Source organism: Hyperolius riggenbachi, chromosome 6 (assembly GCF_040937935.1).
Source record: "Hyperolius riggenbachi isolate aHypRig1 chromosome 6, aHypRig1.pri, whole genome shotgun sequence".
In the NCBI taxonomy this organism is placed as follows: Eukaryota; Metazoa; Chordata; class Amphibia; order Anura; family Hyperoliidae; genus Hyperolius; species Hyperolius riggenbachi.
In genome coordinates, this window is record NC_090651.1 from 108,826,327 (window position 1) to 109,114,684 (window position 288,358).

Consider the following 288,358-nt stretch of genomic DNA (forward strand, 5'->3'; position numbering starts at 1 on the left):
CTACACTGACTACAGCTAACTTAAGTTAATCACTCACTGGCTAGCTAAATACAAGTATCCAGTCAGTAACAGAGCAGTAGAATCAGTGAATCTGCCTGCACTAAGCACAGCAATCAGTACACTCTCTCACTGACAACTACACTGACTACAACTAATGTAAGTAATAACTCACTGCTAGCTAGCTAAATGCAAGTATCAGATACAGTATAAGGGCAATGTAAGGACTGAAAATGCTCTTGCTGATGCACAATATGGTCTGGAGATGATCCTCTCAGTGCCACAGAGTCTAGCAAGGACAGAGCTCTGGAAATGGCTCCCACTTTATTTACAGGAGGGGAGAACAGAGCCTCCCCTCCTATGATTGGTTGCTAGGGTCTGGTTGGGGGCCTCTAATTGGCCCAGGGATGTCATTTCTGCCCATGTCCACCCATTTCCACCCAATCACGACCTAATCACAGATTTCCACTGCAATCACGAATTTCCGAATATTTGGAATCACGGAATTGGTGGTCGATTTCCGTGATCCAGAATCAATCACGGAATCGGAAGTCAAATAGTGAAAAAGTGCTAGTGAGTCACGGAAATGATCTGCCCACCACTGCCTACTACCAATTACTGAACCTGAGAGAGCCTACGCACTTTGAATCCTATGGAAGAAAAGCGCTACAAAAACGTTATTGTTATGCCAGAGGAGGATCCATTGCAAAAGTCCCACCAAAAATTATGTATTTGATGAAGAGTCATGTTTAAATCTCTGAAGGGCAGGAACCACCGTACATTCCTAAATTCCTGCAACTCTACTCTACTTGGAAGCAAATATTTTTAAAACGAAATTTAAAAGATGATATGAATAGAAAATACATGTTTTTATAGTATTCAAATCCCAAAACAAGCTTTTATGGGACAAAAGAAACAGATCATATCAAGCTGAATGAAGTGTAGAATGATTACCCAGACCTTTAAATCAATCAGGGGTTACTATCTCAGAGAAAGTAATTTAGAAGCCACTGGCAGCACTGGCGTAACAATAGGAGATGCAGCCCTTGCACCAGCTGGGGGCCCGGGGGCCCCCTGGGGCCTCGGTCAGGGCGGTTTTGGGGGCTGGAGGGGTCCCAGCATGAGGGGAAAGCTGGCCACACATCAGCGGGGAGTTGGGACAGTACCCCTCTCCCTCACCTCGGGCTCTTCCCTCTGCGCTCCCCTCCAGCATCAATCATCAGTGGCAGCAGAGCAGGAAGGAGCTCATACCTCCCTCCATACACGTGCTAGAGGTTCCGATCTCTAAGTATCTGACGCTACTTCCTGTTTAAACCTAGAGATGGACCTCTGTCGTGGATGGAGGTATGTGTTCCTGCCTGCTCTGCTGCCACTGATGATTGATGCTGGAGGGGAGAGCCCGAAGTGAGGGAGAGGGTGGACTGCCCCCCCTCCCTGCTGATGTGTGGTCACGCTTTCCCCTTATGCTGAGACCCCTCCAGCCCCCCAAAAAACCCTGAGTGGGCCCAGGGGGGGGCATCCAAATTTTTGCAAGGGGGCCCGGTGATTTCTAGTTACACCCCTGACTAGCAGGGCCCTCCCCCATAGTGTTTCCATTTTGATTATGCTATCTAAGGCTAGGGCCACACTAGCTCCGGGTGCGGGACGCATCCGCGGTCCGGGCTCCGATTTTCAAAACTGGAACGCAAACGGATCCGTGCTGCCTTTTTTGCAGCACACGTTCTGGATCCATTTGCGTGGTTTTTTTTTTTTTTTTGCTAGAGGGGTAGCAGCCAGGACGGGGGGCTGCGGGAAAAGCGGCGGCCAGGGAGGTCACACCCCCCCTTGCTCACCTGAGTGCCCCCCATCCCCGCTCCCCCTCCAGCTCGCACATAATGTAATAAATTGTACCTGAAGTTCGGCGAGCCGGGCACTTCCGTCCACACCACTTGAGTCACTTCCTGCAATGCCGCCCTCTGTATTTCAGTGGGCGGCATCGCAGGAAGTGACTCGAGCGGTGTGGGCGGAAGTGCCCGGCTCGCCGAACCTCCTTAGGTACAATTTATTACATTATGGGCGAGGGGGAGCAGGGGCGGGGGGCACCCAGGTGAGCAAGGGGGGAGTGTGACCCCCCTGGCCGCCACTTTCCCAGCAGCCCCCCGTCCTGGCTGCTACCCCCTCCAGCATGGCGGCCCCATCCTTCACCAAGGGACACTGGAAACTGATCAGTTTCCAGTGTCCCAAAATGTCAGTGAAGAGGGAGGCCCGTTTCTCCATTTATTTTCACTACCCGTACATGTATACGGGTCCGTGAAAAATGCTGCAAGTCCGGACTCTGCGTTCCGGGTTTAAAAACGTATTCCGCGGATCGCACGCAGATACGTTTTTAACTTGAGTGAGTACTGTTCCTATCTGTAGGACTGCTTGTTGCAGACTAGAACAGACTCCATTTATTTTTCCAAAGACACTGTTATCGAAGACATTTGCATGATCTTGTTATATTGTGAGCTCCTCATATGTCCTACCTTGTATGTTAACAAATTTTCGTCTATTGTGTAGTGCTGCGTAATATGTTGGCACTTTCTAAATACATTATATAATAATAAGTCACAATGTATAGTTACTAACTGTTACTGGCTACGTAATAATCCTTTGCAAGGTCAAATGAAGGCAAACGACGTATTTAACTCACAGTTAAGATGCTGGGAAAGTCCGCTTTGCCAAATTGCTTAACAACTTTCAGCATCAGTATCCAGGATAATCATCATGAAGAAAAAATAATGTTTTGTTCATATAAGTGAAGGGCAGCCAACCATATTCATAGGAAGGAGACAAATTGCTTAAAGGGATATGGCAAAAGTATACGGAGGTTGCCATGTTTATTTCCTTTTAAACAATAATAGTTGCCTGGCTATCCTGCTGGTCCTCGCCCTCTAATGCTTTCAGCCACATACCTTGAATAAGCATGCAGCAGATCTGGTGTTTCTGGCTTTAATGTCAGATCTGACATGCTTGTTTCTGGTCTTATTCAGACACAACTGCAGCTAAATAGATCAGCAGGGCTGCCAGGCAACTGGAATTGTTTAAAAGGACATAAATATGGCAGCCTCCATATTTTTCTCACTACAGTTGTCCTTTAAAGGGAACCTGAAGTGAGAGGTATATAGCAGCTTCCATATTTATTTATTTTTAATCAATACCAGTTGTTTGGTAGCTTTGGCTGCAGTAGTGTCTGAATATCCCAACTGAACCAAGAATGTAGCTAGTTTTGTCAGACTTTTGTCAGAAACACCTGGGCCTGATTTACAAAGCTTCTCTGTTAAATTATCTCACCTTATTTACTAACTCACAATTTATCTCTCCCTAAATGACTTAACTCATGATTTACCTCACCTTATCTAACTTAACTCATGGTTTAGCTCTCCTTAATCGACATAACTCGTGGTTTAGCTCTCCTTGGGCCCTATGCAATTACCAAACTCGCCAGCGCTAAGTGCTGGCGAGTTCTTAAACCAGGCGTCAGCAGGGTCGCCTAATGCAATTGCATTTAACACCCCCCCCCCCCCCCAGTGCAGAAAAGAACTCACTTGGGTGATATAATCGCCCAGCAAATTCCTTTCCCCCTATGCAATTGCATTTTGCACCACCCGGGAAGCATCGCTAACATTGATGTTAACTTTTCACCTGCTCTGAGCAGGCGAAAAGACCTATCGCCGGTGTCTGCGGGCTGTTTTTGGCATCTGGGAGCCTCCTTTACTAAGGAAACCCGAGATGCCAGGGATTTAAATAGGTAAAGGAGTCAGTTTTGACTCTTTACCTATTTAAAATGTAAACAAAAAAATCCTTCCGTCTCGCCGCATGTCCCACGCCGCTCCTCCGCTCATCTCTGTCTCTGTGAGTATTCTTGGAGCCCGGCAAAGCATCTTTGAGTCTCCCGCCAGGGCTCCCCATTCGCCCACTAGGTGGCCCTGGTCCAATTAGAATCAAGATGATTCTCATTGGGCCACCTAGTATTTGAATGGGGAGCCCCGGCGGAAGACTCAAAGATGCTTTGCCAGGCTCCGAGAACACTGACAGAGATTGAGGAAGAATGAGCGGAGGAGCGGCGTGGGACATGCGGCGAGACTGAACGATGGAGGTATGTTTTTTCAGAATTTCCCAGCAGCGACGAGCGGCAGGAGGCGACGAGAAGCGGGTAAGAGCCTTGCGACGATGCGCTGGCTCTTGCGATGATGCGCGCGCATCTCCCGGGGAGCAAGGCTGCAGTGCTGTGGTGCTGAAGGACAGCTCCCCAGCACTAATGCCTCGCTCCACATTGCTGGCCACACAGAAGCATCGCTCAGCGATTATTTAGTATCCGCCTGAGTTATGCACCTTTACGCAAGGACATCGCTTAGGTGAAACTGGCAATTGAATTTGCCGGTAAATCCTGAGCGATGTGAGGAGATAAGAAGCTCGCATGTTTTCAGCTTCTTATCTCCTTCGAATTGCATATGGCCCCTTATCTATTTATCTCATGAATTATTTCTCCTTATTTGTTTATCTCATGCATTAGCGCTCCTCACAGTTAAGGTGAAAAATAAGTAACCTTTGTGAATCAACCCTATGATCTGCATGCATGTTAGAGGTCTTTATCTAAAAGTATTAGAGTCAAAAGATCAGCAGGGTAACCATGCAACTGGCATTATTTAAAAATAAATAAATATGGCAGCCTCTATATCCCTCCCACTTCATGTTTTCTCTTTAAAGGGGAACTTCAGCCTAAACAAACATACTGTCATTATGTTATATTAGTTATGTTAATTAAAATAGATAGGTAACATAATCTCTTACCCACCCCGTTTTAAAAGAACAGGCAAATGTTTGTGAATTCACGGGGGCAGCCATCTTTGTCATGGGGCAGCCATCTTTTTGGTTGAAAGGAGGTGACAGGGAGCATGAGACACAGTTCCAACTGTCCTGTGTCCTGATCACCCCTCCCAGCTGCGCGCACTAGGCTTCAAATCTCAAATGCAAAAAAGAAAAAAAATTGCACTAAAACAGCAGCAAGAGAACAACAATATCAGAAATCCCACCATGCTTTGCACAGCATCAGGGGAAAAATGCCCTGGAAGTTTTCTTCTGTGCAGCTAAAAATGAGGCTTGGGCAAGAAAACCAAAGTTCTGATGCTGTGAAACTGTTAAAGAAACACCACGCCTTTTCAGTGCTGCTGAGTAGTGATGCTCAAATACCCCTTTTTAAAATTCGAGTTTGGTCGAATTCGAATAGTAAATTATTCGAGGTCAGTCGAATATTCGAGTCGAATAATTTTTACTATTCGATTCGACCTCGGACTTCGAGCTCACTATTCGAGTCGGTATTCGAGCTAACTATTCGAGCTGACTATTCGAATTGGCCTTAAATAGCTTCCAACACTTGTTTTGAGGGTGAATGATGCAAGAAACATCTTTTTTTCCAAGTAACAACAGCAAGTGATTATGTGGGGATGTTCCTTTAAAAAAAAATGTGGAAAGAGAAGTTGTGTCCTTAATTTTGTTCAGTAGTGTTACTGTATATACTTGTTCTTCTTCTTCTTTATCTTTCTTCTTCTTCTTCTCGATCTTCTTCTTCTATATCTTCTTCTTCTTCTTCTATATTGTCTTCTTCATCATCTTCTTCTTCTTCTTCTTCTTCTTCATCTTCTTCTTCTTCATCTTCATCTTCATCTTCTTCTTCTTCTTCTTCTTCTTCTTCTTCTTCTTCTTCTTCTTCTTCTTCTTCTTCTTCTTCTTCTTCTTCTTCTTCTTCTTCTTCTTCTTCTTCTTCTTCTTCTTCTTCTTCTTCTTCTTCTTCTTCTTCTTCTTCTTCTTCTTCTTCTTCTTCTTCTTCTTCTTCTTCTTCTTCTTCTTCTTCATCATCTTCATCATCTTCTTCATCTTCTTCTTCTTCTTCTTCATCTTCTTCTTCTTCTTCATCTTCTTCTTCTTCATCTTCTTCGACTTCTTCATCTTCTTCTTCTTTTTCATCTTCTTCTTCATCATCTTCTTCATCTTCTTCTTCATCTTCTTCTTCTTCTTCATCTTCATCTTCTCCTTCTTTTTCAATATCGTCTTCTTCTTCTTCACGTATTTCTCTTTTCAATTTTTTTTTTAAAGAAATGCAGCTATTTTTGAGCGTAACAAATAGCTGGTGGGCGCACGCATGTTGGAAGCGCCATTGTATGTGCTCCCTGGCAGTGGAAACACAAAGACAGCAGGAGGTAAATTCAGCAGCAGGAGGAGGAGGATGAGTGTGTGGCAGCAGGCAGTCAATGAGGCAGGCAGCTCGCCGTGACATAATAGCCCTGGTACCTAGCGGTGATACCAGGGCTGTAAATAAACACAACAGGAGGTCCCAGACAGCGGTCGTGCAGCCCACATTGTGTCCAATACACAACTGGGACAACACAGTTTTCAACCCGGGCACCTCAGAAAAATTAAACCTTTTTTTTTTTTTTTAATGGTTTGTTTGGTTTTGGTTTTGCAACCAATATAGCTATTGTTTGACGTAATAGCTGGTGGCAGAGTGGCAGCAGAAGGTAATTCTGTGTACCCTGGCAGTGGGAAACACAGACAGACAGCAGCAGCAGGAGGAGGAATGGAGGAGTAGGCGAGCAGCTATTGTTTGACGTAATAGCTGGTGGCAGAGTGGCAGCAGAAGGTAAATCATCTGTGTACCCTGGCAGTGGGAAACACAGACAGACAGCAGCAGCAGGAGGAGGAATGGAGGAGTAGGCGAGCAGCTATTGTTTGACGTAATAGCTGGTGGCAGAGTGGCAGCAGAAGGTAAATCATCTGTGTACCCTGGCAGTGGGAAACACAGACAGACAGCAGCAGCAGCAGCAGGAGGAGGTATGGAGGAGCAGTGTGAGTGTGGCAGCAGGTAGGCAGCGTGACATAATAGCCCTGGTACCTAGCGGTGATACCAGGGCTGTAAATAAACACAACAGGAGGTCCCAGACAGCGGTCGTGCAGCCCACATTGTGTCCAATACACAACTGGGACAACACAGTTTTCAACCCGGGCACCTCAGAAAAATTAAACCTTTTTTTTTTTTTTAATGGTTTGTTTGGTTTTGGTTTTGCAACCAATATAGCTATTGTTTGACGTAATAGCTGGTGGCAGAGTGGCAGCAGAAGGTAATTCTGTGTACCCTGGCAGTGGGAAACACAGACAGACAGCAGCAGCAGGAGGAGGAATGGAGGAGTAGGCGAGCAGCTATTGTTTGACGTAATAGCTGGTGGCAGAGTGGCAGCAGAAGGTAATTCTTTGTACCCTGGCAGTGGGAAACACAGACAGACAGCAGCAGCAGGAGGAGGAATGGAGGAGTAGGCGAGCAGCTATTGTTTGACGTAATAGCTGGTGGCAGAGTGGCAGCAGAAGGTAAATCATCTGTGTACCCTGGCAGTGGGAAACACAGACAGACAGCAGCAGCAGCAGCAGCAGGAGGAGGTATGGAGGAGTAGTGTGAGTGTGGCAGCAGGTAGGCAGCGTGACATAATAGCCCTGGTACCTAGCGGTGATACCAGGGCTGTAAATAAACACAACAGGAGGTCCCAGACAGCGGTCGTGCAGCCCACATTGTGTCCAATACACAACTGGGACAACACAGTTTTCAACCCGGGCACCTCAGAAAAATTAAACCTTTTTTTTTTTTTTTAATGGTTTGTTTGGTTTTGGTTTTGCAACCAATATAGCTATTGTTTGACGTAATAGCTGGTGGCAGAGTGGCAGCAGAAGAAGGTAATTCTGTGTACCCTGGCAGTGGGAAACACAGACAGACAGCAACAGCAGCAGGAGGAATGGAGGAGTAATGTGAGCAGCTATTGTTTGACGTAATAGCTGGTGGCAGAGTGGCAGCAGAAGGTAAATCATCTGTGTAGTGTACCCTGGCAGTGGGAAACACAGACAGACAGCAGCAGCAGCAGCAGGAGGAGGTATGGAGGAGTAGTGTGAGTGTGGCAGCAGGTAGGCAGCGTGACATAATAGCCCTGGTACCTAGCGGTGATACCAGGGCTGTAAATAAACACAACAGGAGGTCCCAGACAGCGGTCGTGCAGCCCACATTGTGTCCAATACACAACTGGGACAACACAGTTTTCAACCCGGGCACCTCAGAAAAATTAAACCTTTTTTTTTTTTTTTTTAATGGTTTGTTTGGTTTTGGTTTTGCAACCAATATAGCTATTGTTTGACGTAATAGCTGGTGGCAGAGTGGCAGCAGAAGAAGGTAATTCTGTGTACCCTGGCAGTGGGAAACACAGACAGACAGCAACGGCAGCAGGAGGAATGGAGGAGTAATGTGAGCAGCTATTGTTTGACGTAATAGCTGGTGGCAGAGTGGCAGCAGAAGGTAAATCATCTGTGTAGTGTACCCTGGCAGTGGGAAACACAGACAGACAGCAGCAGCAGCAGCAGGAGGAGGTATGGAGGAGTAGTGTGAGTGTGGCAGCAGGTAGGCAGCGTGACATAATAGCCCTGGTACCTAGCGGTGATACCAGGGCTGTAAATAAACACAACAGGAGGTCCCAGACAGCGGTCGTGCAGCCCACATTGTGTCCAATACACAACTGGGACAACACAGTTTTCAACCCGGGCACCTCAGAAAAATTAAACCTTTTTTTTTTTTTTATGGTTTTTTGGTTTTTGGTTTTGCAACCAATATAGCTATTGTTTGACGTAATAGCTGGTGGCAGAGTGGCAGCAGAAGAAGGTAATTCTGTGTACCCTGGCAGTGGGAAACACAGACAGACAGCAGAAGGGCAGTACACAGCAGCCCACTGTAGGTGTAAAATGTGTGGCTGCAGGCGACGTAATAGTCAAAGTGAACCAGGCTGGCTTAGTGAGCAGGAGCCAGGAGGTGGTAAAGGGTGGTAAGGCACATTAACGATGGTTCCGGCAGCCAGTTCATGTCCCCCTCTCGCCGACAACAGGGGCCAGGAACTCGCCTTCCACCCACGCCTGGTTCATCTTGAGAAACGTCAGTCTGTCCACAGACTTGTGAGACAGACGTGAGCGTTTCTCGGTGACCACGCCACCAGCTGCACTGAAGCAGCGCTCGGACAGCACGCTGGAAGGGGGGCAGGACAGCACTTCCAGGGCGTACTGCGCCAGCTCGCTCCAGATCTCCATGCGCTTGACCCAATACTCCATGCGATCAACAGGGGCATCGCTGTCAAGCCCGCTGTACGACCCCATGTAGTCAGCCACCATGCGGGTCAGGCGCTGGCTGTGACCGGAGGAGGATGCTGCTGCATGCATCTCCTCTCTAGTCACTGCTGCCGGAGCCTCTACAGTCCTGTAGAGCTCGTGGCTGAGAGACAGCAGGTCTGTGGGGCGCTTGCTGCTGCTGGATGCAGGCACCTGCTGCTGCCTCTGTGCTGGCTGCTGGACAGTGGGGGTGGAAGGCTGGGGGAAGGCTTCCTCCAAGCGCTCAACAAGGGCCTGCTGCAAGCTCCTTATTTGTTGCGCTGGGTCTCCTCCTGCAGGCGGCAGGAACTGGCTCAACTTCCCCTTGAGGCGTGGGTCCAACATCATGCTGATCCAGATGTCCTCCCTCTGCTTCATCTGGATCACCCTGGGGTCCCTGCGCAGGCACGTCAGCATGTGCGCTGCCATTGGGAAGAGGCGGGCCACGTCTGCTGGCACATCGACGTCAGTGCTGTCCTCATCCTCCTCCTCTGCCGCCTCATCCTCTCTCCACCCCCGCACCAACTCAGCTGCGCTGTGCTGATCCCCCTCATCAGCAGCCAGGTCAGGGACCTCCACCAAGTCCTCCTCCTCCTCCCCCTCAGAGGTGGACTGCGCAGCTGGTTGCCGCTCCTGCTGGTCCAAGGCTGCCGCTCCCTGTTCCAGCAAAGCATCGAGGGCCCTGTTCAGCAGAGAAACCAGGGGCACCCACTCGCAGACCATAGCATGGTCCCTGCTCACCATGTTTGTGGCCTGCAGGAAGGGAGCCAGCACTAAGCACACCTGCTGCATGTGCCTCCAGTCATCATCGGGGACGATGGACGGGATGTTGCTGGTCTTGTCCCTTCTCTGAGCTGCGGAAACAGTGGCCAGGGCAAGGTACTGTTTGACAGCGTGCCTCTGTTCAACCAGACGCTCCAACATCGCCAGGGTGGAGTTCCAGCGAGTCGGAACGTCAAGGATCAGCCGATGGCGTGGCAGATCCAGCTCCTTTTGCACGTCTTCCAGGCTCGCACAGGCTGCAGCCGAGCGCCGGAAGTGACGCACAACATTCCTTGCCGTTTCCAGCAGTTCGCCCATCCCCTGGTAGGTGCGCAGGAACTTCTGCACCACCAGGTTCAGCACGTGGGCAAGACAGGGGATGTGGGTCAGGTTTCCCCTGTCTATTGCGGCAACCAGATTGGCCCCATTGTCGGCCACCACCTCTCCGACTCTGAGGCCTCTGGGGGTCAGCCAAATCCTCTCCTGCTCCTGGAGTTTGGCCAACACATGGGTTGCCGTCAGCTTGGTCTTCCCAAGGCTGACCAAGTGCAGCAGCGCTTGGCAGTGGCGGGCCTTCACGCTGCTGCTGAGGCGGGGGGTTTGGCCAGGTGTGCCGGAGGATGGCAGAGGATCGGAGGAACCTGCTGCAGTTCCCCTGAGCCTGCGGGGTGGCACCACCCACTGTGTTGCTGCTGCTGCTGTGCCCGCTGCTGCTCTCCCATCCTCACCCCCTTCCACCAAGCTGACCCAGTGGACAGTGAAGGACAGGTAGCGGCCTGTCCCGAAGCGGCTGCTCCAGGAGTCCATGGTGACGTGGACCCTTTCACCAACCGCGTGCTCCAGCCCTTGCTCCACATTGGCCATCACAAAGCGGTGCAGTGCAGGAATGGCCTTGCGGGCAAAGAAGTGTCTGCTGGGGAGCTGCCAGTCTGGGGCTGCGCAAGCAAGCAGCGCACGAATGTCGCTCCCCTCCTGCACGAGCGTGTACGGCAGGAGTTGGGAGCACATGGCCCGTGCCAGCAAGCCGTTCAGCTGCCGCACGCGACGGCTGCTGGGAGGCAGAGCCCTAACCACCCCCTGGAAGGACTCGCTCAAAAGGCTCTGGCGTGGCCTTTTGCTGACACGGGAATCAGCAGACACAGCAGAGGAGGCCACTGAGGACTGGCTGCCAGAACAGGCCTCAGTGTCGGCGGCAGGAGTTGCAGAGGGGGGAGGAGCAGTGCGTTTCCGCACTCCTGCTGGTGCTGCTGGAGGAGCAGGAGGGCGGGTGGCTGCTGTTGCTGCTGCTGCTGCTGAAGGCTGTGCAGTGATGGGTGTGGTGCCACTGCCAGCAGCAGATGCCTTCAGCCTCTGGAACTCCTCATGCTGGTGGAAATGTTTAGCCGCAAGGTGGTTGATGAGCGAGCTGGTGCTGAACTTTAAGGGGTCTGCACCTCTGCTCAACTTCCGCTGACAGTGGTTGCAAGTGGCGTACTTGCTGTACACAGTGGGCATGGTGAAAAACCGCCAGATTGGTGACAGAAACTTCCCCCTACGGCATGGAAGCGCTGCTGCCTGTCTCCCTGTGGTGGTTGGGGGGGGGGGGCTTGGGTGCGGCTGGTGGTGGTACTGGCTGATGCTGCTGCTGCTGCTGCTGAGCCTGAGACACCAGCAGGCTGTGGGACGCTGCCAATGCTTGCAATGATGCGCCTCCTTGCAAGGCCCACAAGCGCATCCTCCTCCTCCTCCTCAGAGCTGCTGAGGACGACATCCCCTGGAGGTGGTGGCACCCAGTCTCTGTCTGTCACCGGGTCATCATCATCCTCCCCCTCCTGAAACATGTCCTGCTGGGATGAGGACCCTCCAAACTCCTCTCCTGATGCATGGATGGGCTGCTTGACTGTCGCCACAGTCTTGCTGTCCAATCCCTCATCCCCCAAAGTGCCCATCAGCATCTCCTCCTCAAGATCGCCAACAACAGCAGACAATTTACTCATGATGCCTGGGGTCAAAAGACTGCTGAATGACAGGTCGGCGAGTGACGGTGAACTGGCCTCCTCCCCAGACCCTGCTGGGCGGCTGCTGCGAACAGGGGTGGTGGTGGTGGTGGTGGTGAGGGTGGAGGCCTCGGATGCAGAGCTGATGGCGGGCTGCTCATCCTCCGTCATGAGTTGCACCACAGTGTCTGCATCCTTTTCCTCAATGGGACGTTTCCGACCCGGCTGGAGGAAAATGGGAGCAGGTGCTACACGCTGCTGCTGCTGTGTCTCTGCAGCGTGAGTTGCAGATGCTCCTGCTGGGTGGCGCCCAAGGCGTCCACGGCCAGTGGCTATGGGAGGAATGTTAGCCACTGACGCTGCTGCTGCGGAACTGTGCATGGTGGCGCGCCCGCGGCCGCGGCTTGCCACAATGCTGCTCCCTCTCCTCCTGATTCCCTTGCTGCCCTTCCCCTTGCCCAAACCGCGCTGGCTGCCACTTCCAGACATCTTAAATGTTTTGGGCGTATAGACAAAAGTTTTGTAAAAGGGCGGGTGAAAAGTGGGGTACTTTAATGGAGTGGGTTGGTTGGTGAGGTGACTGAGTGAGTGTCCCCTAGTACAGTAAGTAAGTAGTAACAGTCAGGAAGTACAACTAGCAGTTACAATAATCAGTAGTAATCACAAGTAAATTTAGTGTGTGTACACTCAGACAGTGAGTGCACGCACGCAGGAGCTAGTAGCCTATGGACAGTGACTGAGTGTCCTAGACTCCTAGTACAGTAAGAGTAAGTAGTAACAGTAAGTAGAACTAACTAATTACAATAATCAATCAGCGATCAGAAGGAAATGGAGTGTGGGTGTGTGTACACTCAGACAGTGAGTGCACGCACGCAGGAGCTAGTAGCCTATGAACACAGTGACTGAGTGTCCTAGACTCCTAGTACAGTAAGAGTAAGTAGTAACAGTAAGTAGAACTAACTAATTACAATAATCAATCAGCGATCAGAAGGAAATGGAGTGTGGGTGTGTGTACACTCAGACAGTGAGTGCACGCACGCAGGAGCTAGTAGCCTATGAACACAGTGACTGAGTGTCCTAGACTCCTAGTACAGTAAGAGTAAGTAGTAACAGTAAGTACAACTAACTAATTACGATAATCAATCAGCGATCAGAAGGAAATGGAGTGTGGGTGTGTGTACACTCAGACAGTGAGTGCACGCACGCAGGAGCTAGTAGCCTATGGACAGTGACTGAGTGTCCTAGACTCCTAGTACAGTAAGAGTAAGTAGTAACAGTAAGTAGAACTAACTAATTACAATAATCAATCAGCGATCAGAAGGAAATAGAGTGTGGGTGGTGTGTGTACACTCAGACAGTGAGTGCACGCACGCAGGAGCTAGTAGCCTATGAACACAGTGACTGAGTGTCCTAGACTCCTAGTACAGTAAGAGTAAGTAGTAACAGTAAGTAGAACTAACTAATTACGATAATCAATCAGCGATCAGAAGGAAATAGAGTGTGTGTTGTGTGTGTACACTCAGACAGTGAGTGCACGCACGCAGGAGCTACTAGCCTATGAACACAGTGACTGAGTGTCCTAGACTCCTAGTACAGTAAGAGTAAGTAGTAACAGTAAGTAGAACTAACTAATTACAATAATCAATCAGCGATCAGAAGGAAATGGAGTGTGGGTGTGTGTACACTCAGACAGTGAGTGCACGCACGCAGGAGCTAGTAGCCTATGAACACAGTGACTGAGTGTCCTAGACTCCTAGTACAGTAAGAGTAAGTAGTAACAGTAAGTAGAACTAACTAATTACGATAATCAATCAGCGATCAGAAGGAAATAGAGTGTGGGTGGTGTGTGTACACTCAGACAGTGAGTGACCGCACGCAGGAGCTAGTAGCCTATGGACAGTGACTGAGTGTCCTAGACTCCTAGTACAGTAAGAGTAAGTAGTAACAGTAAGTACAACTAACTAATTACAATAATCAATCAGCGATCAGAAGGAAATGGAGTGTGGGTGTGTGTACACTCAGACAGTGAGTGCACGCACGCAGGAGCTAGTAGCCTATGAACACAGTGACTGAGTGTCCTAGACTCCTAGTACAGTAAGAGTAAGTAGTAACAGTAAGTAGAACTAACTAATTACAATAATCAATCAGCGATCAGAAGGAAATAGAGTGTGGGTGGTGTGTGTACACTCAGACAGTGAGTGACCGCACGCAGGAGCTAGTAGCCTATGGACAGTGACTGAGTGTCCTAGACTCCTAGTACAGTAAGAGTAAGTAGTAACAGTAAGTACAACTAACTAATTACGATAATCAATCAGCGATCAGAAGGAAATGGAGTGTGGGTGTGTGTACACTCAGACAGTGAGTGCACGCACGCAGGAGCTAGTAGCCTATGGACAGTGACTGAGTGTCCTAGACTCCTAGTACAGTAAGAGTAAGTAGTAACAGTAAGTAGAACTAACTAATTACGATAATCAATCAGCGATCAGAAGGAAATAGAGTGTGTGTTGTGTGTGTACACTCAGACAGTGAGTGCAGTGCGCACACGCAGGAGCTAGTAGCCTATTTGAACAGTGACAGTGAGTGTCCCTACGGGTACAGTAAGAGTAAGTAGTAAGTAAGTACAACTAACTAACAATAATCTATCAGTAATCAGAAGGAAATAGAGTGTGTGTACACACAGACAGTGAGTGAGTGCACACACGCAGGAGCTAGCTAGTAGCCTATAAACAGTGACAGTCAGTGAGTGTCCTACTCCTAGTACAGTATAACTACAATACTATTAGTAAAGGACAGCAGAAATACTGGTATAGATGAGAGAAATAAACAGAGGACAGCTGCCCACAGAGGCAAGGCCCCCCTGAGGCCTAAACCTGTAAGCTTGCAGCAGCTGCCTGTCTCTAATGTAACACACAAGCTACTAACTAAAATACAATGTCTATCTAACTAACAACAATATAGGTGTATATGGCAGGTGTAGGTGAGCAAAAACGCTAGGTAAATGATCACAATAGAGCACTTGCTAAGCCAAAGCACAAAGGAGCAACTCTCTCTCTGTACAAGTCTCAGGCAAGCATGGAGAAACGGAACATGGCGGCCGCTATTTATAGGGTAGGGGCTGGCCAGGGTCCCCCTCTGTGATTGGCTGCCGTCAGAGGGCCTGGGAGCCCTCTGATTGGCTCTAAGGACATCAATCTGGGCTATGACGCTATTCGAGCTCGGTACCGAGCTCGAATAGCGCCGGGTTGCTCGAATAGCTCGAATAGTGAATGGGCTATTCGAGTGTACTCGGATAGCCCATTCGAATAGCTCCAGCTATTCGGAGCTCGAATACCGAGCTCAAATAGCTGAAAAAGAGCTCGAATATTCGAGCTACTCGAATATTCGAGCTCTGCTGAGCACCACTGCTGCTGAGTAGATTTTTAGTCTGGAGGTTCATTTTAAGATACTTTGCCTTTTGAACAAAAATGCTGTCAAATGGTGTCATGATAGCCAAATAAAATTAAGATTGGTTGACAGCTGACTGGGAAAAGTGTTATTTAGTGATAAACCCATCTTTCCCATTGCTTCTAATAATTGTACTGGGATATGAAAGGAAAAATCATTGTGAAAAATTCCAGCCAGAGTGTGTTAAGGAAGCAATGAAATACCGAAAATCTTTAATAGTAGAATAGGTATTGATGAGTCAACACATACCCTTTGAAAGATAAGGTCCTGATGCATGGCAGGATGCAACTATCCACCAAAATGAGTATTGTAAGGCCAACACACAGGCTTGTTCAACATTCAGAAATAAAACTTGAGAAAGAAGGCCAATGTTCCACAGTCACTATGAGCCCTTCATCAAGGTATGCAGCAGTGGAAAGACCATGATTTTCCTGCATGCTTTGTTAAAGGTGTATGAGTGACTCCAAAATGCTGGCTTTTTTCCTTATATGGAATAAAGTTTTTGCTAGTTGAACAGGCTTAAGCGCAGGCCTTACAAAGCTGCGAAATCTGTAATGGTCTAGTCTTGAATGGCTGCATCTGGCATTGGGAGAGCATTATCGATGCAACATTAAATGCCGTTTACTATTGAGGAAAAGGTTGTACTTGACTGAGATAGTAACAGCTGTCTTTGTTTACTTGACTGGGCTAACCGCAGCGATAATCGGAAATCGGTATTCGGTAGAAATACTGCATTACCACAACTTAGACATTTAAACCATTCTCAGAGCTTAAAAGCATTGGACGAATACAGGCTACAGAATCAGAAAATCTTGTCCATAATATGACTAAAATCTGTAGTAAAAACTATCCAATCAAACAACATTTATTACGGTATGTTTCAATGAGTTATTGTAGAGCCATGTCATTCATCATCTTTTTCCTGTTACGGCTCTTTTCTGATCGCATTTGCGATGCCATCATGTTTCTTCCTAATTTCCAATATTGCGCTTAAGCTTTTATACAAAGTATAAAAAGCTCTCAAGCATAGGCAAAATGCGGCAGGGCGACAATTGCCTTTGGGAGAAATCAGATGGCAGTAACGGGCGTTGCAATTCCATTGGTTTGCGATCTGTTAGTGATCAGAATTGTATCGCAAAACACAGTGTAGTGGAAAAGGGCCTTTACTGAGATTTCAAATTTGTTCATAAAAATGGATATATTACACACTGACATGCTATAAATGTTTGTTAATAAACATTTAATACTTTCTTTTGCCATTTTATTTTATTTTTTAAGTTAAAAGGCATTCATTTCCCAGTTTTATTTGAAATTTACATTACAGGATACGTCCAGGCAAAAAAAAAAATTCACTTACCTCGGGCTTCCTCCAGCTCCTGGTAGCGGTCCTCTGCCCTCGCCGCCCGCAGCTCGGGTGGCTTCTGGCCTCCTCTGCTGCAGATGCCGACCTCGCCAGGTCGGCTTTCTGGTTAGGCTTGCTGTGTGATCCACCGCGCGGGTCACATGGTCTTGCTGATGTCATCAGGACGGTGCTGCACAGGCGCAGAACTATTGCGGCTACGCAGTACATTCCTGATGACGTCAGCGCTACAAGTGTTTTTTTTTTTTGCCTGGACGTATCCTTTACATTTCTGGTATGCAATTTAAGTTGTTTACCACTTTCCTTACCCTCTTCATTTCTCTACAGATATGATGGATGATATGCACAGAAGCGGTGAAGTTAATGTTGTATGACTTTAGCACACCTCTGTATATAATTTCTCTTGAAAAATGCATTTTGCAGTATCTGAAACCTTAATTGCATGGAGGTTGTTACAATTTATTTTGTGCCATGGATTGTGCAGTAGAAGAGCTGTGAGCTCATGTTTTATTGTTTTTTATCATATGTATATTGATTATTTATTTAATTAAAATAAAGGAGAAATTGCTCAGTGTGCAGGAGTTCAGTTATATTTAATGTTTGATCACCAGTTTATGCCCCTTCCCCACATTCCCATTTTCAGAGTCAGACAGGATTTCATCAACATGATGCAGCGTAATCCCGAGGGACAAAAGAAGTGCATAGTCATTACTATCTGATGTCGCCATCCACGGGTTGGGAATGGGATTCATCATGGAATCACAACATATAGTTGCTGACAAATGACCCCAAACGCATTGTGATTTCCATTCATTATAACGAATGGTCATCAAAAGTGCATCAGGAACAATCAGAAATGCGAGTACCTTGCAGTGAGACAGCACTTGCATTTCCTGATGCAAACACGTGGGGAAGGGACCTTACAGTGTAAACAGTATAAAAGTTTCTAAGAAGTGTTTGCTACAATAGCCAGCCAGGTGTCCTAACATCTCATCAGAAAAGCCAGATCTACCCTTTAAATGTGCTTAATATCTATTAAAATGAGGCCCTGGCACCTGATCATTGATGCACTATAACTGTGTTACAGTAATGGAACATGCAACCTGTTCAAAGTTTCAACTAGACCCAGTCAGAAAGAGGGTATATGCTTTGTCCACTCTGCACACCTTCTTCAATCATGCTTCCAAATGACTGTAGCCACAGATGACAGCATTCTGGGCATGCATGGTTCAGGAACATTATAGCTGTGGAAGCCCAGATTTTCCCAGCTAATGCCCCTGCACACAGCCATGTGGTAGTACACACTGTGCACTCTTCAGTGATGAATGGTAGGGGGCATAGCTTCAACATGGAAGGGAGGCGAAAGAAGCTGAGGGGCCACACAGTATAGGAGACAAGTAAGGAGGCCCAAGGTATGGACATGATTTTACATTTAAAAGTGCTTCCAAGCATTCCATGTGTTTAAAAATGTTTACTTTCGCTGCAGAAAGCAGTAGAAGTTTGCTTATCTCTGCTTTATCTGCAAAAGTAATCATTGCCAGCTAAAGCTCTCTGTCTGTGCTTTCACTCTGCCCCCCCCCCCTTCCTCTGCTGAACTGACACATCGCCCTGGCAACAACTGAGTCACCTCAGCAAAAAAGGAGGTGGGCAGAGTAAAGACACAGGCAGAGAGAGTCTCCTGGCCTTGCCAATGAGCTAGAGATAAGCAAACCTGTACTGGTCTCTGCAGTAAAAAAGCAAAACCAAAAATTTTTATATAAAGGGATTCCGGAACACCTTCAAATGTTCTTTTATGTAACTAAAGTACTAACATTTTAGATTTTGGAAGTATAAACCAACTTTGGTATTTACTCATAAATGCTTTAAATAAAGTAATTCAAAAGTATCTTGAGACATTCATTCGAAAATATGTAATACATAAAGAGAGAAAGAGATGTATGTGTGTGTGACTAATAAACACTCTGTTTTTCTTTTGTACAAATTAAGCCGAGTTATTGCAATTACTTTACATTTATTGTTTTCATATCTCCCAGCATGTCGTAGCACTCCAGCATTTTTTAAATGTGGGGCCTGCTGGGTTTTTCACTCAGCAGGAAGTTATCATCAGACACTACCGTTCAGTGCTTGGAGCAAAATGATACCTCCCATGATGCCCCTATCATTACAAACAGCTGCAACAGAAACAATACGAGGCTGTCTTGTCAGTGTGGGCAGGATCTTTATCTGGACATTACTCCAGGCCATAGGTGGAGAGCTGGACCACTTTCATAGGCTAACAATCATGTTGTAACTCTGTAGTACAAAGATAAAAATGATTTTTTCTGAGATATAGTTTAAATGTCGAACAAGTATATTTTGATGTCAGAATGTATTTGCATTTGCTTTGTCACTATTAATTTCTGTTTTGTGTAAAGAGAAATTAAGGTTTTCCAACTAACTAGAATTGCAAATACACACCTTCTTGTAGTGTGATAACAGTAATATAATATTTTACTTTTACAGCATAAATTATTTTAGAGCACAATAATAATATTAAAAAGTGTGACTTGGCTATGGATCACTGGGGAAGGTACTCTGCAGGAAAACAATGCTAACTTGGACCACAGAGAGGGCATACAGTATGAGGAAGAGACAATGACCTCAAATGCAGCATCTCTTTACCATTCAAGGACAACCGAGGTGACGTGACGTGAAGAGATAGACATGTGTATATACAGTGCCAAGCACACAAATTACTATGCTGTGTTTTTCTTTCTCTGACCGAAAGAGTTAAACATCAGGTATGCAAGTGACAGTTTCTGTGACTGGGTCGGACTATAGCATAACCCACACTGATAAGGAATTACAGACATAAAACACTTCCCTGTCAGGAAATGGCTTCTGAGAGCAGGAAAGAGATAAATAGAGTAAATAGTTCATAGAAATAAGCTCTGGTACACTTCAATGCACATGTCATTGAGCAGAGACAATGGAACAGTCAAAACTTAAAAACTAGATTTAAATATAAAATAAAACCGTGGGATATCTTAAAAAGTCATTTTTAGGTTTTGCTGAGCGTTTCTGCTAGCGTTTCAATACTTTACATTGAAGCGCTTACGCTCCCAAAATGCTGCAGGTCCTGCGTTTGCGTTTCTGGGAAACGCAAACGCTCCTGTGGAAGTTGCCCCATCCATTAACATCAGCTGAGCGTTTTGGCAAAACACTAGCGTATCGCAGCGCTGCCAAAATGCTCAAAAAAACGCTCTAAGGGCTGGAACCCACAAGAGCATTTTTTTGAGCATTTTGGCAGCGCTGCGATACGCTAGCGTTTTGCCAAAACGCTCAGCTGATGTTAATGGATGGGGCAACTTCCACAGGAGCGTTGTTTGCGTTTCCCAGAAACGCAAACGCAGGACCTGCAGCATTTTGGGAGCGTTAGCGCTTCAATGTAAAGTATTGAAACGCTAGCAGAAACGCTCAGCAAAACCTAAACTGAGCGGTTTTGCTAGCGTTTTGCGGTTCAGCACACTGTAACAAAATTAAAAATAATTCACAGGACCAATCAGGATAAAAACGCGAAACGCAAAACGCTACACAGCCGATGAGGAAAAAAATACACTGTTGCAAAACGCGACCGAAAACGCGCATGAATCCGCTTGCAAACCGCTCAGACAAAACGCTAGCGGTTGCGTTTTGCGTTTGCGGATTTCAGTGGGTTCCAGGCCTAAAACTATGATACATACACTACACAATATAGACACGGACATAAGACTACGGTTGAGTTTAGATTGGAAGCTCCTCTAAAGGACAGTTAAGTGACGAGACAATAGCGCTGCAGAAGATGATGGCACTATATAAATATTAAACAATATTAATAGACTAGTTCGAAACCTGTCAACTTTGATTTTTTTTTACCGACTGCAAATGACAGCAACGTAGGAAAAACATAATTATAGTGCATTTGACTCTGAGACAAATGTACATTGTATATGCATGCATACACATATGTTTTTAAAATGTACAATATTTGATGATAATAGTACTTTAATCCAGTATTGTCATTGTAGATAGAGAAGAAAGAAGCCATTACATTAATATTTGTTTTTTTTTGCCTTTAGTAGGACGTTACTTAATAATCTAAATTATTATCATTATTAGTGAGAATAAATAGCACCAACATCTTCTGTGATGCTGTTCAACTTCTTTATATAAGCTGCAAAAAGGACATGGAAGATCAAGGGCAATACAGATAAAACACAACAGTAAAGTACACTTTTTACAATGTTGATAGAGACAAGGCCAGAGTTTTTCTTCTCTATGAGATATACCAAGGTGTGGAATCATGGTGAAAGTCAGACAAACTTGAACTTTTAGCAAAAAAGTTTGTCTGCTGTTCGATGGCCTTTTTATCTTGCCTTGCCAAGCAGCCAGTTTACAGGAACAGATTGTCAATGAACACCAGAGAACTTCAGCAGAATGCAGATGCAGACTCATCATCTCTTTATAAAACTTACCCGAATGGTCTTTACAAATTGCAATAAAGAAGTGTTGTTCCATAAAAAAGGTTTAAAGAGACTCATTTCAGCCTTATTTCTTATATCCTATACGTGTTCTAATGTGTTCTGGATTACTGCAGCCTTTTCTAGTTGCACTGTCTCTGTGATATATCTAATCTTCTTTTCTTTGTCCAGCCTTGTCGACCCAGGGAGGGATGGGTTGCCTCTGTTGTAATAAATACAAGTTATGCACGCCCCCTGCAGGCTCTGTGTGCTTTGTTTACTCCTCACAGACTGCTCTCAGTTTCAGCTTGTCTGTAATGCAGTTTGTGAGGCCAAGGCCAAGGGGGAAGGGAGCTGCCTGTCACATGCAGAGAAACTGTGAGAATACCAGACTGGAGTGCAGATAATTAATTATGTAATAGAAAATTGTAGTATACTGTAACATTATACATACATGTATATATATATATATATATATATATATATATATATATATATATATATATATATATATATATATATATATATATATATATATACATATATATACACGTATATATATATATGTACATACACACACACATATATATATATATACACACACATATTAGTGTATGTGTGTGTATATATGTGTGTGTATATATATATATATATATATATATATATATATATATATATATATATATATATATATATATATATACATCACATCCTGGTTAGCAGCCATGTTTTTTGTTTGTAAACACTGCCAAAAACTGGCAATCAAAAGCCATGATCGCGGCGGGGAGCGGCGGAACCGGCAAAGAGCGATCCAGGAGATCACAGTGACTCGATTGATATGTTTTTTTTTACTATACAAATTAGACAGCACATTCTCTTTAAAGTTAAGCTCCACTGTTGTTAAAAAATAAGCAGCCGCCTTATATCAGCTCTACACATAGCTAGGATTAAAGTTAAAGTGGATCTGAGATAAACTTTTGTTGCCTTCATTTTTCTGCCCCTTCTGCCCCTTTGGCATTCTTCTCCGCAAATGCTTTTTTTATTTTAAGTGTTACCAAATTGCATGTAAAGGAATGTATCCATGGCCCCAGCTCCTCAGCGCCTAGGCATTCAGAGTCCCATGCTGCGAGTGCTCATGGGAGCTCACCCTGGGGAGGAGGAGGAGTTGCCAGCCAGGAGCTGCTGAGATTTCAGAGACAAGGGGGCGGAGTGGGGAGGAGAGATGAGGAGAGGGGAGCAGAGTTTTCACAGGCTGAGGGGTGGAGATACAGAGCAGCTTGCCTGAGTAATGATGACAAGCAAAATATGGCTGTGTTCATTGTATCACAGTACAAAAAAAAAACATATATAATTGAAGCTGTTTACAGCTAGGTTTGCTGTGTAAACCATCTAAACTTTAGATAAGATATATAGACAAGTTACTTGTTATAGTTAGTTTTTCATCTCGGATCTGCTTTAAATTATAATCTTGTTGATAAAAAGCAATGCTCTAATTTTAGATCTATACTTTACAAGGGGTTATTCACTAGGATGCTCATTCGGATTCCACAGATTTTAAATTTCCTCATTTCCAGTTGGAAATCCGCAATTCCGATCTGAAGTCACAAATCAGAAACTGGAGATTGGAATTCCACAGAAAATTAAATTCTGCAGAAATCCAATTTACCTCAAATATTGGTATTACCATAGTTTTTAACCAAGCACAAGACTAGAGATTTTCTATTTTTCCAATTTCTGTGTTTCTGATTTCTATTTTTCTGTTTTTTGCTTTTGCCATTTTATTTCCATTTTTATTTTTTAGGCATTCACTGTTGCAAAAAATGACTAATAAAATACTCCTTAAAAAATGGAAATCAGAAAAATGGAAAATCGGAAATTGAAAAATCGGAAAAACGGACAATCCGAAAAAAAAAAATGGAAATTTGCATTGGTAGAAATTGGAATTTCCGAGCAATCGGAAATGGGCATTTCCAACCACCCCCATTTTTCCTGCATTATTTGAAACTTGTTACCTTGTTTTTTTTCTGCAGGCTTACACATCTCAGCCTTCCTGTAGGTGTAGGCAACATGAGTTTCTTCTTTTTTTTACTACAGGCAAAGCAATGTTTCTTTTTCAGAATTCTAGTGCAGTCTGCACTGCATTACACATGTAGGGAGAGGGGAGACAGGCAGTTTGTCTTTTACACACCTTTTTTGCTTGAAAATATTGCAGCTTGAGCATCCAGGTACCTTAGATGTGTATAGCAAACTACAAAATGCAGTGGACAGATTTATTTAATAATAAATTACAAAACAATTTGTATATCGCTGATAAATAGCATTTTTGAAAAAAAAAGTGGATTTCTACTTTACATTTGTTTATAACAATATACAGTCATGAATCATTAATAAAATGTATGTGCTTACACAATGCACTGAAAGTGGGATAAAACTCTGACATAGCCTTCAATAAAAATGAGTTGTCCTACTTTTTGTTACCCATTCAGTTACCATATTTGCTTTTGTGCATGAGTAATATTGCCTGTTTACAAATTACAAGTTCCCAAAGTACAGTTTATCTGCTCTGAAAGCTGTCATTGCATTTTATTCATAGCTGCTGTATTTATATTTTAAAATCTATCTAGTGATAATTTCTCAGCTCTGTCTGCTTCTCAGTTCAGTACAGTCCATTCCAGCACACGCTGCTGGCTGTATTCTAATTGTAGCAACAGAAGAATGTAAACAAAAAATAATGTTATCACCTCTTCTGATGCGGCCTCAGTGAGACAGCTCTCCGCACAGCGGAGCGTGGACACCGCTGTGCAATAAGATACCAGAGCTGCTCTCCCCTGTTCAGCCTATTCCATCACCACTGAGCTTCCTGCTTGTAATGACGTGCAGGCTGCGTGGGGACCTTGTCAGCACAAGAGTTTGCTTGAGGATTTATGGCAGTTGGGAAGACTAGGGCTGAGGTGAAAAAACTGGATTATACCATCAGTTGTTTAGTTTATTTACAACCACTGATAAGGCTTCCCCTATGAAGAGTTTATAGATACAGAAGTCCATCAGCGGGAGTGCAGGGACTGACGGATACAGTATACAGTGTCATATGAATCTTTAAAGGGCCATGCTAGAGATTGAAATAAATGACACTGTGATTATTCTGTATGACTGATGTAACTTCTGTGGGGGTGTTTCAAAATGTAATGTTTCGTGGTAGTGGACCAAAAACTGTGGAGATGATTATCAATTTCAGGAAGCATGCCCCCTCACCACCACCAATTCACATCGACTGCACTTAAGTGGCGATAGTTCCCTGTGTCCGCCTCCTGGGCACCACCATCTCAAATGACCTGAGATGGAAGGATAACACCAGCTCCACCATGGCGAAGGCCCAGAAAATGCTCTTCTTCATCCGACAGCTGAAAAAGTTTGGCATGCCCCATCAGGTCCTCACAAGATTCTACTCTGCCACCACAGAATCTATCCTCTGCTCTTTCATCCTGGTCTGGTACTCTGGTTCCTCCATCAGCGACAGACAAAAACTCCAGAGGGTCATTAGATCAGCAGAGTGAATCATCGGGAAACCCCTCCCTCCACCTGACCTACTCTACAACTCAAGACTACACACTAGGGCGATGAAGTTAGCCAAGGAACCCTCTCATCTTGGCCATTGCTACTTCAGTCACCTGCGTTCAGGGGTAAATTCCGGGTCATCCCCACTAGAACCAAGAGGAACAGGAACTCTTTTTTTCCCTTCTGCAGTCAACCTCCTAAACTCCACCCGCAGTGAAGATTGGATATTTATCCTAACAAGGGTTGAGTCCTATTTGGTGTATATAATATTGAACCCTTCTAGCCATGACAGAGGTACCTATCCTTTCAGGGAGAAGTGCCCCCACCCACACCCTTACCCTCACCTGCCTACAGGTATCATCACAGAGTTAGGAATTAGAGAAATACCTACACATATTTGAATAAAGTGGGAAAGAGTGTTTTTTTTTAGGTTTCTACAGCTGGGCTAGAATTGATTTCATACACATTTCTTCAATGTGTTTCCATCAACTCAAATTTGCAGCATTTTGGAGACTTTTATAAAGTCTTTCAAATTCATTTTTCATTCATTTTTCATGTTATTATCTTCTTTCAGTACAAAGAAGCTGAGGATGCCTTTTTTAAGCAAGTATAGTTGTGTATGATTATACTTTATTGTTTTCACTTTTTTCTACTTTCTTTTCCTTATTCATTTCTTTAAGTCTGTTTACTTTTTTACCACGCTTACATTACACTTCAACATCATAACGCATATACATCTTAAATACCCTGGAGAAACATGAACACTAAAATAATCACGTACAAATCAAAGAAGCAATAAAGAATAAAGAAAAGGATAATATTGATTATTTTTCATTTATTATGAACTGTGAACATAACATGCAGAGCAGCAGGATGTAATTTCCATATTTACTTACATAACAAGTAACTATGAGACAAGAGGGTAAGAGAATTGTGCACAAACGAGCTTACAGTCTAGAGGGGAAGAGAGAATATAATAATAGGGGACATTGGACTGTGGGTATTAAAGCAAATATGAAGCAAAAATAAACTTCTGAGATCATGAATTGTATATGTGGTACATATACTAAATAGAACTAGAACACTAGTAGCAAATAAAAGAGTCTCATTGTTTTCAAGCACAGGAGGAGTTAAAAAAAAGTTTGAGTTATCAGAGTTTATCTGAGCTAGTTGGCTAATAGACTAACTTGGTTGAATGCAGTCCTGTTTTCTGAAGAGCTTAAAGGAAACCAGAGACGAACAGTACTCAAAGTTTTATACATACCTGGGGCTTCTTCCAGCCCCATCTGCACAGATCGCTCCCACGCCGCCATCCTACACCTTCTCCAGCTCCGGTACTGGGTCCCGTAACTTCGGTGAGTTGCGTCCACTCTAAGCATGCGTCGAGAATAGTACTGCGCAGGCAGGAAATTGGGGACTCTGAGGAATCGGAATTGGGCATTTCCAACCATCCTCAGAGAAGAGCACAGCACCAAAGGACTGAGTCGTGTGGAATAAAAAATGGAAGAAAGAATGGAGAGGAAGGGTCTTCACTGGAGAGATATAACATAAGCAATGTTATACAGGAGTGTAAGATTGTGGAGCAGAACAGGGGTGGTCATCAGTGGAAAATGCAGAGAAAAGACCATGGAGATGGAGGAGGAGAGAACCGTTTTCTTCTGGCTTGCCATTGGATATGTCTTATGTTAATATCGCATGGTGTACTAATTACGTAAGTCTTGAAAATCTGTTGTACTGTCTAGATACCTTGAAGCTTGATTTATTCATTTACAAAAGCCATTGATTTCCTCAGAGGCAAGCCAGAAGAAAACGGTTCTCTCCTCCTCCATCTCCATGGTCTTTTCTCTGCATTTTCCACTGATGACCACCCCTGTTCTGCTCCACAATCTTACACTCCTGTATAACATTGCTTATGTTATATCTCTCCAGTGAAGACCCTTCCTCTCCATTCTATCTTCCATTTTTTATTCCACACGACTCAGTCCTTTGGTGCTGTGCTCTTCTCTGAGGATGGTTGGAAATGCCCAATTCCGATTCCTCAGAGTCCCCAATTTCCTGCCTGCGCAGTACTATTCTCGACGCATGCTTAGAGTGGACGCAACTCACCGAAGTTACGGGACCCAGTACCGGAGCTGGAGAAGGTGTAGGATGGCGGCGTGGGAGCGATCTGTGCAGATGGGGCTGAAACTTTGAGTACTGTTCGTCTCTGGTTTCCTTTAAGCTCTTCAGAAAACAGGACTGCATTCAACCAAGTTAGTCTATTAGCCAACTAGCTCAGAGAAACTCTGATAACTCAAACTTTTTTTAACTCTTCCTGTGCTTGAAAACAATGAGACTCTTTTATTTGCTACTAGTGTTCTAGTTCTATTTAGTATATGTACCACATATACAATTCATGATCTCAGAAGTTTATTTTTGCTTCATATTTGCTTTAATACCCACAGTCCAATGTCCCCTATTATTATATTCTCTCTTCCCCTCTAGACTGTAAGCTCGTTTGTGCACAATTCTCTTACCCTCTTGTCTCATAGTTACTTGTTATGTAAGTAAATATGGAAATTACATCCTGCTGCTCTGCATGTTATGTTCACAGTTCATAATAAATGAAAAATAATCAATATTATCCTTTTCTTTATTCTTTATTGCTTCTTTGATTTGTACGTGATTATTTTAGTGTTCATGTTTCTCCAGGGTATTTAAGATGTATATGCGTTATGATGTTGAAGTGTAATGTAAGCGTGGTAAAAAAGTAAACAGACTTAAAGAAATGAATAAGGAAAAGAAAGTAGAAAAAAGTGAAAACAATAAAGTATAATCATACACAACTATACTTGCTTAAAAAAGGCATCCTCAGCTTCTTTGTACTGAAAGAAGATAATAACATGAAAAATGAATGAAAAATGAATTTGAAAGACTTTATAAAAGTCTCCAAAATGCTGCAAATTTGAGTTGATGGAAACACATTGAAGAAATGTGTATGAAATCAATTCTAGCCCAGCTGTAGAAACCTAAAAAAAAACACTCTTTCCCACTTTATTCAAATATGTGTAGGTATTTCTCTAATTCCTAACTCTGTGATGATACCTGTAGGCAGGTGAGGGTAAGGGTGTGGGTGGGGGCACTTCTCCCTGAAAGGATAGGTACCTCTGTCATGGCTAGAAGGGTTCAATATTATATACACCAAATAGGACTCAACCCTTGTTAGGATAAATATCCAATCTTCACTGCGGGTGGAGTTTAGGAGGTTGACTGCAGAAGGGAAAAAAAGAGTTCCTGTTCCTCTTGGTTCTAGTGGGGATGACCCGGAATTTACCCCTGAACGCAGGTGACTGAAGTAGCAATGGCCAAGATGAGAGGGTTCCTTGGCTAACTTCATCGCCCTAGTGTGTAGTCTTGAGTTGTAGAGTAGGTCAGGTGGAGGGAGGGGTTTCCCGATGATTCACTCTGCTGATCTAATGACCCTCTGGAGTTTTTGTCTGTCGCTGATGGAGGAACCAGAGTACCAGACCAGGATGGAAGAGCAGAGGATAGATTCTGTGGTGGCAGAGTAGAATCTTGTGAGGACCTGATGGGGCATGCCAAACCTTTTCAGCTGTCGGATGAAGAAGAGCATTTTCTGGGCCTTCGCCATGGTGGAGCTGGTGTTATCCTTCCATCTCAGGTCATTTGAGATGGTGGTGCCCAGGAGGCGGACACAGGGAACTATCGCCACTTAAGTGCCGTCGATGTGAATTGGTGGTGGTGAGGGGGCATGCTTCCTGAAATTGATAATCATCTCCACAGTTTTTGGTCCACTACCACGAAACATTACATTTTGAAACACCCCCACAGAAGTTACATCAGTCATACAGAATAATCACAGTGTCATTTATTTCAGTCTCTAGCATGGCCCTTTAAAGATTCATATGACACTGTATACTGTATCCGTCAGTCCCTGCACTCCCGCTGATGGACTTCTGTATCTATAAACTCTTCATAGGGGAAGCCTTATCAGTGGTTGTAAATAAACTAAACAACTGATGGTATAATCCAGTTTTTTCACCTCAGCCCTAGTCTTCCCAACTGCCATAAATCCTCAAGCAAACTCTTGTGCTGACAAGGTCCCCACGCAGCCTGCACGTCATTACAAGCAGGAAGCTCAGTGGTGATGGAATAGGCTGAACAGGGGAGAGCAGCTCTGGTATCTTATTGCACAGCGGTGTCCACGCTCCGCTGTGCGGAGAGCTGTCTCACTGAGGCCGCATCAGAAGAGGTGATAACATTATTTTTTGTTTACATTCTTCTGTTGCTACAATTAGAATACAGCCAGCAGCGTGTGCTGGAATGGACTGTACTGAACTGAGAAGCAGACAGAGCGGAGAAATTATCACTAGATAGATTTTAAAATATAAATACAGCAGCTATGAATAAAATGCAATGACAGCTTTCAGAGCAGATAAACTGTACTTTGGGAACTTGTAATTTGTAAACAGGCAATATTACTCATGCACAAAAGCAAATATGGTAACTGAATGGGTAACAAAAAGTAGGACAACTCATTTTTATTGAAGGCTATGTCAGAGTTTTATCCCACTTTCAGTGCATTGTGTAAGCACATACATTTTATTAATGATTCATGACTGTATATTGTTATAAACAAATGTAAAGTAGAAATCCACTTTTGTTTTCAAAAATGCTATTTATCAGCGATATACAAATTGTTTTGTAATTTATTATTAAATAAATCTGTCCACTGCATTTTGTAGTTTGCTATACACATCTAAGGTACCTGGATGCTCAAGCTGCAATATTTTCAAGCAAAAAAGGTGTATAAAAGACAAACTGCCTGGCTCCCCTCTCCCTACATGTGTAATGCAGTGCAGACTGCACTGGAATTCTGAAAAAGAAACATTGCTTTGCCTGTAGTAAAAAAAAGAAGAAACTCATGTTGCCTACACCTACAGGAAGGCTGAGATGTGTAAGCCTGCAGAAAAAAAACAAGGTAACAAGTTTCAAATAATGCAGGAAAAATGGGGGTGTTTGGAAATGCCCATTTCCGATTGCTCGGAAATTCCAATTTCTACCAATGCAAATTTCCATTTTTTTTTTCGGATTGTCCGTTTTTCCGATTTTTCAATTTCCGATTTTCCATTTTTCTGATTTCCATTTTTTAAGGAGTATTTTATTAGTCATTTTTTGCAACAGTGAATGCCTAAAAAATAAAAATGGAAATAAAATGGCAAAAGCAAAAAACAGAAAAATAGAAATCAGAAACACAGAAATTGGAAAAATAGAAAATCTCTAGTCTTGTGCTTGGTCAAAAACTATGGTAATACCAATATTTGAGGTAAATTGGATTTCTGCAGAATTTAATTTTCTGTGGAATTCCAATCTCCAGTTTCTGATTTGTGACTTCAGATCGGAATTGCGGATTTCCAACTGGAAATGAGGAAATTTAAAATCTGTGGAATCCGAATGAGCATCCTAGTGAATAACCCCTTGTAAAGTATAGATCTAAAATTAGAGCATTGCTTTTTATCAACAAGATTATAATTTAAAGCAGATCCGAGATGAAAAACTAACTATAACAAGTAACTTGTCTATATATCTTATCTAAAGTTTAGATGGTTTACACAGCAAACCTAGCTGTAAACAGCTTCAATTATATATGTTTTTTTTTTGTACTGTGATACAATGAACACAGCCATATTTTGCTTGTCATCATTACTCAGGCAAGCTGCTCTGTATCTCCACCCCTCAGCCTGTGAAAACTCTGCTCCCCTCTCCTCATCTCTCCTCCCCACTCCGCCCCCTTGTCTCTGAAATCTCAGCAGCTCCTGGCTGGCAACTCCTCCTCCTCCCCAGGGTGAGCTCCCATGAGCACTCGCAGCATGGGACTCTGAATGCCTAGGCGCTGAGGAGCTGGGGCCATGGATACATTCCTTTACATGCAATTTGGTAACACTTAAAATAAAAAAAGCATTTGCGGAGAAGAATGCCAAAGGGGCAGAAGGGGCAGAAAAATGAAGGCAACAAAAGTTTATCTCAGATCCACTTTAACTTTAATCCTAGCTATGTGTAGAGCTGATATAAGGCGGCTGCTTATTTTTTAACAACAGTGGAGCTTCACTTTAAAGAGAATGTGCTGTCTAATTTGTATAGTAAAAAAAAACATATCAATCGAGTCACTGTGATCTCCTGGATCGCTCTTTGCCGGTTCCGCCGCTCCCCGCTGCGATCATGGCTTTTGATTGCCAGTTTTTGGCAGTGTTTACAAACAAAAAACATGGCTGCTAACCAGGATGTGATGTATATATATATATATATATATACTGTTGTGTTTTATCTGTATTGCCCTTGATCTTCCATGTCCTTTTTGCAGCTTATATAAAGAAGTTGAACAGCATCACAGAAGATGTTGGTGCTATTTATTCTCACTAATAATGATAATAATTTAGATTATTAAGTAACGTCCTACTAAAGGCAAAAAAAAACAAATATTAATGTAATGGCTTCTTTCTTCTCTATCTACAATGACAATACTGGATTAAAGTACTATTATCATCAAATATTGTACATTTTAAAAACATATGTGTATGCATGCATATACAATGTACATTTGTCTCAGAGTCAAATGCACTATAATTATGTTTTTCCTACGTTGCTGTCATTTGCAGTCGGTAAAAAAAAATCAAATTTGACAGGTTTCGAACTAGTCTATTAATATTGTTTAATATTTATATAGTGCCATCATCTTCTGCAGCGCTATTGTCTCGTCACTTAACTGTCCTTTAGAGGAGCTTCCAATCTAAACTCAACCGTAGTCTTATGTCCGTGTCTATATTGTGTAGTGTATGTATCATAGTTTTAGGCCTGGAACCCACTGAAATCCGCAAACGCAAAACGCAACCGCTAGCGTTTTGTCTGAGCGGTTTGCAAGCGGATTCATGCGCGTTTTCAGTCGCGTTTTGCAACAGTGTATTTTTTTCCTCATCGGCTGTGTAGCGTTTTGCGTTTCACGTTTTTATCCTGATTGGTCCTGTGAATTAGCGTATCGCAGCGCTGCCAAAATGCTCAAAAAAATGCTCTTGTGGGTTCCAGCCCTTAGAGCGTTTTTTTGAGCATTTTGGCAGCGCTGTGGGTTCCAGCCCTTAGAGCGGTTTTTTGAGCATTTTGGCAGCGCTGCGATACGCTAGCGTTTTGCCAAAACGCTCAGCTGATGTTAATGGATGGGGCAACTTCCACAGGAGCGTTTGCGTTTCCCAGAAACGCAAACGCAGGACCTGCAGCATTTTGGGAGCGTAAGCGCTTCAATGTAAAGTATTGAAACGCTAGCAGAAACGCTCAGCAAAACCTAAACTGAGCGGTTTTGCTAGCGTTTTGCGGTTCAGCACACTGTAACAAAATTAAAAATAATTCACAGGACCAATCAGGATAAAAACGCGAAACGCAAAACGCTACACAGCCGATGAGGAAAAAAATACACTGTTGCAAAACGCGACTGAAAACGCGCATGAATCCGCTTGCAAACCGCTAAGACAAAACGCTAGCGGTTGCGTTTGCGGATTTCAGTGGGTTCCAGGCCTTAAGGCCATTTTAGGGGCAAACCAATTAACTTTTCTGTATGTTTTTGGGATGTGGGAGGAAATCAGAGTGCTCACAGGAAACCCACACAGACATGGGGAGAACATACAAACTCTGTGTAGATAGTGCCCTGGCTGGGATTCAAACTGGGGACCCAGCACTGCAAGGCGAGAGCGCTAACCACTATGCCACTGTAGTCTGTCTATTCACTGGAGGATTCTAAACACTATCTTTATTTTCAAAAAGTAATTTATTGAATGGCAGTTGCTCAATCTAACTGCCAAAACAGTAAGAAACAGTATTCAAACAAATAGAGAGGCTGGCCTGCATCTTTGTATAGAAATGCAGGCCAGCCCCTTTCTAGGGGGTGCTTTTGTAAAGAATAAGGGAAATACTAAAGATCCCCCATGAGGACATGGATTAGTCCCAAACCTGTCAAATTTATCAGATATTTACTGCCTACTGTAAGTAACAGTGAAATAGGATGAAAAGTATTTTAAAGCTCATGTTACACTGGAAGACATTTATTTCTTATTTGTATGTGTTTACATGTACTCTACGTTTTATAATTTTTCATGGCCCTTTAACTGCTTAAGCTTTTTGGATGTAGCTCCTACATTCAAAAATGCATGCTGGACGTAGGAGCTACGTCCATGTAAAAAACAGTTGTTGCGGCAAATCTTGCTTTCAATCGCGGGGGCACTCATCGCTGCTTGTTAGCCCAGAGATCAATAAATGGGAATGGAGTTCCCATTCATTGAACTAAGTCCCCATTGTAATGATCAGCGGCTTCAATGAGCCATGATCATTCAGAAAAAAAAGTTACACATCCTTGGCTCACTTCTTGTAAGCGTAGCTTACATGATGCTAAAAAAAAAAAATTACGGAGGACATCTTGTGGTGGCCAAATAGTAAAATTACAACTACATAAATTTGTTACGAAAAAAAAAAAGAACCACAATTACATTTAAAATTAACTTCTTCCCTCCCACACTGTCCCATAGTACTCCCCAAAAAATTTTGACGTAATAAAAAAAAATTACAATACAAAATACATAAATAGTCACCTTAGGGACTGAACATTTTTAAGATGTATGTCAAGAGCGTATATTACTTTTTTATTTTTTATTATGGGCTTTCTAAAAAGTGATGGACGCAAAACTGAAAAAAATGCACCTTTATTTCCAAATAAAATATTAATGATAGGGACATATTTTAATTGGTGCAAAAACCAGGACAAATGGGTAAATAAAATACCTGGGTTTTACTCATGGTAGCATGTATAATTTTAAAACTGTAATGGACGAATAACTGAAAAATTACGAATTTTTCAATTTTTTTCCTAATATTCCCATTAAAATGCATTTAGGAAAATGTACCACCCAAAGAAAGCCTAATTGGTGGCAAAAAACAAGGTATAGATAATTGTGTTGTGATAATTAGTGATAAAGTTATTGGAAAATGAATGGGAAGAGCACTGAAATGATGCATAAGGTGAAAAAACACTGAAGGCTGAAGTGGTTAAGTACATAAAATGGTCAGAAGTATATTTATGTTGAGGAAAGTATGACCACCACTGACCACCACTGTCCCCTGTAATCTCACTGAAAAGCAGGCTCTTCTTGGCAGACTACAGAGAACCTGTAATTTAAATGTGTCCCTCAACCCCCCACTGTCTGTACCACCCCTGTTCAGGGTCTTTCATGGGAAGGGAATTGAGTGGTAGACCAGATGTGATCCCTTTTCATTTCCTGATTGGGAGGAGTGGTGAGTGTCGGCAGCATGGTTTAGTAAGCCTGAAAAAAAAAAGTTACATGAATAAGTGATGGTCACATGACCACTGCTGTTTCCCTCAAAACAGATGATTCCAAGAATTTGTATACATGTAAACCCATATTACTACTGCTGCAGGATGAGGAGGAAGACATTACACTAATAAAATTGTTGCCTGCAAGCTAGAAGCAGAAATGGATTTCACAGCAGGCGTCTGTCATGGTAACCAAAAATTAGAAATTCATCAATCCCTTGAGGATATAACTTTTCAATTTGATCAAGCGTGGTAGCACATTTGATTGGCAGCAGTAACACATCTGAAATGGGTGATGGTGTATGAGAATGATGAAATATAAAAAGAGGGAGACCGAGAGTCCAATACGTATGTAGTATGCACTGGTAAATGAAGGTGTGTGGAAAGAGTATGTGCAATATACTCACAAGTCAGGGTTACTGCATAGGCAACCACTGTAAAAGCAGGTGGGGAGATTAGACCTGTCCCCACTCAGGGTTAAGAAGTTGCTCTCTGTAGATCAAGGAAAAAAGGGGGTAACACCCCTCCACCAAGGGTGGATATGTATAACGCAGTATGGATACAGAGGCGCCAGAAGGATAAAAAGATCTAAAACTTTAAAAGTGAGGCAGTAGTGGTGGACTTACAGTACCTCCTCCAGGCAGACACATGAAAATGCCGATCAATTTTCAGCAAAACTATTTATTTACATACTCCAGTAAAATACAACGCATTTTGCGGGGGTGACCCGCTTCCGAAGGCAAAAAGATGGAGCGTATACAAAAACAGGTCTTGTACTATGCCATGTGCCTCTGTCGCATGATGAAATATAAGTTGTAATTAGGAGGTATTTGGAAGCAGCAGCACTAACACCAACTAACACCAACTCCTAGCAGGATTTTGTGCTGCTGCACTCAGTACACTGACTTATAAGAGAAACAGCTCTTGTACATTTTCAATTTTCAATTATTGTTTCATCTTTAATACCCAGAAGTCCATAGAGTATTCCTTCAGTTCTTAGGTTATTGGCATCCAAACTTGAGCTGACATGGTTGTCAACCATCCTGAGCAAAGCATGCCTGTCTGTTGCTGCCTGAACTGTTTGTAACCCCTATCTTACGAATCCTCTGCTAGTATTGCTGCTGCTATTTGATTGTCATCTCAGCAGCAGAGATAGACAGATAGCAGAGGAATATCTACCACAGTCAGGAAAGCCTTTGTATATAATTATCTTAGAAGCACCTTCTCATAGGGATGCATTTTGGCTTCCATCATGTGCGGTGGTATGCAGTGGCCTATGTCTGTCTTGTAGTATGGATATGAGATGGTGCCAAAAGGCACTTGGAAAGGTCTTCACTAAACTGGTACAGGCCTGAAATCAGAGGAACGTGGCATTTAATCTTTAGGTGCAAATAAAGAAGGCTGGCAGTCTGTAAAGTGAGCATCCTCCTGAATGGACCGAAATAAGGATATGTATCCTTGTCCAGCGTGATGTGCTATTGATGGAAAGATAAGCTTCAAATTAGCAGGCAGAAACAAAGATATCCGGCACTATCATACTTTTTATTGCCAGCTTGCTGTAACGATCGGTGTAACACAGAGAGGGTCTGATTATTGGTGATCTGCAGTATCACCAAAAATACAGATATATACCTGATCATTGATGATCTGCAGTATCACCGATAATCAGATGTATTACTAACCTCTGGACACCTGAGAGATATGAGTGTTTGGTGCAACAGTAATACTTTAAGAACAATATCAGGAGGACAGGTACAAAGGCAGTAAGGAATACTGCACTAGAGAATGAGTACCTTTCAGCAGCCTGAGAATCTCCCGCAGGGAGGAGGTGGTTTTTACCCCGGGTCTGTCTCTGATAGCGCAGCCGGCGATCTATCCTGATGGCCGATGAAATGGCCTCATCGATGGACTTAGGTTCCGGCTGACTTAACATAAGATCGGAGACCTCGTCTGACAACCCTGATAAAAAACAATCTAAAAGGGCAAATGTGTCCCACCTGGCCGTTACTGACCATCTCCTAAATTCAGCAGCATAATCTTCAACCGGACTCTTGCCTTGACATAAAAGTTTGAGCTTCCGCTCAGAAGTCGAGGCAATGTCCGGATCGTCGTAAATTATAGCCATAGCTTTAAAAAGTTCTTCTACAGAGGTTAGGGCCTGGTGACTGATGGGAAGGCTATACGCCCAGGTCTGAGAATCGCCAGATAACAAGGTTTTAATAAAGGTAACCCTTTGGGCCATAGTTCCTGAATAATTAGGTCTTAACTCAAAGTATGATAACACTCTACACTATACTTCTAAAATTTCAGAAGTCAGATCTGTGACCAGAAAATTTTTTCAGGTACAGGCATACGTATGTCTGTGCTAGGAGGAGATCGCACATCCTTCACAGCCGTCTGGAGGGTTTGTATAGATCCAGACCAAGCGTCCATTAACGTCTGCCCAGCACAATATTGATGTTTTCCACAGAAGTGGTAAGTGTGCCCAGACGGCTGGTGAGTGCGTCCATTTGCATTTGGTCTGCCCTTCTGTAACGATCGGTGTAACACAGAGAGGGTCTGATTATTGGTGATCTGCAGTATCACCAAAAATACAGATATATACTTGATCATTGATGATCTGCAGTATCACCGATAATCAGATATATTACTAACCTCTGGACACCTGAGTGATATGAGTGTTTGGTGCAACAGTAATACTTTGAGAACAATATCAGGAGGACAGGTACAAAGGCACTAAGGAATACAGCACTAGAGAATGAGTACCTTTCAGCAGCCTGAGAATCTCCCACAGGGAGGAGTCAGACTGGGAGAGGAAAGGACCAGAGCGTGAGTGACACCAATAGGAGGATGTCACTGACTGATCTGTGAACTATCTCTTAACTGAGGAGATAGTTCTCAAGGTCGGACAAGCCAGGTTGGCAACACACGGACATACAAAGTACAAAGACAGGAGGCTGATTCGGTAATCCTAAGGCACGCAGGGTTTAGCAACAGAGTATCAGATATAGCGAAGTACCGAATCAGTGAACAGAAGAGTGGTCAGGAAAGCAGTAAGTCATAACAGATAATAAACATAGCCTAGTCTTGGGTGTGAGGTCCGTGAACATCAACACCCTGGAACTAGTCTGAAGTATAACAGAATGATAACACAAGTCTCTAGTCTTGGGTGTGAGGTCCGTGATCATCAACACCCTGGAACTAGTCTGAAGTATAACAGAATGGTAACACAAGTCCCTAATCTTGACTGTGAGGTCCTTGATCATCAACACCCTGGAACTAGTCTGAAGTATAACAGAATGGTAACACAAGTCCCTAATCTTGGGTGTGAGGTCCTTGATCATCAACACCCTGGAACGAGTCTGAAGTATAACAGAATGGTAACACAAGTCCCTAATCTTGACTGTGAGGTCCTTGATCATCAACACCCTGGAACTAGTCTGAAGTATAACAGAATGGTAACACAAGTCCCTAATCTTGGGTGTGAGGTCCTTGATCATCAACACCCTGGAACTAGTCTGAAGTATAACAGAATGGTAACACAAGTCCCTAATCTTGGGTGTGAGGTCCTTGATCATCAACACCCTGGAACTAGTCTGAAGTATAACAGAATGGTAACACAAGTCCCTAATCTTGGGTGTGAGGTCCTTGATCATCAACACCCTGGAACTAGTCTGAAGTATAACAGAATGATAACACAAGTCCCTAATCTTGGGTGTGAGGTCCTTGATCATCAACACCCTGGAACTAGTCTGAAGTATAACAGAATGGTAACACAGATTCTGACAATAAGGTCTCAGTGCTTCCACGTAGTGATCGCAACGGCAGACAACCAGCGAATGACCAGCACCCGGTATATATAGCACAGCACTCTCCAGCGCCTCCCCTAAGTGCTGGACCAATGGGAACTGGTTGAATCGTCAGCTGACCGGCTTGGTCAGCTGACTCCCTTCTGGCTGTCATAAAAGTTCTGCCTCTCAGCGCGCGCGCGTGCTTCTGAACCTGTGTGGACTATCAGTCCCAGCCACACCAGACATGTGTTGCGTACCACCCGCCGCGCTGGACGCGGAACCAGCCGCACCGCTATCAGGGCATGCGGCGGTTTCTCCGTGCTCAGCCATACTGGCAGATGTAGGCCTACGCGTGCAAACCGCCGCGTTGGATGCGGTATCAGCCGCCTTGTTCTGAGCACACGCGGCGGCATTTTCCGCGTTTTCTCACAGTACCACACCCTTTCCCCCCCGAGGAGTGGACTCCGGACAGCTCCTACCCGGTTTCTCAGGATGTAAGGCGTGGAACTCCGTCTTTAATTCATCCGCATGCATGCGGCAATCAGGTACCCATGTTCTTTCCTCAATGCCATAACCCTTCCAGTGAACCAAATACTGTACTGAGTTCTGTACAATACGCGAGTCTAAAATCTTTTCCACTTCATACTCAGGTTGGTCATCCACCATCCAGGGGGAGGAGGAGTGGAATCTGTATGCACTGCTGGCTTAAGCAGGGATAAACTACACACATCTGATTTTCACTATAAACACATTGTTTGATCCTATTTGAGATTATAATACATTAAAAATTAACATTTATTTCATATCTTATAAAACATCAATTTATTGATAAATCCTTTCTTGCATAGAGTTAACTAATCGCCTTTTTTTCCTTTATGGACTTTACTAAAACTTTGCTGGGCAGCCTAACTGTACGTGCCCCTCAAACCGGACCATATGCGATAAATGGCCCACTGAGGTTCTGCCCACCGCAAAGCAAAAAGATATAAATGCTGATTGGAATCTACTAGAGTTAAGAAAAACCCTCCACCTAAACCAACATGTTTCGGCTCATGAACGCTAGAGCCGTCGTCAGGGCATAAATAAATAAAGTGCTAGGGTGCAAGGTGCATTATAGGGAAACCACACAGCTAATTACAAAGACATAGTTTGAAAAATAACAAATGAGAGATGTACTCTCAAGCAGAGTCAGCTATCAACTGAGCAAAGTCAGCTGCTTCTCTTATATATCACTGGGAATGGGCGGGGCCCAATATTTGATGCCTCCCATCCATCATTTGAATTCCCATTGGTCAGAAAAACATCAATCAAAAATTCTCCAATCCTCATTGGATCCTACATGTTACCCATGTAATCAAAATACCTATTTTCTATTGTTGGTATGGATCTATAAAGTTAAATGTGGGTAGCGCTTCCTTATCCCTACCTCATGATGCCCAAGCCGCATTACTGGAGGTTAAAATCATCCAGAACGCCGTTTTCCGCGTCCCCCTCCGTAGAGATGCATTCGGGCTTCCCCATTGGTCCAAATTAGGCATGTGACACTACGTCATTCGTCCTCTCCCCATTCAGTGTATCAGAAGGGGCGGCGACAACATCTACTCCCATAATCTCCTACGAGCGGTGTGAGCGTTCTCATAGTGCGTCTCATTGTCGTCATGGAGACGCTACTGGGCTTTTCTTCCGCACTGCTAATCCCCGCCTTCAGAATACGTATCTCCGTATCTCAGGTTGTTTAGATGTTACCTTGGCAACTGAGCCTTATTTATTCTTCCATTCCTTCCCCATACGTATCAATGCATCAGTTTTAATGACAAGTAGATTAAAGCCATTATTGCTCTTATATTAGGAGCTCATACACATATTAGCAACACAAAAAATAACCCATTATCCTTCTCATAGCAATGATGGCAATGTAAACTGTGTGAAATTTTTTGGATTACAACAATGGAAGATGGGACCAAGAGGTGGTAACCTGGATTTAAAATTACGCCAATTAGAAGCTAAGTGGATTTATCGTCTAGGAACTATGAGCCCCAGAGGGCTCAATGAGGGTTTTACTTATACTCCATTCATTTGAAGCTACTTTTGACATAGTGCCTCTCTGCCTCATGATTATCCCCGTAGTGAACAATGGACTTCTTCCCACTATCCCCCTCCTCTCCCCCTTTTTCTCCCTCTTTCCCCCCCCCCTTTTTCTCTACCCTTTCCCCTTCCCCACATGGAAAGTAATCTATATATACATTTCCTTCAGCTTCACTTCATGTTTCTCCCAGCTGCTGAATGTTTATACATATACATACGTCCATCAAGTGAGGATTTTTGATCTATATGTTTATAGGATACATCCGGGTTAATAGCAGCCCCTCATGTACATATATAGTGTTATAACAATATGGGAACAGAGAAAAAAAATTGTCTGAAGTTCCATATTGTTTGAAGGTGCATCGAGTGGTTTCCTGGATATGTATGTATATATTAAGTGAACCCTCACCTACAAACATTCATGTTTGTAGGCGTTAAATGTAACTGTAATATCAGTATTTTTAGGTTAACATGATTTTTTGCTATGAGAAGGATAATGGGTTCTTTTTTGTGTTGCTAATATGTGTATGAGCTCCTAATATAAGAGCAATAATGGCTTTAATCTACTTGTCATTAAAACTGATGCATTGATACGTATGGGGAAGGAATGGAAGAATAAATAAGGCTCAGTTGCCAAGGTAACATCTAAACAACCTGAGATACGGAGATACGTATTCTGAAGGCGGGGATTAGCAGTGCGGAAGAAAAGCCCAGTAGTGTCTCCATGACGACAATGAGACGCACTATGAGAACGCTCACACCGCTCGTAGGAGATTATGGGAGTAGATGTTGTCGCCGCCCCTTCTGATACACTGAATGGGGAGAGGACGAATGACGTAGTGTCACATGCCTAATTTGGACCAATGGGGAAGCCCGAATGCATCTCTATGGAGGGGGACGCGGAAAACGGCGTTCTGGATGATTTTAACCTCCAGTAATGCGGCTTGGGCATCATGAGGTAGGGATAAGGAAGCGCTACCCACATTTAACTTTATAGATCCATACCAACAATAGAAAATAGGTATTTTGATTACATGGGTAACATGTAGGATCCAATGAGGATTGGAGAATTTTTGATTGATGTTTTTCTGACCAATGGGAATTCAAATGATGGATGGGAGGCATCAAATATTGGGCCCCGCCCATTCCCAGTGATATATAAGAGAAGCAGCTGACTTTGCTCAGTTGATAGCTGACTCTGCTTGAGAGTACATCTCTCATTTGTTATTTTTCAAACTATGTCTTTGTAATTAGCTGTGTGGTTTCCCTATAATGCACCTTGCACTCTAGCACTTTATTTATTTATGCCCTGACGACGGCTCTAGCGTTCATGAGCCGAAACATGTTGGTTTAGGTGGAGGGTTTTTCTTAACTCTAGTAGATTCCAATCAGCATTTATATCTTTTTGCTTTGCGGTGGGCAGAACCTCAGTGGGCCATTTATCGCATATGGTCCGGTTTGAGGGGTACGTACAGTTAGGCTGCCCAGCAAAGTTTTAGTAAAGTCCATAAAGGAAAAAAAGGCGATTAGTTAACTCTATGCAAGAAAGGATTTATCAATAAATTGATGTTTTATAAGATATGAAATAAATGTTAATTTTTAATGTATTATAATCTCAAATAGGATCAAACAATGTGTTTATTAAGCAGGGATACATGGAATGATCTCACACCCCGCATACTGGCAGGAAGATCAATGACATAAGTAACATTGTTGATTTTCCTGGTTACTGGGAAAGGACCCACGAATCTGGGTCCTAGCTTGGGTGAAGGCTGTTTTAGAGCAAAATGACGAGTGGACACCCAGACCAAGTCTCCTGGCCGGAACTTCCACTCTATGGAACAATTATTGTCAGCTTGTCCTTTCTGACTCTGAAAAGCCTTCTCTAGATTCTTTTTCACAATTCCCCAAATGTTTTAAAATGACTTTTGCCAAGCCTCCAGAGCTGGAAACGGAGTAGAAGCTACTGGCAATGGGGAGAACCTGGGCAACCTTCCTGTTACCACCTGGAATGGAAAGAATCCAGAAGAAGAGCTTTTCAAATTATTGTGTGCAAATTCTGCAAACGGCAAGAACTTGACCCAATCAGTCTGTGCATCCGCAACATAACACCTTAGAAACTGTTCCAGAGATTGATTAATTCTCTCGGTCTGACCATTGGTCTGTGGGTGGTAGCCCGACGAAACTGAAAGTTCCATGCCCAGCTGATGACAGAATGCCCTCCAAAATTTAGAAACAAATTGGACTCCCCGATCTGATACTATATTTTCCGGAATACCATGTAGCCGGAAGATATGCAGGATGAAAAGATTGGCCAACTCCTGGGCCGTGGGGAGTCCTTTCAGGGGCACAAAATGGGCCATTTTACTGAATCTGTCGACTACCAGGGTTGCTCAGCAGGACCCCGAATGCGAAGTTTCCCCGAAAAATTCGGGTGTTTTTTAGGTTTGCCGCATGCGAATTCGAACCCGAATGCTGCGATTCCAAGCCGAACCTGAATACGAAGCATGCCGAATGCGCGCGCTGGAATTCGGCCGGATGACGCTGTGGGTTCGGTTTCGGCTTCGGGATTCGGGGATGACGTGATTGGGCCAATCAGAAGTCCTCCTGCCGAGGAGCTGGCAACCCTAGCAACCAATCAGAGGAGGGGAGCATGGCCCTCCCCTCCTCTATATAAGGCGGCGGCCATGTTGCGGAGCCACGCACTTGTGTGACTGCTGCTGGTACTGAGAGATTCTCCAGTGCTGTGCTGTGTCTGAGCAAGTGCTTTTCACTGCTAAACCTAGCGTTTTGCTTCCTAAACACCTCCTAAACACATTTATTGTTGTCTTATATAGTTAGCTAGTATTTTGATTGTTTTTAGTCAGCTAGTGTATAGTGTATACTGTGCTAGGCTAGTGTTAGTCTGTGAGCAGGCTAGGCCTGCTAGCCTAGTTAGCCTACTACTAGCTTAGGTAGGTTAGGGATTCTAGTTAGTTGTGTACTAGTAGTACTAGTTTAGTTAATTATTACTGCTGTAGTCTGTTACTTTATTAGTTTCAGTACTGTGTTAGTTAGTTACTGACTGTGAGTGACAGGTCACCACCAGCATCCATTGTGAGTGACCTGACCTGTGACTGTCTGTCACCTCACCTGCCCGAGCCTATTGATTGATTGCGTCTGACCGTGTGTGACCGTTTTTAATTGTCACCGATTGTCTGCTGCACGACTTACTTGTAGCCTATTACGCTAGGTGTTTCTTAGTTACCTGCATGCGTGCATACTTCTAGTGTCTACTACTATACTACTAGTCTACTAGTGTAGTACCCGTTCACTATTTTTGTTTTCAATTTTACTGTGTGATTTTATTATCATCTTTAGTGTGTGTAATAAATAAGAGTTACTTACAACACATACAGGCCCCCACACCAGCATCCGTTGTGAGTGACCTGTGACTGTCTGTCACTTCACCTGCCCGAGCCTATTGATTGATTGCGTCTGACCGTGTGTGACCGTTATTAATTGTCACTGATTGTCTGCCGCACGACTTACTTGTAGCGTAGTACGCTAGGTGTCTCTTAGTTACCTGCGTGCGTGCATACTTCTAGTGTCTACTACTATACTACTAGTCTACTAGTCTAGACTAGTACCCGTTCACTAATTTTTTTTCAATTTTACTGTGTGATTTTATTATCCTCTGTAGTGTGTGTAATAAGTAAGAGTTACTTACAACACATACAGGCCACCACACCAGCATCCGTTGTGAGTGACCTGTGACGGTCTGTCACCTCACCTGCCTGAGCCTATTGATTGATTGCGTCTGACCGTGTGTGACCATTATTAATTGTCACCGATTGTCTGCCGCACGACTTACTTGTAGCGTAGTACGCTAGGTGTTTCTTAGTTACCTGCGTGCATACTACTAGTGTCTACTGTCTACTACTATACTACTAGTCTACTAGTCTAGTACCCGTTCACTCATTTTTTTTCAATTTTACTGTGTGATTTTATTATCCTCTGTAGTGTGTGTAATAAGTAAGAGTTACTTACAACACATACAGGCCACCACACCAGCATCCGTTGTGAGTGACCTGTGACTGTCTGTCACCTCACCTGCCTGAGCCTATTGATTGATTGCGTCTGACCGTGTGTGACCGTTATTAATTGTCACTGATTGTCTGCCGCACGACTTACTTGTAGCGTAGTACGCTAGGTGTCTCTTAGTTACCTGCGTGCGTGCATACTTCTAGTGTCTACTACTATACTACTAGTCTACTAGTCTAGACTAGTACCCGTTCACTAATTTTTTTTCAATTTTACTGTGTGATTTTATTATCCTCTGTAGTGTGTGTAATAAGTAAGAGTTACTTACAACACATACAGGCCACCACACCAGCATCCGTTGTGAGTGACCTGTGACTGTCTGTCACCTCACCTGCCCGAGCCTATTGATTGATTGCGTCTGACCGTGTGTGACCGTTATTAATTGTCACCGATTGTCTGCCGCACGACATACTTGTAGCGTAGTACGCTAGGTGTTTCTTAGTTACCTGCGTGCGTGCATACTTCTAGTGTCTACTACTGTACTACTAGTCACCACCAAGTCACCACACCAACACAGACTTTATTAAAGTTTACACCCTTTCCCGCCCTCTTCTACTTTTTTTTTTTACTGTATTTGTATAGTGCACTATGACTGGCAGAGGTAGAGGTAGAGGGCGAGGCACCACCAGGAGAGGAAGCGCCATTGCAGGAGCCACTGCCAGCAGCAGCAGGTCTGGGACTGGTGCGCCGCCAGCTACTGACCACAGGGAGGAGGGAGCAGAGGCGCAACAGCAGCGTGTTGCGCCCATCTTTGAGACGGGTCGTCGCCCACGGCCCATTGGGGAGAGTCAGGTGCAGGCTGTGGTGGAAATGATGGCGGGGCAGGAAGCCACCTTTTCCAGCCAGGCCTCCAGCAGCAGCGAGACTAGTGCCACCAGCACTCCTGTCCGCAGCAGGCCTCCACCAGCGCTTGAGGCCATGGTCACGGTTACCCCATCGACCAGCCTGTCCTCAAAGAGCACGCTCTTCTCCCCTGAGACTGTGACCATGTACAGGGATGTTTTGGAGAAGTATAAGTTGGAGATGATGGGGCCATGCGAGGAGGAGGAGTTACATGTGCAGAAGTTTGTTGTTGGCGCTGAGGAGGAGGGGCGTGATGCAGGGGATGTTGGGGTAGAGGAGTTGATTGAGTCGGGCTCACAGGATTTGTTTGGGGTTGATGATGATGACTTGATAGATCCTTCCTATGTGCCACCAGTACCACCAGCACAGTTGGTTGAAGGCAGCTCATCATCGGAGGAGGAGGCGTCTCTGGCGCAGAGGCGCGGCAGCAGCAAGGCGGCCAACACAGGGCGTGGAAGGCAGGAGCCACAGCCTACTTCTTCAGTCGCTACCACCACTCGCAGTAAACCTCTAACTACAACCAAAAAGGCACAATCCTCCAAGGGCACCCAAAAACCCCAGCCCTCAAGCGCAAAGAGCAGGGGGTCTATGAGTAGAGATGTACCGAACGGTTCGCCGGCGAGCGGTTCCAGGCGAACTTTTGCGGAAGTTTGATTCGCCCCATAATGCACTATGAGGGTCAACTTTGACCCTCTGCATCACAGTCAGCGGGCACATTGTAGCCATTCAGGTTACACTAAGCCCTGGAGCCCCACCCCCCCTTATATAAGGCAGGCTGCGGAGGCCATTAGCCTCACTCGTGTGCCTGCTAGAGACAGACTAGGGACAGCTGCTGCAGACTTGTTCTTCTAGGGACAGATTAGTTAGGTTCTTGGCTGCTTAGCTTGCTCCTGGCTGATTGTTATTGCTTTTATAGCACCCCTCAATAGCTCTTTTCAGAGCTCATCCTGTACTTTTTTTTTTCTGTGTGTCAAACTGACACTTTTATTGCATGCACCGCTTGCTAATTGATAGTGTGTGTGCCACTGCCAGCAGCCCAGCACATTCAGTGACTACCTGTGTGTGTGACAGGGAGCTGCACATTGTACTGCCCAGTACTGCATATACCCAGTACCTGTTGTGTTTACTTAACCCACCTCATCACTGCATATACCTAGCTTTGTGTTGAGTGAACCCAGCTCACTGCATCTAACTACCTGTTGTGTTGCGTGAACCCACCTCACTGCATCTAAGTACCTTTACTGTTCAGTGAACCCGGCTCACTGCATCTAACTACCTGTTGTGTTGAGTGAACCCACCTCACTGCATCTAAGTACCTTTACTGTTCAGTGAACCCAGCTCACTGCATCTTACTACCTGTTGTGTTCAGTGAACCCAGCTCACTGCATCTAAGTACCTTTATTGTTCAGTGAACCCAGCTCACTGCATCCAACTACCTGTTGTGTTCAGTGAACCCACCTCACTGCATCTAAGTACCTTTACTGTTCAGTGAACCCAGCTCACTGCATCTAACTACCTGTTGTGTTGAGTGAACCCACCTCACTGCATCTAAGTACCTTTACTGTTCAGTGAACCCAGATCACTGCATCTTACTACCTGTTGTATTCAGTGTACCCAGATCACTGCATCTAAGTACCTTTATTGTTCAGTGAACTAAGCTGACTGCATCTAACTACCTGTTGTGTTCAGTGAACCCAGCTCACTGCATCTAAGTACCTTTACTGTTCAGTGAACCCAGCTCACTGCATCTTACTACCTGTTGTGTTCAGTGAACCCAGCTCACTGCATCTAAGTACCTTTACTGTTCAGTGAACCCAGCTCACTGCATCTTACTACCTGTTGTATTCAGTGAACCCAGCTCACTGCATCTAAGTACCTTTACTGTTCAGTGAACCCAGCTCACTGCATCTTACTGCCTGCTGTATTCAGCGAACCCAGCTCACTGCATCTAAGTACCTTTACTGTTCAGTGAACCCACCTCACTGCATCTAAGTACCTTTATTGTTCAGTTAACCCACCTCACTGCATCTAAGTACCTTTACTGTTCAGTGAACCCAGCTCACTGCATCTAAGTACCTTTACTGTTCAGTGAACCCAGCTCACTGCATCTAAGTACCTTTACTGTTCAGTGAACCCAGCTCACTGCTTCTTACTACCTGTTGTATTCAGTGAACCCACCTCACTGCATCTAAGTACCTTTACTGTTCAGTGAACCCAGATCACTGCATCTTACTACATGTTGTATTCAGTGTACCCAGCTCACTGCATCTAAGTACCTTTATTGTTCAGTGAACTAAGCTGACTGCATCTTACTACCTGTTGTGTTCAGTGAACCCAGCTCACTGCATCCAAGTACCTTTACTGTTCAGTGAACCCAGCTCACTGCATCTTACTACCTGTTGTGTTCAGTGAACCCAGCTCACTGCATCTAAGTACCTTTACTGTTCAGTGAACCCAGCTCACTGCATCTTACTACCTGTTGTATTCAGTGAACCCAGCTCACTGCATCTGAGTACCTTTACTGTTCAGTGAACCCAGCTCACTGCATCTTACTACCTGCTGTATTCAGCGAACCCAGCTCACTGCATCTAAGTACCTTTACTGTTCAGTGAACCCACCTCACTGCATCTAAGTACCTTTATTGTTCAGTGAACCCACCTCACTGCATCTAAGTACCTTTACTGTTCAGTGAACCCAGCTCACTGCATCTAAGTACCTTTACTGTTCAGTGAACCCAGCTCACTGCATCTAAGTACCTTTACTGTTCAGTGAACCCAGCTCACTGCATCTTACTACCTGTTGTATTCAGTGAACCCACCTCACTGCATCTAAGTACCTTTACTGTTCAGTGAACCCAGCTCACTGCATCTTACTACCTGTTGTATTCAGTGAACCCAGCTCACTGCATCAAAGTACCTTTATTGTTCAGTGAACACAGCTTACTGCATCTTACTACCTGTTGTGTTCAGTGAACCCAGCTCACTGCATCTAAGTACCTTTATTGTTCAGTGAACCCACCTTACTGCATCTAAGTACCTTTATTGTTCAGTGAACTCACCTCACTGCATCTAAGTACCTTTACTGTTCAGTGAACCCAGATCACTGCATCTAAGTACCTTTACTGTTCAGTGAACCCAGCTCACTGCATCTAACTACCTGTTGTGTTGAGTGAACCCACCTCACTGCATCTAAGTACCTTTACTGTTCAGTGAACCCAGCTCACTGCATCTTACTACCTGTTGTGTTCAGTGAACCCAGCTCACTGCATCTAAGTACCTTTATTGTTCAGTGAACCCAGCTCACTGCATCCAACTACCTGTTGTGTTCAGTGAACCCACCTCACTGCATCTAAGTACCTTTACTGTTCAGTGAACCCAGCTCACTGCATCTAACTACCTGTTGTGTTGAGTGAACCCACCTCACTGCATCTAAGTACCTTTACTGTTCAGTGAACCCAGATCACTGCATCTTACTACCTGTTGTATTCAGTGTACCCAGCTCACTGCATCTAAGTACCTTTATTGTTCAGTGAACTAAGCTGACTGCATCTTACTACCTGTTGTGTTCAGTGAACCCAGCTCACTGCATCTAAGTACCTTTACTGTTCAGTGAACCCAGCTCACTGCATCTTACTACCTGTTGTGTTCAGTGAACCCAGCTCACTGCATCTAAGTACCTTTACTGTTCAGTGAACCCAGCTCACTGCATCTTACTACCTGTTGTATTCAGTGAACCCAGCTCACTGCATCTAAGTACCTTTACTGTTCAGTGAACCCAGCTCACTGCATCTTACTGCCTGCTGTATTCAGCGAACCCAGCTCACTGCATCTAAGTACCTTTACTGTTCAGTGAACCCACCTCACTGCATCTAAGTACCTTTATTGTTCAGTGAACCCACCTCACTGCATCTAAGTACCTTTACTGTTCAGTGAACCCAGCTCACTGCATCTAAGTACCTTTACTGTTCAGTGAACCCAGCTCACTGCATCTAAGTACCTTTACTGTTCAGTGAACCCAGCTCACTGCATCTAACTACCTGTTGTGTTGAGTGAACCCACCTCACTGCATCTAAGTACCTTTACTGTTCAGTGAACCCAGATCACTGCATCTTACTACCTGTTGTATTCAGTGTACCCAGCTCACTGCATCTAAGTACCTTTTTTGTTCAGTGAACTAAGCTGACTGCATCTTACTACCTGTTGTGTTCAGTGAACCCAGCTCACTGCATCAGAGGACCTTTACTGTTCAGTGAACCCAGCTCACTGCATCTTACTACCTGTTGTGTTCAGTGAACCCAGCTCACTGCATCTAAGTACCTTTACTGTTCAGTGAACCCAGCTCACTGCATCTTACTACCTGTTGTATTCAGTGAACCCAGCTCACTGCATCTAAGTACCTTTACTGTTCAGTGAACCCAGCTCACTGCATCTTACTGCCTGCTGTATTCAGCGAACCCAGCTCACTGCATCTAAGTACCTTTACTGTTCAGTGAACCCACCTCACTGCATCTAAGTACCTTTATTGTTCAGTGAACCCACCTCACTGCATCTAAGTACCTTTACTGTTCAGTGAACCCAGCTCACTGCATCTAAGTACCTTTACTGTTCAGTGAACCCAGCTCACTGCATCTTACTACCTGTTGTATTCAGTGAACCCACCTCACTGCATCTAAGTACCTTTACTGTTCAGTGAACCCAGATCACTGCATCTTACTACATGTTGTATTCAGTGTACCCAGCTCACTGCATCTAAGTACCTTTATTGTTCAGTGAACTAAGCTGACTGCATCTTACTACCTGTTGTGTTCAGTGAACCCAGCTCACTGCATCTAAGTACCTTTACTGTTCAGTGAACCCAGCTCACTGCATCTTACTACCTGTTGTGTTCAGTGAACCCAGCTCACTGCATCTAAGTACCTTTACTGTTCAGTGAACCCAGCTCACTGCATCTTACTACCTGTTGTATTCAGTGAACCCAGCTCACTGCATCTGAGTACCTTTACTGTTCAGTGAACCCAGCTCACTGCATCTTACTACCTGCTGTATTCAGCGAACCCAGCTCACTGCATCTAAGTACCTTTACTGTTCAGTGAACCCACCTCACTGCATCTAAGTACCTTTATTGTTCAGTGAACCCACCTCACTGCATCTAAGTACCTTTACTGTTCAGTGAACCCAGCTCACTGCATCTAAGTACCTTTACTGTTCAGTGAACCCAGCTCACTGCATCTAAGTACCTTTACTGTTCAGTGAACCCAGCTCACTGCATCTAAGTACCTTTACTGTTCAGTGAACCCAGCTCACTGCATCTTACTACCTGTTGTATTCAGTGAACCCACCTCACTGCATCTAAGTACCTTTACTGTTCAGTGAACCCAGCTCACTGCATCTTACTACCTGTTGTATTCAGTGAACCCAGCTCACTGCATCAAAGTACCTTTATTGTTCAGTGAACCCAGCTTACTGCATCTTACTACCTGTTGTGTTCAGTGAACCCAGCTCACTGCATCTAAGTACCTTTATTGTTCAGTGAACCCACCTTACTGCATCTAAGTACCTTTATTGTTCAGTGAACTCACCTCACTGCATCTAAGTACCTTTACTGTTCAGTGAACCCAGATCACTGCATCTAAGTACCTTTACTGTTCAGTGAACCCAGCTCACTGCATCTAAGTACCTTTACTGTTCAGTGAACCCAGCTCACTGCATCTTACTATCTGTTGTATTCAGTGAACCCACTTCACTGCATCTAAGTACCTTTACTGTTCAGTGAACCCAGCTCACTGCATCTTACTACCCGTTGTATTCAGTGAACCCAGCTCACTGCATCTAAGTACCTATATTGTTCAGTGAACCCAGCTCACTGCATCTTACTACCTGTTGTGTTCAGTGAACCCAGCTCACTGCATCTAAGTACCTTTATTGTTCAGTGAACCCACCTCACTGCATCTAAGTACCTTTATTGTTCAGTGAACCCACCTCACTGCATCTAAGTACCTTTATTGTTCAGTGAACCCAGCTCACTGCATCTAACTACCTGTTGTGTGGAGTGAACCCAGCTCACTGCATATACCTAGCACCCCCCCGAGATGGACAAAATGGACAAACCAGGTAGAGGAAGAGGTAGAGGCAGACCCAGAGGAAGGCCACCAGGCACCGGCAGGTCTGTGCGAGGTGGTGTTGCTGTGATTTCGTGCGGACCTGGCCCAAAATACAGTGCTCAGAAGAAGGCACGTGCCATCACTTCCCAAGATCAGGACGTGCTTGACTATTTAACACAGAACACCCCATCTCCCGCAGCCACCAGCGCTACAACAAGCACCACATCTGCTGCATATGACACATCGCAGGAGTTATTTGGTGGTGGTGGTGAAATCACTGATTCACACCCACTACTGCAACAACAAGAAGAAGGCGCAGGTACACCACCTCATACGTCTGAGTTAGGTGGCGATAGTATGGACGTAACGTGTGAGGAGGGGGATGATGAACCACCTGAAGTTGGTGCAGCTGAGGAGGTGTCTGAGGAAAGCGAAGCTGGCCAGGAGGATTATGATGACGATTATACGGATACAACATATGTTCCCGGTAGAGGAGATGACCATGGGGACAGTTCATAGGAGGAGTCAGAGAGGAGTAGGAGGAGACGACTCCATGATAGAAGCAGAGGGAGCTCGTCCTCAGAAACAGCTGGGGGCAGTGTCCGGCGCCATGTATCGCCAGCTATGGCAAGCCAGCCAACATGCCCTTCAACGTCAGCTGCTGATGCCACCGTAGCGGCATCACCCCAGGGGGGCTCAGTGGTTTGGAAATTTTTTCACGTGTGTGTCTCAGATCGGAGCAAAGCCATCTGTTGTCTCTGCCAGCAAAAATTGAGCCATGGAAAGGCCAACTCTCACGTAGGGACAAGTGCCTTACGAAGGCACCTGGAGAGAAGGCACAAACAGCTATGGCAAGAACACCTGAGGAATAGGAGCCCCCCTCAAAAGACAAGCCACCTTCCTTCTCCTCTTCCTCCTTCAGGTGCATCGTCTTCATCCACTTTCTCCCTTGCACCTTCACAGCCACCCTCCTCCACACCGCCTCTTCCCTTCAGCGGTTCCTTCTCCTCTGCCCACAGCAGTACCCAGCTGTCCATGAAGGAAGTATTTGAGCGTAAGAAGCAAATGTCTGCCAGTCACCCTCTTGCCCGGCGTCTGACAGCTGGCGTGGCGGAACTATTAGCTCGCCAGCTATTACCATACGAGCTGGTGGAGTCGGAGGCTTTCCGTAAGTTTGTGGCCATTGGTACACCGCAGTGGAAGATACTAGGCCGCAATTATTTTTCACAAAAAGCCATACCCAAACTGTACCGTGCAGTTGAGAGGCAAGAGGTGTCATCTCTGGCACATAGCGTTGGGTCAAGGGTCCACCTGACCACGGATGCCTGGTCTGCCAAGCACGGGCAGGGCTACTACTTTACATACACAGCCCATTGGGTCAACCTGGTGACTGATGGCAGCAAGCAGGGAGTACGTGGCTGCGCAGCGGACCGACTTGTCACACCTCCACGGCTTGCAGGCAGGCCTCCAGCCACCTCCTCTCCACCTGCTACCACCGCTTCGCTTTCGTCATCCTCCTCCTCCTCCTTGGCTGGTGCCGCAATCTCCTCTCCAGCTACACAGCCCCAGCACCCCAGGGCCTATGCTGAATGCCAGGTACGACGGTGTCACACAGTGTTAGACATGTCTTGCCTGAAAGCGGAGAGTCACACTGGAGCAGCTCTCCTGGCTGCTCTTAACAAACAGGTGGAGCAATGGCTGACCCCGCACAAGCTTGAGATCGGCAATGTGGTGTGTGACAACGGCAGCAAACTCATTGCTGCGTTGAATTTGGGAAAGCTGGCACACAAACCCTGCATGGCACATGTGCTGAATCGTGCAAAGATTGGTGTCCAAGTACCCAGGCTTAGAGGACATCCTGAAGCAGGCCAGGAAGTTGTGTGGGCATTTCAGGCGCTCTTACAAGGCCATGGCACGCTTTGCGGACATTCAGCCTAGAAACAACTTGCCGGTGAGACGCCTGATTTGCGATAGCCCGACTCGCTGGAATTCCACTCTGCTGATTTTCTCTCGCCTGCTAGACCAGGAGAAAGCCGTCACCCAGTACCTGTATCATTACAGTACAAGGACACAATCTGGGAGTATGGGAATGTTGTGGCCCAACAACTGGACACTGATGCGAAAGGCATGCAGGGTCATGGAGCCCTTTGAGGAGGTGACCAAACTGGTGAGTCACGATGAGGGCACCATCAGCGACTTGATCCCCTACGCCTACTTCCTGGAGCGTGCCGTGCGTAGAGTGGTGGATACAGCTGTGGAGGAGTGTGAATGAGAAGAGTTACGGCAGCAGGAGTCATGGGAGCCATTTACACCCGAACCCGATGTTCCCACAACACCTGCGGCAGCACAGAGGGGGGAGGAGGAGGAGGAGGAAGAAGAGGAGTCGTGTGGGGAAGGAGAGGAGTCAGACTCTGATGATGGTGATGATGGGGAAGGTGTTTCTGTGGAGCAGGAAGAGGCGGCGGAAGAAGAACAACCGCAGCAGCCGTCACAGGGGGCTTCTGCTGCTCCACGTTCCCGTGGTATTGTTCAAGGCTGGGGGGAGGAAGAGGAGTTGCATCCCATCACTGAGGAAGAGCAAAAGGAGATGGAGAGTACGTCTGCATCCAGCTTTGTGCAGATGTCCTCTTTCATGTTGTCCAGCCTGTTGAGGGACCCCGTATCAAAAAACTCAAGTCGAATGACCTGTACTGGGTGGCCACGCTACTAGACCCTCGGTACAGGAACAAAGTGGCGGACCTCTTAGCAACTCAACACAAGGCTGAAAGGATGCATCACTTACAGAACAAGCTGTCGATGATGCTTTACAATGCGTTTAAGGGTGATGTGGCTGCACAACGCAATCAAGGTACCACTGGCAGTACCCCTCCTCCTCCCAAGTCCACACAGGCAAGGACAGGATGCTCCAGCGATCTCAGGGTGATGTCGGACATGTGGACGTTCTTTAGTCCAACTCCTCGCCATAGTCCTTCCGGATCCACCCTCCACCAACGCGACGATGGACCCTTGGACTACTGGTTGCGCAAGCTTGACCTGTGGCCAGAGCTGTCCCAATTTGCCTTACAACTTCTCTCTTGCCCTGCCGCAAGTGTCCTGTCAGAAAGAACCTTCAGTGCAGCTGGAGGCATAGTTACTGAGAAGAGAAGTCGCCTAAGTCACAACAGTGTTCAGTACCTGACCTTTATCAAAATTAATGAGGAATGGATCATGGAGGGCTACTGCACGACCGAAGACTAAGTCAGTCCCCACACACAGCACCTCTGCCTGCAGGCCGCTTGCCTTCTCCGCCACCACCAACAGGGGCCAGGACTCTGGGCGGATTCCTGAATTTTTAAGGCTGCTGCTAGCAGCAGCTGCTACACTAATTTTTCTGGTGCGTGTACATGCCTGGCTAATTTTTTCTGGCTGCACTGTGAGCGGCTGCAACAAAAAAACAAAAGGCATGTACATGTGCCCATCCCCCTTCGTGATCATTACCTTGCCGCGGTGAAGGGGCTTGCGTATCACAATGAAGCAATGACCGCCGGCTATTTGAGTGTCTCGGGTGGGGGTGGCACACAAAAGATAATAAGGTCATTGCTTCGTTGTGGTCAGACCAAATTTGATCAGCTGGACAGTCGATGTTGTTCTGTCATTGAGCTACCACAGCCCGGCGACCATATGGGCTTGAAAAACGCCACGGCCTACACTCTGGCCATGTTGCGCACCAGTCCAGCACGGCCGTCACTACACAAACAGCTGTTTGCGGTGCGTTACACAGTGAGTTTGGTGTGTCAGTGTGAAGCAGAAATCTAATTACACTCCCTGATTGATGTATACCCATGCAAGATGTTTGAAAGCACTTTAGGCCTGCAATTTAGCATTCAATGTGATGTCTGCCCTTAAAACGCTGCTTTGCGTCAAATCCAGATTTTTCCCCGGGACTTTGGGCATGTATCCCACTCCGCCATGCCCCCCTCCAGGTGTTAGACCCCTTGAAACATCTTTTCCATCACTTTTGTGGCCAGCATAATTTTTTCTATTTTTCAAAGTTCGCCTCCCCATTGAAGTCTATTGCGGTTCGCGAACTTTTACGCGAACCGAACCTTCCGCGAAGGTTCACGAACGGCGTTCGCAAACCGAAAATCGGAGGTTCGCTACATCTCTATCTATGAGGGGGCAAATTTTGTGGAACCGGTCATAAGCAGGGTGGCCTCTTAGATGACAGGTTGTATTGGGCCTGATCTGATGGATAGGAGTGCTAGGGGGGTGACAGGAGGTGATTTATGGGTGTCTCAGGGGGTGTTTAGAGGGGAAAATAGATGCAATCAATGCACTGGGGAGGTGATCGGAAGGGGGTCCGAGGGGGTCTGAGGGTTTGGCCGAGTGATCAGGAGCCCACATGGGGCAAATTAGGGCCTGATCTGATGGGTAGGTGTGCTAGGGGGTGACAGGTGGTGACAGGAGGTGATTGATGGGTGTCTCAAGGTGTGATTAGAGGGGGGAATAGATGCAAGCAATGCACTGGTGAGGTGATCAGGGCTGGCGTCTGAGGGCGTTCTGAGGGTGTGGGCGGGTGATTGGGTGCCCTAGGGGCAGATAGGGGTCTAATCTGATGGGTAACAGTGACAGGTGGTGATAGGGGGTGATTGATGGGTGATTGATGGGTAATTAGTGGGTGTTTAGGGTAGAGAACAGATGTAAACACTGCACTTGGGAGGTGATCTGACGTCGCATCTGCGGGCATTCTATTGGTGTGGGTGGGTGATCAGAGGGGGCAAGGGGCAGGTTAGGGGCTGATTGATGGGTGGCAGTGACAGGGGGTGATTGATGGGTTATTGACAGGTGATTGACAGGTGATCAGTGGGTTATTACAGGGAAGAACAGATGTAAATAATGCACTGGTGAATTGATAAGGGGGGGTCTGAGGGCAATCTGAGCATGTGGGTGGGTGATTGGGTGCCCGCAAGGGGCAGATTAGGGTCTAATCTGATGGGTAACAGTGACAGGTGGTGATAGGGGTGATTGATGGGTGATTGATGGGTAATTCGTGGGTGATTAGAGAAGCGAACAGATGTAAACACTGAACTTGGGAGGTGATCTGATGTCGGATCTGCGGGCAATCTTTTGGTGTGGGTGGGTGATCAGATTGCCCGCAAGGGGCAGGTTAGGGGCTGATTGATGGGTGGCAGTGACAGGGGGTGATTGATGGGTGATAGGTGATTGGCAGGTGATTGACTGGTGATCAGTGGGTTATTACAGGGGGGATAGAGGCATACAGTACACAGGGGGGGGGGGTCTGGGGAGAATCTGAGGGGTGGGGGTGATCAGGAGTGAGCAGGGGGCAGTTTAGGGTTAAAAAAAAAATAGCGTTGACAGATAGTGACAGGGAGTGATTGATGGGTGATTAGGGGGGTGACTGGGTGCAAACAGTGGTCTGGGGGGTGGGCGGGGGGGGGGTCTGAGGGGTGCTGTGGGCGATCAGGGGGCAGGGGGGGGGAATCAGTGTGCTTGGGTGCAGACTAGGGTGGCTGCAGCCTGCCCTGGTAGTCCCTCGGACACTGGGACCACCAGGGCAGGAGGCAGCCTGTATAATAGGCTTTGTATAAATTACAAAGCCTATTATACGTATTGCGTGCGGCAATCCGGGTGCTAGTAACCCGCCGGCGCTTCCCGAACGGCCAGTGGGGTACATCGCAAGGGGGGCGGAGCCAGTCGCCGGCGGCTGATCGCGTCACGAATGACGCGATCACCGCATAACCACGCCCGCCACCGCCGATGGGCGTATTGTGGTCATTTGGGCCCAGCCCTTGCCGCCGCCCATCGGCTTAAGGCGGTCGGCAAGTGGTTAATAAATATTATTGACGTACGTGACTGTTGTTATTGAGTTAAGCCACTTCCCCCTTTTTGATTCTAGTGTTTTCAACATAGTTTTATATACCATTGGCCACCTCTTCTCCCTTTTATGTGTGTTAGTACTGTATATTACTGTATTTTTTATATTTCAATGTAAAATGTTTACATAATAATTCCAGGCATCTGGTCAAGTATACAAAGAAACCTCAGGACAAGTTTTGGAGTATCTTCAGATGAAACCTGTAACATTCATAACTCTGAGAAGCCCAAGTTCACTTGGTTCCTTCTTTGCAGATGGACAGTTGAAAAAAAAAAAGTCCTTTTGTTTGGAAAAGATGAAAGTTTGCTTCAACTGCCAAACTGGTAGACACATACACCAGTAGTTGAACATGAAACCTTTGTGCAAGAAACCCTTTGTACTGTTAGAAAACTCATTATTATTTTAAAGTAAATGTCCTTTTTTCAACTTTACTGCAATACATTGAAAAAAAAAACAACTGAAATGGACTATGAAAAGGATTTTCAGCAAATGTTGCACTGGAATTGATGGAGGCAATGGTGTAACAATAGCTGCTGAAAAGAGGTTACAGGATATCAACCACTTTACTTTTTTAGGGTTCATCTCACCTTGACATTATTATTAGCACAGATATGAGTCTCATATAGTTTTCCACTACAGGAAGAGTTAAGAAACGTCAGTTGTTATCTATGCAAAAAGAGCATCTTTGAGCTCTGCGACTTTATAAAGTCGTGGACAGCACTGTCTTTTGAAGTACTTATCTCAACCGTCTTTCATTGTTTCTTCTTTGTTTATGGTTTTTCTGCAGAGAATGGTTCAAAGGGTCAGCAGCCTGCTCTATGAAATCATTTAAAATGCTGAGTGCATTGTGGAAACTGCAATTATTAGAGAACGATGCAATGTTATTAAAAAGCTATATAACTGAAAATAAAAATATGATACTATTTTCTTTGCTACTAATGTTCCACTAATTATTATCCATACTACAAAACCAATTAATTAAATCATGAGGTTTTTTTTTTTTTTTTTTTTTTTTTGCTTCAGTGTCACTTTAATTATAACCCTGTATGTACAAACAACCCTAAGTGAGCTCAGAGCTATCAAACATATCAAAAACTTTATTGGCCTTACAAAACATAAAATGGCACCAATGTACATAATAAAATCACCCACATAAAAACACTATGATCTGACTAAGGGGGCAATAAGCTACAAATATGGCATATTATAGTATAGTCCTAGAAATCCGAGACTATGCAATAATATACAATATATATATGCCCATTTGATGTTTTGTACAGCCAATAAAGTTTTAGATATGTTTGATAGTTCTGAGCTCCCTTAGCGTTGTTTGTACATGAAGGTGTAATAATAGCCACTGAGACCACCTTCATCACAAGGGAGGGGTGGGGGTCCTGAGGTGCAGTGCAGACCAGCCATAATGGAGTTTCATACCTTACCTCATTCCAGCGGTATTACAGGTCCTTCCCACTGCTTCCACAATAATGTCAAGCATCTGTTAATAGTATAGTGTTTTAGCCTTTCACAGGGGAGCCACTCTGTAGTGGCTAGGCATTTCCAAAAATAGTAAAGGTTCCACAGGTGGCTGCTTATAATATGTATTCAATTTTATTATTAGTTCACAATAGTAACCCCAACCCCTCTTATAAAAGTAGGCAACATAATGCATTTAATGATGGCAGACTAATAAACCTATCACAGCCACCTATGTCTCACGCACAACCACTTACACTATGCATACACACTGCAACAATGTCCAATATACCCCCGGGAGTTTTAAACAGCAATGTACAGTTCCTGTGCTCTAATTCCTTTCCTCCGGAGTTTGTATACTGTGCTATGTAGTATGCATAAATTGTGATCACTGCAGCCACAGTGCCGGGTTATAGGCAGTTCATACAGTAGCCCCTCTCTTAGACACATATGTGGGGTCTTTGATAACAGCAAGTGGGATTGCACATATATATCACGCCCACTCTCATCCTCATTCTCTGGGTTCTGATTGTGCACAGGCTCTGGTGATGACCCTAGCAAGGCTTTGGCAGGAAATTATTTATACCTAGGTCCACTGAAATGATTACTAAATACATTGATGTTATGTATTTAAATATAATAATCTGTTTACTGGTAGTAAACTTGAAAAATCCCATCCCAAGATATTGTGTCTGACCTACAAATCTGTCCACAAAACCTGTCCAATCTACATTTCCGATCTTACTCAGAGGTACACACCTAGCCGCTCACTCCACTCTTCCAATGAACGTCGCCTAACCGGCCCCCGCATCACCCAGTCCCAGGCACGCCTCCAGGACTTCTCAAGAGCTGCTCCAACACTATGGAACTCCCTACCTCCACCCATTAGGGCAGCCCCCTCCTTCAACATCTTCAAGAAAGCCCTCAAAACTCACCTTTTCACTCTAGCCTACTACCCCTCACAAGTGCTCTAAACCCACAGCTGAACTCTGGTCCCCAACCTTCCGTGTCCTTACCTCTCCCTCTAGATTGTAAGCCTTTGGGCAGGGTCCTCCTCCTTTTGTGTCCTACCTGATCATGCACCTCCATTACTGTGCACCCATGCTATGCATCTGAGTGAACCCAACTTGCCTAATCTCCATGCTCCCCTCCAGTGACTGACTAAGCATTACCTTGTACTCATACTATGCTGCATGATCTGGTCTTTCTTGTATTCATGTATTGTCATTTTGCTGTATGTCACCCCTAAATATTGTCTGTAACCTAAACTAATGCCCAGCGCTGCGTAATATGTTGGCGCTTTATAAATACAATAAATTAATAAAATAAATAAATAAATCTCCTAAAAATATTTGGAAAGTCAATCAGGTGTAAATATGGCAGTCTCCATATTCTTCTCATTACAGTTTTCCTTTAAAGGAGTTATCAGGGCACAGAGAGTAAAATGAGTGGTACTTACCAGGGGGCTTCCTCCAGCCCCAAGCTCCCAGGACCTCCCTCGCCGCAGCTCTGCTCGCAGCCGTTCGCCGGAGCTCCGACTCGGTCCCCGGCGATGACGTCAGAGTGACCTGGAGGTCGCTCTGTACTGCGCCTGCGCGATCGGCGCTGTCAATCACCGCCACGTGTACCGGAGCGGACTGCCCAGGAGCAGTAGTTCTGCGCCTGCGCAGTTCGCTCCGGCCCACGTGGTGGTGATTGACAGCGCCAATCGTGCAGGCGCAGTACAGAGCGACCTCCAGGTCGCTCTGACGTCATCGCCGGGGACCAGGTCGGAGCTTCGGCGAACGGCTGCGAGCAGGGTTGCCAAGCGTCAGTCTTTTGACGGACAGTCCGTGAATAATGAGGCAAAATTGTCCCGTCCGTACTGCCCGTATATTTGCTCAGTGTGTCCGTCAATTTGTGGATTCTACTGTGATGTACTGCAGCTTCTCTCTCTTGCTGCGATACATCACTCAGTCTTCACTCCTCCCCGCCAGTAAGATCTCTTCCCTCACTGTGCAAACGTCCCAGGCTCGGGCCCCGCCTCCAGCTGCTGCTATGATCGTCTGTAGTCTTCTCCGGGATGGCATGGGCATGATAGAAGCAAGTGAGTAAAAACAGTCAGACTTGCTAGACCTTGGAGCGTGTGGCCAGCTAATGGAGCACAGCAGCCCAACTCAGTAATGCTATCCCTCACCGCATTCCATCGGAGCTCGCTCAGGTCTGGTCTGCTGCTTGTGACCACTGATCAGGTCATGCAGAGTTCAATCATGCCTGAATTCAGCAGTAGAGGCCGTCGGAGCCATGTTAAGAGTTTCCCCTATTCCTGTTGCAGTGCTGTGTGAGAGGTGAGGACTAGCTCATTTATTGCTAAATTTATATATATATATATATATATATATATATATATATATATATATATATATATATATATATATATATATCACACATAACACACATATAGAGTGCCTGTTGACTGCAGTCTGCCTCCACCAGCCCTAAATGCATTGCCAGCCCCCATCCTGCCACCTTTGATCAGCATTTTTCTACAGGTGTGCACCATGTAGCCTCCACTAGTTATACCATTCCTTCTGCAGGGTCACCATTGCTGCAGGAGCTACAAGACCTCACTGCTTTGTCTGTATAGCAGACCCCCACTGTGACAGCACTGATACATTTAGGGACATGAGAGTGTTTTCTGTGTCATCTGACAGGCAGCCGTGCAATATAAACCTGCTCTGGGCTTTGTACCAGTGTGGCTTCATTTCATAACCAACACCAATACACAGTTTTGAGCAGGCTCACAGCATTTAGTCACCTTTCAGATGACACACAGGGCTTTTACCAGTACTGTAGCAGAGAGAATCAGAAGTGCACTCGCCACCAATGAGTACGTGAGCAAGACATCGATATGGAGGGGAGTGGTTTGAGGGTGAAATGGGGTAGTAAAGAGAAATGAGGACCTGTGGGATCCCTATGCGGCGCCCTAGTCCTGCTGCAACCATTAATTTATATTAAAACATTTTTTTAAAGTGACTGCCCACAATTAAGCCCCACCCATAACCCTGCACTGTTGACTCCGCCCCCTGTCCGTCCAAAATTGTGGGTGTCCAGATTTTTTGGGCTTTTTGTCCGTCAGAAACTAGAAATCAGGTTGGCAACCCTGGCTGCGAGCAGCGCTGCGGCGATGGAGGTTCTGGGAGCTTGGGGCTGGAGAAAGCCCCCGGTAAGTACCATTCATTTTACTCTCTGCGCCCTGGTGACTCCTTTAAGGAAAGCATTCTGCCCTATGCCAGACATTTTTAAGATTCCTTATGCTGGTGCGACTGAAAATGATGTGTATTATAACCCCTGTGTGCAAAGTGCTAACATCACCATGCTGTCACACACAAAGAAATATAAACAAATACACACACACAAAAAAAAAAAAAAAGAAATCAAGAAAGGAGAAATAATCTATGGGAAAGAAGTAACAACAGAAATGTACTGTGTAGTAAGTACATCTGCAATATGCAGATAATGTTACATTTTATTTGACTTCTTCATTCAGTAATTGTTTCCTGTTAAGTCTTCTTCCATAGGACGGAGTAGTAAGCTGTTAAGATATGCAAGTCTCAGTAGCCCGGAGCAACCAATCAGCTTTCAATTTACAGCACTCAGCTAAGGTAATGGAATAATACTTGTTTCTGAGGGGTGGTTTCACTTTGATCATTACCATTGCTCTGTTCTCTGCCTTATTAAGTTAGACCGTAAATACAGTATAATAACTGTAATAATTTTCAGGATTGTATTGTCTCTTTGCTGTAAAAAGTGTGTGCCTGTGTCGTTACTTAGCTGTTCTTTTAAATCAGACGGATTTTATTTCATCCTGCACTTTAAAAAATAAATATGCAATCTCTGTTCTGAATACATTAGAGTGTGTGATTACGGCCCCCGTCTGTAATAGACATGGCAGCTACACAAATCTGAACGACTTTGTAGGTTATAAACTATTTTAATGGACCATCATGAGAGATATCGTGCTTCAAAATGGAGGCTGGAAGCTTTGGAATCTGTGTAATGCTTCTGAAAAGAACTCTCATGCCAGTATATTAAAATGTACCTCCAGCTGCAAAATAATCAATTATTCAGGCTGCAAGCAATGTAAAACCACATTCACACTGTGCTACAATTCTACTACACTATAATGTTATATGTTTTCCTAAGATGCTGCTTCCTCTGTGTTCATCTGGTTCTATTCAATTCATTATTTACATATGTGACGTACTGTACAAAATATTCATTAATGTCGACTCTATTTGGTGGCATTTTAAGGCATTAGACAATTAGCAACAGAAAAAAAAACAACATTTCAATTAACTCGCATTTACGAGTTGAGAAAATGGATGAACTTAGTTGTTGGATGCAAATAAAAGCAAATCTGTAGTGCATTTGTGACAATTTGGAGACACTTATGGTAAATTTACCTGAAAGTAGATTTCTAGCTTAGGAATTTGTATTGCTGTTGGCAGAGCCGGGACAAGGTCCTCCAGCACCCAAGGCTGAGACACCAAAGTGCGCCCCTCCATCCCTGCCACCCCAGCCATCACACACTGATTGCTATTAGACTAAGAGGTGCCACAGGGCCCACAACCTCCCCAACACCTTAATATCTAGTTATCTGGCTTGCAGTCACTGTCATATTTCCCCTTTTCTTATTTCTTTCTGCTTCAAACACAATTAGGAATGACAGCTGAATGAATTGTGCGCCCCCTCCTAAACTGCGCCCCGAGGCTGGAGCCTCTCCAGCCTATGCCTCGGCCCGGCCCTGGCTGTTGGTACCAAATTAGTATAGCCATATTGCTTTTTATTTGTTTTTGTTCTGCCTCTAACGACCGTTCATGGCACAGTATAATTATCATCCTTGCTGAACGGTTGTCAGAACATCGATTAAATATTAAAGCAGGACTGACTAACATTGCTTCACAAGCACTGTAAGGCCCTTTCACACTCTGTTGCTGCATTGCAACAGACAATATCATAATAATCCTAATAATATCATCACATCATATAAGGGTTGATTCATCAAAGGAAATAGCGTCAGTAACAGGAGGTTTAATAAGTCAGCGTAACTTTAGGACTCATTTCCATTAGCGTGATTTTAGCCACACTTTTGGAAATGTGATTGCAGGGACATCAGAGAGTACATAAACTGTCTGCTGTTTCTATACATGCGCTGCGATGCAACGCTGGTTGCACGCAATTTAGCGCATTTGTGCTGCTATCCCAATCAAAGTAAATGAACGGGATTGCAAGCGCCACCTCTGGGGGAATCAAGTGCAACGCATAGCTGTGCTGAGGCAAGGCCACCTGTGTTGCAAATGGAAATGAGCCCTTAATGTTTGTTCCCTGCATGCTACGCGCGCTAGTGGCAGCATAGCGTGGAACTAAGCAATAGCCGCTGCTTACACAAGCCGCAGAGTAGTGATGTATTGCTACCAGGATACTTCACTAGTGTGACCGCTACTATGTTAATTAACATAGTAGCGTCTGCGCTTGTGAAATATTGCGGTAGTGATATATCACTATCGCCTGGCTGTTGTAAGCAGCGGCCATTGCTTAGTTGCACTAGCGCTTGTGAATTCAGAAGTGTTTCAAGCATCTGCTTATATTCAGCCAAATGCTTCAGAACTCATTGGATGGGGCTTCACAGTGCAGATGGACAATGATCCAAACCATACTGCCAATTAGCAAACAAAGAGTTTTTGAAGGGAAAGAAGTGGAATGTTATGCGATGGCCAAGTCAATCACCTGACCCGAATCTGATTGAGCATGCATTTCCCTTGTTGAAGACAAAACTGAAGGGAAGAACAAGCAGGAAGGCCTGGTGCACACCAAAACCCGCTAGCAGATCCGCAAAATGCTAGCAGATTTTGAAACGCTTTTTCTTATTTTTCTGTAGCGTTTCACCTAGCATTTTGCGGTTTTGGGAAGCGTTTTTGGTATAGTAGATGTCATATATTGTTACAGTAAAGCTGTTACTGAACAGCTTCTGTAACAAAAACGCCTGCAAAACCGCTCTGAACTGCCGTTTTTCAGAGCGGTTTGCGTTTTTCCTATACTTAACATTGGAGGCAGAAACGCCTCCGCAATCCAAAAAATGCCTCACCCCGGGAGTATGCGTTTCAGCAAAACGCCTCCCGCTCTGGTGTGAACCACCCCATTGAGATACATTAACCAAGCGTATCCGCAGCCTCAAGCGGCTGCAAAAATGCAGAGGAACCCGCTCGTTGTGCTCCAGCCCGAACTGAAGACAGTTGCAGTAGAGACCTGGCAGAGCATCAGCAGGGATGAAACCCAGCGTCTGGTGATGTCTACGCGTTCCAGACTTCAGGCTGTAATAGACTGCAAAGAATTTGCAACCAAGTATTAAAAAGTGAAAGTCTGATTTATGATTATTTTTCTGTCCCATTTACTTTTGATCTCTTAACAAGTGGGAGGCACATATGTAGACTGTTGTAATTCCTACACTGTTCACCTGATTTGGACGTAAATACCCTCAAATTACAGCTGACAGTCTGCAGTTAAATCACATTGGGCCTGATTCACAAAGCGGTGCTAACAGTTAGCACGCTGGTGAAAAGCCCTTTATCATGCCTAAACTCAGTTTAGGCATGATAAGTTTAGGTGTGATAAGTTTAGGTGTGATAAGTTTAGGCATGATAAGTTTAAGCGCCAACTGGGTTAGCACCGCAGTGCACAGCTGATCAAAAGTTTTATGCTAGCAGAGTCTGGTGCACTTCGTATAAAGTTTAATGGCGCTGCTTTGCATGCTGGACTTTGCAAGCGATCTAAACTTATCACGCCTAAACTTATCACACGTAAACTTATCATGCCCAAACTTATCACACCTAAACTGGCTTTTCACCAGCGTGGTGCAATGGTTATCATGCCTTAAGTCTCTAACTGGGTTAGCACTTCTTTGTGAGTCGAGCCCATTGTGTTCATTTCATTTCATATCCATTGTGGTTGTGTATGGAGCCAAAAATGTTAGAACTGTGTTGATGTCCCAATATTTATGGACCCGACCTGTATTTATATTTTGTCAAGATAGCCAAAAAAGCATATTACGTGGTATGATTGCAGTCTGACTATACAGTGAAGGCTCTTTTCCATAAAGCACGCTTTCATGCGTGCTTATGGAAACACAATCGCAAGGGACAGTAGACAGTGCATAGACTGCACTATCTGCCATTTCCATGCATGTGCAGCGATTCAGCACTGAATCGTCGTGCATGGTTTGCTGCATTTCAGGGTCATTCAGCCCACGATCCCATTCATTATAATGAATGGAATCTCAAGCCCCGCCCACCAGGAGTGATGCACAGCGCAGAGCCACATGGCTCAGCGCTGCATGGAAACGAGCCCTGAAGCACACAGAACAATTAAAAAAAACGCTCACTACCACTGTAAGCACATACGTTACTCAGTTGATGCACAGCATGCTATGCGTTACTGCTTTGTGCTACTGTGTTGGAATGTATCGTACCACACTGTACTCTATGTGATGTGATGATATTGTCTGCTGCAAAACAGCAACGTAGTGTGAAAGGGCCCTTACAGTGCTTGTGAAGCAATGTAAGTCACTGCCACTGTAAGCACATACATTACCCAGTTGTTGCACAGCATGCTATGCGTTACTGCTTTATGTGACTCTATGTGATGTGATGATATTGTCTGTTGCAAAATAGCAAAGTAGTGTGAAAGGGCCCTTACAGTGCTTATGAAGCAATGTAAGTCAGTCCTGCTTTAATATTTAATCGATGCTCTGACAGCCATTCATCAGGGATGCTAATTATACTGTGCCATAAATGGTCATTAGAGGCAGAACAAAAACAAATAAAATACAATATGGCTATAGTAAGTTGGTACCAACAGCAATAAAAATTCCTAAGTTAGAAATCTACTTTTAGGTAAATTTACTATAAGTGACTCCAAATTGTCACAAATCCACTACAGATTTGCTTTTATTTGCATCCAACAACTAGGTTCATCCATTTTCTCAACTCGTAAATGTGAGTTAATTGATTTTTTTTTTCTGTTTTTTTCTGTTGCTAAATATTTGTATCTGTAGAGAAATGAGCACAGATTGAAATGAATATAATAGTTCAAGTAATAACAGTAGCATTCCACCGTGCTTGTTTATGGACCTTCACAGCAAAGGTGCCAACCATCACTAACCAAAGGAAAAGGCTTACCAGCCATATACAACCCACATAATAAGATTTTATGTGAAGCTCACAATGACCAGGTACATAGGGTGAATTCTCCAAGTCCAGAACCTCAATATTGTCCTCCAGATCGTAGTGATCGAACAATCTCTCAGATAGTGGACATAAAAAAACAGAAGGAAATACTAAGCGCAAACTGCTTTTATTAGTACAATTTACTCAAATATATAAAATAATCATAAAAACAACTTTTACTTACGAGACCCATAACATGGGTACCTCAAAAGATTTTGCTCGTGTGTGGTGACCAACGATGGATCGAAAAGGATAAAAGTTGCTACTCGTATTGTTCCCAAATGTTTTCGCAACCTTCACAATGGGGGTGAGTTGAAAGAAACAGATGTGGAAAGTTTACATAACTTTATTACAAGATGATCCATCAAATGTCTAATTTTTGCTTTATAGTCTCTTTAACTCATGTATCATTCACCTGCAATGATTGCCTGTTTAGACTGACTGCTTTTACACGTGTACAGAAATGGTTAAAGTAGAACTACAAGTTACTTTTGCCCCAAAGGCCAATTGTAGATAGAACTTGCCCTGTTTATTGGGTTCTAAAAAAAATACAGAGGTTCACTTTTCAACGGATATTTACATATTGTCAGAAAAATGTACAGTTTTTTTTTTTTCCAAAAAAAGATGAGTGAAAAGGAAGTGCTTCCCTATTGTTATCACTAACAAAGTGGAGAATTCCTGGCTTTGTCTTTAGTCAGTCTGCATAAAGCTTGTTTCACATGGGCAGCTGTATGCGCAATCGCTGGTCACTTGGAAATGCTCGGTAAATGCAGTTTAGAGGTGTCCTTCTTAGTGATTGGTTAGTGTAATAGTTAAGGGCATTGCCTCTGACATAGGGGACCAGTAAGTCTGTACCTATTCAGTAATGAGTCCTTCCTTACACTGCTACTGCCTTCTGAATGTGCCCCTAGTGGCTGCAGCTCTCAATCGCTCAGAGTCCGACAGGAGGAAAGTGCTATACAAATGGTGAAATTATTATTATATCTGAACATGGCTGCAGTCAAACTCAGACGCAATCAGTGGCGTAGCAATAGGGGATGCAGAGGTTGTGACTGCACCGGGGCCCCTGGATTAGAGGGGCCCACTCGGGGCCCTCCTTCATCAATCTTGCTAGCTTTTCATTGGTGTTATACTGGTAATATATGTGCAATGAATAGCGGTAAACCTTAACACGCTGTTTCCTTACTCTGATTACACCTTTCTGATGCTGCAGGTGTCCTTGGTAGGTTTTATTCTCTCCATATCAATAGAGTGCTTGGGGCCCCATGTAAAACTTACACTGGGGCCCAAAGCTCCTTAGTTATGGCACTGGACACAATACGAGCAAAATGGGACTGTGTGAGCACAAGATGCACCACAATTAGGCTTTCATTTCACATCTGTTATTCCTGTGAACTCACACAGATGTAAAGTGTGAATTATGATTACACTTTAGATAATTTGAAGACTCTGTAAATGCTTGTAGGTTATTTAGCAGCAGTCTTAAATGGGTGCAAAACCGTTACTTTACACCTTTATAAATAGGTCCCTTTGTTACACTCCCTAATCACAACTCAAGTCACATACTGCTGTAATTGAATGTATCTCAAAGGAGTTCAGGAGATCAAGCCATTTAGCTTTGTTTAATACACATTACTTTTATAACAGAACACATGACTCTTATAGTCAATAGGTGGCAAAAGGAATACGTGAAGGAGGTTCCCATTTTACGTGTTTAATGTTAAAAAATCTGAAATAATGCAATGTGCCAGATCAGCTACTTTGTTCTAATTAGATAAGTTGTTTGAAATAAAATGAATGATGCAGGTATGCTGATAATTTGGGGAGAACAGTGATATAAGGCATAGCAGTCTTTTCTTTTTCTCCTAGGACTTAGGGCCATATCCAATTACAAAACCCGCCAGCAATTAGCACTGGAGAGTTCTTAAATTAGGCGATATGAGCATCGCCTAATCCTTTTCCAGTTATCGCTCCCCGGGCAGTAAAGAACTTGCTTGGGTGATATTTTCTCCCAGCGGGTACTTTACACACTATCCAATTACATTTTGCATGCTGCTGGGAAGCGATGCTTCCCATCAGACATGAACTTTAGCAAAGAGCAGGTCTAAACCAGCTAACGCATATCGTGGACACTGCATCTAGGAGTCACTTTTAATAAGGAGACCCCCAGAGCTCCCCATTGGACAGTCGCTCATTGCTGAAGCCCCCTGTAGCCGAGCCAAGCACCCCTGTCATTTGATCTATCAGCACCGCCGAACAAACAGCACCCCTCACTGCAAGTCCTAATACTGTTATTCTTGCAGGGCCCAGGCAAAGCATCTTTTAAGCTCCTGCCGGGACTCCCCATTGGTCCACTGTCTAGCCCAATAAAAAAGTCCAATTCTTGCAGAGCCAATGAAAATGGTCCAGACAATGGACCAATGAGGAGTCCCGGCAGGAGCTTCAAAGATGCTTTGGGAGGTATTGTATGTGTTCTCAAGGTTTCTTGTATTTTTATTTCAAAAACACTCCTAGGCAAGGACCTATACAACAATGCTATTCGGTTGCTTTACAGACAGCTTTCTATTTTGGCTGTTGAATTGTGCTTCTGCCACTTAGGGAATAATTTTAAAAGAATACAGGGAACCTTGAGAATGCACATGAGGAATTAGACTATTCCAGAAACTTTTCAGGAGCTGTGAGATTAATATTATCTACTGTAAATGAGAGCCACATGGAAAAGAAGTCATTAGCAGTGCATTTTACTCTAGGACAAATGTACATCTTCTATGTAAATGTACATATGTATTTTAAATGTAACAGCTTTTTTCATCAATGCAGTCCTTTTAAAAATGTAGCCTAACAGTTCCCATTCTTAATACTTTTTTTTAAATTAGCTACACCCTTCCTTGTAGAAAGCTCCACAAATACATATACATGAATAGGACAAACACGTGTATTTACACTTGCATCCATAAACAAAAATGAACACATATTTATATACTGTCTACAATAACTAAAAACACTGACACACACACACACACACACACACACACACACACACACACACACACACACACACACACACACACACACACACACACACACACACACACACACACACACACACACACACACACACACACACACACACACACACACACACACACACACACACACACACACTTAACTGAATACAGCACTGCAGACTGTACCTCACCCACCATGAAATGTCTGTTTCCACTCCTCTCCCACAAGCTACTGCATTGTCCAAACTTCCATTCTCCTCCGAACTAATACCCATTATAGTCCTGCTAAACCCCTTCTGTACAGGCAGCAGCTGCTGCACAGTAAAAGGGAGCAATATTTTTACATTTCTTAGTGGCATATGCCTCGAAATGCCCTGCATCTATTCATTCACTTATATGTGGAACATCAATTGAGAGGTTTCAATTGACTTCAGAAACAACCTTGATGTAAATAATGACAGCTGTGCAAAAATATTCCTTCCTACAGCCACTTTTTTTAAAGGGATATTACATGGATTAAAATCTTTATGGATTAGAATTTCATAAATTGCTATGATTGTCATAAGAAACCATTGTTTGATTTATGTGAAATCTGTTTTACTTGAGCCCCTTTAGAACACAATCCTGGTGTAATTCGAGAATCGTCTGTAAAGTGGCATGGAAAGTCACTTTTAAATACTTTTTTTTAAAGTGGGCTTATACTTCCAAAACGAAAATTTCAGTAACTACTAGAGTTGGGCCGAACGGTTCGCCTGCGAACGGTTCCATGCGAACTTCAGTGGTTCGCGTTCGCGTCCCACAGGCGAACCTTTGCGGAAGTTCGGTTCGCCCCATAATGCACATGGAGGGTCAACTTTGACCCTCTACATCACAGTCAGCAGGCCCAGTGTAGCCAATTAGGCTACACTAGCCCCTGGAGCCCCACCCCCCCTTATATAAGGCAGGCAGCGGCGGCCATTACGGCCACTCGTGTGCCTGCATTAGTCATAGGGCGAGCTGCTGCAGACTGTCTCTCAGGGAAAGATTAGTTAGGCTTAGCTTGTTCCTGTCTGGCTGCATACCTGTTCTGTGAACCCACCACTGCATACCTGTGCTGTGAACCCACCACTGCATACCTGTGCTGTGAACCCACCACTGCATACCTGTGCTGTGAACCCACCACTGCATACCTGTTCTGTTCAGTGGACCCGCCACTGTATACCTGTTCATTGAACCCACCACTGCATACCTGTGCTGTGAACCCACCACTGCATACCTGTGCTGTGAACCCACCACTGCATACCTGTGCTGTGAACCCACCACTGCATACCTGTTCTGTTCAGTGGACCCGCCACTGCATACCTGTTCTGTTTAGTGAACCGCCACTGCATACCTGTTCTGTTTAGTGAACCGTCACTGTATACCTGTTCTGTTTAGTGAACCCGCCACTGCATACCTGTTCTGTTCAGTGGACCCACCGCATCAGTGCGCATACCTGTTCAGTTAAGTGAACCCGCCACTGCATACCTGTTCTGTTCAGTGGACCCGCCACTGCATACCTGTTCTGTTTAGTGAACCCACCACTGCATACCTGTTCTGTTCAGTGAACCCACCGCATCAGTGCGCATACCTGTGCAGTTAAGTGAACCCGCCACTGCATACCTGTTCTGTTCAGTGAACCGCCACTGTATACCTGTTCTGTTTAGTGAACCCGCCACTGCATACCTGTTCTGTTCAGTGGACCCGCCACTGCATACCTGTTCTGTTCAGTGAACCCACCGCATCAGTGCGCATACCTGTGCAGTTAAGTGAACCCGCCACTGCATACCTGTTCTGTTCAGTGGACCCGCCACTGCATACCTGTTCTGTTTAGTGAACCGCCACTGTATACCTGTTCTGTTTAGTGAACCCGCCACTGCATACCTGTTCTGTTCAGTGAACCCACCGCATCAGTGCGCATACCTGTGCAGTTAAGTGAACCCGCCACTGCATACCTGTTCTGTTCAGTGGACCCGCCACTGCATACCTGTTCTGTTTAGTGAACCGCCACTGTATACCTGTTCTGTTTAGTGAACCCGCCACTGCATACCTGTTCTGTTCAGTGGACCCGCCACTGCATACCTGTTCTGTTTAGTGAACCCGCCACTGCATACCTGTTCTGTTCAGTGGACCCGCCACTGCATACCTGTTCTGTTTAGTGAACCGCCACTGTATACCTGTTCTGTTTAGTGAACCCGCCACTGCATACCTGTTCTGTTCAGTGGACCCGCCACTGCATACCTGTTCTGTGAACCCGCCACTGTATACCTGTTCTGTTCAGTGAACCCACCGCATCAGTGCGCATACTTGTGCAGTTAAGTGAACCCGCCACTGCATACCTGTTCTGTTCAGTGGACCCGCCACTGCATACCTGTTCTGTTCAGTGAACCCGCCACTGCATACCTGTTCTGTTCAGTGAACCCACCGCATCAGTGCGCATACCTGTGCAGTTAAGTGAACCCGCCACTGCATACCTGTTCTGTTCAGTGAACCGCCACTGTATACCTGTTCTGTTTAGTGAACCCGCCACTGCATACCTGTTCTGTTCAGTGAACCCACCGCATCAGTGCGCATACCTGTGCAGTTAAGTGAACCCGCCACTGCATACCTGTTCTGTTCAGTGGACCCGCCACTGCATACCTGTTCTGTTTAGTGAACCGCCACTGTATACCTGTTCTGTTTAGTGAACCCGCCACTGCATACCTGTTCTGTTCAGTGAACCCACCGCATCAGTGCGCATACCTGTGCAGTTAAGTAAACCCGCCACTGCATACCTGTTCTGTTCAGTGGACCCGCCACTGCATACCTGTTCTGTTTAGTGAACCGCCACTGTATACCTGTTCTGTTTAGTGAACCCGCAACTGCATACCTGTTCTGTTCAGTGGACCCGCCACTGCATACCTGTTCTGTGAACCCGCCACTGTATACCTGTTCTGTTCAGTGAACCCACCGCATCAGTGCGCATACCTGTGCAGTTAAGTGAACCCACCTACCTACGTGAGTGCACGCAGTGTGATATACCACTCCGTGCATACCCGATATGGACAAAACAGGTAGAGGAAGAGGTAGTGGCAGAGCCAGAGGAAGGCCACCCGGCAGGTCTGCGCGAGGTCGTGTAAATGTAATTTCGTGTGGACCTGGCCCACAGTACAGTGCTCGGAAGAAGGCACGTCCCATCACCTCCCAAGATTGTCAGGACGTGGTTGAGTATTTAGCGACACAGAACACCTCATCTTGCTCAGCCACCAGTGCTACTACTAGCACCACTTCCGCTGCATTTGACACTTCGCAAGAATTATTTAGTGGTGAAATCACTGATGCACAGCCATTGTTGTTACAGCCAGATGAATTTTCACCAGCTCATATGTCTGAGTTACGCGGCAACATTATGGATGTAACGTGTAAGGAGGATGAAGGACCTACTGATGTTGGTGCATGTTTGGATTTGTCTGAGGCAAGCGAAGCTGGGCAGGATGATTACGATGATGACGATGATAGGGATCCTCTGTATGTACCCAATAGAGGAGATGAAGAGGGGGACAGTTCAGAGGGGGAGTCAGAGAGTAGGAGGAGGAGAGAAGTTGCTGAAAGAAGCTGGGGCAGCTCTTCGTCAGAAACAGCTGGTGGCAGTGTCCGGCACCATGTTTTGCCACCTATGTACAGCCAGCCAACTTGCCCTTCAGCATCAGCTGCTGAGGTCCCCATAGTGCCCACATCCCAGGGTGGCTCAGCGGTGTGGAAATTTTTTAATGTGTGTGCCTCAGATCGGACCAAAGCCATCTGTTCGCTCTGCCAACAAAAATTGAGCCGTGGAAAGGCCAACACTCACGTAGGGACAAGTGCCTTACGAAGGCACCTGGAGAAAAGGCACAAACAGCAATGGGATGGCCACCTGAGCAAAAGCAGCAGCAGCACACAAAAGCAAAGCCACCCTCCTTCTCCTCTTCCTCCTCCATCAGGTGCATTATCTGCTTCTGCCGCTTTCTCCCTTCCACCTTCACAGGCACCCTCCTCCACTCCGCCTCTGCCCTTGAGCGGTTCCTGCTCCTCTGCCCACAGCAGCAGTCAGGTGTCCGTGAAGGAAATGTTTGAGCGGAAGAAGCCAATTTCGGCCAGTCACCCCCTTGCCCAGCGTCTGACAGCTGGCGTGGCGGAACTGTTAGCTCGGCAGCTGTTACCATACCGGCTGGTGGATTCTGAGGCCTTCCGTAAATTTGTGGCCATCGGAACACCGCAGTGGAAGATGCCAGGCCGCACTTATTTTTCGAGAAAGGCCATACCCCAACTGCACCGTGAAGTTGAGAGGCAAGTGGTGTCATCTCTTGTGAAGAGCGTTGGGTCAAGGGTACACCTGACCACGGATGCCTGGTCTGCTAAGCACGGGCAGGGCCGCTACATTACCTACACAGCCCATTGGGTGAACCTGGTGGTGAACGATGGCAAGCAGGGCGCAGCGGACCAAATTGTGACACCTCCACGGCTTGCAGGCAGGCCTCCTGCCACCTCCTCTCCTCCTGCTACATGCTCTTCGCTGTCCTCCTCCTCCTTGGCTGAGTGGCAGTTCTCCTCTCCAGCTACACAGCCCCAGCTCCGCAGGGCCTATGCTGCATGCCAGGTACGACGCTGTCACGCCATCTTAGACATGGCTTGTCTCAAAGCGGAGAGTCACACTGGAGCAGCTCTCCTGGCTGCTCTTAAGAAACAGGTGGATGAGTGGCTGACCCCGCACCACCTGGAGATAGGCAACGTGGTGTGCGACAACGGCAGCAATCTGCTTGCCGCTTTGCATATGGGGAAGCTGACACACATACCCTGCATGGCATATGTCATGAATCTAGTGGTTCAAAGATTTGTGGCAAAGTACCCTGGCTTAGCGAATGTCCTGAAGCAGGCCAGGAAGTTCTGTGGGCATTTGAGGCGGTCTTACACAGCCATGGCACGCTTTGCGGAAATTCAGCGCAAAAACAACATGCCGGTGAGACGCCTCATTTGCGATAGCCCGACTCGCTGGAACTCGACCCTGCTCATGTTCTCCCGCCTGCTAGAACAGAAGAAAGCCGTGACCCACTACCTCTACAACTACAGTAGAATGAAACAGTCTGGGAAGATGGGGATGTTCTGGCCCGACAACTGGACACTGATGGAGAATGCATGCAGGCTCATGCGGCCGTTTGAGGAGGTGACCAACCTGGTGAGCCGCAGTGAGGGCACCATCAGCGACTTAATTCCCTATGCTTACTTCTTGGAGCGTGCTGTGCGTAGAGTGGCGGATGAAGCTGTGAATGAGCGTGACCAGGAACCCTTACGGCAGGAACAGGCATGGGACCAATTTTCATCAGACCCAGCTGTTTCCTCAACACCTGCGGCAGCACAGAGGGGGGAGGAGGAGGAAGAAGAGAAGTCGTGTGCAGAAGACGAATCAGACTCAGAGGATGATGAGCAAGGTGTTTCTTTGGGGGAGGAGGAGGAGGAGGAGGAGGGGACAGCGGCAGGAGAACAACCTCAGCAGGCATCGCAAGGGGCTTGTGCTGCTCAACCTTCCCGTGGTATTGTTCGCGGCTGGGGGGAGGAGGTTGACTTACCTGACGTCACTGAGGAAGAGCAAGAGGAGATGGAGGGTACTGGATCCGACTTTGTGCAGATGTCGTCTTTTATGCTGTCCTGCCTGTTGAGGGACCCCCGTATAAAAAACCTCAAGGGGAATGAGCTGTACTGGGTGTTCACACTACTAGACCCTCGGTACAGGCACAAAGTGGCGGACCTGTTACCAACTCACCGGAAGGTGGAAAGGATGCAGCACATGCAGAACCAGCTGTCAACTATGCTATACAATGCCTTTAAGGGTGATGTGACGGCACAACGCCAGCAAGGTACCACTGCCACTAATCCTCCTCCCGTGTCCACGCAGTCAAAGACAGGACGCTCCAGCGATCTCATGGTGATGTCGGACATGCGGACGTTCTTTAGTCCAACGCCTCGCCGTAGCCCTTCCGGATCCACCCTCCACCAACGCCTGGAACGGCAGGTAGCCGACTACCTGGCCTTAAGTGTGGACACTGCTGTGAACAGCGATGAGGAACCCTTGAACTACTGGGTGCGCAGGCTTGACCTGTGGCCAGAGCTGTCCCAATTTGCCATCCAACTTCTCTCCTGCCCTGCCGCTAGCGTCCTCTCAGAAAGGACCTTCAGCGCAGCTGGAGGCATTGTCACAGAGAAGAGAAGTCGCCTAAGTCACAAAAGTGTTAAGTACCTCACCTTTATCAAAATGAATGAGGCATGGATCCCGGAGGGCTGCTGCCCGCCCCAAGACTAAGTCAGTCCCCGCACATACAGCATCTCTGCCTGCACGCCGTGTGACTGGCTGCCTGGCCTGCCCCAAGAAGACTAAGTCGCTCCCAGTCCCTCCACACAGCATGTCTGCCTGCAGGCCGCTTGACTACCTTCTCCGCCACCACCAACAGGGTCCGGGACTCCAGGCGGATTGCTGAATTTTTTAGGTCGCTGCTAGCAGCGGCCGATGTAATAATTTTTCGGGTGCGTGTACATGACTGCCTAATTTTTCTGGCTGCACTGCGGGCAGCTGCAACAACAAAAGAAAAGGCATGTACATGCGCCCATTCCCCTTCGTGATCATTACCTTGCCGTGGTGAAGGGGCTTGCGTATCACAATGGAGCAATGACCGGCGCCTAGATGAGTGTCTCGGGGGGCACACCCACGATAATAAGGTCGTTGCCTCATTGTGGTCAGACCAAATTTGATCAGCTGGACAGTCACTGTTCTGTCATTCAGCTACATCAGCCAGGTGACCATATGGGCTGTAAAGCCACCAAAACCTGCACTCTCGCCATGGTGCGCACCAGTAAAGCACGGCCGTCACTACACAAACAGCTGTTTGCGGTGCGTTACACGATGAGTTTGGTGTGTCAGTGTGAAGCAGTACCTTAATTACACTACCTGATTGATGTATACACATGCAAGATGTTTGAAAGCACTTTAGGCCTGTCATTTAGCATTCAATGTGATTTCTGCCCTTAAAACGCTGCTTTGCGTCAAATCCAGATTTTTCCAGGGGACTTTTGGCATGTATCCCACTCCGCCATCCCCCCCTCCAGGTGTTAGACCCCTTGAAACATCTTTTCCATCACTTTTGTGGCCAGCATAACTATTTTTTTTTTTTCAAAGTTCGCATCCCCATTGAAGTCTATTGCGGTTCGCGAACTTTAACGCGAACCGAACCTTTCGCGAAAGTTCGCGAACCCGGTTCGCGAACCGAAAATCGGAGGTTCGGCCCAACTCTAGTAACTACTCTTGTGTGAATAAAAGAACATTTGAAAGTTTTCCTTGTGTGTAATAATGCTTGGAAGAACAAAGAAATCGAGAGCCCAATATGGTGTAGTATTGTTAAGTTGGTTGTGGTTTAAAGCAAAATATTTACATATACTCACAAACATGGGTTACCCATAGGCAACCACTTCAAGTGCAGATGGGGAGTATTAGAACCTGACCCCACTCAAGTTTTTAAGATGTCGCTCTCTGTAGATAGGAAACGGGGTAGCACCCCTCCACCGAGGGTGGAATCGAGATTTCAGCAAGGCTTGGTGTACAGAGGCGCCAGAGAAGAATAAAAACGTTTAAAAAACATCTAAAAGAGGGAGATGTTCAGGTGGACTTACCTCCCTCGAAAATATAAAACTCAATTGAGTCACAATATGTCAAAACAACATTTTTATATATCGCCACTTAGTGCAACGCGTTTCGTAGGTGTGGTCCCGATTCATCAGGCAAAAATGAGCATAACTCAATGGGTCTAAATGCAGAGGCGCTCACTTCGACATTTAGACCCATTGAGTTATGCTCCTTTTTGCCTGATGAAGTGGGACCACATCTGCGAAACACGTTGCACTAAGTGGAGTTCAATAAAAAAATTTGTTTTGATATATTGTGACTCAATTGAGTTTTATATTTTTGAGGGAGGTAAGTCCACCTGAACATCCCCCTCTTTTAGACGTTTTTTTAAATGTTTTTATTCTACTCTCGCGCCTCTGTACACCAAGCCTTGCTGTGTGAAATAATGTTTACTTTCACTGCAGAGAGCAGTACAAGCTTGCTTAACTCTGGCTCATAGGCAGTATCCATGACCCAGATTATGTAGTGATTTAAATGTTAGTAGGCTGATCTTAAATAGGATCCTCCATTAAATAGGTAGCCAGTGAACAGCGTGCAGGACTAGTGTTATGTGACAGTGACAGGGTTGGTTAACCGTCTGGCAGAAGTATTCTGTATCAGCTGTAGGGGGTGCAAGTTATTTTTTGGAAGGCTGGTCTAGAGAGCATTACAATAGTCCTGTCGGGATGTATTGTCATTTAGTAGTCAAAGGCTCCAAATGTATGCAGCTGTTGGCTTTGCCATAAGGTAGACAGATTTATACCGCATCATCTTTGGACCTTTGTTGGTTAGTTAGGATCATTGTTAAACTGTTTGATCTTGCTATCCATTCATTGTAAAATGCTTGAAAAGTATATGCCTACTGTATGTCTTCTAATCTTCAATAAAAGTTAAAAAAAAATGTAGTACCCGAGGTAATATGTGCCATGATGAGATAAACATGTGTATGTACAGTACAAAACATATCAATAACCACGATGTTTTACAGAGAGAGATCAAATACATGAACTATTGAACTTTCTTTTAACTCTGGGACATTTAATGGGCGGTAACTGATTAGAGACCGTAACACATTCAACATACTTTGAAAATGTTTACATATAAAATAAAACTCTGAGATACTTAAAAAAAAGTCATTTTTAGGAGTAGGAGGGTTAATATAATTGTTTATCTCATCAGTTTATTTTCACCTTTGGTTCACTTTAAAGCACCATTTTTTTAAATCAACTTTATGCGACAGTTTCATAAAACTGATCTGATTTACACATGCATTTTATATTTCCGTGGCCAAGAGAAATCTAACAACATTTCACACAATCTTCTGCTAGACCCAGACTATATTTATGTTGAAATATGACATAATTCAGTCTTTGTGCAGCTGTATGGAATTATTTGTTACGTCTAAGCACAAAGCTATATTGAGAGATGCAACTTGATGCATCTAATATGCAGCAATCTACAAGGTGTCAAGCATTTTAAAATGTGCCAAACTTCTCATACAGCACAGTTAATTACTTTGCAATGGTGTTATTAATTTAAAACACAATAGTCTTGTCCCAGATGTGACAGATTTGGCAGAAAATGGACCTGTCGTATCTGTTTGTAACAGAGATAAAAAACAGAACTCAGTTGCATATGATTTCAGATACAGGATAAGCAGTAAAGTTTGATAAACTGGGTGTTGTGAAAAAGTAATCCTTGAACAGTATTTTGTATGTATGTGAATTATGGGCGCCATGAAAAATCAGGCACCCGAACAGTGCCAATAGTAGATTATCAGTACTCTACTATTTAAAGTGTTAATTTTCATTAGTAAAATATCATTAATTGATACCCTCTACTGCCTATGCCTAACCCTAACTCCCCTGGTCGTGCCTAATCCTAATGCCCCCGGTGGTGCCTAACCATAAGACCTCCCTAGTGGCGCCTAACCCTAAGACCTCCCTTGTGGCGCCTAACCCTAAGACCCCCCTGGTGGTGCCTCACCCTAAGACACCCCCCCCTCCAACTCTGAGACCCCCCCCCCTCTTGGTGGTGCAAAAAAAACCTGAAAGTGATAATTCCCTTTTGGTGCCAGCTTGCCGATATTTTTAATTAAAGTCTATGTCAGTGCTTGATTTGTTCAGAAGACTCATGCACCAGTTTGCCTGATACCTTTTTTTCCATGTCTGCTTTTATTTTGTACTTCATCTTCACAGCATAGAGAAATGTGATTCTACTGCAAGTAATATCTACTTTCACAAATTACAGAGGTCTTAAGCTAGCCATACAAAAATCAGTTATGGCTAATATGCCAATTGCCAAGCTGAATGATACGTGTCTGATTGGATAGTAATCAATTCTTACACCTCACAACACATTCAGCTTCTGCAGAAACCTCTAAAGTAGTTCAGAACCTTCATGTTCAGAGACAGTCACAGAGTTGCACACCACGTTGTACTTCATGTGACTCCCAAGCCGGAAGGAGGAAGCATTGGAGTCATGTAAAGTGCAATTTAAAATGAAACTGAGCGACTCTCTCCAAACATAAAGGTGCTGCTGAACTGCTTTGGACAGCATTATCCAGGTTTCCAAAAAAGGAAAACCTTTTCTGAACAAAAACACTAGTCATTGTTCCCTCAGTGCTCCTGCGCCATCCCCCATGCACAGAGATTTTCCAGCACAATCTACCAATCTGTAAACTATCCAAAATAGAAACCAATTTTTTTGCTGCAATCCCAAACTAAAGCTAGAAACAACAGGATAAATGACATGGAATAATATGTGAGGGATGAGAAGGGATATGGAATCCTATGTATGGGATAAGAAGGGACATGGGTTCTATGTGAGGGATGAGAATTGGCATTGAATACCATGTGAGGGATGAGAAGTGACATGGAATAATATGTGAGGGATTAGAAGGGATATGGAATCCTATGTGTGGGATAAGAAGCGACATATAATCATATGTGAAGGATGAGAGGGGATAGGGAATCCTATGTGTGCAATGAGAAGGGATATGGCATCATATGTGTGGGATAAGAAGGGGCATGGGATTCTATGTGAGGGAGGTGAAGAGACATGGAATCCTAGCTGATGGATGATAAATTACATGTATTCATATGTGAGGAATAAGAAGGGATATGAAATCCAATGTGTGGGATACAAAGGGACATGGAATCCTATGTGAGGGATGAGAAGGGACATGGAACACTGTCTGAGGAATGAGAAGGGACATGGAATCCTATGCAAGGGATGATAAGGGATATGTAATTATCTGGGAGGGATGAGAAAGGACCTGGGATCCTATGTGAGGGATGAGAAGGAATATCGAATCCTATGTGAGGGATATAGAGCTTTCAGGTAAAACAAGTTTAACCACTTGCCGACCGCCCAATACCAATAGGCTGCGGTAAAGTGGCCCCCCAGGACCGCCCACTACCAATAGGCGGCGGTAAAGTGGCACCCCCAGGACCGCGTAACGCCGATCGGCGGCGGCACCTGGGGGACTGATTAGCCGGTGATTGCGTGCAGGGATGCGCATGCATCTGCCGGCATTAGGCTCGGCCCATCCGCGACGTCAACCCGCCGGCCAATAAGCAGCGTCGGCGGGTTGTTAACCCTTGATCTGCCACATACAAAGTGTATAATATACTTTGTTAAGCTAACAAAGTGTATTATACAGGCTGCCTTCTCCCCTGGTGGTCCCAGTGATCGAGCGACCACCAGGGGAGGAGGCAGCCCTCACATAAGTCACATAAGCACACTGATCCTGCCCCCCTGCCCCCTGATCGCCCACAGCACCCCTCAGATCCCCCCCTGATCACCCCCTCAGACCACTGTTTGCACCCAATCACCCACCTAATCACCCATCAATCACTCCATGTCACTATCTGTCAACGCTATATTTTAGATTAGGTCCTAAACTGCCCCCTGGGGGCTCCTGATCACCCCCCACACCCTCAGATCCTCCCAAGACCCCCCCAGACCCCCCGTGTACTGTATACATCTATTATCCCCTGTAATCACCCACTGATCACCTGTCGATCACCTGTCAATCACCCATCAATCACCCCCTGTCACCACCTGTTACTGCAACCCATCAGATCCTACCCTAACCTGCCTCTTGAGGGCACCCAATTACCTGCCCACACCCTCAGATCGCCCTCAGACCCCCTTCCGATCACCTCCCCAGTGCATTGATTTAATCTATTCTCCCCTCTAATCACCCCCTGAGACACCCATCAATCACCTCCTGTCACCCCCTAGCGCTCCTATCCATCAGATCAGGTTCTAATCTGCCCCTGCGGGCTTCTGATCACCCGGCCAAACCCTCACCTACCCCACTGCAGTGACAGAATTTTTTTTCTGATCACTGCTGGTCTCTACGACTTAATTGTAACTGAGACCAACCGTTATGCCACACAATACGCAACTGCCAATCCAAGAAGCTACCATGCCCAACCTTTTTGGTGGAAACTACTCCAAGTTTCCAAATGTAACATTTTAGGGGCCTTCTCCTTAACATGGGTCTAGTCAAAAAGAATGTATTGCGCTCTTATTGGTCTACGCTCCCAATACATCACATGCCCATGTTCTCTGCTGCCATGTCCAGGTCACGATTTGAGAACATCCTGCGCTTTCTGCACTTCAGTGCCAATACAACCTGTCATCTAAGAGTCCACCCTGCTTATGACCGGCTCCACATAATTCGGCCCCTCATAGACCACCTGTCATCAATATGCATATGCTTATACCCCTGAACAGTCATTTTGAGGCATTTGGTTTCCAGACTACTCCTTATTAGAGTTGAGTCGAAATTTTCGTAATTTCGCGTTACTATAATTACGCATGCGAAATTTGCGATTACGATGTGAAATTACGGTAGCGTAATTGCCATTAAAATCGTTATTGAAAATACCGTAAGCGTAATTTTCAACGCGTAATTTCACGTTTCGTTCATACCGTAATTTCGTATTAAACCATACCGTAATTTCGCGTTAAGCCATAACGCTCCCGTATAATATAAAAAAGCCGCCGACTTTAAGGGTTAATAGCAAATCCCCCTTAAATGCTAAGAGCCTCAAATTTGGAGCATATATTAAGGAGATCAGAAGGAATAAGAGGAAAACATTTTTTTTTCAAAAAGACCTTATAGTTTTTCAGAAAATCGATGTTAAAGTTTCAAAGGAAAAATGTATACATTTAAAAACCCGCCGACTTTAACGGTTAATAGCAAAGCCTGCTTAACGTTTAGGAGCATCAAATTCCCAGGGTATATTAAGGGGATCAGTGGGAATAAGAGGAAAATTTTTTTTTCAAAAAGACCTTATCGTTTTTGAGAAAATCGATTTTTAAGTTTCAAGGGGAAAAATGTCTTTCAAATGCGGAAAATGTCAGTTTTTTTTGCACAGGTAACAATAGTGTATTATTTTCATAGATTCCCCCAAGTGGGAAGAGTTTTACTTACTTCGTTCTGAGTGTGGGAAATATAAAATAAAAGATGTGGGGTCCCCCCTCCCAGACCTCTTTAACCCCTTGTCCCCCATGCAGGCTGGGATAGCCAGAATGCGGAGCACCGGCCGCGTGGGGCTCCGCACCCTGACTATACCAGCCCGCATGGTCCATGGATTGGGGGGTCTCGGAAGGGGAGGGGCAGCCAAGCTTTCCCCTCCCCCTCCGAGCCCTTGTCCAATCCAAGGACAAGGGGCTCTTCTCCACCTCCGATGGGCGGTGGAGGTGGAGGCCGCGATTTCCTGGGGGGGGGGGTCATGGTGGCATCTGGGAGTCCCTTTTAAAAAGGGGTCCCCCAGATGCCCACCCCCCCTCCCAGGAGAAATGAGTATAGAGGTACTTGTACCCCTTACCAATTTCCTTTAAGAGTTAAAAGTAAATAAACACACAAACACTTAGAAAAAGTATTTTAATTGAGCAAAAAACATAACCACGAAAAAAGTCCTTTAATATTCTTAATTAACCATTAATACTTACCTGTCCCTTTAAATAAATGATCCCTCGCAATAGCCTCGGAAATGTTCTATCAGTTACAATGTAACAAAGTTATTACAATGTAACAACTTTGTTACATTGTAACTACGCCGCACCCGACGTCACTCGCCGCTCAGCCGCTCTGTCGGGTCCATGCAGGACGCTAAGTCCCCGCCGGCTCCTGCTGTCCACCCCGCCCACATCTGTCACCCACATGTGAGTGACATGTGGGTGACATGTGGGAGAGGCGGGGAGGGCAGCGGGAGCCGGCGGGGACTTAGCGTCCTGCACGGACCCGACAGAGTTTTGAGCTATATAGTTCAGAGCTCTCTAAGCATCTTTGAATTTGGGCTCCAAGGAGCCCCATTGGTCCTTAGCAGATCAATGGGGTTCCTTCAAATCAGAAGGAACCCCATTGGTCTGCTAAGGACCAATGGGGCTCCTTGGAGCCCAAATTCAAAGATGCTTAGAGAGCTCAGAGCTATATAGCTCTGAGCTATATAGCTCAGAGCTCTGTCGGGTCCGTGCAGGACGCTAAGTCCCGCCGGCTCCCGCTGCCCTCCCCGCCTCTCCCACATGTCACCCACATGTCATCCACATGTCACCCACATGTGGGTGACAGATGTGGGCGGGGTGGACAGCAGGAGCCGGCGGGGACTTAGCATCCTGCACGGACGCGTAAGTGTATGCGGCGGCTGAGCGGCGAGTGACGTCGGGTGCGGCGTAGTTACAATGTAACAAAGTTGTTACATTGTAATAACTTTGTTACATTGTAACTGATAGAACATTTCCGAGGCTATTGCGAGGGATCATTTATTTAAAGGGACAGGTAAGTATTAATGGTTAATTAAGAATATTAAAGGACTTTTTTCGTGGTTATGTTTTTTGCTCAATTAAAATACTTTTTCTAAGTGTTTGTGTGTTTATTTACTTTTAACTCTTAAAGGAAATTGGTAAGGGGTACAAGTACCTCTATACTTATTTCTCCTGGGAGGGGGGGTGGGCATCTGGGGGACCCCTTTTTAAAAGGGACTCCCAGATGCCACCATGACCCCCCCAGGAAATCGCGGCCTCCACCTCCACCGCCCATCGGAGGTGGAGAAGAGCCCCTTGTCCTTGGATTGGACAAGGGCTCGGAGGGGGAGGGGAAAGCTTGGCTGCCCCTCCCCTTCCAAGACCCCCCAATCCATGGACCATGCGGGCTGGTATAGTCAGGGTGCGGAGCCCCACGCGGGCGGTGCTCCGCATTCTGGCTATCCCAGCCTGCATGGGGGACAAGGGGTTAAAGAGGTCTGGGAGGGGGGACCCCACGTCGTTTTTTTTTATATTTCCCACACTCAGAACGAAGTAAGTAAAACTCTTCCCACTTGGGGGAATCTATGAAAATAATACACTATTGTTACCTGTGCAAAAAAAAAAACTGACATTTTCCGCATTTGAAAGACATTTTCCCCCTTGAAACTTAAAAATCGATTTTCTCAAAAACTATAAGGTCTTTTTGAAAAAAAAAATTCCCTCTTATTCCCACTGATCCCCTTAATATACCCTGGGAATTTGGTGTTCCTAAACTTTAAGCAGGCTTTGCTATTAACCGTTAAAGTTGGCGGATTTTTAAATGTATACATTTTTCCTTTGAAACTTTAACATCGATTTTCTGAAAAACTATAAGGTCTTTTTGAAAAAATTTTTTTCCTCTTATTCCTTCTGATCTACTTAATATATGCTCCAAATTTGAGGCTCTTAGCATTTAAGGGGGCTTTGCTATTAACCCTTAAAGTCGGCGGCTAACCTAACATTGATCCATGCGTCAACTTTTCCGCTTGGGAGCATGGCCATACGCATTAATTTCGTAATACCCACTGTAATGCAAAAATTACGCGAAAATTACGCTTACACGAAATTTCGCGAAATCCTTCTTCATTACGATTATGTACTTACGGCCATAATCGTAATTACACTAATTACGCAAAATTTCGCGAAATTGTAATTACGTCATTACGCTCATCTTTGGGCCCCTAAAATCCAGGGCAGTATAGGAACCCCACAAGTGACCCCATTTTAGAAAGAAGACACCCCAAGTTATTCCGTTAGGTGTATGATGAGTTCATTGAATATTTTATTTTTTGTCACAAGTTAGTGTAAAATCACACTTTGTAAAAAAAAAAAACAATAAAAATCAATTTCCGCTAACTTGTGACAAAAAATAAAATCTTCTATGAACTCACCATACTTCTAACGGAATACCTTGGGGTGTTGTCTTTGTAAAATTGGGTCACTTGTGGGTTCCTAAACTGCCCTGGCATTTTAGGGGCCCTAAACCGTGAGGAGTAGTCTGGAAATCAAATGCCTCAAAATGACCTGGGAAATCATAAAGGTATTCATAGGACTTTGGGCCCCTTAGTGCACCTAGGCTGCAAAAAAGTGTCACACATGTGGTATTGCCGTACTCAAGAGAAGTAGTATAATATGTTTTGGGGTGTATTTTTACACATACCCATGCTGGGTGGGAAAAATATCTCTGTAAATGGACAATTGTGTGTACAAAAATAAAAAAAATCTCATTTACAGAGATATTTCTCCCACCCAGCATGGGTATGTGTAAAAATACACCCCAAAACACATTATACTATTTTTCCTGAGTACGGCGATACCACACATGTGACACTTTTTGCAGCCTAGGTGCGCTAAGGGGCCCAAAGTCGTATGAGCACCTTTAGGCTTTACAGGGGTGCATACAATTTAGCAACCCCCAAAATGCCAGGACAGTAAACATACCCCACAAATGACCCCAGTGGACACACCAAAGTTTTCAGAGAGGGGCATGGTGAGTCTGTGACAGATTTCATTTTTTTGTCACAAGTTAGCAGAAATGGAAACCTTTTTTGTTTGTTTTGTTTTGTCACAAAGTGTCACTTTCTGACAAAAATAAAATCTTCTATGAATTCACCATGCCTCTTAGTGAATACTTTGGGATGACTTCTTTCCAAAATGGGGTCATTTGGGGGGTTATTTATACTATCCTGGAATTCTAGCACCTCATGATACATGACAGGTGCTCAGAAAAATCAGAGATGCTTTAAACTGGGGAAATTCACTTTTTGCACCATAGTTTGTAAACGCTATAACTTTTACCCAAACAAAAAAAATCTAATAAGTGTCTATTTATTGAACGAAGACATGTAGCACAATAAATTTAGTCAAAAATGTATATAGACATTTTACTTTATTTGAAAAATGTCATCACAGAAAGTTAAAAAAAAATCATTTTTTTTACAAAATTCATGTCTTTTTTGATGAATATAATAAAAACTAAAAATCACAGCAGCAATCAAATAGCACCAAAAGAAAGCTGTATTAGTGACAAGAAAAGGAGGTACAATTATTCATTTGGATAGTAGGTTGTATGACTGAGCAATAAACCTCTAAAGCTGCAGTGGTCTGAATGGAAAAAGAGTGTCTGGTCCTTAAGGGGTTTTAAGACTACAGTCCTTAAGTCAGTGGCATAGCAAATGGTATAGCAACCATTGCCGTTGCTATGGGGCCCTCGGCAGTCCTTTGTCACAGGGGGCCCGCAGCTGAGAGAGGCTTTTTTTAAATTATAATAATGCCGGCGCCGGCCCGCCCCCCCCCCTCAATAATTAGAGAAAGCGGCCCCCCGCCCCCTTGGCCCCCCTCGCTCGTCGCTAAGTGTGGCTGGTGAGGAGGGGGACTACTTCTAGCCGGTGCACATTGATTTACTTCCTAGCGGCCCTCACTCTATAGTTCCCGGCCAGCTAGGGAGGAAGGAGGAGGAGTTACGCCCCGATGGCCTCGTGCAGGGCTCACGGAGAGGGAGCGGACCGCGGACAGTTGCTGCGCCTGTGACTGGAGCCAGAGGAGTGTGCCCTGGAGCCGGAGGCCTGCCCTGGACTAGAGACAGAGATGGACTTGTCACCCGAGGAGAGACCCGACCCGACCCTACGCTGTGGCCGCAGAGTGACAGCGGGAGGCAGGAGCGAGGCAAGCTCCAGGACTGTAAGTATGCTGTGGCTGCTGGCTTGCTGTGCTGTGGACTAACAGAGGGCCAAGGGGGCTGGGGGGGCGGAGGGGGGGTTGGAAGAGAGTATTTTGTGGGGAAATCTGCTGCCAATCTGGTTGCATTTTATTGGGAAACCTGCCGACAATCTGGTTGCAATTTGTTGGGAAATCTGCCGCCAATCTGGTTGCATTTTGTTGGGAAATCTGCCACCAATCTGGTTGCATTTTGTTGGGAAATCTGCCGACAACCTGGTTGAAATTTGTTGGGAACTCTGCCGACAATCTGGTTGCAATTTGTGGAGAAATCTGCCGCCAATCTGGTTGCATTTTGTTGGGAAATCTGCCAACAATCTGGTTGCAATTTGTGGGGAAATCTGCCAAAAATCTGGTTGCATTTTGTGGTGAAATCTGCGACAATCTGTATGCAATTTGTGGGGAAATCTGCCGACAATCTGGTTGCAATTTGTGGGGAAATCTGCTGCCAATCTGGTTGCATTTTGTTTGGAATTCTGCCGACAATGTGGTTGCAATTTGTGGGGAAATTTGTAAACAATCTGGTTGCATTTTGTGGGGAAATCTGCCGATAATCTGGTTGCAATTTGTGGGGAAATCTGCCGACAACCTGGTTGCAATTTGTGGGGAAATCTGTCGCCAATCTGGTTGCATTATGTTGTGAAATCTGCCATCAATCTGGGTGCATTTTGTTGGGAAATCTGCCCACAATCTGGTTGTATTTTGTGGGGAAATCTGCCGACAATCTGGTTGCAATTTTTTGGGAAATCTGCCCACAATCTGGTTGCAAATTGTGGGGAAATCTGCCGACAATCTGGTTGCAATTTGTGGGGAAATCTGCCGAAAATCTGGTTGCATTCTGTTGGGAAATCTGCCGTCAATGTGGTTGCAATTTGTGGGGAAATATGCTGACAATCTGGTTGCATTTTGTGGGGAAATCTGCCGACAATCTGGTTGCATATTGTAGGGAAATCTGCTGACAACATGGTTGCATTTTGTGGGGTAATCGATTTCCCCACAAAACGTTTGGGTGGGTGGTCCAAGTTCCATGGGGTTGGAAGGTCATGGGGGGGCCCATAATTTTTTTTGCTATGGGGCCCAGTCATTTCTAGCTACGTCCCTGCCTTAAAGAGTAACTGTTAGGCATAATATGTTAAATCTATTTTCTATTTTAGCCTATTACATACACAAAAAGGATTGTAATAAGGCAATGCAAAACGTTAAAATCCTTCTTACTTTTTTTCCTAGGTTTTTCTCTCCCCATTAGTGATGGGCGAACATCCAGATGTTCGGGTTCGGGGGGGTTCGGCCGAACATGCCCCCGATATTCGGCATGTTCGGGCCGAACCCCGAACCCAACCCGAACATGTCCCTTTGGGGCCCCTATAGGGTCCCAGCATAAAGGGAGAGCATTCCCCGAGCGCGGGGGGGGGGGGTCGGAAATGCCCCCCACCCCTCCCCGCTAAGCTCTCCCTTCTGCTGGACCCTATAAAATTAAATAGAAGTCCCCCAAAGTACCTGTAGCAGGCTGGCAGGAAGAGGACAGGAAGCGGGCAGCCGGCAATCACAGGCGCTAGTACCATTTGGTACTTCCGCCCTCTCTCTGACGCACTTCCTGTTTACATTTGTAAGTCGCGTCAAGAGAGAGCAGAAGTACCGCGATGACGCATACGAGGGTACGCGTCATCTACATGACAGCATTTTTGTACCATTTATGAAACGTCATGCATTGTAAATGTTAAAATAAACTGTGTAAATATAATGAGGAATATCTTAGTACCTTTGCATTTGTATGTAATTTAACTCACTGGGTAGACATTTGGAACACTGGATTGTTGGTCTGTCCTCATGTTATTCTAATCTGTCTTATTTTATGTTTTATACATTTGTTTTATATTTTATGTATTTTAATTATAAAAGCTTGGTGTAACTGCCTTCTTAAAACAGTTTTACACAGCCATATCAAACCCACATGTAGACAGCCTGTTTCGGACTGTTGGTCCTCATCAGTACATGGCAGGGATTATAAGGCTGTATGAAATAGGGCTTGGAAGAGTACAACAGAGTAACCAAGCAGCTCAGGGTGACCCAAATTACTAGGAATGTATAAAAGGAACCAAAAAGCCCTCCTACTAAAAAATCAAAGCTTGGCTTAACAAGGGCGAAAAGGGATAATTTGCATATTTAGTAGTAGTGCATTGTGGGTAACCACACATGTTCATTTATAACTGAATTATTGCAAATTTCCTTCTGTTTTAAGAAGGCAATTACACCAAGCTATGCTTTTTAGTAGGAGGGCTTTTTGGTTCCTTTTATCCCCCTATACATTCCTAGTAGTTTGGGTCACCCTGAGCTGCTTGGTTACTCTGTTGTACTCGTCCAAGCCCTATTTCATACAGCCTTATCAATCCCTTCCGTGTACTGATGAGGACCAAAAGTCCGAAACAGTCTGTCTACATGTGGGTTTGATATGGCTGTGTAAAACATAAAGCTATAGGCTTGCTATACGCCAGCGGTTCTGGATGCTTGCTTGGCTTAACAAGGGTGAAAAGGGAAAATTTGCATATTTAGTAGTAGTGCATTGTGGGTAACCACAAATGTTCATTTATAACTGATTTATTGCAAATGTCCTTGTGTTTTAAGAAGGCAATTACACCAAGCTTTACTGTTTTAGTAGGAGGGCTTTTTGGTTCCTTTTATCCCCCTATACATTCCTAGTAGTTTGGGTCACCACCATAAAACAAAAGCATGCTTTTTTTTCTAACATACTTTGGTTATATAAAACATTTTTTTGTCCATTAAAATACTTTGTTTTGTTGCTCACTGTTATGTTGCATATTGAAACAATTTAGTTGTTCTGCAATTTTCACCCACCACAATTTAGATTATTTACAATGTAAATATATTCGCTTGGGTTAAACAATTGCTATCCCTTATCACTGAGGATTAGTGTAAGGTAATCCGGACTAAATTGTCTGTAGAAGCTAGCAGGCATCCAAATGGTTTGATTCAGTACGTCCCTCTCCTGGAAACCCCAATTAACAGCTAAAGATTAGAGATGTCGAGAGCATAGAATTTTCCATTTGCAAACAGCGAACGTGAACTTCCGCAAATGTTCGCAAACATGCAAACCGCTCCAATGGCCAGGCCAATTTTAAAACCTACAAAGACTGTTTCTGGCCACAAAAGTGATAGAAAAGTTGTTTCAAGGGGTCTAATCTAACACCTGGACTGTAGCATGACAGAGTGTGATCCATGCCAAAAGTCTCACCAAAAGTTATGGAGTTGACGCAAAGTCGAGTTTTAATCCCTAAAGGGCAGAAATCACATTATGCACAGCTCTGGGTGTCAGTGGGCTGTGCAGTGTCGCACACAGAGAAATACTATCAGAATACAGTGAAAAAATAATGCACTGGAGTGGTACTGTGTGTGCAACTTAATGCAGCAACAGCAGTAGTGTGCTAACAGCTCTGGGTGTCAGTGGGCTGTGGAGTGTCACAAAAAAAAAAAAAACTCAGGAGACCTATGTGCTAGCCCTCAAAAGGGCTGTTTGGGGGTGCTTTCACAGCAAATGAAGAACAAGAACACAGGCCTAGCTAATGCTTTCCCAACCTATCTGCAGCAAGTCTGAACCTGCTCTCACTAACAGTCAGCAGCCAGCAGAGAATGAATCCAAAATGTCCACCGCAACTGCTGTTTGATAGGGGGGTGGTGGGTCCAGGAGGGGGTTCAAGCTGATTGGCTGCCATGTGTCTGTTGACTGTGAAGCAAGGGGTCAAAGTTTGGCTCCTTGATAATGTATAGGGGTGGGTCGAATATTTTGGCAGTTTGCAGAGAACGCAAACAGCCAAAATTCGCCAGGAACTGTCCGCTGGCGAACCGTTTCAGGCCATCTCTACTGAAGATTCTGGATCAGTAATCTTTTTCTACAATGTCAATTAGAATTAGAATTTCAAGTAACAGTTCTCACACTGAGGCCTTGTTCATATTGCGTTCGGCTCGCGTGTCCATCCGTGTTGGGCTTTTTTTCTTCATTTTTTTCTGCGATTTTCTGCACGTTCGGACATTTTTGTAAGCGCTTTTTCAGAGCACTTCCATCTTTTGATCTGGAAAAAATAAATACAATGGGCTTGATTCACAAAGCGGTGCTAACCTACTTAGCACGTCTAAAGTCTTTAGACATGCTAACCAGGGTGCTAAGTAGGTTAGCACCGAATTTCTGAATCAGATAATTCGGTGCTAACCTACTTAGCACCCTGGTTAGCACGTCTAAAGACTTTAGACGTGCTAAGTAGGTTAGCACCGCTTTGTGAATCAAGCCCAATGTATTTTTTAAAAAAATACTCATGCAATCGCTTGCCAAAGCGATTTTGTGAGTGTTTTGCGGTTTTCCTATACCTTCCATTGAGGCAAATCACCTAAAAAATGGCCCAAACACTGCTTTTCAAAGCGGATCGCAAACAAACCGCTCTGATATGAACTCTCTCATAGAGAATCATTGCACAAGCACTTTCAGGGGGATTTTGAAAATCACCCGTACTTAAAATTTAACAGAAACGCCTATAATTTGAACAAGGCCTCATGAAGTGTAAGTGAGTTGATAGAGGCTATTAGATCATCTTTGAAAAGTTTTGGGGAATCCTGCAACTGTTACCAAGTTTCTACAGGAATTTAACTACATGCAAAGAAAGTGGACATACACTCTCTATCCATACACAGTTTTTCTATCTTTCTCGAAACACCACTGTGAAGAGTAATATGCAAGCGACTGGAAAATGTATTGGGTAACAGTTACAGCACCACCCTTGATATAGGAGTCCCTGGTTTAATTGTTGGGTGCAAGCAAGTCACTGCCTGGAGTGAAGTGGAGTCTCCCTTTGTATGGCCAGCTCGATGAACTTTAGTCAGACCTTAGTCAGACTTGTGGTGGCCATACACGGTACAATTTTTTCATACAATCTTACCATTTCTATGTAGTATAAGGGTAAATTAAGTGAATATATTGAAAGGATAATTTAAGTAGTTCCCTTATATTACATAGAAATGGTAAGATTGTATGAAAAAAATGTACCATGTATGGCCATCATAAGGTTCACGGAACCGGCCAAACAGAAGGAGACATCACTCCAGGCAGTCACTTGATCGCACCATCCGGTTGGCCACAGTTGAAAGTTGATTGCAGAATTGGGAGGAATTCCCTCAGCTATTTGCAATTCACTTTTTCTCCTTAGTTTCTCCTAGGTGATTTTTTATATATTATTAATAGAATGCATTTTAAGCCACCAGAAAGCAAGAAAATAATTTTGACAGTACCTTTTCACTTACTCTTAGTACTTTTTCTGTTGCAGAGTGCTAAGAAGTTGTTTTAAACAGAAGATGAAAACATATCTCCTAGGAGAAAACTTAGGAGAAAAAGTGAATTAAATAAGGGCTACAGTTTGAGAACCTCTGCCATTATCCAATCAACTTCTTGCTTTTACTGCAGGCCACCATCAAAAGGAGGATAAACAGTATACATTGTTCATATATGCAGGGGTCTTCAAAATGCTATGTTGGCTATTGTAAGATTTTTAGAGGGTCTTGCAAGGTATGGCCCTTATTTTAGTCAAGCTGACCATTGTTTCAGTCAAAGATTGTATGCAGAATTCTCTCTCAATATAGATTCTAGGAGGTCAGAATGTTGAATATAATAGGGAACATTACAGGGAACATTAGAGGTCAGAATGCAGCATTATCTATTTGATTTGATGTGCAGACTGGCTGTCTAAGCCTGGGATGGCCAAATCCAAACAATGACTTGTGTTCCAAAACAAAGGCTTCTAGGTATTTGGAGTACAGTGCATAGGTTTCGCGCCTGCACACTAGACGGATGTCAATCACAGAGTTCTATAAGCCAATAGCAAGTGTTTAATAGGGGCTACACCTGGAACCCACCCATACCCCACCTTTGGGGTCGTGTGGTTAGTTAACACTTGTGGATCTGGAGGTTTTTCCATATATAAGGTTGATCTCTAAATGTCTGTGGTAGAGCACTCATATTAATCTCAGCTTTGCTCAATATCCGTATTGTTACATGCTGATGTTTGCTTTGCTTCGTGTGTTTTGGGCTAATGTAATGCCATTTTCAAGATAAGTTTTGTAACCAAGATTGCACCGAGTATCCCTGTTGGATACAAAAAAACCTCTTAACTGCTCTGGCGTTCCAATTCTGTGGAAATCTGCTAACGGCTGTATACTTTCTAAAGGTGATAAGGACAAGCGCTAATGCTTAAATGTAGTCACACAAAGGAACTAAATATAAGATTCTTACAGATATAACATCATGCCTTCTGAATACACTGATTAAATAGGTTGTAGTTTTGTTCTACCTCTTGTGCAGGTAGTTATGTCATCAAACACAGGATTGTGCAGGAGGGGTATGGTAGGACCAGGGACAGTTCAACCCTTGATGGGACCCTGGGGAAAAGGTAACCTGTGCCCCCCTTATCCAGCAAATTCAGCCTCAAGCTGGCCCTCAAGTCTTCTGAGTTCCCTGGGGCTCCTGCAGAATAGCAACATTGTATCTCACCTGTCCCAGCTGCTCCATCCTGTCCCCTGTCTCCTTCCCAACACCTGCCTCTTATAATTCAGTGCATGTTATGCATAAGCATAAAGACATGTATTGGGTGACAAGAGGCAGGCAGCAGAATGAAGACGGGGAGCAGGATGGAGCAGCCGGGACAGATGAGTAGAGATGGCCCAAACAGTTCACCAGCGAGCAGTATTCTGCGAATATCAGTTGTTCGCATTCACGGTAAACAGTAAACATTTGGCATGTTCGATTCGCCCCCTATACATCATCATTGAGCTAAACTTTTACCCCTTACCTCACAGTCAGCAGACACATGGCAGCCAGCACCCCTTCCTGGACCCCCCATCCCCCTATCAAACAGCCGTTGCGGGGTCCATATTGGATCAATTCTCTGCTGGCTGCTTACTGTTAGTGAGAGCAGGGTCAGACATGCTGCAGATAGGTAGGGAAAGCACTAGCTAGGCCTGTGTTCTTGTTCCTCACTTGCTAGCACATCAGTCTTCTGTGTTGTTTTTTTTGTGTGTATATGTGTCTGACACTCCACAGCCCACTGACACCCAGAGCTGTGTGCACACTACTGCTGTTGCCTCATTAAGTTGCAAACACAGTACCACTCCTGTGCATTATTATTCCACTGTATTATGATAGTACTATTGCATTTCTCTGCATGTGACAATCCACAGCCCACTGACACCCAGAGCTGTGCATAATGTGATTTCTGCCTATTAGTGTTTAAAACCAGACTTTGAGTCAACCCCGTAATTTTTGGTGGGACTTTTGTCATGGATCCTGGATGTATTTTGTCATGGATCCCCTCTGGCGTACCCATGTCCAGGTGTTAGATGCCTTGAAACAACTTTTCCATCACTTTTGTGGCCATAAACACCAAATGTAAATGTAAATTTTAAAATTCGCCTGCCCATTGAAGTCTATGGCGGTTCGCCAAATTCACCTTTTCACGTACATTTTGTGGAACTTCGCGTTCGCCATTTGCAAACAGAAGATTCTATGTTCAAAACATCTCTACAGGGGTGATGCAATACTGTTATTGTACAGGGGCCCCATGGAGCACAGAAAAGTTAAGGGGGAGGTCTAAGGGGCGGTAGCATGCCCTGGGGAGAAGAGGAGAGTTGAGAGAGCGGGAGATCAGGGGCTTCACAGCGTTTGTTGACCCTGGAGCAATTTCCTCCATTGCCTTAATGGAAGCACCAGACCTGGGTAGGACCTTGCTGAAAAGGACTGCTACTATACATATCTGAGTCTCTATGCTGAAGCATGAGAATAAGGGAGTGGAGGAGTGTGCAATGCATCTCTCCGTCTAACCATAAGCATGATAAAAGATGGGAGGAGAGGTCATTTCAGGCTGAGGGCTCATGAAGTGCCTGCAATGGCAGTGGCATAGCAATAGTGGTTGCAGAGGTCTTGACTGCACCGGGACCCCGTAAGGCCCTCCTTAAACTGCAGTATTAGCTCAGTATTGCTTTTGTGCTTGTAATGATCGCTTCTATAGATGCTTTGATTCAGAGCCGGATTTACAGCTCAGGACCCTGTAGTCACAGGGGTTCTTGCACCTTAAACTCTGCCCCTCAATTCAGGCCCCCCCCCCCCCCCCCCATATTAGGTAGGCATACCTCCTACCCTGATTAGGTAGCCAGATTTTTCCCAGTATTTGTTAACCCCATTAATCTAGGTAGTAAATGTGCCCCCCCCCCCCCAAGTATAGGGAGCCAGGTGTGCCTCTACCCCAGTATTAAGTAGCCTCCCAGTAGGAAGGGGGTCATTTGGGGAGGGGAGCCGCCTCTCCTAAATAAGGTGCCTGTGCCTACAGCACCTTATGATAAATCTGGCCCTGCTTTGAACGATAATAATCATTAACAAGCTGTTACCCATCCCCTTCTTGTACCTCTGACACTGGCAGCCTTGGCAGGTTTTGGTGGACCGTATCAATTGTTATGCATAGAGTGCCGGAGGGGGGGGGGGGGCATGTGAAACTCACACTGGGGCCCATAGCTCACTGTGCAATGTGGTACCCCAGTTTAAAGTTAGCTTTCTACTAAAATAGCTAAGACTAGTGCTTCATGTGCCACATCCTACTAACTTCTCACCTACATTAGCTATTTGGATGGGATTTTTAATAAAGTTTTCTTAAAAAATACGGCACTCATCCAGGAAAACCTGCTGCACATTTAAAAAAAAATGGTAGAGGCACATTCTGCATCATTTATCTTAAATGTTTGATTTTACCTTTTCATTTCTTTGTATTTTTTTATCGTATTTAAGTTATCATACTATGATTTATCTAGATGACTTTGCAAAAGAAACTGAAAGGGAGTTTTGTAATTACTCATGCTATCATCTTTCTGCACCACAGCAGGCAAGAAACATCTTTTCCACTTTATCACTATGCAACCAGGCCTGTCACCTCCCTGGTATTTGCATAATAGGGCCATTAACCATGCAGAAATGTGTTTGTGCTCATTCTTTAACATGAATGCAGAAGCTTTTGCTCTGTATAGGCCTGCAGTCTCCTGTTTTCGAATGCAGTGAATGCTTGTGAACCACACCATTTACGAAAGAAATCCAGCTAAAACAACTTCAATCAAATAATATTGGTTCACATCTAAATAAATTGGTACTAAGTAAAAAAAAATGCTTTAAACAAGAGTCACATTTATAAAGCATGTCCTTTTACTTGACTAGTCTTTTAACATAAATAAGTACCTGTACACCACTGCCTCTAACTTACAGCAATGTGTCATTTTTAAGTAACACCTCAATTCTGTGCAATTGTCCAGTAGAGCAGAACAAATTAAATATGAGGTTCTATTTAAAACAATGTACTGCCAAATCTATAACATTAGTTCTTTAAGGCGGCTGACAATGTCTATTCACTTTGATTCAGCTGACTAGGAGGAGGGTGATGTTGCTTAGCAACACAGAAAAGCCTCTGTGTTGCTAAACAACTTCACTTTTGTATAATGCAGATGTATGTTGTTAGGCAACAGTACACAATACTGTCATTTTCTTGGTGCTGCACAATGCAGCATTTTGGTATGAAGTGATGTGTGAGGAAACATTTTGGTTTGCAGTGCTGTGAGTGCTTCAGAGTAGTGTTTCTGTGTACAGTCCTCACATCAGAAGTAGTAACTGACCTTAAAAGACAACTATTGCAAAAAATAGTAAAATCAAGTTAAATTAAATGAAAATGCATGTAAACACATACAAATAAGAAGTATGTTTCTTCCAGAGTAAGATGAGCTAAACATTACATTTCTCCTATGCTGCTGTCACTTACAGTAGTTGGTAGAAATCTGACAGAACTGACTAGTCCATCCAGACTGACTAGTCCATCTCTTTGTGGGGGATTCTAAGTATTTCATTTAAGAAGAAAAGCATGCAGCCGGCACCATCCAAATGTACTTATTGCTCTTTTATTGATAGCTCGAGGATCCAGAACCAATGCGGCCGTGTCCCTTCCCTTCGGGGGGCGGAGTGTGGGCGCGGATGTCGGCGTCTGACTTGGCGTGGAGTTGGATCTCGGCTGGGCTATGTATTCATGCAGGTGAGTAGTTCCCACTCCCCATTGGCTCCTATACATTCAGAGAAGTTCTCCATTAGGTCCGTTTGTTACCTTACTATTGTGATTGGCTGGTTGTGTGTCCCAGCCTATGATTGGTCAGTTTGAATGTAGTGGGGGTATATAATGTGATGATTACTGCAAACCTATCAGACTGTCACTTACTTGACAAAGGGGCTATGCCCTGAAACGTTGTATTAATTGTGATGGTTCTGGATCCAGGAGCTATCAATAAAAGAGCAATAAGTACATTTGGATGGTGCCAGCTGCATGCTTGTCTTCTGGATGATCCGTTTGACTACTTGGACGGTGTGCTGCTACCTTCCTTACTACTAAGTATTTCATTTATTCTTTACAAAAGTCGCCTCTAGAAAATATCTTTACAAAAATGCAGGCCACCCCCACCCTGTTTGCACACTATTCTGGCAGTTGGACTGAGCAACTGCCATTCACTATGTGCTTTTGAAAATGAAAACCCAGAGAATCAGTTCTATCAGATTTCTAATACTTACTGTAAGTGACAGCAGCATAGGAGAAAGGTAATTAATTGCACAGTTTACTCTGGGAGAAATATACTTTTTGTTCATTTGTTTTTACGTAGTTTAAACTTTGCAATTTTTTATGATAGTAGTCATTTATTTTCAACATTGGCGTAAGGATAAACTTACATTAAAACAAATGACTATTTTCTTTAAATAAAAATGCACTCAAGTATATTAGGGTGTGCTGAGTATATCATTGAGGGGTATCATTGGCACCCTTCCATGTTATTGGCTGCTACTACAGAAAAAATGAAAAAAAAAATCATTAACGGAGTTCCTAAAACCTTATAGCAACACACTTTGTCTTTATTATTTACTGTATAATACAATGCTGCATAATATGTTGGTGGTCTATAAATAAATAACATCCCTAATAAAAAATAAAAAAAAACTGTTTTGCAAATATTGTCCTGGGGATCCAGAGGAATTGCAGAACAGTCAACAAAGATGGAATCTAAAACAATTAAGAGATTAATTAGCACATTAATAGCACTTACAGTTCCAGAGTTATGCTAATTAGCATCTCTCCTGTCATTCTAATCAGAGGTGCTGGTTTGTCTGTAATCAAACTGCTGGTCTGCATAAGTTACATGTGTGGCCCATGCTACGTCAATCATCCATTTCCTCCCTTCCTTCATGGAACCTGCAGCTGTGTTTAAGAATTCCACAAGCAATACTCTGCCTTGCATAGATGTTTGGTGCCTTTTCAGCAATTAGTGCCCTACACACTTGCCTTGTTTGCCTATATTGACAAGAAAGATTTTATTAACATTCAATTTGTATTGCTCCTTTCAATGTACACCATATCAAAATAGTTTTGGGATGGCCATATAGGTGTTTTTCTGCAATTCAGCTTTAACTTGGCTTGTGAAGTTTTGCCAAAGTCATTTCCTCATCGAGAATGCTATTTTCGATTTAGAGAAATTTTCACTAACCAATAGGTTTGTATTTTTGTGAAAATGCAAAAAAAATATATTTTTACAGTGAAAACTTGAAAATGTATATTTTTACTGCGAAAACATGTGAAAAGCGCGACAATGCCAAAAAGACAATATTTTTACCTTGACATTTTTTCTGCAAAACTGAATAAAAAAAAGTAACAAAACTAATTTTCAAAGGAATTTTCACTCAAAAGTCGGATTTAAAGGGAGCCTTAACTGAGAGGGATATGGATGTTTCCTGTTAAACAATACCAATTGCCTGGCAGTCCAGCTGATCTCTGTGGCTGCAGTAGTGGCTGAATCACACCCTGAAACAAGCATGCAGCTAATCCAGTCTGACTTCAGTCAGAGCACCTGATCTGCATGCTTGTTCAGGGGCTGTGGCTAAAAGTATTAGAGACACAGGGTCAGCAGGCGATTCAGGCAACTGGTATTATTTTAAAAGGAAAAATCCATATCCTTCTCAGTTTAGGTTCCCTTTAACATTATTTTTGAAAAATGTTTGCGAAAAGAATATTGGTATTTTTGCTCATCACTGTTCAGCATGCAAGGATTAAGCCTTACTATAAACCTAGGGAAAGGCTTATGTAAGCAATGTAAAGGGATGAAAACCACATGTGGCTTACAGAACACTACGTAGGTGTCTTGGCATTCATGTATGAAAAGGAAATGTCTGTGTCATTTAGCTTGTATTTCTTTATTTATTTTATGAACTGAATTAATAAGGCAATGGAAATTGCTACAAGGTTGTGAAAAATAAGCATAGTTGCCAATCAAGCGTCAGTTTCTATGTAGCACTAGCCAAGTGAATTTTAATCTGCTGTGTTGGATTACTGCATTTTGAAACATTTAATAACACATTAAAGCAATGATAATCTTTCTGTAAAAACACTATTCTGAAGTGAAAGTATATAGAACATGCAGAGTTAAATTTCATTTTGATTTTATTTACCAGTAAAATTAAGATATACACTTAACACAGTGTATATGTTTGGCTGTATATAGATTAAATTAGAGGCTAGATTCCAAATATGAGATTTGCAAGTAGGGAAGTGCTATGTAAGCAAGCTATCCTATGCTTCATAATGGAATATTTCCCTAGGTTTCCCTAAGGGTAGGTAACTACTTTTTTTTTTCCTTTTTATATATCTAATTTAGATTGTTGTGCTGATGTATGTAATACATTTTGGATCACTGACATAGAACATGTATGCAGATTGGGGGTTCTAGCTCCACTGGCTACATGTTTGATGTGTGGCATAAAATGGTCATTATAACATCTAGTCAATTGATATTTTTTTATTTATTTATGTGTCCATTTTTAGCGATGGGTCAGAAAGGTGATCTTAGCGTCCATGTTCTTCTCACATAGAAGTTCGTCTTGGGGCTCTATTAACCAAGCAATGGAAATGTAAGGCCCCTCCTTGTGTTTTGCTCCTCAAGAAAATTCATTTTATATACATTATGGAGCATCTAACACACTCTCTCTCAAACCACCCTCAGGCCTTGTTCACATCATAAATCGCAAGTGTGTTTTTGTGTGTGATTTTTTTTTAGCGCCTCCCGATGCTTACTGGCTTGTTACCTATTTTTTGTAAAGCGCTTTTCTAAGCGCTTTTGCAAAGCAATTCGTTTTATCACTTCCTGACGTCAGTCGGGAAGTGAACTCTTTCACCCTGTAATTACTAAATACAATGTATTTATTCATGAAAGTGCTGGGGAAATCACTATACAAAGTGCTTTTTCGAGCACTTTGTGATTTCCCTATACTTTCCATTTAGGCAAATTGCCCCCAAAATGGCACAGGCAGCGCGTTGGTGAGCAAATCGGAATTGAACCGCTCATATGTAAACACTCTTATAGGGAATCATTGCACAATCACTTTTAGGGCGATTTTAAAAATCAATGGCACTTGAAAAAGAAAAAAAAAAACACTCTAGGTGTGAACAAACCCTTACAGGTTACTATTTTAATTATTATTAATTTATAAAGCGCCAACATATTCCGTGGCGCTGATTGTATGACATATGGGATCCTTGGTCGGCCTGGTCTGCAGAACACATGTGAAATATTTTGTGACTTAGCTTGAGGGGTTCTGCTGGTGGCTACTCCTCTCAGGCTTCATAATAGGGCGTGTCTTTAGAGAGTTCCTGTCTAAACCTTTGTTAAACAGCCATTTTGCAATAGATGTTATAGTTATATTACTTATTTACGCTCCATACTATATTGAGTTTGGGTATATGTTATCATTGATTAGATGTGGTGATTCTTTGCAGGCCGAGCCTATCTCAGTATGTCATTTGTGGACTATATTTGCTTGGTCACTGTGTACAATTTTGATTTATTTTTTTTTTCGATAAAAATTGAATGTTGAAAAAAACAATTATTTTGGTCTGGATCTTACTAAAGACTAGTGCCATAGTACCATAGTGGATACAGTGATCATTAGCTTCAATTTGCTTTTTGTGTCTACAAGATTAGTTGATTCTGCAGTTATCCTCATAAACCAATTTGTTACTCCAGTATCTGATCTGTGAAGGTTATTTACTATACTTTATGTTTTTTTTTTATTTATTTAATAATTTCATCACTTTTCATGAGGTCTTTGAACTCACTTTAGAATAAAATAAAGGTACTGAAAAAATGATAATAAATACAGTATATTTGTTTTACCATACAAGTGTTCATGATCTATAAGGACTGTAGTTGAGATTCCAACAATCAGAGCCTATGTGGTAATATCCTATACCTCCTGTATGAGCTATTACATTTTTAAATGCCTCTCACTATGTTCCAGAATTTGACTGGAGTTGAGAAATATCCTTTTTCCACCCTCTTTATGACCATAAAGACTTGTAGAATACATTATGCAATCCAGTGGCGTACCTAGGGCATTTGGCACCCGGTGCTGGGTATTAAAAGACCCCCCCCCACCTAAAAAAATGGGCGTGGCCACAACCTGCGGCGTGCTTCGCGGCAAATATGGGCATGGTCATGACCGGATGAGGGCGGAGCTAACTGTAATTTTAAGTATTAGCTAGTATAGCTGCCCCAGTATAGCTAGTATAGTTGCCCCCAGTATAGCTAGTAGTTTCCCCCAGTATAGCTGCCCCCAGTGAAGCTAGTATAGTTGCCCCCAGTGAAACTAGTTGCCCCCAATGAAGTTAGTATATATATATAGTTAAGTATTAGCTAGTATAGTTGCCCCAATATAGCTAGTATAGTTGCCCCAGTATAGCTAGTATAGTTGCTCCCAGTATAGCTAGTATAGTTGCCCCCAGTATAGCTAGTATAGCTGCCCCCAGTACAATTGCCCCCAGTATAGCTACCCCCAGTATAGCTGGTATAGTTGCCCCCAGTATAGCTAGTATAGTTGCCCCCAGTATAGCTAGTATAGCTGCCCCCAGTATAGCTAGTTTAGTTGCCCCCAGTATAGCTAGTTAGCTAGTTTAGTTGCCCCCAGTATAGCTGGTATAGTTACCCCCAGTATAGCTGGTATAGTTGCCCCCAGTATAGCTGGTATAGTTGCCCCCTGTATAGCTGGTATAGTTGCCCCCAGTATAGTTGGTATAGCTGCCCCCAGTATAGCTGGTATAGCAGCCCCCCAGTATAACTAGTTTAGTTGCCCCCAGTATAGCTAGTTTAGCTGCCCCCAGTATAGCTGGTATAGTTGCCCCCAGTATAGCTGGTATAGTTGCCCCAGTATAGCTGGAATAGTTGCCCCCAGTATAGCTGGTATAGCTGCCCCCCAGTATAGCTGGTTTAGTTGCCCTCAGTATAGCTAGTTTAGTTGCCCCCAGTATAGCTAGTTTAGTTGCCCCCAGTATAGCTAGTATAGTTGCCCCCAGTATAGCTAGTATAGCTGCCCCCAGTATAGCTAGTATAGCTGCCCCCAGTATAGCTGGTATAGTTGCCCCCTAGTATAGCTAGTATAGTTGCCCCTAGTATAGCTTTGCCCCCAGTATAGCTAGTTTAGTTGCCCCCAGTATAGCTAGTTTAGTTGCCCCCAGTATAGCTAGTACAGTTGCCCCCAGTATAGATGCCCCAGGAGGGGGAAGCAAAGCCGCCCACTGTGCTTCCTGATTAGCGGAAGCACAGTTGGCAGCATTGAAGGCGGAGATCTGTGACGACATGACTCTGCCAGCGCTTGGATCGCGGAAATGGTGAGTAATTCTGCGCATGTCTCCCCGCCGCCGAGCCCGCACTTGCCACCGCTAATCTATGGAGGGGGAGAGAGGCAGAAGGAGGGGTCCCAGGTGAGGGAGGGGGGGATATTTCCCCCCTCCCCATCGCTGCCCCCACTGCCCCTCCTTCTAGCGCTGCTTCCCCCTCCTGCAGTGCTCTGCTGCTGTGGGGGGTCGTGGTGAAACCCCCCTAGCTGTCTGTCACCCGGTGCGATACGCCCCTCTGCGCCCTACAGTAGGAACGCCACTGATGCAATCTAAAATTTCAAAACACAGTTAAGGACATGAGTATATATATATATATATATATATATATATATATATATATATATATATATATCACCAAGTAATTTGGTGGCCTGTTTCTCCTAAACAGGCCACCAGGACAGCTGTTTATTTCCTGTGTTTGTGCACACACATGGACTCAACCACATGTATACTTATGCCTGTGTAACATATAGCATCAAAAATACACTCCATACACACACAAACACTGATGCCCACATTACACACAGGAGCACACATATATAATATGTGTACAAAGATACAGACATACATACTACACCCCAAAATGTGTGCACACACACATATACACACACGCCATGTGCACAGTTACAAAACACACACACACACACACATATACACACACGCCATGTGCACAGTTACAAAACACACACGCACGCACACACACACACACACACACACATATACGCACACGCCATGTGCACAGTTACAAAACACACACACACACACACACATATACACACACGCCATGTGCACAGTTACAAAACACACACACACACACACACACACACACACACACACACACACACACACACACACACACACACACACACACACACACACACACCTGAAATAATTTACAAAGTATGCTATAATGTCTCAAATGTTTTTAAATCTGTATGACTGTCTTAAATCCAAGTTTTGTGTACATGGATGAATTACAGTAACAATATATAATACCATTTCAGGGTTTTGAACCTTGTCCATAAGGATATGTATGCCAGTAGAACAACATTTTGATAGGAAAGCTTTTGAAGCAAATCTGCAGTGAAAATAACCTTATGAGTTAATGAATTGTATGTGTAGTACGGATAATAAACAGAACATTTATAGCAAAAAAAGAGTCTCATATTTTTATTTTAGTTATATAGCCTTATTTATATCATTGCATCAGACTTTCACAGATGCAGTTTCTACACTCTGTATTTTAAACTGTAAAACAAAGCAGAAATAATGACCATTTGAACATTCCTGCAGTAAAATCTTATCTCAAGCTGTCTCTCACTGTTTCTTGGCTGGTTAAGCGCTTCAGAAAAAAGGACCAAGCTAGTCAACTAGTTCAGAGATGCTCTTTTGCATAGGTAACTCAACTTTTGTAACTCTGTCTTTGCTACTTATTTTCTATTTATTATCTGTACTACAGATACAATTAATTATCTCATAAGTTTATTTTCGGTACAGATATGCTTTAAGGAAATCCTACACAGTACCAATGCTGTCAAAGGGGTATAATTAGGGCTGGAGTTTTTTTTTTTTTTTGGGGGGGGGGGGGGGGGGGATTTGCATATGGCCAGCTATGTTATGTAACCACCATTTGATGTACAGATTCCCTTCATTGTATAGAAGTTCTGGTCTTCTACAGTTGTGTTCAAAATTATTCAACCCCCACTGAAATTGAGTGTTTTGGCCAGTTTGACATTGATTTTTATCATTTCAATCATCTTGTTTACAATTAAATCAAAGAGGCACTTGTAAGCCAGACAAATATAACATAACATTTATAATGATATAACCACAAATGCCTTTTCTGTGCTCACATCATTATCAGTTTTATTCAACCCCCAAGTGACATTCATTCTTCGTACTTAGTACAACATCCTTTTCCAGTTATAACAGCTTTTAAACGTGAAGCATAGCTTGACACAAGTGTCTTGCAGTGATCTATGGGTATCTTAGCCCATTCTTCATAGGCAAAAGCCTCCAGTTCAGTCACATTCTTAGGCTTGCGCGCTGCAACTGTTTTCTTTAAGTCCCACCAGAGGTTCTCAATCGGATTTAAGTCTGGTGACTAGAGTTGGGCCGAACGGTTCGCCGGCGAACCTGGTTCGCGCGAACCTAGGTGGTTCGCGTGCGGGTACCGCACGCGAACTTTATTGCGGAAAAGTTCGCCCCATTGCGGTTCGCCCCATAATGCACTGAGGGTCAACTTTGACCCTCTACATCACAGTCAGCAGGCCCAGTGTAGCCAATTAGGCTACACTAGCCCCTGGAGCCCCACCCCCCCTTATATAGGCAGGCAGCGGCGGCCGTGGCCACTCGTGTGCCTGCATTAGTTAGAGTAGGGCGAGCTACTGCAGTCTCTCATAGGGAAAGATTAGTTAGCCTTAGCTTGTCCCTGGCTGCATACCTGTTCATTGATCCTGCCACTGCATACCTGTTCATTGATCCTGCCACTGCATACCTGTTCATTGATCCTGCCACTGCATACCTGTTCATTGATCCTGCCACTGCATACCTGTTCAGTGATCCTGCCACTGCATACCTGTTCATTGATCCTGCCACTGCATACCTGTTCATTGATCCTGCCACTGCATACCTGTTCATTGATCCTGCCACTGCATACCTGTTCATTGATCCTGCCACTGCATACCTGTTCATTGATCCTGCCACTGCATACCTGTTCATTGATCCTGCCACTGCATACCTGTTCAGTGATCCTGCCACTGCATACCTGTTCATTGATCCTGCCACTGCATACCTGTTCATTGATCCTGCCACTGCATACCTGTTCATTGATCCTGCCACTGCATACCTGTTCAGTGATCCTGCCACTGCATACCTGTTCATTGATCCTGCCACTGCATACCTGTTCATTGATCCTGCCACTGCATACCTGTTCATTGATCCTGCCACTGCATACCTGTTCATTGATCCTGCCACTGCATACCTGTTCAGTGATCCTGCCACTGCATACCTGTTCATTGATCCTGCCACTGCATACCTGTTCTGTGAACCCACCACTGCATACCTGTTCTGTTCAGTGGACCCGCCACTGTATACCTGTTTAGTGAACCCGCCACTGCATACCTGTTCTGTTCAGTGGACCCGCCACTGTATACCTGTTCAGTGGACCCGCCACTGCATACCTGTTCTGTTCAGTGAACCCGCCACTGCATACCTGTTCTGTTCAGTGGACCCGCCACTGTATACCTGTTTAGTGAACCCGCCACTGCATACCTGTTCTGTTCAGTGGACCCGCCACTGTATACCTGTTTAGTGAACCCGCCACTGCATACCTGTTCTGTTCAGTGGACCCGCCACTGTATACCTGTTCAGTGGACCCGCCACTGCATACCTGTTCTGTTCAGTGAACCCGCCACTGCATACCTGTTCTGTTCAGTGAACCCGCCACTGCATACCTGTTCTGTTCAGTGGAGTTTGGTGTGTCAGTGTGAAGCAGTACCTTAATTACACTCCCTGATTGATGTATACACATGCAAGATGTTTTAAAGCACTTTAGGCCTGTCATTTAGCATTCAATGTGATTTCTGCCCTTAAAACGCTGCTTTGCGTCAAATCCAGATTTTTCCCGGTGACTTTTGGCGTGTATCCCACTCATCCATGCCCCCCTCCAGGTGTTAGACCCCTTGAAACATCTTTTCCATCACTTTTGTGGCCAGCATAATTTTTTTTTTTTTCAAAGTTCGCATCCCCATTGAAGTCTATTGCGGTTCGCGAACTTTAACGCGAACCGAACCTTCCGCGGAAGTTCGCGAACCCGGTTCGCGAACCTAAAATCGGAGGTTCGGCCCAACTCTACTGGTGACCGCGATGGCCACTCCAAAATGTTCCAGCGTTTAATCTGCTACCATGCTCTACTGGACTTGGAGGTATGCTTGGGATCATTGTCCTGTTGAAAGGTCCAACGTCTCCCAAGTCTCAGGTTTTTGACGGACTGCATCACATTTTCATCCAATATCTCCTGGTACTGAAGAGAATTCATAGTACCTTGCACACGCTGAGGCTTCCCTGCACCTGCAGAAGCAAAACAGCCCCGAAGCATTACTTGACCCCCCCGCCATGCTTCACAGTAGGCAAGGTGTTCTTTTCTTCATAGGCCTTGTTCTTCCTCCTTTAAAGAGAACCCGAGCTGGGTTTGAACAATGTGATCTGCATAGTGAGGCTGGATCTGCCTATACAGCCCAGCCTCTGTTGGTATTCCAAACCCCCTAAGGTCCCCCTGCACTCTGCAATCCCTGATAAATCACAGCCATGCTGTCGACACACAGCGTGTCGCAGCGGCTGTGTTTTTCTCTATAGTGTCAGTCTGCTGCTCTCCCCACCTCTTGCAGAACTTCGGTCCCCGCCTGCCTCCCTTCTCTCCCCACTGATTAGAGGGAAGGGAGGGGGGCAGGGACCGGAGCTCTGCAGGAGGTGGGGGAGCAGCCGAGACTGACACTACAGATGTAAACACAGCCGCACAGAGCGGCTGTGATCTATGTCTGATTTCAGAGTGCAGGGGGACATTAGGGGGGTTTGGAATACCAACAGAGTCTGGGCTGTATAGGCAGATCCAGCCTCTGTATTCAGATCACATTCTTCAAACACACCTCGGGTTCTCTTTAAACATAGTGTTGATCCATGGGCCCAAACAGTTCTAATTTTGTTTCATCAGTCCACAAAACACTATCCCAAAACTTTTGTGGTTTGTCCACATGAATTTTGGCATACTGCAGTCGACTCTTCTTATTCATTGGAGACAGTAAGGGGGTGCCCCTGGGAGTTCTGACATGGAGGCCTTTATTACTCAGTGTGTGCCTTATTGTCTGAGCTGAAACTTCAGTACCCGCATCTAATCTGACAAATCTTTTTTCAGTTCCTCAGCAGTCACACGGGGACTTTTCTCCACTTTGTGCTTCAGGTAGCGCACAGCAGTCAAAGTCAGCATCTTCTTTCTGCCACAACCAGGTAGCGCTTCAACAGTGCCCTTTGCCTTGAATTTGTGAATGATGCTTCCTATGGTGTCTCTTGGTTAGAGTTGGGCCGAACCTCCGATTTTAGGTTCGCGAACCGGGTTCGCGAACTTTCGCGGAACGTTCGGTTCGCGTTAAAGTTCGCGAACCGCAATAGACTTCAATGGGGATGCGAACTTTGAAAAAAAAAAATAATTATGCTGGCCACAAAAGTGATGGAAAAGATGTTTCAAGGGGTCTAACACCTGGAGGGGGGCATGGCGGAGTGGGATACACGCCAAAAGTCCCCGGGAAAAATCTGGATTTGACGCAAAGCAGCGTTTTAAGGGCAGAAATCACATTGAATGCTAAATGACAGGCCTAAAGTGCTTTAAAACATCTTGCATGTGTATACATCAATCAGGTAGTGTAATTAAGGTACTGCTTCACACTGACACACCAAACTCACCGTGTAACGCACCGCAAACAGCTGTTTGTACTAGTGACGGCCGTGCTGGACTGGTGCGCACCATGGCGAGAGTGCAGGTTTTTGTGGCTTTACAGCCCATATGGTCGGCCTGGCTGATGTAGCTGAATGACAGAACAGTGACTGTCCAGCTGATCAAATTTGGTCTGACCACAATGAAGCAACGACCTTATTATCTTTTGTGTGCCCCCCGAGACACTCATCTAGGCGCCGGTCATTGCTTCATTGTGATACGCAAGCCCCTTCACCACGGCAAGGTAATGATCACGAAGGGGAATGGGCGCATGTACATGCCTTTTCTTTTGTTGTTGCAGCTGCCCTCAGTGCAGCCAGAAAAATTAGGCAGTCATGTACACGCACCATAAAAATTATTACAGCGGCCGCTGCTAGCAGCGGCCTAAAAAATTCAGCAATCCGCCTGGAGTCCCGGACCCTGTTGGTGGTGGCGGAGAAGGTAGTGAAGCGGCCTGCAGGCAGACATGCTGTGTGGAGGGACTGGGAGCGACTTAGTCTTTTTGGGGCAGGCCAGGCAGCCAGTCACACGGCGTGCAGGCAGAGATGCTGTGTGTGCGGGGACTGACTTAGTCTTGGGGCGGGCAGCAGCCCTCCGGGATCCATGCCTCATTCATTTTGATAAAGGTGAGGTACTTAACACTTTTGTGACTTAGGCGACTTCTCTTCTCTGTGACAATGCCTCCAGCTGCGCTGAAGGTCCTCTCTGACAGGACGCTTGCGGCAGGGCAGGAGAGAAGTTGGATGGCAAATTGGGACAGCTCTGGCCACAGGTCAAGCCTGCGCACCCAGTAGTTCAAGGGTTCCTCATCGCTGTTCACAGCAGTGTCTACATCCACACTTAAGGCCAGGTAGTCGGCTACCTGCCGGTCGAGGCGTTGGTGGAGGGTGGATCCGGAAGGGCTACGGCGAGGCGTTGGACTAAAGAACGTCCGCATGTCCGACATCACCATGAGATCGCTGGAGCGTCCTGTCTTTGACTGCGTGGACACGGGAGGAGGATTAGTGGCAGTGGTACCTTGCTGGCGTTGTGCCGTCACATCACCCTTAAAGGCATTGTAAAGCATAGTTGACAGCTGGTTCTGCATATGCTGCATCCTTTCCACCTTCCGGTGAGTTGGTAACAGGTCCGCCACTTTGTGCCTGTACCGAGGGTCTAGTAGTGTGGCCACCCAGTACAGCTCATTCCCCTTGAGGTTTTTTATACGGGGGTCCCTCAACAGGCAGGACAGCATAAAAGACGACATCTGCACAAAGTCGGATCCAGTACCCTCCATCTCCTCTTGCTCTTCCTCAGTGACGTCAGGTAAGTCAACCTCCTCCCCCCAGCCGCGAACAATACCACGGGAAGGTTGAGCAGCACAAGCCCCCTGCGACGCCTGCTGCGGTTGTTGTCCTGCCGCTGTCCCCTCCTCCTCCTCCCCCAAAGAAACACCTTGCTCATCATCCTCTGAGTCTGACTCGTCTTCTGCACACGACCTCTCTTCTTCCTCCTCCTCCCCCCTCTGTGCTGCCGCAGGTGTTGAGGAAACAGCTGGGTCTGATGAAAATTGGTCCCATGCCTGTTCCTGCCGTAACGGTTCCTGGTCACGCTCATTCGCAGCTTCATCCGCCACTCTACGCACAGCACGCTCCAAGAAGTACGCGTAGGGAATTAAGTCGCTGATGGTGCCCTCACTGCGGCTCACCAGGTTGGTCACCTCCTCAAACGGCCGCATGAGCCTGCATGCATTTTTCATCAGTGTCCAGTTGTCGGGCCAGAACATCCCCATCTTCCCAGACTGTTTCGTTCTACTCCAGTTGTAGAGGTACTGGGTGACGGCTTTCTTCTGTTCTAGCAGGCGGGAGAACATGAGCAGGGTCGAGTTCCATCGAGTGGGGCTATCGCAAATGAGGCGTCTCACCGGCATGTTGTTTTTACGCTGAATTTCTGCAAATCGTGCCATGGCTGTGTAAGAGCGCCTCAAATGCCCACAGAACTTCCTGGCCTGCTTCAGGACATCCGCTAAGCCAGGGTACTTTGCCACAAATCTTTGAACCACTAGATTCATGACATGTGCCATGCAGGGTATGTGTGTCAGCTTCCCCATATGCAAAGCGGCAAGCAGATTGCTGCCGTTGTCGCACATCACGTTGCCTATCTCCAGGTGGTGCGGGGTCAGCCACTCATCCACCTGTTTCTTAAGAGCAGCCAGGAGAGCTGCTCCAGTGTGACTCTCCGCTTTGAGACAAGCCATGTCTAAGATGGCGTGACAGCGTCGTACCTGGCATGCAGCATAGGCCCTGCGGAGCTGGGGCTGTGTAGCTGGAGAGGAGAACTGCCACTCAGCCAAGGAGGAGGAGGAGGACAGCGAAGAGCATGTAGCAGGAGGAGAGGAGGTGGCAGGAGGCCTGCCTGCAAGCCGTGGAGGTGTCACAATTTGGTCCGCCGCTTTCTGCTTGCCATCGTTCACCACCAGGTTCACCCAATGGGCTGTGTAGGTAATGTAGCGGCCCTGCCCGTGCTTGGCAGACCAGCCATCCGTGGTCAGGTGTACCCTTGACCCAACGCTCTTCGCAAGAGATGACACCACTTGCCTCTCAACTTCACGGTGCAGTTGGGGTATGGCCTTTCTCGAAAAATAAGTGCGGCCTGGCATCTTCCACTGCGGTGTTCCGATGGCCACAAATTTACGGAAGGCCTCAGAGTCCACCAGCCGGTATGGTAACAGCTGGCGAGCTAACAGTTCCGCCACGCCAGCTGTCAGACGCCGGGCAATGGGGTGACTGGCCAAAAGTGGCTTCTTCCGCTCAAACATTTCCTTCACGGACACCTGACTGCTGCTGTGGGCAGAGGAGCAGGAACCGCTCAAGGGCAGAGGCGGAGTGGAGGAGGGTGCCTGTGAAGGTGCAAAGGAGAAAGCGGCAGAAGCAGATGATGCACCTGAAGGAGGAAGAGGAGAAGGAGGGTGACTTTTCTTTTGTGTGCTGCTGCTGCTTTTGCTCAGGTGGCCATCCCATTGCTGTTTGTGCCTTTTCTCCAGGTGCCTTCGTAAGGCACTTGTCCCTACGTGAGTGTTGGCCTTTCCACGGCTCAATTTTTGTTGGCAGAGCGAACAGATGGCTTTGGTCCGATCTGAGGCACACACATTAAAAAATTTCCACACCGCTGAGCCACCCTGGGATGTGGGCACTATGGGGACCTCAGCAGCTGATGCTGAAGGGCAAGTTGGCTGGCTGTACATAGGTGGCGATACATGGTGCCGGACTCTGCCACCAGCTGTTTCTGACGAAGAGCTGCCCCAGCTTCTTTCAGCAACTTCTCTCCTCCTACTACTCTCTGACTCCCCCTCTGAACTGTCCCCCTCTTCATCTCCTCTATTGGGAACATACAGAGGATCCCTATTACCGTCATCATCGTAGTCATCCTGCCCAGCTTCGCTTGCCTCAGACAAATCCAAACTTGCACCATCAGTAGGTCCTTCATCCTCCTGACACGTTACATCCATAGTGTTGCCGCGTAACTCAGACATATTAGCTGGTGAAAATTCATCTGGCTGTAACAACAATGGCTGTGCATCAGTGATTTCAACACTAAATAATTCTTGCGAAGTGTCAAATGCAGCGGAAGTGGTGCTAGTAGTAGCGCTGGTGGCTGAGCAAGATGAGGTGTTCTGTGTCGCTAAATACTCAACCACGTCCTGACAATCTTGGGAGGTGATGGGACGTGCCTTCTTCCGAGCACTGTACTGTGGGCCAGATCCACACGAAATTACATTTACACGACCTCGCGCAGACCTGCCGAGTGGCCTTCCTCTGCCTCTGCCACTACCTCTTCCTCTTCCTCTACCTGTTTTGTCCATATTGGGTATGCACGGAGTGGTATATCACACTGCGTGCACTCACGTAGGTAGGTGGGTTCACTTAACTGCACAGGTATGCGCACTGATGCGGTGGGTTCACTGAACAGAACAGGTATACAGTGGCGGGTTCACAGAACAGGTATACAGTGGCGGGTCCACTGAACAGAACAGGTATACAGTGGCGGGTTCACAGAACAGGTATGCAGTGGCAGGATCACTGAACACAATAGGTATGCAGTGGCGTGTTCACTAAACAGGTATACAGTGGCGGGTCCACTGAACAGAACAGGTATACAGTGGCGGGTCCACTGAACAGAACAGGTATACAGTGGCGGGTCCACTGAACAGAACAGGTATACAGTGGCGGGTTCACAGAACAGGTATACAGTGGCGGGTCCACTGAACAGAACAGGTATACAGTGGCGGGTTCACAGAACAGGTATGCAGTGGCAGGATCACTGAACACAATAGGTATGCAGTGGCGTGTTCACTAAACAGGTATACAGTGGCGGGTCCACTGAACAGAACAGGTATACAGTGGCGGGTCCACTGAACAGAACAGGTATACAGTGGCGGGTTCACAGAACAGGTATACAGTGGCGGGTCCACTGAACAGAACAGGTATACAGTGGCGGGTTCACAGAACAGGTATGCAGTGGCAGGATCACTGAACACAATAGGTATGCAGTGGCGTGTTCACTAAACAGGTATACAGTGGCGGGTCCACTGAACAGAACAGGTATACAGTGGCGGGTCCACTGAACAGAACAGGTATACAGTGGCGGGTCCACTGAACAGAACAGGTATACAGTGGCGGGTTCACAGAACAGGTATACAGTGGCGGGTCCACTGAACAGAACAGGTATACAGTGGCGGGTTCACAGAACAGGTATGCAGTGGCAGGATCACTGAACACAATAGGTATGCAGTGGCGTGTTCACTAAACAGGTATACAGTGGCGGGTCCACTGAACAGAACAGGTATACAGTGGCGGGTCCACTGAACAGAACAGGTATACAGTGGCGGGTCCACTGAACAGAACAGGTATACAGTGGCGGGTTCACAGAACAGGTATACAGTGGCGGGTCCACTGAACAGAACAGGTATACAGTGGCGGGTTCACAGAACAGGTATGCAGTGGCAGGATCACTGAACACAATAGGTATGCAGTGGCGTGTTCACTAAACAGGTATACAGTGGCGGGTCCACTGAACAGAACAGGTATACAGTGGCGGGTCCACTGAACAGAACAGGTATACAGTGGCGGGTTCACAGAACAGGTATACAGTGGCGGGTCCACTGAACAGAACAGGTATACAGTGGCGGGTTCACAGAACAGGTATGCAGTGGCAGGATCACTGAACACAATAGGTATGCAGTGGCGTGTTCACTAAACAGGTATACAGTGGCGGGTCCACTGAACAGAACAGGTATACAGTGGCGGGTCCACTGAACAGAACAGGTATACAGTGGCGGGTCCACTGAACAGAACAGGTATACAGTGGCGGGTTCACAGAACAGGTATACAGTGGCGGGTCCACTGAACAGAACAGGTATACAGTGGCGGGTTCACAGAACAGGTATGCAGTGGCAGGATCACTGAACACAATAGGTATGCAGTGGCGTGTTCACTAAACAGGTATACAGTGGCGGGTCCACTGAACAGAACAGGTATACAGTGGCGGGTTCACTGAACAGGTATACAGTGGCGGGTCCACTGAACAGAACAGGTATACAGTGGCGGGTTCACAGAACAGGTATGCAGTGGCAGGTTCACTGAACACAACAGGTATGCAGTGGCAGGTTCACTGAACACAACAGGTATGCAGTGGCGGGTTCACTGAACAGGTATACAGTGGCGGGTCCACTGAACAGAACAGGTATACAGTGGCGGGTCCACTGAACAGAACAGGTATACAGTGGCGGGTCCACTGAACAGAACAGGTATACAGTGGCGGGTTCACAGAACAGGTATACAGTGGCGGGTCCACTGAACAGAACAGGTATACAGTGGCGGGTCCACAGAACAGGTATGCAGTGGCAGGATCACTGAACAGGTATGCAGTGGCAGGATCACTGAACAGGTATGGAGTGGCAGGATCACAGTACAGGTATGCAGTGGGCTGAGGGCTCACTGAACAGAACAGGTATGCAGTGGCAGGATCACTGAACAGGTATGGAGTGGCAGGATCACAGTACAGGTATGCAGTGGGCTGAGGGCTCACTGAACAGAACAGGTATGCAGTGGCAGGATCACTGAACAGGTATGCAGTGGCAGGATCACTGAACAGGTATGCAGTGGCAGGATCACAGTACAGGTATGCAGTGGGCTGAGGGCTCACTGAACAGAACAGGTATGCAGTGGCAGGATCACTGAACAGGTATGGAGTGGCAGGATCACAGTACAGGTATGCAGTGGGCTGAGGGCTCACTGAACAGAATAGGTATGCAGTGGCAGGATCACTGAACAGGTATGCAGTGGCAGGATCACTGAACAGGTATGCAGTGGCAGGATCACAGTACAGGTATGCAGTGGCAGGATCACAGTACAGGTATGCAGTGGGCTGAGGGCTCACTGAACAGAACAGGTATGCAGCCAGGAAGAAGTTAAGCCTAACTAATCTTTCCCTATATGAGAGACTGCAGCAGCTCGCCCTACTCTCACTAATGCAGGCACACGAGTGGCCGTAATGGCCGCCGCTGCCTGCCTTATATAAGGGGGGGTGGGGCTCCAGGGGCTAGTGTAGCCTAATTGGCTACACTGGGCCTGCTGACTGTGATGTAGAGGGTCAAAGTTGACCCTCAGTGCATTATGGGGCGAACCGAACTTCTTCCGCAAAAGGTTCGCGTGCGGTACCCGCACGCGAACCACCTACGTTCGCGCGAACCACGTTCGCCGGCGAACCGTTCGGCCCAACTCTACTCTTGGTATGTTTAACATCTTTGTAATCTTCTTATAGCCATTGCCCTTCCTGTGAAGAGAAATCACCTATTCTCTTGTCTTCCTGGACCATTCTCTTGACTTCAGCATGTTTGAAACACACCAGTAAATGTCTAGAAGAAGCTGAGTATCACAGTCATTTTAAATCTGCCTAATTGGTGCTTATTATGCTTGATTGCTGCTCATTAACTTCCACAGGTGTTTTCAATACCTGATCGAAAACACATGAATGAACCTCTGTTCTTAAGAGTGGTAGTCTTTAAGGGGTTGAATAATTGTGTCAATGAAGAAATCACAAAAAGACCATTTAATACTGTATTACAAAAACAATTGATGTCCTTTTAGTTGCATTTGGTTCTTTAAAAAGTCATTGTAAGATTTCATTCTGAACACAATTACAAATGTGCTTACTCTCTCCCTCCTACTCTTACTTGCAGCTGGTGATATATCACCCAATCCTGGGCCACAGCCTGCTGCCAGACAAGCATCCCCTGCTGACCTGCTTCATACACTTCACAGCCCTCTGTCCACAAATAACCTCAACACCCATCCTCGCTCCAACCTTATTTCCATCCATCCCACCCACAAACATATACTCCCTCTACCCTGCGGTCTCTGGAATGCCAGATCCGTCCGCAACAAACTTTCAGCAGTCCACGACCTCTTCCTCTCCAAATCCCTCACCATCCTCACACTCAGTGAGACATGGCTCACCCCCTCTGACTCTGCTGCAGAGGCTGCCCTCTCCTACGGGGGGCTTCACCTCAGTCACACACCCAGACCAGACAACAGGACTGGGGGAGGGGTGGGTCTGCTCCTCTCCTCATCCTGCACCTTCCGTGTCCTTACACCACCAACCTCCCTACAATTCACATAATTCGAGGCCCACACCATCCGCCTCTACCACCCCCTCCCTGCCATTGTTGCGGTCTTATACCGTCCTCCGGGCTCCGCCGCACAATTTCTCGATGACCTTGCCTCCTGGCTCCCTCACATCCTCTCCTCTGACCTCCCCACCATCATCCTTGGGGATTTCAATATTCCCATAGATAAAGCCAAGAACTCCGCTGTGACCCGGCTACTCACCATTGCCAACTCACTTGGACTAGTACAACACACCAACACCCCCACTCACACTGCAGGTTACACTCTCGACCTTATATTCACTAAATCCACCACCATTGCAGACCTTGACTTCGCACCCTTTCCACCCTCAGACCATCACCTTCTCACCTTCAACCACGGAAGGCACCTCCAAACTACCTGCCCACCCACCTGGTCGATGGCAGCGAGACCTATGCAAGCTCAACCCTAGCATCCTTGCTGACCCCCTCCATGCCCTCTCCTCCACTCTCCCCACCCTAACCTGTCCTAATCTTGCTGCAGCTCAGTATCGCCAAACTCTCTCATCAGCCCTAGAGAAAGCTGCTCCACCAATATTTCGCCACAACCGACCCCCTAACCCCCAGCCCTGGCGCACTACCCATATTTGCAACCTCCAGAGGAAAACATGCCAGGATTTCCTACAGTACAGGACCAACCTGCTGCAGTTCCACACTGCCCTTGCTCATGCGAAGCAGAAATACTTTACCAAGCTCATCGGAGCACAAGCTTCCAACCCCCGGCGTCTTTTTGCCACTTTCAACTCCCTGCTTAAACCCAGCCCCCCACCCTCCATTTCCTCCCTCTCTGCCACAGATTTAGCCACCCACTTCACCAACAAAATTGTCTCCATCCGCCAGGAAATATCCAATCTCATATCTTCACCTCCCACCCCCTCCAAACCAGCTACTCCTACACCCTATTCTCCCCTCACATCCTTTACTCCTACTATCACCGAGGAAGTCATCCACCTACTGCAGACTTCCCATACCACTACTTCCCCCCTTGACCCCATCCCTTCTGATTTACTCCAGCCTCATTTCACGGAATTGGCCCCAGTCTGCACTACCCTGTTCAACCTCTCCCTATCCACATACACCTTCCCCTCAGACTTCAAGCAGGCCACTGTACTACCCCTGCTTAAGAAACCCTCCCTCGACCCCTCACTACCCTCCAACTACCGTCCTATCTCCCTCCTCCCCTTTGCCTCAAAACTCCTGGAGCGTCTGGTTCACAAATGCCTGACCCAGTTCCTCAATGCCAACTCACTGCTAGACCCACTGCAATCTGGATTTCGGCCTGCCCACTCAACCGAAACTGCTCTCACCAAAGTGGTCAATGACCTTGCCTTAGCTAAAGCTGAAGGTAAATACTCCATTCTCCTCCTCCTTGACCTTTCAGCAGCATTTGACACAGTAGATCATCCCCTACTCCTTCAGTTCCTCCAGTCCAGGCATTCACGATCTTGCCCTGTCCTGGCTTTCATCCTACCTCTCCAACCGCTCCTTCACGACCGTCTTCAATGAGTCCTCGTCCACCCCCAACCACCTCTCGGCGGGAGTCCCCCAAGGATCAGTCCTTGGCCCCCTACTGTTCACCCTATACACATCCTCCATTGGCAAGGTTATCTCCTCCATAGGTTTTAATTATCATCTGTATGCAGATGACACCCAGATCTACCTCCACACCCCTGACATATCCACCACTACCATGGACAAGGTCTCCTCCTGTCTATCAGCCATTTCCTCCTGGATGTCCGCTAGGTTCCTGAAACTAAACCTAGACAAAACGGAATTTATGATCTTCCCACCCCGGACATCCATAAACCTTCCAGATGTGCATGTCACTGTTAACCACACTACCATTCACCCTACCTCTCAAGCCCGCTGTCTGGGTGTCACCCTGGACTCCGCACTCTCCTTCACTCCCCACATCCAAAACCTCACAAAGTCCTGCAACTTCCACCTTCATAACATCTGTAAGATTCACCCTTTCCTGACCTCTGCCACCACCAAACTCCTCATCCATGCCCTCATAATTTCCCCCCTTGACTACTGCATTGCCCTGCTGTCTGGTCTCCCTATGACCCGAACAGCCCCACTACAGTCCATCATGAATGCGGCAGCCAGAATTATCCACTGCTCCCATCGCTCCACCCCGGTGGATCCCCTCGTTGAATCCCTCCACTGGCTTCCTATCCAGTCCAGAATCAGTTTCAAGGTACTGTGTCTGACCTACAAATCTGTCCACAAAACCTGTCCAACCTACATTTCCGATCTTACTCAGAGGTACACACCTAGCCGCTCACTCCGCTCTTCCAATGAACTTCGCCTAACCTCCCCCAGCAACACCCAGTCCCATGCACGCCTCCAGGACTTCTCAAGAGCTGCTCCAACACTATGGAACTCCCTACCTCCACCCATTAGGGCAGCCCCCTCCTTCAACAACTTCAAGAAAGCCCTCAAAACTCACCTTTTCACTCTGGCCTACTACCACACACAAGTGCTCTAAACCCTCAGCTGAACTCTGGTCCCCTACCTTCCGTGTCCTTACCACTCCCTCTAGATTGTAAGCCTTTCTGCAGGGTCCTCCTCCTTTTGTGTCCTACCTGATCATGCACCTCCATTACTGTGAACCCATGCTAGGCATTTGAGTGAACCTAACTTGCCTAATCTCCATGCTCCCCTCCAGTGACAAAGCATTACCTTGTACTCATACTGTGCTGCATGATCTGGTCTTTCTTGTATTCAGGTATTGTCATTTTGCTATATGTTACCCCTAAATATTGTATGTATCCCTATTTATTGTCCAACGCTGCGTAATATGTTGGCGCTTTATAAATACAATAAATAATAATGTACACTAAATTCCCTAAAACCCTTTACAGCAGTGGGGGTTAAATAGTTTTGAACACAACTGTATGTGCAGCAGCTCCCCCTTCAATGTAAAACACCCTCTCCCATTAATGTGCATAAGGCCTTCTTTTGTGTTAACCACTTGAGGACCACAGTCTTTTCACCCCTTAAGGACCAGAGCCTTTTTCTCCATTCAGACCACTGCAGCTTTCACGGTTTATTGCTCGCTCATACAACCTACCACCTAAATGAATTTTACCTCCTTTTCTTGTCACTAATACAGCTTTCTTTTGGTGCTATTTGATTGCTGCTGCGAGTTTTACTTTTTATTATATTCATCAAAAAAGACATGAATTTTGTCAAAAAAATGACTTTTTTAACTTTCTGTGCTGACATTTTTCAAATAAAGTAAAATTTCCTATACATTTGAGCGCGAAAGTTATTCTGCTACATGTCTTTGATAAAAAAAAAAAAAACATTCAGTGTATATTTATTGGATTGGGTAAAAGTTATAGCGTTTACAAACTATAGTGCCAAAAGTGAATTTTCCCATTTTCAAGCATCTCTGACTCTTCTGCGCACCTGTCAGGTTTCATGAGGGGCTAAAATTCCAGGGTAGTACAAATACCCCCCAAATGACCCCATTTTGGAAAGAAGACATCCCAAAGTATTCAGTGAGAGGCATGGTGAGTTCATAGAAGATTTTATTTTTTGTCACAAGTTAGCGGAAAATTACACTTTGTGACAAAAAAAAAAGTTTCCATTTCTTCTAACTTGCGACAAAAAAAAATGAAATCTGCCACAGACTCACTATGCTCCTCTCTGAATACCTTGAAGTGTCTACTTTCCAAAATGGGGTAATTTGTGGGGTGTGTTCACTGTCCTGTCATTTTGGGGGGTGCCTAATTGTAAGCACCCCTGTAAAGCCTAAAGATGCTCATTGGACTTTGGGCCCCTTAGCGCAGTTAGGCTGCAAAAAAGTGCCACACATGTGGTATTGCCATACTCAGGAGAAGTAGTATAATGTGTTTTGGGGTGTATTTTTACACATACCCATGCTGGGTGGGAGAAATATCTCCATAAATGACATTTTTTTAATTTTTTTTACACACAATTGTCTATTTATAGAGATATTTCTCCCACTCAGCATGGGTATGTGGAAAAATACACCCCAAAACACATTATACTACTTCTCCTGAGTACGGCGATACCACATGTGTGGCACTTTTTTGCACCCTAACTGCGCTAAGGGGCCCAAAGTCCAATGAGTACCTTTAGGATTTCACAGGTCATTTTGAGAAATTTGGTTTCAAGACTACTCCTCACGGTTTAGGGCCCCTAAAATGCCAGGACAGTATAGGAACCCCACAAATTACCCCATTTTAGAAAGAAGACACCCCAAGGTATTCCGTTAGGAGTATGGTGAGTTCATAGAAGATTTTATTTTTTTGTCACAAGTTAGCGGAAATTGATTTTAATTGTTTTTTTTTCACAAAGTGTCATTTTCCGCTAACTTGTGACAAAAAATAAAATCTTCTATGAACTCACCGTACTCCTAACGGAATACCTTGGGGTGTCTTCTTTCTAAAATGGGGTCATTTGTGGGGTTCCTATACTGCCCTGGCATTTTAGGGGCCCTAAACCGTGAGGAGTAGTCTTGAAACCAAATTTCTCAAAATGACCTGTGAAATCCTAAAGGTACTCATTGGACTTTGGGCCCCTTAGCGCAGTTAGGGTGCAAAAAAGTGCGACACATGTGGTATCGCCGTACTCAGGAGAAGTAGTATAATGTGTTTTGGGGTGTATTTTTCCACATACCCATGCTGAATGGGAGAAATATCTCTGTAAATGACAATTATTTGATTTTTTTTACACACAATTGTCCATTTACAGAGAGATTTCTTCCACCCAGCATGGGTATGTATAAAAATACACCCCAAAACACATTACACTACTTCTTCTGAGTACGGCGATACCACATGTGTGACACTTTTTTGCAGCCTAGGTGCGCTAAGGGGCCCAACGTCCTATTCACAGGTCATTTTGAGGCATTTGTTTTCTAGATTACTCCTCACGGTTTAGGGCCCCTAATATGCCAGGGCAGTATAGGAACCCCACAAGTGACCCCATTTTAGAAAGAAGACACCCCAAGGTATTCCGTTAGGAGTATGGTGAGTTCATAGAAGATTTTTTTTTTGTCACAAGTTGGCGGAAAATGACACTTTGTGAAAAAAAAAAACAATACATATCAATTTCCGCTAACTTGTGACAAAAAATAAAATCTTCTATGAACTCATCATACACCTAACAGAATACCTTAGGGTGTCTTCTTTCTAGAATGGGGTCACTTGTGGGGTGCCTATACTGCCCTGGCATTTTAGGGGCCCTAAACCGTGAGGAGTAGTCTTGAAACCAAATGTCGCAAAATGACCTGTGAAATCCTAAAGGTACTCATTGGACTTTGGGCCCCTTAGCACAGTTAGGGTGCAAAAAAGTGTCACACATGTGGTATCGCCGTACTCAGGAGAAGTAGTATAATGTGTTTTGGGGTGTATTTTTACATACACATACAGATGCTGGGTGGGAGAAATATATCTGTAAATGACAATTATTTGATTTTTTTTACACACAATTGTCCATTTACAGAGAGATTTCTCCCACCCAGCATGGGTATGTGTAAAAATACACCACAAAACACATTATACTACTCCTGAGTATGGTGATACCACATGTGTGACACTTTTTTGCAGCCTAGGTGAGCTAAGGGGCCCAACGTCCTATTCACAGGTCATTTTGAGGCATTTGTTTTCTAGACTACTCCTCACGGTTTAGGGCCCCTAAAATGCCAGGGCAGTATAGGAACCCCACAAGTGACCCCATTTTAGAAAGAAGACACCCCAAGGTATTCCGTTAGGGGTATGGTGAGTTCATAGAAGATTTTATTTTTTTGTCACAAGTTAGTGAAAAATGACACTTTGTGAAAAAAACAATAAAAATCCAATTTCCAATAACTTTTGACAAAAAATAAAATCTTCTATGAACTCATCATACACCTAAAAGAATACCTTGGGGTGTCGTCTTTCTAAAATGGGGTCACTTGTGGGGTTCCTATACTGCCCTGGCATTTTACGGGCCCAAAACTGTGAGTAGTCTGGAAACCAAATTTCTCAAAATGACTGTTCAGGGGTAGATGCATCTGCAAATTTTGATGACAGGTGGTCTACGAGGGGGCAAATTTTGTGGAACCGGTCATAAGCAGGGTGGCCTCTTAGATGACAGGATGTATTGGGCCTAATCTGATGGATAGGAGTGCTAGGGGGGTGACAGGAGGTGATTGATGGGTGTCTCAGGGGGCGGTTAGAGGGGAAAATAGATGCAATCAATGCACTGGGGAGGTGATCGGAAGGGGGTCTGAGGGGGATCTGAGGGTTTGGCCGAGTGATCAGGAGTCCACACGGGGCAAATTAGGGCCTGATCTGATGGGTAGGTGTGCTAGGGGGTGACAGGAGGTGATTGATGGGTGTCTCAAGGTTTGATTAGAGGGGGGAAATAGATGCAAGCAATGCACTGGCGAGGTGATCAGGGCTGGGGTCTGAGGGCGTTCTGAGGTGTGGGCGGGTGATTGGGTGCCCTAGGGGCAGATTAGGGTCTAATCTGATGGGTAACAGTGACAGGTGGTGATAGGGGGTGATTGATGGGTAATTAGTGGGTGTTTAGAGGAGAGAAGAGATGTAAACACTGCACTTGGGAGGTGATCTGATGTCGGACCTGCGGGCGATCTATTGGTGTGGGTGGGTGATCAGATTGCCCGCAAGGGGCAGGTTAGGGGCTGATTGATGGGTGACAGTGACAGGGGGTGATTGATGGGTGGCAGTGACAGGGGGTGATTGATGGGTGATTGACAGGTGATCAGTGGGTTATTACAGGGAATAACAGAAGTAAATATTGCACTGGCGAAATGATAAGGGGGGGTCTGAGGGCAATCTGAGCGTGTGGGCGGGTGATTGGGTGCCCGCAAGGGGCAGATTAGGGTCTAATCTGATGGGTAACAGTGACAGCTGGTGATAGGGGGTGATTGATGGGTGATTGATGGGTAATTAGTGGGTGTTTAGAGGAGAGAAGAGATGTAAACACTGCACTTGGGAGGTGATGTGATGTCGGACCTGCGGGCGATCTATTGGTGTGGGTGGGTGATCAGATTGCCCGCAAGGGGCAGGTTAGGGGCTGATTGATGGGTGGTAGTGACAGGGGGTGATTGATGGGTGGCAGTGACAGGGGGTGATTGATGGGTGATTGACAGGTGATCAGTGGGTTATTACAGGGAATAACAGATGTAAATATTGCACTGGCGAATTGATAAGGGGGGGTCTGAGGGCAATCTGAGCGTGTGGGCGGGTGATTGGGTGCCCGCAAGGGGCAGATTAGGGTCTAATCTGATGGGTAACAGTGACAGGTGGTGATAGGGGGTGATTGATGGGTGATTGATGGGTAATTAGTGGGTGTTTAGAGGAGAGAAGAGATGTAAACACTGCACTTGGGAGGTGATCTGATGTCGGACCTGCGGGTGATCTATTGGTGTGGGTGGGTGATCAGATTGCCCGCAAGGGGCAGGTTAGGGGCTGATTGATGGGTGGCAGTGACAGGGGGTGATTGATGGGTGGCAGTGACAGGGGGTGATTGATAGGTGATTGACAGGTGATCAGTGGGTTATTACAGGGAATAACAGATGTAAATATTGCACTGGCGAATTGATAAGGGGGGGGGGTCTGAGGGCAATCTGAGCATGTGGGCGGGTGATTGGGTGCCCGCAAGGGGCAGATTAGGGTCTAATCTGATGGGTAACAGTGACAGGTGGTGATAGGTTGTGATTGATGGGTGATTGATGGGTAATTAGTGGGTGTTTAGAGGAGAGAAGAGATGTAAACACTGCACTTGGGAGGTGATCTGATGTCGGACCTGCGGGCGATCTATTGGTGTGGGTGGGTGATCTGATTGCCCGCAAGGGGCAGGTTAGGGGCTGATTGATGGGTGGCAGTGACAGGGGGTGATTGATGGGTGGCAGTGACAGGGGGTGATTGATGGGTGATTGACAGGTGATCAGTGGGTTATTACAGGGAATAACAGATGTAAATATTGCACTGGCGAATTGATAAGGGGGGGTCTGAGGGCAATCTGAGCGTGTGGGCGGGTGATTGGGTGCCCGCAAGGGTCAGATTAGGGTCTAATCTGATGGGTAACAGTGACAGGTGGTGATAGGGGGTGATTGATGGGTAATTAGTGGGTGTTTAGAGGAGAGAAGAGATGTAAACACTACACTTGGGAGGTGATCTGATGTCGGATCTGCGGGCGATCTATTGGTGTGGGTGGGTGATCAGATTGCCCGCAAGGGGCAGGTTAGGGGCTGATTGATGGGTGGCAGTGACAGGGGGTGATTGACGGGTGATTGACGGGTGATTGACAGGTGATTGACAGGTGATTGACAGGTGATCAGGGGGGATAGATGCATACAGTACACGGGGAGGGGTGGGGGGGTGATCAGGAGGGAGTAGGGGGCAGATTAGGGACTAAAAAAAAATAGCGTTGACAGATAGTGACAGGGAGTGATTGATGGGTGATTAGGGGGGTGATTGGGTGCAAACAGTGGTCTGGGGGGTGGGCAGGGGGGGGTCTGAGGGGTGCTGTGGGCGATCAGGGGGCAGGGGGGGAAATCAGTGTGCTTGGGTGCAGACTAGGGTGGCTGCAGCCTGCCCTGGTGGTCCCTCGGACACTGGGACCACCAGGGCAGGAGGCAGCCTGTATAATAGGCTTTGTATACATTACAAAGCCTATTATACATTGTTTCAGCGGCGATCCGGGTGCTAGTAACCCGCCGGCGCTTCCGAACGGCCGGTGGGTTACAGCGAACGGGGGCGGAGCCAGTCCCCGGCGGCTGATCGCGTCACAAATGAAGCGATCGCCGCATAGCCACTCCCGCAGCCGCCCCCGCCGATGTGCGTATTGCGGTTGTTTGGGCCCGGACTTTGCCGCCGCCCATCGGCTGGGGGCGGTCCTTAAGTGGTTAAGTAGCCCCTTTTCAATGTACTATTGTAACAATAGGGGAGGAAGAAGTTCTAAAAAAAGTTACCTACTTACCTTAGTAATAGGAAGCCTCTGAATGGTCCAGAGGCCTCCCAGTATCTCCAGCAGTGCTCTGATCCAACATAAGGACACCCTTCAAATGGGTTCAAATAGGTTTATCACAAATGAGCGCATCTGCACTGGGAATATGCGAGTAAGGTCCAAGGCAGCATGCCCATTGCTCACACATTTTTTCCCTCCATGCATGAGCACTTCTGGGCATGTGCAGACCTTATTTGCACCTAAAAAAAGGTGAATGGAAAACTTGCGCTATCAGATGGCTGGTTTGGGCTAAAGTGTATTCACTTCTCTCATGCAGGTCCTCAGACCCAGCTGTCAGGTTTGGATTTAAAGAGTAGAAGGAAGAGGAGGAGCATGCCAAAAGTGAAATACACTTTTTTTTTTTTTTTTTGCAAGCACACACAAGTCATTGCACTTACTCAGGCTTAAAAAGTGATGCGCTCCTCATGGGCAACTGCCCATTTAAACCAAGAGTGCAAGCTTTTCCAACTGCTGTGGCCAGTAGCAGTATGGGTCCACGTTGGGCATGAAATGTAGGCTCAGACTATCGTATGCTAGTGACATAACTATGCATTTTGGCATGTCCACGCCTTCATTAGGTGCGTCACTTTCATGCACATGATCGCTTATGTAGGTAAATGAATGGAGGAGTTGCTAGTAGCCATAGTAGCCCGGGACTCTTTGTCCACATAATTATACCTGCTGGCTGAGCTCCATTGAGGGTAGTGGTGTAGCGAACATAACATTTTTGGTTCATGGCATGCCAGAGGGGATCCACCAAAAATTTCGTAGTTGAAGCAGAGTCTTGTTTTAATCTGCAAAAATCACAGTGCAGTCCTAAATTTGTGGAATTAAGTGTTTTAAAATATCCGGCTTGCATACACGGCGATAAGGCACTGTATAGGTTAGGCCCAGTTCACATTGACAGACAAAACATCAAGTTTAACACACAGCAAACAACCGCAAAGAGCTTTGGTGATAACGTCAGGTGAGCAAATAATTGTTTTTGCTAGTTGAAACCTCCAGGACACAACATGTTAGTCATCTCTGTGTAGTGGTGTGTAGTGGGCGCCATGCCCACTTCACACCACTTAGAAGGCTGAACTACTGTAGCACTGAGCACTGACTGCACCTGTCTGCAACAGCTAAAGTGCACTGTGTGGACACACTGAACAACAGTATCACAAGATCAAAACACAGCCTTTAGAAGGGCTCTTGGGGTTATGTAGATGGTGAATTTGTTCTGTATCAGCAAGAAACTCCACTGGGGACACAGAACACCGGCCTAACTAACACTTTCCCTAATAGCAGTACAGCTCTGTCCATAGTCTCATTCACAGCAGCCACAGGCAGATAGAGATGGGCTGAAGTGCTCGCCAGGCAAATCATTTATCACAAAGATCGTGTATTCGCATCCACCTCCACAGGTGAATACTTAGTTGATTCGATTCACCTCCTTTACATCATCATTGAGCTAAACTTTGACCCCTTACCTCACAGTCAGCAGACACATAGCAGCCAATCAGCTAGCACCACCTCCCAGACCTCCCACTCTCCTAGAAAAAAGCCAGGACTGCAGCCATCTTAGACTCATTCTGTGGCTGCTGTCTTAGTGAGAGCAGGGACAGTGTGTTGCTGACAAGGAGAGAGTTAGGTAGGTTTGTGTTCTGTGTCCTTTCAGAGCAGTATTCTTGCTATTGTATTGCTCTTCTGTGGCCAGTCCACAAGTTAGTTGTTGGAGACAGGTCTGCTGGTCCTAGTAGTGCACCGACCAGAACCCACCTTCACACCACTATTGGCATCTAGTACCCACTACTGCCCCCTGTATAAGGCCTCAGTGCAGAATCTGTGTTTTTTTGGTTACTTAAAGGATACCACAACTGACATGTGGCATAATGAGATAGACATGGGTATGTACAGTGCCTAGCACACAAATAACTATGCTGTGTTCCTTTATTTCTTTCTCTGCCTGAAAGAGGTAAATATCAGGTATGTAAGTGGCTGACTCAGTCCTGACTCAGACAGGAAGTGACTACAGTGTGACCCTCACTGATAAGAATGTCAGGACTGAGTCAGCCACTTACATACCTGATATTTACCTCTTTCAGGCAGAGAAAGAAAAAAAGGAACACAGCATAGTTATTTGTGTGCTAGGCACTGTACATACCCATGTCTATCTCATTATGCCACATGTCAGTTGTAGTATCCTTTAACTATCATCAAACTACCTTAGCCTGACCATAATGGCTGGAAAACCGTGATCGCCTGCACTCCCACGATTATGTGCACAAGCACGGCAATCACTACACACCACTACACAAACGCTGCTGCCGAGAGGACTAACATTTATGTCCTGGAGGTGTCAACTAGTAAAAACAAAGATATGCGCACCTGACATAATCACTTAAGGTCTTTGCGGTTGTTTGCGGATTGAGGTGCGTTAAATGCGGCATTTCGTCTGTCAGTGAGAAGCGGGGGTAACCCTTACTCTACCTGATCGACATGTACGCACGCTGGATGTTTAAAGCACTTTATTCCACCAATTTTGGAATATAATGTGATTTTTGCCCTTCAGCGATTAAAACACAACTCTGCTTCAACTACATAATTTTTGGTGGGACTTTTGCCATGGATCCCCCTCTGGTATGCCCCCGTCCAGGTGTTAGGCACTTTGAAGCAACTTTTCCATCACCTTTGTGGCCAGAAACAGTCTTTGTAGGTTTTTCAGATTCTTCTGCCCATTGAAATCTATGGAGATTTGCAGATTCGCCAGATTTGTGAATTTTTGTGGAGATTCACCTTTGAAATTCGCCAACCCAAAATTTGATGTTTGGCTCATCACTACAGGCAGGGTGTAAAATGGCTATTGTTCTGGCTTTCTGGTGGGGGGCATGCCATGTGTCTGCTGACTCTGGGGTGAGGGGTCAGTTTTTGGCTCCATTATAATGTATGTGGGTTAACCAAACACACTGTGGGCTCAATTCACAAAGCGGTGCTAACCCAGTTAGAGACTTTAGGCATGATAACCATTGCACCACGCTGGTGAAAAGCCAGTTTAAGCGTGATAAGTTTAGGCGTGATAAGTTTAGGCATGATAAGTTTAGGCATGATAAGTTTAGATAAGTTTAGATCGTGCGCAAAGTCCCGCACGCAAAGCAGCGCCATTAAACTCTATGCAAAGTGCACCAGACTTTGCTAGCGCAAAACTTTTGATCAACTGTGCACTGCGGTGCTAACCCAGTTGGTGCTTAAACTTATCATGCCTAAACTTATCACACCTAAACTTATCATGCCTAAACTGAGTTTAGGCGTGATAAAGGGCTTTCCACCAGCATGCTAACTGTAAGCAACTGTTAGCACCGCTTTGTGAATCAGGCCCTATACGTTCACAAATAGATGCGAACGTGAGCACGCATTGTTCACTATGAACTATTCACCGGAGAAACAGTACGGGCCATGTCTAATTGTGGGTAAATAGACGGTAGTGGCTAGTACCCGTAGTAATCTGGAACTCTTTATCTATATATTTATGCTTGGCGGCTGCCCTTTGATGAGAGCCGCATTCATTATGTGGAAAACTGAAAACAGCGGTTCTAGCTGCTTGTGTGAGGCAGATATGTGTCAGGGGTGATCAAAGAAACAATTTGTGAACCCATGGTATGAATGGGCATGGGAAATATGGGAATTGGAGAGGGCGTTCCACAATACTAGAAAGTGGAATCACTATGACTGAGTCAGTCACTGTACATGCCCCCTTCGAATCTGCTGCCTTGTGAAAAGGGAAGACTTGCAAATTGCCTGCAATGCTGATGCACTGAAGGGAAATACATAGATTTCAAACAAGTATATAGAAACTAAAATGCAAAAAAGGAGAGAGGGGCTACTGTAAAAAAAGATGGTAAAAAAATAAATAAAAAAGAAAATAGTAAAAAAAAGGAAAAATTTAAAATGTACTCTCTCATGTGAAATCTCTCTTACAAGGACCATACTAAAGCCTGTAAGCCCACATACGTATAGATGAGCCATCTGCTGATAGGTTAGTGTCAGGCATAGATTTGTACTCTTTACCGCCCAAGGCCACTGTCACCAGCCGCCACCCCCCCCTTTCAGTATAGGTAGCGAGATGACCCTTCCCTCCAGTATAGGTAGCCTAATGACCCCTTACCTTTTCCGCCAGTATAGGCAGCCTGATGACCCCCTTAAGCCCTCCTTTTCTCACTCCCCCTTTCAGTATAGGTAGCCAGCTTGCCTTCACACCACAGCAGCCATCAGTGTCACTCATTTCTCCACTCATCTCCAGTGCAGAAGCTTCCTCTTCCTTTCTGTCTCCAAAGCTGCCCAAGTCCATAGCCACTGGCCACAATGCAAACGTGCACAGAGAGCAAGGTGGCTGCTGATTAGGTGACTAGCAACAGAGTACCATGGTCAGGAGCTCCTCTGAGCTCCCTGCATTGCAGCATTTGCAAGCTTGCATATGCTGCACCAGTTTAGCTTGTTGCTTTGGTGCCTTTGCTCCTGTGGTGCCCTAGGCCATGGCCTGGTCAGGTGGCCTTGGCCTAAATCCGGCCCTGGTTAGTGTGTAGACCCATAACATAAATAAAGACCTCATCCAACTGGTCAAACAGCGAAGACATAAATTCAACTTTACACGCAAGATTAAAATAAAATATTACACAATGCAATAACATTGCATTGTGTAATATTTTATTTGCACATGCCTAATACAGATGCATTTGTTGATGGCCAGGAGCACAGCTGTAAGAAACGTATTCAACCCATGATAATTTGAAAGGATAAAAAGGATCCCTACACTGGATCAGTTGGCTACAGGAGGGTGCAAAAAGCTTCTGGGCCATCCATAGGCTTGCCACTACTGAGGTAAGTATATCACTTTAAAAAAAAAGAATCTCACTACCTGCTTGCATCAAGCTATAAACAAAAAGCTGCTAATTTACTAATTTCTCATCAGTTCCCACTATTATCCAATAAAACCAGACAATGGATAAAATGTTTCACCAAACAGCAAACTTTTTTTTTAATATTCCAACCCCTGTTTTGCTTAATCACTTATGATAACCCAACTATCTCTAGAGGGGTCCTAGTAGATTTGACCCCATGAGCTTGTTAAAATAAATCAGTCTACATTTAACTAAATGAGAACTGTTTGTTTGAACTCTTTATACCAAATAATTCCAGCAGGATGTATGAAATAATAAAATGAGGCACATTACTAGTGCCCCATTCAAATCATTGCAAGAACAGCTTTGCCACCACCAGGATGGTAAATACTGTTCAAGTCTATGAAGCTTGGAACTGGCAGCAAAAGCAAGACCTTTCTACTGAAGGGAAAGACCTCCAATGAACACCAGGGAACCAATCACTATTATCACGTGATAGAAGCAGTAGTTTTTTCTCCCACTTTCTCATAAATCTGCTGGGTCACATGAGGATTCTGTTATTATGTGACCCGATACAGCCTGCTTGGTAGCAGCAGTTGGAATAGGAGCATAGCCACACATCATAGTATTATTTGGTTTTGCAAAAAGATATTGGCCCCTAACACACACAGCAAGGTGTAAAAAGGTGATCTGTTTTTAATAGGATCCTTACCTAGCTGACAGTTGCAACCCTTTGTCAGTTATTGAATTGAGACAAATGCACAGGACGTCACTGATATGCTGGTTTCTGTTCACTGGCTCATAAAAGTGTATCTACAGTATCCCTAAAATAACTAAAGGGAGGATGTGCCAGTTTTATCATTGTTATTTTGAGTTAATACATCTACTTTCCAGTTAAGTTTATGCTTAATCTCTTGATCTCTTGAATAAGCTTGGAAGGGGTGGAGGTTGTTGTTGGTGGTGATGGTGGCGTGGTGGTGTGTGTGTGTGTGGGGGGAGGGGTGCTGAGGTGTGCAAGGTTCGTACTTTATGCCATTAGAAGAAATAGAAAAAAATACTGTATATTCTGGCGTATAAGACGACTGGGCGTATAAGACGACCCCCCAACTTTTCCAGTTAAAATATAGAGTTTGGGATATACTCGCCGTACAAGACTACCCCTCTCTTCCAACGCACACCAAATAAAAAAAAATCATATACTAGTGCTTTGTATGAACAGATACTGGTGCTGTACTGTATGTGGTACACAGTATATAGGCAATTGACTGGTTGGATTGGTCAACTCTCCCTCTCCCTAAGTGGATTGGTCAGGTCTCCTTGTCTACCTGTTTATCAGAGTGGTATGGAAGAATAGATCATGCTGTGCCCATAAAACACGTCTCTTTCACCCTTCTGGCCCGCCCTTGTATCCTAGTTACCTCCTCCTCTGCCTCTCAGATCTCGCACATGTGCGCCTGCACCTCTTCACTACAGTCCTCAGCAGCGAGATCTGAGAGTCGGTAATAGGGCGTATCACCCGGCATCAATGACACCCGGCGTATAAGACGACCCCTGACTTCTCAGAAGATTTTCAAGGGTTAAAAAGTAGTCTTATACGCCAGAATATACTGTAAGTTGATCTTTCTCAAATAGGTGAGATAAGTAGAAGTGTAAATGAGATAAGACGTACACCAATGAACACTAATGGTCATGTAATAAGTACAAAGAAAGCACAAAAAAGATCAAACTAAAGGCCCTATATAGCTATATGATTACACGTTGAAGTAAGGTGCCTTAACATTAACGTACATGGATAAGTTTATTTATTATATATTTGCCTTCATATATGCACAAGATGAAGTAAATAAGATTTTTTTTTTGTAGTATAATGGTACTTGTTAAAGAGTGTGGATTATCTCAAGCAACAATTGAATGGTCAGTTCTTGTTTGTGATGCAATAAAAGTAGGAAAAAAATGGGCAAATGTAAGGATCTGAGGAGTATGCAGGGCCTGGGGCGAGTGTCACATGCGGGCCTAGAGCCATAAGTGTAGACCATATACCGTATCGCAACGTTCATGGGCTTGTCCATCTTTAATGCAGTATTCCTTATTATTATTGTTTGAAAACAATTATGTCAGGTAAAGGCCACTAAGCCAACCAATATAAAACAAACATTTGCATGGTGGTTTTAAGTGCCGGGGTGGGGGAGCTCATGCTTCAATTACTTTGAAAATTCTAAGGTTCATGTTTCACAAAATTCACATTGTTGTAGTAACTTTTGTCTTGCAAAATTCAGCAGAATCAGCAATCATGAGGCCCCCAAAAAGACAAATTCAGCAATCATGAGGCCCCCAACAAGACAAATTCAGCCGTCATTAGGCACATAAATAGACAGAATTTCACATAAATAGGCAGAATGCCCCCTTAATATGGTAGACACCTCTTAGCTGGCAGCAGTTCCCCAAAATACACTCAATCTGACAGCAGTGGTTCCCCAAAAATAGGTAGCCCCAGGTCTATAGGTGTCCCCAGAATAGGTGGCCAGCGGTATAGATGTCCCCAGGATAGGTGGCCAGCGGTATAGATGTCCCCAGAACAGGTAGCCAGGGGTAGAGATGTCCCCAGAACAGGTAGTCAGGGGTATATGTCCCCAGTATATGTAGGCAGGTGTATATGTGCCCAGTATATGTAGCCAGAGGTATATGTGCCCAGTATATGTAGCCAGGGGTATATGTGCCCAGTATATGTAGCCAGGGGTATATGTGCCCAGTATATGTAGTCAGGGGTATATGTGCCCAGTATATGTAGTCAGGGGTATATGAGCCCAGTATATGTAGTCAGAGACAGGTTATATTTGCCCAGTATATGTAGGCAGGTGTATATGTGCCCAGTATATGTAGTGGGGGGTATATGTCCCGAGTATATGTAGCCAGGGGTATATGTGCCCAGTATATGTAGTCAGGGGTATATGTGCCCAGTATATGTAGTCAGGGGTATATGAGCCCAGTATATGTAGTCAGAGACAGGTTATATTTGCCCAGTATATGTAGGCAGGTGTATATGTGCCCAGTATATGTAGTGGGGGGTATATGTCCCGAGTATATGTAGCCAGGGGTATATGTGCCCAGTATATGTAGTCAGGGGTATATGTGCCCAGTATATGTAGTCAGGGGTATATGAGCCCAGTATATGTAGTCAGAGACAGGTTATATTTGCCCAGTATATGTAGGCAGGTGTATATGTGCCCAGTATATGTAGTGGGGGGTATATGTCCCGAGTATATGTAGCCAGGGGTATATGTGCCCAGTATATGTAGTCAGGGGTATATGTGCCCAGTATATGTAGTCAGGGGTATATGAGCCCAGTATATGTAGTCAGAGACAGGTTATATGTGCCCAGTATATGTAGGCAGGTGTATATGTGCCCAGTATATGTAGTGGGGGGTATATGTCCCGAGTATATGTAGCCAGGGGTATATGTGCTCAGTATATGTAGGCAGGGGTATATGTGCCCAGTATATGTAGACAGGGGTATATGTGCCCAGTATATGTAGGCAGGTGTATATGTGCCCAGTATATGTAGCCAGGGGGATATGTGCCCAGTATATGTAGCCAGCGGTATATGTGCCCACTATATGTAGCCAGGGGTATATTTGCCCAGTATATGTAGTCAGGGGTATATGTCCCCAGTACATGTAGGCAGGGGTATATGTGCCCAGTATATGTAGGCAGGGGTATATGTGCCCAGTATATGTAGGCAGGTGTATATGTCCCCAGTATATGTAGTCAGGGGTATTTGTGCCCAGTATATGTAGTCAGGGGTATATGTCCCAGTATATGTAAGCAGGTGTATATGTCCCAAAACAGGTAGCCAGGTGTGCCCCCAGCAGGAGGGGAACAGCGTAGTGGAAGGAGAGCTGTGAGCAGCGGTGGGGAAGGGAGGCCATCTCCCCCCTCCTTCCCTCACCTTAGGTCTCTCTCTCCCTCGCTCTCCCCTCTGGAACTAATGTGTGGGTGGCTGGAAGCAGGCAGAACTTACCTCCGTCTTGTTGTCGTCGCAGGCGTGGGATTGATTTGCCGCTAGTCTGGTCTGGTGCAGACCAGAGCAGCGGCAGCGGCACCAGAACTTCCGGCTCTGGAGCGAGACGGAGGTAAGCCCCGCCCGCTGCCAGTCATCCATTTGCACATTATTTCTGGAGGAGAGAGCGAGGGAGGGAGAGCCCCCTAAGGTGAGGGAAGGAGGGGGGAGATGGCCCCCTTTCCCCGCCGTCCACACAGCTCTCCCTCTTCTCTGCTCCCCTCCTGCTGGCTGCACGGGCACGTGGCCAGGTGAGCGAGTGATCGGTGGCCCGCAGTGCGAGGCCTCTTCAAGCACGGGGCCTGGGGCAATTGCCCCACTCCCCCCCCCCCCCCAAAGGCTGTCTCTGCTGTGAGAAGAACCAAAATGTGATGGCTAGATGACTGAGTCAGTGCATCTCTAAAATGTTGAGAACAGATGAACTGGCAATAAGGTCATGGGATCCCAAGACTCACTAATGTGTGTAGGAAGTGAATGCTAAGCCATGTGATATGATCCATGAGTTACTGTAGTGCACATTTCAGTAAAAAAAGGAATGCTGGCCATGCCAGAAATGTATAAGGACACACACTGCAGTGGAACTTTGCTATGTTTAGGGCTGCATAGCTGCAAACTGGTCAGAGGCCCCACACTGACCCCTGCACTGCTCTGAAAGTGTCCACAATGGACATGTGAGCATCAAAAGTAGACCATGGTGCAATGGAAAAAGGTGGCCTAGTTTGGTCAGTCATGTTTTTATTGGCCTTTAAATTCCATAGACCTCAGTTTGATAAAATATCTTGTAGATGGTTCGGGAAAAGCAAATTAAATCCATTGAAGATCCACCTAACTACTTATTTATAGTATCTGTTAATAACATTCCAATACCACACTTTCAAAGGATATGTGTGGTTACCGGCGCCTTGATGGCTCAGCAGCACGGCTTTCAGGGCATAGGGAACGTATTCAATATTAGATGGGTGGTTTTAATGTTTTGCCTGATTATTATACAGAAATTTAGAAAAATGATTGCAGTCAGAGCATTTGTATAACAGGAAATTAATATTTTGGAAGTAGTAGCACTATCTGAATAAACATTTTCAAAAAGGAGCAAGCACATAATTTTTTATCATCAAGTTTTCTTTAACGATTGTTGTTAACAAAAACTTTTTCAAGATGATGAATAAACTTACTAGTAACTTATGAGTATTTTCTTCTTTGGATAATTTTACCTATGTGTAATGAATATCAGACCCGAAGTGATGAATCAGCTTGGCCCAATCCTTTGGGTTTGGAAGTTAATATATAATGGGCAATAAGTAGGGGCCAGGATACCTATGGACACCCTTCAATGAGAACCCACCCAAATGCATACAGTGTGAGGATAATAGCCCAGCCAGTATTGACAATGATCAGCAATATTGTCATAATATGCTAATTAATCCTACCCAGGATGTGGAAGTTGGGAATGATAAATCACAGTTTCCAGAAGCTAATCCACTTAACCATCAGGTTTTGTCAATAGCTCAGTGATTTGCTAGCCTCAACTTCCGGCTCCTTGGTAAAGTTTATTAATGTGTTCAGAGAATTTCCCTCATTACTGCCAGCTAATTTTGGATTTGGTTGAAGAATTGGGAATTTCAGCACTTGTACTTACATGCAGAATGCACAGGAAGGAGCAGTGCTGAATGTACCAACTTCCAGTCATTCTACTATGGTAATGTGTGACCCACTATGACACTTCCTGTAGAAAGGTTACTGAAATTTCACTTTCATTAAAGAGCTCTTCACACAGGACACATGGGCAAATCGACTTTTAGGCAAGTCTTTCATTGACCTGAGGAAGCAGGGTAAACCTTTCAAAATGTGTTGTCTTTCCAATGTGCAATAAAAACCTTTTGTATAGTTGGTGTGCGACTGGCTATTTCATCAAGAGAGTAAGGCCAACCTGTTTCTCTCCTTTTTAGTGATTTAAATGTGTTTTACTTTTTTGGGTGCCTCCTCTACCATTTCTTTAAACAGGTATGCTTCAATCCTACACTGATGCTGGATTTCCCTACAGATGTCCATCAAGTGCATCTTAGGTCCTGCCAAATCCTAAAGTGCTACCCATGACACTATTGTAAATGTTTCTAATGATATCTGTATATTATTCTGCATTTCACTCATCCCTATCCTGCAGCTCTTCATTAGCAGTAAGACAGCACCATGAACCCCACATCTGTAAAATGGGTGTATATGAGGTAACATTTTACAGAAACTTATTAGATAATGACCTATGATTTGTATTCTGCACATAAGCTTGGTTTCCATTGAAGACTAATTAAATAAGAGTATGATATCTCTATGCCATATCTCTATGCCAGGTCTTCTGTGCATTGAGTCTCTCTCTTTTTTTTTAATTATAAAAAAAAGTAATACAAAAGTGGAAAAAAAACTGCACTGGAAGGCATGCATGTGACGGCACCACGTGAGCATGTGTTGGACACATGAGACAGGAGCAATTAGATATCTCTGCCTTAGCATCATAAAACAGCTTGTCCTGGTTCTGCTTTCAGTTTGTTTGTATGGCTCCAAATATTCCATTTACACAGGAAAGTCTCCAGCACAAGATATCTCATTGTCACTTTCTGAACCTATCCTGTGCCTCGTGTTACCACGTCTTTGTCTGTGATGTATGACAGCTATGTAAAAGTCTAAATTTATTAATAAAATAAAGCAGGGTATTCACATAAAGATGTATCCTGTAAAACAGTGCTCTGTTTTAACGTGCGAAAAGCAGTAACCCTTAACAGTCAACCTCATAGGTGAACTTACACACCCTAACAACAGCAGGTTTACTGCTATGGGGTTACTGGACCTTTTGCATGTTCTTTGCACTTTTCTGAATAAGTGTTATGCTTTTGCCTTTCTCTGTGCTAATCTGTAGCCTGCTTCCTAATCACTATTCCCTATCTCAGCAACTTTTAGTAGAGCCTATTCTCAGTATGTAAAATTATTTATATGCCTCCCTATTGGGACAGTTATCCTCTTTGGGACACACCTTTTAATAAGCATGTAATGCAGTATCATATGTATACATCGTTTTTTGATTTTTTATAAGGTTTGCATGTATTATATTTGGTTCGCTGGTACATTGTAGACGCTACAAGAATGTTTATACTGCAAGCTACTTGCGCTATAATGTAGTCCGGTAATCTAGACTTTTATATATCTATTATTGAATAAGTATTTAACTATATAAAGAATATAAGTCACTACTATATGTAAAATTCACATATTACTCACATAATGTATTAATTGACTGATGGCACCGTGCTATAATTTCACCACCTCTAAAACTTGACTGTTACATAGGTTTAAAGTAATGTTTACTTAGTGTTCATTCATGTTTTCATAACTATTTTGCCTTTGATTACATAGAAAGAATATAAATAATGACAAAACAGTACACTTTGTGTAAACGCGTACTCATATCTTCCTGGTGTAAAAAAAAAAGGTAATGTATTGTGAAGAAAATGGAGCCCACCCTAAAGATTCTGGACTTGACCAGATTTAATGACAAGTTTCAAAGAGCTTGTTTTTTTTAAAGTTTTTTTTTTAAAAAAATGTTTAGCCAATCTTGTATATACAAACCTTTAATTAGAATGTATTGCATGATATAATACAAGGCCATAAAAATAATTCAACTATTCCACTTTTTTTTCGGAGGTGAAATCTTATCATCCCACAATCCCCCCCCCCTCCCTTCCCTTTCACCAATCCTATCCTATTCTGGTAACACACAGAAAAGTCACTAGAGAGAATATTTGTAATCTTGATGCTTCCTTAAACCTTTCATCAGATTTAATGGAATGTTTCCATTGCTGAGAAATCATTAATCATAAAAAGATTTACTGAGAACCAGAAGACGAAGCAGATTCTAAATGGAACAATTTGTAACATTATAAGCTGCATCTATATATAATGGGTATGTGACATGATTGCATAATTCATTGGCATTAGGCCCTTAAGTGGCAATTTTGCCTTGGCAGATGGCTTTTCCAATGTTCCTCACATGTGTTTGGGTTTCATATGCTGCTGCTTAATATCCTGTTAAAATCATGACTTATTTTTTTTTTTTCTGTCCATTAGTCTTAATATGAAACCATTCACCAGATCTTTGACAAAAAAAAAAAATATCTTACGTCCTCCCCAAAAAAACAAAAAACAAAAACAAAAACAAAGAATAAATATTTTTACGAAATAGCACCTATGGGTTTGAAACGTAAAACATGTTTTCTTATAAATAAACGGTTACCCCGAAAAGAAGCTAAGCATTGATAAGGGCATTAGAAAGTATAGGGGGAAAAATGAGTGCACAGTGCAGCTGATGCTGCTTTCTTGGCCACATTTGACTTCTGTACAGATAATGTTAAGGTTGAGGCCTATGATGGTCACATGTGGTTCAGCTTTGTCTGAGTATAGAGATTACAATCAAATAAACTACCACCATTTCTATAAATGTTTTAATTGGCAATATGTGGATATTAAGGGTAAAAAAAAAATGCCTTTCCGCAGCATCAGCACCATGCATAAGTTGAAGGTAATATATTCTGATGGATGTGGAAATGAGAGGCCACTGCAAAGGTTAGCTCTGTTAATTAAAGCAATCTTTTATCAGCCTATGTTAAAGGATGATGAAGAATCTTCCAATTTCCCCTATGGTGGAAATACAGCTGTTTCCAGCATGTGGTGCAGCTGAGTCTAGTCTGAGCCTGGTAGCTCTCCCTTAGTTTTAGTAATGTTCAAAAAAAAATCAAAGCTGTATCAGGGACATCAAACATAACAATACTCAGCAGCAGACATGAAGCCATGGCCATATTAATATACAATTAGACGCAATTATACTTCTCCATTAGCATTAAGTCAACACCTTGTACATCACCTGACTTGGAAAATGTCAGGTTTAAGATTGAGAAATGGTCACATCCTGTTTGACACCAGACAAATAACTCTCAAATGAGCTAATGTAAGATTTTATTACTATTTTTAGCACATACAGAAAAAATTACTGCTTTTATTTTTTTATTCCAAGATTTCAAATTTAAAACAGCGCTGTATGCTTACCCTGGAGAAAGCAATACATATATTTATATGTATGTATTCATGAAACACTGGTGTCTTGTACAGTACTACCATGGAATGTTAATATTCTCTTTTTTTTATTATTGACAGTGCATATTTATACAGTCATAGCTATATATATATATATATATATAAGTGTACTGTACATCTCATCAGTGATGCATCTACCAGCAAAGCATTCATTTCCAAGTCACAGCAAGGTTATATTCTGTATCGAACCCATGCATAATTATTTAGATTAGTACACACATTTGCATGACCAAGGAAGTCTTTACAAGAGGAAGAGAAGGCACAGCTGATAATTCGCTATCAAACCGTTTATTGTGCCACCCGTAGTGAAATTAATGGGTTACAATGTACTCACAAAGATTTCCAATCGTTTTTAGGAGACTGATTTGCAATCCCTGGTTAAAACAACAGAAACAACAGAGGAGAACACATTAACCCTGTCTGCTCCTGCAAAGGAGTTTTGCCATCCCTCACTGGAGAACTGACACTTCCAGGGGGACATTTAGGGCATGTCAGATAGAACACGGTAGAGATGACTGAGAGCTGAGGCAAAGGGTAATGAACGTAGAGCAGAGATTAGGCCCAAGGCAACGATACAGGCCACAGAGCAGGTATCACTTTTTTTTCACTGGAGTCCCAGAGGGTCCGCACTGATAGTGTATTAAGGCGTTGCCTCGGTGTAGCTCTGAGTCCATATATTATTCATCTCTAACATCAAACTAGCACAAAAAACCTCAAGCCTTCTTCTTTTACAAATAATAATTCAAAGCTAAGCATTTGTCGCAGACAGATCAATACCAACGCCAAAGCAAAATGAGTCAACAGCGAGAAAGAAACAAGGAAGATGAAATTACCATTCAGCTGTAGTTTAAAGGGGGAGAATACAACACACTGCCCATTTAAGGAACCTAGCAGCTGAAGTAATAAGTTGCGCTGGTCTTTGGCATGCACACATTGCAAACGCAAGGAAGAAAAAGATGAAAGAGGCTACCTTGGCCAAGACAGCGGTGCGCTTTGGTGAGTTTTGGTGCGCTGTAGCGTGCTTGTTGTTCATACTCTCCTCAACTACGCGTATTCTTAAGCAATAACAACGTAATCCGTATTATCCACCCAAGAATACCCGTCACCGAAGAGAGCCACAAAGCAGCAGCCGGCTGGACAATAAATCCACAGGCAGGGAAGGAGGAGAATCCAAACAGGTCCATAAACCAAGTCCAACAATGTCCTAGTGTCTAGTCCTGAAAGAATAGCAGAGAGCCATGAAGGGTTGCAATGTAATGAAGATGTGATATTATACCACACATACACACACCACAAGAGAGTTACGTGCAATGTACCTTGTCTCTCCTCACGTCTTCCTCTGTACTTGCAAAATAAGCCAGTGTTGTACGCCCCCCCAGCTTCAGGCTGTTCAATTGGTTGTCCAATGGACCTATAGATTCCTGCAACAGAATTGCATGCATACTTAAGTACAGGCGTACTGTGAGCGGCTCAACAGAGCACTGAGTATACACCCTTTACATTATACCACATCAAATAGTGTCACTATACCCCAAGACACTCTATTCCTGCTATGTGCCATTCATTTTGTCATCATATTTTAATCAGAGTTCAACTTTTCAGCCCGACAGCTGATTGATACGATTTTTACAACCAGCTCTGCATTTGCACTTGCAGCTTTGTAGCATGAAATCCCGGTATAGTGGAATGGCTGTGACACTCTGTATATTTCAATAGGGAACAATTTTAATTTCTGAAGTGCAGCTGCGCTGAATGCAGAAGTGGATTATAGCATTTACAGCTCTAATCATGTGCTGGAAATGTGGTTGGTCTTGACTCTTGACGAGCTTTGTTTTAATATCTGATAGGGATAGCAGGTGGTGGAGAGCCTTGGTAGAACGCTAGCTAGTATGTTCCTATACAAATGTATACATCTCAGCACAGTAGAATGAAGCGTTCCGGCTCCTTATTCATCATCAGTGGCTATAGTATATACTCGTGTGGAGGACATCATGTGTGCCGAGAGAGCCCTGTGATCTTTAAGACAGGTCCTATAGCTCTAATTTATGTCACTTTTACTGTATGAGAATACATTGCCCAGTACAGAAATCCTAATTAAATGCATGATCAATGTTAGTGTGACTAGTGCTACATGGTCAATGCATACAAACGCGTGAATTAGGTTCATACATATATGCATACATGTATTTAAGTCAACATGAGTTGGCTGGCTAAGTGGCCATATGCATGGGCTCATATATCAATATTAACATATAAGCTATTTCCTTGGAAACGCATGCCATTGCCTATGCACGTGACTCAAAACTGCACATTAGAGGATGTAAAAAGCACTTTGTCTAGGCTATGATCAATACATGTGCCAGAATGTACAGAAAATGCTATAGGGAGTCAGATGCTGGATTAAAATGATGCAGTGGAGATATGATGATGCTGATATATGCCGTTGATGTATAATGCATATTCATCGTTGCATTAAGACAACACTAAGGTGCCATTGATCGTGCAACAAAAAAGTGCAAACGTTCATAGCCACACTGATAGATGCATAGCCAAATGTGCTCATTAAATTACACATTCAGTATATGCATAGTCTTTCAAAAAGCATGTACGGAGGCATGGAAGTGCACTTGGCATATACATTTCCCTGCTAGAAGGATGTAGCGTAAAATGCTCTCTCCCTACAGTCAGTGCCACAACTGCAAATTCACAACGCTGCTCAGAATGGAAACTCTATACTAGTAGCAATATGGTTGGAACAGTTCAGCACCGGCTTATGGACAGCTCCCTTTTTTTAGGGTGGCTTCAGCCAAATGTTCCAGCTGTTGATTGGCGAGGCACACATTCCTCTTTTTTATGCACACGCATAACATGGGGGCTAAGAAAATAATCTCCCTGGCAATTACTGCTCCCTGAAATTCTTCTTGACACACTAACACAATTTTGGATCAGATCCCTCTGGCTTTGTGGAGTTTCACACCTCCCGTCTTGCTCCAGAAATGGTGAAGTATGCCTTAGGGGAAGTCAGTATATCTCATGGGCAGTCGCTCTCTTACAACTAGTGGCTTGTTTTATCTCCAGTGTTTGGACAAAAAAGCACACACACTCACAAAAAACAACCACCAATCCACGTTTTAAAACTAAGTCTATACATAATTTGATAAAATAAATATTGTACGTGTTTACCCCACCTCTTGAAAGGCTTTCCGCACTTAATAACAGAGGTTACTCGTGAGGAAAAATAAACAACACTACAGTAACACGATTATAAGAAATGTATCTATCCTTAGTTACAACAGCACTACTGTGTCTTATAATCAACTTCCACCCTGCTTGATACATCCTTCCCTTTAGGCTGCAGCAGGTGCAGAGATGCAGTTGTATAGACCGTGATTGCCATTCTCTGATGTACAGTAAGCTGGTGCTGCCTGAACATCATATCAAGGTACCATTTGGTGCTCTGCTGCTTCGCCTGAAACATCAATCTTCAAGGATGCGTTTCAGAAAAAAAAAAGTGTGAAATGTTGAACAGCGTTTAAAATCCACACAACACAGAACAAATGGAGATGATCTTTGTGAGCACAGTCTCATCTGCTACAGCATGGGCTCGGCGAGGAAATGAAGGTGGAAAAAAAAGCATATTGATCTTCTTTGCTGACACACAGTGAAACATCCTGGAAATATATATTAGACAAAAATACAGCGCTAGATTTGATCACCAGTTACAGGTCATGACTTTATGAAACCCATTGCTTACCGAGTAGAGCCCAAGCCTGTGTGGGGAGCTCCGGCTGGCTGTAGAATGCAGATGATCCTAAGGCTGTGTAGGAAGCTGGTTCTCCTTATGGAAGCTGATTAGGGTGGAAGCAATGCTCCTCGTTAATCATAACGGAAGATAGGAAGGATATCCTGCGGAAAGTCCCCAGACATAGGCACTCCTTACCCGGCTGCTGCCGTTCAGTCTTCGGCCAGCGCCCTCAGCTCCAGTAACCAGAGGGGAAGGGAAAAAAAGCAGCAATAGCGATCACATCGATCTGATCTGCACCATCTGCCTGCTGCCACTACACCCCAACCTTCACATCTGAACACGTAAAACCCTGACAGCTCCCAGCGCACGGCTGCGAAGAGTTGATTTTTTTCAGCAGCTCCTAATTGGATCTGGGCAGCATACAGTTACACAAGCTTATATGTTAACCATTGAATAGTGGATCCCCAACATACTAATGGTGGATTAATTGAGGAATATCTGACGTGAAAGCTTCATAGTCTCTTATTCATTCCCTGTGGGAAAGAACCAATGTCTTGTGGGACTACTATGATAGAGAGAAGGGGGGAGAGGGAGATAGAGAGAGGAAGGGAGGGGGAGGGGGCAAGAGGGAGACAGAGGGGTTGTGGGGTGGGGGACAGAGAGATAGGGAGTGTGAGAGAGAGATATTCTTTACTAGTATGATGGGGCTTCCTGCTTTACCCCGAGGGGCTAGTTTGGTCCCGGCCATCAGACAAAATGCAGCATCTACATGACCAGAAACAACGCTAATGATATGAATGGTAACAAAAAAATAATGGAGCATTGTCCAGTTTGCATTATAATATAAACCCACACACACCGTATACAGGAATGAAATGCCGATGCAGCAAGTGCATTGTATGCACTGTGTAGCATTTTCTTTTGAATTAGACATAACTACACCCACTTTTCACGTCTTACAACTTTCAAATACAAGTTCAACTCTTTATTTTCTGCTACTTCTTGCTTGCTGCTTTGCATACTTTGAGATTAATGCACAGATCCACCCTCCCCCAAGAACAATTTTAGAAATGCACAAGTATTTATTAATCAGACCTAAACTGTAGTAACATTCTTTCCAAGGAAGACTATACCACAGGTAGTTTATTCCTTGATGGAGAAGACATTCCTCATAGGTAAGAGCTGTGCGCTGTCCACCTGTGTGGTGCTGAAATGTCCTACTCAGCACTGTGCTGCTGTCCACTTGTGTGGTGCTGAAATGTGCTTCTCTGCACTGTGCAGCTGTCCACCTGTGTGGTGCTGAAATGTGCTGCTGAGCACTGTGCCGCTGTCCACCTGTGTGGTGCTGAAATGTGCTGATCAGCACTGTGCCGCTGTCCACCTGTGTGATGCTGAAATGTGCTGCTCAGCACTGTGCCGCTGACCCACCACCTGTGTGGTGCTGAAATGTGCTGCTCAGCACTGTGCCGCTGTCCCCCACCTGTGTGGTGCTGAAATGTGCTGTGTAGCACCGTGCGGTGTAGTCATAGCAGAAACTTTGTACTTCACCTTTGCATATGGACACATACAAGGGAGAGAAGTTCAGTGAATAAAAACACAGGTGTGGCTTAATTTACCTCTATTTGTAAATGTATGGTAACGCTGATTATGTCAACAAGCTGGTGAATTAGTTTAATCAATTGCTGATTGACTAGCGCTTTAATTGTGCTTCTAAGAACGCTACCACCCTCCTCGCAATAAACCCAAAGGTTTCTTGAGTATTAGTAATCTGTTAAGATAGCCCGAGGACAAATCAAACAATTTATCAGATCTTTTGTTTCAATACACAGTAATTAAGCGTCTTTGCCTTTACCTACAGTTTATTGCACCACATTCCTGGGCTACAAGGAGAAAAGGAAAATGTTGAGCGATTTCACATACGTCTATTGCCCTCTTCAGGCCAAAATTATAAAGGAGGCAAGCAGCCGCATCATATCACAGAAAGAAATATATATATATATATATATATATATATATATATATATATATATATATATATATATATATATATATATATATATATATGTATATATATATATATATATATATATATAGTTCTCTGCAATCTGTTAGACAATGCAGTACGGTTAGAAGTAGCATGTGTATACTTAGTATCCCAGCAATGAGGGTTGGAAGTTGTCCTGGTAAGGGTGGTGGAGTGAAGCATTAAAGGTGAATGAAGAGGGCCCTTTCTCCGATACCCCCCCCCCCCCTTTGTACCTGGCTTTACCTGCAGCCTACTTTCTTCCTTTATCTGCTCTTTTTTTTCTTTTTCGTTTTTTTTTTACAGTACCACATATTCCCTGCCTTCAGTCTTTCACTCTCCACTTGTGTCTCCCTCTGTCTTTTTTCTAACCTTTTTCATGTCTCCCTCCCCCTTCAGCTTGTCTCCCTTATCTAACCCCTCTCCTCCTGTCCTCTCATTCTTTCTTCATCTTGCTGTCTCTCCTTTTTTACCCCCTCCACCTCCTCATCGCCCCATCTCTTTGTCATCCCCCTGTCATTGTAATTTCTCTGCTCACTCCCCCCCCCCCCCCCCCCAGACCCTGCCCACCCCCTCTTCCTCCCCATTCCTGTCTGTATCTAAAATTCTTTCCATTCTCATCTCCCTCCTCTCTCTGTAGCTCTCTTGCCCCCCTTCTGCTCCGTCCTTCAGCCTTTGTTTCTATGGACGATTCATCAGAGACACTTATCGAACCGGGCTATGCTATGAATATACAGTGTATGTAAAAGTGTAGACAGTGTAATTAAAACACCACAGTGTTAGCACAATGTATTCCTTTCATTGTTTCTTTGTCATTATTTTAGATTTATCTGCTGTTCAGTGTTCACTGCTCTACTTACAAGTGTTTGTATGCGGGTCAGGGCACTGGAAACTGTACGGGGCAACCTGATACAAGCGTCTGTCTGCAGCTGCAGTGACTGCCTTCCAGTCTTGTAAAGTGTTATGTTGTTAAAATGCTACAACGTGAAAACAACGATTTTATTCATGTTAATACAGTGGAAAGCTTCAAGCTTTGTGTCTCATGTAAATAGAAAGTTAAAAGCCATTTTGCTTTTAGAGATAATGCAGCTCACCACCCACACAGCTTTATCTTCATACAATCATCAGCAGCGATTTAAATCAATCACTCGACTTATTGTTATCTTTCCAAAAGAGTTTTTTCTTTTTTTTCTGTTATTTAAACACGAGTGCCTTGAAATTTAACCTGTTCCTGAAATACCACAGCTTAATACAATGGTTTTAAAGGAGAGATGATTCTTTAGTGAATATTAAAGCTGACTTGTTCTCAAAGATTATAAAAGCTGTTATTGCTGACATTATTTTAGCTAGTTGTCTGGCTGATGTGCTCATCCTCGGTCTTGAAGTCTTTAACCTAGAGAGCATATGGTGACCATTTGGTCTGAGCCCACACCATTTGTCTGCCTATGCTAGTTGCATGCTTCCTGCAGGTCTGTTATTTAGAAACAGCTGTGGCTACATGATTCTTGATGACAGCCAGGCCATTGGCAGGAGGTAAGCCAATGAAATCTTTCGAATAGTTTAGTATCCATCCCTATTAGGCCTCTTATGGTACAGTCTAAGCTTAGCTGGTCATGTTCTTCAAGTTATCTGCAAGAAAACATGGGTAGGAACCAGTCCCATTATATAAACACAATTAGACATGTAACATAAGAGATCTCTCAAACGCTTTGGAGATGATAAAAAAAAATAGAAGTGGAGTACTGTATAATATAATGTAATAGATTAAGATTTGCTTCTTCCAATTCATTCCTCTTGGATGGGGTTATTCCACTTATTATGAAATGTTTTTTACGCATCACTTCCAGAGCCAGATTAAGACCATACAGTGTCTTGACGAGGAATTATTATCTGCCTCCCAGCCTCTCAGTTTATCAGTTGAAAAGGTGCTTAGGCAAGATGGAAGATTTCAGTCCAGCATGCAATGGCACATAAATTTGATAAAGTCATTCATTTAATAGGGGGCAAGATATTGGTAGTAGCATATCTGTAAATTTACTGATATACTACTACTCCATAGTAAAATATCTGTGTAACATATAATTATCAATATTTTACTATCACCTCATCTCTCCCTGCTCTCACACAGAACCCTCACCTGGGGTGCCTATCCTTAACCTCCCTGGGAGTCCTATCCTTAACACCACTGGGGGGGCAACTAACCTAACCTCCCCCCCCCATGGGCACCTAGCCTTAACCCGTGGCCTATTTGAAAGGGCACTCATTATTTGTAGCTGCAGTTTGCACAGGGGCCGCCTGTTAAACAGGACACGCCTTGCACCCTTTTCAACTGCTCTTCAACTTATAATAGCTATGTCTAGCCAGTCTAGCTTTTATCAGCACTGAAGGCTGCACTACTGTCATCAGACAGATGTGTGATCTTCAGATAACAGGATTTTATAGTCACTATGACCCCCCCCCCCCCCCTTACAGACACATGCTACCACGTAAAATAATCAAGTAGTTGCATGTTTCCAGATAAAATAATTAATTTCTCATATGCATCTAGACAAAAGTAGTCAAATGCCTCTAGATCAGGGGTCCCCAAATGTTTTGGGTCGAGGCAAGGGTCCGGTCAACATACTTCAGACTGCTGGGGGGCCGGAGTATACATAAAATCATGTAAAAATCTTTGCAGTCCAGACAGTGAAGGATACCCAGGTGACAATCTGCAGTCCAATTGGACAGCAGTGTCACCTGATGTGGAATTTGATTGGAAACCAGCAAATTACTGCTTTCTGGCTTCCACGTGGATGAGTGGTGCCAGCACTGCTATTCTATATGCGGACCATTATTTAAAGATGTAGCTGACCGCATTTATAAGTAATACATTTTGTGTGTGTGTGTGTGGGGGGGGGGGGGGCAGTAAAAAAGCCTCAGGGGCAACATTCGGCCCGCAAGCCTTAGTTTAAGGACCACTGCTCTAGATAATAGAATCACACGTGCATCCAAATACATTATTAAGTAGTGGCATGCTTCAAGGAAAAATAATCAAGTAGCCAGGTGCCTCAAGATAAAATAATTAAATAGATGCATCCTGAATGATAAAATAATTAAGTAGCCAGGTCCCCCATATATAAACAATAAATAACCATGTCTCCCAAATAAAAGGAATACTTAGCCATACTCCTCTAGATATCAGCATTAGGTAGCCACATGTGCAGCATTAGGTAGCCGCATGTGCAGCATTAGGTAGCCTTGAGTCCACCAGGAGTAAAGCACAATATAAATGCTCTGTATCTTGTCTTGTCTGTGACTTGCAGAGATAGAAGTATTAGAATGCCATGTATGACTCCTTTTGAATATAGTAGTACAACAAAGTCCCTGGTATCGGGCACCAGCGGCGATTGCCTGATGCTGGATACTTGTGCTTGCCAGTTGATTGAGCAACTGGCCAAAAAAGCACAAACCTCCCCCTGTGCAGCATAAAATACAACTCGAGCCACCAGGCAGCATCTTCTTCCAATCCAGTTACTCCAACTCTAGCAGCTTTCCTGTGTCCTCCATGTATGACTCTTATCGTTCCGCCTTACCTGCATTGGGTAAAGTGACATGCCAGGAGCCATGCACGGATGCTGGAAAGCCACTAGGAGCTACAAGGTAGAAAATGCCATGCAGAGACTCCATTTTATGTCCTGCAAATCTCCACCCAACACCCCCCCCCCCCCCCTCAGCACAGTTAGTTGAGACTTCCGGTTGCCTGAGTTCAGGATAACGGGGACTTTGCTGGATTAGGAAGCCAGATGTTCACCAAGATATCAATATTAAATATTCCCGCAAAACTGTTAGATAGACTGATGTTCCCCCAGACAGAGCCGGGACAACTTCCTCCAGCACCCAAGGCTGAGACACCAAAGTGCGCCCCTCCATCCCTACCACCCCAGCCATCACACACTGATTGCTATTAGACTAAGAGGCGCCACAGGGCCCACAACCTCCCCAACACCTTAATCTCTAGTTATCTGGCTTGCAGTCACTGCCATGTATCCCCTTTTCTTATTTCTTTCTGCTTCAAACACAATTAGGAATGACAGCTGAATGAATTCTGCGCCCCCTCCTACACTGCGCCCTGAGGCTGGAGCCTCTCCAGCCTATGCCTCGGCCCGGCCCTGCCCGCACATGTACAAGCATTGGTAGTAAGAAATGGCCCCACCCAAGTTTAGGTAGCCAGATTTCTTTCTGGTATGGGTAACCAGATGTCACCCCAGTATAGGCATCCAGATGGTCCTCAGTTTAGGTAGCCAGATGTCCCTCCAGTATACTTACAGATGTCTATCCAGTATAGGTAGCCAGATGCCACCCCCTGTATAGGTAGCCAAATCCCCAGTAAGTATTACACACCCATTATAGGTATATAGGTAGCCACCAAGTATAGGTAGCCAAATATACCCACCCAGTAAAGGTAGCAAGATGTTCACAGTGTATAGGTGCCCTTCCTGCTAGGCTGCAAGGGGTGCAGAGATGCGTCTCACCTCTCCAGGCTCCAGTGTTGCATCTTTGTGCTTTATCTCCTCAATGGTATCTGGTTGGCATCTCCTGTCTATGGCTCCAGCCAGCATCTCATCATGTGACCCACCAGTAGGTGTCGACGAGTCACATGATGAGAGACTCTGGAGCCATAGAGACTAGATGCTATGTGATTTTCTTGCATCTTGCCTTTAACATAAATGCAGCTCTTCCTGTTAAGTAAGCCAGCACCAGTAAGGCACTAAGGAGACACTGGGCAAGACTCCTTAACACTTCTACTGCTCTGGCACTTTGAAACCACCAGGGGAAATGCACAAAATGTTCTTCTTGTCATAATCATAGTGTCCTGTGATTATTGAAGTTCAAGAAGCAGCCAGTGGATAAGGTTCCTAACAAATTCCTCAGGATGTCTTCTATTCTGGCAGCCTAACACACTATTCCACAGAATACAGAGTACCAAAACTAGAATTTTTTAGGCCAACCACAATACTTGGAAGTTTAAAGCCTTAAAGCTAATGTAACCCCATCTTTGCAAAAAAAAAGTCAGATACCTAAGGAGAGGGAAGGCTCTGAGTCCTAATGAGCCTACCCTCTTCTCTCCCAGTGCCCGGTGGATCCTCCGGTCAAATCCGCCGCTGCGGGGACTTCAGAAGTCTTTGGAAGCACTCGGGCTCCTGAAGGCCGGTGGCTCCTTACGTCATAGACACGCGCGAGTGTGTCATAGAGGGTGCTTGTGCATGCGTAGTATGGAGCGGGCCGTCTTCGGGAGCCTGAGTGCTCCCAAAGACTTCCGAAACCTCCCTTCGGTGGCAGAAGTGCCAGTATTTGACCGAAACGGTTGAATACTGCTATGAGGGATCCTGAGCGGGAACGGGCACCGGGAGAGGAGAGGGGAGGATCATTAGGACTGAGCCTTCCCTCTCCTTAGGTGAGTATCTGACTTTTCTTTTTTTTAAGGTGGGTTCCCATTAGCTTTAAAGGGAACCTTAACTGTGAAGGGAAAAAAGTTTCACTCACCTGGGGCTTCCCCATGCCCCCTGCTGTCGTCCTGTGCCCTCACAGCTTCTCCAGTGTCCTCTTCTCCCCCGCTGCAGCTCAGTTTCCTTTTCGGCCAACTAACAGTTGGCCCCTGGCAACGCGCCCTCTTCTTTGCCTTCTCCGCCATCAAGCACGTCATCCGCAAGCGCACGCGGACTGACGTGCTTGATGGCGGGGAAGGCAAAGAAGAGGACATGTTGCTGGGAGCCGACTATCAGTCGGCCGAAAACAAAACTAAGCTGCTAACGAAACTAATCATGTAAGTAATAAGTAATCATCGAATTCAGAAGTACCACAGTTGGCAATCGGAAATGTGGATTATGCACAATAATGTACACTGGTAAAATACTGCATGGACGTGGTAAAATTGGTCAAAGATTGGCCAACCATAATTGAAAGTGTGTACCAGTCTTGGAGGAGATACATCACTACCAAACTGGGTTAAGCCAGGAACACAATTTCAATATCTGACCAATTTTACTCTTCTTCATGTAATATGAGGGTTTACCTACACAATCTGCTCATCAATATACGATACCCTTATGCTTCATGGAGGTGGTAAAATTGGTCAGTGATTGGCCAATTATAATTGTACAGGTCTCAACATGGTAAAAAGAAACAGGGGACATCTGTGTGACAGTTTCAATCTCTTTAAATCAAAAGCATTTATAATTGTAGATCACTGCTACCTTCATGGTAAAAACCCATGATATTTTGTAAGGATCATTGAAATAAGGGCACTTGTACGAGGATCTTTTGCTTGCATCATCTACTCATTTATTTGGGTTTTCCTTGTTTGTACTATATATATATATATACAGTATATAAATTATAAACCCAACAGAAGCCCCCTCCTAGCTTCAAGAACCTATAGGAAGACAAAGGCATTGAGGGGTGTGACACCTGTGGTAAGCCAATTGAACCCTGGGGATGAGGGAAGTAAACAGTGGTCATTTAGAAGCCAATGGCAGTACTGATGGGTGGAATAAAGTAAACATACAAACCCGCTACACTCACCAGCAGAATCCCCCCACAAGATTCCTTAAACTCCTCCCAACTAGCTCAATACAAGCGAGTTTGTTCTGGAGGCCTGCCATTTGTGTCACCAGTATAAAGCGGTAGGAAAGAGTGGAGAAGACCCTGTGATTGAGGCCATGGGGACATGGCTGGAAGATGGACCAGTAGTTTTCCGCCCCTTACTGTGTGATGCTCCATGGAGGAGGTAACCTCCAATGCTGAAACTGACATTTACACTCAACTGCAAAACAGCTAGATTGCACATACTCAGATTACAGAAGATTGGTGTTCTGCTCCTTCTAAAAATAAACACGTCTGATAATTTTAATGCAAATGCTATGCAAATTATCAGAATTTTTCATACAAACAGCTAGACTGCACAAACACAGACTGCAGAAGCCAGTTCACTCCACTTAAAGGGAACTTAAACTGAGAGGGATATGGATGTTTCCTTTTAAACAATACTAATTGACTGGCAGTCCTGCTGATCTCTTTGGCTGCAATAGTGGCTGAATCACACACCTGAAACAAGCATGCAGCTAATCCAGCCTGACTTCAGTCAGAGCACCTGATCTACATGCTTGTTGAGGGGCTGTGACTAAAAGTATTAGAGACACAGGATCAGCAGGAGAGTCAGTCAACTTGTATTATTTTAAAAAGGAAAAATCCATATCCTTCTCAATTTAGGTTCCCTTTAAAGGTATCCATACCCTTTGTAATCATTAGAAGAATCAAATAAATAGAAATGCTCAACAGTCAGTACTTACAAGAGTCTTTATATAAAAGCAGGTGGTGATGTAAGAAGGCTGTCTTGAGGACTTTTAAACTGATATGCAAATTGTTAAGTGAAGATTGTAAGTGCAATACTTTTTATATTACCAATTATTAAATCAATATTGTGCTATGCTGGTGTGCTAAGTATTTAGAGTGGCTCTGCTGTGGCTGCTCATTGTGAGGACTGAAGTCCGTGGATTGATATCTTTGTTATAGAACAGCATAACTGTAGGTAAGCATGATATTGCATGCTGGTGGAGAGGATTTGTACACACTGGTTTGATGAGGTGGAGGACATCTGTACAATGTTAAACCTATCATCACAAGATTAATATATTGTTTGCCTTTTTATCTTTTATATTTGAATGCATTGGAGTTGTACCAAACAATGAGGTGTCCATTGATTGATGATCATTTGATGATCCAAAAAAGTGCATTAGATGTTCTATGATTAGTTCAGCCACATGAGTCGGTCAGGGCATGATTTGCACATGCTCAAAAGTTGTCACAAAGAGTGGCTGCACCAAAACAGTAAATACAGAGGGAGTGTGGAGTTGGGATATATAAATATAATCTCAAAGGTGTTATATTATCTTTGCCCATCTTATTCTCTCAGGGGTCTGTCATTCACTGAATTGGAAATTGAGGAAGAAATAATTTGGAATACGTTTACTTTCAAGATACAGCAAGTAACATTGTTTTCATATAAAGACCCTTGTAAGGACTGACTGTTGAGCTCTTCCATTTATTTTATTCTGCTAATTGTTTTATCATAAGCTGGGAACAGCAGTAAGCACTGACACATTGTTATGCACCGTATTGCTCTGTTCATTTTGTATATCTGACGAAGCCTCTTATAAGGCGTAACATGACAGAATTTTGGTGAGGGTGATGTTTGATGTGTGTATTTAGAAGGGGGGCTTATTACTAGACAAATGCAGTTTAGTGTGTTCTAAATACCATACAGCGAAACATAGGGGCAGTGTTGACCATATCAGTCTGAACCAATAGCATCTGGTGCCCATACAGAAGGGAGACCTGTACTTACAGTACTGCTCTGTGATAAGTAGGGGAAATTGGGAGCAATCAATAAACTCTGGAATCAATACTCTAACCCAATTTGGTAGTGGGATACCTCCTCCTATTCATCCCTTCTGTTTGCCCCTCCTAATGTTTGAATGTCTTGTTGAGTTTTAGGAGTCAATAAAGGTAAAGTTTTAGGGCAATAGATTTCCCAGGCAATCAAATATCTTGCCATATAAATTATGAGTGCCCTGCACATGCTTTTTTTGCCACAAGGACTTATGTAATCTTTACGTTAAGGAAGCAGGACATTTTGGGGGATCAGTTCATTTAGTGATATAATGTCTGTCTTGAATGACTGAATTATGAGTTCAGAGTAAAGTACCCTTTGATGTCTATGGCCAACTGAAAGCTTTTCACCGGACAAAAAGTAAAACCTTTTGTATGTAAACTAAAGTATACATGTGATAAAGTCTGTAATTCGGGATTAAAGGGTTAATCAGAATTCAGTTTTTCCCCGTTTTTGTCAAATATGATATTCTGCATGAAATAATTCCCAGTGCCAGCTCACATTTTAGATCACCACAGAATCTGTGATGAGTTGTGTGGAGCGAAGAGTAGTGTATTATAGTCCAAAGGACGCCAGAGTAAACTTTCCAAGTTCAATTCTCAAGTGTGCGTTAGGAATCAATATTAGTCTACAGGGCCGGGCCGAGGCATAGGCTAGAGAGGCTCCAGCCTCAGGGCGCAGTGTAGGAGGGGGCGCACAATTCATTCAGCTGTCATTCCTAATTGTGTTTGAAGCAGAAAGAAATAAGAAAAGGGGATACATAGCAGTGACTGCAAGCCAGATAACTAGATATTAAGGTGTTGGGGAGGTTGTGGGCCCTGTGGCCCTCTTAGTCTAATAGCAATCAGTGTGTGACAGCTGGGGTGGGAGGGATGGAGGGGCGCACTTTGGTGTCTCAGCCTTGGGTGCTGGAGGACCTTGTCCCTGCTCTGCAGTCTACAGGGCAGGGGCGTCACTAGCCCTATTTTGGGGGGGCACGTGCCCCCAATCTGTCCTGGGGTGCCACGGATCTCTGCCCCCTCTGTCAGCGGCTCCCTCCAGCCGCCGCCGCTGCCGCGTCACTCAGACCTCGATCAGGCGGCGACCAATCATGCGGGCGCTAGGACCCAGCGCCCGCACTGATATGCGGAAGTGACATCACTTCCGCATATAGAGAGGGTGCGTCCGGCGCTCGCTCGTACTACTGGTCGGGTCACAACTGATCCTGAGGTCTGCTGACTGCGAGGTAAGGGGGGGGGAGCGGCGGCGGCGGGGGCTCCCTGTCACTCACTCACTACCTAATGGGCTCCCTGTCACTCATTCCCTAATGGGGCTCCCTGGCACTCACTCACTACCTAATGGTGCTCCCTGGCACTTACTCACTACCTAAAGGGGCTCCCTGTCACTCACTCACTGCCTAAAGGGGCTCCCTGGCACTCACTCACTGCCTAAAGAGGCTCCCTGTCACTCACTCACTACCTAAAGGGGCTCCCTGTCACTCACTCACTTCCTAAAGGGGCTCCCTGGCACTCACTCACTGCCTAAAGGGGCTCCCTGTCACTCACTCACTACCTAATAGGCTCCCTGTCACTCACTCACTCCCTATTGGGGCTCCCTGGCACTCACTCACTACCTAAAGGGGCTCCCTGTCACTCACTCACTGCCTAAAGGTCCTCCCTGTCACTCACTCACTACCTAAAGGGGCTCCCTGTCACTCACTCACTACCTAAAGGGGCTCTCTGTCACTCACTCACTTCCTAAAGGGGCTCCCTGTCACTCACTCACTTCCTAATAGGCTCCCTGTCACTCACTCACTGCCTAAAGGGGCTCCCTGTCACTCACTCACTACCTAAAGGGGCTCCCTGTCACTCACTCACTGCCTAAAGGGGCTCCCTGTCACTCACTCACTACCTAAAGGGGCTCCCTGTCACTCACTCACTAATGGGGCTCCCTGGCACTCACTCACGACCTAATGGTGCTCCCTGGCACTCACTCACTACCTAAAGGGGCTCCCTGTCACTCACTTACTGCCTAAAGGGGCTCCCTGGCACTCAATCACTGCCTAAAGGGGCTCCCTGGCACTCACTCACTGCCTAAAGGGGCTCCCTGTCACTCACTCACTACCTAATGGGCTCCCTGTCACTCATTCCCTAATGGGGCTCCCTGGCACTCACTCACTACCTAATGGTGCTCCCTGGCACTTACTCACTACCTAAAGGGGCTCCCTGTCACTCACTCACTGCCTAAAGGGGCTCCCTGGCACTCACTCACTGCCTAAAGAGGCTCCCTGTCACTCACTCACTACCTAAAGGGGCTCCCTGTCACTCACTCACTTCCTAAAGGGGCTCCCTGGCACTCACTCACTGCCTAAAGGGGCTCCCTGGCACTCACTCACTGCCTAAAGGGGCTCCCTGTCACTCACTCACTACCTAATAGGCTCCCTGTCACTCACTCACTCCCTATTGGGGCTCCCTGGCACTCACTCACTACCTAAAGGGGCTCCCTGTCACTCACTCACTGCCTAAAGGGCCTCCCTGTCACTCACTCACTACCTAAAGGGGCTCCCTGTCACTCACTCACTACCTAAAGGGGCTCTCTGTCACTCACTCACTACCTAAAGGGGCTCTCTGTCACTCACTCACTTCCTAAAGGGGCTCCCTGGCACTCACTCAATACCTAAAGGGGCTCCCTGTCACTCACTCACTGCCTAAAGGGCCTCCCTGTCACTCACTCACTGCCTAAAGGGGCTCCCTGTCACTCACTCACTGCCTAAAGGGGCTCCCTGTCACTCACTCACTGCCTGAAGGGGCTCCCTGTCACTCACTCACTGCCTAAAGGGGCTCCCTGGCACTCACTCACTACCTAATGGGCTCCCTGTCACTCACTCACTCCCTAATGGGGCTCCCTGTCACTCACTCACTACCTAAAGGGGCTCCCTGTCACTCACTCACTACCTAAAGAGGCTCCCTGTCATTCACTCAATGCCTAAAGTCCATCCCTGGCACTCACTCACTGCCTAAAGGGGCTCCATGGCACTCACTCACTACCTAATGGGCTCCCTGTCACTCACTCACTCCCTAATGGGGCTCCCTGTCACTCACTCACTTCCTAAAGGGGCTCCCTGGCACTCACTCACTGCCTAAAGGGGCTCCCTGTCACTCACTCACTACCTAAAGGGGCTCCCTGTCACTCACTCACTGCCTAAAGGGGCTCCCTGTCACTCACTCACTACCTAAAGGGGCTCCCTGTCACTCACTCACTAATTCAGGCTCCCTGGCACTCACTCACTACCTAATGGTGCTCCCTGGCACTCACTCACTACCTAAAGGGGCTCCCTGTCACTCACTTACTGCCTAAAGGGGCTCCCTGGCACTCAATCACTGCCTAAAGGGGCTCCCTGGCACTCACTCACTGCCTAAAGGGGCTCCCTGTCACTCACTCACTACCTAATGGGCTCCCTGTCACTCATTCCCTAATGGGGCTCCCTGGCACTCACTCACTACCTAATGGTGCTCCCTGGCACTTACTCACTACCTAAAGGGGCTCCCTGTCACTCACTCACTGCCTAAAGGGGCTCCCTGGCACTCACTCGCTGCCTAAAGAGGCTCTCTGTCACTCACTTACTACCTAAAGGGGCTCCCTGTCACTCACTCACTTCCTAAAGGGGCTTCCTGGCACTCACTCACTGCCTAAAGGGGCTCCCTGTCACTCACTTACTACCTAATAGGCTCCCTGTCACTCACTCACTCCCTATTGGGGCTCCCTGGCACTCACTCACTACCTAAAGGGGCTCCCTGCCACTCACTCACTGCCTAAAGGGCCTCCCTGTCACTCACTCACTACCTAAAGGGGCTCCCTGTCACTCACTCACTACCTAAAGGGGCTCTCTGTCACTCACTCACTACCTAAAGGGGCTCCCTGTCACTCACTCACTTCCTAAAGGGGCTCCCTGGCACTCACTCTATACCTAAAGGGGCTCCCTGTCACTCACTCACTGCCTAAAGGGCCTCCCTGTCACTCACTCACTGCCTGAAGGGGCTCCCTGTCACTCACTCACTGCCTAAAGGGGCTCCCTGTCACTCACTCACTGCCTAAAGGGGCTCCCTGGCACTCACTCACTACCTAAAGGGGCTCCCTGTCACTCACTCACTGCCTGAAGGGGCTCCCTGTCACTCACTCACTGCCTAAAGGGGCTCCCTGGCACTCACTCACTACCTAATGGGCTCCCTGTCACTCACTCACTCCCTAATGGGGCTCCCTGTCACTCACTCACTTCCTAAAGGGGCTCCCTGGCACTCACTCACTGCCTAAAGGGGCTCCCTGTCACTCACTCACTACCTAAAGGGGCTCCCTGTCACTCACTCACTGCCTAAAAGGGCTCCCTGTCACTCACTCACTACCTAAAGGGGCTCCCTGTCACTCACTCACTACCTAAAGAGGCTCCCTGTCACTCACTCAATGCCTAAAGGCCATCCCTGGCACTCACTCACTGCCTGAAGGGGCTCCCTGGCACTCACTCACTGCCTAAAGGGGCTCCATGGCACTCACTCACTACCTAATGGGCTCCCTGTCACTCACTCACTCACTCCCTAATGGGGCTCCCTGTCACTCACTCACTTCCTAAAGGGGCTCCCTGGCACTCACTCACTGCCTAAAGGGGCTCCCTGTCACTCACTCACTCCCTAAAGGGGCTCCCTGTCACTCACTCACTGCCTAAAGGGGCTCCCTGTCACTCACTCACTACCTAAAGGGGCTCCCTGTCACTCACTCACTAATGGGGCTCCCTGGCACTCACTCACTACCTAATGGTGCTCCCTGGCACTCACTCACTACCTAATGGGGCTCCCTGTCACTCACTTACTGCCTAAAGGGGCTCCCTGGCACTCAATCACTGCCTAAAGGGGCTCCCTGGCACTCACTCACTGCCTAAAGGGGCTCCCTGTCACTCACTCACTACCTAATAGGCTCCCTGTCACTCACTCCCTATTGGGGCTCCCTGGCACTCACTCACTACCTAAAGGGGCTCCCTGTCACTCACTCACTGCCTAAAGAGCCTCCCTGTCACTCACTTACTACCTAAAGGGGCTCCCTATCACTCACTCACTACCTAAAGGGGCTCCCTGTCACTCACTCACTACCTAAAGGGGCTCCCTGTCACTCACTCACTTCCTAAAGGGGCTCCCTGGCACTCACTCAATACCTAAAGGGGCTCCCTGTCACTCACTCACTGCCTAAAGGGCCTCCCTGTCACTCACTCACTGCCTAAAGGGGCTCCCTGTCACTCACTCACTGCCTAAAGGGGCTCCCTGGCACTCACTCACTACCTAAAGGGGCTCCCTGTCACTCACTCACTGCCTAAAGGGGCTCCCTGTCACTCACTCACTGCCTAAAGGGGCTCCCTGGCACACACTCACTACCTAATGGGCTCCCTGTCACTCACTCACTCCCTAATGGGGCTCCCTGTCACTCACTCACTTCCTAAAGGGGCTCCCTGGCACTCACTCACTGCCTAAATGGGCTCCCTGTCACTCACTCACTACCTAAAGGGGCTCCCTGTCACTCACTCACTGCCTAAAGGGGATCCCTGTCACTCACTCACTACCTAAAGGGGCTCCCTGTCACTCACTCACTACCTAAAGGGGCTCCCTGTCACTCACTCACTGCCTAAATGGCCTCCCTGGCTCTCACTCACTGCCTGAAGGGGCTCCCTGGCACTCACTCACTGCCTGAAGGGGCTCCCTGGCACTCACTCACTACCTAATGGGCTCCCTATCACTCACTCCCTAATGGGGCTCCCTGTCACTCACTCACTACCTAAAGGGGCTCCCTGGCACTCACTCACTGCCTACAGGGGCTCCCTGTCACTCACTCACTACCTAATGGGGCTCCCTGTCACTCATTTACTACCTAAAGGAGCTCCCTGTCACTCACTCACTGCCTAAAGGGCCTCCCTGGCACTCACTCACTGCCTGAAGGGGCTCCCTGGCACTCACTCACTGCCTAAAGGGGCTCCCTGGCACTCACTCACTACCTAATGGGCTCCCTGTCACTCACTCACTCCCTAATGGGGCTCCCTGTCACTCACTCACTTCCTAAAGGGGCTCCCTGGCACTCACTCACTGCCTAAAGGGCCTCTCTGGCACTCACTCACTGCCTGAAGGGGCTCCCTGGCACTCACTCACTGCCTGAAGGGGCTCCCTGGCACTCAGTCACTACCTAATGGGCTCCCTGTCACTCACTCACTCCCTAATGGGGCTCCCTGTCACTCACTCACTACCTAAAGGGGCTCCCTGGCACTCACTCACTGCCTAAAGGGGCTCCCTGTCACTCACTCACTACCTAAAGGGGCTCCCTGTCACTCACTCACTACCTAAAGGGGCTCCCTGTCACTCACTCACTACCTAAAGGGGCTCCCTGTCACTCACTCACTGCCTAAAGGGCCTCCCTGGCACTCACTCACTGCCTGAAGGGGCTCCCTGGCACTCACTCACTGCCTAAAGGGGCTCCCTGGCACTCACTCACTACCTAATGGGCTCCCTGTCACTCACTCACTCCCTAATGGGGCTCCCTGTCACTCACTCACTTCCTAAAGGGGCTCACTGGCACTCACTCACTGCCTAAAGGGGCTCCGTCACTCACTCACTACCTAAAGGGGCTCCCTGTCACTCACTCACTGCCTAAAGGGACTCCCTGTCACTCATTCACTACCTAAAGGGGCTCCCTGTCACTCACTCACTAATGGGGCTCCCTGGCACTCACTCACTACCTAATGGTGCTCCCTGGCACTCACTCACTACCTAAAGGGGCTCCCTGTCACTCACTTACTGCCTAAAGGGGTTCAGTGGCACTCAATCACTGCCTAAAGAGGCTCCCTGTCACTCACTCACTACCTAAAGGGGCTCCCTGTCACTCACTCACTTCCTAAAGGGGCTCCCTGGCACTCACTCACTGCCTAAAGGGGCTCCCTGTCACTCACTCACTACCTAATAGGCTCCCTGTCACTCACTCACTCCCTAATGGGGCTCCCTGTCACTCACTCACTTCCTAAAGGGGCTCCCTGTCACTCACACACTGCCTAAATGGGCTCCCTGTCACTCACTCACTACCTAAAGGGGCTCCCTGTCACTCACTCACTGCCTAAAGGGGCTCCCTGTCACTCACTCACTACCTAAAGGGGCTCCCTGTCACTCACTCACTACCTAAAGGAGCTCCCTGTCACTCACTCACTGCCTAAATGGCCTCCCTGGCACTCACTCACTGCCTGAAGGGGCTCCCTGGCACTCACTCACTGCCTGAAGGGGCTCCCTGGCACTCACTCACTACCTAATGGGCTCCCTGTCACTCACTCACTCCCTAATGGGTCTCCCTGTCACTCACTCACTTCCTAATGGGGCTCCCTGTCACTCACTCACTACCTAAAGGAGTTCCTTGTCACTCACTCACTGCCTAAAGGGCCTCCCTGGCACTCACTCACTGCCTGAAGGGGCTCCCTGGCACTCACTCACTGCCTAAAGGGGCTCCCTGGCACTCACTCACTACCTAATGGGCTTCCTGTCACTCACTCACTCCCTAATGGGGCTCCCTGTCACTCACTCACTTCCTAAAGGGGCTCCCTGGCACTCACTCACTGCCTAAAGGGCCTCCCTGGCACTCACTCACTGCCTGAAGGGGCTCCCTGGCACTCACTCACTGCCTGAAGGGGCTCCCTGGCACTCACTCACTACCTAATGGGCTCCCTGTCACTCACTCACTCCCTAATGGGGCTCCCTGTCACTCACTCACTACCTAAAGGGGCTCCCTGGCACTCACTCACTGCCTAAAGGGGCTCCCTGTCACTCACTCACTACCTAAAGGGGCTCCCTGTCACTCACTCACTACCTAAAGGGGCTCCCTGTCACTCACTCACTGCCTAAAGGGCCTCCCTGGCACTCACTCACTGCCTGAAGGGGCTCCCTGGCACTCACTCACTGCCTAAAGGGGCTCCCTGGCACTCACTCACTACCTAATGGGCTCCCTGTCACTCACTCACTCCCTAATGGGGCTCCCTGTCACTCACTCACTTCCTAAAGGGGCTCCCTGGCACTCACTCACTGCCTAAAGGGGCTCCCTGTCACTCACTCACTACCTAAAGGGGCTCCCTGTCACTCACTCACTGCCTAAAGGGACTCCCTGTCACTCATTCACTACCTAAAGGGGCTCCCTGTCACTCACTCACTAATGGGGCTCCCTGGCACTCACTCACTACCTAATGGTGCTCCCTGGCACTCACTCACTACCTAAAGGGGCTCCCTGTCACTCACTTACTGCTTAAGGGGCTCCCTGGCACTCAATCACTGCCTAAAGAGGCTCCCTGTCACTCACTCACTACCTAAAGGGGCTCCCTGTCACTCACTCACTTCCTAAAGGGGCTCCCTGGCACTCACTCACTGCCTAAAGGGGCTCCCTGTCACTCACTCACTACCTAAAGGGGCTCCCTGTCACTCACTCACTGCCTAAAGGGGCTCCCTGGCACTCACTCACTACCTAAAGGGGCTCCCTGTCACTCACTCACTACCTAAAGGGGCTCCCTGTCACTCACTCACTGCCTAAAGGGCCTCCCTGGCACTCACTCACTGCCTGAAGGGGCTCCCTGGCACTCACTCACTGCCTGAAGGGGCTCCCTGGCACTCACTCAACACCTAATCGGCTCCCTGTCACTCACTCACTACCTAAAGGGGCTCCCTGTCACTCACTCACTTCCTAAAGGGGCTCCCTGGCACTCACTCACTGCCCAAAGGGGCTCCCTGTCACTCACTCACTACCTAAAGGGGCTCCCTGTCACTCACTCACTACCTAAAGGAGCTCCCTGTCACTCACTCACTGCCTAAAGGGCCTCCCTGGCACTCACTTACTGCCTGAAGGGGCTCCCTGGCACTCACTCACTGCCTAAAGGGGCTCCCTGGCACTCACTCACTCCCTAATAGGGCTCCCTGTCACTCACTCACTTCCTAAAGGGGCTCCCTGGCACTCACTCACTGCCTAAAGGGGCTCCCTGTCACTCACTCACTTCCTAAAGGGGCTCCCTTTCACTCACTCACTGCCTAAAGGGGTTCCCTGTCACTCACTCACTACCTAAAGGGGCTCCCTTTCACTCACTCACTACCTAAAGGGGCTCCCTGTCACTCACTCACTGCCTAAAGGGGCTCCCTGTCACTCACTCACTACCTAAAGGGGCTCCCTGTCACTCACTCACTACCTAAAGGGGCTCCCTGTCACTCACTCACTACCTAAAGGGCCTCCCTGGCACTCACTCACTGCCTGAAGGGGCTCCCTGGCACTCACTCACTGCCTGAAGGGGCTCCCTGTCACTCACTCACTTCCTAAAGGGGCTCCCTGGCACTTACTCACTGCCTAAAGGGGCTCCCTGTCACTCACTCACTACCTAAAGGGGCTCCCTGTCACTCACTCTCTACCTAAAGGGGCTCCCTGTCACTCACTCACTGCCTAAAGGGGCTCCCTGTCACTCACTCACTACCTAAAGGGGCTCCCTGTCACTCACTCACTATCTAAAGGGGCTCCCTGTCACTCACTCACTACCTAAAGGGGCTCCCTGTCACTCACTCACTACCTAAAGGGGCTCCCTGTCACTCATTCACTACCTAAAGGAGCTCCCTGTCACTCACTCACTGCCTAAATGGCCTCCCTGGCACTCACTCACTGCCTGAAGGGGCTCCCTGGCACTCACTCACTGCCTGAAGGGGCTCCCTGGCACTCACTCACTACCTAATGGGCTCCCTGTCACTCACTCACTCCCTAATGGGGCTCCCTGTCACTCACTCACTTCCTAATGGGGCTCCCTGTCACTCACTCACTACCTAAAGGAGTTCCCTGTCACTTACTCACTGCCTAAAGGGCCTCCCTGGCACTCACTCACTGCCTGAAGGGGCTCCCTGGCACTCACTCACTGCCTAAAGGGGCTCCCTGGCACTCACTCACTACCTAATGGGCTTCCTGTCACTCACTCACTCCCTAATGGGGCTCCCTGTCACTCACTCACTTCCTAAAGGGGCTCCCTGGCACTCACTCACTGCCTAAAGGGCCTCCCTGGCACTCACTCACTGCCTGAAGGGGCTCCCTGGCACTCACTCACTGCCTGAAGGGGCTCCCTGGCACTCACTCACTACCTAATGGGCTCCCTGTCACTCACTCACTCCCTAATGGGGCTCCCTGTCACTCACTCACTACCTAAAGGGGCTCCCTGGCACTCACTCACTGCCTAAAGGGGCTCCCTGTCACTCACTCACTACCTAAAGGGGCTCCCTGTCACTCACTCACTACCTAAAGGGGCTCCCTGTCACTCACTCACTACCTAAAGGGGCTCCCTGTCACTCACTCACTGCCTAAAGGGCCTCCCTGGCACTCACTCACTGCCTGAAGGGGCTCCCTGGCACTCACTCACTGCCTAAAGGGGCTCCCTGGCACTCACTCACTACCTAATGGGCTCCCTGTCACTCACTCACTCCCTAATGGGGCTCCCTGTCACTCACTCACTTCCTAAAGGGGCTCACTGGCACTCACTCACTGCCTAAAGGGGCTCCGTCACTCACTCACTACCTAAAGGGGCTCCCTGTCACTCACTCACTGCCTAAAGGGACTCCCTGTCACTCATTCACTACCTAAAGGGGCTCCCTGTCACTCACTCACTAATGGGGCTCCCTGGCACTCACTCACTACCTAATGGTGCTCCCTGGCACTCACTCACTACCTAAAGGGGCTCCCTGTCACTCACTTACTGCCTAAAGGGGCTCCCTGGCACTCAATCACTGCCTAAAGAGGCTCCCTGTCACTCACTCACTACCTAAAGGGGCTCCCTGTCACTCACTCACTTCCTAAAGGGGCTCCCTGGCACTCACTCACTGCCTAAAGGGGCTCCCTGTCACTCACTCACTACCTAATAGGCTCCCTGTCACTCACTCACTCCCTAATGGGGCTCCCTGTCACTCACTCACTTCCTAAAGGGGCTCCCTGTCACTCACACACTGCCTAAATGGGCTCCCTGTCACTCACTCACTACCTAAAGGGGCTCCCTGTCACTCACTCACTGCCTAAAGGGGCTCCCTGTCACTCACTCACTACCTAAAGGGGCTCCCTGTCACTCACTCACTACCTAAAGGAGCTCCCTGTCACTCACTCACTGCCTAAATGGCCTCCCTGGCACTCACTCACTGCCTGAAGGGGCTCCCTGGCACTCACTCACTGCCTGAAGGGGCTCCCTGGCACTCACTCACTACCTAATGGGCTCCCTGTCACTCACTCACTCCCTAATGGGGCTCCCTGTCACTCACTCACTTCCTAATGGGGCTCCCTGTCACTCACTCACTACCTAAAGGAGTTCCTTGTCACTCACTCACTGCCTAAAGGGCCTCCCTGGCACTCACTCACTGCCTGAAGGGGCTCCCTGGCACTCACTCACTGCCTAAAGGGGCTCCCTGGCACTCACTCACTACCTAATGGGCTTCCTGTCACTCACTCACTCCCTAATGGGGCTCCCTGTCACTCACTCACTTCCTAAAGGGGCTCCCTGGCACTCACTCACTGCCTAAAGGGCCTCCCTGGCACTCACTCACTGCCTGAAGGGGCTCCCTGGCACTCACTCACTGCCTAAAGGGGCTCCCTGGCACTCACTCACTACCTAATGGGCTCCCTGTCACTCACTCACTCCCTAATGGGGCTCCCTGTCACTCACTCACTACCTAAAGGGGCTCCCTGGCACTCACTCACTGCCTAAAGGGGCTCCCTGTCACTCACTCACTACCTAAAGGGGCTCCCTGTCACTCACTCACTACCTAAAGGGGCTCCCTGTCACTCACTCACTACCTAAAGGGGCTCCCTGTCACTCACTCACTGCCTAAAGGGCCTCCCTGGCACTCACTCACTGCCTGAAGGGGCTCCCTGGCACTCACTCACTGCCTAAAGGGGCTCCCTGGCACTCACTCACTACCTAATGGGCTCCCTGTCACTCACTCACTCCCTAATGGGGCTCCCTGTCACTCACTCACTTCCTAAAGGGGCTCCCTGGCACTCACTCACTGCCTAAAGGGGCTCCCTGTCACTCACTCACTACCTAAAGGGGCTCCCTGTCACTCACTCACTGCCTAAAGGGACTCCCTGTCACTCATTCACTACCTAAAGGGGCTCCCTGTCACTCACTCACTAATGGGGCTCCCTGGCACTCACTCACTACCTAATGGTGCTCCCTGGCACTCACTCACTACCTAAAGGGGCTCCCTGTCACTCACTTACTGCTTAAGGGGCTCCCTGGCACTCAATCACTGCCTAAAGGGGCTCCCTGTCACTCACTCACTACCTAAAGGGGCTCCCTGTCACTCACTCACTTCCTAAAGGGGCTCCCTGGCACTCACTCACTGCCTAAAGGGGCTCCCTGTCACTCACTCACTACCTAAAGGGGCTCCCTGTCACTCACTCACTGCCTAAAGGGGCTCCCTGGCACTCACTCACTACCTAAAGGGGCTCCCTGTCACTCACTCACTACCTAAAGGGGCTCCCTGTCACTCACTCACTGCCTAAAGGGCCTCCCTGGCACTCACTCACTGCCTGAAGGGGCTCCCTGGCACTCACTCACTGCCTGAAGGGGCTCCCTGGCACTCACTCAACACCTAATCGGCTCCCTGTCACTCACTCACTACCTAATGGGGCTCCCTGTCACTCACTCACTTCCTAAAGGGGCTCCCTGGCACTCACTCACTGCCCAAAGGGGCTCCCTGTCACTCACTCACTACCTAAAGGGGCTCCCTGTCACTCACTCACTACCTAAAGGAGCTCCCTGTCACTCACTCACTGCCTAAAGGGCCTCCCTGGCACTCACTTACTGCCTGAAGGGGCTCCCTGGCACTCACTCACTGCCTAAAGGGGCTCCCTGGCACTCACTCACTCCCTAATAGGGCTCCCTGTCACTCACTCACTTCCTAAAGGGGCTCCCTGGCACTCACTCACTGCCTAAAGGGGCTCCCTGTCACTCACTCACTACCTAAAGGGGCTCCCTTTCACTCACTCACTGCCTAAAGGGGTTCCCTGTCACTCACTCACTACCTAAAGGGGCTCCCTGTCACTCACTCACTACCTAAAGGGGCTCCCTGTCACTCACTCACTGCCTAAAGGGGCTCCCTGTCACTCACTCACTACCTAAAGGGGCTCCCTGTCACTCACTCACTACCTAAAGGGGCTCCCTGTCACTCACTCACTACCTAAAGGGCCTCCCTGGCACTCACTCACTGCCTGAAGGGGCTCCCTGGCACTCACTCACTGCCTGAAGGGGCTCCCTGTCACTCACTTACTTCCTAAAGGGGCTCCCTGGCACTTACTCACTGCCTAAAGGGGCTCCCTGTCACTCACTCACTACCTAAAGGGGCTCCCTGTCACTCACTCTCTACCTAAAGGGGCTCCCTGTCACTCACTCACTGCCTAAAGGGGCTCCCTGTCACTCACTCACTACCTAAAGGGGCTCCCTGTCACTCACTCACTACCTAAAGGGGCTCCCTGTCACTCACTCACTACCTAAAGGGGCTCCCTGTCACTCACTCACTACCTAAAGGGGCTCCCTGTCACTCATTCACTACCTAAAGGAGCTCCCTGTCACTCACTCACTGCCTAAATGGCCTCCCTGGCACTCACTCACTGCCTGAAGGGGCTCCCTGGCACTCACTCACTGCCTGAAGGGGCTCCCTGGCACTCACTCACTACCTAATGGGCTCCCTGTCACTCACTCACTCCCTAATGGGGCTCCCTGTCACTCACTCACTTCCTAATGGGGCTCCCTGTCACTCACTCACTACCTAAAGGAGTTCCCTGTCACTCACTCACTGCCTAAAGGGCCTCCCTGGCACTCACTCACTGCCTGAAGGGGCTCCCTGGCACTCACTCACTGCCTAAAGGGGCTCCCTGGCACTCACTCACTACCTAATGGGCTTCCTGTCACTCACTCACTCCCTAATGGGGCTCCCTGTCACTCACTCACTTCCTAAAGGGGCTCCCTGGCACTCACTCACTGCCTAAAGGGCCTCCCTGGCACTCACTCACTGCCTGAAGGGGCTCCCTGGCACTCACTCACTGCCTGAAGGGGCTCCCTGGCACTCACTCACTACCTAATGGGCTCCCTGTCACTCACTCACTCCCTAATGGGGCTCCCTGTCACTCACTCACTACCTAAAGGGGCTCCCTGGCACTCACTCACTGCCTAAAGGGGCTCCCTGTCACTCACTCACTACCTAAAGGGGCTCCCTGTCACTCACTCACTACCTAAAGGGGCTCCCTGTCACTCACTCACTACCTAAAGGGGCTCCCTGTCACTCACTCACTGCCTAAAGGGCCTCCCTGGCACTCACTCACTGCCTGAAGGGGCTCCCTGGCACTCACTCACTGCCTAAAGGGGCTCCCTGGCACTCACTCACTACCTAATGGGCTCCCTGTCACTCACTCACTCCCTAATGGGGCTCCCTGTCACTCACTCACTTCCTAAAGGGGCTCCCTGGCACTCACTCACTGCCTAAAGGGGCTCCCTGTCACTCACTCACTACCTAAAGGGGCTCCCTGTCACTCACTCACTGCCTAAAGGGACTCCCTGTCACTCATTCACTACCTAAAGGGGCTCCCTGTCACTCACTCACTAATGGGGCTCCCTGGCACTCACTCACTACCTAATGGTGCTCCCTGGCACTCACTCACTACCTAAAGGGGCTCCCTGTCACTCACTTACTGCTTAAGGGGCTCCCTGGCACTCAATCACTGCCTAAAGAGGCTCCCTGTCACTCACTCACTACCTAAAGGGGCTCCCTGTCACTCACTCACTTCCTAAAGGGGCTCCCTGTCACTCACACACTGCCTAAATGGGCTCCCTGTCACTCACTCACTACCTAAAGGGGCTCCCTGTCACTCACTCACTGCCTAAAGGGGCTCCCTGTCACTCACTCACTACCTAAAGGGGCTCCCTGTCACTCACTCACTACCTAAAGGAGCTCCCTGTCACTCACTCACTGCCTAAATGGCCTCCCTGGCACTCACTCACTGCCTGAAGGGGCTCCCTGGCACTCACTCACTGCCTGAAGGGGCTTCCTGGCACTCACTCACTACCTAATGGGCTCCCTGTCACTCACTCACTCCCTAATGGGGCTCCCTGTCATTCACTCACTTCCTAATGGGGCTCCCTGTCACTCACTCACTACCTAAAGGAGTTCCCTGTCACTCACTCACTGCCTAAAGGGCCTCCCTGGCACTCACTCACTGCCTGAAGGGGCTCCCTGGCACTCACTCACTGCCTAAAGGGGCTCCCTGGCACTCACTCACTACCTAATGGGCTTCCTGTCACTCACTCACTCCCTAATGGGGCTCCCTGTCACTCACTCACTTCCTAAAGGGGCTCCCTGGCACTCACTCACTGCCTAAAGGGCCTCCCTGGCACTCACTCACTGCCTGAAGGGGCTCCCTGGCACTCACTCACTGCCTGAAGGGTCTCCCTGGCACTCACTCACTACCTAATGGGCTCCCTGTCACTCACTCACTCCCTAATGGGGCTCCCTGTCACTCACTCACTACCTAAAGGGGCTCCCTGGCACTCACTCACTGCCTAAAGGGGCTCCCTGTCACTCACTCACTACCTAAAGGGGCTCCCTGTCACTCACTCACTGCCTAAAGGGGCTCCCTGTCACTCACTCACTACCTAAAGGGGCTCCCTGTCACTCACTCACTGCCTAAAGGGCCTCCCTGGCACTCACTCACTGCCTGAAGGGGCTCCCTGGCACTCACTCACTGCCTAAAGGGGCTCCCTGGCACTCACTCACTACCTAATGGGCTCCCTGTCACTCACTCACTCCCTAATGGGGCTCCCTGTCACTCACTCACTTCCTAAAGGGGCTCCCTGGCACTCACTCACTGCCTAAAGGGGCTCCCTGTCACTCACTCACTACCTAAAGGGGCTCCCTGTCACTCACTCACTGCCTAAAGGGACTCCCTGTCACTCATTCACTACCTAAAGGGGCTCCCTGTCACTCACTCACTAATGGGGCTCCCTGGCACTCACTCACTACCTAATGGTGCTCCCTGGCACTCACTCACTACCTAAAGGGGCTCCCTGTCACTCACTTACTGCTTAAGGGGCTCCCTGGCACTCAATCACTGCCTAAAGAGGCTCCCTGTCACTCACTCACTACCTAAAGGGGCTCCCTGTCACTCACTCACTTCCTAAAGGGGCTCCCTGGCACTCACTCACTGCCTAAAGGGGCTCCCTGTCACTCACTCACTACCTAAAGGGGCTCCCTGTCACTCACTCACTGCCTAAAGGGGCTCCCTGGCACTCACTCACTACCTAAAGGGGCTCCCTGTCACTCACTCACTACCTAAAGGGGCTCCCTGTCACTCACTCACTGCCTAAAGGGCCTCCCTGGCACTCACTCACTGCCTGAAGGGGCTCCCTGGCACTCACTCACTGCCTGAAGGGGCTCCCTGGCACTCACTCAACACCTAATCGGCTCCCTGTCACTCACTCACTACCTAATGGGGCTCCCTGTCACTCACTCACTTCCTAAAGGGGCTCCCTGGCACTCACTCACTGCCCAAAGGGGCTCCCTGTCACTCACTCACTACCTAAAGGGGCTCCCTGTCACTCACTCACTACCTAAAGGAGCTCCCTGTCACTCACTCACTGCCTAAAGGGCCTCCCTGGCACTCACTTACTGCCTGAAGGGGCTCCCTGGCACTCACTCACTGCCTAAAGGGGCTCCCTGGCACTCACTCACTCCCTAATAGGGCTCCCTGTCACTCACTCACTTCCTAAAGGGGCTCCCTGGCACTCACTCACTGCCTAAAGGGGCTCCCTGTCACTCACTCACTACCTAAAGGGGCTCCCTTTCACTCACTCACTGCCTAAAGGGGTTCCCTGTCACTCACTCACTACCTAAAGGGGCTCCCTGTCACTCACTCACTACCTAAAGGGGCTCCCTGTCACTCACTCACTGCCTAAAGGGGCTCCCTGTCACTCACTCACTACCTAAAGGGGCTCCCTGTCACTCACTCACTACCTAAAGGGGCTCCCTGTCACTCACTCACTACCTAAAGGGCCTCCCTGGCACTCACTCACTGCCTGAAGGGGCTCCCTGGCACTCACTCACTGCCTGAAGGGGCTCCCTGTCACTCACTCACTTCCTAAAGGGGCTCCCTGGCACTTACTCACTGCCTAAAGGGGCTCCCTGTCACTCACTCACTACCTAAAGGGGCTCCCTGTCACTCACTCTCTACCTAAAGGGGCTCCCTGTCACTCACTCACTGCCTAAAGGGGCTCCCTGTCACTCACTCACTACCTAAAGGGGCTCCCTGTCACTCACTCACTACCTAAAGGGGCTCCCTGTCACTCACTCACTGCCTAAAGGGCCTCCCTGGCACTCACTCACTGCCTGAAGGGGCTCCCTGTCACTCACTCACTGCCTGAAGGGGCTCCCTGGCACTCACTCACTACCTAAAGGGTCTCCCTGTCATTCACTATCGGGGTCCCTGTCACTCACTACCTAACTGGAGGCGCCTGTCACTCACTAGCTAACCTGGGGGTCCCTGTCACTCACTACCTAACTTGGGGGGGCTACCATATTAAGGGGGCATTCTGCCTATTTATGTGAAATGCTATCTATTTATGTGCCTCATGACTGCTGAATTTGTCTTGTTGGGAGCCTTATGATTTGTTGGGGGCCTCAAGATTGCTGAATTTGTCTTGTTGGGGGCCTCATGATTTGTTGGAGGCCTCATGATTGCTGAATTTGTCTTGTTGGGGGCCTCATGATTTGTTGCAGGCCTCATGATTGCTGAATTTGTCTTGTTGGGGGCCTCATGATTTGTTGGGGGCCTCATGATTGCTGAATTTGTCTTGTTGGGGGTCACATGATTGCTAACTGCGAGACTATGGGAAAAGCTGAATCCTTATCATATGAGACAATAGCATTAAACCTACTTTTTTAGCTTTTTAAAACAGAAAATAAAACTGGGAGGTTCTAAAAAATTGAATACATTTTTCAGGAGTAGGATGGATGAAATTGTTTATCTTCACAGTTTATTTTCAAATTGGATTTTCCATAATGTTCATGTATGAGTTAAAACGTTTGTACACTATTTGGTTTAAATTGCTGTTGCCACTTTGCGATGGATAAGTGACTTTTGGGTTGCAGTTTGGGCACTCGACCTCCAAAAGGTTCGCCACCACTGTCATAATCTAATGTCCCACCATTGCTAGGTTCATGTAAATTTGTCTCCACCCGTTACCACATCTATATTCTGGTCCAAGGCCCACCCATTTTTTGGTGCGGCGCGATAAGCACGCCACACAACGTAATCCTCATATTTTTGGCACGCTAGCTGCAGTGTGCTGAATTCTGCTGCATACAGTATGTACAGTATACGCTGTTCTCTAGTGCCTGCACTGTGTGCTGATTTACCGTGTGTACAGTGTAAGGTGTTACTCTGTGCCTTTACTGATTGTAAACCAGCTATATTGTATGCTGATCCCTGCTACTTTCAGTATGTACAGTATTAGTTGTAAAGTCTGGTACACACATACAATTTTGATTAGCCAATTTTAGCTCTGTTCATAAAATTCATTGTCCGTTGGCCCACTTACTGCACGGGGGTGGTAAAATTGGGGGTCAGTGATTGACCAATCAAAATTGTATGTGCGTATACATCTTTGATCTATGCCTATCAGAGGCGTAGCTAGGGTTTTCAGCGCCCGGGGACAAAGACTATTAATGCGCCCCCTAAGGTGAAGGGTCGTGACCAAATGTGGGCGTGGTTAGGGGTGCTCCACATTTGGTCACGCCCCTTCAAATGTACATGGAGGTTAGCAGGCTCACGCTCACCCACCCTCCCTCAGTATGTACCTTCCAGCATGTTCCAAGACAAATTCAGCAATCATGAGCCCCCCCATCAAGACAAATTCCGCAATCATGAGTAAACATGAGGCCCCCAACATGACCAACTCAGCAATCATGAGGCCCCCAACAAGACAAATTTAGCAATCCTGAGGCCCCCAACAAGACAAATTCAGCAATCATGAGGCCCCTAACAAGACAAATTCAGCAATCATGAGGCCCCTAACAAGACAAATTCAGCGATCTTGAGGCCCCCAACAAATCATGAGGCCCCCAACAAGACAAATTCAGTAACCATGAGGCCCCCAACAAGACAAATTCAGCAGTCATGAGGCACATAAATAGACAGCATTTCACATAAATAGGCAGAATGCCCCCTTAATATGGTAGACACCTCTCACCTGGCAGCAGTTCCCCAAAATACACTCAATCTGACAGCAGTGCTTCCCCAAAAATAGGTAGCCCCAGGTCTATAGGTGTCCCCAGAATAGGTGGCCAGCAGTATAGATGTCCCCAGAACAGGTAGCCAGGGGTAGAGATGTCCACAGAACAGGTAGCCAGGGGTATATGTGCCCAGTATATGTAGGCAGGGGTATGTGTCCCCAGTATATGTAGCCAGAGGTATATGTGCCCAGTATATGTAGCCAGGGGTATATATGCCCAGTATATGTAGCCAGGGGTATATATGCCCAGTATATGTAGCCAGGGGTATATGTACCCAGTATATGTAGTTAGGGGTATATGTGCCCAGTATATGTAGGCAGGGGTATATGTGCCCAGAGTAGGTAGCCAGGGGTATATGCCCAGTATATGTAGGCAGGGGTATATGTGCCCAGAGTAGGTAGCCAGGGGTATGTGCCCAGAGTAGGTAGCCAGGGGAATATGTGCCCAGAGTAGATAGCCAGGGGTATATGTGCCCTGAGTAGGTAGCCAGGGGTATATGTGCCCAGAGTAGGTAGCCAGGGGTATATGCCCAGTATATGTAGGCAGGGGTATATGTGCCCTGAGTAGGTAGCCAGGGGTATATGTGCCCAGAGTAGGTAGCCAGGGGTATATGCCCAGTATATGTAGGCAGGGGTATATGTGCCAAGAGTAGGTAGCCAGGGGTATATGTGCCCAGAGTAGGTAGCCAGGGGTATATGTGCCCAGAGTAGGTAGCCAGGGGTATATGTGCCCAGAGTAGGTAGCCAGGGGTATATGTGCACAGAGTAGGTAGCCAGGGGTATATGTGCCCAGAGTAGGTAGCCAGGGGTATATGTGCCCAGAGTAGGTAGCCAGGGGTATATGTGCCCAGAGTAGGTAGCCAGGGGTATATGTGCCCAGAGTAGGTAGCCAGGGGTATATGTGCCCAGAGTAGGTAGCCAGGGGTATATGTGCCCAGAGTAGGTAGCCAGGGGTATATGTGCCCAGAGTAGGTAGCCAGGGATATATGTCCAGTATATGTAGGCAGGGGTATATGTGCCCAGAGTAGGTAGCCAGGTCAGGTGTCCCCCTCCCCAGCAGGAGGGGAGCAGCGCAGAGAAGAGCTGCTCTCCCTTCCTCGCTGTCCCCTCCAATGTCCGGGTGGCTGGCAGCGGCGGGCGGAACTTACCTCCGTCTCGTCGCAGCGCCGAATGGATCTGCCACTACTCTGGTCTGGTCCAGACCAGAGCAGCGGCTGCGCACCCGAACTTCCGCCCGGCGCTGGAGCGAGACGGAGGTGAGTTCCGCCCGCCGCTGCCAGCCAAGAGCCACCCGGACATTGGAGGGGACAGCGAGGGAGGGAGAGAGCACCTAAGGTGAGGGAAGGAGGGGGGATATGGCCCCCCTTCCCCACCGTCCGCACAGCTCTCCCTCTTCTCTGCGCTGCTCCCCTCACCCGCCCAAAAAAATAAAAAAAAAACCCGCAGCTCAGCCAGGCGGAGGGCGCCCTTGGGGACCAGGCGCCCCGGGGCACTTGTCCTACCCCGACCCCCCCTAGCTCCGCGCCTGATGCCTATACTGATTGTAAATTATCTAAATAAAGGACAGGGGGCTCCATCCAATATTTCGATGGGCAGAACATGGAGGAAGCCCTATACCTTATTCTCTAGATTATTGTCATTGACAAATTAAAGTAATTAGGATAGGAAATCAATCAGTCACAATGGGGTAATCTGATTTTTCAAACCGTCACACAGAAAAAGTGATAGTCTTCACAGTTTGCTATTTCTTTGTGAATTGGCCCCTATGAGGGTCATTGTTGGGGACTCCTATACTTTTTTTTATTATTATTTTGTACCAGTTCATGCACTGATTCACTCACATTAGGTGAGTTTTTTGCGGACAGGCTGTGCGTTACTCATTTGAGCACATGAACTATGATACCAGCAACGTCTTATGAAATAAACACCAAATATAAATGTCAGGTTTTCTTACTATACTGGCAGCATGCTGGAAGCAGGTGTTGATTTTGGCACACTTAAAGAGAAACTCCGACCAAGAATTGAACTTTATCCCAATCAGTAGCTGATACCTCCTTTTACATGAGAAATCTATTCCTTTTCACAAACAGACCATCAGGAGGCGCTGTATGACTGATATTGTGGTGAAACCCCTCCCACAAGAAACTCTGAGGACTGTGGTACTCCTGTCTGTGAACCTTGTTGCATTGTGGGAAATAGCTGGTGTTTACAGCTGTTTCCAACTGCCAAAACAGCATGCAGCAGCTACATCACCAGCCAGCAGTAAAAATGTCACCATGTGATAAATGTCAGAATGTAAATCAGGGATTTAAAAGATGGGCAAACACTGACTAAATCATCTATACATAATTATTGTAAAAATGGAGCATTTTTTATTACATTATTTTCACTGGAGTTCCTTTTGAAGATCAGCATGTTAGACAGAAAAAAACAGAAAAACCTATTTTTCTTAAAAGGATAAGGATGACAGACCACTTATTGCTCATACTTCAGGTCTCCTTTAGTCACATAAGCATGGCTAGAAGCACAGAATTACAATTAAAGAGTTAGTTTCAGAGTAGCTTTACAAGAAAATATACTATATATGAGGTCAGTAAAGAGGGAATGTCAGCCACAAAATCAAATTCCATTTACCCACTGCTCTGTGTTCATTATGCAGCCTGATACCTTATCCTGCCTTGTAAGCACTCCAATCTAATCAGAACTGTTTCTGCTATAATAAATCTCATCTGTAAGCCTGGGCCTATTTGGTACATTACCGAGGAGAAGGAAGCTTGTCATCACCCCTCCCACATTCCTGCTCCTCACTGATTGGCTGAGGGCAGTTCAATGTGAAGCTGAAATTTGATCTTGCTGTGCTCACATGTTTACAAAGCAAGCCAGCTAAAGCAGAATGGCCAATGCCAGGAACAGAATTCTAATTATCTACTATATAAAATTCACTAAAATAAAAATGTGGACAGTACAATACATCTGTTATGTAAGTAGAACAAGTAGCTATCTACTTATATATGGGTTTTCTTTTTCATGGCATGGTATGGCTGACCTTGCTACTTTAAGATTCTGTACCTCTGCCTTTATATGTTATACAACTCCAAGGCGGGCCCTATTGCATTAAAGGAATACTATCGATACCCAAGTGTTCTAAAATGACAGTGTGCAAATAATGTCTAAGTAGCTGTGTAAACATTTTCCTTCTTTTCATGTTAAATATCAGAGGCAAAAGCTGTAATTTATTGAGGGTAGGATTTAGCTATGTTGGGACAAATCAATTGCAGAAGAGGTGTCTGCTTCAATGCACAGCCAGAGTTGCATATCAGACTACAGAAAGCAAATATCAAACATATCAAACTCTGAAAGCAAAAACAGTATGAAAAGCTGTGACAATTAGTTACATTTCCTCTGCTCTCTTCAGACACTTCAGTCAGAAACACAGGACACAGGAGTTGCAGCTGTTGGGAGCTCTCTCTCTGTCACACATAGAGCTACACATAGAGTTAACTGATCAAGTGTGAGGGGAATTTACCCTCTCCTCATGGATCAGTCTGCCGTCAGTTTTGGCGTCAGTAAAGTTTGAATGTATATTGATAATAATTAATAATAATTCCTTTTTTTGTATAGCGCCTTTCTCCTGTCGGACTCAAAGCGCTTGCGAGGCAGCCACTAGAGCGCACTCAGTAGGCAGTAGCAGTGTTAGGGAGACTTGCCCAATGAACTCCTTACTGAATAGGTGCTGGCTTACTGAGTAGGAAGAGCCAGGATTTGAACCCAGGACTCCTACATCAGAGGCAGAGCCCTTAACCATTACACTTTCCAGCCACTGATAACAGTAAACAAAGAAGTTGCTACTAAGATGTATACACCAGTACTTAGCAGCACTTCCCAAACAATTCCTGTGTCAATTGAAAAAAATATGTGAATCGATAGTATTCCTTTATGCAAGCAGCTATGATACGCTGTAGCATTTAACAAGAACAATAAAATTCGTACAAGTGGGATTCATGTACCCTTTTTAACAGTTCGCATTTGCTTTAGGAGTAGAGCATATATTTTCAAATCTGTATCAAAATCAAACACATCACATAAAACATCTGGGGCACACACTGAATACAAATTCCTTTCGTCATTTAAAAATTCACAAGACCTTCTTTCTCTGCTTGCCAGGATCCCTTTATTTGAGTCTAAAAGTACATATCACTACAAACATCCTATAATATATTGTCACTGAGGTTTCAAGATGGTATCACTTTATTTTTTTTTATTATTATGATTTTTCTTTTCCCACGGAGCGAAGGCGCCCCCTGCCAGTGGAGCTTGTCGACTTGCAGTGCTTAAACTTCTGATAGCAGCAGAGTCAGAGGTAAAGGCGCCTTTTACACCTGTTTGGGAGAAATGGATACCATAGTTACAAATTGTGAATATATATTGTTTTTTCTCCATATTATGATTGTTCTCTGAAGAGCAGTTGGCTATCAAGATTTGTGGGCACTCAAAATTTCCATATCATGCCATTTTCCAGTCCAGCAGAAAACAAATAACCTGGGTAGCCTTATAACTATGAAAACATTTAGGAAAATGTGAATAATGTAGAGGTTGGCGAACAATCATTCTAGTCACATGATTCGTTGCTAAATAACATAGCCATATATAAGGGTATCCAGGGCTGCCGAACGAAAGGAATTATGAGAAACATAGTTCATATATAACTCATGGCTGAAAGTTCATGACAGTTACAAGGATTAAAAAGACCACCAACTAAGCATAACCATGATATGGTACAGTATGTGCCTGAGCCTCATATCCAGTACATTTACAAAACAAAACAAAAAATAATTACAATTTTTTAAGCCTTATGGTTGACAAATGTACATTCATAACATTATGCATACAACTCAATAGTATTTTTTTTCTTTATTTCTTTAACTTTAGTTAAGGTTTAGGTTTGAAATTATTGGATAATACGAGGTTTATGAAGGCTGTTATATTAATCTCTTGTAAAAATGTCACCTTGGTTTCTGTATTTTAAGTCACAACTTATGACAAATGCGCAGAACACCTGATCTGCATTTTCATTTTGGGTAAATGACTCAGAAGTCATCAATGGCAACCGCCATGTTAATTTCACTTTGGGCCTCCATTTCGGTCTTCCAAGACATAGAAGACCAATAAATAATGTGACCATTATAAATTAATCTGCAGAAAAGCTCATGAAAAAAAACAAACTCTCAAGATAAAAATTCACACAGCCTGTATTTTTCAGATCTATTTATGCTGTTTGTGTGCTCATATGCCCTATGACTGTACATCACTCAATCCATGTTCTGCATGTACTGTATATTTTCATTCTTCACCCCCCCCCCCCCACCTCTAATTTTCCATTTGTTCCTTTAGACTGTGAACTCGCAAGGTCAGGGCTCTTTCCCCCTTTTGTGTCTTGGAATTCATTATACATTTTATTCATCATATTACTTTTGTCACTGTCATTACCAATTCTGTATTTTGAATTGATTCAGGATACATGCAGCACGGTGGCGTAGTGGTTTCCTCTGGCAACTCCAGTTTCCTCTCACATTCCGAAAGCATACAGATAAATTAATTGGTTTCTCCCTTAAATGGCCCTAGACTATGATACATACACAACACAACACATACATAGGCATATGACTATGGTTGGGATTAGATGAGGCCAGATGAGATGCTCAACTTCATTAGAATGTTCCTCGTGCCATTCTTTAACGATTCTAGCTGTATGGATTGGGGAATTATCATCTTGAAAGATGGCATTCCCCTCTGGAAACAGTTGAACCATAAGATGAACTTGGTCACCCAAAATTCCTAAACAGGCTTAGCTGTTAATTTTTCCATGAAGGGAAATCATTGGCCCAACGGATTTATAAGAAATAGCACCCCAGATCATCACAGAACCCCTTCCATGTTTTACGGTTGGGAGAAGGCAGTCTGGATGAAATGATTCTTTCGGCTGTCTCCAAACGTACACTTGGCCGGAGGTCGGAAATAAGGTAAACGATAATTCGTCAGAGAAAATCACATTTTTCCACTGCTAAAGGAACCAATTCTTTATGGTTTCTACACCACTCTAAACACTTTGAAACATTTGTCTTTGAGAGCAGAGGTTTTCTAATTGCAGTTCTTCCGTGGAATCCAGATTTGCAGCTTCTGACGAACAGTTTTTGTGGAAACAGGGTTCTGTAGGTCAAGGCTTTTCAACCTGTGGTACGCGTACCACCGGTGGTACTTTGCTGTTGGCCAGGTGGTACACACCAGGTTTGCCTGCCACTTTATTGCCCGCATGCCACTTGTCCTGGTCCTGTCCTGCCTCCACAAAGTTTGGCTCCTCCTCCCTCGCTCCTTGCTGTGCTGCTCTGCAGCATACTTCAGACCTCAGATCAGTGGGGAAGAGACAGTCACGCAAATGGTGCACAGTAATGGTGCAGATGCAGAAAGGGACATCACTGCTCACTTCCTGTATTTGAAGTATACGCGCCGTCACTGTGCACCATTTGCCTGACTGTCACTTCTCTGAGGCTGGCTTACTGATGATCTGAGGTGTGAACTATTCCACAGAGCAGCACAGCAAAGAATGAGCAAGGGGGGAGCCGAACTTTGTGGTGAGTCACTGCCTAGCTCTCAGCTCCCTAATGGTGGGACTAGGCTACCTATAATTATGTGGGGGGGGGGGGGGGGAGGCGAGCACTGTAATAACAGTGCAGGAGATTTGGGCGCAGCCGGCGCCATCATAGGTCGAAATAGGAATTATGTCTATAGAGGCGCACAGTCAGTAACTTCGGCGCCATCAGAAGACAGTGCTAAAGTTGCTTTCAAAACACTGCAATTCGGCTTCCAGCAATAGCTGTATACCGGTTGTATCCTGCGCCCAAGTCTCCCGGCGGGCATTTCATATGTATGCAATCTACCTACAGATTGCCAATACTGACAATATGTAGGCTTGCAATCTAATTGTAGTCGTTTTCCCCACCAATGCCTCCTACTTTTCCCCTCCCATATGCCCTCTTCTTTTCTTGAAGTGTACTGGTAAAAAAAAAGTGCCCCGAGGGGTACTTACCTCAGGGAAGGGGAGGCCTTTGTATCCTAAAGAGGTTTCCCCCTTCCTCCACAGTAGAAGGGATCTAGCTCTGGGAGCCCCAAAGTTCTCCTTGGGTGTGTCTGCGCATGAGCAGTAGTATTTGTTTTCGTTGACTGCAGTGCTTGAGTTTAGGTCTTCTTTAAAGAGGTTCTGTGGGTTTCTAAAAATCAATGAAACAAGCTGACACTTTTTTGGGGCTTCTATCGGCCCCCTGCTGCTGTAATGTCCAGTGTCGTCCTCCTACGATGCTCCGTTTCCCGCCGCCGGTCCCGGTTTAATATTCATCTAAACAGACGAATAATGTTAGCTCCTGCTCGCGTCATCGGGAGCTTACTGCACAGCCGCAGTGTAATAACTCGTGTGATTACACTGGGACCGGCAGCGGGGAACGGAGCATCGGAAGAGGACGGTGTGGGACATTACTGCTGCAGGGGGCCAATAGAAGCCCCAGGTAAGTGTCAGCTTGTTTGATTCTTAGGCTACAAAAGAACTCCTTTTAAGTGAGAAGAATATGGTGGCTGCTATATTAATTTCCTATTAAACTATATGAGTTGACTGGCAGCCCTGCTGATCTATGTCTCTGCAGAAGTGTCTGAATCACACCAGAAGCAAGCATGTAGCTAATCTTGTCAAATTTGACAACAATGTCAGAAACACCTGATCTGCATGTGCTTGTTCAGGAGCTGTGGCTAAAAGTATTCGAGGCAGAGGATCAGCATGATAGCCAGGTAACTGGCATTGCTTACAAGGAAATAAATATGGCAGCCTCAATATGCCTCTCACTTAATTTCTCCTTCAACTACTCACTTTTTTCACTGTAGTGGTCCTTTAAACAGTTGAAATTTGACAGTTGGAAAATGACAGTTTAAATAAGACAGTTAGAAAAGGGCAGTTGAAATTTGGTAGTTGGAAAATGGCAGTTGAAAAATGACAGTTGGAAAATGTCAGTTGGAAAATGACAGTTGGAAATGGCAGTTGAAAAATGACAGTTTGAAAATGGCAGTTAAAATTTGACAGTTAGAAAATGGCAGTTGGAAAATGGCAGTTGGAAAATGGCAGTTAAAATTTGACATTTGGAAAATGGCAGTTAAAATTTGACAGTTGGAAAATGGCAGTTGAAAAATGACAGTTGGAAAATGGCAGTTAAAAGTTGAACTGTCATTTTCCAACTGTCACTTTTTCAACTGCCATTTTCCAACTGTCATTTTTCAACTGCCATTTCCCAACTGCCATTTTCTAACTATCATTTTTCAACTGTTGTTTTTTAACTGCCATTTTCCAACTGTCATTTTCCAACTGCCATTTTCCAACTGCCATTTTCCAACTGTCATTGTCTAACTGTCATTACCCAACTGCCATTTTCCAACTGCCATTTTCCAACTGTCATTTTCCAACTAGCATTTTCTAACTGCCATTTTACAACTGTCAAATTGTAACTGCCATTTTTCAACTGTCATTTTTCAACTGCCATTTTCCAACTGTCATTTTTCAACTGTCACATTTTGACTGCCATTTCCAACTGTCATTTTTCAACTGCCATTTTCTAACTGACATTTTTCAACTGCTTTTTTGCAACTGTCATTTTCCAACTGCCATTTTCCAACCGTCAAATTTTAACTGCCATTTTCCAACTGTCATTTTTCAACTGTTTTTTTTTTAACTGCCATTTTCCAACTGCCAAATTTTAACTGTTGTTTTTCAACTGTCATTTTTAAACTGCCATTTCTCAACTGTTATTTTCCAACAGTCAAATTTCAACAGTTTTTCGACTGCCATTATTTTCCAACTGTCATTTTTTTAACTTCCATTTTTGACTATCCTTTTTCAATTGTTTCCCTCCTCCTTTCCTATTGTATTTATTTCGCAAACACAAGCCTTGAGATCCTCAATGTTGAATGTTGATTTGCCACCTCATTTTGTGATTTGGGGGCTAGATTTACATCACGATTTGCACAATTTAAAACTGGCTATCTCTAACAGTGACAGGTATCAGATATGGTGGCTCGATAGTGCAATGGTTAAGGGCTCTGCCTCTGACGTAGGAGACCTGGGTTCAAATCGTGGCTCTTGCTATTCAGTAAGCCAGCATCTATTCTGTAAGGAGTTCTTGGGGCAATACACTGCTACTGCCTACTTAGTGCACTCTAGACAAATACAAGACAAATAACATTTATATTGCGCTTTTCTCCTTGCGGACTCAAAGCGCCAGAGCAGAGCAGCAGCCACTAGGGCGCGCTCTATTGGCAGTAGCAGTGTAAGGGAGACTTGCCAAAGGTCTCCTACTGAATTAGTGCTGGCTTACTGAACAGGCAGAGCCGAGATTCGAACCCTGGTCTCCTGTGTCAGAGGCAGAGCCCTTAACCATTACACCATCAGCCAACTGCACTCTAGTGACTGCCTCGTAAGCACTTTGAGTCCGACAGGAGAAAACCGCTGTACAAAAAAAGGAATTATTATATGGATAACTGTAGAGAGGGAGTGGAGAAAAAAGCCTATGTTGGCTTCTTATCTTCTTATCTTGCTCCCAGTCTAATGACCCATTTATTGTCTTCAACTTTAATAGTGGTTATCAGTGGCGTAGCTAAGGAGCTGTGGGCCCCGATGCAAGTTTTACAATGGGGCCCCCCAAGCACTCTATACATAACAATTGATATGGCACACCAAAACCTGCCAATGGCAACTACAGAGTCAGAGGTGCAAGGAAGGGATGGGAAACAGTGTGTTAATGATTACCACTATTCAAAGTATCAATAGAAGTGATTATTATGAGCACAGGACCAATAGAGAGCTAATACTGTAGTTGAGGGAGGGCCCTTCGGGGCCCCTCTGACCCAAGGGCCCCGATGCGGTCGCTACCGCTGCACCCCCTATTGCTACGCCCCTGGTGGTTATCTTTCCTGGCTAGCTTGGAAGGATACAAAAGGTGAAAAACCGAGAGCCCAATATAGTGCAGTATGTCAAGACAAATTTGGGTATATCACGAAGTATGAGAAGGATATACTCACAAGTCTGGGTTACCCCAAAGGCAACCACTGGATATGCAGGTGGGGAGAATTATAACCTAACCCCACTTAGGTATAAGAAGTCGCTCTCTGTAGACCGGAAAAATGGGGATACACCCCTCCACCCAGGGTGGACTGGATCAATGAGTGATAAGCAATAACAGAGGCGCCAAATTAGAATAAAATGGTTAAAAACCGTTTAAAAAGAGGGGGGTAGGTGGACACCACCCTCGAGTCCACACATTCTCTACCTTAGTGCTTGGTACTGGTGTTCCTCCACGATGGTGACCCTCTTTTTCTTGGGCTACTTCAAATGTATTTATTTATTGTGCATTATGGTGATTTAGTGTTGTGGAGTTGTTTTTCAGATTAACTTGCACTGTTTTTTTTTTTCTTGATAAAGAGGTACTTTGTTGCTTTGGAATTTTGGATTATCTTAATTACAGAATGAATTACAGATCTTTCTGTACCAATTTTTTGGAGTGCCAACCATTTACTTCTATTTACAAAAATGTATGGCACGTGTTTTGCTCTGCATGGCAGTATTAATTGAAATGAGACAGCACTGTGTTGACACAGAGATGCATGCAGCAGTTTATTGTCAGAACACAGCACAGCACATGAGAGTCTGTAGCACATTACTAAAATAAGCTCAGCAATGCAGCAGTACATCCTGACCTTCACAGTTGTTATCAAATTACCATTTTAAAGGACCACTATAGTGAAAAAGTAAGCAGTTCAAATCTTTCAGAGCCAACATGTTTTGGACTAGTCGAGTTCCTCATTGGGGATACAAAGTGTTTTCTTTGTTTTTTAAAATAATTTCCTAAATGGCAGTTGCTAAGTCTAACTGCCAAAATAGGACCAGCCAGCGTCCCTACTCACACACTATTTTGGCAGTCAGACTTAACAATGGCCGTTCAGCAAATGCCTTTGAAAACAAGGGAAACCCCGAGACTCCATCGTGAGGAGATGGACTAGTCCAAAACCTGTTGGTTCTGTCATCTTTTGAAGCGGACCTAAACTGAGAGCTTCCTCTCTGCTCTAAGGAGATAAGCAGCAGCATCATAGCTTTAAAGAAAAACATTTCTTTGTTACAACTTACAGGAATCTTACAAAAACCCTGCAGTGTTTACTTTTTGGTGTCCTAGGAACACAAAAGTGTTAACCTCCTGTATTTACATATTAGCCCAAACGATGGCATAGAGTGGCACACCTGACAGCCCTAATTTACACTTGCTGCTTACTTGTTGATAAGGCCTAATTAGACAGGCTAATCTCTCTAGACCAGGGCTTTGCACCTGCGGTACGCTTGCCACCGGTGGTACTTTGCTGTTGGCCAGGTGGTACACACCAGATTTGCCTGCCACTTTTTTGTCCACCTGGCACTTGTCCTGGTCCTGTCCTGCCTCCACAAAGTTTGGCTCCCCCTCCCTCGCTCCTTGCTGTGCTTCTTTGTGGCTTACTTCAGACCTCAGATTAGTTTGGAGAAGACAGCCAGGCCAACAGTGCACAGTGATGGCGCAGATACAGAAAGTGACATCACTGCTCATTTGAAGTATACACGCCGTCACTGTGCACCACTTGCTTGGCTGTCTCTTCTCTGCAGCTGGCTTACCAATGATCTGAGGTGTGAACTATTCCGCAGGGCAGCACAGCAAGGACTGAGCAAGGGGGGATCCGAACTTTGTGGTGAGTCACTGCCTAGCTCTCAGCTCTCTGATGGTGGGACTAGGCTACCTATAATTAAGCACGTGTGGAGGGGGGGACTTGTATGGCTACCTATATTGGCAATCTACCTCTTGATTGCCAATACTGACAATATGTAGGCTTGCAATCTAATTGTAGTTTTTTTTCCCCACCAATGCCTCCTACTTTTCCCCTCCCAAATGCCTTTTTTTCTTAAAGTGTACCTTGTAAGAAAAAAGTGCCTCGGGGGGTACTTACCTCAGGGAAGGGGAGGCCTTTGTATCCTAAAGAGGTTTCCCCCTTCCTCCACAGTAGATGGGAGCCCCATAGTTCTCCTCATTGGTGTGCGCATGCACAGTAGCTGCTCTCAGTTCAGGCTCCAGCAGAAACAGCTAAGCCCAATTGCATCCAATCTACTGTGCAGGCACACTGGTGGTACGTGAAAGTTTTCAGGCAATAAAAGTGGTACAATTAGTGGAAAGGTTGAAAAGCCCTGCTGTAGGTGTTCATTCAGCTCTGCGGTGATTTTAGGAGCCCTGGTCTTGCGAGCTTTTCTAACAATTCGATTGAGAGTCTGACGATCTCTCTCAGACAATTTCGACTTTCGGCCACAACTGTGCTTTGCTGAGGACGTTTTTCCTTCTCTTTCAAAGGCAGTCATTACTTTTGAGACAGTACCTCTTGAAATGCCAAGCATTCGGGCAGTTTCTGTTACAGTAGCACCTGCCATACGAGCACCAACAATTTGGCCTCTTTAATAGTCTGAGAGATCTTCCATTTTTATAAATTATAACCAACTATGGTTTAAATATCTGTAAAAAAAACAATTATGTTAATTAAACATATCAAATAACAAAAATAATAAAAAAAAAATAACATGTCAAGTTTTGATTGCGTAAAACATGTTCAAAGATTATGATGCCAAAATGTTAGGTGTTTCCATTATTTTGTCCAACCCCTGTACATGTGGACCAAGTAAAAATGTGTGTGGGGCCACATTCTTTCTACTGGTGACATTTGGCAAATGTGCTGCTCTATAATCACTTAATATAAGATTAGATGCTGGTTAAAATAAACTTACAGTTTGTTGTTGTTAAATATAGTACATGTAGGTCCTGAGGAAATGAAGATCAAGGGGAATGCAGTCATGTGTTATGCTCTACATCCTCATCAGCCAAAGGGTTAAATCCTTATGTACATTGACTTTCCTCCAGTGATTCTATATTTGTTATAATGTAAGTGATCAATATGCTGCCAGATGAGTGAGGTGAGAATAAAAATGCACAATGCCTTACTGCTTCCTTTTACAATTTCTCAGAATAAGGAGCAAAGAAGATTGTAGTAGCCAGTTAATATTTATGTCTGTGTATCCAGTGAAATTTCCATAGTGAAAAAGGAATTTCCGTGGTGGTCAAATAGGTTTTTGCAGCTTTTAGTTTTCAAAAATTGTGCTCTAAAGCTTACCATAGGCACGCTTATTTTGTCTGCTGGGGGAATCAATCAACCTGCCATTGAGTAACTTATTTTGTGAATTATCTTTCCTAATTGGCTCGTCTTATGATTTAGCTCTCTTTACCTGTGTTTTAACTCCTGATTTATATCTCCTTGGGTTCCATTCATAGACAGCGCACATGCATTAAACAGAAGTAATGCAAACTATGTAACACACTAAGTTTGTATAGCTCAAGTTACACACACAACGCATGTGTGTTGCTTGCTACATCCTAAAGTAGCAGGTATTAACATTGCATGGCACATAGGACTCCCTCCCATCCTCCACCAGGTCAAATCCCTTTTTGCCTTCAACAGCCTTTTGACCGTATGACTGGACTAGGCCACCTGCCTTCATTATGGGTGCCAGGTCGAGCTCGTTCACACTTCAGCATGGATGGTCGCTGCAGCCAAGTGCCACCGAATGGGGACTCTGTAATATTTCTCTCTCTTTCTCTCTAGGACACTCTGGTGGGTATCTGAATTATCGCTGCAGCAGGGCCGGCCCGCCCATGAGGCGGGGTGAAACTTTTGCCTCAGGCGGCACTTCCGTCCATGTGTGTGGGGGGCCGCCCGAGCTGGAGGGGATAGCGGGCAGGAAGGGGGTATTGGGCCTAGCAGTGGGGAGGGGGGTCGGACCCCCCCCTCCCTCGCCTGGGTCCCCCGTCCTCCGCTCCCCTCCAGCTTTAAAAAGGTCTGTGCTGTGGCTGCAGCTATTCGTAAGAGGCAACGGGCGGGGATTACTCACCTCTTCCTCGTTCCAGGCCAGCGTGCGCTCCACTGACGTCACTTCCTGCTACGCCGCAGGAAGTGACGTCAGTGGAGCGCACGGAACCCATTCGCGTTCCGTCGTTTTCATTTGAGAAATGTTCACCTCCCATTCATTAGCCTATAACTTTATCACTACTTATCACAATGAACTGATCTATATCTTGTTTTTTTCCGCCACCAATTAGGCTTTCTTTGGGGGGTACATTTTGCTAAGAGCCACCTTACTGTAAATGTATTTAGGAAGAATAAGAAAAAAAATGGAAAAGATTCATTATTTCTCAGTTTTCAGCCATTACAGTTTTAAAATAATACATGCCTCCATAATTAAATTTCACGTATTGTATTTGCCCATATGTCCCGGTTATTACACCGTTAAAATTATGTCCCTATCACAATGTATGGCGACAATATTTTATTTGGAAATAAAGTTGCATTTTTTCCATTTTGCATCTATCACTATTTACAAGTTTAAAATAAAAAAAAAAATAGAAGTATTTCATCTTTACACTGATATTTAAAAAGTTTAGACCCTTAGGTAAATATTTACATGTTTGTTTGTTTTTTTTTTTTTTATATTAAACATTTTATTTGGGTAGTGTTATGATCGCTGCTGCAGCAGGTATTGCTGGCAGTAGTAGTGCTGCTGAGGCAGTTCTGATCTCTTTCCATGCAAGCTGCATAGCTTTGTCTGCCTTTCCCTGCTGTCAGCTTGTGACTGATTATCATTCACCTGTGTGGGAATCTGCATGGCTGCTCCCATTGGATGACCTCAGTATAAAGATCTGCTTCCTGCAGGGTTTCCTTGGGCTATCATAGTTTCAGTGTAAGCTAGTCTTGCTGTTGCTCAGCCCCAGACCGTGTTTCTTGTTCTAAAGATACTTTGCTGGTTTTGCATCATATATTGGTTCATTGCCCATATATATGCATACCAGCACGTTTATTATTTTCCTTGTATTCGTGTTACGTTGATACATCAGTGACGCTGATATATACGTACACGAACTGTTTATATCCTGTGTTCAGTTAGTCAGTTCCAGCACGTTTTGGTGGTTGCGCGTATCGTGATCACCCGTGCTGAGCTAGTTATCCTGTTCCTGGTCCTGTTTGTGGATTGCGTTCATCTCTGCGAAGAGATAGCGAATCCTTCTGAATCCTGTCCTGTTTCCGTTTGTGGATTGCGTTCATCTCTGCGAAGAGATAGCGAATCCTTCTGAGTCCTGTTCCCTGTATTGCTCCAGTTCTAGTCAGTGTTCCTGCTTATGTCATATATCGGTTCATTGCCGATATATACATATGTTAGTCAGACGTTACAAATAGTTTCATTGATAGCTGTAATTGTAATACGCTAGGAAAACATACTTATTGTATATTTATCTGTGTTACGTTCATCTATCTTGATCCTGCTATTTCCTGACTATCCTGTCCTGTCTTTGTGAGGCACGCCATCGCTGCAAACGCATTGGCTGCCTCATTCCAGTCTGTCTTGTTGTGGACGCTTGCTGTCACTAAGTTGTGGCTAGTTAAGCAAGCGTTCATTCTGTCTACCTGTCCTGATCTCCTCAGTTCTGGTTTATGCGCTCAGCGCTACTTTGCGCTGTGACGTTTTCACGAAAGTATTGTTTGTGGTTGTTCGGATCTGCATCGGCTCTGTGCGCCACAATCTCCTATTGGAGTCAGTCCTCTCCTCCACTAAACTGGGGATATCCTGATTCCTTGTGCTGGTGTGTGTACCCCCTTCACGTCAGCTTATGCATCGCGTGCTGACCGTGGAGAATACACCTCCAAGCGTGACATTATGATAGCCCCATTATCAATCCCCATTGTGGGGGGGATTTCCAGAAATTATGACACTGTTTGTCAGGGGTCCTGCTCCTTTAAGAAATTTGAAAAGCTTGGTTCTGAAGTTACAGACAAATTTATATCAGAATTGGTTAAAGTTCTGGCCAATCCCGATTTTCGGGCTTCTGCAATTTCTACCTGGTCTGATTGGATCGTTTGTGCTCTTTTTAAGGGCAAACTTTTTGATTGGGCAATCGATGTCTTAGATCACACTCAGTTTAGACAAAGTCCTTTGCAATTTATAGCTTTTGTAATTCACAATTGGTTGCGCATAGATCCATTGCCTTTTCCTCTTAATGAACTCCTGGCAGCAAGCCAATCAGCTGCTCCTTCAATTGCTTGCAAAGATGATCAGCAAGCAGAGAGTGTTACTGACAATTTTCCTGCAGCTTTGAATAAATCACCAAAAACAGCAGGGTCTAAGGCAAAACGCAAACGTTCTAAGAAACGTGTCCAATCTGCAGAATCGTTATCTTTAGCGACTGCGCATCAGACCTGCAATGAGATTCTGCCATTAACAGATAATGAAATGCAATTGTCTTTCAGGGGAGTTAAATGGACTTATGAAACTACTAATGAACTTTCATCACTGGCTAGGGAAAATAAAGATTTTTGTTTAAAAGAATTATCTGAGTATGATTATGAGGATATATTACAGAGTATTGAACAAATCAATCTATTCGTGCAGCAAGGAAAATTTGCGTACACTACAGTCCAACACTTGCTACAGGTATTGGAGATCCTTAGGAATAAGAAATCTGCCAATCACCTGCTAGATAACCCAATGCATGTTTCTGCCATAACCACATTTGCAAACTGTGATCAGCCTGTTAAGTATGCTTGGAATCCTCCATTTGAGAAAGGAGAGATGGAAGCCCTGGTCAATGAATGGAAGAATGATTCAAGTTCATTTTGTCAATTTTACAGTGCAAAGAGTGAATTAGTATTGAATGCATGCATTAAGTCTGCCTATAACCTAATAAAAACTGGTGTGTGTGGGTATGACTTTGTGGCTCCATTGATCGATGTGTGGAAAATGATTTTGGACGATTTTTATGCGATTCAATCAGTTGATACCAGGGAAGACACACTGTTAATTGGAGATTGTCCCACTTCTCCAGTTACTGAGTCCCTGCCTTGTCTTGTGAATGTTCCTGTAACTCCACCCTGTACCATGGATAACTCAGTGTTACTTCCCAGTAAAACAGAAGCCACTGATACTTTCTTAACCTTGCCCTGCACAAATTTCTCAGCAGAGAATCCAGAGGTCCTGCTGACTTCTGAGTCCAGCCTAGCTAGTACTCATGAGTCTTTGTTCAGTGAAACAGACACCAGAAAAATCTTGCCTGCCTCTGTAAACACTTTTGCAGAAATTACTTGTGTTAATAAAGTTCAACTCCTGTCTGATCCAGCAGATGCCAATAGATGCACTACATCAGTTTCCGAGTCCCAGCAATCCTGTCCAGAAACCTTAGAACCCCAGCATCTGAATTTTCCAATTTTACAATTGAATGGTGATTCAGATGCGCAAACATTGTGTTTTGATCTTCCTGTTTCTACACCTCACTCTAGTTTCGTGAATAACTCAGAGCGTCTGCTATGTGAATCCGAAATCGCAGAATTATTACCGTGTTCAGAAAATGTTCCAGTAAATTTGCCCTGTACCATGAATTGTGCAGTAGATCTCTCCAATGAAACTCAGGTCACAGAGTCATTGTGCTGTCCAGCAGGTGTTTCCATGGTTTTGCCCTGCAATATGGACTGTCGAGTGATCCTGTCCAGTGAAGCTGTGGTCGCAGAGTCTTATGCTTCACCCAGTACTTTGGATACTTCAAACCCTCTAGCAGAGGAGTCTGAGGCACTGCTTACCTCAGTTGGTGTTGCAGTAATATTCACTTGTTTAGCAGCTGTTTTGGAATTACACTCTGCTCTAATAAAACTTGATGAATTTCTGCCCAGTGAAGCAGAAGCCATTGAAATATTGTCCTCGTCAGCAAGTGTGTTAGATACCTTGCCCTGTACACAGTCTGATTTAACCAATGTTGTTGAGTCCCTCTCCAGTGTTGTAACAGCCGAGGAACTCCAGCCCTGTCCTCTGAATGTTTCAGAAGTCTTGCCCTGTAACATGGATAATTCTGATTCTCTGGTCAAAATAATAGAAATCTCAGAATTTCAGTCCGGTCTGATGAGTGTTCCTGAAACCCAGCCCTGTATCCTGAAAGATTCTGGTTCTCTGGCCGTTGTGGCAGAGGTTCCAGAGTCCCCTTCCTGTACAGGGAATTCCTCAGTTTTGCCTAGTCCAGTGGGGGCTGCTGCAATACTGACTTGTTCTGCAGCCCCTCATGAGCTCCAATCCAGTGTATTAGATGAGTCTCTGTCCAGTCCAGAGGTAGTTGTGGAGTCCCTATCTGGTTCAGTGCATACATCAGAAGATTTGTCCTGTCTTGTTAGTGCCCCTGAATCTGATTTGTTACTGACTTTGCTGGAATCAGCGACATCTAAGTCTGATCCTGCATTCTCGTGTAAAAGTCCAGTAGTTGCGAAGTCTAGTCATGATGATTTTTTTTTGGCCAGTCCTGGTTTTGGTCCTGTCTTGGCTGACCCTGAGGCTCACAGTTCCTTGACATGCCCAGAGGTTTCTCTTGTGCCGGTGTGCCCAGATGTTCTTTGTGTGCCAGAATGCCCAAGTATGTCTAAGGTGTTAGCGTGCTCTGATGCTTCCTTAGTGGGAACATGTTCTGATGTTGCCAGTCTGCCTGCATGCCCAGAGATGGTTCTGGTCCCTGAAAGCCCTGATCTTGATGTTTGTCCTTGTGGCCCTGACTCGGGAATTGCCCTAGGTTCCATAGGGGTTCTTGATAGTTCTCCATGTGAGCCTAAGGGGCGTTCTGACCTATGGGGATCTCTTTGGAGCTTCAAGGTGTTCTGGGAGGTCTCTGAGAAAACTTGTCCTGGTGCCTTGGACTGGTTCAACAGTGGGTTTTGTGTTGGTAAAGACAGTCCCGGTGGGCATTGCAAAGGCTTTGGCGTTTTTGAACGGTTCCTGGAAGGCGGTGGGTATCGCTCAGGGAGTTTCGGAGGGCTTTCTTCTGGAAATCATGGTTCTGATGGGTGTCACACTGGGGCTTGTAGTACTGATGGGCATGGTTCTGTAGGTTCTGGTTCTGATGAGTCCAGTCTTGTGGGGCCTGATTCTGGAATTTGGTCTTGCCGGGCTGTCCCGGTCATCATGAATTATCAGTCAGACTGTTTTGTTGGGAGGGATAAGTGGTCTGTGCGCTCCTCTAATCAGCACCTCCCACAATATCACCAACGCTAAATCTGTTTAAGTGATTTCCATACACCTGTAGGGTATGTAAGATCGCTGCACCAAAAGGGGTCTTAAACCCTGTTACAATTCTTTGAGATTAGGTGAAGCGCTCATTAACAACCCTCCTTGATATACAATATCCTATAAGAGAAAATATATATATATCTCACAGCAACCTGTAGGAGAAAAAATTTATATCTCACAGCAACCTCTCTGATTCCAATATTATGTACACCATTAATCATAAATTGATCCACCTGTGGGAAAAATTGCACACAGTATTGTGTTGCATAGCATTATTGTTCCAAAGTCCACCTAGAATGAAGGAGAGGACAGACTCTACTAGGTATACCACAGAGTCTGAAACCACCACAATTGTCCACAATAGTTCCACTTGGATCTTGATCTCATTAAGTACTCCACATAGATTGAGCTCCAGATAAAATACGCTTACCAGCAAGTATGGCTGATGTATCACAGATCAGCAGACACAGCCCAGCATATAAGTGTGGCAATCCCTCGCAGCGGAACACCTTCTCCCTGAATGATACTCAGAGACATAGGGACAACATAGCGTAATCCAGTTTTGTTACCACACCAAAAACACCAAAAGTGCTCCCTGCGTGACTCCAAATGTGTAACACCACAGTGGTATATGGATAAAATGCACGCTCACCAAAAGACCAGGCTGATCCTGTAGTGACCAGCTATAAGCGCTTTCTTGTATACACACAATCTTCAGAGCGTTGTCAACCTTTAAGACTCAAGAGACAGTAGCTCTCATAGCGTAAATCCATTTAATAAACTTAAAAGACACAATACATTGCACTCACATAGGTATAAAATCAATGCGCATATAATGTTTTAGGACGTCCTCACCGCCGCCTTGTTCCCTTAGCGTCTGTACACACCACGCCCGAGGCTCCGCCCTACCGGTTTCGTCATGTGACTCATCAGGGGCATGTCCTCGGCATGGTGTGCAGACGCTATATACGATACATATGCAAATTATTTCCTAAAGGCGGCTGTCTTCTCGCGGCTATTGGCTAGTAACCTATCCCGGGCTCCGGCATCATGGCGTCCTATTGCAGACATTTCATAACGTCCTGCTGCGGACTTAACCTAATATTTAATAGCACCTTTGAAAACATTTAACCCACACGGCAATCCACAACACTGGGAATGCATCTTCTCAGCTTAATCATCTTCCGGACCCGGAAATATATTAAACTTATCTATTAAATTAAAAATTACGAAATATTTAAAAAATTAAAACATTGAATAATAACAATAAACAGATACTCATTACTTTTTGGCACTCTGACTTCATTTCCCTGTATCCCACTGCATTCATAAGCACCTTTTGTCACATTAAGCCAACTCAGTCTATCACTATCCTTACTATCCCCTATTCCCCCTCATACATATTAAACGTGCCCCTTGTATACACACAATAAGTGCTAAATAGTGAAGTTAACCAGGGTGACACACATGCCCCTATGGCACATAAACCCCGTATAGTTTTAATAGTGCTTAATATCCCCTTACCAATTGTATTATACATAATATTGGAATCAGAGAGGTTGCTGTGAGATATAAAAAAAATTTCTCCTACAGGTTGCTGTGAGATATATATATATTTTCTCTTATAGGATATTGTATATCAAGGAGGGTTGTTAATGAGCGCTTCACCTAATCTCAAAGAAATGTTTTGTTGGGAATTTCAGTTTTGAAAAGCGTCTAGAATCCGCTTTTAAGGGGGGGGGGGTACTGTTATGATCGCTGCTGCAGCAGGTATTGCTGGCAGTAGTAGTGCTGCTGAGGCAGTTCTGATCTCTTTCCATGCAAGCTGCATAGCTTTGTCTGCCTTTCCCTGCTGTCAGCTTGTGACTGATTATCATTCACCTGTGTGGGAATCTGCATGTCTGCTCCCATTGGATGACCTCAGTATAAAGATCTGCTTCCTGCAGGGTTTCCTTGGGCTATCATAGTTTCAGTGTAAGCTAGTCTTGCTGTTGCTCAGCCCCAGACCGTGTTTCTTGTTCTAAAGATACTTTGCTGGTTTTGCATCATATATTGGTTCATTGCCCATATATATGCATACCAGCACGTTTATTATTTTCCTTGTATTCGTGTTACGTTGATACATCAGTGACGCTGATATATACGTACACGAACTGTTTATATCCTGTGTTCAGTTAGTCAGTTCCAGCACGTTTTGGTGGTTGCGCGTATCGTGATCACCCGTGCTGAGCTAGTTATCCTGTTCCTGGTCCTGTTTGTGGATTGCGTTCATCTCTGTGAAGAGATAGCGAATCCTACTGAATCCTGTCCTGTTTCCGTTTGTGGATTGCGTTCATCTCTGCGAAGAGATAGCGAATCCTTCTGAGTCCTGTTCCCTGTATTGCTCCAGTTCTAGTCAGTGTTCCTGCTTATGTCATATATCGGTTCATTGCCGATATATACATATGTTAGTCAGACGTTACAAATAGTTTCATTGATAGCTGTAATTGTAATACGCTAGGAAAACATACTTATTGTATATTTATCTGTGTTACGTTCATCTATCTTGATCCTGCTATTTCCTGACTATCCTGTCCTGTCTTTGTGAGGCACGCCATCGCTGCAAACGCATTGGCTGCCTCATTCCAGTCTGTCTTGTTGTGGACGCTTGCTGTCACTAAGTAGTGGCTAGTTAAGCAAGCGTTCATTCTGTCTACCTGTCCTGATCTCCTCAGTTCTGGTTTATGCGCTCAGTGCTACTTTGCGCTGAGACGTTTTCACGAAAGTATTGTTTGTGGTTGTTCGGATCTGCATCGGCTCTGTGCGCCACAATCTCCTATTGGAGTCAGTCCTCTCCTCCACTAAACTGGGGATATCCTGATTCCTTGTGCTGGTGTGTGTACCCCCTTCACGTCAGCTTATGCATCGCGTGCTGACCGTGGAGAATACACCTCCAAGCGTGACAGGTAGTCTTGGGAGGGTGGGATGTAAACAAGTGATTTATAATGTAAATGTGTGTTTGAATTTTATTTTTTTTTACTTTTAGTTGTAGTTTTACTTTTTGGCCACAAGATGGCGGCCATGAGTTTGTTTACATGACGTCACTCTAAGCGTAACACATGCTTAGAGCGACGCATGGGGTACGTTACAGCCAGAAAAAGCAAAGCTTCCGAGAGAAGCTGTCGCTTTTTCAGCAGGGGAGAGGAATCAGTGATCGGGCACCATAGCCCGATTCACTGATTGCCTGGCTAACGAACCGTGGGCCAGGAGCGCGCGTGCACGCATGGTTCCTGGACGTAGGGCAGGCTATACCACGGTAGCGCGCATGGTTCCTGGACGTAGTTTCTACGTCCAGGAACCAAAATAGGTTAACTTATATCTTTAAGTGCAACTGTTCTTACAAATAAAAATGTAGTTATCTATCTTAAACCCATAGTACTGCTTATAAAACATGACAAAGAATATTCATATCACACTTTTCTCCTGGTGGGCTCAAAGTGCCAGAGCTGCAGCCACTAGGGCAGGCTATACTATAGGTAGTAGCAGTGTTAGGAATTCTATGCGAAGGTCTCCTCACAGAATAGGTGCTGACTTACTTAAAGGAATCATCAGCGAAAAAAAACAAAAATCAGCTTTACTCACCTGGGGCTTTCTCCAGCCCCTTGCAGCTGACTGTCCCACGCTGACAGCTCCGCTCTCCGCCAACATCCCGGGCTGCCTGCACGGTGCAGAGGCGGACCTCGAGGTCGTCCTTACTGCACCTGCCACATCAAGGCCACGTTGTCCACGGCTTACTGCGCAGGCGCAGTAGTTCTGCGCCTGCTCAGTAAGCTGCGGATAACGTGGCCTTGATTGACAGCAGAGCTTCACGCAGGCGCAGTAAGGACAACCCCAAGGTCGGCCTCTGTACCGTGTGGGGAGCTCGGGATAGCGGCGGAGAGCAGAGCTGTCAGCGTGGGACATTCGGCTGCAAGAGGCTGGAGAAAGCCCCAGGTGAGTAAAGCTGATTTTTGTTTTTTTTCACTGATTATTCGTTTAAGGACACCCTAGGTTAAAATAAACTAATGAAATAAACAATTGTATCTATCTTCCTTCTCCTAAACATGACTTTTTAAAGGGAAGGTTCAGGGAGGGGATTAAAAAAATAAAAATAAATTTCCACTTACCTGGGGCTTCCTCCAGCCCGTGGCAGGCAGGAGGTGCCCTCGCCGCCGCTCCGCAGGCTCCCGGTGGTCTCCGGTGCCCGACCCGACCTGGCCAGGCCGGCTGCCAGGTCGGGCTCTTCTGCGCTCCATTTCCTGGGACTTCTGCGTCCCACGCCGGCGCGCTGACGTCATCGGACGTCCGCCGGGCTGTACTGCGCAGGCGCAGTAGTTCTGCACATGCGCAGTACAGCCCGGCGGACGTCCGATGACGTCAGCGCGCCGGCGTGGGACGCAGAAGTCCCAGGAAATGGAGCGCAGAAGAGCCCGACCTGGCAGCCGGCCTGGCCAGGTCGGGTCGGGCACCGGAGACCACCGGGAGCCTGCGGAGCGGCGGCGAGGGCACCTCCTGCCTGCCACGGGCTGGAGGAAGCCCCAGGTAAGTGGAAATTTATTTTTATTTTTTTAATCCCATCCCTGAACCTTCCCTTTAAGATATTCCACAGTTTTATTTTATATTTAAATCTACTTTTTAAGTTGTAACTGTTTTATTGTTTTTGCTCAATGACACCTTCATTTAAAGAGACACTGAAGCGAAAAAAAAATATATGATATAATGAATTGGTTGTGTACTATGAATAATTACTAGAAGATTAGCAGCAAAGAAAATATTCTCATACTTTTATTTTCAGGTATATAGTGTTTTTTCTAACATTGCATTATTCTATAATATGTGCAGATTACACAACACTCAGCATTCAATATGATTCTTTCAGAGCAGTCTGTGAAGTAATGACCTCTCCTCTAGCAAAGAAAAAGTAAACAGTTCACTTACAGTTGAGATAATAAAAGTCAGATAACAGCCCTCTCCACGACTAACTTAGTCGGAGAGCTTAATGGCTTGGTTGCATAGAGATAACAACTGGAGTTTCTCAACTCTTCCTGTACTGGAAACAATTAGACTGATGTATCTGATATTAATGTTTTATTTCTTAGCTGTACTACACATACAAATCATAATATCATCATTTTTTTCGCTTCAGTGTCTCTTTAAGTATGCCAGAGCTAAAATCTATAAACTATTGAACCTTTTTATCTGTTTTCTGCTCTCAGAAGCCATTTTAGTCACACTGTAGTCACTTTCTGTCTGAGTCAGGACTGAGTCAGCCACTTAAATACCTAAAATTTAACTCTTTCAGGCAGATAAAGAAAAAAATGAACACAGCATAGTTATTTATGTGCTAGGCACTGTACATACCCATATCTATCTCATCATGTCACATGTCACCTCAGGTATCCTTTAAAGGGATACTTAAGTCTGGCCAAAAAAATGAGTTTAACTCCCCTGGGGCGTCCCTCAGCCCCCTGCAGCTGATCGGTGCCCTCACAGCTCCGCTCCGATGCTCCTGGACCCGCCGGCGACGACTTCCGGTTTCGCTGTCACTGGCCGACAGGCATGGGAACGCGAGTGAATGCTCGCGTTCCCAGCCACAATAGCACCCCCTATGCGACTATTGAGGCAAGAAGGCTGCAATAGTCGCATAGGGGGTGCTATTGTGGCTGGGAACGCGAACAATCACTCGCGTTCCCATGCCTGTCGGCCGGTGACGGCGAAACCGGAAGTCGTCGCCGGCGGGTCCAGGAGCATCGGAGCGGAGCTGCGAGGGCACCGATCAGCTGCAGGGGGCTGAGGGACGCCCCAGGTGAGTTAAAGTAATTTTTTGGGCCAGACTTAAGTATCCCTTTAACAGCAAGAGCCGAGCTTCAATCCCTGTGAAATGCTGGGAATACACGGGTCGATTTTGCCACTCGATTCTCCCACTCGATCGTTTTGACACTCAATTCCGCAGTCAATTCTCTTATCTTCCGCTTGTTTTTCTTATCTTTTTCCATTAACTTCAATCCGGGATCGAGCGGCAAAACAATCGGGCGGGAGATCGGTCATGTCGGAAATGATCTATCAAACCATCTTAATGTCTCAAAATCGAGCCGTGTATTCCCAGCATTAGATGCAGAGCTCTTAACCATTACACTATCCAGCCACAGCTGGATAAATGTTTATGAATGTTCACACCTGCTAAACAATATGTGTCTACATACAGCAACATACAGATTTTGGTGGAGTAGCCTAGTCATCTCCTCTGTGGTTCAGTTTATGTATGTTTTTTGTTGTTGTTTTTTTTGTTTGTGCTATGGCCATTGACAAAAACAGCAGTATATCCAGAACCTCTGCCTTTAGGTCTCTCCCCAACCAAACCCCAAATAGCCTCTCCTTTAAAGACAGATGATGATGTCATCATTTACTTTTAATTAACAGCTGTATCAAAAGAAAAAATGCAATGCTTCAGTCTGCACAGGCAAACAAAGCAAGGGGTATAAGTTATGGGGCGTGGGAGGAGGCAGATGTGTAAGAACCTGGGTGCATTTAGGTAGGTGACACAGAAAATACTGAAGCTGAAAGAACAGCAGGACTGCCAGGCTGCTGGCATTTTAATAAGATAATAAAGATGTCAGCCTCCATATTCCACTCTCTGCAGGTTTCCCTTAGGGGAGACGTTTTCTATAGAATCTGGTTGATAGTTTCATGGGCATGGCTTCATCATGTAAGATATTCTCATGCCCAGTATTCTAAAAAGACCATAGAGCTTTAGTTATGAACTGCCGGTGATTTTTCTAATTGTCTGGAGCAGCGCACAAAACAGAGATCTGGCACCAATCTAGCAGAGGAAGCTTTTGATTATGTAGCCCCATGGATAGCAGCAAGCAGATGCCTCATCGTACATCATAGCACTACCTTGAAAGTCTTTGTTTGCTGGATAAAGAATTGATTCTCTTGTCTCTGTAGGCTGAATATGCCCTTCTCAAGAGCTGGGTGTGTGTGGGCAATGTAGGATATTTTTGTCCTCCTTTTGCCAACCTATTTCTGGTCACCTCTCCTCCTCTTCTGCATTGTTTTTAGTGGCAGCTAGTAGTGGTAATTACTGCTTGATTATATTCCAATGACCCTATTCATGGCAGTCAGAAAAAAAAAAAAAAGATACAGTCTGGCTTCTTTCTATAAATGAGCGTAACCTTGAGAGACAGCTACTCATTGGATTTGATGTTGAATAAAGCATATTAGAAGCTGTTTGGCGTACCTTTTAACAACCTTGAGTCACAGATGCTATGTATACACTAATGTATTCGGTGTTATTTACAACATGCACCACAACAATAGAACAATACAAAATGGGGAAATTGTATAAAAGAAAATAGACTTGCACTTCATTGCAAAAAACATACATTTCTGTATAAGGCAATACCTTTAGTTATCTATCTGTCCGTCCGTCTAATCTATCTATCTATCTATCTATCTATCTATCTATCTATCTATCTATCTATCTATCTATCTATCTCTCTCTCTCTCTCTCTCTCTCTCTCTCTCTCTCTCTCTCTCTCTCTCTCTCTCTCTCTCTCTCTTTCTGTCTGTCTGTCTGTCTGTCTGTCTGTCTATGTATCCATCCATTCTCTCTCTCTCATTTATCCAAACCAAGATTCTTTCTTATCTGCTGTCTCTGCTCTGTAGTTTCTGTAATGAATTTCCTATATTGTTCAGTGTGAAAGTGCTGTGTAATTGCATTACAATTATCAGTAACATGCAACAGTTTATCAGGGTATGAGGTTAGTATAGCATGTTGGCTGGAGACATTTACAGAAGGATTCTGGTGAAACTGTACTATTTATGGAGAAAAAAAAGGTAGTTTAGAAGAGCTTTTAATAAGCTTTCTAGGGCAAGGGTGTAACTAGGGGAGCAGGGGGCCCAGATGTGTGTGTTTGTGTTGTGCGGGGGGGGGGGGGGGGCAACTACTAACCTTACCTTTCTCTGATACTCCAGATCAGGTGTTTTTGTGGCTACTCATGTTGTGGGTGTGAAGATCCTGATGGCCACCCTTGTTTTATGGTCCTTGTAAGATGGCCCCTAGGCTGTGAGGGTCACCAAGAAGAGGCAAATAAAGGGTTGTGAGCGTTAAGGGGCCCCATTAAAGTGTCACTGGAGGGCCCCGTGATTTGTAGTAACACCCCTGCTCTGGAGCATATTTAGTTTAGCAGATTAGAATCCACTTCAATTGTACTTTAAGTTGATTGTAATCTTTATGAAGCCACAGTTGTGAAATGGTTAGCAAATGCGTTATTTATAATTTTATAGAAAATTAGTGTTGGCCACCTCTAGCTATTCAGCTCTATGGATTTATAGACATGTCTTTAGGATTCAGATTTTCCAAATTTGTGCTACAATTTAGGTAGTGAAGGGATGGAGGATTCATGCTAATATATAGTAACTCGCAACTCAACTGCAGCAAACTTTTGAAGCCAGGTCTCCACAGAAAATGACTGGGGTTATTAAGTACACACATGTGGATTAAGCCAGTATCAGCTCTAAGAAACCTGAGAATAAACCAATGTGATCACTCACTGATTTTTGTAGCATTGTAGTCATTTGTGCTTTGTCATATATTCACCATCAACAGCCTAACCCTAATCAATCTCCTTATTGCTAAGGTCATGTGAAGCCGGACAGATCTCCAGCAGTTTTTCATTCCCAATAACCAAATGTCCCCGCTCATCCAAGAGATGACCAGTCATGTTGTCTCAGCACTCGGTAGCGCCCAGGCCTTTAAGTGCACAAAGTATTGGGACTGAGGCCTGGAAGGCAGGAGTGCCACCAGAACCACACTGGGCAGGTATAAATGAGCAGGATAGTAGACAGTCCGAGTCAGCAATGTGAGATCAGATAGTGAGGTAGAAAAACTAAATCCAAAGCAAGTCCAGAACAGACCAGGGGGTCATTCACAGGAGGTCAGATGATCACGGTACTGGGGCATAGACAAGAGCAGGTCAATACTGACACAGGGTCAGTCCAGGCCTCAATCCAATGACACAGTCCAAGATCAAGCAAGAGGTCATACATTATAATCCACAGTAATCATCCCCAGGAACATAGCACATGGCAACTATTTGCTATCATTGGCAAGGAAACACTGGCTGAGACAGATTTATAAATGATCTGTTAAACAATGGATCCAATAAGGCTCCTTACTACAGTCTCCAATTACATATATAGCACAGGTCCCGGCTGCCTGCCCCTGTCTATGCTTGTGTGGCGACTATGCTGGGGATGGCTTAAGGTAGCCACTAACGGTCCAATTTCTAGTGAAAAATTGTTCGAGCGATCAGAAATTTTGATCGGATTGGTTGTAAATAATCTCAGTTGGTGGGCACAATCGATTAGGAACGAGTGAAAAAAATGTCGGCTGAATGAATTTCCGTCTACCAAAATTTGGATTTTCTTGTTGGTTGTGATAGGAAGCAAAGATTGGTTCGTTGATGGTGAAGTAAACGATGTATTACAATATTTCACTTCCGATCAGAATTTCTGATCGCTCTAACGATTTTTCGCTAGAAATTGGATTGTTAGTGGCCACCTTAGCCATTCACCTGCATGGTTGTCGACACACAACAGAGCCAGGACAGACCAGACCAGACCAGACCAGACGTGATGCAATGACACTATGCAGTGCAGTGGCATAGTGGTTAGCGCTTTTGTCTTGCAACGCTGAGTCCCCGGTTCAAATCCCAGCCAAGTCAACATATGCAAGGAGTTTGTATGTTCTCCTTGTGTCTGCATGGGCTTCCTCCATGCACTCTGGTTTCCTCCCACATCCCAGAAACATACAAATAAGTTGATTGACTTCCCCTTAAAAATTGGCCCTAGTCTACAATACATTCACTACACAATACATCCATAGACATATGACTATTGTAGGGAGGGACTAGATTGCAAGCTCCTCTGAGGGACAGTTGCATGACAAGACAATATACTCTGTACAGAGCTGCGGAAGATGTCAGCAATATATATAAATACTAAATAATAATAATAATAAAAATAATGATGCCATGGCTCGCACTGCATGACGTCATGTGCGTCAATGGGGTCAGCCCCCGATGTTCAGTGCAGGCTGTGGCGATGCCTGATAGCTATTTGAATTCCTTCTGTTTTAAAGGGAATATCCGAGCTGCCCAAAAAAATGACACCTACTTACCCAGGGCTTCCTCCAGCCCCTAGCAGCCACTATGTCCCTTGCCACAGCTCCGCTCTCAGCTGTTGGCTGTTGTTTGTTTTTTCTATTTTTTTGGTTCACACTTTTGCTCATTATATGAGACTTGCTCACGCTACCTATACACTATATTATATAATTGGTTACTGAATCCGGGTTCTAATCCTGAGGGAGCTCAATGCGAGCACCTCAGGTGATAGTTTCTATATCATAAGACTTTGTGCCAATGTTATTATATGAGGTGCCATTACTATGATATATTTTTGCTGCTATATATTATCAATATTGCAGGTGGTATGTCCATGTTTTAATTGGTTTTACTTTTCTAATAGTGTTGATCAAAAAGTAAGCTAAAAGTAGCCAAAAGTATTATGCTAGGTACACACCATACAATTTGCTGGCAGATTTACCAGCCAGATCAATTATTTCCAATATGTCCAATCTGAATTTTGATAGATTTTTCAATTTTCCAATCATTTTTCCGATCATTTTTCCGATTCATTTCCATAGAAGTGAATGGAAAATCGATCGGAAAAACGATTGGAAAATCGAAAAATCAATCGAAATTCAGATCAGACATGTTGAAAATAATTGATCTGGCAGAAAATTGTATGGTGTGTATCTAGCATTAGTGACAGAGGATCAGCAGGACAGCCAGGCAACTGGTATTGCTTAAAAGGAAATAAATATGGCAGTCTTCATATCCCTCTTACTTCAGTTGTCCTTTAAATAATTCTGAAATGTAACCGGTTATACATAGACTCCTAAGTGCAATGTGAAAGTTTAGGTCTGCCTCAAAATTCTGAGGAGCAATCCAGGCATATGTTATTGTAGATCAGCCTTTCTCAACCTTTCTACCCTGGAGGAACCCTGCAAATAACTTTTGGATCTCAAGGAACCCCTGCAAACAATTTTTTGGTCTCGAGGAACCCCTGTATTTATTTTGGAAGAGGCATGGTCTTTAAAAGTATGTGTGTCTGTTTATTTCACTACCCCCATTGCACTGCCACTCATTATACCATCTCCTGATGCCCCAATTTAGTGCTTCTTGTTACAGTACTACCTATTATAATGTGCTCTATTATACTTCCCCCACAATGGGGGAAAATTCCAAGGAACCCCTGCAGAGTCATCAAGGAACCCTGGTTGAGAAAGCCTGTTGTAGATGCTTAAATTAAGGGGGGGGGGGCACCTTTTTTTGCCCATGTAGAGTTGTTGAATTGTAAAGGAAGACTGAGAGGGGCGGGGGAGAGGCGGAGATACGCGCTGACAGACGCACGTGGGGCAGGGCTGCGGCGGTTAGCCCTGCCCCAATGCGGAAGCCCTCCCCCGCATTATGGAGGGGATTTGGGGGGACAGGGACCCCCGTTAAGCCGCAGGATACCGGCGTTTTAGCAGGGGCACACGTGCCACTGCTATATATGAGGACTGAAGCGAGATCTATTCTCGCTTCAGACTCTCTTTAAGCCACCAGCACTAAATAGAATAATTTTGTCAGTACCATTTCACCTACTATTTGGTACTTTTTCAGATGCAGGGGATGAAAAGTTATTTTGAACAGAAGATGAAAAATTAACTCCTAGGAGAAAACAGGAGAAAAAGTAAATTGAGTCATTGGCCCATTGAGTCATTGGCCCATAAGAGTCATTGGCCCATATGCAATTCCACTTTTCTCCTACGTTTTCTCCTAGGAGATAATTTTTCATCTTCCATTTAAAATAACTTTCCAGCACTTTTAAACTTAAAAAGTAACGAGAAGTAAGTGTAAAAGTGCTATCAAAATTCTTTTTTAGTATTTTCTTGCTTGCTGGTGGCTTCAAAGGCATTTTATTGACAAATGTAAAAATATCACCTAGGAGAAAACTCAGGTGAAAAAGTGAATTGCATATGGCCCATTGGCCCATGTGCAATTCACTTTTTCTCCTGAGTTTTCTCCTAGGAGAGAATTTTTCATCTTCTCTTTAAAATATCTTCTCAGCACTTTACAAATTGAAAAAGTATCAAACAGTACTCTAAAAAATATTCTGGATATTTTCTTGGTTGCTGGTAGTTTAAGAAGTACTATATTGACAACAAGGTGTGAAAATAACACCTAGGAAAAAACTTAGGAGAAAAAGTTAATTGCATATTGGCCCTTGCCTTTAGCCCATATGCAATTTACATTTTTTTCTTGAGTTTTCTCTTAGGAGATAATCTTTCATCTCCTCATTCTAATATTTTTTAACCTCTTTGCAACTGAAAAAGTAGGTGAAAACAGTACTATCAACATTATGTTGAGTCCTTTTTTCCTTGCTGAAGGCTTAATAGCCATTTTATTGACAATGAGTGAAAATATAACCTAAGGCCAGGGTCTCACTTCGCAGAATCACATGAGTTTTCCAATATGTTCTATGGGGAAAACTCATGCAATTTTTCTAAGTGTGACCCTGGCTTAACCACTTAAGGACCACAGTGTTAAACTCCCCTATAGACCAGGCAATTTTTCTGTTAATAGGCCACTGCAGCTTTAAGGCCTCGCTGCAGGGCTGTACAACTCAGCACACAAGTGATCCCCCCCTTTTCTCCCCACCAACAGAGCTCTCTGTTGGTGGGGTCTTATCGCTCCTCCAGTGTTTTTTTTTCTATAAATATATATTTTTTTTATATAAATTTACCTATTTATTTATTTTTTCTGAAATCCCTCCCCCCAGCCAGCCAATCACGGCAATCGACTAATCACTCTCCTGTGTCCCAGGGGGACAGCTGTGACGCACGGCTGTCCCCAGTACAGCACTGCCTTAGATCACAGTGCTGTACAGCCTAATTAGACGGCGGTTTCAACGTCTAACAGTATCCAAGCGGAGATGCGTGCGTATCGGCATGCAAGATCTCCTACTATCCCCATAGAAGGCCGTTCACGCCAATTCGTGTGGAGCGGTCCTGGGGCTGCCGCCGTGTTCACGCCAATTGGTGTGGATCGGTCAGCTAGTGGTTAAGAGAAAACTCAGGAGAAAAAGTTAATTGCATATGGGCCATTATGTGATTGATCTCTTGCATACTCAGTTGTGCAGCAAGAATATTGATATTAGTAATATTAACAAGAAATGTAGGCCCTTACTCAAATCACTTTTTCTCTTGCGTTTTCTCCTGTGTGATATTTTCACACCTTGGGCTTGATTCACTAAACCGTGATAACTCAAATATCACACCTTATCAAAGATATCACACCTTATGTATAGATATCACACCTTATGAAAAGATATCATACCTTATCAAAGTTAACATGCCTTATCGGAGTAGCATATCAAGCACTACAAACCCGCAGGGGCTCAGGGCAGAACGAGTGCCATTACCAATTACCAGACATAAGTTTGTAGCACTTGCTCTGCTACTCTGATAAGGCATGTTAACTTTGATAAGGTGTGATATCTTTGATAAGTTGTGATACCTTTTCATAAGGTGTAATATCTTTTCATTAGGTGTGATCTTTGATAAGGTGTGACATTTGAGTTATCACGGTTTAGTGAATCAAGCCCCTTATCGGTAAAATGCCTTCAAGTCCTCAGTGTATAAGAAGAGTTAGGTGCTCAGGGCTACTTCACTGGGCCTCCCCGGAGTGCTCCACAACAATTAATAGTTCCACTCAGCCAAATTTTCAAGTTGAAAGCAATGGGCACATCTAGTATAAAAAAGCCTTTTATTGGAAAATTATTAAAATTGTGTAGAAAAAATACAACAGCTACAGTTGCTGGGAGAGCGAGAGGGGGACAAGCATGCACAAGAAAGTCGACAGCTGTTTCGCACTCCTCAAATGAGTGCTTCCTCAGGACAAATGAGCCCCCCACATGTCACCCCTTAAATACCTCATTATCCAGGTGGACCAGCGGAGAGAAGAGGACGTCGGAAGGAGCATACCCGCCATTGCCGCTTGCTATACTTCCGGGACGCCAACTGCATTCCACAAGCCGGAAGGAGCGGGGCGGAAGTCGTCATCCAGGATCCTGAGCCAATCGGGAGCGAGCGCCGCCAGCGCTACGTCTCCACGCTTACGTGGGTAGTCCAGCCAATAGGAATCCAACCCCCTAGACCCTGGAAGAGGCGGAAATTCACGCCCAACACCCATTCGAGTGTATGGGCGCAACCAAGCTCAAAACAATACGCCCTCATTTTGGGAGAAAGTTGCGTCCCTAGCAACAAAGGGACAGTTGCAAAGACTGACAGCTATGGCTGTCTCCTATTTTAATAAATGGGGCAACCAAACCAGGGTAAACAGACCTCCCACCCTAGATAGAGAATATACATATGGGAAGTGCTCAAAACAGGCACGTGTTTATTATCCCAATGGGGAGGGGGGGTATTTGTAAACCAAGGGGAAGGGAGTGATTATTCTACCTGGCCCAGGACGATGATCCAAACTTGCAGGTGGAGCTACAAACAACCTCCTCTTCCTCAATATGATCCCTGTGAAGCATAAAAAAGGGAAGGAATTAGGTACAGAAAGAATATAGATTTTGAATGTTAAAAACATCATAAATTTCAATTTAAAAGAAAAAACAATACAACAACATGACCAATTGGGGCTCAATGAACGAAACGATTTATCTGTCTTCTTGTACATCATGTTGTTGTATTGTTTTTTCTTTTAAATTGAAATCTATGATGTTTTTAACATTCAAAATCTATATTCTTTCTGAGTTTCTGTACCTAATTCCCTCCCTTTTTTATGCTTCGCAGGGATCATGTTGAGGAAGAGGAGGTCGTTTGTAGCTTCACCTGCAAGTTTGGATCATCGTCCTGGGCCAGGTAGAATAATCACTCCCTTCCCCTTGGTTTACAAATAACCCCCCCCCCTCCCCATTGGGATAATAAACACGTGCCTGTTTTGAGCACTTCCCATATGTATATTCTCTATCTAGGGTGGGAGGTCTGTTTACCCTGGTTTGGTTGCCCCATTTATTAAAATAGGAGACAGCCATAGCTGTCAGTCTTTGCAACTGTCCCTTTGTTGCTAGGGACGCAACTTTCTACTAAAATGAGGGCGTATTGTTTTGAGCTTGGTTGCGCCCATACACTCGAATGGGTGTTGGGCGTGAATTTCCGCCTCTTCCAGGGTCTAGGGGGTTGGATTCCTATTGGCTGGACTACCCACGTAAGCGTGGAGACGTAGCGCTGGCGGCGCTCGCTCCCGATTGGCTCAGGATCCTGGATGACGACTTCCGCCCCGCTCCTTCCGGCTTGTGGAACGTAGTTGGCGTCCCGGAAGTATAGCAAGCGGCAATGGCGGGTATGCTCCTTCCGACGTCCTCTTCTCTCCGCTGGTCCACCTGGATAATGAGGTATTTAAGGGGTGACATGTGGGGGGCTCATTTGTCCTGAGGAAGCACTCATTTGAGGAGTGTGAAACAGCTGTCGACTTTCTTGTGCATGCTTGTCCCCCTCTCGCTCTCCCAGCAACTGTAGCTGTTGTATTTTTTCTACACAATTTTAATAATTTTCCAATAAAAGGCTTTTTTTATACTGGATGTGCCCATCGCTTTCGACTTGAAAATTTGGCTGCCTTCAAGTCCTCTTTTCCACAGTCGTTTGTTGAGCAGTTCATTGTCCCATCTGCGGCCCACAACTGCTTTTCAGGTGCAATTTAAATGCAGCCAAATTGCAACGGTAGTAACATCACATATGTCAGGCACTGACACGCGGTGGCGTTGCCGTGTGGCATAAAACCGTCTTATGTCAGGTCTGAGCATGGCAACCATGCTCAGATGCAAATGAATTGGGGAAACACCTGTCTGCCACCCATGCCGAGTGCTAGCAAGTGAATGATCAGTGGATAGGAGCATCTGACAGGTGGTGAAGTCACCACCTTTCATATGCCTGTGGAAAAGAGGCCTTAACCACTTAAGGACCAGGGATGTTTTGCCTGATCTGTGCTGCGTGGACTCTCAAGCCCGCAGCACAGATTAGGATTATGCCAGGGCGATCAGACTTACCCCCTTTTTTCCCCACTAGGGGGATGTCCTGCTGGGGGAGTCTGATCGCCGCCGGCTTGCTGCGCTTTGCGGGAGGGGCTCTTCAAAGCCCCCCTCTGCATAGTTTTCGGCGCTCTACTCCTTCTCGTCCCTCCCTCTCCCTCCATGGGCTGCGCAGGATGGATATCCATCCTGCGCATTGTAGGATAGGCTTCAGCCTATCATATGCCGGCAATCCCCGGCCAACCAGAGGCCGGGGATCGCCAATCTGCCTTACGGCGCTGCTGCGCAGCAGCGCCGTGTGATGTAAACAGCGGGGATTTCTTCCCCACCTGTTTACATTTTGCCGAGCTCTCCGGCTGTTCACGGAGACACCCTCCGTGAACTGACATGGAAAGTCCATGGTAAACCACTTAAGACCTGCCGACGCCTATGGGCGTTAGGCGGTCGTTAAGTGCCACCGACAAGCAAGAAAATACTTTTTAAATAAATAATTTTGACAGTACTTTTCAGGTAGTTTTTATATAGCAGAGGGCTGAAAAGTTATTTTAAACAGAATATGAAAAATTATCTCCTAGAAGAAAACGTAGGAGTAGGTAGAAGAAAAAGCTAATTGAATATGGGCCTTGAATATGGGCCTTTGGCACTAGTCTCCAAGTTATCTGATAGTTCATGGCCACAATTTGTACTGGTATTGTGTGGGTCATTGCTTTGATGCTTGAGTTTCATTTATAGGACAAAAGACTTCTAGTGATACAGAATATTAGTCTATAATAGCAATGGTATGTTCAAACCAAGTGTAGGCCCCTCCTTTTTTTACACTGTGCAAATGTTTATCTTGGGAATTCCACTAACCAATGTCACCATATAGGTGGAATTACTAACATAGTTAAGTAAACTTAATTACAAATGATTCCTAGCATTTTCTTTAATTGGAAACAGATGAGACAGCTTGAACTAGTAGGATTGTGAACACATGGCATGATTGTAGCTTAGGAACATTGAGGTATATTCACTGACCTATGGTACAACTGCTATGGGTAGAGAGCTCATGTCAATTTTAATAATAAGTAATTACAACAGGTAGCATGCATTGCGCAATCAGCATGACCTACAGCACATGGTACCCTGACAACGTACATGTTGCCTAGGTAAAAGCACAACGCACACTACCTGTCTGAATTACCAGTAATATTGCTGCGCACTCACTGCACATGGCAGCTTTACCATATTTCCATATTTGCTTTACCATATTTATCAAAATACTCTGCCGCATCTAATCAGATTTCAGTAGCAATGCTTTTGGCATCTATTGATACAAACACTATGGCTAGTAAACTATGTTGACCTGTTCAACTGTTTACCTGTTTGTAAAAAAGGCTGGGTTTGGGCCCGTTTCCACTGTGAAGTGATGTAAGTGCGGTTACCTAGCCGCATCGCATCACTTCCGCTGCTGTTTGCGTCACTTCCAGCATCAGGAGATGCGGTAGTGTATGGAGGGGACGGCATGCTGCAGATTCTCGGATCACCGCTCTGCACGCAATGCACACAATGGAAACTGTTCCATTGCGGTGCATTGGTTACTTTCAGGACACCCGCGGTACGATGGGGCTATGTAGCCACATCGCACCGCATTTAATGGAAATGGACCCTTCACACATAAAATGTGTTTAGTCCTGTCCTGTCAGTTTTTTACAGTTTGTATCAGTTTTGTATGAGTTTTCGATGGCTTGGTTCACACATAAATCTGTACATTTCCGATCCAGTCCTATCCTGTCCTTCAGTTTTGCATCAGTTTTGTATGAGTTTTCTATGGCTTGGTTCACACATGAATCTGTACATTTCTAGTCCAGTCCTGTCCAGTCAGTTTTGTATCAGTTTTCTACTGATGTGCACATAAAAGGTGTACAGTTCCAATCCTGTCAAGCCTAAGCTGTTGCTGCTCTGCTAATCTTTCTAATTTCCTGACCTATTTATAAAGAGGTAAATAGTATTGATAGTCTATGGGCCGCACATAAAATGCTTTGATATGCATTTTTCAATGCATTTTTAGATGCATTTTAAAAAAGCTTAACAAGCTCATCCTATCTGAAGACTGTATACAGAACATGCACTCTGCAGGTAAAAACGAATTTGAAAATTTTTATTTTTACTTATTAACTATGAATATTGATTAACCACTTAAGGACCGCAGTCTTTTCACCCCTTGAGGACCAGAGCCTTTTTTCCATTCAGACCACTGCAGCTTTAATGGTTTATTGCTCGGTCATAAAACCTACCACCTAAATGAATTTTGGCTCTATTTCTTGTCACTAATAAAGCTTTCTTTTGGTGCTATTTGATTGCTGCTGCGATTTTTACTTTTTATTATATTCATCAAAAAAGACATGAATTTTGGCAAAAAAATGATATTTTTTAACTTTCTGTGCAGACATTTTTCAAATAAAGTAAAATTTCTGTATACATGCAGCGCGAAAAATGTGCACAAACATGTTTTTGAAATTGATAAAAAAAAACCCCATTCAGTGTATATTTATTGGTTTGGGTAAAAGTTATAGCGTTTACAAACTATGGTGCAAAAATTGAATTTTCCCATTTTGAAGCATCTCTCTCATTTCTGAGCACCTGTCAGGTTTCATGAGGTGCTAGAATTCCAGGATAGTATAAATACCCCCCAAATGACCCCATTTTGGAAAGAAGACACCCCAAAGTATTCACTAAGAGGCATGGTGAGTTCATAGAAGATTTTATCTTTTGTCACAAGTTAGCGGAAAATGACACTTTGTGACAAAAAAAATAAATAAAAAAAAGTTTCCATTTCTGCTAACTGGTGACAAAAAAAAAATGAAATCTGCCACGGACTCACCATGGCCCTCTCTGAATACCTTGAAGTGTCTAGTTTCCAAAATGGGGTCATTTGTGGGGTGTGTTTACTGTCCTGGCATTTTGGGGGGGTGCTAAATTGTAAGCACCCCTGTAAAGCCTAAAGGTGCTCATAGGACTTTGGGCCCCTTAGCGTACCTAGACTGCAAAAGAAATGTCACACATGTGGTATCGCCTTACTCAGGAGAAATAGTATAATGTGTTTTGGGGTGTATTTTTACACATACCCATGATGGGTGGGAGAAATATCTCTGTAAATGAGATTTCTTTAGATTTTTTTACACACAATTGTCCATTTACAGAGATATTTCTCCCACCCAGCATGGGTATGTGTAAAAATACACCCCAAAACACATTATACTACTTCTCCTGAGTACGGCGATATCACATGTGTGACACTTTTTTGCACCCTAACTGCGCTAAGGGGCCCAAAGTCCTATGAGTACCTTTAGGATTTCACAGGTTATTTTGAGGCATTTATTTTCTAGACTACTCCTCACGGTTTAGGGCCCCTAAAATGCCAGGACAGTATAGGAACCCTACAAGTGACCCCATTTTAGAAAGAAGACACCCCAAGGTATTCCGTTAGGTGTAGTATGGGGAGTTCATAGAAGATTTCATTTTTTTTTCACAAGTTAGCGGAAATTGATTTTTATTGTTTTTTTCACAAAGTGTCATTTTCCACTAACTTGTGACAAAAAATAAAATCTTCTATGAATTCCCCATACACCTAATTGAATACCTTGGGGTGTCTTCTTTCTAAAATGGGGTCACTTGTGGGGTTCCTATAATGCCCTGGCATTTTAGGGGCCCGCCCCTAAACCGTGAGGAGTAGTCTAGAAACCAAATGCCTCAAAATGACCTGTGAAATTCTAAAGGTACTCATAGGACGTTGGGCCTCTTAGCGCACCTAGGTTGCAAAAAAGTGTCACACATGTGGTATCGCCGTACTCAGGAGAAGTAGTATCATGTGTTTTGGGGTGTATTTTTACACATACCCATGCTGGGTGGGAGAAATATCTCTGTAAATTAAAATGTTTTGATTTTTTTACACACAATTGTCCCTTTACAGAGATATTTCTCCCACCCAGCATAGGTATGTGTAAAAATACACCCCAAAACACATTATACTACTTCTCCTGAGTACGGCGATATCACATGTGTGACACTTTTTTGCAGCCTAGGTGCGCTAAGGGGCCCAACGTCCTATTCACAGGTCATTTTGAGGTATTTGGTTTCTAGACTACTCCTCACGGTTTAGGGCCCCTAAAATGCCAGGGCAGCATAGAAACCCCACAAGTGACCCCATTTTAGAAAGAAGACACCCCAAGGTATTCCGTTAGGTGTATGGTGAGTTCATAGAAGATTTTATTTTTTGTCACAAGTTAGTGGAAAATGACACTTTGTGAAAAAAAAACAATACAAATCAATTTCCGCTAACTTTTGACAAAAAATAAAATCTTCTATGAACTCGTCATACACCTAACGGAATATGTCCTCTTTCTAAAATGGGGTCACTTGTGGGGTTCCTATACTGCCCTGGCATTTTAGGGGCCCAAAACCACGAGGAGTAGTCTGGAAACCAAATGCCTCAAAATGACTGTTCAGGGGTATAAGCATCTGCAAATTTTGATGACAGGTGGTCTATGAGGGGCCGAATTTTGTGGAACCGGTCATAAGCAGGGTGGCTTCTTAGATGACAGGTTGTATTGGCACTGAAGTGCAGGAATGTTCTCAAATCGTGACCTGGACAGGGCAATTAAGTCGTACCAGCAGTGATCAGAAAGAAAATTTCTGTCACAGCGGTGGGGCGGGTGAGGGTTTGGCTGGGTGATCAGAAGCCCGCAGGGGGCATATTAGGGCCTGATCTGATGGGTAGCAGTGACAGGTGGTGACAGGGGGTGACGGGGTGGTTGATCGGTGATCAGTAGGTGATTACAGAGGAGAATATATGCAAGCAATGCACTGGCGAGATGATCAGAGGGGGTCTGTGGGGGCTAATTGAGGGTGTGGGCGGGTGATTGGGTGCCCGCAAGGGGCAGATTAGTGTCTGATCTGATGGGTAGCAGTGACAGGTGGTGATCAGTGGATGATTAGAGGGGAGAACAGATGTAAACAATGCACTTTCGGAGGTGATCTGAGGGTGGGTCTGCACGCAATCTGAGGGTGTGGGTGGGTGATCAGGTGCCCACAAAAGGCAGGTTAGGGTCTGATCTGATGGGTGGCAGTGACAGGTGGTGACAGGGGGTGATTGATGGGTGATTGACAGGTGATCAGTGGGTGATTATAGGGAAGAATAGATGTATACAGTACACAGGTCTAGGAAGGATCTGAGGGTGTGTGTGTGTGGGGGGGGGGGGTGTTCAGGAGCCCCCAGGGGGCAGTTTAGGACCTAATCTAAAAAATAGCGTTGAGATAGTGACAGGGAGTGAGTAATGGGAGATTAGGGGGGTGATTGGGTGCAAACAGGTGTCTGAGGGGTGGGCAGGGGGGGTCTGATGGGTGCAGTGGGTGATCAGGGGCAGGATCAGTGTGCTTGGGTACTTACTAGGAGGGCTGCAACCTGCCCTGGTGGTCCCTCAATCACTGGGACCACCAGGGCAGGAGGCAGCCTGTATAATACGCTTTGTATACATTACAAAGCGTATTATCCGCTTTACATGCTGCAGATCGGGGGTTAACAACCCGCCGCCGCTGCTAATTGGCTGGCGGGTTGACGTCGCGGGTGGGCACATCCAGCGTGCGATCCCAGGCCAGCTAGTCCGCAACGAGCCGCCGCCGATCGGCGTATTGCGGTTGTTGCGGGCTCCACTTTGCCGCCCCCCCTAGGTAGGGGCGGTCGGCAAGTGGTTAAAATCACAATCCAGTAAAATATATATATATATATATATATATATATAGTTATAGATATATATATCCATATATATATATATATATCTATAGATATATAGATATAGGTATAGATATATATAGATATATATAGATCTATATATATATATATATATATATATATATATATAGATCTATATATATATAGATCTATATATATATATATAGATCTATATATATATATATATATATATATATATATATATATATATATATAGATCTATATATATATATAGATCTATAAATATATATATATATATAGATCTATATATAGATCTATGTATATATAGATCTATGTATATATATATATATATATTGATCTATATATATATATATATATATATATATATATATATATATATATATATATATAGATCTATATAGATATATATATATGTGTGTGGTTGGGAGGGGATCAAGGGATACATGGGGGGGAGATCTGGATACAAAAGTGTTTTTTTCCACTAAAATCGCACAGCCTGTCACGGCTGCAGGCTGTGCGTCTCTCCCTGTCACACAAGATCCACAGTGATAGGGAGAGGGAGGCGGAGAGGGAGGCGGAACGGCAACTATGTTGCCTTTCGGAGGGTGATCGCTGTGATTGGCTCACAGCGATCACACGGCAGGGAACCAATCAGTGACGGCTCCTGCCGATACCCGGAAGCCTTAGCTGTCATAAGACAGCTAAGTGCAGCCGGTTCGGTGCGCACGATCGCGGCGGGGAGCGGCGGCACCGGTGATAGAGATCTACGCCCTGCCAGCCAGGAGCCCATCAAAACAGGGCGTAGATCTCTATCACCTTGGTCCGGAAATGGTTAAAAAATGCAAATGCAAACGCAGGAAAACTGCCTAAAACGTATATGAAAAACACGAATCCAGGAAAAAATGCAAAAAACACCCATGGCAGAAAACGGATGTTTTTTTGCATGGACAAGTGTGACCATAGCCCAAAGGTGGCCACACACCATGCAATTTTTTAAAATATCTGTTCAATTTAAGAATTGCAATCAATTTTTCTGACTGATTGTAACATTTCAAAAATATGGTCAATGTATGACACATGTGTTACATTTTTCCCCAATTATGATAAAAATGATTGGAAACTCTGACAAAATTGCTGGGTGTGTATATTACTAAATTGACAATCTAAATTGACAAACCATACAATCATTGGAAAGACTGAAGAAAAATATCTGGCATTCCAGATCGATTAAAATTGAAGAAAACGAGAAATCCGATCGGATTTTTCTGTCGATTGAAAAAAAAAGCTTTTGATTTTTTCAGGAGATCCGATTGTTTTTGTAGAATTTTTGTAAAATCGTATCATTTTATTGTATCGTGTGTGGCCACCTTTAGGCTTACTTCAGCCTCTGATCTGCCAGCCAATGAGCATCTTCTTACTGTGTATCAGTTGCTGACATATGAGGTAGTTACATAATAACAGGAAACCCTCTCATGACACATATTGGCAGAAAAGGATAACCTTGATGCCGACCCCGTCACGCTGATCGGCGTAGCTACGGCAGCAGCCCCAGGACCCGCTAATGCTGATCGGCGTAATGTCCTGGGGCCGAGATTTGCAGGAGATTGTGTGCTGCTGATGCACACACATCTCCGCTTGGATGATGGAGCTCCGCTCCGCCATCAGCCTCCCAGCAGTGATCGCCGCTAGGAGACTGTTAAATGGCGAAACCACCGTCTATTTAGTCTGTACAGAGCTGCGATCTAAGGCAGCACTGTACTGGAGACAGCCGTGTGACATGGCTGTCCTCCCTGGCAGGCTCAGGGGTGATCCGCTGTCATAGGGTGAAGCCTATGACAGCCGATCACAGCGATTGGCTGGCAAGGGCCCGGGGAGGGCAGGATGAAAAAATAAAATAAAACAAAAATAGGCATGTTTATTAGAAAACAAAACAAAAAATATTTAAAAAATAAAAAATAAACATCCTGGGAGCAATGAGACCCCACCAACGGAAAGCTCTGTTGGTGGGCAAAAAAGCAGAAAAGGGAGGGGGGATCACTTGTGTGCTGAGTTGTGCAGCCCTGCAGCGAGGCCTTAAAGGTGCAGTAGCCCAATTTCTGAAAAATGGCCTGGTCTTTAGGGGGGTTTAAGGCCGTGGTCCATAAGTGGTCAAAGGTGGCCATACATCAGGTGACTTGGTGGCCGAGCGACCATCCAATTTGATTATTGTAATCAAATTGGATGTAAATTGGTGCCACCAAGTGCATGCCCGACCGACACCGCAACCAATTTTGGGACGAAAATTGGTTGCATTGTCGATCGCGCATGCTGCAAGATGTTGGGCCAACTTGCTCAATCGGGTGTGTGATTTCGTGCCAAATGACAAAACCCCCTGTGCTGTCCCCCCTAATGAAAAATGCCACACACAACCATCTGGTGCCACGTGTAAAGTATACAATACCTGTCCGCAGCTTGCGCTTGTTCCTCTGCTGCTCCGGGCGCACTCCGTTCTCCATACACGCACTTACTAGGAAACCATGTGGGGTGCTTGTGTATGCAGAGACGGAATCCCGGTAGCCAGTGGGGGACAAGCGCATGCCGCGGACAGGTAATGTATACTTTACACGTTTTTCATTAAGGGGGCACTGCATCGGGGCAGCAAGGGGGACAGATGTGGTGTACAAGGCCGATTCCAGATTGATTTCAGCATGAAATCGATAAGGAATCGGCCTGCGGTGTATGGGCAGCTGACAACTCTCTCTCTTATCAGATTCAATTTGAGAGAGATTTGTCTCTTGGTCGAATTTGCCCATACATCGCTAGATCCATGGCTACGTTAACCACTTGAGGACCACAGTCTTTCCACCCCTTAAGGACTAGAGCCTTTTTTTCCATTCAGACCACTGCAGATTTAACGGTTTATTGCTCGGTTATACTACCTACTATCTAAATGAATTTTACCTCCTTTTCTTGTCACTAATACAGCTTTCTTTTGGTGCTATTTGATTGCTGCTGCAATTCTTAGTTTTTATTATATTCATCAAAAAAGACATGAATTTTGTCAAAAAAATTATTTTTTTAACTTTCTGTGCTGACATTTGTCACATAAAGTAACATTTCTGTATACATTTTTGTCCAAATTTATTGTGCTACATGTCTTTGATTAAAAAAAAACATTCAGTGCATATTTATTGCTTTGGGTAAAAGTTATAGCGTTTACAAACTATGGTGCAAAAAGTGAATTTTCCCATTTTGAAGCATCTCTGACTTTTCTGAGCACCTGTCATGTTTCATAAGGTGCTAAAATTCCAGGATAGTATAAATACCCCCCAAATGACCCCATTTTGGAAAGAAGACATCCCAAAGTATTCACTGAGAGGCATGGTGAGTTCATAGAAGATTTTATTTTCTGTCAAAAGTTAGAGAAAAATTACACTTTGTGACGAAAAAAAAAAAAGTTTCCATTTCTGCTAACTTGTGACAAAAAAATGAAATCTGCCACGGACTCACCATGCCCCTCTCTGAATGCCTTGAAGTGTCTACTTTCCAAAATGGGGTCATTTGTGGGGTGTGTTTACCGTCCTGGCATTTTGGGGGGCGCTAAATGGTAAGCACCCCTGTAAAGCCTAAAGGTGCTCATTGGACTTTGGGCCCCTTAGCGCAGTAGGCTGCAAAAAAGTGCCACACATGTGGTATTGCCATACTCAGGAGAAGTAGTATAATGTGTTTTGGGGTGTATTTTTACACATACCCATGCTGAGTGGGAGAAATATCTCTGTAAATGACAATGTTTTGATTTTTTTTACACACAATTGTCCATTTACAGAGGATTTCACAGGTCGTTTTGAGACATTTGGTTTCAAGACTACGCCTCACGGTTTAGGGCCCCTAAAATGCCAGGGCAGTGTAGGAACCCCACAAGTGACCCCATTTTAGAAAGACAACACCACAAGGTATTCTGTTAGGAGTATGGTGAGTTCATAGAAGATTTCGTTTTTTGTCACAAGTTAGCGGAAATTGACACTTTGTGAAAAAAAAAAACAATAAAAATCAATTTCGGCTAACTTGTGACAAAAAATAAAATCTTCTATGAACTCACCATACCCCTAACGGAATACCTTGTAATGTCTGATTGATTGATGGGTGGCAGTGACAGGGGGTGATTGATGGGTGATTGACAGGTGATTGACAGGGGATCAGTGGGTTATTACAGGGGGGATAGATGCATACAGTACACGGGGGATCTGGGGAGAATTTGAGGGGTGGGGGGTTGATCAGGAGCCCCCAGGGGGCAGTTAGGACCTAAACAAAAAAATGGCGTTGACAGATAGTGACAGGGAGTGATTGATGGGTGATTAGGGGAGTGATTGGATGTAAACAGGGGTCTGAGGGGTGGGCAGGGGGGTCTGAGGGGTGCTGTGGGCGATCAGAGGGAAGGGGGGCAGGATCAGTGTGTTTGGTGAAGACTAGGGTGGCTGCAGCCTGCCCTGGTGGTCCCTCGGACACTGGGACCATCAGGGCAGGAGGCAGCCTGTATAATACACTTTGTATACATTACAAAGTGTATTATACACTTTGTATGCGGCGATTGTGGGGTTAACAACCTGCCGGCGCTTCCGAACGGTCAGCGGGTGGTCGTCGCGGGTGGGACGGAGCCAGTTGCCGGGGGAAGCGCGCGTCACCAGTGACACGATCGCTCCCCCGGCATGCAGAAAGGACGCAACGCAGATGGGCGTATTGCGGTCCTTTCGGCGTCCACTTTGCCGCCGCCCATCGGCTGTAGGCGGTCGGCAAGTGGTTAAGATGAAATGGGGCCCTAGACAAGATAGAGGGTTTACCAACTGCAGATGGTCACCTGGCTTTTTTAGTAAGATTTGGTGGAAGATAGCGTCCACCATGCCCCTAGACTCTTTCCAGGCTCTTGTGGATGATTCAGCTGTGCATGTAGGAGTGGCTGCAGCTGCACCCATATGTGCCTGCAGGAGACACATGCTGCCCTACTGCTTGTGTCCAGCACTTGCTAGTGCCTGATGGGTCACTGTGAGCAGCTGACAGGTGGTGGATAATTGGATACTTCACCTGTCAGCTGCCTATCTGAAAAAGGTCTAAAATAGCCTAATTAAATAAGTGATTAATAGTGTAATCTAAATGGATTGGCTTAACGCACTTTATTGCAAGCACCCCTGTGTCTCCTAGTGATATCATACAGGAAAGAAAGTTTCACTTGTGTACTGTTACAAAATCTAGACCAAATAACCTAGACCTAATAATTCACACCATTATCAATGTATTATTAATGCTGATTATGCGAAAATGACGCAAAATTTTAGGCAAAATTACAAAAGACCAAACAAAATCAATTGAATTTACAAATCATAATTACGTATAGGTGTAATTGCAAAAATTTACACAAACTTTAGCGTAGTCGTAATTAGCTGATTACGGTCATTACTGCCTACAATAAATAGTTACTTAATGTTATTTTTGATGGTGTCAGACATTAGTAAGTGCTGATGGGAAGGCCACAAAACTGTCTGTGTCATACTATTCCCAGGGCCGGATTTACCATAAGGCACTTTAGGCATGTGCCTACAGGCGCCTGATGATGGTGGGGTGGCTCACTCCCCCCCCCCCACGCCTCCCTTCTTCCCTGTGCTGAATCCTAATGATGTATATGAGAGATTAGTCACCTGGCGCTTTCCACTGACAAGATCTCCCTTCAGTCAGGGCACCACTAGCTACCTAATACTGAGGGTACCTCTGGCTACCTAAGACTAGGGGACACCTGTAGCTACCTATGACTGGTAAGGGAGAAGTGAAAGCTGGACCAGTCAGCACACTTGCAATGCAAGTCAGCGAGGGTTTGTGGGTTCCTGGAGGGTGAAGTCTAGGGTTTATACTGATAAAAAGGATATATATAGCAAAAAACTGAAGAAACTTGAAGAGTTTATATGCAAAAATACAAAAGATTTTTATTGAAGACAAAATTGTGCAAAAATATTTATAAAAAGTGTCCGTCAGAGTACATTTTCCATAACAGAGAATGGCAAAAGTGCATCAGTTGTTAACATCAAGATTAGTGCAGTTGTGCAAATTGAGGCGACAACGTCGACTTTTTTCGGGATAGACCCTTCATCAGGCCTCCACAAATAGAGACAAATCTGTATAGTTAACACATGTTCTTAATAAACATCTGGACAACACGAAACCAGGTACAACCACTCATCCAATTTTCAGACACAGGAACCGCACAAGGCAGGAGCCATTCCTCTCCAACTCCTGCCTTGTGCGGTGACTGTGTCTGAAAATGTTGCCATTCTCTGTTATGGAAAATGTTCCCTGACGGATACTTTTTATAAATATTTTTGCACAAGTGTTGTCTTCAATAAAAATCTTTAGTATTTTTGCATATAAACTCTTCAAGTTTCTTCAGTTTTTTGCTATATATATCCTTTTTATCAGTATAAAGTCTATGTGGGTGTTGTGGCACACCTGAGAGGATATCATTACCACTTTTTTGGTTTCCCTGTATACGGAAAAGGGCGAAGTCTAGGGTGCCTATAGGCTCCTGTGATGTAAATCCGGGCCTGACGATTCCTTATAACCTCATAACATAAATCTGAATAAAGCATTCACATCCAAACTGTGCAGGCTATGAAGGTGTAATTCTGATTCACTTGGTGATATTATTATTATATTAATTTCAGAAGTATTTTATTATTTCAGCAGCACTTTCACTGTGAAATGCATTGCACCATAATGCAGAAACAAATGTTCATTTAAAGAACTAGCAGTGAAGTCGCTGTGAAGGGGGGCTGGGAGCAGCTCAGCTTACAAAATGACAGATGGTCTCTTTTAACCATTATGGCTTTGTACCCTTTTTCCCATATAAAAGCATTTTTCAGACGACGACTTGCGTTCTCCTTGACACAAAATCAAGTGTTCAGCAGAAGGTAAAGCAAAGAGCACACACAGCTTGTCTGAGGTCACATCAGACTCACCATACACCACGTCCTCAATCTTCATCGGATATTCCTTCTTGCTGAAAAACGCTGCGATAACAGAAAAAGAGAAACATTTCCTTCTTGGTGGTGAATTAACTATCTTATGTAACATGACAAAAGACTCAATTGGTTTCTGCAGTTTTACTGGAGAGCAAATGTTAGATTATCTAAAACACTCATCTCAGCAAAAGCCTTATTTCCACTTATAGGAATAATTTAACATTCACTTTTCCCTCGGTTTTAGCTGCCAGATGAAAGACATTTATTCTCCGCCAGTGTGGGGTGTATTAAGGTAACATATTCAAGATAAAATGTGTGCTGCGCTGCATCAATATATCTGCCACAAACCGGCATCAATACGGCTATCGTCGGTTGTAATATGGAAGGGTGAAAATAAATGTTCATTGTGCATTTTAATAGGGCTAGGGTTGGTCATGTGTATAAGGTGTGGTCACACATGATTTCAAGCTGATCATCAGACGTGTATCTTTTTATTTGGGTCACACGCAAATTGTATGTGATAGGAGTACACACATACAGTGTATCCACACTGTGTCCACACAGGTGAGATTTCCCTCTCCTACCTTTCTGTCCCTGAAGCCATCAAGAAACTTCAGGTGCCTTAGGAACAGGAACTTACCAAATAGAAATTTAAACCTGGTAGCAGTTCTAACTTTTTCCCATTTGAAGAACAAATTGTAGTTCTATCTGATGCTCTTTCTGTCTCACTTGTAGATATTCAGTCACTTCCTGTCAAGCCAGGAAGTAAAAGAAATTCTGACAGACGGTAATAAAAAAAAAAAGGAGGGCACATTCACACTTGAGCGTTTTGCTCGTGATTTCGGCAAAACTCTCAAACACTAGCACTTTTGAAAGCGCTAGTGTAATAAAACCCTATGGGCCAGTTCTCACTTGGGCGGTAATAACCGCAAATCGTGTTTCAGTGCTATAGAAGCGCTAAACGCGATTGTGGAGAAATCGCTGCACTGTCCAGTGATTTTTCCACGTGAAATTGCGGAAAAATCACTGCAGCAAAATGCCGGCAAAAATCACCGGCGTTTTGCGTTTCTAAGTGTGAATGGGCCCTAAGACTTTATCCCTCTAACACGCTATCCAAAAGTTGAGCCCTAAGGTGAATGTTGCTGCTTATTTCAATCTAAACTGCTATGGGGGTCTGTATATATGAGCAGATTGGTGGCATAATGGCTTGCACTCTCACCTTGCAGCGCTGGGTCCCTGGTTTGAATCTCAGCAAGAGCCCTATCTGCTCAGAGTTTGTATGTTCTCCCTGTGTCTGTATGGGTTTCCTCCTGGCACTCAAGTTTCCATCCACATTTAAAAAATTATCAGATATTGCAAGGCCCAAAACCAAGTGTCTCAGCATACATGACTGCTAAGTGCGCCTTGGCAAAGAGCACCTGTCCTAGAAGTGGCTGCAGGTAAATTCTGATAAATTTAAAGTGACAGCACGTGTATGGGGCCTTTGCATTATCCGTAACTGCAATCCGTAATTGCAATCAATGATTGACTTTCCTGAGTTTAGCAATTACTTAAATTTGCATTACTATTAAAAACAAAATTACGGCAATTTTCGTAATTATAATAACTGTTTCTATAGAAAACGCAAAATTACGTGATGGAAATTTCGCTTACGGGTTTCCGAATTACTGTTTGTATGGCAATTACAAAATTATGAATTTGTGGCGTAGTGGCAAAATTTTCGTAATGATGGAAACACGAAATTACGCAAATTTTGGCTCAACACCACCACTAAGATATGTGCTAGTCCCAACTTTGTCAGTAAAAGGTTTAAAGGTGCGATTAATTATGGGCAAATGTTTTGTAGTTCGGTTCAGCAGTAGAGATGGCCCAAACTGTTCTGCCGGCGAAAAATTTGGGTTCGTGAACCGAAAATTTCATGTTCGGTACATCACTGTTCAGCAAGTGTATGACGAACATGCCTAATAGTGCAAATCCTGAAGCAAATCGTTGGCTGAGCGAACTACATTTCTGTTGACCATTCCAGCCCAGCTGACCTTAGTTTAATGGTCATGCTAAACAATGTGGGGCAAAATGCACACAATAGTTTTAAAGCTATCACGATGACAAATATGCAAATCTCTGAGAATGCATTTGCCTGGGGCAAACGCCAATCCTAGCTGTTATCAATACCTGCTGTTAGTGAAAGCAAGAGATGAAAACAGTAATTTACAGTGAATTTTATAATGAGACAAACACGTATGTGCACGAATGTGTTTAAAATTTTAGGTTTTTTTTACGATAGGTGTCCTTTAAGAAGAATTTAATTTTAATGAGCATTGCACTTTGTCTGATGACCTACTGCTGGCAAGGAAATGTGATGAGTGAAATTATTGGACAAATGGCAGGTTTTACTTCTTTTAGTGAGCAGCCTTAAAAATATTGAATGTGCATGCAGATAAAACCAAATTCCCGTTGTGTCACCTCGAAAGCACACCACTGTAATTGCTCCAATAAACAACACGTTTACATTACATGTTGAAACCACTTATAGTACAAAATGTAAAAAGTAAATATAAGATAAGTGAATCACATTGTCTGTTTCCCCCGTAAAAAGCATACTTGCCTAGCTGCCATACTTTTGAAAAAAAAAATTGCACCTGAAAAATAGCACAACTCAAGTCAAATGCGATGCCATCAATTTGCATTTGATATGCATTACATGTAAATTTGTAAAAGCACACCTGAATTCTGTTATGTGGAAAAGAGGTCCTATATTTTTTATGGGCAGCACGGTGGCATAGTGGTTAGTGCTCTTGCCTTGCAGCGCTGGGTCCCCGGTGTAAGAATCTACAGTGGGTTGCAAAAGTATTCGGCCCCCTGGAAGTTTTTCACATTTTGTCACATTACTGCCACAAACATGCATCAATTTTATTGGAATTCCACGTGAAAGACCAATACAAAGTGGTGTACATGTGAGCAGTGGATCGAAAATCATACATCATTCCAAACATTTTTTTACAAATAAATAACTACAAAGTGGGGTGTGCGTAATTATTTGGCCCCCTGAGTCAATACTTTGTAGAACCACCTTTTGCTGCAATTACAGCTGCCAGTCTTTTAGGGTATGTCTCTACCAGCTTTGCACATCTAGAGACTGAAATCCTTGCCCATTCTTCTTTGCAAAACAGCTCCAGCTCAGTCAGATTATATGGACAGCGTTTGTGAACAGCAGTTTTCAGATCTTGCCACAGATTCTCGATTGGATTTAGATCTGGACTTTGACTGGGCCATTCTAACACATGGATATGTTTTGTTTTAAACCATTCCATTGTTGCCCTGGCTTTATGTTTAGGGTCGTTGTCCTGCTGGAAGGTGAACCTCCGCCCCAGTCTCAAGTCTTTTGCAGTCTCCAAGAGGTTTTCTTCCAAGTTTGCCCTGTTTTTGGCTCCATCCATCTTCCCATCAACTCTGACCAGCTTTCCTGTCCCTGCTGAAGAGATGCACCCCCCGAGCATGATGCTGCCACCACCATATTTGACAGTGGGTATGGTGTGTTCAGAGTGATGTGCAGTGTTAGTTTTCTGCCACACATAGCGTTTTGCATTTTGACCAAAAAGTTCAATTTTGGTCTCATCTGACCAGAGCACCTTCTTCCACATGGTTGCTGTGTCCCCCACATGGCTTGTGGCAAACTGCAAACGGGACTTCTTATGCTTTCTGTTAACAATGCCTTTCTTCTTGCCACTCTTCCATAAAGGCCAACTTTGTACAGTGCATGACTAATAGTTGTCCTATGGACAGAGTCTCCCACCTGAGCTGTAGATCTCTGCAGCTCGTCCAGAGTCACCATGGGCCTCTTAAATGCATTTCTGATCAGCGCTCTCTTTGTTTGGCCTGTGAGCTTAGGTGGATGGCCTTGTCTTGCTAGGTTTACAATTGTGCCATACTCCTTCCATTTCTGAATGATCTCTTGAACAGTGCTCTGTGGGATGTTCAAGGCTTTGGAAATCTTTTTGTAGCCTAAGTCTGCTTTAAATTTCTCAATAACTTGATCCCTGACCTTTCTTGTGTGTTCATTGGACTTCACGGTGTTGTTGCTCCCAATATTCTCTTAGACAACCTCTGAGGCCCTCACAGAGCAGCTGTACTGACATTAGATTACACACAGGTGCACTCTATTTAGTCATTAGCACTCATCAGGCAATGTCTATAGGCAACTGACTGCACTCAGATCAAAGGGGGCCGAATAATTATGCACACACCACTTTGCAGTTATTTATTTGTAAAAAATGTTTGGAATCATGTATGATTTCCGTTCCACTTCTCATGTGTACACCACTTTGTATTGGTCTTTCATGTGGAATTCCAATAAAATTGATTCATGTTTGTGGCAGTAATATGACAAAATGTGGAAAACTTCAAGGGGGCCGAATACTTTCGCAACCCACTGTATACGTTGGTTGCTATGGGCAACAACACTACACCTTCGTTCGGCACCATATCACAGGATGTGTGATAACTTGACTCTCATCACAGCAACAGCATAGGAGATAGAACTTAGGCGTCATCACAGTTTCATGGAGTTTATTAAGTAAACAGATATACAGATGCTTATTCCTACACAGCGAAGCAATTGTTCTGTAGTAAGTCCTCTTTGCGTTACAGCTCTTGGTTCCATTGCATAGCAACTAGGTTTCCTCTTAGGTTCCATCTATACTACGTAGCCCGTAGGTCTATATACAGCATACAGTTAGATAAGATGACAATACATTACAACTAAAAGTAATGGGTGGAAGTCATCAGCCAAACATCAGAAGAAGCAGCAGTAGTCAGAAGTGGCTTTCTGGAGCCCGTCAGCTGCTTTAATACCGACCACTAAAGAGTTTAATGTGACATCATCTGAGCAGAGACATATCACTAACTCATCGCCTGCTTTTGGCTGATAAAACCTCGTGATACCATGACAAGCATAGTATTTACTACTGCGCATGGCCTAGAAACCTCCATGTTCCAGACACCGGTCATAGTGTTCTGAAGAAGACAGTGTTTAATGTTCTTGTGAGAATATTTTCATAACAATGGCTCCTATTTATGTTGTTCGTCACCAGCTGGTCTGGCCCCTGCACTGGATATCTCTGATACAGCCTTGGGAGTTCCCGTATCACACTGTTCTTCAGAGCTTCTAGAAATCCTCTTTAAAGGTATACTCTGCAAATCAAGTCTTTTAACTAACCTCAGTTAAAGTAACTGAGGCCTACGATTTCAAGCATATAATACTTAAATTCTTACACCCGGTTCAAATCCCAGCCAGGTCAACATTTGCAAGGAGTTTGTATGTTCTCCCCGTGTCTGCGTGGGTTTCCTCTGGGCACTCTGGTTTCCTCACACATCCGAAAAACATACAGATAAGTTAATTGGCTTCCCCCTAAAAATTGTCCCTAGACTATGATACATACACTGCACGATACATACATAGACATATCACTATGGTAGGGATTAGATTGTGAGCCCCTTTGAGGGACAGTTAGTGACAAGACAATACACTCTGTACAGTGCTGCCAAATATGTTGACGCTATATAAATACTGAAATAAACATATAAAATAAATCTATTCATGTGCAACTCCTCTGATGTCAAAGTACTGGCAGTTATTAAAGAGTTAAAAGTGAATTATGTTTAACCCATAAGATCAGATGGTTTCTGCAGTGCACTAATCATATTACCAAATTCAGGATACCATGAATTCAGGAAATTACATAGTTATGCTATTTTATATACTATAGTTATAACTAATAAACAGCATAATTGTCTGGACTCAGCTAAAGAGCTAACCTGATTGCCATTATGGTTAAAAGAAAAGCATTTTCCATTTATATACAGCCAGCCAGCTGCTTTAATGGAAGTTTTATTTTGCCTTTTACTGAATCAGCTGAGCCACAATTCAGACATGATTAAACTTGAACAACCAGTATCTTTATTTTGACCTAGCAAACCATAGCACTAAGTAAGGCCTAATCTCTTTATTTTACAACACAAAGTCAGTCTATTCACTACCTTGTTACCTTGACCTCTCAACTTTTTGCTTTCCAGCTAGTATTTAGATGTGTTTATGCCATTCATTTCCCTGGCAGTATATAATACCTTCTTTTAATTCACCCTTTCCCATTCATATGCCAATGAAAACATATAATAGGCTGAAAGCTTTAATGTTACAGTACTATTGTGCACCTAAAATGCAATTTTAAGTTAAACAAAGCCAGCATTATATAATGAAACACAATACAAAATGTTTCCTATCATAGTGCAAGTGCTGTAAACATGTAAAAGAAATGACTGAACAGGTGAGGGCATCTGAAATACATTGTCAAAATACTTAAAAAGGCTGTCCTGGATGAGCATCAACAACAGCCAAATATTAGCTTGAAGCAACCCTGACGCCAGGGGTGGAACAATAGACCCTGCAAGGGATTCAGCCACAGGGGGGGGGGGGGGGGGAGAAGTGCATTTTCCCTGTCCCGAGAGACTGAAAACTATGGGCACTGAGAGAAAAAACTTTCTGCTCTCTGCACAATTGTTCTAATGACTGCATCTGCTCAGCCACTGACAACGATTCATACAAAGTTTTGTAGACAAAGATTTGTAGACAGTCCCTATTCAATGTGCAGCAGGCTCTTGTGTATCAACACCCAGCCACCAACCTCTCTACAGAGTATGTAAGTGTTCGAAGCTGGGACCAGGAGCACACTCGTCTGTCAGTTTTCTGTATGCGGTTTCTGCACACCGTGTGTGTCTGTATGTGTGAATAGATGTACGTTTTATCACAGAAGTTAATGTAATTGATAGAGAAAATGCCTGCAGTGCTTCATTGCTGTCTGTTTTTAGCCGCATGTGGATAACATATTCAAGTGTGCACAAGCCAATTGAATAACATTGGTTCTCAGTTTACCTGTGCAGAAGGCGAGGAGGGGGGCCCATCCAAAGTTTCACAGGGGGCCCATCTAGTTATGCCCCTGCCTGATTCCACCTGAAAAAAAATACTTTGATACTCACCTAAGAAGAGGGAAAACTTTGGATCACATAGAGGCTTCCCAGTCCTCTCTCTGTATCCTCCTTCCCCCTGCTGCCTGCTGTTCAAAATTGGTGCCTCTGGATGCCTCAAAGGGCTTTGGAAGCAATCGTGACCCTGAGGGCTTCTGAAGAGGGATGCATCCACACTGCACATGGACAAGCATAGACTCTTGCGTGTGCGGTATGGATCCGCTCGTCTTCAGAAGTACTCAGGGACACAAGTACTTACGAAAGCTGCCCGTGGAGAGGTGAAGATGTTTTATACCTGTAGGTCAAATTATTTAACCAGTGTGGCAGCGTTGGAATGAGGACACGGGGAGAGGACTGGGAAGGCTCTATGCTTTAAATTGTTGTCAAAACTACCAGTGAGACAATTGCGCCACTAACACATGAGATGTTTAACTGCATCCTTGTCAGATAGTTCAACCTCCCAACTGCTGGCCAGCTCTGCTGAAAATCTAGCATACAGTATGTATGGCCTCCCCAATGCATCACAGAGGAATCCAGAATGCTGAATCTAACTTCCTTTTATTGTATCATTCTGCAAGGATCCACATTTAGTAATGTTCTTCTGAGCCACAGGGTCATTGAAGAACTCACAAGTGCCCAGTTTGTCTAACCTTTCCTTCTAAAAAAATAATTTGAAGGCATGATTGCAAACCTAAATAGCGCAATTCATAGATTTCTGAAGAAATTGGGAACTGTGGAATAATAACTATGTTCGTTGATTAATTACAGTATATTAAGGTTGGTAGGTAGACCAGATTGACTGACTATTGTTTATGGGATTATGAGAAATCCTCAACTGGATAGGCCTGCAGAATGCAGAATTAGAATCGGGCCATATCATGTCATAATAATATAGTGTTATAAAAATACAATGATATAATACAATGCATTATGATATGTATTTGCCTGAACTGTTTCATAAGGGATGATTAGTCTTGCTCCATGGGTTGGTATCGGTGTTTGGGGCTCTTATAGCTGGGTGTCCCCGTGGCGTAGATCTGACCCTGATTAATGAGCAGGATGATGTCTCTGGTGGAGTTACTGAGAAAATGAGGGTGTTTCCGCCCCAACCTTGTACCACTAAAATATGGTGTACCCCAGGGCGCGTTATTATCCCCTATACTTTTCACCATACACATGCTGCCACATGGAGAAATCATACAAAAACATGGCCTGACATATCATTGCTATGCTGATGACACCCAGCTATACTTGCCATTCAAACCTGGCGTCACAGACCCTACTCCACAAATAAACGCATGTTTAGCTGAGCTTCAGGAGTGGATGAATAATAACTGGCTAAAACTTAATGCTGACTAAACTGAAATTCTTGTTATCAAAGGTCAGGGCGCAATAGCAAAGCAGCCCCAGTCTCAACCGCACTGCTGAAGATAGGGAGCTCAGGACCTGAACAACTCAGACTGTGTGTGCAGCCTGGGAGTACTGATTGATGGGAAGTTCAGCTTCATGAATCAAATCTCAGCTGTTGTGAAACATTCCTTTTTTCACTTAAGGAATATTGCAAGGATTAAATACCTCATTCCTTTATAGGATCTTCCAACCCTAGTTCATGCCTTCATCACATCAAGGTTGGACTACTGCAATGTTCTCTACACAGGCATTCCTAAGAAAGACCTACACCACCTGCAATTAGTACAGAATGCCGCTGCAAGGTTGTTAACGAGCCAACCCCGCCATTGCCACGTAACACCAATCCTTTGTTCACTCCACTGGCTACCGATAAAATGGAGAATTTTGTTTAAGATTGGCTTACTCACATTCAAATCCTTGCACAATCTGGGTCCTGGATACCTGAAGGATTTGTTGCAACTGCATCACACTCCCCACCATCTTAGATCAAAAGGGTGTAACACCTTGGTCACCCCCAGAATCCACCTCAAAATCTTTGGAGACAGAGACTTCTGTCATGCTGCCCCTACACTTTGGAACTCCCTGCCACACCCAATCAGGACAGCCCTATCCCTGGAAGCATTTAAGTCTAAACTAAAAACCCACCTCTTCAGTCTGGCATTTATGAACACCTGACTATTTCCACTGTAAAAACACTTGGTGGAGAGGTACCCAAGAATTATAAAATTAAGTTTTAAAAACAACTTGAGGTGGCTTACCACAGACAAGAAATCACTTACGGTACAGTAAGAAATTAATTTATTAAGCACAAAGCAACACGTTTCGTGCGATCCAACTTACTTCATCTGGCCAATCACTGTGCCGGGTGAAGATAAACATATAACATCGGGCACCGCCATGCTAACTAGTTGCACGACCATGCAGCCATGCAAGATTAAGCAGTAACAGGTTTGTAAGGCCCTTAGATGTGCGGGTGCTGCATGTGAAAGAAAGGTATATTTTTTTCTGTTTTTTGGGTTTCTTTATACTATATCAATAATTACAAGCCCATATTGGAAAAAAAAATAACAGTAATATACATTCATGACATACACATAAAAAGGCTGAGTCTCTAAGCTAACTATTTATGTATTATTTTATTTTATTTTCTCTATTTTTTCACTTATTTAACCACTTAAGGACCACAGTGTTAACCCCCCCCCCCTCCCCCCCCCCAGTGACCAGGCCATTTTTTACCAATTAGGCCGCTGCAGCTTTAAGGCCTCACTGCAGGGCCGTAAAACTCAGCAAGCACTTAAATTACCCTCCCCCTTTTCTCCCCACCAACAGAGCTTTCTGTTGGTGGGGTCTGATCCCTGCCAGCGTCATGTTTATTTATATATTTATTTTTACTTATTTGTTTTGTTTTTTTCAATAAATTACTCACCTTCCCCGCGCCAGCTAATCAGCGTGATCAGCTGTCATAGGCTTCAGCCTATAACAGCAGATCGTCTTTGTGCCTCTGGAGGGGACAGCCGAGTGACACGGCTGTCCCCTGTACAGCGCTGCGATCTAAGATCTTAGATCACAGCACTGTACCGTGTAAATAAACAGCGGTTTTGCCATCTTAAAGTCTCGTAGCAGTGATCTCCACTGGCAGACTGATGGCAGAGCGGAGCTCCGTCATTCATGCGAAGATATGCACGCCCCGCTGCGCGCGATCCCCTGCAATCCCTGCTCCTAGCACTTCACGGAGTGGTCCACTCCTGGGGCCTGTCGGCGTGGAGCGGTCGGCAACAGGTTAACAAGTGCTTTATTTTGGTAACTATGGGGGATGGGGGGGGGGGAGAAGGGATTCCTATCTAATGGGGGATTTATTTTTTAGTGTATTTTAATACATGTGAATGTATTTTTACTTTTTGTCCTCACACTTTATCCTGTGCACTGATGCCGGTGATCAATCATAACGGGCACTTTGATCGGCTTTGGGAGCACAGGTTCCTAATCACCGATCAGTGCTTGGCGGGATGGTGGCAGGGGCAGGCTCATGCACGATTACACGCGGCTGTGAAAACAAGGAGTTACGTATATATGTGCTCCTGATCCTGAAGTCAGGTTTTCAGGGGTTTATATATGCATAGCAGGAATCCAGAATTGAACTGGTTAAGGACTGTAAAAACCTGTACTGGGTTGCTAGTTCAAAAACACTGAAAGTGCTTGATAATAATAATGTTTAAACTGTGGTTGTATTTTTAGCACTATTAACCCGGTGTGTTTAATATGTCTTCCGCTAATAAAAACCTTTTGAAAACATTTTTATAAATCCAACTCATGTTTGTTTTGAAGTATTCTCTAGCTAAAAAAAATTATATGTCAGACCCCGTGATTCAAAACTTTGCAGAGTATTTTTGATTTTTTTTCTTTCTAAACTGCCTGAAAAAAACCTTAATAACACCTTAATAACACCTTGCCTCAGCCGAAGCTATTCATAAACATCCTAGCGAAACAGTAAATATTCAGCTGTTTATCATTCATTTAAAGCCATTCTCCGAAGACACAAACGCTACTGAGTATTCCAGCCGCACTACATTGTAGAATTATTTATTATTAGGCTTATATAGGCATTTTGATTTGACAGGGAAATTATCATGCTAACTTTAAAGTCTCTGGCATTTTATTAGTTACTTCCCATAAATTTGTCGCAGAATTAAGGAAACAGTAGGAGACAAGCCTATCTGTGCTATGCCTACAAGGCGAATTATGAATGACATTTACCTCTAAATTAAAGGCAGGAACTTGGAAATGAAATACATGCCCATGCACTTTAAAATTTAGTTAACATCACATTTGCATTACTTGGTTTAACTGAGCAGTGTAGTCTTTTCTATGCGTCGTAGCTCCCACTGTTTCAACATAAATTACAATAAATCAGCTGATAGAATCTTCTTGCCACTGACCTTCCATTCACTAGTCTTGATATTTAAATGTAAAGGTGTTCTGAGGTCTGGGATCTTTTCTCAATCGGTTCTAAGTAAATACTATCTGACATATGTCTTGTTATTTTCACCATGACCCTGGCAGTGATTGACAGATCACCTTAAAAGGATATACCATCCAGATAAAGGTTGTACTGTCTACCTTCACGAAAAAAAAATGCAGAAGAACACAGCTTTCAATCCATTTATATCAGTACAATGACATTTAAGATTCACTGTACAGCTGAGATTTTGCATTTTAAGTCCCTTTTGTGCATATCAATGTCTGAACTAATTACTGTGCTAATCTCAATGGTGGGAAAAAATATGTAATTCGCTTAAATTGCCCAAATATCTCAAAGCACCAGTACAGGAAAACACTAAATCATAATATGGCTTTAGGAGCAGGAAATAATATCACACATTATATATATATATATATATATATATATATATATATATATATATATATATATATATATATATATATATATTTTGGGGTTAGGCAGGGTTTGTACTCACCTCTCTGGTCCCTTAGTAGTTGGGTTCTGATTTTAAGACTATAGACGGGCTCTGTTTTCAAACATAGCATAATATATTAGATATGTTGATATGTATACACACACACACACACACACACAAAATAGACAAGTACAAAAAAATCATGTATGTACTGTATATGTTAAAGGGACACAAACATCATTTTGCAAATCAATCAATGATGGCTTAAAGGAAGCGATTTTAAAAACAAAAAAACAGATACTTACCTAAGGAGAGAAAAGGCTCTGGGTCCTACAGAGTTATCCTCCTCGTTCTCCTCACGGCCTCCACATTCCCCCGCAGGGTCCCCTGGTAGAGTGCTCTCTTCTGCACTCGGGATCCATACTGCGCACACGCGAGTGCCCTCTCTCGTGCTTGTACTGCATGACAATGACAAAAGTGATGTCACTGCATGTCGTGGTGTCACATTGGACAGGCGTCCATGGTGACAATTCAAAGTCTCCCGCCTGTCTTCAGGAGGGCTCCCAAAGACTTCCAAAGTCTCCCGCAGCGGGAGCTACAGGGGAACGAGGGGACCATGAAGACAAATGGGAAGCCTCTAAAGGACCTAGAGCCTTCCCTCTCCTTAGGTAAGTATCTGTTTGTTTTTCAAATTGCTTCAGATTTACTTTAAAATCATTTTATGGAATTCCCATTTGAAAGTGTATCTGAAATTAGAATCTCAATTGCAAACAAAAGCTATATCCAAAGTTGCCTTACAAACATGGTTTCCCACTTACTCTTTGTTTGCTCAGATGAAGCTCCTTTCAAAAGAAATGTCTCTCTTTTCTAATTTCTGTGAGTCTGTATAAAGCTACAAGACAACTTGAGACTTGTTGTGTCCTTCTAGTGTTAACTAAACATCATGTAGGGGAGCTGCAGAGGTAACCTTTTAGTGTCTACAGAAACTCTCAGACTTTAACCAGAAGCATTACCTCTGCAGGAATGTGTGTGAGCAAAGTGTGTTCTTTAGTGCAGTGATGGGAGTGTGTTTGGTCAGAAAAAAGGTACCCATACATCTGTCGATCTCCCACCAGATTGACCATCAGATAGATTCCTCTCTGAGCAAATCTGATCAGAGAGGGATCTATTGCCTGCCCACATACTGCAGACAGATTTCTCTGGTGTGAACCCCCCTTCCCCGTGATCCATATTGCATGCTCACATGTCACGCATGCATGCCTCCTCGCCTCCTCCTGCGTCAACACGAGTGCTTGTACTGCATGACAATGACAAAAGTGATGTCACTGCATGTGGTGGTGTCACGTTGGACAGGCGTCCATGGTGACAATTCAAAAAGTTGCTGGACACAGCAGGAGGTGAGGAGTCATGCCAGCAAGACTGGTGATACTGCAAAACTCACCATGGCCCTGAGGGGGTTCACATACACTGGTGGAGACCAGCCAGGGGTCCATCGGTCATCAGGAAATCATGCCTGATTAATCCTTTCAACTGATTATTGCAAGAAGTCAATCAAAACGATAGATGAGGTGGCCATATTATGGCATCAATATCTGCGAGATTTGATCATTATCAAAAACTGCGTAATGTATGAGTATCCCAAGATTGGTTGAGTCTGTGGTGGGCTGGAGTGTGGGTGCGTGGGTGCACAGCCACAATTGTGTGGGTGTGTGGATGCACAGTCTCAGTTCAGCTTTCAGAATGTTTTCTTCAGGTTTTAGACAGTACAGCATGTAAAAGATAGGGTTGCAGCTGGCTTTTGTTTTCAGGTGCTTGTTGTGGGCACTAGTATTTAACTATTATATAGCCAAAATAATGCACCACGTTAATGGCAGGTCGTGGGTGATATATATATATATATATATATATATATATATATATATATATATATATATATACTGTATATATATACTGTATATATATATATATATACATATATATATATATATATATATATATATATATATGTATATATATATAAAATTTTGGGTGTTGGTGTTTGGCTAATGGCTATTTTATAGTAAAAACATCAGGCACTGAAGGTGATTAACAGTTATTGGACTCAATGAAATTCCCTTTTTCTCCTGATTTTCTCCCAGGAGATAATTTTTCATCTTCTGACTTAGATAACTTTCAGCATTCAGCATTCTGCAATTGAAAAAGTACCAAAAAGTAGATGAAAAAGTACTTAGAAAATTATTCTGAGTATTTTCTAACTTTAACTGTTAGAGGCTTATGGGTAAGCATCAGTAATAGGTGAACATTAGGAAGGAGGTCAGGATGGCAAGATGGGGTTTACAGTGAAGGGTATGTTAGGACTTAGCATCAGGAATGAGATTTAGCATTCCGTTGGAGTTGGGTAATTGGTGGAGGACAGAAGCCGAAATCACCACCAATAAAAACATTTTTTTAAAGCTGGTAAACACGTTTGTGGATATTCTGAACATTCACCAACCACTCCACACCCATATCAAATTCACATCCTGTCAGAACAGGATGCTAACTTTTATTGTTTTTTATTTTTTTTAGCATTGAAAAAAAAATATTTTTGCTTACATTTTCCAGTTGTCTTTGCTTCACTGAAAGCAAGACAATCTCACTCGCAACTGTACTTAAACAAGCGATGGGGGAACGCCAAGCAGATTTATTCTAATGATTTTGCAGCACCATAAAGTTTAGAAAAACTTAGTAAGAACACAGGTAAAGAGCTCTAAAGAGCATTGCACTTCTACCACAACTGTACAATTATAGAGTAAAAAGATTGTGAATGCTTAATGTGATAGCCTAAAACAATGTGCAGATTACCAAATAAAACTCAGCACCGTTATGCATTTTTTATGTTTTTTTGACAATGTGTCTTTAATAGGTCTGTTTACCCAAAAGTAATATGAAATATTAAACTATAGAAATAAAATGACAGTTAATTTACCCATTAGCTTGATATATCAGGCAATTTAGTGGCAAAATCTCTTCACTGTGGTTCCTGGCTATGTCACAGCATGCAATCTCCTTCTTACTGCTGCATGTTCTAGAACATGATAAGCAACTATCTTATATGACTCTTAAAGTGAACCTAAAGCCGGGGGAAAAAATTAGATTAACTCATCTGGGGCTTCCCTCAGCCCCCTGCAGCCGATCGGTGCCCTCGCAGCCCCGCTCTGACGCTCCAGGACCCGCCGGCGAGCACTTCCAGTTTGGCCGTCACTGGCCGACAGGCATGGGAGGCCGCAATAGCAGCATAGGGGGCGATATACAGGCTGGGAACGCGAACAATCACTCGCGTTCCCATGCCTGTCGGCCGGTGACGGCCAAACCGGAAGTGCTCGCCGGCGGGTCCTGGAGCATCAGAGCGGGGCTGCGAGGGCACCGATTGGCTGCAGGGGACTGAGGGAAGCCCCAGGTGAGTTAATCTAATTTTTTTCCCCGGCTTTAGGTTCACTTTAAAGAGACTCTGAAGTCTCTTTAAAATCACATTTTTATTTTAAAAACCTATTAAGTATGTTTTCCCTAACTAAAACGCTGCATCCCCGCAGCTGAAATCTAACTAAATCCCCCCCAAACTCCCAGGGGCACACTGCAGGGAGCACTTCCGTGAAAGGCAGAGCTTTCAGCTGCAGCTCTGCCTCTCCACGCGTCTGTCAGCGCGGATCGCCACCTTTCTCCGCCCCTCTCAGTCTTCCTTCACTGCGAGGGGCGGGGGAGAGGCGGAGATACGAACTGATAGACGCGTTTAGAGGCAGAGCTGTAGCTGAAAGCTCTGCCTCTCACGGAAGCGCACAGGGCAGCAAAATTCACGACCAAGAAAGTTATGGATTTTGCGAGGGGCGTTTTCAGGGATTTCGTTAGATTCCCTGTGGGGATGCAGTGTTTTAGTTAGGGCAAACATACTTAAGGGGTTTTCAAAATAAAAATGGGATTTTAAGGAGGCTTCAGTGTCTTTTTAAGGTGCATATACACATCCAAATTTGATTGGTCAAGCAATGACTAATTTTACTACCTTCATGTAGTACGAGAGCTGAAAGATTTTGAAAACTATGAACAGATTGTGTAGGTAAGTTCTCACACTACATGGAAGTGGTAAAATTGGCCAATTATTGGCCAATCGAAATTGCATGTGTTTACTAGGCTTTAAGCTGGCCGTACACAAATCGAATTTTCCCATTTGATTGCCAGTAGATTTGATCACATTAATAAGATCTGCCAGGTATCTATTGCATAACATGTCAGATCGATCACAATTTAATTCAATTTTTTCCTAGAATCACTTAAATGTATTGATTGGACCAGACACAAAAAATATCCATGCACTGGGACAGGAGCAGCATTAAGCAGTTGAAAGACTGCAGTTTGATCAATTTTCATTCGCTTTCATGTTGAAATCTATAGAAAATCAATGTCATGTGTATGGTGGGAATCAATCCCTCTTTGATCAGATGGTTGAAAAGTCAATAATTTTCCCTCATTTGGTGGCAATTTATGTGTCCCTCTTTCCAATTTGCTAGTTAACTCCAGACCTTTTGCCAGTTTTTATACAACCTTTTCATTTTATTTGAAGCAGTTGGGAGAAGTGTTTTGTAAAGAATCTTTGACACTGTCTCAGTTATAATAATTTCTTCTACTGAAAATCATGATACTTGATACTTTCAAATCTGGATAGGACTTAATAAATTGTGCCTGGAAAACATGCTGCAGTTAAAGGTGGTGGAACTAGTTCTTATTTGATGGGCTATATGTTGCATTTATACGATCAAATACAAGTTATTAACTGCCTTCTACTTTAACCTGGAGTCTAACTACTGTATACTTACATCTGCCCAAACCCTTGGAGCTGGGATCCATTGGAAATGTGAAAGCCAGGACTTTTGAGGCCTTTACACATTACATAATGCGTGCTTGAACTGATTTTGTGCACGTTATGACCTGCGGCGTGACGTCAGGAAGTTGCGGTGCGACACTGATCAGCAGTTCTAATTCACCTGATGGACGTTACCAAGCTCCCAGATGCATTACAATGTAACGCTTTGGACGCTTTGTCTAATGTGAAAGTTAACTTGAAAGTCAAATAGACTTTCATGTTACCTTTCTAAATGCATCTAGGAGTGATCCGTCAAATAGGATCAGCTCCTAGTGTGAAAGAGCCGAGTATATACTTGCATACTGAAGGCTTCAAATGCATTTTATTGATAAAGTGTAAGAACATTTCTGTGAGAAAACTTATGAGTAAATATAAGGTATTTATCCATTAGCCAGGTGCATCCGGCAGGTGGCACTAATTACATGATAACTTAACATTAACACAAAAGTGTTAATGTAACCGCTTCTCGGCACTACAGTGAGTGAATTGAATGACAAATAAGCCGGCGGCAATGTAACAGATCAAGCCGCCGGCTTCGTGTCTCGCTCTTCTCCCCCTGCCTCTCTCCTGTAGAACACTGGCAGCCCTGGGGGGGGGCACTCGTGTCCCCCCAGAGTCTTTCGTCGCAATAAAACAAGCAGGATTCCCTGCCGCGACGAATGACTCTGGGGGACACGCATGTCCCCGCCAGCTGCCAGTATTGTATAGGAGAGAGAGGGCAAGGGGGAGGAGAGTGCCAAAGCCGGCGGCTTATTTGTCATTCAATTCACTCACTGTTTTAATATACATTTGGCCGCAGCGAGCCGGCCACTTCAAACAGTGCCGACAAGCGGTTACATTAACACTTTTGTGTTAATGTGACGTTTTCATATTATTAGCGCCACCTGCCGGATGCGCCTGGCTAACGGATAGGTACCAAATATAAATACATGGCCCTTGGCCTCTATTCAATTCATCTTTTTCTCCTAAGTGATGTGTTCACATCTAATCAGTAAAATACCTTTTAAGCCAGCACCAAGCAAAAAATAATTTTGGCAGTACTTTTTCACCAACTTTTTGGTATTTTTTTTAATTGCTAGGTGCTAAAAAGTTTAACCGGAAGATGAAAAATTATCTCCTAAAAGAACATTTTAGAAGAAAAGTGATTTGAATATGGGCCTTTGACCCATATGCCATTGACTTTTCCTCCTGAGTTTTCTCCTAGGAGATACTTTTTTCTTATATTTACAATAGCTGTTCAACACTTGCAATTGAAAAAGTACCAAAAATGTAGGTGAAAAGGCACTATCAAAAAAAAAATATTTTCTTACTTGGTGGTTTAAAAAGCATTGTATTGACAAGTTTGAAAATAACACCTGAGAGAAAACTGAGGAGAAAAAGTGAATAGCATGTCAGCCCTTAGCATTAAGTGCAATTCACTTTTTCTCTTGGGAGATCATTCAACTACGTCTTAAAATACCTTTTCAGCACTTTGCAATTAAAAAAAGTACCAAAAGTAGGTGGAAAAGTACTATCAAAATTATTTAGAGTATTTTCTTACTTGCTGGTGGTTTAAAAGGCTTTTTATTGACAAGGTGAGAAAATATCACTCAGGAGAAAAGTTAGGAGAAAAAGTGAATTATATATGGCCCCTTGTCTGTTTATCTCATAAATTAGCTGTCTTTATAGTTAAGGTAAAAAAATCTGTAAGGTGAGATCATTTAAGAGAAACATTTTGTCAATCAACTGCAAAATGACTACTACAATAAATGATGTAAGATCAAGATGACAGCAACATCCAGGACTATTTTCATTGTTGAATGTTGACCATTGGAAAACAAATTATGCACCAGAGCAAAAACATCATACAACACAATAAAATAATATAAAATAATTCTTAAATACAGCAATCATAAAGCAACAAAACACAGCATGCAACCAACAGAAATGTTTCCATTGCTGTAGTCTGATGGTCTAGGATAGAGAGTGGCAACTGCAAAATGAACAAGACATTGGTCTGTCACCAATTTATCTATTCGGTTTAGACTGCACACTGGACTGAGGTTTCATAAATTGAACTTTGCTTGTTCAGACTGAATGAGTACAAATCTTTAGCAGATAACAAGTTTCACACATAGTATTGAACAGCGCTTTAGAAAATGTGTAAAATGAGTCCATGCCCTTCACTTATTTGTGTGCTCTTTTTATAATTTGAAATTGATCTTTTGTTTCTCTATGCCTCGCTGGCCTGATTTACTAAGCTGAATGAGTGCAATTTGCCATCCTTTGGTTTTGTATGCCTTTTGCCTGGCAGGATGCAATCACATCCTACACAGGCGATGATGCAGCCAGGACATGCAGGAACTGTTGACTAGTATGTCTCTCTTCAGAGAAACATGCAACAAACTCCATTAAAATAATTAGGGAATCATACACATGCATTCACTTTTCCCTAGTCATCGCTGGGCAGTGCTGCTCGGATACCACTTTTCACTATCTGCATCTAATTCGGATCCAGATACCCAGATATCCAATCCGGGTCGGATATCCGAGTTTAAAATGTTCCAATCCAGATCCGAATCGGATATCCGACCTCAGTATCCGGCCGGATTCGGATATCCGGATAGAAAACCGGAAGTGACCTGAAAATGTCTTAAAATGCTTCCAAAAGTTTCTTCAAATGGCCAAAATCCCTTTCGGAGGTATCTCTCTCTCTCTCTCTCTCTCTCTCTCTCTCTCTCTCTCTCTCTCTCTCTCTCTCTCTCTCTCTCTCTCTCTCTCTCTCTCTCTCTCTCTCTCTCAACTAACTATCCGCCCGGATTTCAGAAGGGAAATCCAAGTTTGCTTGGATAGTCTATTCGGATTTTTAAAAAAATATCCAAATTGCTATTCAAAGTTCGGATAGTGGAAAAAGTTTGGATTATCTGAGTAATTCGAAGATCCGAAATCTTGCTGAGCACCACTGATGCTGGGATACCCAATCAAGCCAATTAAAGAAAAATTATGCAGACATGGAGTGATAGTTGGTGAGCATTTTTTTTCAGAGCACTGTGCTGCACCTACCTGTGTTTACAGATAAATAAGTTTTTTTTATAGGAGGATCGATTTAAATCAAGTGAAGCCACAAAATATCGCTATTTTGTGGCTTCACTTGATTTAAATCAATCCTCCTATAAAGAAACCTGGTACTATTTGAACATAGTGGTGTGCTCAAGTGTGGATCGTTACACTAACAAGAGTTCCTTTTTTGTTACCTGGGACTCATTCCCAACCCTATTGAAACACATATAAATAAAGCATGAACCCCCTCCCAAACCTTATAAGTAGTGATGATCGAAAATGACAATATTCTTTTTCGCATTCATTTTCGCCAAAATTATCTTAAATTCAATTTACAAGTGAGAATAAAGTGTTTCGTGCTTTTCACAAATTTTTGTGGTGAAAATATAATTTTTTACACGTTTTCGCACTAAAAATATTGATTTTCATGTTTTCATGATAAACATGAAAATGTGAAAATACAAGCTATTTTTGCACATTTTTTTCTAAATCCAAAATGGCAATTGAAATGCTAAAATTACTTTGACAAAAATTTGCAAGCAACACTGCTGCTTATAAGTAAGATAGCAGTGGAACTACTAGTGTTACACAACCACAGGCATATTAAGGATTAATATGTGTGGTTAGTAAGTGCTTATTTTTTTTGCACCAGAAATGTCTGTGTTTTAAAATTTTTTGCAAATATAATGTTGTTTTTGCTAATAATATAACCTAAGTATATAGACATGACACAGGAGGGGGGGGGGGGGGGCATGTAAGGCGAAATAGGACAGGGGACACGGGAAACCGAGATGGAAGACACACAGGACGGACACAGGATGGAGGACACAGGAGGATGGAGAGGAGCCGAGGACACAAGGGGACAAACGAAGTGGGACAGAGGACAAAGGTGAGCGAAGTAAACGGCGTCTGGCAGAGAGAACAGGGGGACAGGGGACACCATAAGTGGACACAGAGGTGGAGTACACAAGGGAACACCAGACACATGGGGACACTAGAGGACACAGAGGGACAGGGGACACCAGAGGCACAAGGGGGACATAATAATTGGGGAAGGTCCATAAGATGCACTGCACTATAGACACACCAGGTTTAGTATATTTTTCTTTCCCTGGTTTTTGTCCTCTACACCTAGGTGCATCTTCCAGTCTGGAGTGTCTTATACTACAAAAAATGATGGTATTATTTATTCCTGATGCAATCTCTGGATGGATAGATAGATAGATAGATAGATAGATAGATAGATAGATAGATAGATAGATAGATAGATAGATAGATAGATAGATAGATAGAAAGATAGGTAGGTAGATAGATAGATAGATAGATAGATAGATAGATAGATAGATAGATAGATAGATAGATAGATAGATAGATAGATAGATAGATAGATAGATAGATAGATATTATATTAGTGTGTAATGTAACTAAACTTACTTGAATTATGTTTAGTTTATGAATAAAGCAATAATTTAAGCTCCTTTATTGTGCAATCCTGTGATGTGTTTTGAATCCTGGAGCAAGACAGAGACACATAGGATTAACATTAAATGTTAATGAGCTATTAAAGGTACAAGTTCAATATTTCAGGCTTAATCTAGGTTACATTTGAAATGTCAACATTGCACATTCCAATTAAGTATTAACGATTGGCTGAAGACATGTGGAAGTGTATGCTTAGCATGATTATCCTGAGCATCATAAGTCAGTCATTTCTTTTGATGACAACAAGACAGAGTCATTGTGCTATGCAGTTGGGATCATTTACCAGTATTGACTAAAATATGCAAAACTGTAACCATTCAGTATCCAGTCAGCAATTGCTTTATTTTTGATTACATGGCAACGACTGAGTTAGATGGATGGGGTGAAAGACACAGTCCTTTTATAATAAGGTCAGCAGAGTGTATGTGGTACAGGAAATTGTACTAAAGAGCAGGATCAGGTAACAGATTTGTGGAACATTGCAGCACAGTTTCATCTGGCTACCATCTGTACTAATTTTACCCTGTCTTTTAATGTCATTACCTGCAGTCATTCCCAGTGATGAGTGAAAATGCCGACATTCTTTTTGCATTCTTTTTTGCAAAACGAATGTTAAATTCGACTTTTGAGTGAAAATGCCATTGAAAATCATTGTGTAATAAGTTAGTGATTTTTATTTGCATTTTTACTGAATTTTTGCTTTTAAAATAAAGATTTTTCTCCATGCTGTGTTATTTTCAAAGTGAAAATTATTTAGGCAAAAATTTGCAAGCATCTCTGGTAATTGCAGCTGTAAACGTGTTCAATCTCATAAAAAGAGTGGATAAATACTAGGATATTTGTTTTATTTCAATAGTTTTTTTTTTTTTTTAATTACTGAGACAACACTTCAAGTATGCATGAGAAAAACAAGCGACCATACACGTGTACATTGGATGCAGTGGTCTGTTTCCCCTATAAATAAACCTGCTCTGTGGGGCAATTGTAATGCAATTGAGGATGAGGATGAGAATGAGATGAGAAAGGATGAGATCATTATTCAAAGATCGAGATACAGTCATGGCAGGCAGAGTTCAAGCAAGGTCAAATAGACCTTAGCACCAAAAAGTTTGAGGAGAGCCAATCAATTACCTATCATACCCACTCCATAAAGAAGGAACTCACTGTAGTATTACTTAAATGATCCACACAATGTAGTCCTGACAGTCATCTCATGTATGTAAAGGATAATTTTAATACAGCCTTAGCTTGCAGTCTACAAAAATACCACATAAAATATAAAACTGGACATATATATATATATATATTTATATATATATATATATATATATATATATATATATATATATATATATATATATATATATATATATATTTTAAATTATACTATATATGGAGCTCCACTATAGTTAAGCAACAGGGGGCTTGACAATAACAACAGGGGCTTGACAATAACAACACTGTGCATGTTCTTATTGTCAAGATATACTTGATGTCTCGACGCGTTTCGTGAATAGAACTGTTTTATAATCCACTTCAGGAGTAATATATTATTCTCGGCTTAAATGCACAAATACACTGTAGGCTGATATCTAAAATGTAAACAAAGAACCCAAATGAGCAATGATAGCATTAACCACTTGCCGACCAGTGGCTTTCTGGCTGATCTGTGCTGCGTAGGCTCTCCAGCCCGCAGCACAGATCAGGTTTTAGCCAGGGCGATCAGACTTACCCCCTTTTTTCCCACTAGGGGGATGTCCTGCTGGGGGGGTCTGATCGCCGCCGGCTCTCTGCGCTTTGCGGGGGGGGGGCTCTTCAAAGCCCCCCTCCGCAGCGTTTTCGGCGCTCCCTGGCTTCCCGTCCCTCCCTCTCCCTCCATGGCCTGCGCAGGACGGTTATCCGTCCTGCGCATTGAAGGATAGGCTTCAGCCTATCATATGCCGGCGATCCCCGGCCAATCAGAGGCCGGGGATCGCCGATCTGGCTTACGGCGCTGCTGCGCAGCAGCGCCGTATGATGTAAACAGCGGGGATTTCTTCCCCGCGTGTTTACATTTTGCCGGAGAGCCGCGATCGGCGGCTCTCCGGCTGTTCACGGAGACAGCCTCCGTGAATGGACATGGAAAGGCCGCTCGAACGAGCGGCCGTTTCCATGGAAACTTGCAGACGACCAGTTTACGCCAATCGGCGTTAGCTGGTCGTCAAGAGGTTAAATAGCATGGAGCGCTGCACACTCTGAATGACCAGAAAACACGAGGTCACTGTTAGGAACAAATTGTGTGGCTCAAACAGACCTTGTAACCTACTATCATTGCAGTCAAACCTGGTTTAAAATAAAACTGATGTCAAGTTGTGTGTGATTTATGCATGCGTATTTGCATCAGGATGTTGATCCTGTGCAAGTGCAAGAATGTACATTGGGCTCTATTCACAATGGGCAGTTAGGTAAAATAATTTTGGATGGTAAAATACCTCATGCTGTATTTTACACTTTTTTTTCAAAAATTCACCAAAGTTTTCCCACATGAGGCAGAAGTTTGGTAATTTACCAAACAAACATGCCTCAATTCTCTAAGCCCTGGTCGGTAAGTGTCACTTACTGGAGTGTAGCAGGGCAGCAAGCAGGCAGGGAGCTGCGTGTATCACTGAGTGGTTTTCTGTCCTGTGCATCCCAGTCATCCCTTTAGATGTGCAGCATCCACCAGAGGGAGCTCTTCCGTATGCCAGAATACAGATTTACACATCTAAAGGAATGCAGAAAAGCCCTCAGAATTGTCAGCTTCCTCCGCTTTCATACAGTGAGAAACCCACCCAATACCCCATTGCATCAAATCAGAGTGAGAAGCAGGCTGTGTGGCTCTCCCTATTGGCTGCCTGGCTCTCCCCAAAGGCTGTCTGTCAAATCCACTGCACAGAGACAGCATGGGGAGAGTGAGTTATAGGCTGCTGTGAGCTGGAGAAAAATACCAAACACTTTCGCCCTGTAAATGAAATGCAGAAATCTTTGTGAATTGCAATTTCTAGAGGTAATTTCTTTCCTGAGGTAATTACTGCACAAGTCAGTAATTTACCTCACCAGTCAGGAACTCTGATTGTCTGTGTGGTTATAGGTTTAGTGAATTGTAACTTGGGACGGTGATCGATAAAATCAGCTGTTTTGAGCATTCCTGAATGCAGTAATGCTTTGTGAATAGAGCCCATTGTATGAAAAGTCCAACACATCACTATGCTTTTCATAATCCTAGTGCTAACGTACCCAAAACACTTTTTTCCTATATCTTTTTAGCCAGCCTACTTCATATAAGGTACAGTTTTGTATACACTAGTGTCCATATATAAAGACATATGCAAGAGAGAGTTAATAACAGATACCTGCTCCTATTAATTTACAGGTGCTTAAGTTTTAATTTGTTTAAACTAATCTCTTGTTATATTACTAGCTAAGTTTCATCATAAGGCTTTTAAATAACTTTGCTAGTCCCATAATATCACCCTTGTGTGAGGTGGTCAGCACAATCTGTGTAAATAATATTGTGCAGTATATTAATAATGTATTAATTTATTTATTCTAATACAGCCCACGCATATGTGTTCCATTGCAGCAAGAAAGGAAATAGATTGGATGGAAGAGTAAAATAGTCGCCCAGGTTCTCACTATGACAATAAACAAAAGCTATGGGTACTTGAATGATTCCAGAAAGACTGGATACTGTAAGCGAGTTACATTAAATCTTAAGTAAATGAGTATTTATTGCAGTATTGGATAGCACAAGAGAAAAATCATAGCAAACAGATTTCGTTATGCTGTAAACACAAGATTGAAACACACACGGCTGAAAGCCTGCTTCAGCAGAGAGAAGTGTCAGCACATCTGACAGAATTCATAGATGATGCTGCCCTCACAAACAATTTTGACAGGTTTGGTTGGTGATGAGGCCTGTAACCACCAGTATATTAAAGCTCAACCATAGCCAAAACATTTTTTTCTGCTTTAAATGCATTGCGGAGTAAAAAAAAAAAAAAAACAGAGTTATCTTGCATTTGCTGTCTGTATTCTCATTTGGAAAACATTTACTTACGTCCTGCCCTAATAATACCTGGGCTGTGCTGTGAGCCCTGGGTTTTCTATACAGCTCTAAGCATGTGCGTAGCCTGGGAGTTCTAGTTATTGGGGATTTAAACTCACATTTCTCCTGTGGTGAAATCATCCAATTTTCACCTGAAGAACATCGCAAAAATCAAGCACCTCATCCCCCCAGAAGATCTGCCAACATTAGTTCATGCCTTCCTAACATCCGATTGGACTTTAGTAATACTCTCTACATCGGCCTTCAAAACATGGACTTGTACCGCCTACAGCTGATAAAGAATACTTCAGCCAGACTGTTTACCAACCAACCCCATCATTGCCACATAACACCACTCTTACACTCCCTTCACTGGCTACCTATAAAATGGAGGATCCTATTCAAGATTAGCCTACTGACATTTAAGTCATTACATAATATGGGCCCTGGATACTTGAAAGAAATGTTGCAGCTGTGTAGCAATCCCTGCAATCTCAGATCCACAAGTTCTAATAATCTAGTCATACCCAGGGTCCACCTGAAAACTATTGGTCACAGTACCTTCTGTCATGCCGCTCCCACATTATGGAACTCCTTACCTCAGCAGATCAGGACAGCTCCATCTCTGGATGTCTGGATGTCTGGATGACTGAAAACCCACCTGTTCAGTTTGGCATTAGCAGAAATATAATTTTATCCACTGTGTTAATACTTCATCCTACTACAATTACTTAATCTGAAAGAGCCTAAGCGCTTTGCGTCCTATAGGAGAAAAGCGTTATAAAAATGTTATTAATGTTGTGAGGAAAATCTCTCCAGTGGGGGTTTACATTTACACTACTTTCACACTGGGGCATTGTGTTCCCTGTAAAAACAGGATTGCTACAAAATGGAGGGAAAAAGTTGCATCGCATGTTATGCCTGTAGTGTGACACAAATAGGGAAGCATATAGTACAAAGAAAGTATGCTTCGCTGCTTCTGTTAAAGTAATTATTAAAATATCAAAGGCTCCTTATTCCCCTCACTTCAGTTTTCCTTGAAAAGGCTGGAATAATGTCACTTGAAGCTAACTGTTAACTGTTAATATTCCTGTTGCAGGACAAATGATCAGATTTTCTTTGCAATTAAGTAACTTCTGAGCAAATTAAGGAGAGACAGTTTTCTACTTTCCCCCTGAATACGGTAATGGAAAATTTGAGCATCACAGGTGTTGGGAAAATGCAAGGAACAAATGTAGTGACTATTCCCAGCACCTATTTTTCTGGCACTTTTTGCTTGTATGTCTGGATACAACCAAAGCTTTTCTTTTTTTTTTTTTGATTATTATTTTTTTTTTTTTTTTGCAACTCAGAATCAATATGACTCAACTATCTATGATTGCCTCATTGACACTTTCTAAGTTGAGACATCATTGTTGCTTAATTTTTACAAGTGATCATAGTTAAAGTAAACCAGAGATGGCAAAAGTAAAAGATTTGATACATACCTGCGGCTTCCTCCAGCCCACATAAGCACTGCTGAGTCCCTTGCTGCTCTCCGAAGTGCTGCCGTTCTTCTGCTAACAGCCTTGATAACTGGCTCAGCTGCGCCAATCTGCCCATGCGCGGAAGGGACCCGCAGAAGAGATTGATTTTGCGTGACCGAGCCAGATTACTGGGACCGCTGGCAGAAGAACGGCGGCATTCGGGAGGGCAGCGAGGGACTCAGCAGTGCTTATGGTTCTAGAGGAAGCCGCGGGTATGTATCAAAGATTTTACTTGTGTGGTCTCTGGTACACTTGCGGACTTGTGGTCTCTGGTACAAATGCTGACTTAAAAGGTGATGATGTTGAAAAAAAAAATAGGTTGTTCATTAGGTCAATTTTTCTACATGCTTTCAAAAGTGCCCTTTTGTGGTGGTGAGGTTGAACTGCTATAGAAAAACCTGAACTGAGCATGTTTCAGACACACTTCATGCAGTTTAATTACAGGGTAACATGTGTGTTTACAATGGCAGTGAAACATACTTTCAATAGTACTGTATGCTTCAATGTATGCATCCCAAAACATTGTATTGCATTTGTAATGTGGGATGCGACTTTTCATCAGCATTGCTTTGCGATTGTATAGCAACACAATGTGTATAGTGTGCAAGAAACCTTATCCTATTCACAAATAAGGCTTCACATTTCTTTTTGCAACATCAGCAGGAACAAGTACATATACGCATGCTTTTAACAAAGCACACTTATCCTTTAAGATTGAATAATCCCATAGCAACAAGTTTAATTGATATATTTCATGACTTACTAGGATCATTCATTCATTAGGAGTTCATACTAATGGAGCTCGGCAGGATACAACAGAAATAAATATCAGACACGTTTCCCAAATTTTGTATTAGTTCAGCATTTGGACATTTGAACAGAAGATAATTGATTGTAAAGTGGAAATGTTTCTATGCCTTGATTAGCCGTGGTGATCACTTATTGTGAGCTGTACGTGTTTCTGTGTAATTAGAAGTGTACACCTATTTTTATGCAGTAATGAGGCTTTTATAATCAAGTCTGTATTGATGTTTTATAAAGATATCTAGAATAGGTGGGCAGCTCATTTTACTCACTGAAACTCAAGAGCTCTGCTCATCATAAAACATAATGTACTGTGTTCTTTTAGAGCGGACTGATCACTGTGTTTCGGGTGCAAAATAATTGAGAGCCAGGTCTGCTATTTCTGAGTGTAATGCTGCTTGGGTGATACAAAGTTCTTACTGCTGTCGAGGTAGACCAGGTCAGGTGGACCTGTCAAGTAACAAGGGAAAAAAGTGTCACCTTGATTCTGCAATCCTATGTCATCAGTGTCATTGCAAACTGCCAGTAACTTATGCATATGCTGAGAATTCCAAAGAACTCACGTTTTAATAATATTTCCTTCTAAATGTCCATCAGCATGGAAAAAAAAAATAAGGAGCCCTTAAGTGAGCAGAATATGAAGACAGGCACTGCCAACCTCCTTTTGAAATTACATCTAGTCTGGTTATTGTATTATTTTGTCTTTTAATATGTTCTAAGTCACTGGGCTAGAGTTAGCAAACATATTAGATGTTCTGATTCCACTGGCTGCATGCTTCTGCAGATTACAGATGAGCCCTCTAAACTGCTGAAATCAGTTTTGTATAAAATAATAATAATAATAATAATAATAATTTTGATTTGTAGGAAAATTTTCCTAATCTTATGTTCATTTTATGTAGTCTAATATGATCTTGCATTGACTGAAGGTTTGGTTTTCATTGAATACGTTGTGTGTTGTTGGCACATGTGTTTATATTACTCTCCAAATCCATCTTTACTCCTGTAGAGAAAAGCCTCTTGATGCTCCAGAAGCTTCTCCAGTCCTCCTTGAGCCCACCACTGCTTGCTGGGATCCTCTTGTTTGCAGCCATGCTCTCCTCCAGGAATAAGTGCAGTCGTACTGTGCAGGTGCAGTAAAGCCCCATGCTTGAACAGTAGCTCTGAGCCACTTGTGCATGGAACAAAAAAGCTGTGCATGAGCAGCTTTGTGCTGCTGCTCAGGTCATAATTGTGTCTCCCCAGTGTGGCCGCAAAGACATGTGCATGGCTGCGCAAAACTATTGGTTAAACCCTTGTCAAATAGGTTCAGTGAGTCCCAGTGTCAAAACAGTGAGCTTGAAGGGGACCAGAGGAAGCCTCTGGATTATTCAGAGGTTACCCTAAAGGTTACCCTAAACAGAGGTAAGTATGCAAGTTTTCTGGACACTCTCCATCCCACTCTCTCCACTCCTCCAACATCTATGAATTCCCACCCTTACATCACTTACTCTCTCACAAGGCTCCAGACCAGGACTTCTATACATCTGGATACAGTAGAACTTGCTCTCTACCCATCAGGCTCACCTCACCTTCAACTCATTCAAACAGGTTTTAAAGATCCATCTGTTCACCATATCTTACCCACCATCTTCATAGCTCTAACCTAAGGCTTTGATGACATTTGATATGGGCTATTTAACCTCCTGAGCGGTATGGACGAGCTCAGCTCGTCCATCACCGCCGGAGGCTGCCGCTCAGGCCCTGCTGGGCCGATTTTCCTCAAATAAAAAGCAACACACGCAGCCGGCACTTTGCCAGCCGCGTGTGCTGCCTGATCGCCGCGCTCTGCGGCGATCCGCCGCGAGCAACGGCGAAAGAGGGTCCCCCCAGCCGCCCGAGCCCTGCGCAGCCGGACCAATCAGTTCCGGCCAGCGCTAAGGGCTGGATCGGAGGCGGCTGACGTCCATGACGTCACTCCGCTCGTCGCCATGGCGACGAGGAAAGCCAAACAAGGAAGGCTGCTCATTGCGGCCTTCCTTGTTTATTCTGGGCGCCGGAGGCGATCGGAAGAACGCCCCCGGAGCGCCCTCTAGTGGGCTTTCACGCAGCCAACTTTCAGTTGGCTGCATGAAATAGTTTTTTTTTTATTAAAAAAAAACCCTCCCGCAGCCTCCCTGGCGATCTCAATAGAACGCCGGGGAGGTTAAAGGGCCGGGAAGAGGTAAAGACTTGGCAGGCACCAGCCTTTGGACACAGCACCCTGAAGGTATGACTGTGCTCCCCCTAGTGCCCCCTATACCAGGCCATATGCAGTGTTACTATACAAAGAAATAGAGATGTTGGATGGTGCTGCATACACATACCCTCACTAACTTTTCTTCCAAGCTCACAAAAGTTGGTAGAACCCTTTCCCCACCACTGCTAGTTAGGTATATAAAGAAATTAAAGGAGCACTGGATATGACTTTACACAATATCACTAATTCTTTATTAAATATATACAAGTTTGCAAGCAATGGCATAGGGAAACTAACTGCATCCACATCACATATACACAAAGGAAGAGCTACCTGGTTCCCCCCAGGTAAAAAAAAAAAAAAAGGTTAAGACCCAACTTGCTTAAAGGGAAGGTTCAGGGACTATCCGAAAAAAATAAAAATCCCCATCCACTTACCTGGGGCTTCCTCCAGCCCGTGGCAGGCAGGAGGTGCCCTCGGCGCCGCTCCGCAGGCTCCCGGTGGTCTCCGGTGGCGCGTCCGACCTGGCCAGGCCGGCGGCCAGGTCGGGCTCTTCTGCGCTCCAAGGCCCGGCACTTCTGCGTCCCACGCCGGCGCGCTGACGTCATCGGACGTCTTCCGGGCTGTACTGCGCAGGCGCAGAACTACTGCGCCTGCGCAGTACAGCCCGGAGGACGTCCGATGACGTCAGCGCGCCGGCGTGGGACGCAGAAGTGCCGGGCCTTGGAGCGCAGAAGAGCTCGACCTGGCCGCCGGCCTGGCCAGGTCGGACGCGCCACCGGAGACCACCGGGAGCCTGCGGAGCGGCGCCGAGGGCACCTCCTGCCTGCCACGGGCTGGAGGAAGCCCCAGGTAAGTGGATGGGGATTTTTTTTTTTTTCGGATAGTCCCTGAACCTTCCCTTTAAGTAGTGCAGAGATGGTGGTGGAGTGATTGATTGATCCTGAGGAAGATGGCTGTAGACAGTTGAAACATGTTGATCTAACGAAATACCAGTGGACTCTAAGTGCTATCCACTTGTACAGACAAACAGGGGCATGGAATGCATCTGGAATGCACGGAAGAGCCATTGCTGTGTACATACAAAGTGATGTCACAGATCGGGAAACCGCCGTACCTGGAAGCAACTGGAGCAACACGGCAAGACAAGAGACACAGAACATGTATATATCGCTTTATTTCCTGGTGGACTCAAAGCACCAGAGCTGCAGCCACTTTTTTTCCTAGGGAGATCCAGGTAGCTCTTCCTATGTGTAAATGTAGTCATGTGGATGCAATATGAGAATCCAAGATAATCCATAGGACCTTTTCTTCAAGTATTACATATCCAGAGTTAAGCGATCAGAGCATGCTTCCATCTACTTACCTATCGGCGCCACTGGGATCCCTCTTTAGTTTTGTCTGTTGCAGCATCTCAGCTCTATGACTCCCTCTAGTGGCATTTCCAACTATGTGGGTCACTGCAGGGAGTCGTAGAGATAAGACACTTTGGGCTTGATTCACTAACCGGCGCTAAGCCGGTTAGTGTGCCTTATCTGAGGTTAGTGTGCCTTATCTGAACTTAGTGCCCCTTAAGCAGCTTTGTGCACACTAAAAGATGCACAAAGCTACATCGCACACCGCACGATAACATCGCACCCGCTATACTGTACATGATGCGATCTTAAGGTCGCATAGGATGCAACCTAAATGGTGCATCAGTGCACCATTATCGTTGCATCATCGTGCAAAGATTGACGCATTATGCTGTGTGCGCTGTGCGCAGTGCAGTGCGTGATGTAGCTTTGTGCATCTTTAAGTGTGCACAAAGTTACTTAAGGGGCACTAAGTTCAGATAAGGCACACTAACCTCAGATAAGGCACACTAACTCAGATAAGGCACACTAACCTCAGATAAGGTTAGTGCTGTAGTTTGTGCCCACTAAGTGATAAGGCACACTAAACGGCTTAGTGCCGATTAGTGAATCAAGACCTTTGATAGATAAGGCTGAAGAGGGATCCCAAGAGCATCAACAGGTGAGTAACAGCTACAAGTATCCTCCAATCTGCATATAAGGGGATAGGCTACCTAATACTGGGGGCACATCTGACTATCTATGCTGAGAGGTGGGGGAGGTTTGCATAATACTGGAGGTTCATCTACCTATACACTGTATGCTGTGTTGGGGGTCTATCTAATACTAGGGGGCATATCCATCTTTGTATACTGGCGATGGGCTACCTTATACTGGGAGCACATATGGCTATCTATGCTGGAGAGGGGGGCTACCTAATACTGGGGACACATCTGGCTAGATATACCGGAGAGGGGACTATTGGAGGCATATCTGGCTAGCTATACTGGGGGAGGGGGATACCTGATACTGGGGGCACATCTTCCTACCTGTACTGGGGTGGGCACAATTTGAGGGAGGCACACTTTGGAATCTGGGACCTTGGTGTTGGAGATGAGAAACTTCTCCCAGCCCAGGCTATTTATGATAATACAGATACAGCTAATCTGCAGTTCCTTATTGTTCCATTCTTCTCTTTCCTTGAAGCACACACCTTATATTTAATTGAAAAGTAAATTACATTGAAGTGCAAACTGTACAGTTCCGGAGTAAAAGAACTGCAAAAGCTCTACAAATTAGCTGCTTTGACAACATGAAAGCTAAATATGCATTACTGTTTGCATTACATAACTGTGTACGAGTAGGATTTTGTAGATTTGAATGATATTATCAAGAAATCTTAAGCAGATTTAATACTGCTGTTGCTATGGTTATGCACAGAGTGTTGATATTCGACAAATGTGGTAAAAAAGCTAATTATAGCCAAAGTGTGTTTATTAACACTTCCTTGTAAATTGGCATAGGTGATGTTGACAAGTAGTCTTAATATTGTTCAGTTTCAATGTTTTAGCCTCTGAGTTTCGGATTTCTTGCTAAAGTAAAAAAAGCGTAAGCTACCCACATATAAAAAGATCATGACTATTTTGGTGGGGATCATAATATGCTTGCATAATTATATTGTAACTATATATGCATTCCTGTATGAATATACAAATGTATAAACAGGAAATTGCATGAACTGCCCAATGTCTTTTTACTTTGTTGTCATGGATACAGATATATTTTTGTTTTATTTACTATAGACATTAGATTTCAGCTCACCGCTGCCGCACGTTCCCGCTGCTCCCGGCGATCGCGTCAGCTCCTGTCCGGCTCGCTTTCTGCCGACCACAGCGCACTCGCCCTGCTGTCTCTATGACGACAGAGCTCTTTCAGTTGGTCAGGAGCCGATTGTATTGGCTTCTGACCCTATTTATCAACGTAAGCAACTCCCATTGACTTACATAGGTAGACAGGGTCAGTAGCCAATGGCAGCAGTTTATGACCGTCTCATAGGACTCTGCCATCATAGAGACGTCAGAGTGGGTGGCCTGAACTTCCTGGCATGTGGTGTGGATGACAGTTGCGGCAGGTATGTGTGGTGATTCATACGCCGTTTATGGTACCAGCGGTCTCTGGTCTTTAACCACTTCGCATCCCTGGGGTTTTCCCCCTTAAAAACCAGAGCAATTTTCTTCATTTCACACTCCTCCTATTCATTAGCCAATAACTTTATCACAACGTTTTTTTTTTTGCCACCAATTAGGCTTTCTTTGGGTGGTACTTTTTGCTAAGAATTATTTTATTTTGTATGGATTTTAAAGGTAATAAGGGGAAAAATGAAAAAAAAGTAATTATTTCTCAGTTTTCAGCCATAATAGTTTGAAAATAATAAGTGCTACTGTAGATTAAACCCACACATTTAATTTGCCCGTTTGTCCTGGTTATTACAGTGATTTAAGTATGATCCTAGTACAATGTGTGGTGACAATATATTATTTGGAAATGAAGGTGCATTTTTTCCATTTTGTGTCTTTGGGTTTTTCTTTAATTGATGGGACACTTTTTAATCCTCCCCACACCCAAGTTAGCCAGATGTGCTTTTCTATATCCCCCCTCTCCCATTGTTGGCCATATGTGCCTTTGTACCCCTCCCCAGGCCTGGCTGTGCCTCTGTAACACCCCCCCCCAATAAGCCAGAGGTGCAAGTTTAGCCCCCCCCCCCCCCCCACATAGTCAGCCAGATTTGTTTTTTTTATTATTACCCCCCCTCCCCCTATTCATAGCCAGATGTATACCCCTTTATCCCCACCCCCTTCTTACCCCCAAATGCCAGGTGTCTCCCCCCCCCCCCTGCAGAGTTGGGCGCAGGGAAGCATTACCAGTAACAATCTCTCACCTGACCTTGTTCCTGCAGTGATCGCGATCTCCTCCCTGCACTACCGCTGGCAGCCTCACTATGCTAACCGGATCAGGTCCTGGCTTGATGATGACGTCTTCAAGCCGGGACCCGATTCATTCAGCATAGTGAGGCTGACAGCGGGACTGCAGGGAGAGGATCGCGATCACCGCAGGAACAAGGTCAGGTAAAGATTGTTACATTGTAATGCTCCAGCTGCCCGATCGCAGCATGGAGGGGGTTATTACAGGAGGTGGGGGGATCGGAGCCCTGGGAAGGGATGCTTATGTAGTGTAGTTAGAGGGAGGGGGTTAACGAGCCCAGGAGCGTGCTAGCATGCCTGCTGTGCTCAGTAAATGAAAGCAACTTATATTCACGTCGGGTGGCTTTCAGGAGCCACTTGCAATGATGTGAATATACTGTATGCAAGATGTAAACTGATTAAGGGAGCAGAGACCGCTGGTACTTAAGTGACTAATTTCCATCCTTGTCCTATGGAATAAATATATAATAAAAAATTTAAGTAAACATGTACTGGGTTGAAGCCTATGAAACATACTATATGTTAAGGTTACTTTCTGAGTAGTCTTATCTTATTGCCTACACAACTAATGCCCTTCTGCCCCCTACAAAAACATTCTCCTACTTACAAATCAACAGTTTTCTACAGTCCATTGGTGGCCTTCAAGACAACAAATTAATGGGTACAACTTCCTAGTTTCATTGCTGTCCCAGCAAGGTAAACATGCTCATCATTCTATTATACTCTCCTGACATCAACTAACGAATAACCTTCTGTCCTTCCAAAATTCATAGCAAAGCTTTTAATTAGGGATGGGACAATGAATCTGGCGAATCCAGAAATCCCTCGAATATAGGGAAATATTCAGGATTTGTGGATTTGAATCCCGATGCCATTTACCACTTGCCGAATCCACCGAATCCCGGCGTTGCATCCCCGTGCATCCGCCGCTCCCCCCGCTTGCCCCTGTCCTCCTCCATCCTCCCGCGTCTCCTCCGCTTGCACCCTGCATAGTTAAAGTATCCGCTCACCTATCCAGAGCGGAGCGCAGAGTGGCAGACTTCACACTGGCTTCCTTGTTCCCCCTAGTGACCGGCTTTTACTATTGTGTCATCAGTAAAAGCGGCCAGTAGAGGGAACAGGAAAGTAAGGAAGAGGTCTACCGCTCTGCTTTCCATGGGAAAGGTGAGCAGGAAATGATTTATGCGGGCGGAGGAGGCCACGGTGGGACGGAGGAGTATGGGGTTATCTATACTGAGGCTCCTATACCCTGCTACCTATACTGATGGACCCTATATCCTTCTACTTATACTGAAGGTCCCTATACCCTGCAACCTATAATAAAGGCACATATACCCTGCTACCTATACTGAAGTCCCTATGCCCTGTTGCCTATACTGAGGCTCCTATGCTCTGCTACCTATACTGGAAGCCCCTTTAATCTGCTACCTATACTGACGGCACATATACCCTGCTACCTATACTGAGGCTGCTATAATAATACCTATACTAAAGGCATATATACCCTGCTAGCTATACTGAAGGCAGATATACCTTGCTTCCTGCACTGAAGGCACATATACCTTGCTACCTATACTGAAGGCACATATACCCTGCTACCTATACTGAAGGCACATATACCCTGCTACCTATACTGAAGGTAGATATACCTTGCTACCTATACTGAAGGCCCCTATACCCTGCTACCTATACTGAAGGCACATATACCCTGCTACCTATACTGAAGGCACATATATCTTGCTACCTATGCTGAAGGCACATATACCTTGCTACCTACACTGAAGGCATATATACCTTGCTACCTACACTGAAGGCACGTATACCTTGCTACCTATACTGAAGGCACATATACCCTGCTAACTATACTGAAGGCACAAAAAATCTGCTACCTATACTGAAGGCACATACACCTTGCTACCTATACTGAAGGCCCCTATACCCTGCTACCTATACTGAGGGCACATATACCCTGCTACCTATACTGAAGGCACATATACCTTGCTATCTACACTGAAGGCACATATACATTGCTACCTATACTGAAGGCACATATACCCTCCTACCTATACGAAAGGCACATATACCTTCTACCTATACTGACGGCACATATACTCTGCTACCTATACTGAAGGCACATATACCCTACTACCTATACTGAAGGCACAAATACCTTGATACCTATACTGAAGGCCCCTATGCCCTGCTACCTATACTGAAGGCACCTATACCTAGCTAGCTATACTGAAGTCCCCTGTACTTTGCTAGCTATACTGAAGGCACCTATACCTTGCTACCTATACTGAAGGCACATATACTCTGCTACCTATACTGAAGGCACATATACCTTGCTACCTATACTGAAGGTCCCTATACCCTGCTACCTTTACTGAAGGCACATATACCTTGATATACTGAAGGCCCCTATACCCTCCTACCTATACTGAAGGCACATATACCTAGCTAGCTATACTGAAGGCCCTGTACTTTGCTAGCTATACTGAAGGCACCTATACATTGCTAGCTATGCTGAAGGCTCCTATACCTATCTAGCTATACTGAAGGCACCCATATCTTGCTAGCTATACTGAAGACACACATACCTAGCTAGCTATATTGAAGGCACCTATACCAAGCTAGCTATACTGAAGGCATCTATACTGTACTTAGCTAGCTATACTGAAGGCACCTTTACCTTGCTACCTATACTGTGGGCATCTATGCCTGGGTACCTATACTGTGGGCAACTATACCATGGATCGAGCAATTCTTAGGTGCAGGATTTATTAGATTTGTGATTCGAAAGGTTCTAGATATTTAGATTCAGATTCGGATTTGGATTCAAAGAAATTGTGGATTCAACCCATACTTTTAATAGTGTCAAACCTCCTCTCAACATTTGGGAAAGGGCTATCTAGAGCATTAGGAGGGTGAGAAAACACATTATTGATTAATATGACCGAAAGTTGAAACTTAAGTTCATATATGGAGCTTTTATTCCTCCATTTTGCTCAATCTCTACTTCTATTTTCCCTAATTGCAACTGCATTAATCCTGACCTCCTTTACCTCTTTTGTTTATGTCCAATGATTACTCTGGGTTGAAGTGTCAAAGTTTTTTAATGCTCTCCCTGGTTTCTGTGTATTTATTGTAGCAACAATCTCTTTTTCATCCACATGGCATTTTGAACCATTATATATTTTTGCTTTCTGGATTAAATAACCTGGATTCATCTCAGATGTTCCCACTTTGTGTTTTCCTTTTCTTCTCCTGTAATTCCATGTTGTAAGGTTACTGGTAGTGCCAACCCCTGCTCTAAATACATGCTGCCCACTATAGCTCCCAGTGTAGGGATTTCTTTTAATTGAGTCAAGCTTTTTTTTTATTCAGTGTTATTCACATCTGTTATACAGGTCTAATACCCTGCATGGGCGTCCGCAGAACATTTTCAAGGGGGGGGGCAAAAAGGGGGGAGGAACAAGCGGGGTGGCGCGCACAGCGCGCCGCGGTGAACATTTGGGGTGGCGTTGTGTGGAGCGCAGCGCGCCAAGAAATGGGGTACGGCGCCGCGCCGAAAAATGGGTGTGGCCATGAACCAGTGTGGGTGTGGTCATGGGTGGAGATAAGTTTACATGAACTTAGCAATGGTGGGACATTAGATTAGGACAGTGGTGGCGAACCTTTTGGAGGTCGAGTGCCCAAACTGCAAAGTCACTTTACTATCACAAAGTGCCAACAGCAATTTAAACTAAATACAAACGTTTTAACTCATTCATGAACATTATGGAAAATTCAAGTTGAAAATAAACTGTGAAGATAAACAATTTCATCCATCCGACTCCTGAAAAATGTATTCATTTTTTTTAGAACCTCCCAGTTTCATTTTCTTTTTTAAAAAGCTGAAAAAGTAAGCTTAATGCTATTGTCTCATATGATCATGATTCATCTTTTTCCATAGTCTTGCAGTTACCAATCATGTGACCCCCAACAAGACAAATTCAGCAATCATGAGCCCCCCCCCCCCCAACAAGACAAATTCAGCAATCATGAGGCCCCCAACAAGACAAATTCAGCAATCATGAGGCATTCAGCAATCATGAGGCCCCCAACAAGACAAATTCAGCGATCTTGAGGCCCCCAACAAATCATGAGGCCCCCAACAAGACAAATTCAGTAACCATGAGGCCCCCAACAAGACAAATTCAGCAGTCATGAGGCACATAAATAGACAGCATTTCACATAAATAGGCAGAATGCCCCCTTAACATGGTAGACACCTCTCACCTGGCAGCAGTTCCCCAAAATACACTCAATCTGACAGCAGTGGTTCCCCAAAAATAGGTAGCCCCAGGTCTATAGGTGTCCTCAGAATAGGTGGTCAGTGGTATAGATGTCCCCAGAATAGGTGGCTAGTGGTAGAGATGTCCCCAGAACAGGTAGCCAGGGGTATATGTGCCCAGTATATGTAGGCAGGGGTATATGTGTCCAGTATATGTATGCAGGGGTATATGTGCCCAGTATATGTAGGCAGGGGTATATGTGCCCAGTATATGTAGTCAGGGGTATATGTGCCCAGTATATGTAGCCAGGGGTATATGTGCCCAGTATATGTAGTCAGGGGTATATGTGCCCAGTATATGTATTCAAGGGTATATGTGCCAAGTATATGTAGTCAGGGGGATATGTGCCCAGTATATGCAGGCAGGTGTATATGTCCCCAGTATATGTAGGCAGGTGTATATGTCCCAGTATATGTAGCCAGGGGTATATGTCCCCAGTATATGTAGCCAGGGGTATATGTCCCCAGTATATGTAGGCAGGTGTATATGTCCCCAGTATATGTAGGCAGGTGTATATGTCCCAGTATATGTAGACAGGTGTATATGTCCCAGTATATGTAGCCAGGGGTATATGTCCCAGTATATGTAGCCAGGGGTATATGTCCCCAGTATATGTAGCCAGGGGTATATGTCCCAGTATATGTAGCCAGGGGTGTATGTCCCCAGTATATGTATCCAGGGGGTATATGTCCCCAGTATATGTAGCCAGGGGGTATATGTCCCCAGTATATGTAGCCAGGGGGTATATGTCCCCAGTATATGTAGCCAGGGGGTATATGTCCCCAGTATATGTAGGCAGGTGTATATGTCCCAGTATATGTAGGCAGCCGTATATGTCCCAGTATATGTAGCCAGGGGTATATGTCCCAGTATATGTAGCCAGGGGTATATGTCCCCAGTATTTGTAGCCAGGGGTATATGTCCCCAGTATATGTAGCCAGGGGGTATATGTCCCCAGTATATGTAGCCAGGGAGTATATGTCCCCAGTATATGTAGCCAGGGGGTATATGTCCCCAGTATATGTAGCCAGGGGGTATATGTCCAAAGTATATGTAGCCAGGGGTATATGTCCCAGTATATGTAGGCAGAGGTATACGTCCCAGTATATGTAGGCAGGGGTATATGTCCCAGTATATGTAGGCAGGGGTATATGTTCCAGTATATGTAGGCAGGTGTATATGTCCCCAGTATATGTAGGCAGGTGTATATGTCCCCAGTATATGTAGCCAGGGGTATATGTCCTGAGTATATGTAGCCATGGGTATATGTCCCCAGTATATGTACCCAGGGGTATATGTCCCAGTATATGTAGGCAGGGGTATATGTCCCAGTATATGTAGGCAGGGGTATATGCCCCAGTATATGTAGGCAGGTGTATATGTCCCCAGTATATGTAGGCAGGTGTATATGTCCCGGTATATGTAGCCAGGGGTATATGTCCCCAGTATATGTAGCTAGTGGTATATGTCCCCAGTATATGTAGCCAGGGGTATATGTCCCAGTATATGTAGGCAGGTGTATATGTCCCAGTATATGTAGGCAGGTGTATATGTCCCCAGAATAGGTAGCCAGGTGTGCCCCAGCAGGAGGGGAGCAGCGCAGAGAAGAGGGAGAGCTATGGGCATAGTGGGGAAGGGCGGACGTCTCCCCCCCCCTTCCCTCACCTTAGGGGGCTCTACCTCCCTCGCTCACTCTCCCCTCCGGAGTCCGGAACGAAATGTGCAGCGGCTGGGCAGCGGGCGGAACTTACCTCGTCTCGTCACAGGTGCTGGATGGATTAGCCGCTACTCTGGTCTGGTCTAGAGACCAGAGTGCGGCACCAGAACTTCCGGCACAGGAGTGAGACGAGGTAAGTTCCGCCCGCTGCCCAGCCGCTGCACACTTCGTTCCGGACTCCGGAGGGGAGAGCGAGCGAGGGAGGTAGAGCCCCCTAAGGTGAGGGAAGGGGGGGGAGACGTCCGCACTTCCCCACTATGCCCATAGCTCTCCCTCTTCTCTGCGCTGCTCCCCTCCTGCTGGCCGCATGGGCACGTGGCCAGGGGGGGGGCAGCGGGTGGCTAGGGTCGGGCAGATGCCCCAATTTGCCATAAGTGCGAATGCCCATGATACCCTGGCAAGTGTTGTACCCACTGCATATGGTGAATCGTGTCTCTTTCGTGGAGCTCATGGAGAAGTGTTTTTTCCTGACTGGGGGGGGGGCTCAACAGAAAAAAAAACTTTAATGTAAAATGACAGAAAAAAAGTGGAGAAATGGCAACCAGTTAATTAAAAATAACTTGATTGATATCTCTTGGTAAATATCATGTAAGAATCGTACAAAATATAATTCATCATCAATTACTTTAAACTACACTAAGCAAAAGTAAGGATTTTTATGGTACATAATAAAAATCCTTCATCTAGATATGGGAAACAAAACAATGAGAAGAGTAATAATTAGTACTACAGGTCTTTAGTATCATGTATTTCGTGAAATAACTGATAACGTCCTCAGGAGGTGTTGTCCAATATACAAATATTTGGAGCTAGTCTAGTTGAGGTGGACCACAACTGCCGCTCCTTGTCATTAATCGCTAAACTGTTCAAAGCCCCAAACAAAAACAAAAAACAAACAAAAAAAGTATCAAGAATTGCCAGAATTTTTGCTATGATCACCAAATTATATCTTTAAAGCAAAAAAATTATCAAAAAAGCAAAAAAACACACTTTTTTTTAAAAAAGCAAAAATCGCACCCTTTTAAGTGGAAAATTGCAAAAGAAGAAAACAATTACAAACATATTACAAAATGATTTTTGAAAGCATTTTCGCTCCAAAGTCAAATATTACATCATTTTTTTGAAAATTAATGAGAAAAGAATATTGGCATTTTCGCTCATCACTAGTCTTTTTTGTTTTGAGGGTGCGGTGCAAGCCACAATTCCATGCCTAGATAAGTATGTTTTTTCCTGAGGATTAATGACAAAGAACACAAAATGTATTGAGGAAATCTGAAATGCTTAAATTGTGGATGAGCCAAAGTAATGGAGAAATAATATGATGCCACACACAGGGCTTTATATGACCCTTTGGTAACCTTATTGTATTCTTTCTTTATTTATTTTTTCTTTCCAATTACATCTAAATAAGATCAGAAGTTTCCAATTTGTATCAGTGTAAAAACTAAATTGGATTTTAGAGATTTAAGAGCATGTTTCATGCCCTGGTCTGTTCTGAAGTACACCCCTTGCTGTAGATAAGTGCTAATCAGAATACTTACATTACGTAAAGAAGAGAATTTAGAAGGTGAAGGTCGTCATCCTTTTAGTGTGAACATGCCAGGGGATTTGGAACCATTCTCCATGGTTTGTCTCTGTTTGTGTGATGTTGCAGATATGCTGCATCATGGGGGAATGCTGTTTGCTGCACATTCTTACAGTGGTATTGTTAAATTAGCTGAATGTTACCTTTCCTGGGGCTTTCTCACAGGTCTGGGTGTATGTGTGCCGGAATGACCTGCTGAAATGAAACACATCAATCAACTGGCAAACATAAAAGAAGTCTACAGTATTGAGGAGTTTTAGAAGGGGCACAAGAATTAATGTCTCTAAAGCTAGGAGCAATCCAACTGATTATGCTGGACAGCTGTCAGATAGGTACATAAATACCTTTAGGGTTTAGACGAACATTCAATATATTATTGCCCACAGGGCACTCCCGGGAGAGCAAACAGAGGGTTAATATAATAAAGGGTGACTGTTGATAAAGAGCAGTTGTCAAATGAATTCAGTAATGTACAAATCTTCACATATTTTTTCATATGTGCTTCAGTCGTTGATATATTTTCATGATACATTTTGGCAGCATCAGGGGATATTTCCTGTGGTAGAATGTATTTTTCACATGTTGTTTTTTGACTTGTAGTAGTGAGAAAGAGTTATTAAAATTGCCATTAAATCTAATATGATCTAATTAAAATCCAAGGGATACAAAATGGATAACTAGCTGTAACAAAAACAATCACAAAAGTGCATTGTTACTAGCGATGAGAGGATCATTCTGCCCAAACCACACGTGTATGGGTGAGAGAATATTTGCTATGGAATTCTGATTGAATGGTTATGAAAATGTAAGATGACTACACACCTTTGTTGATGATTATCTTCTTCTTCTGAGGCATCCCTGTCTCAATGGCTCCAGTGGCAACTTTTATCAAATTATTATTTTATTTTTAATTATTTTAAATTATTTTTTCTAATTATTATTATTTTATTTTATTTGTATCAAATTACTCTTATGTTATTAGAGACACAGGTTATTGTAATGCTGGGGAGGTATACTTTCTGAGTCAGCGTGTGTGCTCCAGACTGTGTAGCTGGGTAATGGAAGAGTCTACAAGATGGACACAGGAGTAATGAACAAGGGAGCAAGATTGCCCAGAGCAGCTGCAGCTCCGGGTCACCTATCAGGCTAGATACTATGTGATTAAATACACAACAGACGTAGTCGGTAACAGGTTTGGGTCATACACGATAGATCAGAAGGCAGTAATACAGAAGGGCTAGGCAAATTCGTAGTCAAGAGGCAGGCAAGGGTCGGAACACAAAGCAATATACAATATTACAAAAATACAATACTGACTGACTAGAGTACATATATATCGTGCTGATGCACAATATATGAAATGTAGCTCTCAAATAACTCACTAGCTAAAGCACAAGTAATGACAATTATCAAGACAGACAACAGACAGACGGAATGTTTAGCCAAACTAGTCGCTGCTTCAGCGTCGGCAACATTCACACTGAGATAGACAAGACTAACAGGTAGGAGCATAACTAATGGCAACTGCTGCTATAGTTCGTCCTCAAGAACAAGGCAACAAGGAATACTACCGGTCACTAACGTGGTGCTGGCAGAATCCAAACTATTAGGATCATACGGACTTTACTGACCCCCGCAGGTCAGCAAACGTCCAGCAGGCATGAAAATACAGAGCAAGGCATTATACAATTTTACAATAACAACTTTCACAGCATGGACCCAATGAGAACTCAGAGAGCTGACTCTATGTAAGTCGGGGTTTGAAATTGGAGGCAGACTTTTATGTTGGCATCAGCCAATGGATACAGGCATGCAAATTCCCACACAGCTGAATGGTAATTACGCAATCCTGAGCCAGCTTGATCACAAGCTGCCAGCTGAGAGACTCTCATAACAAATACATGCAATGCAATATTATACAACGACATGCATGTAGGAAATCCTAGGATATCTGGCTGCAGTTCAACTGCAGCAAGCAAAGGGAAGAGTTATGACAGCATCCTGAGCTGCTCTGAACTGCAGAGTGATTGCAAATGACAATGAGACTTATTGTGAATGCGCAACTGAATGCAAGCAGATAAGTCAGAACTGCTCGATGGCAGTCCACCTGCAACCGACACAACATGCTACAGGAGAGATCCTGACAGTTATATTATGGAATCACATAGATGGGACCTGAAGAAAGGTCACTAGAATGGTGAAAGGTTAGTGGCCATCTCCATTCTGCTCTGCTTACCAGTCTGCATGGGGGCATATTTGGCTACCTATTACAGTGGGGGGCATCTGGTTACCAAATACTAGGGGGCACCTCTGGCTACATAAACTTGGGGTCTACGTGGATACCTAATACTGGGGGCCTACCACTGACTACATAAGCAGGAGGTTTTCCTAGCTACAAAATACTGGAGAGCACCTCTGACCACCTATACTGGGAGAGCTAACTTTGGCCACCTCATATTTTGAGCCCCTCTGGTTATAATACTGGGAAGCATATCTGCTTAAGCATCCTGGGGGCTACCTTTGGTTAACTAATACTGGGAGGCTACCTCTGGCTACCAAATACTGGGGGCTTCCTCTGGCTTCTTATACTGGGACTCTGGGAGGGCTTTTGGCTAACAAACACTGGGAGATAGCTCTGACTACCAAACACTGGAGCACTCTCTGACTACCTAATACCTATTGGGAGGGATGCCCAGGACTAGCTAACACTACTTATTGTGAAACACATCTGGCTACCTAATATACATACAGTATCTAGGGGCAACCGTGACTACCTAATTTTACCTGGAGTGTGGTAAGAGGATAAAAAACTACCTAATACTACTATCCGGGAGGAGAATAGTGGCCTAAAAGCTACTTAATACTGCTATCTTGGGTGGGATGGGGGAACAATAAACAATAAAAAGCAGCTCTGCTGCTGGCCTGGCTCATCATTTCTCTCCCTGTGGGTAACTGGTAGGAACATAGGTAAACCAGTAAAAACAAAGATATGCTCATGTGACATATTCACTAAAGGTCTTTGTGGTTGTTTGCGGTGCGTTAAATGCGCCGTTTCATCTGTTAGTGTGAACCGGGTGTAAATCTTTACACTACCTAATCGACATGCAGGGCCGGCGCTACCATAGAGGCAAAGGAGGCAGCTGCCCCAGGGCCCCAGAGCTTGTAGGGGCCCCCAGTGGCTACAAGAGGAAAAAAAATTCAAATCGGCCTTATAGTTTTTGAGAAAATCGATTTTAAAGTTTCAAAGGAAAAAAAATGGACATTTAAAAACCTGCCGACTTTAATGGTTAATAGCAAATCCACCTTAAAGTGGACCCAAGCTAACAATACAAGATTTCAGAAATAAAATCTATTTTCTAAATTATAATAATAAATAGCAGCCTTTTTTCAGCTGCATGATGACAAATATAAAATATTTTCCATTTATTGGAGAAGCCCCTCCCTTCCTTTCATATTGCCGGCACATAATCCGGCAAACTGGTGGAGTAGATGGTGTTCAGCAAAGGAGGAATTGCTAATGGCTGCCACCTGTATAACCCTAGTTATGCAAAGAGGAGGGTGAAAAGCATGCACTGAAATGCTCATAGGCTTGAAGGAGTGTTTATTTATCTTTGTATGTGTCAGAGTGGTGCAACTAAATATTTTGAATTAAAAAAATGTTTGGTTTGAGACCGCTTTAAATGCTAGAAACACTAAATTTGCAGGATATGTTAAGGGGATCATTAGGAATAAGAGGAAAAACAATTTTTCAAAAAGACCTTATCGTTTTTGAGAAAATCGATTTTAAAGTTTCGAAGGAAAAAGTATACTTTTAAATGCGGTAAATGTCACTTTTAGTAGCTAACCTAAGGGTAGTGTAATTTTACATGCATCAAACGAAAGTGCAATAAATTTCCTGACGGGGTTTCCAGGGGGTCTATATGCAGCCACAGCGCTTTGACCAGGGATCGCTATACAGCCGCAATATGGCTTTATGAAGATCCCTGGCATTTTTTCCTATTTTCCCAATTTTTTTTTATGTTTAGAGTGTGGGAAAAAGGTCCCCTAATGCCGATTTTTGTTTCATGGTATATGTTGGGGGGGCCCCCCAGGTTTATTTTTCCCTGGGGCCCCATTGTTGCTTAAACCGGCCCTGTCGACATGTACACACACCGGATGTTTTAACACAGCAATTTATTTTTTTTTATATATATTTGGGGGTTTTTTTGCAATTAATTCTTCTATTGTCTTAGTTATTTTTTAAAAACCCTGCCCTCCCTCCCCCTGCTAGCCAATGACAGTGATTGGCTATCATAGGTATCAGCCTATGACAGCGGATCACCTTTGTGCCTCTGGAGGGACCGAGTGACACGGCTGTCCCCAGTACGGCACTGCCTTAGATCGGAACGTTTTACAGTCTTATTAGACGGTGCTGGGAGACTGATAGCAGAGCGGAGCTCCATCATTCCAGCAGGGATGCGAGCACATTGGCGTGCGCAATCTTCTGCAATCCCCGCCTCTAGCACTTGCCGTGTGCAATCTCCTGCAATCCCTGCCTCTAGCACTCGGCGTGCGCAATCTCCTGCAATCCCCACCTCTAGCACTTCACGCTGATAAGCGTGGAGTGGTCTTGGGGCTGTCACCGCATTCACGCCAATGGGCTTGGAGCGGTCGGCAAGGGGTTCATTATTAAAACACAACTCTACATCAACTCCATAATTTTTGATGAAATTACTTTTTCCATAGATCCTCCTCCAGCATGTCACGGTCCAGGTGTTAGACCCCTTTAAACAACTTTTTCAGCCCTTTTGTGGCCCGAAACAGTCTTTGTAGTTTTAAAAATTTTCCTGCCCATTGAAGTCTATGGAGATTTGCAGCTTTGCCAGATTTGCAAATTTTTGCAGAGATTGCATTTGAAATTCGTGAACCCAAAATTTGATATTTTGCCCTTCACTATCTACCAAATGTTTTTGCAAAGTTAATAACAGAGTCTGACTGGCACAATGACTTAGTATAACTGTTGATGAAAAGAAAAAAAGTAACACACATTTTGTCAGATATTCTATTTTTTAAGCATCAATAACGGTCTAAGAGACCCCTGTACATGTTAATTTTTGACAATGATTTCTGAATGTTTAGTTGACTTTTTTTTTTTTTTTTTAAAAAGACAAGTGGAAGGAAAGTTCTTCAAACTGTGATTATGTTTGCAGCTAATCAACCTTGGAATTGCAACATTTTGACAAACATGAAGTTGTTTAATCCCCTTCAAATATTTATTGTCAAAGTTGAATTAGGCGTTATTTACCACAGCTTCTAAAATCCCATTATGTTCTAAGTTGTTTTGTTTCTGCAATTAAAAAGAGGATAGAATCTTGGGTAATCTCTAAGAGGATGGGAAGCATTACTTTGACTCTTTTGGGAAAACACAAATCTACTTATCCGTAATGCATTTTTGAGATGAGATTTAAGATTTATGAATGTTTTAAGAGAAGACTGTCTCCAATGCTGAGAAATGATTGCAGACACATACAATGCATGCCTGTAGTTACCAGGGCATACAAGTTACAACAAAGTAAATAAACTATTTTATTTGCTTATTTGCACAAAATATTTTATGCTCACAGGCTGCACAGTCTAAATGTTGTTCTGCACAATAACAAAAGTAAACATCTTTGTTGTAGGTTTTAAAGTAGGATTTCATCTTTTAACATTTCTCTGCCTGGGATATTACAAAAGTTGGTAAATGAATACTTTTTTTTTCCATGTTTGATTTGGTGTTGTATATTACTATAAATGATATATTTCATTATAACAAGAACTCTTCTATAGAGTATCCTTTGTCACCAACATGGACATTTCAAGCCATATTTTACTGGGAGTTTAATAGTAAATATAGTAAATATTTAAAGCTTGTTACAGTATAGGAGTAAAAAGTTGAAAGTTTCTGCACATGTGATATAGTCATTGGCAGCTGCATTAGACAACAGCAATTAGAGATTTGCAGTCTCTATGAATTCTGTTGACACGTCATAGGCCTCAATTCACTAAGCTGTATCAAACACTTTATCAAACGTTTGATAATTTACCTCATGGGTAAAATCGAATTTTGAATTCACTAAGGTGTTATAGATTTATTGAACGTTTTATTGATAAAACATTCAATAAATATATAACACCTTAGTGAATTCAAAATTAGATTTTACCCATGAGGTAAATTATCAAACGTTTGATAAAGTGTTTGATACAGCTTAGTGAATTGAGGCCAGTGTCGTCTCTATGATTAGGGATACTGACTCGGATTCTGCTGAATTGAAATTTCTGCATTTCCAAACATAAATTGTTTTTTTCTGATTTAAAATCGGAAAATGGAAATCAAAATTCTGCAGAAATCCAATTTACCTATAACTCGGTGATTTTACACCAATCACAACATTCCATTTTTCCGATTTCCGATTTTCTGATATCCATTTTTTGGGCCATTTTTTGCACTGCCTGATGTAAAGAATGACAAGTAAGATACTCATCAGAATTGAGAAAATGTAAAATCGGAAATTGGAAAAATGAAAATCAGAAAAGCAAAATCGAAAATCGGAAAAACTGAAAATTAGAATTTGGAAAATTGACATTGGCAGAAATCAGAATTTGCGTGGAATTGGAAATGGGCATTCTGGACCATACCTATATAATATGATCTAGCCCCCCCCCCTTGAGTAGTTTGTTTTAATTTATGAAAGACAGGTTTGAGAACCTTCATTCTTTTAAACCTCAACCATTCTAAAGTCGAAACTAATGCATTATTTATTTTTATCATAGATCATTAATTGTATTTATTTGCCCCTTTTTACACTAATTATCCTGGTTTTAGCATCAGAAATGCCTCTTTTATCTATAAATTGCTGTATACTGGTATGTATATCCACCCTTCAAGTATGTATAAAGGACGATTATTGCAAAAAATTGCATTTAAAATCCATCTATACACATATGTATAAAATTTACTATAAATTTATTTTTTACAATGTTGCTGTCACTTACAGTAGGTACTAAAAATCTGTCAGATTTTTGGACTAGTCCATCTCCTTATGGGGATTCTCAGGATTGTCTTTATCTTCAAAAGCACTTGGTAAAGGGCAGCTAACCAGCCCAACTGCCAGAATAGTGGGCAGGCTGTAAAGAGACCAGCATGTATCCTGATATAGATCTTGTCCAGGGAGAAAGTTTGTACAGAATAAAATAAATTCTGAGAATCCTCCCTGAGGAGATGGACTAGTCTGAAACATGTCAGACCTGTCAGATTTATACTACCAATTCTAGGTGAAAGCAACATAGAAAAATAGAAATTTGTATTTTAATTTATTCTGTAGCAACTGTACATTTTATATAATAAAATGATAGTGGTCCTTTAACCCTGGTCTATTTTGTTGTTATGAAGCCTCCTCCCCCAGAGCACTCTGGGGAGATCACCTGATGTTGCTGTTCAATTCACAAAGGGAAAAAGCTACTGCAGCATAAAAGTTAAAGTCTCCAAGTAACAAACAGTCTGTCTGACTCCTACTATCCGCCGTTGTAATCTTTACGGCTCCCTGAATGAAAATGCTAAATGCTATCTGATGATCAATACATTTACATCATCTGACTGTCACTTTAAAGAATATGGAGATAATGTCAAATGTACTGTTAAATATTGGTGAAGTGGAAAGTGCTGAAAAGTGGTTGACCCTCATAAAAATTGTGATCATTTAACATATATTAATCTGGTAACCTGATTGCACGGTTGATCCCCATCTTTATTATTTATGAACAGGCCATACAGTCATTAAATATTTGCTCACCTGTCTTCTTTCCTCTAAGTCATGTAACTGTAAAAATTGTGTTTACATGTTAGGATGTCTACGGCTATGAAGCTGGTAAGATTGTCTGTTGGAAAAAGTCATTTGGATTATAAAATTGATTGTGGATGCCAGTATCTCAGTTACACATTTGATGACCTACTATACCTTATTTGTGCTACACATAGCTATTGCCCCAGCAAGTGATGACAGGGCATAGGCACGGCACAGAAAGACTGTTTCTGGCTAAGATAGTTCCCAAGAAGCTATAATTACTAGATATTTCCTGGTAGAGATGATCCAGGGATTTATCTGACTGCCATCTGGAGTTGGGAAGGATTTATTTTGCACTTTTAAGGCTAATTGGTCTAGGCTTTGTAAGGTTTTTTTTTTCTTCCCCTGGATCAACTGGGATATGTGCGGGTTCAGGACAGATTTCTTTTTCTTCTGGTTGAACTTGATGGACGTATTAATTTTTTCAACAATACTAACTATGTTACTATGCTAAGTACAACATGTGTACTTGAGTAGGTCAATATAGGTGAGAATGCATGCTCATTTCCATATAGATGCTTATTGTATATACTTAAGTCTAAAAATGTAGGTCTGATTAACTTCATAAAAGGGGGTCGGCTTATATACGAGTCACAGGCAACACTGAGCACACTGAGTAATAGTGACACTCCCATTTGCAGCAATGTACCCTGTGGTAAGTGATAGTTTGAGGAAAGGAAATGCCAAGAAAACACAGGTCTGAAAGTCCTGGCTACAGCAATTAATAAGGAAAGGGGCAGGGGAAAATACTTGGCTGCATAGAAAAGAGTGAATAACTGCAGCACTTGGGGGCCTCAAGGAGTCATTAACCCCTCCTGAGCTTCAAGTGCAACCATTAACTTTGTTGGGTAGACTTATACTTGAGTAAATAAAAAATTCCAGCTTAAGGTGGTTGAATATTGGAGTCGACTTATACACAAGGTCGACGTGTATTCGAGTATATACAGTACATAGAAAGAGTTAGTTGCTTTCACATAGAACATTAGCATGTTTAAACGTTCTCACTATCTAGTGGGTACTGAAGCATCACACATTCACCAGATGTCTACTCAAGGACAAACAGACACACATAATATGCAAAAAAGTGTTTTGACTGTTTGCATGATGTGCTTGTGCTTTAGTGAACCTAAACTGTATAATGTTTTTTAATTAAATGTTATTTTTATGTTCATCTCTTATTGAGTGTTAAATGCTGAAAGGTATAATGTGAGTGGGTCCACACGCCTTGTAATTTGAGCGCTGCATATACTAAAATGTTAATTGTGGCTATAGCAGCAACCAGTATATAATTTAGGCTCCAAATAAAAGATTTGGGCATTAAATAAAACATTTTTCCCAGAGAGTAATAACATCAGAGGGTGGTAAATAGCTCATTGGAGAGACACTTTAGCAGCAGAGATATCAGCACGGAAATAGGGGGGGGGGGGGGGGGGCTTAGTGTTAGTAATAGTAGAATATCAGAGATTTTCCCAATATTGTAATGGCTCCTTCACCCGTTGCCAAATTACTTATATGCCTATCTTTAGTTTTCTTCTGTAATGCCTCATTCTTGAGACATAATTACTTTGCCTATTATTGGTTCCGTTAGTAGTAGGCAACGGTAGCTGGCTGAGTACAATGTTCTCCAGTGTAAAAAAGTGTTATCTCAGAAAGCCATAAGAAATTATCTATCAACTAAAAACAAAAAAACAAAAACACAGCCACTTCCACAGGCTTATACAAAAGGAACCACTGATGGGTATCAATGGTTATAGTGCTGCAGTAATAATAACAAAGTTTGTGTACGCTCATAAGATAATCAAGAGCATAAGTCCCCATCGATTTTCTGTGAAAACCATGGACAATCACACTTAGATAGCTTATGTGAAATTGTAACGCAACTCAAAAACTCCAGCTGTTCAGTGGCTCACTAAGTCAAGCTGCATTTGCATGACTAGTCAGTTCAACTGGTCCCCCAGTAATGATCAGAGATAGCAGCAAATACAGCAGCTAAAAGAGAGAGCAGCAGCAGCCAGTCAGCAAGCGTGAAAACATTTGCAATATGTAGGGCTTCAGCAGGAAAACTTTTTAACTGATCATACAGTATTTGTCAGACCTGCTGCATCTTGTCACATAATTAAAAATTCAAAGTTAGTCATCCAAGTCTCAGTAATCCATTAAATAAATTCACAGCAGACATTCCTGCTGTTGTCTCACAGATTGCAGAGCCTGCCAGTATCAGCTCCTGTAATGTAACCCACTCTTTGCCAGGATTAATGTCCACATACAAAGTACATGTATAAATGTGGATGATCTCACCACTCTCTATAAGCCATGATATGTCTTGTTGGTTTCCTTTCTGATTATGTTGGTAATTGTTGTTCCACCATAGATAAGCCAGCAGACAGAAAACATGGAATGAACCAACTAGTTTCACAGTGGCCTTTTGGTCTCCTCAGGACAGTCACCCCGCACATCACAAATAACCGCCGCGGCCCCTGCTAATTTCCGACACCAACCAGCCTACCTCAACTCATGTCCCAGAGATCAGCTGATTGTCAGACCTGCTGCATCTTGTCACATAATTAAAAATTCAAAGTTAGTCATCCAAGTCTCAGTTGTACCGGAAGTACTTCCGGTACGTGAGCGGCGTGTAACAGCCACATGCTGTTACAATAGCGGACGCCCCCTCTATTGACGGCCCTGCTCGTGATGTAAACAGCACTTCGGGCTCCCAGGAGAGAACGCGGCTACGGCGGATACCACATCCCACACTGCCTTTATTGCCCGATGCAAGCCTGCACATGGAATAACAGTATCCCCCCAGCAGCAGCCAGACAACAGATGCAGAAATAGCCTTCAGCCGCACGTGAATTAAGGGGATCGCCCCCACCAGCAGCAGCCAGATGACAGATGCGGAAGAAACCTGGAGCCGCACGTGGGAGCTTGTGAGTACACATATGACTGCCTACCTATACTGCAAGCAGCCATGCCTGGCTACCTATACTGCAAGCAGCCATGCCTGGCTACCTATACTGCAAGCAGCCATACCTGGCTACCTATACTGCAAGCAGCCATGCCTAGCTACCTATACTGGAGGGGCACTTATGCCTGACTACCCATACTGTGGAGACCTGTGCCTGGCTTTCTTTTTGCCTCAAGCAAAAAGTTGAAAACCAGCCCTGCAACTCCTGCTCCACAAGACTCCCCTGTATCAGACGCACCAGGGTTAGTATATTTTTCCCCCTGGTTTTTGTCCTCCAAACACAGGTGCGTCTTATAGTCCAAAAAATATGGTAGCTCCAACTAACTAGATGTACGAAATAAATTAAATCACATTATTGACTGGGTGCTATATGTTTATAGGCATTGTACAGATTCCTTCCTTAAATATTACATAACAGGCACACACTTTCTGTTTATATTTCATCACTTGAAGATTATGTATTGTCAAAATAAAGGTCAAGTGACAAAAAAAGTCAGATACTTACGGATGGAAAGGGAAGGCTCTGGTTCCTATAGAGCTATCCCTGTCTTCTCTTGCTCCCCTCTTTCAAGCGTTGTTGTAATCCCCATTGTGTGTATTTGACCAATTGGTCAAATACATGTCCATGAGCCCTTTGGAGGCTTTAGAAGCTCTCAACTAAGTATAGTTAATTAGACGCCCAGTCTCCTTGTTCCCCTGCAGGCTTCTTGGTTTAAATCTCCCACTGCGGGAGACTTCGTCAGTCTTCAGAAGCACTCTGGCCTGTGAAGACGAGTGTCTCTGTACTGCGCATGCGCGAGTGCGTGAGTATGGAGCGGCCCGTCTTTGGAAGCCTGAAGACTGCCAAAGCCAGCTCAACCAGGAAGAAAGCAGTCTATGACCCATGGGTCATAGACTGCTAATGGGGATATCTGAGGGGGAACAGATAAGATTCCTGGTTAAGCTGGACAGGGATAACGGGAAGGCTCTATATTTAAAGTTAACTTCAGACTCTCTTTAAGAAAGCAAATTATACTGAGCATTGTTTTTTAGTAGGAGGGCCATTGGTCTCCCATAGTCCCCCATACTTTACTAATGGTTCTGGGTCACCCTTAGATGCTTAGGTATTTTGTTGTACTGGTCCAAGCCCAATCCCATAGAGCCATATTAATGTATAATGTAAAATCTATAACTATAGGCTTGCTATACACTAGTGGTTCTCTATGTAAGCTTGTCTTCAGGGCATAAAGAAATAATATGCATATTCAGCACGGTGGCGTAGTGGTTAGCTCTCTCGCCTTGCAGCGCTGGGTCCCTGGTTCGAATCCCGGCCAGGGCACTATCTGCAAAGAGTTTGTATGTTCTCTCCGTGTCTGCGTGGGTTTCCTCCGGGCACTCCGGTTTCCTCCCACATTCCAAAAACATACAGATAAGTTAATTGGCTCCCCCTAAAAAATTGGCCCTAGACTACAGTACTTACACTACGTAATATAGACATATGGCAATGGTAGGGATTAGATTGTGAGCTCCTTTGAGGGACAGTTAGTGACAAAATATATATATATATATATATATATATATATATATATATATATATACACTGTACAGCGCTGCGTAATATGTCGGCGCTATATAAATACTAAATAATAATAAAATAATAATAATAATTCAGTAGTGATGCATTGTGGAAAGTTACAGTAGCTTACTTAAAGAGGCACTGAAGTGGAAAAAAATATGATATAATGAATTGGCTGTGTACTATGAATAATTACTAGAAGATTAGCAGCAAAGAAAATATTCTCATATTTTTATTTTCAGGTATGTAGTGTTTTTTCTAACATTGCATCATTCACTAATATGTGCAGATTACACAACACTCAGCATTCAAAATGATTATTTCAGAGCAGTCTGTGAAGTAATGACCTCTCCTCTGGCAGAGAAAAAGAAAACAGTTGAGATAATAAAAATCAGATAACAGCCCTCTCCACGACTTTCAAAGTCATAGAGCTTAATGGCTTTATTGCATAGAGATAACAACTGCAGTTTCTTAACTCTTCCTGTACTGGAAACAATTAGACTGATGTATCTGATCTTAATATTTTATTTCTTAGCTGTACTACACATACAAATCATAATATCATAATTTTTTCGCTTCAGTGTCTCTTTAAGGCTGAATTATTGCAAATACCTTCTTTTTTAAGAGGGCAAATTACACTTTACAAAAAAAACAGTAACACAAATATGTGCAAGTGTGAATACTATCAATCTATAACAATAGTAATGCATGACTATGTGCAAATGTCCCTATTATAATAATGTAAATCTTTACAATAAAAGCCTCATACTTATATGTGCCAATTTGCTAAATATCAGCCTTTTATTTGTAATAAGAAGAATTTTGCCTGCTCATCCCTAGTTCAAGACATTATAGTTATTATTATTATTAGTATTATTATTATTATTATTGATTAGGGTTGATCAATGATATGCAAGTACTTCTGAATGTATGCAAATTGTTATACAAATATATGCAGCTTGAAAAAGCACCAATCAATTTAAACCTGGGTTTAAATTGATTGATCCATTTTTAAACTGCATATATTTGCATATCATTGTTCATCCCGATTATTGATTTATAAAGCGACAACATATTCTGTGGCCCTGTACAAAGTAGGAAAACAACAAGGAGTATATCATTATTCAGACAATGATATACATCAAATATGGACATTGGAAAATTGGTGATTACAATGACAAATGTAACATGATGAATAAAATGTATAACAGAGCGCAAGCTATGAAATGACTAACAAATTCCAAGACACAAAAGGGGGAGAGAGCCCTGCCCTTGCGAGCATACAATCCTGAGGAATGGGGGGAAGATAAGAGGTGGTGGAAGTATGCAGTATACATACAGGCAGTGTGTGTTTAGGTTAGTAAGGAGTAAAACTTGACGGGAGGTCAAAGGGGGAATGACCTAAGTTAGAGCATATGCTTGTCAGGTAAAAATAAGGTGTGAGGGAGTGTTTAAAGATTTCAACGGTTGGAGAGTGATGGATGTGCTGGGGAAGGGGATACCAGTGGAGGGTTTAGGCACGTAAAAAGTCTTGTATACACAAATGTAAGTAGGTAATTCTAGAGGAGGACAAAAGAAGCTCATATGCAAATCTGAGATTGTGGTTGGGTTGGTAGTGAGGAGATGTACAGGGTAGAGAGATTGTGTAGAGCTTTGTAGGTTAGAGCTTTGTAGGTTAGAGTTAAGCGTTTGAAATTGATCCTCACAGTAATTGGCAGCCAATGAAGAGCTTGACAGCAAAGAGCAGCAGAGGAAGACCAATGAGACGAGCAGCCGAGTTAAGTACAGATTGGAGGGGTGCCAGTCGGTTAGTTGGTAGTCCACAAAGCAAATACATGGACAATACTGTAGTCCAAGTGAGATTTAATAAGAGCATGTACTAACATTTTAGTAGTGTCCTGAGTAAGAAAAGATCGGATGTGGGATATATTTTTGAATTAGAGATGACAGGAGGAGCTGGTTAGAGAGTGAATGTGAGGAATAAGTGAGAGAGAAGAATCCAATATTAACCCTAAGCACTGTGCTTTGGGAACTGAAGTTATACAGAAGAAACAGCCATGGCTGATAGCTTACAACACAGCCTTTTGATATTTATATTGCAAAAATGAAAATTGCATTTCTATAGCATACAGTTATAAAATGTGCTGAAGCTAAGTCTAACTGTGGAAACTTATTAAAACCAGTGAGATTTTATCCAGAGCCACATTCTTATTTACATAGTCTCAAATGCTTTTGGGAAAGGGTCGTTCAGTCATAAACCGACATTTCTAAAACTAATAGCAGGTTTTCTCTGAGAGGTTTCTTAGCTTTTCTTTCTTCCTTCTTTTCATGAGCACATGAAACACTTGCAAACATTGCTCTGCAGCATAAAGCTTAAAAGCAGTGTGCAAATGTTTTCTTTTTCTCTGCCTTTGGTATAGACATAAGCATCAAGATATTGATTTTTTATCCGTTTGTTTTTGCTCTGAGCTCACTCATTAGGGCATCTGTTTCACATCTAAGTTATCTAACAAGTCATTGTCCTTCCCATCCTCCCACCATGGGCAAACATCATTAGATTTCTAGCTGGAGCAAGATGCTTGCCAAATTTCATCATTGCATTTTCTTATTAAACTAAAAGCAATAAGACCCATATTATAGATATAGCACAGTGTCAGAACGAAACTATAACTTTCAATATAAACCAGTGAAGTGTAAAAATTAAGTAAATAAACCTATTTATTGCATATATATGCAAAATGAACTCCAGATTGCCCCGACCAATTAAACAGCATTATTCCATTACTGATCACCCCCTCCCCTAAAAAAGAGCTGTCTGAGAAAGCATTATTCACATCCATTTCTCCATAATACACATATATCAGTGTACACCAGCAGTGCTGCAGGGTAAGCTTTTAGGTTTGACAGTTTCACCGTCTCTTTTTGCAAATTAGACAACAAGACAGGTTTATCTAATACCTGTGTACTACCAATGGTGGCACTCTTTTCAGCAGCACTGAGTACATCATTTGTTTCTAACAAAGACAGCCACAACAAAACTGACCCGGGGTTCAAAGTAGACAGTGGTATACTTCCTACATTACCATGTCCTGGTGGAACAAAATACAATATATTAGCCCTATATTAGCTTTATAGGAGGCAGGGGCATTGTTAGCCCCAAAGATCAGTGGCGCGTGTACCTGATTTATTCTGGGGTGCCCTGAATGTCCCCCAGGCAGAGTCAGCCACGGTACTTCAATGGCAGGCATGCTGGGAGCTGTGGCGCATCAATCAAGGGTATGCTGGGTGCTGTGGTGCCTCTATGAAGGCATACTGGGTGCTGTGGTGCCATGCTGAGCACTGTGATGCCTTTATGGGGCATGCTGGGAGTTGTGGTGCCTCAATGGGAGGCCCGTGGGAGCATGGAAGGGAGTCCACTAGAAGGTCAGGGAATTCTATGGGGGTAACTGCCAGATAAGCTGGTAACAGACCAGACCCCCCAGCAGAAAGCCAGACCAGCCAGCACAGAGGCCAGTTATGTTTAAATGAAACTGCCTATTTATGTGCTAGCCTATGCTACATTGGGGGGGGGGGGGGTATTAATGAAGAGGAGGCTTCATCCAACATTTTGCTGGGCAGGTCTACTTAGACCAATGTGAATTTGCCTCCACCCATGAACACACCCACATCTTGGTGCGTGGCCACACCCATTTTCCGGCTGGAGTGCCCAAAAGTGCCCTGGATCTCTTAGGATACTAGCAACGCCCCTGGTAGGAGGGAAGACAGCTTGGGGAGAGACCTAGTGCTGGGCTGGCCATATATTAGCTTGCGGGCAGGGGAGACAGCTCAAGGGGAGACCTTGCGGTGGCCATAGCACTCCACAAGATGCACCTGCACACAGAAGATGCACCTAGTGTAGATTATTTCCTGGTTTTCCTCCTCTAATCCTAAGTGCATCTAATTGGTCAGGTATGACTTATGGGGTGAAAAAATACAGTTTTTGAGTTTCATAAATTGTGCAGTCTCCACTCAAATCCTGTACAATTTTCAGAGAGAAGTACTCAGCCTTACTCAGTGCTATACTCATTTGGCTATACTTGGGCATTTCTGTTCTCAAATGTATTTTGCTTTTTTATTCTTGAATTCAGAAAAGCCTGTTTGATCATCTTTCAGTTTCTTAGTTAAATAACACTTGGCACGTGTCACGTGGCACTTTCCAAGCGCCACTTGACACGTGCCAAGTGCCACGTGACATGTGGCAAGTGCCACGTGGCAAGTGCCACGTGATACTTGGCAAGTGCCACGTGACACATGTCAAGTGCCACGAGGCAAGTGCTAAGTGCTAATTGCCACGTGCCACGTCTGGCATGCTCCTGGCACACATCACACCTGCTGCTGCTGCATTGCCCGCCAGGCTCGGGTGCCACAAGCCACTGATATCACCTATATTAAACCCAAAACACAATTGCTGCATAATTATTTGGAGGTGTCTTGGCTGAAAACTGTCATGTCCCAGTTGTGCGGGTGGAGTTTGGACACAATGTGGGCCACACGACCGCTGTCTGGAACCTAGACCTAATGTTAATTAACAGCCATTTTTTTTCTTGGGGGGGGGGGGATTTTAAGTCCCCACATCATCAATAAGTGTTCCCCTTTAAAAAATAATGATGCTACATGCCTCATTTACCCTAAAAACGGTTTTAAAGCGATTTAAAGGGCACTTCCAGTTTTTCTATCCGGATATCCGAATCTGCACGGATAGCCCGGATAATGCATTCAGATATCCGCATGAACACGGATATCTGAACGTTCGGATTCGGATATCCGATCCGGATCCAGAAATCTGTGTATCTGGATCAATTCGGATTTTGAAAAGGGGTATCCGAGCACCCCTGCTAAGAAGTGTTCTGACTGCTGCTGTTTTCCCATTAGTAGTCAAGGTGATTTTTATTGGATTTTTCAACAAAAAATAACATTGCCAACATAAGGCATCATCAGCATATATCATAAATTATTACATGTATGACAGATTTAGACAGGTCTATGTAACAATAGGTCTACAAGAATAATAACAGAAATATTACAGAAATATTACATCTTCTCATGAATATTGATATAATCAGTTGCAATTGTACATATTTGTTAAGTAAATACCCAATAGCTGTTGTATTTTAACATAAGGATTAGAGTTAGTTGGTTCAATTGTTATGTTGAGTGTGGAGCAGGACCTGCTGGGATACTGGGGAACACCCTACTAAGTACCCAGCATTCGCATCCAAAATACAATACTAATGTATAGAACTAACTCACTGAAAGAAAAAAAAAAAAAACTATAAAGCTATATATGTAGAGCTATTCAGTAGTTTACTTCTTGGCATGTTTATTATGTATAGATAACTTAGGGGATTCTTGAAAAAAACCCAAATCTATAAACATATGAGTCTGATAAATACTAATTAAATTTAAGAACAGGGATAACAGGGAAAAAGGTGGGGTAGGAAATTGGCATTGCCCAACAGGGGCTTTGTAGTCAAGTATAACTGGTTTGTACTTATTTTACGTTGTTTTTAAATTTGTTGTTATAAATAGTGCATCTTATATAAGAGAGGACAGTAGGGACTCAATGAAGGGATATTTGTATGTTTCAATGTAGTCATTTTGTATGTCTTGGTTGTGATACTTTCAATGTTCAGATAGTTTGGAATTAGGAAACAATAATGGCCACCGATCAGACCTCAAAAGGAACTTTTCTAGTGAACCATATCTCAAAGCCCAGGATTTTTCAGCAATTACCGTAGCTGGAATTCAACAATTTTGAAAATTTCTTCAATGTTCAGTACATTCTGTGATTTTCAATTATCAGTAATTGACATCCTGATGGCTATTATAACATGGCTGATCAGAAATCTTTCCTTCGGAGGTAGGTCACAAACTTTGAAATGGAGTAAACCCATATGAGGTGGAATATATGATAAACTCGTAGGTAGTTTCTTTAGTAAAAGTTCTATTGATTCCCAAAGGGGTCTAATCAGTGGACAGTGCCAGAAAATGTGTTCAATTGAGCCAACTTGACCACAATTCCTCCAACAAAGAGGGGAGGTCTGGTGATCAAATTGTGCAATTTTGTCAGGTGTTAAATACCAGAGCCAGAACATCTTCAGTAGGTTTTCATGATGTGAGGTGCAATGTGAAGAAGATTTGAGACATTTAACAGCTAGCTCCCAATCATCTTGTGAGAGATCCATTTGTAGGATTGATTGCCACTTTTTCAGTTGCCATTTGGGTATTTCTGTTCTATTTGAGAGGAGTGTTCTATAAAGGATAGATGTCCCTTTCTGGAGAGCATTGTGGGGTTGTAGTAATTTTAAGATTTGTGGAGGGAAAGAAATTGGATTAGGAGAATGTCTTTTAAGGAAGTGTATGATTTGATGATATTTGAATATATCTGATCTGAGTATATGGAACTCATTGACTAATGCTTCAAAGGATTTAAATTGGGTACCATTGTATAGCTTTTCCAAAGTATCAAGGCCTTTCAACTCCCAATTGCTAAGTGATAGGTTGCTGATTGTTGTGGTTAAACTAATCAATGGTATTGGCAATTGTTTAGACAAGGGATCCGTAGAGCAAGTTTTAACCATTTCTTTCCATATTTTTAAAGAGTTTGTTATTGTGGGGTTACTTATGTTATGTTTAGTTTGCCATATCAAATGGGACTCTAGTTGGGTTTTGTATGAGCGGGTTGTGAGATGATTTTTTTCAGTTTCCATCCATAGTTTAGATAATTTGTTTGTCCAGATTGGTCTCGTCTGATCCAGTACAGTGGCCTTATAATATAGTTCCAGATCAGGTACTCCTAAACCCAATTCAGACGAGTGCATTGTTAATATATTGTTAGAGAATCTGGGTTTTTTATTGGCTAAAATAAATTTATTGGTCATCTTTTGGAGTGAGAGAAAGAACACTTTTGGTAATGGGTAAATTTCAAAAGAGGTATAATAGTTGAGGGAGTATAAACATTTTAAATGCTGCAGATCTTCCCAGCCATGAGAACTCAAATTTTCCCAGTGCTTCCAATTTTGTCTTAAGATTTGCTATCCAAGGGGTGTAGTTTGTTTTATATAATTGGGAAGTATGGGCTGTAAGGTAAATGCCCAGAAATTTTAATGAAGTGGAGGACCAGGAGAATGAACTATTGGATTTCAGTGTATTCAGTACTGTCTCTGAAATATTATATGGGAGGATTATAGTTTTTTTTTCATTAAGTTTGTAAATAGAAACTTTTGAGAATTCTTGTAATTCTTTTACAACATGTTTAAGAGAAGTGGTTGGGTTTTGTAAGTGGAGCAATATATCATCTGCAAACATTTCTAATTTTTCTTCAGAGCTATCACATTTGATACCAACTATATGAGAGTTGTTTCTGATTTTTTGTGCCATTGGCTCTAGTGTTAAAATGAATATGAGTGGGGATAGAGGGCATCCTTGGTGGGTTCCGTTAGTTATGTTAAAAGGAGGTGATAATGAACCTGAAGCAGATACGATCGCTGATGGATGGGAGTATAATTATTATTATTATTATTATTATTATTATTTTTTATTTATATAGCGCCAACATATTCCGCAGCGCTTTACAAAGCACAATAAGACGACAAGGGGAACATAGATACAACTAACAAATATACAGCAGAGTTCCAAGCAGCACAAATATTGTTACAAAAACAGTAAACATTAGGAGGATGACCCTGCCCTTGCGAGCTTACAATCTAATGGGTAGTGGGGGACACACTAGGTAAGGGGGTGGAGGATGGATGAGGCAGTGATTCTTTGCCTCTGATTACATTGTGACAAATAAGTAAATAAAGGGCTATAGAATGTTATAAGCTTGTCTGAAAAGGTGTGTTTTAAGAGTGCGTTTGAAGATGTCCAGGTTTGGAGCATGACGTACAGGCTGTGGAAGAGAGTTCCAGATAAGGCCTGATGCTCGTGTAAAGTCCTGGATGCGAGCATGAGAGGAGGTATAATGCAAGAATGGCTCTATGTATAGGCCCCACACAACCAAATTTGGTTAAAACACTAGACATATAACCCCAATGGACCCTGTCGAACGCCTTCTCAGCATCCAAAGAGATAAGCAGAGAAGGCGTCCGACAGGTCTCCACTCTATGCATGAGCGACAAGACCTTGCGAGTATTGTCACTGGTCGTTCTGCCCTTAACAAAGCCAGCTTGGTTGGAGTGTATCAGTTGTGGAATAAAAGGCGTAAGACGATTGGCAATTACTTTGGCATATATTTTAAGGTCAGTGTTTAAAAGAGAAATCGGTCTATAATTGTTTGGTTCAGTTTGATCTTTCCCCTCTTTTGGGATAGTGGTTAATATAGAGACTAGTGATTCTTTGGGGAATGTACCTGTCATAATGACCTCGTTAAACATGTTTGTGAGAGGAGGGATCAAGATATTGGAATATTTTTTATAATAATTATTGATAAATCCGTCAATGCCGGGAGCCTTATCATTTTTTAGAGATTTAATGGCTGCTTCAACTTCTTCTTTTTGAAAAGGGTTATTGAGTTGTTTCTGTTCAATCTCTGATAAATGGGGAAGGGCAACACTATCTAAGTACCTATCTATGTCTTGTTGGGAGGGTTGTATAGTATTGGGGTCTTGATTCAAGTTATATAGTTTCTCATAGTACTTTGCAAAAGAATTTGCAATATCATTTGGGTGGTGTGAAATTAAATCAGTAGTTGGGTGTTTTAATTTGAGAAATCTTTGTTTGATCCTGCGACCTTTAATTTTGATAGCCATAGACTTTCCTGCTTTATTTCTATCTGTGTATGATCTTATTTTGAAGTCTGTTTGCCAACTCTCATATTGATGTTCCAATAAGTTTTTGAGCTCTTGCCGTAGTGATTCTAGCTGTGGGATTAGATTAGAGTTTTTATTATTGTATATTGAGTGTTTCAGATGTTTGATTTGTTTTAGTAAATACTCAGTTTGTATTTTTTGTTTCTTTTTAAGTATAGCTCCATATTTTATAAAAAATCCCTCGCATGAAGGCCTTGTGGGCATTCCATAAAGTGGTATTGCTCACTTCTTTATTGTCATTGGTAACAAAGAATTCTTCAAGGTAATTTTTAATGTAGGGGGAAGTGTGTTCAGAGTTCAAGATAAAATTGTTCATTCTCCAAGTTCTCATACCTGTGGAGGGGTTGTTAAGAGTAATTTCTACTGTCATTGGAGCATGATCAGACCATACTCTTGTTCCTATGTTAATTGTAGAGATTAGAGGGAGGGAGAATTTATCTACTAATATGTAATCAATTCTAGTGAAAGATTGGTGTACTGGTGAATAAAAAGTATAATCTCTTTCACCTGGATGCAAACATCTCCAAGAGTCGTATAGTTCTGAGTTTATTAGATTATTCTGTATGCTAGCTGGGGTAGTTTTCCTCATTGCAGAGCAATCTAAAGATGGGTCAGCAACTGCGTTAAGGTCTCCAGCAATTAGAAGGTGGCCCTGAGAAATATTAGAAATTTTTTTCAAATATTTGTTTAAAAATAAAATTTGGTGCTTGATGGGAGCATATAAGTTTGCTATTGTGTATACCTGGGAATCTATCTTGCCCGTGATTGCCACAAATCTTCCATTGTCACTATTGTGAACTGAGATAATTTCAAAACCAAGATTATCTTTTACTGCAATACATACACCCCATTTTTTCTTAGTATCCAGGGTTGAGTGATGAATAGTTGAGAATGAATGTATTTTAAATTTAGTGGCTCCTTCTTTGTTAAGGTGTGTTTCTTGTAAGCAGATTATGTCTGCTTTTTCATCTTTTATTAATTTGTGTAGCAGGTAGCGTTTCCTATGTGAATTGACTCCCCTTACATTGAGTGTTAGCAATTTCAAGCTATTGAATATTATCTGTTTTCCCATTAAAATACTATTGTGAGTCTCCCTTTTCTGTGTTAAAGCTGCAACAGTACAACTTACCTCACTCATAGACTGCACCAATTCTGAGCAGGCAAGGACTTGACATAGAGCCGACCCACCATAGGTAAGTTATGTCCAAAACCCCACCCCCAATAGCACACTCTATTACAAACTTTCCCTTATGGGAGGTTAATTTTATATATATTTAGATTGTTTTAATATTTTTCATATTTAGGTGCTCGAGTCCTTTCAACATACCAGATGAGCTATAAAATACTTGTAAAAGAAAGAAGGGAAAGGTTTGAGAGCCCTTATAGTGTAATATGTTAGATGTTCAGAAAATATAAAAATAAAGGATGGTACTCACAAAGGTGGGTTACTGCTAAGGTAACAACTGTAGTGACAGATGGGGAGATTAGACCCAACCCTACTCAGGTTAAAATGTGTTCTCTGTAGACAGGAACAAGAAGATGGGGTATCACCACTCCACCAAGAGTTGACTAATAAATGCACAGTAGATAATATAACAGAGGTGCCCAAATATCTAAAAACTGTTTAAAAATGGGAGGTAGTGGTGGACTTACCTGCCACGGTAGACTCACACAAGTCAATTATTTTATTTTGGAGCTGTGAATTAAAAGTTTGCTGTTTAATTTACTTGCGTAATCTACTGTGGGCGGTAAGTCCAGCACTACCTCCCATTTTTTTAGATATTTTATTCCATTTTGGCACCTCTGTTATATTATCTACTGTGCTATAAAATACTGTAAGGCCACTAGATACCACCAGATGTGTTCAGAAATAAACACCCTATTATTATATATATTGGCAGAATGTTTCCAGTAAAAAGGTCTAAAGACCAGAAGCATCAAAACCAGCATAACAGCAGCATTAACCAGCCTGGCGGTATGGACGAGCTCAGCTCGTCCATCACCGCCGGAGGCTGCCGCTCAGGCCCTGCTGGGCCGATTTTCTTCAAATAAAGAGCAGCACATGCAGCCGGCACTTTGCCAGCCGCGTGTGCTGCCTGATCGCCGCCGCTCTGCGGCGATCCGCCGCGAGCAGCGGCGAAAGAGGGTCCCCCCAGCCGCCTGAGCCCAGCGTAGCCGGAACAAAAAGTTCCGGCCAGCTGGCTTTCAGTTGGCTGCATGAAATAGTTTTTTTTTTATTAAAAAAAAAACCTCCCGCAGCCTCCCTGGCGATCTTATCAGAACGCCAGGGTGGTTAAGGAGCCCAGAGAATAAATCTCTTGCAATACAAAGAGAAGAAAACAAACATATACCACTGCTGGCTCTAGCTCAATATGATCCAAGACTAAAAGGTATACTCAAAGCCATTAAGGACCTACAGCTCATTATAACAATGTGGCTTTGGATCTGTGCAGGGCCATAAAACATTGATCTGAAGATGATGATTCTGTTTAACATACGGTAAACAGGACTCAGCGTTGACCTTAGCATTCTAAATAGCTGCCAGACACATTTATGATTCTTTCTCGATTGCCTCTCATATACCATTAATGTTCCTCCCTACACACACACACTGCACACACACACACACACACTAACACACACACACACACACACTAACACACACACACACACACACACAGAATTCCTCACGAAGCAGGCCCTTACTTGTGAGTCTTTTTTCCCCCATTCCTATCTACATCCTTGCATGCTGAAGTGAAAGTAATAAATACTGATCCATTATGTACACAAGCAAGTCATGTTCATTCTGCTGGGAGTTTATATGTTGTTAGTGAGTTAACGGGACGGAAGCAATCAAAATACATGATTAAAATAACAATTTCCTCTCGTCACATCACCCCCCCTCCTGCACCGAGTGCTGCTCAGACACCCGCCTAGCACACCCCTATAAATAGGTCTGATAATCATCACCAGAATCCGAAGACATAACAACAAAAGTTGTTTAGGTGATACCTTTAATGACTAACTATACGAGACATTTTTTGCAAGATTTCAAAGCTTCAGAGCTGGATCAGAGTCATATATTCTGTGGTTCATGGTATGGTTCTGATCCAGTTCTGAAACATGCCTGAAGAAGAAACTTAAAGTTTCGAAAGCTTGCAAAGAAATCTTGCAAAGTTAGTGTCAGGCATGGACTCACCCCCTCAGCGCTTGGCAGTGTGGACGCCGCTCTCGGGTCTGAGCTCGCCGGAACCCCGAACTTCCGGTCCGCGTCAGCTGTCAATGCCGGCGGCCGTTCCAGCCGCATGTCGTCATTGCAGGGCAGGGCAACGCGCTCACACACGGAGCGTCAGGCCCTTTATGTCCTGAGGAGGAGGCTGTCTTGACTCGCTCTGCTGAGTCACTCTCCGCCCCTTGTTGATGTCATCTGGGGGGTGGGGGCTCCTGGCCTGACAGTCTGCATTTAAGCAGCAGACTGCCAGTACTCCTTGTCCGCTGTAGCGATCACACTCTGTGCTAGCTCTCGGATCCACAGTATACTTATATATTGGTTACGCCAATATATAAGTACTGGAAGAAACATACCATTGTTATTTACCTGTGCCTTTGATCTTTTGCCTGTTTTTTGACTCTGAGTTTCTCTGATCCTTTTGTACCGCTGCCTTCTGATTTCCCGTTGCCTACCTTGCTGTGCCCTCGTTTACTCTCTTGCCTAACGTCTCTGTACCTCGTATCTCTGATCTCTGTTGCCGAACCCCGGTTAGCCCTCAGACTCCGCCTCTGCCTCCTGATTCTGTACCTCGTATTTCTGATACCCTGTTGCCGAACCTTGCCTGTCAACCTTCCCCGCCAGCGGGCCCTTGCCGCTGGACGGCAGTCTGTACTCTGTGGGCCCTCGCCACAGAGCAATTAGCCATTTACTGTTTGCACCAATCATTACACTCCTCTTTGGGTGGACAGAGGTTAGTAAATATATCGGATTATCGGTGAGACTGCAGATCACTTATAATCAGGTATATCTGTATTTCTGGCGATACTGCAGATCTCCAGAGATCAGACACTCTCTGTCCTCACTAATTGTTACGGAACGTGACAGTACAGCGGACCATATAACATGGAAGCCCTGGTCCAGCAGGTTAATACTCTGACGACAGTCGTAGCTCAAATGGACCAGACCATTAAAGACCTGCAGGTCCAGCTCAATCGACTAACAGAGATTGTGCAAAACTTGCAGGCACCAGGTGTTCCCGCTCCTATAGCACCTGTCGAACTGAAGATG